Genomic DNA, 288,358 nt, shown 5'->3' with positions numbered 1-288,358 from the left:
CTAAGCCCTCCTGCTAACACAGAGCATGTTTCATTCAGATCTGCTGCCTTAAACACAAAGAGAGGGAAGACTCCCAGTAATAATGGATGTGTTCTCCTTTTAGATCTGGATTTAAGAGTTATTACCACTTTAATATGACATGACCCTTCTCACTTTCTGTGAGCACTTTAAAGACATATTACAGACATTGAAAACAGTGAATTAGGTGTTAAAGACATACTGTATATGTACAGTATAGTGTAATAGGGTTATACAGTAGCATGGCATTGGGCTGATAGGATAATATACACGGAGTAGTTATATTAAAAAAAATCATGACGTCTCAACTACAGACAACACATTAAACCCCATAACTATGTAGTTAAAGTTTCTTTTGGTGTGAGACTTCACCGGAGGAATTCTATCTCAAGGTCACCTGATTTTCTGCTCTTCAGTTCAGAAGCAGCATATGCTCTGCTGTTGAGGCTATGATTTAATTATTATGAAACACAAAGAGAAGCTTTTCATTAAAAACAACTTGTTCGATATCCCACTAGCTACATTTGGGTTCCTACAGAATATCTCTTCCTGGCCTCAGTGTCCTTCCTCAGAGCTTGAGGACTGATTGAAATCAGCCAAATTAGATTCTCTTATCTATAATTTATCAGTTTCTGCCTACAGTACAGTATAGCCTCACACAAGAGGACTTATTCTACAGGAACAGCTGTACGTTTTCCTTTTGTACGTACTGTATATATTTTAGCATATTCACCTTGAAGTTCATGCTCTAACATAACTGCACTGTACCACTTCTTGCACTTCTATTTAGATGTTTAACTCTGTTTTTCCACAGTTTGACACCGTGAAAACAAACAGAACCCTTACTGGTACTTTCACTGGGCCTTGAACACTAAAGGAAAGAGAAATCTCAGCTGTAGAGAAGTGTACGGTTATTTAATATAAAACACTAGTTCAAGTTGTTCTGGTCAAATCATGACTACACTACAGTGTAAAGCAGCATGAGAATAGGACATATACAGAGCGCATAAAAACGCCATAAACAGACATGTAACAGAACATCTGTTTAGCAGCTGGCGTTCATGACATCTTGTTTTGTGCAGGCAGGTTAGTCAGCTGCTGCAGGCTGACTGACTGATGCTGGACGGGGCCCTCGGTGTACACATCCATATGTCTCTTTCACTGAAGCATCCCAGTCCGTGCGAGAATACAGGTCTATGTAGGGATTCAAAGAAAATGGAGGGACAGAAACAGGACAAGAAAAAAAAGCTTTGCTTATTGTTAATTATTAAGGGTAAGAAGTGCCTGAAATGAACAACACATTTACCACTTTTATTATATTTTACTACTTTCATAGACATTCGTTTAGTAAATACTATTTTTCAAGCGTAAATCGTCAGTCTAGGAAAATCCTACTGGACAATAAGCCTAAAGATACACCAATGTACTGTGCTTTCATACAATTATTTTTGTAAGGGCACCTGCAAGGTGACTATTATTTTACCCTGTTATCTATATTGGTCTTTTCCATAGACTACATAAAGACATAGCCATGGACATATCACCCATTAGCATGTTGACTTCCTTTTTAAGGCCTCAAGTGTGCAGACCCTGCAGCCACCATATTGCTTTTCTGGTGCCAGAAGGTACCACATTTGGAGGAGAGGGTGGTTAGAGAACGCTAAGTTATCAAAGCTAAACACGACATCTGTGACTGAGCAGGCTGATGTGCAACTTAATCATAGTGATTCCTTTTTTTAGGGATAGCTGCCACAGATTTATTGTATTTATTAGACACAAAAAAGCTAAGCCAGCCTATATGTAGCAGGATTGTCAATCACTCGCACGCATGCTCAGTTAGAGAGCATCAAGTAAACATTATATAGCCTACTGGATAACCTAATAATCACTCTCCTCATCACTACTGCATTGAATGAGCTACAAAGCAAGTTATGCCAAATGCAGCATCCCTGATAGTTACTGCCAAACAAAAAACAATAAAATAAATGTAAAATTGGTCTTTTAGACATATTTTCTTGAAATATTTTTGTCAACAAAATCTCCTTAAAGGCACCAACAAAAGAAACACCGCCCAGAGGTTAAGTCGTGATCAGACAGCTCCTGGCAGCCATCTAAGCCCTCAAAGTGACCGTGCCCCTCATGATGTACTTTAATCCTTGATTTAACTTGAATAGGTGAATTATATCAAACTTATCTCCCAAGCTATCAGGAAAGAAACGAGCTGTAGATATAGGCTTCAGGAATAGGCTTCGTTTCTCATCTCTGGAGGTTACCATTTAGTTGCTGCTTCAAAAAAAAACACTAATGGTTACTTTTAATTGTTGTACGTATGTTTGATTTTTGATTTTTAACTTCTTGTTATGTTTAATAATTATATTCCTGTTTCCTGTTTTCTTGAGCTGTTGTAATGAAAAAATGTCCCCCATGGGGGATCAATGAAGTTTATCTTTATCTTTATCTTTAACTCAACTGGTACAGCGAGAAAGTTGACCTCTTATTTCTCTAGCTTCAGTGCAACGTAGCTTTTTAGAGTAAATCCCTGTTACAGTTTGGAAAAGGGAGCGTGTGCACGGTGACGACAATGGGAACAAAGTTTTTCTGATCCCTCGGAGGTTACAAGTTCAAACATGAACAAGAAACTCAATAAAAGATGAATCTATTGAGTACAGCACTTAACAAGAAATATGAGCATTTTTTTTCTGCAGAAGATAATCCCGAAGTTGTAACCCGGGCAGAGGCACTTGTCCCTGCTGCATTTAAAAATTTTAAAAAATGTTCCCTCCCTGCCCTTTAGTTACGTCCTGTGTGTCCCATAACAGAGCCTAAAGCTAATGTTGTTGTTGCACAAGAGATTATCTTGACTGTTGTTATCTTTGCCCTGGCTTGTAGAAATCAAATTCTATTGCAGTAAAAAAAAAAGGAATAATCTTTCTTATGGTTTATGAAGCACATGTTGTTATGACATGTGAGCGTCACCGTGGAAACAGGCTCATGCTGCTGAATGTTAAAGTCCTACAGTGTGTTAGTGTTGTGTCAGCACTCGTGTAACTTTAGGTGTGTGCTGGAGGGGGCTGTGTGTGTAATGTGACCTTGTGTTGCCATGCAGCAGTCACAAACTCCCCTGACAGTCATTGTGTTAGTCTGATGGTGCTCCACCTTCAAACAACGGCCCTGTCATTGACAGAAACTCTTCCAACTTGCGGCGCTCTCCGTGGAGAAGAGATCCTCAGATTCTCCTGTTGAGTCATGCAGTCATGACGACACAGGGACCCCCGCTAAGCAGATATTAATAATTAGGATCCATATCTTATGAGTCATAGCGTTAGTTGTATGTGCTCCATTAAGACTCATGCAGAGTAAAGCGCCAGTATACTGCTCTCTTACAGGCGCATTTGTCAGAGAAGATCTCCCTTCAACGCTGAAACATAGAGAGTGGTCTCTGTGTGTAGCATGGTGTGCCAAGCTGTGAGGGAAGGGCACACCACATGTAAACTAGAGTAATAGTTTTTCCAAGAACATTGGGCTTGAAGACCTTTCAAGAAAAGCAACTTGTGTTGGGGTTGTAAGGAAATCAATCAAAAAGTAAAACGTTCTTTCACAGTTGTATTTATTGATTAGTTTTGGAGGCCCAATGCTGTAAAACTACCCAGGTTTTCAGAATAGAAAAAGTCAGAAGATTATGCATAAACGTGTAACAAAAAAAATGAAGGTTACTGTACTTTGTCAGTGGAAAACTGTCATTCTGTTTCAATCACACTGATCAAGCATCAAGTGGCTGCGTCTGACTCTTTGAAGCAACAGATCAATAAAATAGAATAGAATATAATAGCATATATAATATAATACTCAGTGGTAGGAGGCTGACATGAACAAACAACAGAGAACAACGGGCTAAAAACAACAAATATTGACACAGAAACAGAAATACATAAATAGTCATAAAAGTCAGCACAATTGCACTTGGAAACTAGGCAGCCAATGAACACACAGCTGCCAAACGAAAGGGAAAACCCTGCATGGATTTGGTAACTCAAACTAAAGCAACTACTTCTACACCTAATCATAACTTGGCGGATATACTGTGAGAGTGAGTTGTTAAAGCACCCACTGCTACCTTCATGGCAACATGGCTTGTGTCCCTCAGAACATCAGAAAGTAAAGAGAAGCACAAAAATGTCTTCAGATATATATATTTTTTAATAAATTAAACTGAAAAATGAATTGTTAAATTGTGTAATATGCCTGTATTTGAGTCTTCGCTGAGATGTGAAGAGCTGCCCTCTGAATCCCAGTCAGAAATGGTTGCAGAATAATGATAAAAAATGTACATACTGTGTATGCTGCAGAAATATTACTCAGCAGGATTTTACAAGAACAAAGAGGGGAATTTCTTTGATTATTTGTGGTCGGACAGGAACAGTGACAGCCTCAACAAAAAAGGGAAAGGGGTGGGAGGAGGGAGACAGACAGACAGACAGATAGACAGACAGACAGGCAGACATATGCCGAGACAAAAATGTGACAAATTCTACCGAAAGATGCAAACGCAATCACAGAATGCCTCTTGCAGTACAGATTACCTTTATATTTATATTATATGTATGTCACGAAGTAGCCCAACGCGCGGCAGACTGTTAAGCGGCTCGATGTGTCTGAGATGTGAGCAGCCGAGAGGCGTCACACACACATACACACACACACACACACACACACACACACACACACACACACACACACACACACACACACACACGCACACACACACACACACACGCACGCGGCGCTATGATTCCTCTGTGGTCATGCATGTAGTAAGAAAACACAGAGGGAGAGAGTGTGAGGCAGCCTTATCAGTGTTAACCATGTGTGCGCAGTGGGCTGAAGCGTGATGGAGCTGCACATAGCCTACATCCTCGCGCTGTTTCAGACGTTGGGGGGGGAACACAGAGAGAGAGAGAGAGAGGAAAACGGTATTGTATCTGTCGCCACACCCATCACATAAAGCCAGACACGGCAAAAGAGAGCGTTTTATGTCGGTGACAGCGACATGACAACAGCCGAGGGCTATGGGTGAGCGACGGATGAGTCACACACACACACACACACACACACACATCTAACAGCGTCCCCTCTCTTTCAAGGCAGAAACACTAAAACCTGCAGAAAATGTACCAATATTGATGAGTGATAATGCAAAAGGGTGTGTGTGTGTGTGTGTGTGTGTGTGTGTGTGTGTGTGTGTGTGTGTGTGTGTGTGTAAATGGATGATGGGCGGTGATGGTGCACGTGGGGGCCAGTTTAAAGGAGAGGTATTTAAAGATGTGGACACGTCTCTCTGTCAATGCGCATGATACTGCGGTTCCACTACTATGGCACGCTCCAACTCACCTTGAATCGGCGCTCCTGTCATTCGGGTGCGGGGCTTGTACGGAGGACCAATACACGCCCCAAAGCCTCAATCAGCAGCCAATCCGATGACGGCAGAGGCGGACCTGTGGCTGCATTCTCACACTTGGTTTCACTATGCGCTCGTAAAAACGGCTCCGTCTACTACAAACGCGGCGGTGCAGGTGCTCTGTCTCTTCGGGAGAGGATGCGGATGGAAGGACGGGGGAGGGAAGGGATGAAGGGAAACGCCACGAGGAGAGAAAATAGGATATGAATAGGGGGCTTCTGCCGAAAAGACCGTGAGGTGCAAGGTCGAATATGAGAGATTGGTTGAACGGGGCACTTTGCGTGGTAATAGCTGGTCGGCAATAGTACTATGATTTGGTATGTGGCCACTCTGATAGCAAGTGTATTCAGCACCAGAGGAACGGCCGCTCAAGGTGAGTTGAAGTGCAATATATCTTGTGCGGCACACATATGATTTCTGCTGTGTTCGCGTGCGCTTGCTGCTGCATTTGCTTTTTCTGTGTTAGCTCGTGTGAAGTGTGGGGCTTTTTTTTTTTTTTTTTTTTTTTCCACATTCTAACAAATGGCTGCATATCTGATATGTCACGTGAAAGTTCAGCCCTGCTTAAACCGTATCAGGGAAACGGCAATTGTCCTGAAACGGCTCATGTGCTTGGAAATGTGAGACAGGATATTGGGTACAAATGTGCAGAGTGATTGACCAATGCAAAGATAGCCTGATTGATAAGGCTGTCGGTGGCTCACAGGCCTGCATTGTGGGATCCATGACGGCTCATTTCGTGTGATTAAAAACAAGCAGCATATTGGAGATAATGTCCCCGCTGCTGAGGGGGAAATGTGTGCATTGTATCATAGCAAGCAGTCCCATTTGAGTTCTCCAGAGAGGGGTGTGACCGTCTCAGCCCTCCAGATGGAAAAGAACCTTAATAATGCATTGCATGTCAGATAAAATGCACTCTTGAATTGATACTGCATGTATGGGATTTGTATGCTGAATTCCACATTGCACATGGAGGTGGTCACAGTGTTGTGTGTGTGTGTGTGTGATTCACGGAGTGGGCTACACACACACAGGCAGCATCACTTGCCTGCTGCAGATCTATCATAAACTGTTCATTCCTGGAGCAACAAACTGCACAATTTCCCCTTTTTGTTCTTATTTCTTCTCTGCACTCTCTGAATTGACCCATGTACTTACTTAACCTTGCTTTTCCACTCGTGTCCAGATGAGGGAGACATGTGCCAAGCTGTCGCCTGGTAACTGATCCCAATGACCCCCCTCATATACCCAGTCAGAACTGGTCTGCTCACAGGTCTGACTCCGTCTGTAATGATAGCCGTGATTAAGCTGAGCAAAAAATGAATATAACACTTCCCTTAATGATGCAGCTGAAACATGTCTCTTAATGGTCTGACTGATCAAAGAAGAAATTCTCCATTTCATGACGGGATAGATGTGGCTTAGAAACATGGACTGAAAAGGTGTTGTCTGGTATCGACACTGCAATGAGGGTGATTTACTTTTGGCTGCACCAGAGAGTCCCAAATCACAACGTAGTCTGCCAGTAATCACTAATGAGCTGGTCTACTTCCTCTACAGTGTCTGAACCCAGTCTGATGCAACACAGAGCCCCTGAAATTCATCTTAAGACCAACTGTGACCAATTTTACACTCCTTTTTGCTAATTGCAGCACACTAAAGAATCACCAGAGTTCAAGTGTATTTGACGATATTTATGCACTTTTGATATCATAGATGTCTAGTGCTATACAATAATTGTAGCATAATCCCCTTATAGGATGGTGTCTGAGGAAAGGCCTGCGTAAAGCGCCAAGTAAGAAAAGTGCACCAAAAGAAATTAAATGAAACATTGACGTAATATGTTTTTTGCTTTACTGAACATTTCTTTCTCGGAGCTCAAAGTTTAAGGAAATAAGCTGGAAGGAATGGAAACAACGCGCCTGGCTCTTCCTAAATGTACAAAGGTCTCCCCAGCACTACCTCCCTTGCTCACATATTGAAGAGTATTCTTTATCATACAAAATTTGGAGTGTAAAATCAGGAATTTGTCCGTTATGGGGGGTCGTTACAAGTGGGACCAAATCTTGGTTGGGAACTGTTGTGACTCCTTCAAGTTTAGTTCTCACCTTGAAATTCCAGTAAGTCACAAATCCTGAGTAATATGTTTGTTTATTTTTCATATTATTTGAACAAGCAAAATATGATGTTTATTGGTTAGCTTTAGAATAGACAGCTAGTAGAAGAGGCGAGGGTGCCAGGCTAACTGTTTCCCCCTGTTCCCAGTCTTTGTGCTAAGCTAAGCTAACCAGCTACTGGCTTGCTCTTCATTGTGCTTACACACAATTGGTTTGATCTTCTGATCTGTCTCTCAGCAAGAAAGGGAGTAAGGATATTTCCCAAAATGTCAACCTAAATCTTTAAATTATCAAAATCAAATGTGCTGCCATCAGATCATCATCTGTGACAGTAAGCTGCAAACCACATGCTATTCTATTGAATGCCAAGGCCTATAGTAACATATGAGCTGTTTTAACACCTGCCCTCTCCACTGAGAGCCAGCATCATCCAATGCGTTAAGATTGGAAGTCATTCTACCAATTAGAAAATCCTATAATAAAGAAAGTTTACTAATTTTTCATTGTCAGAAGACTGATAACATGAATAAATGTGTTTTGATTTCCTTGTGCTTGAGAGATACAGGTCAGATTTGAAGGTACCAGTGAACCTAAATCAAAGCAGATGGTCCAAAGATAACTCGCTGAAAAAAACAAACAGAAGAACAGTTGGATAAGGGCAGCTCTGTTGGGCCGAGACTTGGCTCCTTTCGCTTAAGTGTCTTATGTTATCTATGCACTTGTTTGCTCATTGTTGGAAATGAACAAAAGACTGATGATACGTAGGAAACATACATTTCAACATTTAGATTAAGCAAGGATAAAAGAGAACCAATCTAAACTCCAAAAGGCCTCTTACTGTAGCCTTTACATTGTGCAAGCAGCATGAACTTGTTTGTGCATTAATGCAAAAGACGTGTTCGTTGTAAGAAATTTAAGAATGACAATTTTGATAATCTTTTGATACCCTTGTCTACACGTGATACATGTTTGCCTGCAGAGTGTGTCTAGGCATGGTATTGCAGCACATTGGCAGAGCTGCCGCAGCTTTAATGCTCAGTCTGAGTCGACACAGGATGTGTTCAAGAACAGCAATGCATGTGTCCCTCCTGCTTTCTGGCAGCACTCAGCGGCGCCCAACGCACCAAAAGTGTGACTCCACAATCCAAATGAAGGAACATAGAGTTTGGGTTACGCTTTTGCAGGTGGTGTTAAAATAGAAGTGTAAATATCTGTGTCAGACACACATGAGACGGCGTGCTAAAGAGCGTGACGGAAACACAGAAGAACCTCTTCTGGGCTTTTTTTTGTTTTGCTGCAAAACACTGATTTGCAGCTGAAAGAAAAACAAACGTGCACATTACAGTTATAACACGCGTGTTATAACTGTAATGTGCACGGTCTTGGACAGATGACAGCACTGTGATGTAACTGGCAGGCAAAGAATCCAATGTTATGGCCAAGTTGTGGTGCTGACGCTGGCTTTTCAGGCTAGAAATGGTGAAAGACTCATTACAGCAAAAATGTCCAATGTTTTTTAGACCCTCCTGCATGTTATAATAGACCAGAGCGCAGTGTTTTGCTGTCAGATAAGACATCAAACTCCTTAATGTACTTGGTCGACTAAGTTTCCATCTCCGATGCAGCTCATTGTGTTTTTTTTTTTTTTTTAAATTAAAGGCTGTTTTAAGTCTAAACTTGTGGTTAACAGCCTAGCTTTCTTCAACCAATAAGGTTTCTTGCACCTTGTCAATGATCTCCTGAATCTGGAGAGTCTTATTATTCTTGGCGAGTGTTGGAAGTGTTATTTTCTTTCAGTGAGCTGTTGTATTAGCCTGTGGATTATCTGTTAAATGAGATAATGAATTCAACTTTAAAAAGGAAAATAACTGACATGTCTGTTAAATAATTAAATTAACCAACCATTCCTTAATGTAAGAATGCTGAGGCATAGATTGAAATAGCAAACTATTCAGGTGTACCAACAGAACCTCAGACACACTGCTATATTGATATATTGCTGGCCGCCGCCGGCCGCTGCCAGCTCAGCAGCCGAGACATAAGGCCTGCCTGTCGGCGGCGGTGAGGACGAGGAGCCGGGGCCGGCTCGAGCTGGGGCGGACTGGTAGTGTCGGTGCTCTCACTGTTTGCCTATGGACACAGACAGAGAGTCTGTTTTCTGCCAGGAATTTCCAAGATGCCAATTCCTCCTGGAAAAAAATCTCGGAATCAGTTGAGGAAACGGCCGTATGTGTAGTCTGTAAATATAGGACCTTAGTGGGAGTGGCTCAGTGGGTAGAGCAGGTGCCCCCTTCACAGAGCCTTTGGTCCTTGCGGCATTGGCCACAGGTTCGACTGTCGACCACGACCATTCATATCCTGTCTCGGAAGCTTGCCTATCATTCTAGCCATATGGAAAAGAAAATGTAGGTTTGCACTTTCTGTGAACAGCTTCCCTAACAGAACAAGCATGGAAGATAAAATGATAAAGACTCATCATGCACCAGTTCACATATCGTCTCGTTTTACTTTAGTTCTCAGGAAGTTATAGCAAAAGAAAGCTAAAGGAGATATATTGCCACTGAAAGACAAACAAATGAAACCTACAGTTGATTGGAATAAAATAAAGGTTTTCATTGAAGGATAATTGGGATAAAATGGGTACAAATTCAACAAAACACAAGTCTTGTCGTTTCTTAGATGTCCTAATGGCGTAACGTTACATTATATGCCTGTAATAAGTCAGTGAATTAAACAGAAAGTCTCCGGTACCAGCCATCAGTCACAAAAAAATGAACGGTCAAAGAAGTTTCCTTGTGCCAAGTGTCCGTTGGGGAGGCAACATATGTTCGGGGCGACTCGAGGTTAGTTCAACAAAGTCAACGGTGACTTGGCAACAGATCAAGGTGGCACAAGAGGGACGCTGATGGCTATACAGAAGTAATTAAATGTCATTGGCAAGTGTAGGGGAGTGTTATATTTGAAGGACTATTTTCAGCCTGACTCACTGATGGCAGACGGACCCTCCTCTCAGGTCCTGTTCTGGGACTTTGTGTTTTTAGAAGCTTTTGTTGCGCTGGCTTTTGACCAGATGGTATTCATCTGTACTGCCCTTCTTGTGAGACCACTCCTTGATGTTTCACGGGATGCTGATCTCCCTCGTGGACCGTGGCTTTGCACACTTGTTCTTGTCACTGGGTTTTCCTTCTGAAGGCGTGTGTCCTCACAGACAGAGAGATATACAGTCGAAGCAGACAGTATTTGTGGCAGTGTCAAAACTGCCACTCAACATATCTGAGGCCTCCCTGTGGTAACAAAGCAGCGTCTGAAAGCCCTCCTACTGCGTCTGGAGTCCAGATTCAGTTTGAGGTTTAGATAGACAAGGCTATCTTCACTTTTTGTGTGGTTTTTGGTGCTGTCTAGGACTTTGTGTGAGGCTTTTGTACATGAGATGGCGGAGGAAATATTTTGACAGCAGTGCTGTAATTTGTCGAACATCTGCAGCCTTCTCTAAAGTTTTAATGATGTGGGTAAGGGACAGTTTCTTGAAACCGCCTCTGGGATATTTAGGGATGTTTTATGTCTTTTTTATGTCTCTGAAACCACAATTTTTAATTCATGTCAAGTTGTTTGGGGGGGACATCTATAAGAATAAAAACCATCTTCACCCCTGAGAGCTCTTGCAGACTCTGACAGTATTTTAGTTTTTTATTCTGGTGATGGGCACTAAATGATATAGTACCACAGGGGTGCGGAGGTTGCTTTGGTTCTATTCAAAAGCAACTATAAGAGAAAATGCATGCTGGGAAAAAAATCATTGGTTTGGAGCATTGGTTTTAACTTAATTCCTTTCTCACTATGTTATAGACTTGACCATTGCTTTCTTCAAGTGGTGTATCTGGAGGGAGCATCCAACAGCAGCTGCTGCTGGACCTCACATAGATTCATTGAAAAAGAATATTCTACATTTGTAGCTAAGGTGAAGGATGTGTGTTGTTAAGGTGGCGACCCATAGCACTGCTGGAAACACGGCTACTGATGCAATTACATCAGCAGCGCCATTTAACGGTTATAATGGTGGAGCTCATTTTAACTCAAATTACATAACGTTTTCAATTTCAAAGATAAGAACTGTTATATGTTACACACAATACATGGTATATTTAATCTAAATAAAAAAAAACATTCACATAAAACTAGTGGATATAGAATATTTAAAACTTTTAACTCTGAAATGTTGTGGAGCTTCAGAACATAGCAACATAGCTCAAGTACAGTTTAAGTACATCAGTATAAGAGAATCATGTTGAGCTATGACAACTTTTCCAACTGAAACATTCCAAAAGATCGCTGTATAGACTTCAAATCACCAAGAACAAAATATGTAGCCGAGCTTCAGTGCTTCAGCTGAAAGAAGTCTCCATAGCTCGTGCAAACATCACTCCCTGTAACTAATAAACCTTAATTTAACCTCCTGTTTGCTCAGAGCATACGCCGTACTCGCTCCTTATTAATCTTCATTTTTAGCAGCACTGTGTCATTTCTCCTCCTACCTTTCCTTTTTTTTTTTTTTTACTATAAGTGTATGTTTGTTTAACATATTTCTTTGACTGATGCTCTGACTCTGCTGCTAAGCTGTACTCAAATGATTCTGCCTGACCAGATCATCATTTCTCCAGCAGACATTCGGCACAACTCAGTCTCTCCTATTCATATTTTTCACCGCTGTGCTTCCTTGCTCACAATCATATGAGTGAATCTGAGTAATGAGCTTAGGAAAAGGCCTGTGCTCAAGCTGTGGATGGCAGACTCTCAGTACTGGGCATGTGCCAGCGCTTCCTGGTGGTGCCCCCCCCCCACCCCCCCCCCTCTCTCTACCCAGTCCAGTCCCAGAGGAGTCCCCTTGCAGACAAGGCCTGCAGCATTCTGGGAAAGCCAGTTTTTCTAGTCATGTGGTTGTGGTTTGATACACTCTATCATCGTCTTTTTATATACAGTATGCATGTCTGCTTTTAGTGTTAGTGCAAAATGTTTATATGATGAGTGAGATTGTGATGGTGTTGAGCTAAAATGATTGGTGCACAGAAGTCTATCAGTCTCTTATCATGTAGCGCTCTAAATAAATCCTTATTGATTGCCCGTTAATCAGGCGGTCGATTGGTAAATGGAAGTAATGATTACATAGTTATTTTAAGTGATTCAAACTGAATATTAAAACAACAGACAATGGATCACTGCAATGCAATTCACGTTATTTAGTTCTGTTAAAAATGATTATTTTAAATATTTGTACACAACAGTTAAGTTAAATGTTATCGAACATTTTCTTCCTGCCAAGTCACATTTTCAGTATATTCAGAAATGTGAATGACAAGGTAAAGATTATGGGCCATTGTGCCGTTTATTTCTGGTACTGACATGACATCTGAAGTAAGTGATATAACAGAAAATTTATAAAAAGAAACATTTCAAAATCAAGTTAATATTGATAATAATAATAACGATGATAACAATAATAGCAATAATGATAATGACGATGATATGAATTCAATTTGTACAGCTTCTTTAGAAACAAGGGTTTGCCATTTCCTTTGACAAACATGAAAAAGCACATGAACAAAGCACAAGGCCCCAAACACATAACACCTGAAAAAAAAGAGACCAAACCAACATAATCAACCCAGACATCATGAGAACCTACGAAACACAAGAATATGAAATGAGTCCAAGAGGACTGAGAATGTAAGATGATTCAAGCAATCAAAAGATATAGAAACAATAAAGAGATTAAAAAAGAGATTACGCAATAGCATATGATAAAAGTGATGGTGCTGGTAGTGGTGGTGGTGTGTGTGTGTGTGTGTGTGGGGGGGGGGGGGGGGGGGGGCAGCGGTGAGGAAACTTTGTGGAAAGTGGAAGCTTGGACCAAGGAAGGTCCAGTATTATTTTGATCATCAGACTCACAAGCAAGCAATGATGGTGCCATATTGGCCTTGGTTGGGGGGTTTGCACTCTGCCAGTGTTATATAATATATAATAACCTTAGGAGTCTTTAAAGAACATTGTCTGATAATGATGTTGAGTTGTTGGGAGGAAACCTGCATTTCCACATGTGTAGGTCAGCTATGGGGGCTTTTGATCATGAAGAGAAGTCACTCACCTGTCTGATTGTCCCGGTTTGGGATGTATTCATGGGGAGCTGGATTCCCATATAATCATGATGAGGCTGGACTAAAAAGACAATCTGGCGGCACTTCATTAAGAGTGGACTAGATGTTCATGTCCTTGAAAGTACACATTAGACCAGCAGTTGTTTTTGCTGTGATGGTGGATGAAGGCCTACAGACACACTGGAGGAGGACTGGACTCTGTCCCAGAAAACCTCCCATCCTGTCAGCGGTGACATGATGAAGCTGTTTAGACAACAGCCATCAGACCGTACTGTGCCCCTTTCAGGCTCACCAAACCAGAACAGAGAATCTGACTTTAAAATGACCTTAGACTCCTTTTCATCCCTCTCATTGTGTCATGACTATCTTTAATTTTCTTCACTCAAAAAGGGGAACTGTGAAAATGTAATCTGAATGTGGTAATGCAATAATGACTGTAGGTCCACCTAACATGATTTATTCTACATTTATTGTTTAACAGATAGGAAAAACCCTTTTTTTTTTTGAAGTATTTAGAGTTTCATCATTGTCAACACTTTGTGTGTGTTAAAAACTAAGCCAAACAGTAGTTGAGTTCCATGACAACATGCTATCTCAGGCTAACTCTACTGAGAAATTCATTGGAAGTTTGCTATTGGGATTCACAATTGTAACAGCTTTAGTATTCCAGATTTCAGTAATGACGAAAAAGCAAAAACTCAAAATGTTCATTGTGTTTGCAGTCAAGTGGCCAAGCAGGCAGCGGTGAGGCTGGCATGGCATGCCATGGTATCATAACCATCTGGAAGGGAGACTATCAGGAAGTGATGTGAAAATATTGGCTGAGAAGTTCATCTGAAAAAATACTGTTTGCTCAGAGTAAAATATCTATATTGTGTAAGCAGTTATTATTTCATGATTTGGAAACTCAGCCACGGCTTTAAAGGCAAAGAAAAGAAAATAAACCACAAAAAAATAGTTCTCTTTTGAGTTATAGTTATTTCTCCTGGGGAGCCAATGGCCTTGCGGTTAGATTCCCATAGAGGTTATAGTCCTCCAAGCTGGTGGCCCGGGTTCAAATCCGACCTATAGCTCCTCTGCTGCATGTCAGTCCCCTCTCTGGTTTCCTAGTTTACTACTCTATCCACTGTCCTATCATTCAAAGGCACAAAAGCCCCAGAATCAATCTTTAAAAAGTGATTTTGCGTATCAAATTAAAAAAAGAAGCAGTGCTAAACATAGATGCTTTTAACTACAGAGGTCCATGTCAGCAACCCACACAAGATGCTGCAAGATGCTAAAAATCCACCATGAGATACTGATGCGGTACTCATTATGTTCACACTATTTTCTTCTGTCTCCAAACTGCTGTGAAGCTTGCTTGTCCAACTCCATCTTCAATCAGGACCACATTGAATGTCTCTCCTCTAGTTTGGAGAAACACATGCAAGTGTTAAGTTTTGAAGTAAGCTCATTTTTTTGTCTCTCTGAACTCGCACTTGAGAGTGTGTATATGAGATTTATAAAAAGGAAGTGAGTGTAAGAGAGGGGGTGAGCAGAGTGGGAATTATATGGAAGCGGATACGTTGATTGGAGGATATGTGGCGCTGATGAGGATGTCTGAGCAGCTCACATGTAACGTACTGCAGAAGCTCTGCTTTGCTTTGAGTCTTTCACTGTTCTATGATTTATTGATGCTGAATAAACAGCTTCATAAGCAGCTGTAATTAGGCAAGCCACATGAAAAGCTGTTAGCAGCAGTGTGCCTCTTTGTTTTATTCATTTGTAACACCTTGCCTTGTAAGAAATGATAGAATCATGGCTGGACTGAGGAATTTCTGTGACTTGCAGCTTATGCCAAAGATGCCCTATAATGTGCCCCTGTGGCAGCGCAGCACCCGGCAATGTTGGTTCGCCCTTTGTGCCTTTGGCAAGCCGAGCCCATTTCACACACCTCTTACTCTCTCTCTCTCTCTCTCTCCTTCTCATTTCTCTCTCCTTCTCTTGCTCTCTCTCTGCTGTGTGTTTGAGCAGGTGTCAGCACATCCATTGCATCCCTGACTGAGCATTGCTTGTCCGAGAAGGGAACTCTGCCATTAAAGAGAGTTAAATAATGAAGAGAGTGAATCTATCTGGGATTGTTCTCAAACAACAGTGAAAGTAGAGCAGCAAGCTGTTTTTGACTGGATTGTGGTGATAGGTCAGGCACACATCTCTTTATGAACTTGAATTAAACCAGGAAGCAGGAACAGTTGTGTACAAGTTCACCACATTTTGCACATTGAGTTTGCTTCATGACAATCAGAAATATACATTAAAGGCCCATATGTAGATGGTAGATAGATATGGAGTCGAGACTCTGGAAGGAGGGAAACTTGGTTGGTAAGTGAAATTTGGAAAGCAGATGTAAATAAATATACTTGTCAGGAGTCAAAGCATGTTTGATTTCAAATTGGCCAAACTTCACTACGTCCCTCTCGGATCATTTCCATAAGAAGATAGAAACACGGACAGTGTATAAACCTACAGAACTTGATTTGTTTTAGGATTATGTACAAAGAGTCTGGCTGCAGCCTTGAGCAGATTATACATACACTGTCATTGTGTGAGTAGCAGGACAAACCCAGCTGACCTCTGCCTCAGCCCTATGGTGCAATGGACGGTGCCCAGAAGTGCCAATGTCAAAGTGGCTTTAACATAATTTTTTTTTTAAATCTATTATTAGCTCACTTATCTTTGTCTCCTCTTCTGTTGTCTTTCAGTTTTACATTTACTTTAAACCATACACCACACCCCTTATACTATTTTTTTTTGCACTTTTCCTCTTTCCTACTCCTTTCATTCATCAACATCACACATGTGGGCCTGCTGTTATAATAAATGTCAGCACCACTGTGTAATAGCTGTGCTGATATTCAGTGCAACAGCACTGCCTAGAATGTGATATCGCTTTTATACAACAGTTCCAGAAGCAGCATTTATAGGCCTTTGCAGATTGTTATTTTGTGTATACTCAATGTGTAGTCAATCTTTTGGCCCAACTTACACAACTCGTTTAGAAAAGGCGTATATCTGATAAATAAAGCGTATCTAAACCTGTGCATATATGAAAAGTCTTGAAATGGGCATAGCCGTGCAAAACAAGTATTTAATGGCAATTTTTGTTCATTTGAATGAATATTTCCACATTAAATTGGGCATCTTGGGGGCGCTGGATGGCCTGGTGTTTGTATCGCGCGGCCCATGCTGCAGAGGTGGTTGTCCTTGTGGCATGTGTTGTTGCATGTCATCCCCCTCTCTCTCCTCTGGGCATTTTCTGTCTTTCTTCAGCTGTGATATCTAATGAGGGGGAGGGGGGGGGGGGAGGCCCAAATATCTTTAAAAAAATAAGATAGACCGGGCATCTTGACCTGCAAAATGACCGGAAGTGATGTCAGGTGACAAGCAGCTGACTTAGAAAATAGATGGCTATTATTAAAGCATTTTTTGCCAAAAGTGTACGTGCAATGTGTTACTTAAAATGCCTCAAAACATTGTAACTTGCATTGCAATAATCACAGAAAAGGCTAAATACATCCTGAAGGGACTGTCTGTATCAGCACTCATTGAATGAATAAACCGCTGTGTAAATTCTTTATAAAGTCATCTTATCATCCAAATGATCACAATAGAAATGTTCACTTCAGATACACACAGACTCAAAAAAAAAAAAAACACAACCGCCAATGCACACATATTCAGAAGACACACTCACACACACATTCAGGCCATTCTCTGATGTGACCTTCAGCACATGCAGGCTGGCATTCAATTACCGCCCTGTCAGTGGCCCATCCAGCCCAGTGGCTGCACGTCCTTGAGACTCTGCGTCCAGTCTATATTCCATTACATCCTCCACATCGGGAGCTGTGTCCGGCATAAAGCAGCGTTCATATCCTCATCACTGTGAGCCGTACACAGCTGCCTGATTTATACGATACAAAATCTCAAGCTGCAGTTAGCAACACTTCTCCTCGCTCACAGCAGGCTGAATCAAATCCAAGCACGAGGTAAATATTAGATTCTAGGTTTCACTGTGAGAAATATTGTGCTGGTGTCACCCTACTCTACAAAGCCAAGCAGTGCTCACCCATAGTGTTGCCTCTCATTTTAGTCCCTCCGACTTTCCACAATATTGTTCAGTGTGTTATGGACGTCAAATACTGTCAAACATTTTGCCAGCTCGCCAGCATGAGTACTGCCCAAAATTGCCATAAATCTTTTTACAGTAGAAACCTGTGAATTACTGTAAGTACAGTGTAGAGTGCTTTTGGTACAAGAGCTGTTTTCCAGCCACTGACTCTTGAAAAATGTTGTGAGCTGAATTCTGTTGCAGATTGAACCCCTCGTGCCCCTGCTGTTCTGCTGTGATGATTCATGTGTTGGCCGGCACAGCTGTTGATTGACCTCAACAGATGCCTCTTATTGGTTTTTGGTTTGGTTTTCTTTATTGTGCATTTATTTTGGCTGCTTTAGTCGGTCTTTGATGTTTTTTTCCACACTGACTGGTGCTGTGATGACTTAAATTTATCTCACAAATTACTATAAAACACCCTGATGAGTAAGTAACAACACAATAATTCATTTTAATTTTTGACTCGGGGAGTCAGCAAAAATCTGCACATTTCTATAAACTTTAGTCTCTCATGAGGACTTCCTTCAGTGTTGGTTGAGACAACTTAAAAGGTTCACAAATTAAACTTAACTTATGTACTTCATAACATGTTCACACATTTCAAAATGGTTCATTGTCCTGCAGATTTAGAATGAATGGATTTGAAAAAACAACCAAAACAGTCTGTATTGATCATATTCAGAATCAGGCACTATGTGAAGTCAAGACCAAGTCTACTTCCTCATCTGTTTGACAGTGATAATGTAGATGTATTTCCTAATAATCATGTGAATCTTATGAGATTACATTACTCATATAGTGCCCCAATCACGTCTTGTTTACTGTAAAACAACATGTAACGTGGGCTTTGTAAAGCATGAACCAACTAATTTCTGAATAATACCATGCTATCAGCTATCAATTAATAATCCTATTTTTTTTTGCGAGAGCCTAGTTATATTTAAAGGGTAGCGTTGGACAGGAGCTGGCTCTGCCTCCAACACATTTTAACTACCAGCAACTATAATGGTCATTTATAAAAAGTTTATTATAAGAAGGGCATGTATTAAACCATTTGCTCTAAATAATTCAAGGCAAGCTTTTATTAAAGTTTAAAGAAACAGGACACTGATAAAGTGATAATGTATTGTTGAAACCAAAAATGAAGGACATAAGTGCAATCTGGAATCATCATGTCATTGATCTGTAGAAGACAAAAATCTTTATTTGCACAGCTGAGAGTTTTCTTCCTCTGGACACTGAAGCTCGTCGATTCAAAAATAATCAGGAGGAAAACCGATAGTGTGAGCTGTCTGATTTTCTTTAGTCCAATCTTCCTTTGTCCTGTACAAACTAGAAAAACTCAGGAGTTAATGTTCCATGAAATTGTTTAACAGTAAAATATTAACTCTACAGAAGAACAAAAATCTGAAAGGCTGTTTGATTTGTATGCATCTTGGTTTGTTGATTTTCACTCCTCTAGCCTGGAAAGTGATTTATTAGTATTTATCTTTACATACCCAGTTCTAAATTATTTAAATATAATATATCACTGTGTATGATGTCTTGTTGGACATGATGCAAAAATCTTTTTAAGTAAATGTCGCCTCTTGTGTTTTTTTGGACCTCTGTTGTTTGCAGCCACCTGTATGGCTCTTGATTATATGAACTTAATGTGCTTAATGTGGGCTGGCTATTGTGCAAGACACATTCTCAATCTAAATAATTTACTCATCGTGTTTTTTGAAATATCTAATACCTCAAGTTTTTCTGCCATGAGGATATGAGAAAATAAGGTCTTAAAACATATAACTTATGGACTTCAGACACTCGGGATGCCAGTCAGCAGTCGTCACTGCTTCATTTTCTGACATTCTAGAGACTAAACCATCATGTGATTCATCAGATTTATTGTTAGATGTAGCCCAGACTCACTGTGGCCCTGTTGGTTTAACCTTTGCCAAACAATGAGGAATGATTCTCTGTGTATTTTGCTTTTGTACCTGAAGAACCTGCTGTATAGATGATTTATGTGACAGGGGTCTGAATTGTTACCCTTCAGGAATATATGACCATAACAGTAAATCAACTAGGATCTGAGGATAAATACATAAAACATATTGGCCGCATGGATTTATTATCTGTTGATTTATGCAGATCTTAGTCAACAGTTTCCTACCTCTGTGTATTTAAAGGGTTTTCACTTTAGTTGAGTTCAGTTGACATTTACTGTGCCAAAGCAATCTCAATTACCCATCATCCACTAGCTGTATTGATCCCTTTATATCTACTGTACTTTTTATTTGGAAGATCTTAAGCATGGACCCTTGTAGAACATTTATCTCTTGTTGAGAGCATTCATTTTTCTCCCGAATAAGCCCCCATAAACCCTGCTGGGTCACCCTGTCTCCATTAAGGAAATGAAAAAGGCAAAAGCGGTGACCAAGCCTGCGCTGATTGTCCTCACATGAGGATCCCATAAAGAAATTGGAGAATTATTTGCCCTCCAATATATTATCTTAGTCTTTAAAGTCTTTTCTCTGAGTCTTTTCACGAGCCTCTAAACTTCTGCAACCTGAACTGTCTGCAGGGAAAACAAAAGGATTTCAGCAGCATGCACGGTGTGTGCAGCCGCCTGTGCTTCATGTCAAGTGACTCTACTTACTCAAACCAAACAATGTGTCCAGTGTGTTTCATTATAGATGCCAGCCTGCTCTGTTTTTTTAATGAAAGCAATAGAGAACAACTGTAGAGTCATAAATGAAGACAAAAGCTCTGACATAATAATAAGTTATCCAACACCCCTGCTCAGGTACACTCTCTGTTTCTTCAACAACCCTATCTAAAACAGTTGGTACCAGACTGTTTTTTTTCTGATTGTAAACATGTAACAGATTTTTCAAGCACTATTTAACAGTATAAAACATCAATGTCGACTGATATGCATCTTGAAAACTGCCACACTGTAAAGCTATCTGTTTTTCTATGACTGTTTTAGCTTTGATAAGAGCTTCATTGTGGAGATACTATCCAATAATTAAACTGTTTACAGTAATAACTAGCTTGGTATATCTGTACTTCAGTTTTGTGTTTCTTACCTTTATGTACAAAAATATCAATTTAAAAAAACAGAATTTCCCCTTGCGGGATCAATAAAGTAAGTCTTAATCTTAATCTTCATCTTAAGTAAGTACACATAGCTAAAAAAAGTAATTTGGTGTAATATAGTATATATAATACTGTATTTCATTATATTTTCTTATATTTTTTATCTGAAAATATGATATCATTTAAGTTGAAGTGTTCAATTGTTTCTGAAATTGTTTGGAAAACGTTGTTGGTGGTTGGATGGTGGGTTGGGTTGTTGGTGGTTGGATGGTTGGATGGATGGTGGGTTGGATGGTTGGTGGGTGGATGGATGGTGGGTTGGATGGTTGGTGGGTGGATGGATGGTGGGTTGGATGGTGGGTTGGGTTGTTGGTGGTTGGATGGTGGGTTGGATGGATGGTGTGCAGTCTTTCTCTAAGATGTTTTTGTGCTATTCAATCGCATGGTGTTGTAATGAAAGGTGTTTCCATCATGTTTACAACAATTGGTGGACAAACCCTATAAACACAGTAAAATGAATTTATTGCCAGTTGTCGGGACTGTTACTGTTGTATTGGGATGTACCAGGTTTTGCCTGGTGTACCTCCTATCTACTGACTATTTATGGATTAACTGATTGAGTGATTATCTATCTCAACAGATCGAGATAGATCTAAGAAAGTTATTGACCGATATATCGGTATCAGATTTTTTCTCTCCCTAATATTGTATCGGACCCAAAAATCCCACATCCGTCAGGCCCTAGTGCTAAGCTATAAGCTAACTAGCTGCTTTATCCTTACATTAAAGACACATAGACATTTGTAATATTCTTGTTTTAGCATAAAATGATTTGTCCAAAAATGTTGAACTGCTGCTTTAAGGCACCCACACTAATATTCACTGATCTTTAATGCAAATTGAGTGGACTTCTTAAAAGACTATTTATTTAACAAGAAAATTGTGCTGTATTTGCCTTGGCACAGGCCCTGGATGGGGTGTTGAAATGGGTTATTATAATCTTTTTTTAAGGCGTTATAAATGAGGCTGCAATGGAGCATGCTCAGGTGTGAATTTCAGGCTTTTCTGCAATCCTGAAAGGATTAGTTAATCAGATTTTTGATTTTGTTGTGCTTATAACCGGATGGGTCAGGTTTGCAGTTTTGTAAGGTTATGGTTTGTACAGGTAGAGCAGAGAGGACACAGACAGAAGCTCATAGCAACAATTATCCGTCTTTTAGCTGATTTTTCACATGCTATCCTATGCCTTAGCAAACAATCAATCTCTCCTCAATAGCACTTTCATGAAAAAATCTAGAAATGCTGTTTTATTGTACTGTAAGCGTGCTTTGAATGCTTCAAGTAAGTGCATGTAGTTGTGCTCCTTCTTTAAGGCACAGCCTCTGTGGCTTACAGTTGTCATTCAGTTTCCACTGTGTGATGTTGAACTCATAAGAGTGTTTTTTTAGGGTATAAATCCTGTTGAAGGTTAGTATTCAGCAGCTTTTTGTATTTGTTTACTGTTCCATTAGAGACCTACAAGGGCTTTTGAGTGGTCACATAATTTCATTGTGTCAAGCACATGTTTGGTTTGGTTTGCTCAGTAGTACTATGATAAGCAGCAAAACTGTTTTCCCCCCAGACAAATAGAAATAGTAGTTTCCCGTTCTGATGAGCCCTGACACACTAAACCATTACATTAAAAAAGTGTAATTTGATAAAAATCTGCTCTGTTTCAGTCCAGAATTTGTGCGGGCTGTAACGAGTAAAGTGGATTAAATCTGTCACAGGATGAGGCAGATTAAACTGGTAATCGCATTCATTAAGTGATATGGTATTGAGGGGAGGAGTTTCAGAAAGAAGAAGTTATTTTGGTTTTGATTCCACTGTACACAGCTGAAAAGGCACAATGCTGTTCAGTGATGGGCTAGTTTCTGATACTTAGTAACTAGTTAGGTACTAGTTACTACTATCTTACTGAACGATCATCAGCCATTGTGTGTGTGTGTACTGCGTTCAACATTCTTTCTACCAGAGAAGTTGTAACCTCGTTCGCCAAATCTGTGTCAATAAACTTTAATCTCCCGCAGTTGTAGGCTATTTCACGGAAAGTAACGAGTGCTTTTAAATTTCTTTCATTGTAATGGCGTAATTTAATTTAAAAAAGTAACTAGATATACTACTACTTAACACAGATAGTAGTGGAGTTACATTAACGCGTCACTCCCATCACTGGTGGTGGTGTTATGTCATATAGTAGAGATGGTGGTGGAACATCATTACATATAGTTGCACCAGTGCAGCTTGAGCCCATAATACCTCAAGCCCCAATGTATTTGTTCTGCTTGTAAAAATTATCCTGTTAATGCAAATGACACTGCTAATTAAAGCTGAAAGTTATTCAGCTGGTGTTTCTCCGGAGTGATACGTCAGCATGTCCCTTGATCCCCGAAGCGATTTTCCCCCTGGGCGAGGGTGGGTAGTCATGCTCGAGCCGACGGCCGAGATACAGCCGGTTCAATGAAAGCGGGGGTGGCAGCTGGAGAAAATCCATTCCCAGAGTGAGCGTTCTGCTGAGGCAGGTATGCCGACCTTTCAGTCATCTGATAGGTCAACGCTCGGCAGCGTGCCTGGACATTGGTGGCTTAACGCCAGGGCCTGGTGGTGCTCATAGTAAAGCTTATCTGAGCAGCAGCCAGAGATGATCAATGGAAGCGGTTGGCAGCTCATTTATAGTACAGTAAGGCAGAGCCACAAAACACTCACCAACAGATGCAGGTGACAGATGACTATAGGCTGTTCTGTGGAAGGATGAGGAGAGCTGATGAAAGGGAGAGGGTTTACCCATGTGCAGGGTGACTCAGAATGTGGGCCATAAGGATTCAATGTATCTTAAGCTAAATGTTGTTTTAATGTGCTGTGTAGTAGTAAAGTCAATCACCTGCAATAGCCACCCAGTTATTGTTTGTAAATTAGCCCTGGATGACTTGGATGCAATGAGATTTTTCTGCTTTGTCAGACTACAGTCTTATTAGATAAACACTGAATCTCCCTGTTTTTGTGTCTCTAAGGTGCCCACGGAGTGAGAGAGGAGCCCCGGTTTGTGACGGCGCGCGCCGGAGAGAGCGTGATCCTGGGGTGTGACGTGTCCCCTCCCCTGGATGGCCAGCAGCCTCCCTATGTGGTGGAGTGGTTCAAGTTTGGAGTGCCTATTCCCTTCTTCATCAACTTCCGCTTCTACCCGCCTCATGTGGATCCAGAGTACACTGGTAAGACAGCTGTGAATGTGGCTAAGACGCTGCATAACAACCCAGCTCTGCAACAATGCAGAGACGTTGTGAAAAGTCCCTTACAGATTCAGTTTAAAACTTTTAAATGAATGAGTAAGCATCTTGAAAGAAGCATTGGGAGCATCTCGGAAGGAATCAGGCTCAAGATCTTTCCAAGCATTGTAAATCAGCTGGACTGTTTATGCTATACCAGTGGGAGATACAAAGTTCAACAGTGACTATAAAAGATAGAAGGACATCATTAAATGCAAGCCAAAGGGAGACTGAAACACACATAATCCATGTAATCTAAAGACCTTTTCACACAGCACTAGTATAACCAATGGAGTTAATTTAATATAAAAATCCCCCCTTAGTCTGCACTGTCTGTGGTGCATAGTCTGTATTTTATCTCAAAGTTACATCTTCCCCCAGATCCAATGTTTTGCACATTTGCATCCTAATGTTACTAATTAGCTTCCACATAATACGAGTTGACCTTGTTAAATGATTGATAAATGTTGGCATAAATGCTGCTATTTATGTCAAACCATCTCTTCATCTTTGGAGAATATTGTGATGGATTTATCCCTGAATCTGTCCCTGTGCTGTGTAGCAAAAACTGACATCCTCAAATTGCTCCCATAATGCTAAACGTACTTTATCATTGTCAAAACATCCTCGGCTAGAAAATGAATATGAATTTTTCCCAAAATGTCACATCACTCCTTTTAACTTCCAAAGCTAACAGTTAAAACACAACTATGTATTTGTGAAGTTTTGTAACCCAAGTATTACCTTGTTTTACTTACCATGTTATCGACCAACACGACTGCTTCATCATATATTACTTTCTTAAGCATCTCTATTTCTAACCACAATGGCGGCAGTAGCTCAGTCTGTAGGGACTTTGGTTGGGAACCGGAGGGTCGCTGGTTTAAGTCCCGGTGCAGACCAAATATGGAAGTTGGTCTGGTAGCTGGAGAGGTGCCAGATCACTTCCTGAGCACTGCCGAGGTGCCCTTGAGCAAGGCACCAAACCCCCCTCCCCACCATCAGCTCAGCAGCACCGCTGTGGGCAGCTCCATCACTCTGACGTCTCTCCATTAGTGCATGTCCATAGGATCCTGTTTGTGCATGTGTGTGTATATTTCAGCCTATGTGTGTGTGTGTGTTGCATGACTTGGAGTGTAAAAACTGAAATTTCCCCTTGCGGGGATCAATAAAAGTAAATCTTAATCTTAATATGTGAAACCACAACAATGATGTCCCTACATCAGAATATGATGTGGGTCTCAAACCTTGATAAATACATCATTCAGAGTGTATCAATCTGAAGGATACAGTACTGAAATATAACTTCATAAACATTTGAGATGTAAGCCATAATCATTATTTAATCATTTCATGATTTAACATTGTATAGATTTCCGTCATTGATGCAGATCTAATTAAAAGCTTATGTCTGTAAGCAGAGCTGTTTCTTTCAACCAGCTAAACGTATCACTGTCCAAATGTGCTGTGTCCACATACCTGCCAATCCTATTTCACTGAGAAGATTGACCCACAAATTCAGCTGGATCTGGTGTTTTCCCTCAGAATGGGACTTGAGTGGTTTGGCCTGTAAGTGTAAAGCCTGGTACAGTTCACTGAGGCCCTCAGGTACTGAGAGGTTCTTGGTTTCTTGTACTGCTCTTGTCTCATTTTGAACATTGCGTTCAGGCCTGTGCATCTGCAAAGAGGGAAATAACTGCACCTCAGCAATTTACGACTACATTGTACATACATTCCTACCTACACGGTCTGGTGACAATGCAGCACAGGGCACGTACAGTACAGAGTCAATACAATATATCAAACCCTGACATGCAGTACATATAGAGCAGCAAAGGTAATCTAATGAAAATACAGCTTGAAAATCAAAGCTTGTATGAGGCCGTAACACAAAAATGAATTCCATTTAATTGAAGATTGACTCACAGGATGTATTAAACCTGCATTAACTGATTGTTTGGCCACCTGGGGGCATATCAGACAGGCTGTAAACAAAGACTGACATACACTCAGTGGCTACAGACTTGTTTCTGTTATTCATCTTACAATACAAATTGATGTAACAAAAAAAACGTAATAACTGAATATAATCTATAATCTTCATATGAGTTTGATCACTACATAGGATTCCATTAGTTCTAGTTTCGAGTATCCTTTTAAAGTAATAACTCAAAGTTTTTTTTGTTTTTTTTTAATTAAACCAGGTAATTAACCCATTGAGATCAAGATCCCTTTCACAAGGGTGACCTGGCTAAGAGGGCAACAGCACACGTCATAATAAATATTACATGATTAAGAACCGACAGTTTAAAATCATCACAGGAACGCAAGGCATAGTGGCTTCTGGTTCTCTGGAGGTTAGAACAGAAATACGAAAGAACTAAACCAAAATGAGCTTTTTTAAATAAGACTCAGCCAGTGTATATACCTGCGCACCTTCAAAGATGGCCAATCAGATTTCGTATACAGGCCACAGTGATGAGTAAGGTGTCTACAACCACACAAATCTTTAGGCACAGTGATACACGGTGTCCAATGACTGTAAACATTTGGCAAGGCACCCATATACAGCACAGCTCCATAATCAGACAAAGGAAGAATGGTTGATGAAACAAGAAGTTGCTAAAAGCAGGATTTATTTCTACAATAAAATCCTAGCTTCACCTTGAGTTTAGAGGCCAATTTGGCAATATGTGCTTTAAAAGACAGCTCTTAGTCAATAAGAAAATCCAAGTACTTGTAACTTTTGACAAGCTCAATTTGATTTCCTTGGGAAGTTAAAATCAATGGGACATTAGCTGGTACTTCTCTTAAATGAGAAAACAACATGAGCTTTGTTTTATCATTGTTTAGGACCAACTTTAGTTCCCTCAGACGAGTTTGGACAACATTGAATGCTACCTGCAGAAACTCAAAAGCTTGTGCGACAGATGTTGAACCACAAAAGATGATGTTGTCATGGGCAGAAAAATTATACATGGCATTCAACAAATTTTCACACAGGTTATTGATATAAACGGAAAATAAAATGGGCCCTGAAATCGAACCTTGGGGCATCCCCTTTGAGATCTCTCAAAAGGAAGAGGCGGATCCTGCCATTTGCACGCATTGTGCTCTGTTTGACATATAGTTGCCAAACCATGATACTGCTTGATTTGATACGATAGTTGCTAACTTTTTAATCTGCTTCTTGGTACCGAGTCGGTAATAACAAGTTTTTTTGAGCACTTTTTTTTCACTGTAAATTACTGCATTATGTGGTCTAGAGCCAGGGATCACAAAATAAGAAAAATTGTATTTTATGTATTGTTGTTTTTTGCAGTCTGGACACGGCCTATCAAAATAGTAAAAAATAATTCAAGGTACTCTAAAATTAAAACAAAGAATTGAAAAATGCTATTAAAGTTGAGTGTTAATTATTTTACAATCTCAGAAGTGAAGCGCCCAATATCACATTTGATCCATTATTAATAAGAAGATATTGATTGTAGTAGCTTTAAAATTTAGGATAACACTAAATGTATGCTTTCGTTCATGTTGAACAAAGCTTCACACAACCTTTAAACCTCTCTCCCCTGGCGTAGACAATATGTTTGCCTCTGCTTTCACACAGGCTTCTTGCAGCAGGAAATTGGTTCCTCTGATGTTTCTTCGGTATCTGTGACAAGATGGCGAGCTGTCAGAATGGGGTCAGAATTATCCCTCCCTGTTCTCACCTCTTTACCGAGTACAAAAATTCCTGCCTGACCTGGTAATATGCTGTGAAATAAAAGGCAAAGCAGGGCTTGTCAAAAAGCTAGAGGATTCATTTCCCTGGAGTGAGCAGCCTTTCATGTGGACGTAAAAGATTTCTCTTTTTTTTTTATTTATATAAATAGGCTGAAAGTGGTGTAAATTATATTGAATTTTTTTGTAATTCCTCCCTGTGGGCTTTACAAGCAGGGTTGTTACTGCAAAAAGGACTAATGTCGGTGACTCACTGTCTGGGGAACCCTCCTTTTTATGTTGTAGTGGCCACTGTAGAAACTGCTGGATGCTGCTCTTTGTTTACTGTAGCCTCCTGACGAGCAGCACGGAGCGAGCAGCGCTTTTCAAACAGCATCACTCTCCACGGTGAGATGTTGCCATGTGGCAGCAAGTCCACTGTAGAGGAATTACCAGTGAACAGATGCAACATGAATATGGCCGCTCTCATTACATAGATTAAAGTCGGTTCTGGGGATTGCATGTACGTGGTGACAGTGTGATAATGACACTGGACTGAGGCTTTGGAGATTCTCTTTGGGGCCTTGCAGTCTCAAAGCTCATTTGGACTATTCCCATGAATTGTTATCGCTCAAAATGAATGAAATTGGTGAATTAGACTTAATGTGATTTTATTCCAACAAACAGCTGCTGCCAAACCAGAGCTGATTATCTGTCAATACTGTACTTACAGTATGAATCCAAATATTTTCAGCCTGCAGATTTTAATGACTGGAAATCCATCTACAGGGCAAACATTTTGTCTGGGTAAGTGAACATTACCATTGTTCAATTTCCAGTCATACTCATTTTTACGAGTCTGTCGGTGTGTTCATTTTAATATGTAACTCAAAAGTCTTCAAAGAGAAGATAAGATTTCTTCCCTCATTACATCTGTTTGTTTGACCTGTTTAATTCACTGCTAAATGGGAAATTTACAACTCCTCACAGACTCAAATCTATCCCCAACCATTTCGTTCGGTTTGTCCTGCAGCTATATGGAAATTACAACATTTAAAAACATCTATTTTTGTGCCCGCTCAAGTGATGATGCAATCAATAATTCAGATGTGCAGCTTGTGAAATGTAAGTGTCAGATCGTCCCGCTTTGGGACAAGCTTGTTGAAAACCAAATCATATCTCTCTCAGCACCATCTTTAGATGGAGCCTGTTCGATAAATATATAGATTTGCAACATTTATGCATTTCTTTTTCTCTTAAGCTGCATTTGCCTGCATAAACACAACGTGCCTCTTTCTTTATAAAAGTATCCTTCAGGTGATACTTCAATGCAGCCTTTGCCTGATTTACCTCAATAAACTGTCTGTTGAGTGTTTATTTGGGTTGTCTTTGCTTCTTTCCATGGATGACATTAGTACATTCACTGGCTTCTTTATTTGTGGCTCTTTTGCTGCAATTGTTTTGTGAGTGTGTCTTTTTTCAGCTCGTTACTGCTGCTAGTGTTTCCTTCATCATGCACCATAGATGAAGTCTCTACATGAAATAATTAGGTCAGTAACATTAAAAACAGTCTCATCCTGTTTAGCTGTTGTTAGAGGGTGTGGTGTGGAGATGTTTGCAGGGCTGAAAAAGAGCAAAAGGAACACTGAGAGTGGGGCAGTTGATGTTGGCTGCAATTTGTAGGGTAACTGTGCATGAAAGCTTCACAAGTCAAATCCCCAGTGTGACAGCTGTTTAGCAGGTCATCATACTGAGAGAAAAATCATCAAGTTAAAATGTGTCTTGATGGGCCCACTTATCACTGATCTTTGAGACAAATTTAGGAGATGCTCTCCAGATGGAGTATATTCATGCACAGTACGTTGATACAGTTTGAAGTTATCGGTTATCTTTCTTTCTTTTTTTTTTTTTTAAAGAATTTTGATAGCAACACAGCCTTCTTTATTTTACAAATGCATCAAGTAAGTGATGTGACATTATTGTCCTCCCACTCTTTTTTCACAATCTCCAGCAAAGACCACCAATTTATTCTTCAGTGAAATCATTCCTGTGACAATGGCTTTCTTTTTAACTGAAACAAATGAAACTTTTCTTGGATGTTCCCAAAGTAAACTATACTCTAAGATGCTGTCACCCATCTCATCTTTATAGTTATACTATATACTTCTCCCTCTTGCTCTATTAAACCAATCATTGGCCTAAAAAGTGTTATGGTTTGTTTGTAGACCAGGTAGTATCATCCAGTAATATTTCAAATGGAATTGGCTATATACAGGAAACAAGGCTAGGTTCAGAGCCAAAGGGATTACACAGAATCCCTGGAACCCTTCTGAGAAAAATCTTGCTAATTTGTAAGTAAAATGATTCTCAGTGTCCAAAACTTGAGTGTGTGTCTGTGGAGTATTTGTACTGAGTGTGTAATAACGTACACCAGGGAGTGGCTGTAGAAAGAGAATGGGAAAGAGGTGTTACCTGAACTCTGCGTATCATTTTATCCTCCCATAAAGTGTAGCACACTGTGTCTGTCAACTCTTTCACAATGGATCTTTAGAGTTTTTCTGAACCTTTTTTATCCGACAAAACTCATGACTTGATCTGAACAAGGTGTTAGCTGGTCTGTTTTCACAGCACACAGAACCCTGTACTGTGTAAGTGGTGTATGCCCCAGGGGCCCGAGGCCTGACGTGGATACAGTGCTGTTAACTCTGTTTACAGCAGCACCGTCTCACTCTTTGACAAACGCGAGCTGATGTAGATCCCCACCCTTCACACCACCAGCCACCCCACTCAGCACTTCAATGCCCAGGCAAAAATAGACCTGACTTTTTAAAGACAAGCTACCTTTTTACTGCAAGACTGCAGTCCCCACTTTTCTCTCTTCCTCTTTGCTGTATTGATTTCCTGCTTCTGTCAGTTTTCTACCAAAGCTATGGCAGCAATCCCAGGGTTGGGGTATCTATCTATTGCATTTATACACAGTGCTGGTAGAGCAATTCAGCCCACCCTCAACGTCGATACATTTGCCTGACAGTCAGTCTGAAGTAACAGGAAACAGTGCTTACAGTGTGTCTACACATCAAAGTTTGGAAAAATGCTCCATCTGAGAACACTCGTCAGACAGAGCAGCAGCGAGTGTTTTAGTCTGTTGGGCTGTCAAAGGCAGCCATGTGAGCAGCCGGCTGGAGGCTTGAAGACAGACAGCTTAGAAGCTGAAGATTTCACCATGCCTGGTTTCCTGAACTTCTCTCATCCCCTTGTGATTCCCTCCTTTTAGAATTCCAATTTATCCTGAGCCTTGAAGAAGGAAGAGTTTTTTTCAGAAATAGATGATTTCTGTGAGGTGGAAGGCTGGACTTCCTCCATTTCGGACACACTTAATTTTAATTCAGCTGAAGATATGACTCCAAGGTAGCCTTATGTATAAATCCCAGTACTTGAAATATGATGGTTGGTGGTATTTCATTTAGGATGCTTTAGCGAGACATTCAGTCTGTGAAAGGTATACTTTAACATTTTGAGGATTATATTTTTTATGCTCTCTTGCCAAAATGAGATGAGAAAATGGGCACCACTCCAATCTCTCTCTATAACGCATGAAGCTAGGACATGGTTAGTTAAAAGTTCGCCAAGCATAGGGACTGTAAGCTGGGGAGGAGCCTACTCTTGAGTATAAATTTAACCACAATTCAAGACTATTTAGTGCCCTCATTGTAAAGTCTTTCTGTAAAATGGGATATGCACACTGGATATCACAAAATAAAATATTTATTTGGCATATTGTTTAAGATTCTAGTTCTCAACTGGCTAATTTAGTTTTAAATACGGGACATCCGGGGTAAAAGTGGGACGGTTGGCAACCCTTCTCCAGACAGAGCAAGGCTATAACTTAAGTGCTAATGGTCCTAGTACTAAAGTTATTGAGGCATTGTCAATGACAAATGTAAAAAAAATCACAAGATAACAAGAAGTAGCCTATGTTACTATTTTGCTCGTCTTCCTTTGAGTTTGGATTGCATCTGGAGTCCGTGCTTTTTGCTCTTTTCTGTTTCCTCCAACAGTCCAGAGACTGTAAAGTTGGAGTGAAGGCTCTAAATTGCCCGTGGGTATGACTGTATAGTAAGTGTTTTCGTCTCTGTTAACTCTGTGAGAGACTGGATAACTTGGTGTTTTCCTGCCTTCCATCGCGTGCTTGGAAATGCTCCAGACTGCTGTAGGTGCTCCCTGCTAAAGTATATTGAATCTCTGCAGAAAATGACAGGAACTGGGAGAAGCAGAGCATCATGTAATGTAGGAATGGAAGAACATATTTGATCCCTTATTTTAACAAATCTTTAAAAGAAATGCATTTTTTAAAATCAGTTTCCTGTTAAATAGCAAAAAGGGACTTCTTTAGAAGCTAAAGACTTTTCCAGTGCATTATAAAAAAGTTAAAGTAAAGCACTTAACCTCCAACTGCTCTTGTATGACTGATGTCTTACGGAGACCAGAGAGGCTGAGTGTGATTTTGAAAGGAGTGAACAAGGAGTGCTGAAAAAGAGCAAGCAGGTGTTCTTAAAAGCAGCAACAGACCAATTGCACAGATCGGCAGTCAGTTTATTTTTTTTAGATTTCTTTTATTAATGGATTTTCTATTCTCTCTGTCTCCAGGTAGAGCCTCTCTGCATGGGAAGGCCTCCTTACAAATTGACCCAGTTCGCTCCGAGGACCAGGGCTGGTACGAATGCAGGGTCCTGATGCTGGAGCAACAGTACGACACCTTCCACAACGGCAGCTGGGTGCACCTCACGGTCAATGGTAAGTCACCTGCACACACCCCACAGACACCAGAAAGATATGTGTTAAGATTCAAGATTCTGTTTACGTGTCATTTTCCAATTTATCTGCATAAAAGACAAAAGGCTGTTATCTCAGCCCCCAGCAGTGTAACAGGAAATAACATAAATATACCTAAAACAACAACCTCCAATAAATAACAACCCTAATAAGGAATTAAATATTTTCTGAATGTACTGTAAAAATTAAAATAATTATAATAACAGTAGCTGAGATAAAAAGCAATAAAAAGAACTGCATACTGTTAGTAACATAGTCATTCAATGTTATTTGTCAGTGGAAGTAAATGGAAAAACATATACAGGTCATAACAGGACATTTTATCTCAGAAAAAATGTATTTTGAAAATTAATTGCCCATTCCAATTTTCAAATACAATATTTTACCAACTATATTTCCCCCTTCTCAACCTAGAAGGATAGATTTTGAAATCTTATTGTATGTAGGACATTTATACGCTGATGCGTTCATTTGTATTCCTGCTTGATAAAAGTCTTCTTTTGTCTTTTATTTCTGGTAAAGAAACATTAAAAAAAAAAAAAAACTGATCAGGTTTCGGCTCTAAAGAAAGCTCACGCATCCAGTGACCCGTTGGTCATGGCACATCTGAATGAGTGACCGTTATTCACAGTTTCAGATCACTACTGCATCTCCTTTTCAAAAGGCCTGGGGTAAAAAGGGCTGAGAGGCTGGTTAGGGAAGAATTGATTGTGGCCTGTTTAAGGCGGTTCCGGCAGGGATCGTCTGTGATAGTCTGAGAGCGATCAAAGTGATGACCAGGCGGAAAAAAAATCTGCACCTTTGCATTTCCCAGGAAAGCCCCAGTGGCTTAAAGAACCCTATATGTGAAGTGTGTCTTCACATTGTTGCAGAGGCAAAGATGCCTTTGTGTTTCATCTTTTTCAATCCTACATCTGCTTTTTTTCTTTTTTTTTTTGCAGATGCATACCACAGTTACGTATATGCATCAAATGCATGACATAGTTATTTGTATTTGGTAAATGTCAGCTTGAGAATATCTCTTAAACAGGCAATGAATAGCTGTTAATTCTCGTGTGTTAAGGTTTTACCGGTCTCTAACTGCACAAAGCTGCGATCCTTCATGGGCTGTTAGAGAAAGATTTTGCTTGCAGAATAACGTCGAGCTCTTTCACATGTATATTTGGCGCTTGCTGTTTGACTAGTGTGTGAAACTCATGCATATTTAATTTGGCCGTGCATATGTTTTACAGTGAAAGCAATTCTTTTTGTTTGAATAATGATTATAACACAGAAATACTGCATAAAGAACCATTTATTAAGTCCTCCGAGCTGCATGATCACTTGGGAATGAGAAATGCTGATGTGTATAAATGGTAATTAAAACGCACAACGTAATGTTTCCTATGTATACTGTGTCTGTTGTGTCCGCGAACCACACGCTGCAAATGGCTCGGCCCTGTGTTTCTGTGTTTTACATCAATGTTGACATGAGAGCGTCTCGTTTGAAGGCAGCTGAATGAGAGCTCTGTCTGCACGGTTGAAGTTGCGGCTGAAGAGCGAATACTCTGCCGTCACCTGCACACTCTGGTGATGTTTGGTGTCTGTGTATTTGTGTGTCTGTGTTTCTCTATAGCTTAGCTCATCAGTATTCACTCTTAACTTTAACCGTTCCCTCCCTCCCTCCCTCTCCGTCCTCTGCTACTCTTCACGTCCTTCAAAAGAGCCTGAGACTTTTGGGCTGCAGTCGAACTAATAATATCCTTGATTATTATATAGTTGGTGGATTGCAAGATAGTATGAACTCACATTTTGATTTCCTTCAACTCGTGGTGTATACATAAAGTACATAGCCACTGGGACCCCAGCTTCCTACTTTGAGGACTGCAGCCTCTGTACACGGGGCATGCAAACTATCTGCTTGGCTACTGGCTCCCCCAGTTTTCTACCTTTTTTTGATGCCTTGAATTATTCAATTTATCGGCCACCTTTCAGTTTTCTGAAGTCAGAAGTCTTTTACATCTTGCCCCTGCTTGTAGCTAATTCATTAGCAAGCTCGCGAATAAGCTAGGTGACCATCATTTTTCCACCGAATGAGTTTCTATTACGGGTGCTGTAATTTTTTATTTAAGTAAAAAAAGCTAAAAGAACACAACACTTTCTGGCACCAACTGTGTGTCCAAAAATCAAAACACAGACGCTGATACCTGCTAAAAACAAACACCAGCTCTGACTTCTGGCATTCGGATGACAGAATCCCCAAAACAACTACAATATGGCCGAGAAGTTCATTTCAGTGACTGAATTAGTTAGCAGAAAGCTACAGTATCCACCTTTCACTCACAGCAACCGTGTCCCTAATAATGCCTGACCTTAATCTGTAGGATAATTTAATTGACTGAGTTATGTCAAAATGTAACCTCTTCACAGATGTCATGATGAGAGAAATAAACTACAACTTTATTTCTCAGCCTCTCCTGAGTGCTTGTGGGACTAGCTATAGAGATGCAGTTTATATGTGGGGTAGAAAAAGCCTTTAACTGGTGTTAGTTTCAGGGTTTTTATTTCAACTTGACAGTCATGTCATAAGCAGCACTTGTTTCAGAGTCTAGACATCCAAACGAGAATTCATATGTAGACTTTATGCTACTGTTGTCCTCTAAATGGACGTCTGTGAGGGAAGCAGGTGCCATTTTCGTCTGGCCTCCACACAGACATTAAGGGCACCCATTTCCTTTGGCTGTTGAGATTTGCATACACTCCTCCTTTGAGTTCCTGTTCGCTGGCCTTAACTTCCTGCCAAGCGGACAGGGGATTCGTGCCCACTCAGTGGCAGGTGTCAGATGGCAAGGCCTTGTGCCCGAAAAAGACACTAAGGCCACTCTGTCTCTCTGCCCACCCCTCCTCCTCCTCCTCCCCCTCCCCCTCCTCTCCTGTCTCGTCTCCGCCTGTCTCTCCTTTCTCTTCATGTTTCAAGCATCAGCAGGCTTTTCAGAGATCAAAAAAAAAATACAAGAACAACCACCATTTTCTGATGGTTTTAAGTTCACCATCTACTCTGAAAGACAAACCCTGTTACTGAGTCACTGCGTTACTTATTCACTGGCATTAATGGCCCATTAGTTTTACCCAGCTGGGGCTAAAATGAGGCTCATTGGTCCACCAGCTTCATATATTTCTCTTGTGTGTATGCCCGTCAGTCACTATTAATGTGCCCACAAGTAGAGCCCAGTCATCCTCAGGCCCATGTGAGACCACATGATACAGATTAAAATAATAAGTAGATTTTTTTCTTTACATTCTGCAAATTGCTCACATGAGCTCAATTGAAACTGAACATAGTAGCGTACTAGTTTTACCATCACCGATGGGCATGTCTTGAAGTGTGATCTGTTGCACCTGAATCCTCACCTGACAGTGATGTGACAGCGTCCTGACAGTGTACTGTCACATCCCTGAGTGCACTTCTACACCACTGCAGCAGTGTGAGAAGTGAATATTTGTTCAAGTCCCCATGAAATATATGTCCCCTGTTTAAATCCAGGGCTCCTATGTTAAATGTTAATTTATCTGCAATTATATCTGCCACATATATTTCAATAAATCAAAAATCCTGTAAAATGTTTCAAATGTCCTATGACTCATTCTGTACGCAGGGGGCGTTTGCTTATTTTATAATTTTATTTTAAGCATTAAAATGCTTTGGTGAAGCTTACGATCCAATCAAATTCATCCCAACGTTATGTCCCGCCTTCTATTTTGGGATTGGTTCTATCTTCAATGAAAGTGCACAACTTATAGAACATAGGGGTGCATAGTGTGTCCGTGTCATGAGTTTATCATTTTTAACACAATATTTAGTTGTGTGATCCTGCCACAGAAATAAGGTATGATGTGAGTGTGGCAGTGATTTCATGATTCCCCCTGTTTCTTCTCTTTATTAAAAAATATAATAATCCACAATTTTATGGCACTTTCAGTGCAGGAGAGGAAGGCGAGTCTCCCTGAGTGCCGCCTACTTCTACTCCGTTACAGTTTCCAGTGAAACACACGTTACGCCTTTGAGGCTCATGATGTGAAATCAATGAAAAATGTGTACTGTATGCTGCTGTATTCTCAGAGGAGCAGAGACAACAAAAGAGAGACCAGGGGAGGGAATCAAGCCATTCAGACACACTCCTGAGTTAGTGAGCAAGCAACAGCCACTGTAGGCCTTCAAAGCACGAGGCTGAATCCTGCGTTTGAGCATCCAGGCCATCTGCTGATGAGCTGTGTGAAGAAGAACTATGTACATGCAGCATCTTCAAGCATCTTTTAATGTATATAATTGATGAAGAGATGCAGTAAGTAGGGCAAAACTGGGATGTGCCGCTTGCTTTTTTTTGTAGAGCAACTCCCAGGTTTCCCCGCCATGCTGACACTTTCTGTGTGACGAGCCGTACCTGACGGCGTGAAACAACTCCCAGGTTGACCAATGTACCTGCTGCTGTCACCACTATGTGTGCCGCCTATTTCCTGTCAGCTGACGCTTTATCCCTCAAGGGAAGTCTTAATTAGGATTAGAATTAGCACATGATGGAATAAGCACGCAGCTGCTTTAGTTAAGTAAATGAACCAATAACACAAAGTTGAAATTCTTAATTACAAGTAGATTTATTCAAAGTCATCAAAGTAAAAATTCTCCTGCAGATACAGTAAAAGGACCATGTTTTTATATGTTGATGTGTTTTGTATATTAGGTGAAGAAAAAGGATTTGCATTCATGTTGGAGCAGCATTTTACTGCGCTGCAAATTTGAGCCCTCTTGAAGTGATGGGAAAGGAAAGAGAACTTTTTAAGAAGAATATTTGTCAAATGTTATCTTTTACTTTAGACTTTAAAAAAAGGTTTGATCTCCTTTTGAGCCTCAAACAATTATTTGAATACAACTTGATGAAACGTTTAAAGGGATGAAGTCTTAATCCTGTACTTGGTTTTTAACTACATGTACACAAACGCATGACATGAGCCTTGCGCATCCTACGGATGTTTGGAGCGTTGGTTGTGCACGTCCTCAGAATTTAATGCTACGTGTCTGCGAGATGCAGTATGCATATAACAGCCTCGAGCATTGTAGAGTTGAAAGGTGATGAGACAGGATGCAACAATGTTGGAGAAGCTGCTAGAAAAAAAAGTTAACAGGTCAAATGTTTAACTATGCCATGTTTGTTTAAATTACACCATAAAAATCTAGAATCTCTACTTTGGTGTTTTACTCGGTCTGATTTATCTGGTGCTCCCTCTAGAGGAATCCTCCAGTAACACGTGTTGTACATAGGCAGTTATATGAACATTTACGTTCACGATGAAGCAGGTTGTTAACATGTATGCGTGGTTCAAAAGCCAGTATATTTGAGCTATTAGATCACTAACTTTAAGTCAGTATTTTGCTCTGAATTGTAACAAAGGAACATTAGTTACACAGAAGTGATGTTCAAGACGCTGTAAGTTGTGCTTAAGTATATTACATTAGTTAAACTTACATTTACATTTCAGCACCTATACTGTACTTAGCAGTGGGCTCTGTAGTCTTAGTGATTAGATAATTAGGATTCCTCAAACCTCCTAGTGTGAGTCAATGCAGTACATCTAAAAGCACAGTCTCATAGTGATGCATGTGCACAATGGTCCCTCTTTGGTTACTAAAATGGTGCATCATGAGCTTTTTCATTTAGCTGTTGACCTGTCTGCTGCATCAGGAAGGGAAACATAAACCAATGATGCATTTTATTAGGATCTCCATTTATCTACTGTATCAAATAATGCGATGAGTATTTCGAGAGTGGCAGGGCGGCACGGACGGGCAGATGTCTAAATGTGCTAATTGGCCGATTTGTACTCCATTCCAGGTGCTTGTCTGAAGCGTGGCATTGCTCCCAGCGGCAAAGCGCTGACCCACTTGTTTAGCAGCACCTTTTCACTCTTTAACTAAACAGGGTGCCGCTATTTATAATGAAAATATTGTGTTGAAACACTGAAAGCAGCTGGCGGAGTTGGCCTGCAGAAGAAAGGGGTAAAGCTCCCCTGTGGCTGTTATTGAAGCTCAGTCACATCGTCAGAAACTCAGTGATGTCACTAAGTGGTGTCTTAAACTGTTAAAGGGTAAACTGCAACATAAAGGAAAGGAATGGCGTCGTCACCGTGTTCTCTCTGGTGTTACGGGAAACTGTGGGATCAACTGATATCTGGAAACGTTTCATCCAAGTGTATGTTTATCCTAAGAGACCATTCAGGAACCATCCAAGTCTCGAACTAAAGTTTGAGTTTTAAGCTTCAGAAATTTGTTTTCCACAGTAACTAGACCCCACTGAAAGAAACAGTTTTAAGATACCTTTATTTTGCCATATAATCTGAGCATCTGAAACAGATGACAACACCAGACATTATATTCAAATCAAGTTTAAATAAAAAGAACACAGCTTCATTTCTGAACGCTATGACTTTATGATGTAAGGACCTCTGTTTTTTCATTTCCCTCCACAGCCCCGCCTTCATTCACAGCGACGCCACCGCAGTATGTGGAGGCGAAAGAAGGAGGGAGCACTCTGCTCAGCTGCTCTGCCCAGGGAAATCCAAAACCAATGATCAGCTGGGTGAGGGAGGGGGAAGAGCTCGCCACCAACACTAAGTATTCGGTAAGAATGATCGTGAGTAATGGGCATAATTGGGATTTATGATTGTGGGCAAATATAGAAGCAGGGCTTGTGCACAGATGGTGTCATCCACTGAGTCCATCTGTACTGGAAGTGTGTTATGAACTACATCTCACGAAGGCTAAGATCTGTTTTTTCCATTGTTTTTCTGGAAAAAAAGACAGTATTTTGTGATAAAGACTCTGTCGAGGGATCACTGCATGGTACTGAATGTTAAGTTTATGATATTTCACAGGCTTGAAAAACAATATGCTATGCACTAGGGATATAACCTGTGGAAAAACACGCTTACATTGAGAACACATGAAGTTAAACTTTAAAGTTGACAACTAGTTTAAAGTTCTGGCCATTTGATTGGTTAATAACCGTCAGCAAGACTATCAAGGAGAATCGTCCTGCTACTCTGTTTCTTTGCCCTTCCTGTTCTTTGTTTAATACGTTATTGCTTGTCCTGTGGATAAACTCCCAAAAGTAGACCATGTGATGTCATCATAAGATATTTCTGGCACAGCCTCAGTGCGGCTTGACAGCGGTGAAATTATGGTACATAAACCGCAACATCAGGTTTGTGGTGTCAGCTGTGTGGAATCAAAGACATTCAACACACTGCTGTGTTCGGGATGACTCAGAAGCACTCTAAAGCTTCAACAGACAGATGATTCATTACAGCCACAGGATGTTACATCCCGAGTCAAAGTTGCAGATGGTTAGAATCAGAATTATGTCAACATGATCGAATAAAACTTCTGAAAAATCATTCAAAAAGTAAGAATTTGAGACAGAAAAACTCAATAATGCAAGAAAACATGTTGTTTTCTCAGAAAAAAAAAAGTACCACATAACTTGCAAACAAAGTTTTTGTTTAAGCTTCATGAATTGGAGAGGTCAAAAAGGCTGAAATACGTTTAGTTATGTGTCAGGTTACATGTGCAGAACCTATTTCAAGAGAGCATGAATTTAAAAAAAAAATGATTGAAATATTTTTTTACAGCAGTAGTGAATGTTTTTTCCCCCCTTACTCTGAGTTATCTGTTCATCCGAGTGGCTTTCTGAGAGAAGACAGTTTTTGTGTCTGGTTGTTTCGGCGTACTGTGCTCTGTAGCACCTACCAGAGGCGAGGACTTTGAACAGATTTTGTGATGGGTCTGCAGACCCTGGATCAAACCATTGCCCTTTTATTTTTTAGATATAATGTCCTCATCCAAAAATGAACACGCTCAATAAACATTTTGCAAAAGAGCGCTTTATTGGCAATACATAAGAACAACCACTTAAATGTAGGCTACAGGCATCATGCATCAGATGTAGCCCAAGCTAGCTGTTAGCTAACTGCAGAGTAATTGGTGTCAATAAGACGGTGCCTGCGAGGTTAGCTAGCACAATCACTGAGGGGACAGTGGGGAAAATTAAGTTGATGAAGAAGTTGTTGTAAAAAAAATAAATAAATAGTACTACTGCTATTAAGGAGGGACATCACACACAACAGAAACACAAGGCACCTGTAGGTTATATCTTAAAAACATGCTGTAATATATGTTTATTAATCGCATGCAATATCATAATCACAACATTAAATGATGTATTTGCAAATTGCAGATATTGCTCATATCGTGGGGCCCTCTTTCTGTCTCGCTTGTCAGATTTTAGTCCTCACTGTTGGTGTTGCAGTGCAGCTGCTAGCTCTCTTCTTTGAGCTACGTGACTCTTTGTGTGCATGTCTGACGCAGACCCCTCAGGTGGGCAGGGTTCTTAGTAGGTGCAACCATTGGACGTAAACCTTTTAATTACATTTTGCATTGCTTCTCTTAAGTTTCTGATGTAGTCTGATATTAATGTTCGGTTTGATTCTGTCGACACAAATCAATTCAAGTGTAGCAAGTTTTGCTCTCTTTCTTTTAGTTAACTATCACAAGTAGTCTTTCACCCACATGTGACGCTAGAGTGAGTACTTGTATGCAACATCAGTACATTTGTAATTGTAAGGAGCCCCTTTTTTTTTCCAAAGTTTAAATGAGAAGTAGAAGAAGAGGGTCAAGGTAAACAGAAAATGAAATCACAGAAGCTCACAAAAGAAAAACTGCTGAAATTCTTTGAACATAACAAGTACAAGAGCAATTGAGGGCGTTTTTTTTAAAGTGTTTTTTGTTAAAGGTGAATTGATCGTTTGTTGCCTCCATGCCGTCACATTCACATACATCTTAGATAATTCAGTCTGCTGCAGGTGTTAGCAACACTTTACTTCTGTGCGTGTGATACAGGCTGATGAGAGCAAACAGGAAGATCTGTGCAGGGCCTCCTCCTCCTTCTCCTCCTTCTCTTTCATTTTCCCCTCTTTGCTGCACCATCTCTCCCTCCAGTCGCCTCTTTTTAATACCGTTCTCTCCGTAAATGATTCGACAACATTCTGATGCATTATTAATCCCCCCTCTTCTGCATCAATATTACATTAGTCCTAATATGAATGTTACATTAAAAAAGAAAATCGCTAGTGAGAGCAAAATGCCGTTCTTCACTAGCCCCAGAGTTATATACTGAAACATGTAAAAGAAAAAAAAGAAAAAAGAGCAGCACATTTATGAGCTTTCCTCATCCATTTGGATGTTTGAAGGGTATGTTCCAGGCTATAAAAAAAAAGTCCTTCTCAGAGTGTTTGAGAGCGAGGGCGAGGATGAGGGGAATATTTGCTCAGTCACATTCTCAGATCCATGGAGAAGTCATGGAGAAAGGCAGGAATGTGACAGACTGGGTGAGAGAGGAGGAATCCTTCTTCTCGTCTCTTTACTTTACTTTATTACTTGATTTATTTGCACAGAACCGTTAACCAATGATACTAAACAGCACTGTTGTGCAGGAGAGAACAGAAACGTAGAAGGGTTTTCTCCCAAAAGTGAACTTGGATAACAAGCAAACAAAAAAAAAAGAAAGAAGGAAAACAATGACAACCTCCTGCTGTTTCTGAGCCTGAATTCAGTCTCTCTCTCTCTCTCTCTCTCTCTCTCCCTCTCTCTGGATGTGTCAGAGGCAGAAGTCACAGAAATGGAGATTCTGCCTTCATCTCCTGCCTCACCTTATCTGAAGCTTCCTCCATCCTCTGTCCTCTTTCTCTCCTCATTTGCTGCAGACTTCCTCCTCCTCCTTTTCTTTAATCTTCTCTCCCCCACCTCAAATTGAGTTCAGCTATGGCACAGAAAGTACGGGGATGAACTGATGACTGTTACATATCAGGAGACTCTGTTTAGTTTATGGTATTGAAATAATTCTACATTGAAAACTTTATGGGCTTTATAAATGTAATTGTTTGATCTAAAGGGGATTTGATGTAAGGCAACAATATTCAGTACAGAAAAGTGAACATATGATGTTTTACATGACTAATCTTTTCAAAGAAGGACGATTAGATTTGCAAAATATTTACTAAAGTGTACAACGTTCACATATTCAAGAATGTTAATAATATGTGTAAGAAAGATAAAGATTTGCATAATGGTAACAGATGGAGTTACAGTACCTTTTCCTATCAGAATAGGAAAAGTTTTTTTTTTTCCTGAAATCTTGAAACCAAAATAGCCGTGTGGTGTTGGGTAATGATTTTTGTTTCTGTTCCAGCTCTGGAGAAATGTAAGGCTTCTCCATGGTCACACACACTGAGAGAAAAATGCATTATTGTTTGTAATGTGGATACTTGATAGATTGTGGTGCAGCAAAAAACTCAATTTGGTCTTTACTGTAAGCCGTTTTATTATCTGCCTGAGCAGAATGTTTAGATTTGACCTTCACAACTCTACCTTTACGAATCCTTTGAAAGATTCCAAAGTAGTAAGATAAAATATCTCAGAGAAAATGTTAACATAAAAAGACAGCAGCTCAATGGCATTAGTAATTAGGAAGTTGAACCACTGCAATAAAAAAATGCAGAAACAGCCAGAGTGCCGATACCGACGTCATGTCATTAAAATACCTATTTTTACATTTCTTTATAAATCAATACACTTTTCTTCACAGGCCTCAGAGCGATCGCATCACAACATATCAGTGTTTAGTTTGCACTTGCGGCTCTCAGCAGGACGCACGTGTCGTTGTTAAAGCCGTGATGCACAAAGTGTGATCTTGTGATAGACAATGTGAGAGATGATGACTCAGTTTGCCAACAGACTGACAGAAGCTAAATGTTGCTCTGGTTGATCTACTCGCAGGGTCTCTTGTCTCTCCATAAAACATGTGAAGACAGATGAATGGGAATAATTCTGCGGGCGTAGCAGCTGCATGAATGGACACACTACAGCTGTGTGTGACTTGAATGGACAGAGCCTCTCGTAACCTGTTGCATTATTTATGAGGGTGTTTCTATTAGGGTTTGGTTAATGTGTTTCTTCAACACTTATTGCGTCTCATCAGTGAGCTGCACACAGGGATGCAGCAGCAGCAGCAACACACAGCGAGACGTTTCCACAGCTACCACATGCAAGAATCAGAGCTGGAGTTAATTAAAGCATGACACATGTATGACTTTGTAGTGTTTGATGGATTTAGAGAAGACTCTCACCCCAAACTCACTGATAGAGTGAAAGAACCCACCTGGGATTATTTTGTGCTTTACTCAAATAACTTCTTAAAAAATGTCATTTGATAAATCATTACATACTATACAACATTCATTAAAGTGATACAGCACATTTTGCTTTTACAATTTCTCACTTTTTTTTGAAGAATTGAATATTAAATGAAGAATAAAGGAAGTCAGAAGTGATGTACTGTTTTCTCTGGTCTCGGCTGAGTTGCCACCCAAACAATGGAAATGCTGGCCAAACAAAGGTCCAAATCACACCTACAAATAAGTGTCCCCAAGGAAAGCAAATCTTACAACTTAGAATTGTAACTTTAAACAAAAGTAAAGAGTAATTTAAAAAAATATATATATTTCAATAGCTGTATCCAATATTCTTCAAAAAATGTTTTTTTCAACCACCCAGAGTTCAATGTAAGATCTTTCTATTTTTACTAAGTGTGTCCAAAATTCAAAACTCAGAATTAAATTTTCAATCTCAGGAAGCTCTTTCTGAGAGCTCTTGTCTTAATCAAATCATTTCAACATGTTGTGTTTAAGACTTGATGTCATCTGTGTCTCCTGTATGTGCAGGTACATGATGGCAGTCTGACCATCCTTGGCATCACTCGAGATGACAGAGGGGCGTACACATGTCGAGCCTACAGTGACCAGGGAGAGGTTCTCCACACCACCCGTCTGCTGGTTCAAGGTACTGTATCCATGAATAAGGGACACTGTCCTAAGGCTCTATGTGTAAGAGATTAATAATTAGTGCTGTTTACAGATACATTTGCAAGGATCATGAGTATTTGATAAGAAATAAAAAAAACAGGTTTTCCAACTTTTTACCTCGGGCCAAATGTTCCATTTACATCAGTGAAGTAGTTACGTTTCATTATTTATACTTGGAGGCATTTTCTGTAGCAGCATTTTAAAGCAGAGCCCTTCAACCCCCTTGTGTGCTGATGTATCTAACATACAGCACCTCGTGAGTCTGTATCAGTCGGTCAATAGCTCAGTCTGGGGCCTGTGTGTGTGTGTGTGTCTGTACATGTATGTGTGCGTGCTCCTGTGCACAGAGTTGTGTGTACAACAGGATCTGTGTGTGAGAACGTCCCTGTCTGTCTCCGGTCCATTAACTAGGCTCTCTGCTAGACACAGATCAGATAGATGGCTGTGATGCCAGCCTGCAGCTCTCCCAGTCTCCTGATACAGCGGGGCTGAGGGGGTGTTAACTGTGTGTATTTAACAGGAAACAGAGCATCTTGCCTTTATGCTAGAGTTATTTTAATGCCCTGCCTTCTGTAGGTGCAAACAGAGCAGAGGAATTACTCCCCTCTTTGTTCCGAGTGTGCAGTAAATGACTTTGCACAGACACTTCAAACACACATTAAAAAAAGTACCGTGTTTTAACCGTGTATAGCGTGAGCAGCGGTGCATGTAAAGCAACTGCATCAAGTCTGCAAGCCTTGATGTCTGCTTTTACTACAGTAGCTGTTCTCTCAAACACAGCACACTGCAGCAGTTGTTGTCCAACAGGATGAGACTACCTGTACATTCAGCTTCTGCACAAAAGAACACCATATGACCGTATGAAACACACTACTCTATACATGAGCTCTGCAGTTACCTAGTTATTTTCCATTAGACTTATTGTGGGTATGTAATCAGACCATGTCTGAGGAATTATGATATACATTCAAAAACCCTCTTCGCTCTACAGACATACACTGTTTGCTTAAGCGTGATATACTAAGTTTATCAGAACATTGCAGCCCATATTGCAAACTGTCGAGAAGCATGTTTTTATTGCAGAACCGACTATTTTTGTCACATTAAAAAATATATATATATATTTTTTGAAATCATTGGGGCGCCGGTGGTGTGCATGCCCCATGTACAGAGGCTGAAGTCCTCCAGACAGGTGGTCCGGGTTCAGATCTGACATTTGGCTTCTATCCTGCCTGTCGTTTCCCAGTTTCTCTCTCATTGAATTTAAAATAAGGGCCAAAAATAAAACATTTTGTTTGAATATGATCTTAGGAGGAAAAACGTGACACTTGCTCCAGAATTTGAGATCATTGCAAATGCAAATATCTCCTTTGATTCAAATATAAAACAGAAATCAGTCCTTGCTCAATCTTTTGAAGAAGTGGAATTCTTGTGGTTGTGAAAACAGTTTGGAGGAAATAGTTTGTTGTTAGTCTACATTAGAAGACATGTTTAAATGAGTGCTGAACAAACCTTAGTTAATGTACTAGGTTCCTTTATTGGTTTTTAATGGCAGCAACATTTAGAAAAAAAGGTTTAAAATTAGTTTTATCAGACTGAATTTTGGAACCAATAAAAGTAGACCTTACTCCGGGGGGGGGGGGGGTTACGTGATTTAATCAAACTACGACAGATGACGTCCCTGTTATTCCTCTTACTTTTAAAGGAGTCTTACCTGCCATGTGAACGTCTGACCTTTACAACAAAGCCACTGTGATAATCATGTTAACCTGTGTTGAATTAACACCGGAATAGAAATCAGTGGGATATGTGATGGAGGCAAATATGCTCCTTTTGAGACTCTGTATGAGTACATTTAAGAAATAAAAACTAAAGAGTGCTACAAGTCTTATGTACATCAGGACAGACGTGTTTCCTGTAATCTTGCTGACGAACAAACAAACAGAAAACACAACGTCCTTGGCGTGTGTAATAAAATGTTTGCAGTGGATGTTGAGTCTGGCTGAGTGTTGGCATGAAGACCACTGTGAAATAAAAAGCGGGTTAGGATTATGACTCAGAGCAATAACAAACAGATATCTGAGGAGTCATGATTCTCACTCTGTGATCTGTTTTTAATTGTTGTGTGAGACAACCGCGCAGCGCCGCCAGCCGTCCCACCTAACGCATAAAAGCCGAGCACTCTGAGAGGGGAAATAATGCTCAGGCTTGTATCTGGGGCCCTTCATAAAAGACAGCTTACCTTTCATGGCTCCTGCTGTTTTATTGAGAGTTTGGCGGAAACCTGGAGAACCTCAGGGCATGAAAAGGTTACTATGTGAGGCATGCAGAAGCTGACTACTATTAATGTTACAGTAGCTGCCTGCACCCTGTGTTTCACATCAGTCTGTAGTGTTATATTGTAAATAATGTAAAGTGTGTGCTCTCACTCTCCCTGATCCTGAGATAAATGTTAACAGCCCAATAGTTTAGTCAGCGTGGGCCTGCATGTGGTTCAACAGGATCTTTTTTATATCATTGAATAATACACTTTAACACTGACAGTAAGTCAAGTTTTTTCTACTGTCTGACAGAGCAGTCTGTATCATTGTCTGTTTGTACTCAGCTTAACCGATTCACACATTCTTTGGACTCTTTTAAAGTGTGTCAAGACTAGGACAAAAATCCCAGGATGTACCTTCTTTTTTTTTTTTTTCGAGAAAAAAGAGCTGTGTGATGTCATTTGATTATTAATCAACAATTAATGAATTAAATCATAACATTACCTTGCTATAACATCAGACATTAAGAAACATGGTATTTTGAAGTGCTGGCTTCTCTGACAGCAATGTAGCTGCCAGTATGTCCTTCTTCTAAAGTTTAAATTCTGGTCCCGACTGGTCTGTTTTAGATTTAACCAGAGAAGGCAGGCCGTTTTAAGGCATTCCCACACGGCTGTTTTGGACGCCCTTCAATTCGCCAGACATAAGACCAGTTATCATGGCTTACCAGCAGTTGTTGCAGCAGTGGAATCGGGTATGGGAACTGGCTTAGATATACAGTAGCTGGTTCTACCCAACCTGAAAGCCTCGGCATTTCTCTGGGATAAATATTGGAGATGATTTTGAAAAGTTAACACAGATAGATTTTGAGGCCGATGCAGAGCCGGCTAAACACTGAAGCTTCCACGCTTCGACATTGGCAACCCGTGTACTCATTGACTCTAGTGAAGAGGGGGAGACAGCTCTCTCCAGTGTTTTGAATTTGGACTGCAGTACCCGTTTTTTAAACACTACATGTCAGTTACATATTGCTCATTTAATGATTTGTATTGATGAGCAATAGTAAAGCTATTTTTTTTATTTAACCTTTATTTAGATGAAATGATGAACACCCAGAAAACTCTATTACAGAATATGGTGAACAGGAACAAAACCTAAAAATAAAAACTGTTGAGTGCTGAACCAAGACACAAGTGAGCAGGTTCGGATTTATTTTCACAAAGATGGCGCTGCATATTATTTTTAGTCACTGTGTATAAACAGTGCTCATAAAAAAACAGATGTGTAAACCAAAGTATTGTATTTCAATTTAATGGAGACAAATCTTTGCAGACTTAATGACCACTCTAACCGTTTGGTCATTACAAAAGTGCTTGGTCAGTTGAAAATATTCTTTGCAGTTCCTGCCCAAAGGAGATAAACTATAAAAAAAAATAATACAGCTTTTTGGTGGGACCATTAAAGTGTCTAAAAAATATTTCTAAAGAGAAAACTGATTCAATGACAATGTGTCAGCTCAGGGTTTTTGTCTTAACAGCCCATATCTTTACTGTTTCTGTCTCACCCATCACTTGGTAGAACGTGTTTTAAATCTTCATGAACACTACTGTATATCTGCACAGATGTCGCAGGCACACAAAGTTAGCAGGTAGCTAGTTGTAGTAGAGCATGCAGCAGATTTTTCCTCAGGAATTTGTGGAAACCAAAAAATGTTCAATCCTTTTTGCAGCTTTACATGGTTAGGCGCATGTGCTGGACAAGCTACAACATTTGTTTTCTGTCTCTTCAGGGCCTCCATACATCGTCTCCCCACCAGAAAACGTCACTGTAAACATATCCCAGAATGCACTCTTCACCTGCCAAGCGGAGGCGTATCCCGGCAACCTGACGTACACCTGGTTCTGGGAGGAGGACAACGTCTACTTCAAGAAGTAAAGTTATGATCAAGTTCACTTCTGTACCGTAGCTGCGGTATCTCTCTGTAGAGAAAGACTTGCTCAGTCATTCAAATCTTCAAATCAAGATTTTTACCCCGGGCTTTTGTGATGTGGGTGACATTGTGTGTCTCCAAGCCCTTTGCTTTGTGTGTGTGTGTGTGTGTGTGTGTGTGTGTGTGTGTGTGTGTGTGTGTGTGTGTGTGTGTCAGTGCCCTGTCCTGCTGCGGTCCCAGAGGCAGAGCGAGCGGCCTGGCGGGGGTCTGTCTGGACAGTGCCAGGCGAGTTAGTGCAGTCTGATGGCAATATCACATGACTCAGGCCTTGTGTCATCATGCAGCGCTGATCTGAAGCGTAGCCAGGACCTCTGCGGGGACTCCAGAGCCGGTCTTTAGACTCTGAGAGGGTTTCATAACTAAAGAGTGGCAGACAGAACAAGAAAGAAAGAAGAAGGAGTGAATGGGAGTTGGACTTAAAATAAAATAGTTTGTAAGGAAAGGAACTGAAATGTCCTACCTTCTTTAAACTGCTTTTAATGAAGCCTATCCAAAAAAATGTTCCCTTCCCTTCTGCAGAATAGGTACAGATCTATTAAAGAGAAATGCATCAAAATGTTTCTGGTATAAACCTTCATAAGGTATTACAAAGAGAGATGTAGTTTAAGAAGAGTACATATAATTATAACATGTGTCATCATTCTAATGTTTTTCTATAAAACCACATTCTTGGTTTTATTCTCTCCCATCATACATATATATATCATTTTATTTGTATTATTACATAATGTGTATAAATACATACAGACACATATGGTATGTTATATTACATCGTGTCATTTTATAGTCATGTACTGTATACAGTTCATAAAATCATGGATGATACAGCTGCCCTACAAGATTTTCTTCACACAAACTAGTCTATAGTCTATATTAATGCTTATGTATGCAGTTTGTTCTAGTAATATCTCAATTATCTTTATTTTTCTTCATCATTGTTTTCATCTTCTGTCATCAACATGTCACTGTACAACTTGAAGATCTTCATTCCAGCCCATAGAGTATTATATTATCAGATCATTTGGTTTATATATAGCACTTTTCAGAAAATTCCGAAACAAATATAGACGAGATCCTACAAAACTAAAAACTCACACAAGTCATGATGTTATGGATTTAGGCTGACTTAATTATCTATGATTTTTTATTTTCTTTACATTCTTAAGGTCGATTTGGAGCCATTTATAGGCACAGAAAAGGGTTGCCAATTCTAATCATGGTCTGTGGTAAAAAGGCAGTTTAATATCTTGGTTGTTCATGAATAAATGCCAAATAAGTAGTTGACCAAAGAATTTTGGGCAAACCCTTAAGATTTTTCAGAAGAGGTCAAATGTATTTTTAAAAAACTAACAACACAGATGTTTGAAGTATTTGCCTCTTATTGAACCGATTTTGAAGCCGTGATAAAGAGTTGTATAAAAGGTTTGAAAGGACCTTTCAGAAAACATTTTATTTAAGGACATATTCAGCATGATAGTAAGCTGTTGAATTATTTCCCTGTGCAGCTCCATCATTGCAGTGTTTAATTTTGAATAGTATCAGGGGGTAATAATGAAGGCTGTACCGTTTGGTGATAACAAAATTAGAAGATTTATTTGAATCTCTCGCTCTGTACTCTGTGTTCCTTGGATCCCTGTCAGAGCTGAGCTGCTGTTTGACTCTCTGCTGCTCTCTTATGGCACCTTCACGTAATTCAGCCAAAGGAAAATGGGAAGAAGAAATTAGATGTGTTGCCTTATCCTCTCGGTGTGTTTCAGTAACACAGTGTGACAAAACGTCTTGTGTCTCCTTGCAGTGATTTGAAGCTTCGAGTGCGCATTCTCATCGACGGCACCCTCATCATCTTCCGGGTCAAGCCGGAGGATGCTGGGAAATACACCTGCAGTCCGAGCAACAGCCTCGGCATCTCGCCCTCGGCATCAGCCTACCTGACTGTTCAGTGTGAGTGTTACCGTGGCAACAAAGAGGAGGGGGAGGGGCGGAGAGACGGTACAGTGAGCCGTGTGTGTAAGAGGAGGGAGCAGTAGCGGCAGCAGCAGTATGGAGGCTGCTCGTGCTGGAGGCTGCCGGATTATTTGGCAGCGCTGCTACTTGTGCTGTAACGCAAAGTAACCTTCTTGAATTTCAAGGTCACATGTGGCAGAGAGGGAGCTTAATGCGTTTTTTACTGAGCCTCTTTGAACTCATCATATTCAGAGTGGATTTTAAGAATACAATTATTAACCAGTCCTCCTCTTTCCTGTGCTCAAAGACGGAGACCACTCATCCTCAGACTCCATTTTTTCCCCCTGGTCTCTTTAAAACTACCCTAAAATTAAACGGTGACCTTCCTGTTCATCAGCTTCAGACCAAAGAGAAAGGAACAGCACTTGTGCGTTGAGTTAATTTGCTCCCAAGTTGCTGCCCGTCATTGATTACTGTGCTACAGTATGAGAGAGAGCCAGGGGATTCACAGCACTGCAGGCACTGATTTCATCACTGGCCTCAAACATGGCAAACTATAATTAAACCAGGGTCCCGGAAGCTTCAGGCCAAGCGTACTCTGACTGTCCATTTATCTCAGAATCACTCAGGATTGTATGCAGAAAGTTAACTCATAGATCTTAAAGTAGTCTGAGTAGGACCTTAGAGTAATATGTTAACAATCCTGTGATTATTGGCGATAAAGAGATAGATGTATCACATTTATGATCACATGATGTAGTTTTCAATCTGTTTGAAGTATTAAAAAAAGGTTAAATGAAAAAAATACAGACAAATAACACTACTCTATTATGACTTTTTATTTTAAAGGTCACATGTTAAGCAAAATACACATTACTATGTTTTTCTAACACTAATATGTGTCCCTAGTCCGTCTACAAACCACCCAGTTATGAGAAAAGTCCATCCTCTCGGTCTTTTGCCTGCTCCACTTTTCAGTTCAAACAGGCTGTTTGGAGATTTTCCCTTTGTGACATCACAAAGGGCAGTAACCCCTCCCCCAGGTGGGTGACACGCTCACAGCTTGGTGTTTTTCTGCCCTCTGAGTCTGCCTTCTCACCGTAAACAATAAGGCAATGTGCCATAAAGGCCAAGGCCCATGTAAGGATAACATGTTCTCCTCTGCATCGTGCACAAAGTCACTTATCTAAAAACATGGCAAAAAAAAAGATCTTTGAATAAAGTCATTGTCATCAGTTCCCAAAACATCTTAATCTCTTGTGTGAATGCCATAGGACCCCCTTTTGGAGCACTCTGTTCTCACTTTTCTGATTTGAATTTCATGAAGTTAGATTGCATTAAACATTAAGCTCATGTTTTATCGATCACACAACCTGCATGCCTAACCCTGACCTCCGCTTTACCTACAGACCCGGCCAGAGTGATCAACATGCCTCCGGTCATCTATGTCCCACGGAAACTGCCAGGCCTCATCCGCTGCCCGGTAGATGCCAACCCACCTGTGACATTGGTGAAGTGGGAGAAAGATGGTTATCCTCTCAGAGTGGAGAAGGTTAGTCTACCTCAGAGTTCGACAGGTCAACTCTCTGTTAGTTACTGTAAATACACAGTAACAATTTTACCTCACTTTTATCACTTTTAATTAAATTGCCCTATTTAGCATTTTGGAGCATGCAACTATGTATTTACTGGTTTGTTACTAAGTTTTTATTTGAATAATTATATTAGCATATACATACCTTTCCTTATTACAACTCTATTTTACTATTCATCATGTGTTTATCACCTTAAAACGTCATAATTATGCTTTGTAAACCATTTTTACATAATCATATTCTACCTAGCAAAAATAAAACTTATGCTGCTGTAAAAGGAAAATCTATTATAATGTATTTAATTTAATAGAATCTTTGGACATTTTTGGTAATTTGTGCAGTTCAAAAACATTAAGCCCAGCACCTTGAGATTTATTGAAACCAAGAATTTTGTCTTGTAGTACCCCGGTTGGAGCCTGATGCAAGACGGAAGTATTCGAGTGGCAGAGGCCACAGAAGACTCCCTGGGCACCTACACCTGTGTGCCTTACAACGCCCTGGGTACCATGGGCATGTCCCCCCCTGCCACCTTGGTGCTAAAGGTACATCTCTTTCCATGTGGGGTTCAGTTTCTGCATGTTTGAGTATAGACATTTTATCTTAAGTTTGAGTGTCTTATCCCGCATAGGATCCCCCTTACTTTAATGTGAGGCCTGGGGGGGAGTACCGTCAGGAGGCTGGGAGAGAGCTAGTTATCCCCTGTGCTGCTTCTGGAGACCCTGATATACCAACCATCACCTGGAGAAAGGTGCAGTTAAACCACTTATCATCCTCTATGCTATTATGTTTTTTAACCTGTATTTGAGAAATTTAAGTTTGCCCAACACTTCTTAACTGTGTTGCTGTGATTTCCATGTCCATTGAAGGTGGGGAAGCCAAGCAAGAGTAAGCACAACATCCTACCCAGCGGCAGCTTACAGTTTCTGTCCCTCAGCAAGGAGGACCATGGAGAATGGGAGTGTGTAGCCACCAATGTGGTCACAAGCATCACTGCCAGCACGCGTATCCTAGTCATCGGTACAAAATGATTCTGCACTGTGCTCTCAGCTCAACAGACTATTCTTACTTTCAGCTACAGACTCAACTCTTTTGTGGTTATTTTGAGTTGATTGTGAGCCCACTGTTTTCTGTTTGGTGTGAGTGATTTGCATGAAGAAGACTCTCATCCCTCAAAAACCTTGCCTCTTTACAATTTCCCCTCAGGCATCATTCAAATTTAATCAGATCTTATCTGTAACAGCTTTATAGAGTCATTTTACTGCTCGATTCTGTAACCTCACTGTAGTATGAACCCAGCCACCACAGTTTGTGTCTGTTGAGCCCAAGGACATTTATACTTTTTGTGAGGGTACTTACCCTTGTTGCTCAATGAGGTTGGTGAGGGAATCAACTCAGTGTAGTGTCAGGTGCGTGTGTGTGTGTTGCTGATTGGCCTAGATTAAGACCAGGTATGGGAAGCGTATATATACTCTTGGGCTTCAGTGCTCTGTGTTTACTCATTATCTCACCTTCAGAGGTAGAGAGGTTCTAACAGGGTTTCCTCTTGTGTGTAGTTTGTTTCTACTCATGCCTTTTGTGTTCTCCTGTAAGGCCTCCCTGGCAGCCATTGTGTTTTTAAGTGTATTTTTGGTTGTCCCAGACAATTTAGTTTCAAGTCAGCTGCTTGGCAGCAGTGGTTTAGTTCCTTCTTTTCGGTGCATTATTTAGTTTATAAAGTTGTTTGTTTTTGCTCAGTACTGTTTTTGTTTTCTCCCTCTCCAATCTAATCGCTTGTGATTTTCTCTAGTTATCCCTCTGGGATCACTTTAAGACATCCCCAGGTCTGCAACTGTGTCCCCAACCCTTCCACCTGTCACCCCCCCCCCCCCCCCCCCCCCCCCATCCGACTCCTGACATTTGTAGATTTATGTTAAGTGTCAACTAACGGCAACAAGTTTAAAACTGAACATAGCTGTAAGTTAAATTATCTGTGGGCTGCATCTGTAGTCTCCTTTAATCACTAGCTAATGCAAATTGTAGGGTTGAGATTTTGATGACTAATTACTAGACCATTAGCATTTATACTGCAACTGCTGTTCTCTGTTCTCTAATCCAATTTGGGTTGGTAGTGTTGATTATGGCATTTGCTTGGTTGAGTCTTTCAGCAGTATTAGCAGTTATTTTAATAAGATTATGAAATGTTGTCGATCAGTTTTATTTTGGTGTTTCATAAAAATAGTTTGACATTTCAGGATATAAACTGATTTGCTTTCTGTCTCAGAGTAAGATAAAAAAAATTTGATACCACTCTCATGTCTGTGTACTAAATATTATGCTCCAGTCAGATCTCTGTTAGTGTAGCTTAGCATTGCAACTGAAAACAGGAAAAAGCTAGCCTGACTCTTTATGAATATAAAGGAGCAGTTTGACATTTTGGGACAACATTTTGTCTACTTTTTTAGAGTTTAAAAAGAGGATTGATAGTTCTCTAAGAAATGTCTGCTAACTATCAAGCAGCCAGAAGCTTGTTCGCTAGTATAGATATTGGAGATTGCTGGTTGAGGGTTGGGGGGGTCTGGATCTGTCCAAATTGTGCATACTTAACACTGGAAATGAGATTAGAGTACTGTAGATGCTAACCAGCAGGTTAGCTTAGCTTAAAATTACAACTTGAAACATGTCTTAGCCTGCCTTAAAACAAAATTAGCAGCTCAAATGCTCACTTATTTCCTCCCTAACACGTTATTTTTTCACTGTAGCCTACAAACTAAGCTAGCCTGAGCTAACAGGTAACTAGGCTCACTTCCTGTCTTTTTGCTTTACTTTCACATGGATAAATGACATTATATATGTCAATATTGTTAATCTTTTTATCTAACCTTGACAAGAAGTGCAAAGTTATTAGCTATTTCATTAGGCCTGAGGTTTTTCATCGTCTGCAGGCCTGTAAAAATGTGAGCAAGTCTGCCCCAGTAGCCCATTGCCCCAGTGCCTATGGAGCTGTTACTCTGTCGCACAGCTGGCAGCTCTCCGCCTGCCTCGATGTGACCAGCCTTCAGCTGACAGGTGTCACAGGGCAGAAGAGGCAGCTGTGCTCCTCAGACCACGCTCAGGTCCCTCTCTCTTTTATTGCAGTGAGAAGTAACTGGCTTCAGGCCACACAGCACAGCTGTTAGGTGGGTGGGATGAGCAGAGCTGCAGACAGCAATGCTGCTCTTTAACTTGACCTTACACTGGTCAGCACCTCAGCCAGCATCACGTTATCCGCAGAGAGCAGGTCGACCCTAGATGCAGCATTTAGGGAGCGAAAATAACAACAAAATGCTCCTCATATTGACTTGACTCTCACATAAAATGTTAATTCACCATGCATGTTGACAATATATATATATTCCTGAAAACATATTCTAACTTACTTCTGATAAGTAGAATAGTATTTTTGCATTTTTATCCATTCCCTCTCTCTGTCTCTGTGAATCACTCAGGCACCAGCCCACACGCTCCTGGTAACATCCATGTATTACCCTCAACGACCTTTGCTAATGTGTCCTGGGAACCAGGTTATGATGGCGGCTTCGAACAGACATTCTCTGTGTGGTACGGTCCAGTGTAAGTGCTCTTACTCCACTTCAGATCAATGTCTGCAGTCTGCAGAGGTGGAAACACCACATCGAGGTTGTATAATTCTAGTCTGAGTGTTAGGAAGTAGTCTGGTTTTCTTTTTCTCTTCCTGTGGTCGCTATTGATGATAATAAAATAAATGATATATTTCCCAACCGATTTTTCAGATTTTTTGTTGACGTGCATATCCATAATTTATGCTGTGTATTGGGAAAGTGATGGAATGTCAATGCTGTATCATACATTGCATATGCATCACATTACGGCCAGAACAGTGTTTAAAAGGTTTTCTGCTGGACATACATTTTCAGGAAGAGTCATCCATAGTCTTGATGATTCTGAGCGGGCCTTGTCTCCTCTTTATTTTTATGATTTAGAAGAGTTTGAGGGATTTTAAGGAGCCCCTTTAACCAAGAGGCCTAGATGTACAGTACAGCATTGCGACAGTTGTTCAGTGGTAAACATGGGATGAGACTCAATCTTGAAGGAAATAAAAAATAATGACAATGTGAAAATAAAACTGAAGGAACATGATCAAATAACATGCATAAGTATAATGACAAATTAAATATACGAGACACACAAGACATTATGAAACAATAACAGGATATAATGAATGATTAAATGGAATAAATAGTTGTTGTAAAATATTCAAATTAAAAGCCAGACTATGGGGATGAAGTTTCAGTGTAATGATATCAGCATTTTGAGCTGCTCCAATGGACTGTTACATTTGCCTCTGAGCATAAAAACTAAAAGCTGCCTCACCAGAAGTTTTTAACCTGCTCTCTTGAGCACTTAAAAACGTGTTGTTGCATGCCCATTAAATAAACTACAAGACTACAGGATTCACCCACCATACAATAGCAATCCTAAGACTGAGTAAATTCAGTAGTCGGTCATAAATTGTCTGTAATTTTTCTCTTATTTCTGTTCTCAGGTCTAAGAGAACAGACTTCGGTCCACACGACTGGCATTCAATGCCAGTTTCTGGTGCTCAGATCTGGTTGGTGGTGCCAGGGCTGGAGCCTGGGACGGAGTACCAGTTCAGTGTGTTGGCACAAAACAAACTGGGCACGGGCCCATTCAGCGAAGTTGTGACAGTCAACACTGCAGGTGGGTTCTTAATCAAAGTGTTTCCCTATCCATGTTCAATGCAGCTTGACTTCATAATCGACCCACTGAGCTAAATGAGACTATTTATACTTGCACAGCATCATCAGACACGATATGAAATATACTGCCCTCTAGTGATGTTTAAATTAATGTTTATTTGCAGTATGGAAGTGGGAGATATTTCTCTTTCACTCCAAAAATCAAGATTGAATAAAACCAAGATTGAAGGCGCAGTAATGGAAAAAATAATTCTGGGTAGACATGTTTTCCCCCAAGGTTTGGCTTCTCATGCCAAACCTGTTGACATGGGCCATTTTCCCCTATCACACTAAATTACATTCAATTTGAGCATAGGAACAGATACACTAATAGTGTCTGATGGTAAAGCAAACATATACTTATTACAAGGGCACTTTGATGTTGCAGCCTAAACAAAATGCAAAGAAGGGTTTATGATTGATCGAGCAGCCCAAATTGATCAGGATGCCATGCTAGTTTCACTTTAGGAGGCACCTTAATTTGTCCTTAAAAGACAAATAATGAAAGACCACTTTAAAATAATGCAGTGAGCTTAGAGTGCCTCTTTAAAGGAAAGTAAAAATAACTATCATTGGTGTTGATAAATGAACAAGTTTACAAATAAATGTTTTTATTTATTTTTAAATTTAAATGGTAGGCAATTTAGGGGGGGGGGAAATGAATTCTAGGACTTTCTTACCCAATAAATACAGAGATATAGAAAGTAGATTGATTATAGTTCATATTCGGGCTGGGTGTGAGTCTTTGAGTGGGTATGTATGACTTTTTGTAACCGATTCAGACTTTTACAGCATCATCTTTCACATGCACAGCACACACTGCACACACTTTAATCCATCCACCTCCATAATGATCTAGGATTAAAAAAATAGGACTTTAGGCCTCCTTCTCTAAGCCTATTTGTTCTCTCCAGTGAAGATTTTAAAGAAGAAACCCCCAGATATCAACATCAAAGACAACAAATCATTTTAATGATGCTGCTGTATGACTAAGCAAACAAGCTTTTATGAGCTATTTAATCTATGTGCCTTAGATTTATAGTCTTCATAAGAACAGAATGTGCATAAAGTGAGTCAGACAATGTGCTGAACTTAAAAGTTCACATGCTCAGAGACTGGACCAGCTGATGCATGTTTCAATGAGCTTAGCAATACAGAAGATAATCCTCAATTCAAATATTTACAGTTGACATAGCAGGAGAGGCACAGGTGTTACTAATGATATTATTGATGGCACTGGTTCACAAGGTGTGCCAATAAACCATCATACACAAAGGCAGAGTCATTAACTGTTATTAGTTCCACCTAAGATTGACAAGCCAACAATGTCTCCCATGAGAAAGATGCATTAGTGAGGCATATGATGCTGCTGTTCACATATTCTGTCTTGATGTGAGTATTTGATGTAAAGCAGATTTGCATATTTAAGATTCTTGTGTGTTTTAATCCACCTCATGCCTCAAGGGCACGCCGCCAATATTTCCAAGTCTCTGCCTGAAAGGAAACTGAATTAAAGGTGTATGATATTTAAAATCCATTTCTCAGCGAAAAAAAAAAAAAGAAAGGCATGAGCAGAGAAAAGTGCACGGATAGATTTTTCATCATAGAAAGGGAAGGACAAAGACGTGAAGGTGTTGACTAAAAGCATGGGCAGGTCAAGGCAGGCACATCCAGGCGTCCTCTGTGTGTGTGTGTGTGTGTGTGTGTGTGTGGAGTCAAATCCATGTAGTCTTAACTGTGGTACAATGTAAAAACTGTTTTTTTTTAACATTTCTTCTATTTGGAAATCAATTCATTAAGGGACTTAATTTTAAAAACTACATTTTCTTTCACCAAAACAGCCTGTAAAACCAACATAAATGAACTGATTTTAGGAAACAATCTAAACCATTTGATGATTTTCTTTTTAACTTTCATACTTGCTCTGTTTTACACAGTGCTAACCCAATTCTGCTTCGCATTGCCAATAAAAACCTGTCTTAATTGAACAAAGGCTAAATGAGGGCTTGCAAATGTCTGACCTAGTTCACATAGTCGGACAGCAGCCAATAGAAGAATGGCACAATAAGGTGCTTAGTCATACTGTGTTTTTTGTGCATACAGTCCCTCATTACGTCTTGTAATATTATTTTTTATGGAAGATCAGAGGTTCATCAGAAGGGGAAGGCCACATGGCCTCTTTTAATATTTTCATGTTGTTTTGTTTTAGTATTCAGAGTGAGGTCAGGTGGGCTACCTGTGAGGGTGTTTATTCAGGGAGCTAAACCACTCTGCTTTCTCAGTTGGTTCAAAATATTCCATACTGAGTGACTCAAAGCACCAGATATGATACAAAAAAGCTACCAAAACACACAAGATACTGAATTTGAAAAAAGAAAAAAGAAGGTGATCATGGGAAAGCCTACTCACACTTAACATCAGTATGCTAGCAATGTCATTGGAAGCATGTTAGCATCATGTGGCTAGCATTATGAAATGTGTATTTAACTCTTGCTGGCATGTATGCAAACATTGCTAGCAACACTTTCCACTATGATTTCCCTACAAAGGATCATTCTGGTATAAGCATAGACTGTCGGCTCAAGTCTGAATACGTTTCCTCTGGGCTAACTTGCCATGTGCAATGTTTCTGGTCAACAGGCTCCCCTCTGGGTACCCCAGAACCACTGGTGCTTCTTACTCCACCACGGTGCCTCACAGCCAATCGCACGCAGCACGGTGTCCTCCTCACATGGCTCCCTCCAGCAAACCACTCTTCACCCATTGACCGATACATCATGGAGTTTCGCCTTGGGGAGAGGTGGGAGATTCTGGATGACCTGATCCCGTCCACTGAGACCGAGCTCATAGCTAGAGACCTCGTTCAGGTCAGTCACAGTCACATTTTAATCTCAAAATGTGGGGTTACAAACTGGGCACAGGGGCTTTGTTTGGAGAATTATTGGAAACGATTCAGTTGAAATAGAGAATCCATTTTGTTAAAAATCTTCCCGTCCCATGGACTATGAAACTAAAGGATAATTCCTCTTTTATGGAATCTTTGATTTAAGCATATCAGATGTGTTTGAGATGTGAAAAAGCTAGTGTCATAAGTCAAACAAAATTCACTTAGACAACTATCATAATTATGAAAGACAATAAAACCCTTGGCCATAATCTAGCAAGATATAAACAGTTGTCAGTGTACGAGGCAGTGATAAGAAGTGTTTGTTTTGTATTTCTTTCTACAGGAGTCCTGGTATGAGTTTCGGGTGATGGCTGTCATGGACGACCTGATCAGTGAGAGCAGCAATGTAGTGGGAGTGTCCAGCACAGGTCTGTTTGATATTCAGAAGGTGTCAGACAGAGTTGCTTGACCACTGTGAGGAAAATATTTTTGAGGTTTTATGAATGTAATCTCTTATTTTTGCCCACTTGTCTGCCACATCAGATCCCTTCCCCCCCGCAGAGTTGCCTGATGAGGGGCTGGCACGGCCTGTGGTTGCAGGTGTTGTGGCAACTATCTGTTTCCTGGCAGCGGCAGTACTGTTCAGCACTCTGGCTGCTTGCTTTGTCAACAAGCAACACCGTCGCAAACTCAAACGTAAACCAGGTCGGTCTCCTGTCTACCTATTATTTATGTAATGAACACAGTACATGTCTGACATTGGGGAGGGGGATACTGAATGGGTTACAACCTTTGCCAGGCCGTGTGTTTGAAGTGAATTTTGATCCAAGGCAATTGAAAATGGAGATACATAAACACAATGAGACAGCAAACAACTAAAAAGAGTTGCATAAACTAATTTAAACAGACTCAATAGAAGAGCAGACATTTCAAAACAAATGCAAATAATATCAGAATGAATGAATTGAAAAATGTCTGCAGAGAGAGGAACACAAACTGTAAGCGCTTTCAAAATGACGACAAAAAAAGTTAAACAATGCACACTTATTAGAACATAGAGACACAAAATGTCTGAAAATATAGGCGTAAGGAAACAATCAGAAACACCATGACTACAAAGACACACAAAATGACCCGAAGGACTACAAATATTTTATAATACAGAATGCTTAAGGGGCATTTTTCTATCTGTAGAATCATAATCTTTCCATGGTATTCAACTGAGGAAATTCTCAATTGAAATGTTTTTGTCCTCTCAGATCCTCCCTTGTCGGTGACACACTTCAGGAAAAGCATTGAGTCACCGTAAGTAGAGTCAACAAAGGAGCCCTTGCAGTCTGCCAGAGGAGGCTGCTGCTGTGCATGTTCTAATGCACCTTTAAACACATTTCCTCTTCCTATGCATGATTTTAAATGGTATACATTTCAATATAATAAACAGTGAAACTGTACAACCAGTTAAGTTTATTTTGAAAAACTGACACCTGGAAACAGACAGTATTATGGCATAAGTAAATGCACACAATCACAGTATGCTTTCTCCAGTGTATTTAGATGAGAGCTAAGAAAGAAACACATTAATTTCAAGTTTAATCTATTTGAAAGGTGTACAAGAACATGAACAGTAGCAGCCTCTAGCGGATGGTGGGCAGAAAAAGTGACATTCAAACAAGCCACGTCAGCATTTTAAGCACATTACCAGGAGTGCCCAAGCTGCAATATGTGTATTGATTTTTGATTCATCTGTATTCTTTAACCTCAAACGCTGTGTGCTTTCTGCATGGTTCTAAATGTGAAGAAATGCTATTTTTTGTTTAGCTGCACATTAATTGTACAGTATCTGCTACATGTGTGTATTTGTCTTGTCTGTGTACATGTATGACTGCATTAAAACAACAAAAGAAGATCATTTTAGACAATAATATATGTGTAAATCCCATTCAAGAATAGATTATTTGCCTTACACTTTAGGTCAATCATTTGTTTAGTCTTATGAAAGGGTCCCTGCAGTTCAGGAAGTTTTCGTTCTCCCTGTTAGTGGCATAGTTAAAGATGAACCAGGCCCATGTCATTTGTCTCCCATCGCAGGCCTCCTCTCACCCCCTTGCCAGGGGTAGAGCCCTGCTGGGACGAGCCTGCCAGGAGCAGTTTCTTGCCCCCGCCCGCCAGCCCCCTGTGAGTGCCTGCCTGCACCCAAATACAGAGCGTGCTTTACTGCACTGGCTTGGCTGCATGGTTATTTAATACATTGCATAGAAATGATGAACTGACAATGACTGTTTTAGTGGAGCCTATTTGCATGCACAGACTTTCACGCACCATGCAGGTATTTTAAGTGCATTAGCTCAGCTGCATGTGCGGTTCAGTACAGTGTATATGCACTCTTTATTATGAATGTTACCTGATGCATTCAGGGACTGAGTAAGTGTCTACTATGCTGCTCCTGGTGTGGGCAAATGAGGCCTGGTTAATGTCATCTGCTTTCCTCACATCACCATTTGGTGCAGCATATGGAAATTAGTGTTGCGTCTGCTCAAGAGGGTGTAGATTCAAGGGATCTGTGATACTGTTGTCATGGTTGCGTCATTGGTTCTCTTCTCATCCCGTCATTCTGGCTTGGTTCATTAGCTGCTGTGCTATCAGGATGCTGCCGCCACCATAAACTGCTCATTGTCATGATGTAGTTCCTTATGGCTGCCTTTTTAGAACGCTTTGGCTTTGTATTGTTTCATCTGTTTAGTTAGTTGCATCCATGCATTTGTATCTATAGCATCGGAGATTTTTCTTTTGTTTTCATACTTTTTTTGCTTTTTAACTTTAGGTGTGATCCTTTTCATGTTTAATTAAGATAGTGTCTTGTGTCTGCATTTTTTTTTACAAGGTTATCTTCGGGGAAGATAAGTCCAGAGAGCTCCCCTCCATCTCGACCCCGCTCTCTTTCTTCGGATGATTCACACGGTCCAGGCCTGTACGTCAGGAAGCTGCCCAGCCCTCATAGAGAAAGAGACAAAGAGCTCTCCTTCTACAAGAAAACCAAGCGTGCCATAGTCAGCAAGAAATACAGTGTGTCCAAGCACGAGGCTGAGGTCACCACACCGATTGAGCTGATAAGTCGCGGCCCTGACGGTCGCTTCGTCATGGAGAGAAGCCCGCCACACCGCCGCATCCAGGGCTTTCCCTTCGCAGAGGAGTCTGACATGTACCCTGAGTTCCGGCAGTCTGATGAGGAGAATGATTTTGACCCCGGGCCTCTGCCGCCCATCATGCCCACGCTGCGACCACAGCTCTCCCCAACGTCCTCCAGCCTGGAGTCAACGCAGCCCCCCAACTACAGCCCCCGCCTACACAGGCCCATGGAAGGTATGAGCTTTGCAGAGGGCAGTGCACTTCACGCCTCAGGGCAGGCCCCCGCCTCCCGCTACAGGGGCTTTCCCCAGGGCCCATTCTATGGGTATCTAGGCAGCCGCGGTGAATCAGGGATCCCACCACCATTCTACATGCCTGACATCAGCCCGCGTAGCTCCGCTCTGTCCTCCCCCCCGGGCACCGCCGAGGGGCCCTTTGGTTACCCCTCCATCCCTGAGGAGAGTGGAGAGATGGAGCACCATCAGTACACCGCCTCTGGCCATTCTCTGTCTCACACTCACAGCCCTCCTCCTCGCTCACCTGAAAGCTGGCAGCCTCATGAGTTACCCTTCCTGGGTCTAGAAGGTCCACGGTTCATATACCCACCTCACCATCCCTTACATCACCACCAGGACCTCCCTGACCCACCCTCATACTCTCCTCACTCCCTCCCCCCTAGCCGCTTACACTACTCTTCCCTAAGTGATCCAACCAGCCCCGGACTCCTGCAGCTGGAGGTCCCTATGGCTCCCCCGGGCAGAGACAGGCCCATGGGGCCTCCGGTTAGGCGTTTAGCTATGCAACAGGCCCAAAGTCTCGGCCAGCTCAGACACACGGCCCACGGTGTGGGTGTACCAGTGTTGCCTTACCCTGACCCGGCAGCCCGCGCAGGTAGCCCAAGCACAGCCCCCAGTAGTAGCCCTCAGTCTTGGCTCAGCCCGAGGGCGGGGCGCCGGGCAGACCCCAGCCTCCCCCCTCTAGTACTCCAGCCATCCCGCCTCTCACCTCTTTCACAAAGCCCCCTTAGCACTCAGCCGGGCTCCCCAGACATTCTAGTACGGCCCCCTCCGCGCCCCAGCATCCTCCGCACCTCTCGGTCTTTGGAGATGCCTGAGATCACCCTGCAGCCCTCGGCCACTGTCAGTTTCTCCCGGAGGTCCTCCCTGACCGCCTCCCCCACTCAGAGTCAGGGTGCCAGGCAACCCAGCCCCAGTTACCACGCCCACATGTCGTATGCCTCCACTGCAGCCAGTTACCCCTCCCAGTCCCCCTCTCCCCCTCTGGAGGGCAGAGATGTATTCGGGCAGAGGCCATCCCAGAGAAGGACAGAGGAGGAGATGCTGCCCTCAGAGCCCTCTCAGCTCCAGATATCAGCCTCAGGGTAGGTGATCCACTCCAGTAGAGAATAGTCGCATATCTATACATAAAGGGGAGACTTGTCTCCTCATCTGCACTCAATTCCAAATATCCTCAGTATTTATCCAGTTTTACTTCATTGAGACACTATTAAGATGCATATTGTACTTTAATATGCAGAGGGCATGTAATAGCATTTAGCACACATTGTATACATTCATAAAAATGAAAGTTACCTAAAGCATGTGAAATCTCAATTTAATAATGTTTTGTATTTCTCATTTGATAGCTCATATTTAATCTGATGAACTCTAATGATTACACTACAGGAACATACAGATAAAAAGTTCAGATATAAGTAGAAGAACCCCCCCCCCCCAAGTTTACTGTTTTTAAAGATGTGCTTTTGCTTCAGTCCTTAGTTTTGAACAATGAAACGTTGAACTGTACAAGATTTCACTGACTGATAAAAGTTTAATTTGATCAGCTTTTTCAAGTAAAAATGTAATTCGTGAATCATTTACAGAAGTTATATTAATGCTCAACTTTAACAAGTAGAATATTTGCTGAACATTAACACACTGTATATCACATTCAAAGAAAAAGGCCCATTTTTTCCTGATCATTCTAGCTTGATCAATAATTGGTACTTGTTAGGCAATGATTTCATTAAAAGTAAAAAATGCCCATTAAGTCTTGAGTCACTGTTAAAAATTAACTTTTGGGTTGCCAGGTTGGGAATTGATTAAACACTACTAAAGCACGGATCACAGTATCTGTGGGTAAACAATAGACCAAAACAATAGATTTGCCAAGTGTGGCTAACATTCGCAAGTACTGCACCGCCGGCCTTCAGTCCTCCTTGCAGGTTAACTGCTGTTTATGCATTGCTCCAGCAAAACTATCGCTCAGGTCAAAATACTGCCAAACTGCTCCGCGGCACCGAGATGCCACTCGTCCATTGCTGGTTTACATCAGGGTAGTAGATCATTATGGCCAAATTTCCGGGCCATTAGCTGGAGCTGCAGCCCTGGCTAGAAGCGGGTGGCTTCTTTGGATCTTACAAACAACATATTACAAATATAAATAGTTTGTTTAACCAACTAGTAATTCTGTTGCCAACTACCGCTCAATCTTTGGTCAGCTAATCGCGCTCATCCCTGGCTAAAACCCACAAGTCATCATTGCCAACACCTTCGAGGGGGGCATACATGGGCTTCAAGTGGATCAGCTGGGCTTCACCTACAGGAATGTGCTCAGTGGGGTCTTTAAGTGGGTTGGTTATGCATGGGCTAGAAGTGGGGCATACCATTTAGTCAGTCAATATTGCTACTGGTGGATCCCAATTAGGCTATAATTCACCCAGATTGGCCCAACTTTATGAACTCATTCAGGCTAACCCATTGGCCCAGCCCAAGTTAGGTAACACATCATTTCAGTTCCAACCTAATTGCCCCTTAACCCATTTGTATTTGGCCCCAGCAGATGAGTAGACTTCAAGAGAGCTGCCTTGGACTTTACCAGACTTTACTGATAGAATTACCTACAACACAGACCAGACATGTCGTTTTTCCAATTGCCAATAAGAAAAAAGACTTAATATTGTAATACTGTTCATTATTGTGTCGATTAGACAAGTCGATTATTTAGATCTTGGATGAAGGCAAACCTGACCCTGGCAACCCAAAGTATATTATTATGGCTTAAAAAGCAATTGTAACTGATATTACCATTAATAATGATAGCCTTATCAAATATTTATTTAAAAAGTTTGATCATAAACCAGTTTTTCATGATGATAACCCCAAGTAAATCTTATTTGAAAGGTATTTTCCTATGACATTCAATAATCTAATAATTGAGTCCCTCTTTGATACAGGTAATTAGAAATAACACAAGAACTTCCATGCTTTTACACCTACCTGAAAACATAACTGAGACTGATATAGTTTTAATGCCCATTGGCATTTTTTGCTGCACACATTCCTGCGCCCCCTCACACCCACCTCACAACCCTAGACGCTACAATCACACAATGGCTAAAGCCATGAAGCAGAGACTTGCTCCTGCACTATCACTGGCCTTTAAGGGAAGGTAGCTTATAGGGCTGCTGCTGCTTTATAGAGGGTAAGGGTCTTACTTGATTTGTTTTTGATTGATCTCAGCTATCTGGGCAGCGTTGTGACCCGGTCCCCTACGCCGCAATAGGTAAGGGTCGGACCCATGTCTGAGAGGGGAGGGGTCAGCAGGGGGAGGGCTCTAATCACTCTCTCCTTTAAAGGGGAATCGCTTTGGGTTGTGCCTCTGTGCTGGATTCAAGTGAAGTACGACTAATGGTAATAATGACTGCAGGACACATTTGTCAATACACTTTCACGGCACAGTAAGCCTGCTGTGGCCTAGGCTGCAGTAATTAGGCTTGTGAGCAAGCAGGAGGAGTGGTTTTGGACTGTGGAGAAGCATTTTTGTCTTTTGACTGTTTGAATACAGACATGTTTCCCTGCATCAAAAAATAGAAGAACATCTAAAAGCCTTGAATCAATAGAGGACGCACATGAATGATAGACTGGAGTATTCCCCTTTAAAGTTTTGTTCCATGTGCAAAATGCCATGCATGCATTCTCTAAACTTCTCTCTACGACCAAACAAATAACAACAATTCTCAAACTAAATTCTTTGTCACATTCGTTGTCCTAAGTGCTTTCGTTTTTCTGTCATGTGACTGTTTTTAAATGGCCATTTCCTCTTCCTGTCATGTGACTTGTTCTTTAACGGCCATTTCCTCTTCCTGCCATCTCCTCCCGTCAGCATGGTGAAGCCTCTGTACGCAGTGTTCATGTTTATGAAAGTGTGCTGTACAGTGTTCATGTCTATGGAAATGTACGATATTTAACACGCTGTGGCCTCTGCACACAGTTTATATGATAATGGAAATGTTCTCTGTTCAGGAATTCTCACATTTGTCTCCCCCTCTCTGCTAATGGCTCTCAATCTCTCTCTCCACAGTGACAAGTCATGGACAGCGTCTCTAAAGCTTTGTGTTTTCAATCCATACATGTTTGGCACAACAACCTGACTTAATGAAGCATTAAGTCGGGTTATGACGCTGCTTGAATTTAGTTCTTTTAAAATGCTCTGAAACAATATGAAGCCTCACAAACCTCGACTTAAATGTTGAGAGTTTGTGAGGATATTTGGATTCCAATTAACTCTTGTGCATCTTTCTAAGAGAGATGGACAACAAAACCCGAGTATTGGGTATGAGGTAAAACTACCAATCTACAAACTATGAATGTGAAAGTACTTCAATTTAATGTGATTTTTTTTTGTACTGACTGATCATCGGTTATTTTTCATTCAACGTAGCAAGTATCACTCATGAAATGAAAATAGCTTACAAAGTTTGGTATAAACTTAATACACTACAGTATTGGCACCTACTTTCTGATGCATCTTCTGAAAAAAAAGAAGAAGCAAAAATAGGTATTTAAAGAAGTTCGAAAGGATGCTCAATGAGTGCTCATTGTTACAGGAACTGTTATTATACAGTTCCACCAATTATTTTCATTTTATGAGTTTTATACAGCAAGTAGACCAATACTTCCAGCATCTCTGAAGCAGTCACTATTTAAAGACCCAAAGCTGAGTGAGCTCAGAAATTGTCATTATTGTCTAAACCTGACATGAGCTATGACTACAACCTTTGTCATTTTGTACCACAATTCGTCTCCCTTCAGGTTTTGTTTTTCAAATAATTCTCGTAAACACTGGGTCTTTAATGTAATGATTGTTAGAAAGGGATCTCAGTTAGTCAATAAATTCAACAAATCCACTGCCATCTTATATCAATTTATTTCTCTCTCTCTCTCTCTCTGTCCCTCTCTCTCTTTCTCTCTCTCTCTCTCTCTCTGTCCCTCTCTCTCTCTCTATGTCACTTTCATTGTGTCTAACTTTTATCGTCCATCAATGCAGATAGTAAATGGAAATTCATCATCTTAGAGAAAGGGCTCTCAGTAGATGTGCAAGAGCTCATTCAATCATAAGATAGAATTTTTTTTTTTTTTTTTTTTTTTTTTTTACAAGTCAGCGATGTACCTGAAGAAGACTGTTTGATTAATGCAGCACTATGTATGCTGTGCTGTCTCTGCTCTTCACAGGGAACCTCTAGGTGCGTCTAGTGATCCTGCCGGGTCTGAGAGCTTACCAGCACTGCTACAACACTGTATTACTAAAGCCAAGGGCGTGGCCACCAACAACAATAACAACGCAACCTCCGGAAGGAGAACAGGTTTGTTCAAGTATTAGAGAGAAAAGGGCATCAGATGAATGTTTTAAACATGTAGCTGGTGTGACTCCTGTGCTTTTCCCCATTCAGGCGTGTGTCCCTCTCAGACCCAGCAGCAATCTCAGACACCCCAAGAGGGAAAGGATCTCAGCCTCCACAGAAAGAGGAAAAAGCAAAAGAAGAAGAACCCCTATCTCTATTTGACCTCCTTACTGCACCGCAGGAAGACCGAGGAGGACCAGACAGGCATTCTGGCCGGTGCAGACTCCGAGGGCCCAAATTATGGGACTCTACGCTGACATGTGGGCCCACCAAGCCATCGGACTCGACTAAACTGACCTCCCCTGATTTAAAAAAAAAACAAAAAAAAAAAAACAACCTCAGCTCTCCTTGCTCCAAGCTAATACTTTTCTTATAATCTCTAAAAAGTTCTTTGTTGTTTCAGGAGCGGGGGGAAAAAATCCAGCTGAATGCTCCGGGAGGTTGGAAATCTTATTTGAAGACAAGAACAATGGCTTTTCATAGTTGTTGCCACTACTTGTCTCTGAGGAATTTGACTTGAAAATGGACTTATATAATGTATATAACTAGTAAAACAAGGGAATTAAGCTTCCTCCTACAGTAATAACAATGTGTTGGTTGAGTATGTCACAACACGTTGAAGATTTTTCACTCACTGGTCATTGAGGGGTCCATATCTTTAGGTTTTTCAGTGATACAGTGTACTGTGAAGCCTGGTGCATCCTCACACAGGGACATGAGTCTACCTTTCCTACAATACAAATAGTGTCAGTATTTAAACACAGGGTTCTTACCACAAAATATACCTCAGAGTAAACGCAGAGTTGCTGTAATTCTTGTGGTATACTGTACGTACTCAACCTTTTTACATATGGCTAAAAAGGTTTATATCACACACAAACACACACACACACACACACACACACACACACACACACACACACACACAACGCTCATTCAGATAGATAATATGGCCTAACTTTATCAAATTTCAAAAGCTTTTTTTCTATCAGTATTAGCTGGCATACTGTGTTTGTTTTGATTCATGATCCAACGCTAACCACTAGAGGACTGTCTTAATTTTAGGTGCTTGACGGCTCTGTGTTTACACTTACTCGTCACGGCAACATGTTAGTACACAGGCCATAGCCTTCATGAGACAATATTGGGACTCACACGCTCATCAGAGGTTGGACTTGTTGTGTTAAGAAGAACAGGGTGATGATTTGTGAAGTGTACTGTCGTATGTATTTCATTATTAAGGAATCATTTGTGAAACATGGCACGTGTCGAGGTGCCTTTTTCTGCCTTTTCTCTCTTGTTTTTTTTTATTTTTTTCAAACATAAACTGCCTTTTTCCGTCGCCTTCTCATATTTGTCTCTCCAGGGGGGAGTGAGAGACTTCGATACGATGTGTGTTTTTACTTTCTCTGCCAAGGACACATGAGAGAAAATGCTACGGAGGTTGCATAACTCTTGTTTTTTTTATTTTAATTTTTCTTATTATCTACTTTAAATGGGTACCTGCTTCAACTGTGTATATCCAAGTAATAGGACAGAATCAGAATACCCATACTGAATGAGAGAAAAAAAAGAAATTGAGACTCAGAGAAGGCAAATAAATCCAGTGGAAAAGTACAGAAGTCCTGTACAAGTTCAGACATTGTGTTAATGTTTAACAAGAAATGTTTAAAGGAGAATGTGATTGCTTCATAAAGCTGTTCAAAAGCAATGAGAAATATTCAAACAATGGCCACCCTGACTGTTTATATTTAACAACTGTATATTACTTGCTAGCTACTTCTCTGTATGTTTGTTAATTTTTCAACACTAACCGATATTGAATGTATGTTTTTGCTGTACAGGAAATGAATGTCCCGATGTCACAGTACATTGAATGACTCATGACGTTGTGTAAAGTGCGGCTGCGATTGGTGAGATGAGCAGTTGGCACACAAAGTCAAAAATGTTTCGCTTCCCTGTAATAACTAACCCGAGCTTCTTTGTTCGTCGGCTACAAAAACACCTGGTTTCTTTTTAAGGCCAACACCAGTTCAAAAACACAACAGATATGAGTCTATCTGCTACAAACAAATCAGAGGTTTTCTGACAAATATCCACGTGAATGAATCAACTCTATGTCTGATCAAAATGTAATCTCTTTTGACAAGTGAGAAAGCGGTGATTGCCTGAAAAGTGAGCGTCAAAGTGCATATACTACTTTAGCAAATTGGTTTCATGTACAGTACGATATTAGGGGGAAAAAAATCTATATTTGTTATTTACTGTACATGGTATGTATTGTATTTGTAAAGATAAATCAAACCATGTTTTACAGGAATAGGTTCCTGTAAGAGGATGTATGAAAAGAAGGGAGGGGTCCCTAAGAAATTAGATTATATATCAAAGTATTTGCTTACAGTACGGCTTTAAGTGGATAATGTTTCTAAAACATTTTAAGGTGCCTCATTTGTTATATGTTAGCAGATATTATTTTATCTGAAAAGAAAAGAAACCTTAATGTTAGTACCGTACGATGTATTATTGCCATAGCCCGCTGGCTGCACAAGTTAAGTAGTATTTCCTCTGATGTATAGTATGTGAATGCCCATTGGAAAAAGCTTTAGAAGCAGAAATGTGTTGCCCTATATAACAATATTCCTGGAACAAAGTAATTCTGTATTTTGCCCGTTCATGAGCACACATGTAAATTCACTTCAGATCCGTCGCCTTCAGGAGTCCAAAGCAAATAAAACTGAAGGAAATGTTTTTTCTAAGAGTCACAGACATGCTATAGTCATGTAAAAAAAAAAAAACGTGCTGTGGAGGAAATTGTGTTTACATTAGTTTGATACAGACAAGTGTGTTAGGGCATAGTTGCTTTGAACATTACGACTTGGTGCTATGTTTAACTTTGTGGTGCTGTAGATTAGAGGTCTGACGATTTTCTTTTTCTGTTCACAAAAGCAACTCTCTGTCAGACACACACTCCTGTGTGTTTGACCAACTAACTAGCTCTGGTAGTCACTATCGGTCCTTATTATTACAGTTTCATGGTGTGATGACAGTGATAGACAATACTGGAAAATAGTAGTATAACCTTGAATAATAGAGACTCTGCGACATTCAAATGACTCAACGATGACCTGTTTTCTATAGTGTGTTTGCAATGTCTGTCTGTGCTTCCAAGGTACCCTCTCTAAAGTATATCTGTGATGATACTGAGAATATTAACCCAGCCTAAAAAGGAGAAAACATAAACCTGATTTAGAGTTTAGTACACCCCACAGGACACATGGGAGGGAATCTGAAAGCATCGTCAGGTCATGAGAAGGGGACATTTTCTACACACTTCCTGTAGGTCTACCATCTTTGGTTAACAGCACTGTTTTTCAAGCACACTACTGCAGGGAGGCGGCAAAAACAAACGTCTCACATCATCTCACCACTGTTTTTTGACAATAGATTTCCTACTACAACTGTACAGTATAGCCATGAGTAGTCATCAGACCACATTTGTATTTATTACTGCTGATTCTCCTGGTTGAACGGTATTGATTGGGAAGGCTTAAGTTATTCTCCACATGGGTTTTTAACGAATGGATGTTGTCTTCCGGGCTCTTTTTTGCATATTCAACAGAAACATGTACAGTGTTTTTAAGAGGGCTGCTTTGGACGTACTGTTAGTTCAATTTTTTTTTTTTTTCCTTTATTAAATTTCCTTTCTCCAATTTTTCTGCTTACATGCTTTTAGGGCATCACTAGGTGCTGGTAGGATGATACTTAGAAACCTATTTGATTTTTTATTGTATTAATCTTGCATGTAGAGACAATACAAAAAAAAAGACTTAAAAAAACGCCTATTTAGCAATCATTCATGGACATCTGAGCTGGTTGTTATTGGATGGAAAATAGAAAAATGTAGTATTTTCTATATTCTCTGTTTTTTCATGTGTACCAGCACTGAGAAACTAGAATGTATTATTATTCTCGTAGGCTACAATAAGCACTACATCGTTGACTGTTTTAGCTAATGCTCATACTCAAGCAAACCAAGTAGTGCTTAAAAAGGAAGAAAATTTAATACATTTCATTTCACTGTCATCCACTGAACTCTGTGCTGTACATCACATGTTTACATTCTGTATTATATGTTGTTTATTCTGTTTTCTTTTGTACATAATTTGTCTCCATAATGGTCTTTAATGTTCATATGTAAATAATTCAAAGCGAAGACATTTTTTACTTTTCTCTTTTTTAAAACGATAACCTGATGTTTAGCTTTTTGTCCGTTTTTTAGACTGTCTTTCTGTTCTGTCACTACATCAGGTGTTCTGCTTCAATTAACTTTTTGTTTGTGAGCAATCAATTAACTCATACTGTATGGTGCTGTACCAAAGCCTTATGTATAATATTTTTATTACTTTTCTCTTGTTTGCCACTGCTGTCCAGTGAATTCTGTATCGTCTGAGATCATGTCTTACTCACTCTTCATGTTCAACTGCCATGGATCTCCTTTCTTTATTGAGTAAACAGAAACCTGAATGAACTATGTGATTAAAAAAACAAAACACTCATGGCCTGTTACCAACTGGCCTGGATATAAAGTGACAGTCACCATGAAAAGCCTTCATAGGGAAAACGCACAGGCTCAATCCTGGTGGCTCATCATGACGTAGACATGGGCCTAGCACATGATCTATGCTCTATCTATGGCATGTCTGTGAGAATATGAAAGCAGTGCTGTATTCATGTCACCATATCATTTCAAATGCTTAGTCCCATACGAAAATTTTCCTCTCAAATTTTTGTATTTTGATATAATAAAAAAATCAAAAGAGGTTTTATTTTTCTCGTGCTTCTGTGTCTTGGGGTCGCTCTGGTCTGTGTGAGGGGGAGGGTGTAGTTCATGTGCTGAACACAGGGTGTAAGTGTTGGTCAGACGGAGGGGAAGATAGTGTGGCAATAAGCAGCAGCTATCAGGTCAGGGTTCTTTTGTAGTTTCATTCTATAGGACAGCGGCTTCAGAATTAAACTGCAAGAATTCAATCCCCCATGAAATATAATTATGCATTGCAATTCAGTCACATATCAGTTAAAGAGAATGTAATGAGGAAAACATATATTTATCACAAGGTGTTTTTAATTGTTCGCATGTTGTTCAAAGATTAATATTTGAAGCCCAGCTCTGCTGTCTCAACACAAAGGTTAAGAAATAACTAGTGTGGCAACTCAGCCGAACCAAGGAGAGCAAATAGCATGAAAGAGGATGAGGTCTGTCAGAATGACCTTTGTGCTTTTGTTCAAATTCCCCCTGGCAGACAGGGAAACAAACAAATGAGCAGCAATTTGCATTCACCTGAGGAAAATAGTAAAAGTGCGGTTACTCCTCTGGTTGAACTCACAAACCTCAGCTGCATGGTCTCGTAAATAGTCAGTAAGCAAATATGCAGATTGTTTACTTTTTTTTAACATGTATTAGCTTTGATTATAATATGTGTGTTAATTATGACAAGCTATTCTTTTACTGTAATTTAGAGGGATTATTGTCATTATCAAAACATTTTCTTTTTCAAATGGTCAACATGTGGAAAAATATTTCACAATTTTCCTAAAAAAAAACTTTTTTTAAACTTCACTGTTTTATATATTTAGAACTTTGGACCTGCTAAGATACCTTTGCTCTTGTTCCCAGTCTTCATATGTCAAACCTAGCTAGCTTTTTCCTGCCTATAGCTTCATATGTTGACCTAATCTAACCAAGTTGCTTTATCCCAACATGTTGAACTGTCGCGTTATGTAACAGCAACCAATAATTTGAGGTAGGGTATACTTACTTGATACAAATACAAGCTATTATTATTATTATTATTATTATTATTATGATATGACAGAAAGATCATTCAAATTGGTTTATCCCAAAATCTTTTATCTACAGGTTTTTAAAATGTTAATTTTGAGGCAGGCTAATGCTCAAATCTGTTGCATGGCTCAAAAAGCAACCCACAAAGGGAATTCGGTTTAAGAGTAAAAAGAGTTATAGCTGAATTTCACAAGAACTCATTTAGTTGACATGCACAATAAAATGATATATGAGAATGAAGTGATTTGCACACCAGGTTTCACTCCTCTCACTGTTACCACCCCACCTACACTATGCTTATGTAATTCAGTACCAGGCATTACCTAACACGATACAATTTGCCAGATGGGGCTCCTAAGGCTGGGGAATATTAACAAAACGGGGCTCCATGCAGACTCTCACGCCTGTCTCGCATTCTGGTCCTTGACATTGAAAAGGTCTGGGAAACCCTGGGGCTAAATTATCCCAGGCGCGGGCACGGGATCGGTTGTGCGCGCTCCCGGTGTGCGAGTGCAGATTCTCAGCAGTCAGTCAGACAGTCGCGGCTCTCCGGGATGACTCCCACACTGCCTCAGCGATGTCGCACCCCAGCATAGATTTTAATCCCAAAAACCATCTACCTCAGATGATCCGCTGGAGCCTGCGTGTGTGCGTGTGTGTGTGTCCGAGATGAGCGATTCTGCAGTGCGATGCTGACGGCATGTTTCCTCGTCGAGAAGCTCCGCGCTGTGCAGCATAGAGGAGGCAGCAGAGTGGAACAACGTGCACAGTTACAGGTAGGCTGTTTGAACTGGGATCGTCTCTAAATACCACGTAGCCGTAGATACAAGAAGACTGGTGTTTAACCTGCTGTCACTGGCCTGAAGGTGTCATCCTTACACCTGATCCAGGCGTTTTTTTTATTTCAACTAGGCTACTCAGCCAGTCGAGTATATGGCTGAAAAAAGGACTGCATATGTGTCGCTAAGAGTGTGTGTGTGTGTGTGTGTGTGTGGGTGTGTGTGTGTGTGTGTGTGCGTGTGTGTGCGCGTGCGTGTGTGGGTGGGTGTGTTTCTGCATGAAGCTGACCAGGCCCAACAGGTCAGAGTACACTTGGTAAACTTTTCCCTTCTACTGGTTTCCAGTTCAGTTCAGTGTTTTGAGTTATTAAAAGGACTGCCTTAAGATGGATTGCATCACAGGTCATGAAAACAGATACGAGTTTATCAGTCAAGAGGATTACGTGCTGTTTTATTCTAGGAATCATTCTAACGTCGTGGGTGTGCATAGAATAATAAAGATTTGTATCCGCTATTGCAATACAGTGCAACAACTCAGCAAGCGTAGATTTATGAAGATTAGATGTTTTTTGTTTGTTTGTTTGTTTGAATAAGAGGTGTCGATCAAACTGGTGATTTCTGAAGTTACTGCTCTGCTGAATGCATGACAGTCTATTGTAAGGGCCTCTGTCAAGTATTAATACAAAATAGTAGTTACATGTAAGCCTTAGCATGTAGGTTTATGTAGTGGATAAAACATATTTAAGCGAAAATATCAATCTGTTATTACCATTTCATACTCTGAAGGATTTGACAGTTAACTCAAGAAGAATCAGTATCCATAATGATTATTTGTTTAGTCATAAAGTTAGGAGTTTAGACATTTAAAAAGATGTATAATCAAGTAATCTTGTCTTACTTTCTAAACAACCCCCCTCCCCCATATTATTCAGCTTTTTGACTTCTTGTCAGACTATAGAAACAACATTACCTTGAGCTGTAGAGATGAATTATGAGTCTGCTGCAGTACGTGGACGTGGACATTTTGCCTTTTAGTTTTCGGCCGATTGAAAATCGAGTAATTCATTGAAGACGTTGTTGAAATAACGCAGCCCTCTGTGACGGATTTGCAGAACTTGTACTTCTCTGTGTGTGTAGAGCTTTAAGGGACAGCATGATGGGTCCACTTTTGGTGTTAGATTATGTAATACAGTCTGATACTACAATGCAGTCAGTCTCAAACACATGTACCACAAGGTTGTGTCATCATGGCTCACATGGCTCAAAGTGGTTATAGTTGCATGTGTGTTGTTTTGGAATGCATTATACTGGGGTGGGGTACACAGGAGTTTTTTAATCAGTATTTTATTGGCATGGCGACCAAAGAATCACTGAATCACTGTCCTTACTCAGAATTATTTGCCCCATATTGTAAGATTGTCTCTTATTCTGTATTTTTAGCAAATCATTGTCCATGTTAGTGGAAGGGCCTTTGTGCTAAAATTGTAAGGCTTAGGTGACAGATCAGCTTGTTGATTAAATATTTGTGTCTTTGTTGTGTTCAACTTAATCGCCCTGCTGTTCATCCCGCTCTTACGCCCGTCATCTGTGATCACTGTGTGACTCTGAAGGTTGCAGGACAAAGATTGAGCTGTGACGGCGACTCAGTGTGAGATGAAATAAAGTTAATCTCACTCTGGTCGATTTCAAGAAGATTATAGGGTCAGATGACTCCACCTCCTCCTCCTCCTCTTCCTCCTCCTCCTCCTCCTCCCACAAAGAGTGAGAAGAGTGATAAAGCTACAATAAGGAGTAGAGGAAAAAAATGTTGTACATTTTTCGTCAACTGCAGTGGGCAGCTGCAGATTTGGTGTCTGACTCCTGCAAGGTGGCGGAGCGATGATGTCATCGCCTCGGGCAGATGTTGATGATGTCCGTGGTGTCGAAGCTTGTGTTGGTCGAAGGTTTTTATCCAAGGCCTCATTTGCCTCCTCGTGCCACCTCATCCTCAGTCTGGAGGAGCATCAAGTCACGATGGACGGGAGAGAGGTTACCATGGCAACCGTGGGCCCTTCTCTACTGCGTCTCTGGCTTGTGTTCTCTGCAATCCAAGGCTCGGAGAGAGAGAGAGAGAAGAGCATGAGAGCAACTTTGGCCTTCATTTGAAGCACTGCTCTGTGGCAGAGGATGTTTTAATTTATCAGTATCTAGACTTGTAAAAGCAGCTAATGCCACAATTATTGTCATTAATAGATTATCACATAATTGAATGTAAATGAAAGGGATCCCCCATTGTGAGATTAATTGTCTGACTATGAAGTTTCCATTAGCTTATTTCAGCTTTTTTTTTTTCATTTCTTTTATTGGGGGGGAAGGGGTGCCAATCAACAACTGTACTGTTTTAGTTCACTCTCACAGCTCTCACAGCTCTCACCTGCATTCTCTTCATTTACTTTGCATTTACAGCTTAAAAATAGCTTTCCCCCTTCGGGCACTCTACAACAGGCAGACAAGATTTGCTAGTGGTTGCTGAAAATAGTGGAGCCTTTTGCAGCTGAATAGTAGGAGATTTCCCACAGTTGATAGAGACCAAAAACGGAGCTTAAAGTACGAGGAACTTAGATAATTATTATTTTTTTAACGCAAATACAACTCCAAAATCCATGGAAATGTGTCCTGGTATCTGCTGGATGTGAAAGTTAGCCTCTGTGTGCATAACAACACCTCATCTCCAGTGATTCTAAATGCAAAGTTGAAACACTGAAAGTGTGGTTTCACCTTTTTCATAGAATTTAAATTCAAGAAATTCCTTAAATCTTACTCCACCTTTCATGCATGTTCAGCTGTGTTACAAAGAACACAGCCTACTCTGACTTCTCCTCAAAACTTGCTTCAATTTCTTATGATATTTATGTGTGCATATTCTGTTTCCCTCCCTGTCCTCCTCTTCAGCTTTCTTTCCTCCTCTCGTACGTGAAGAAGAAGAAGAGGCGGTGACTCACTTAGCTGCATCTGCTGTGTGTTTATACGGACAAACATGTAGGAAGCTATTTTTCATGTTAACACTCTTGCTGAAACAGCTTGGAAGATTGTGTAGGCTGCCCTATTTTTTTCAAAAAGCGCCATGTAGGCCATCTGATACCAGGGCAACATCCTCCTGTGCTGCTTCAGTCTCATGACATCAGAGAAAACGTGTCTCTCTCTGCTTTAAAGTGCGTGTGACAGGTAGAAAAGCGCCGTCTTTATTGTTACATCTGGAAGAGGTTTTGCATGCATACGCCTGATGGATAGGTTTGTCGAAGCCGGGAAGGAAGATTTCTGCCTGAATTACAGTAGCTGTGGGCGAACATGAAAGAGATTTCAGACATTTTGTGTCACCCGATTTGACTTTGTTCTATTTTTTCTCGCCTGTGATGCTGCACAGAGTGTCAGCGTGTTCCACCCATTTTTCTTTGTCATGGTCAATGACACACACCTCGCAAGATCACCTCTAAAGTCACGATTCTTCTCTTTTTTTCCCCCCACAATCATGTCAGCACGGTCTTATTATAGCTCAAACTATTCGGGGCATCTCTAAAATAGTTTTCTTTTAAAGTGTAGTTAGGCTGCCTTAAAGAGCACCAACTTGTTAATATGTGGCTCTCTTTTGTCTTCAGCGCTTTTTCAGCAAAGTCTTTGGGTTACAAACAAAGGCTTTTTTGGGCCCTCGTAATGTGAGGTACAGCATGTTCATATACTTGAAAAGACTCACTCTCTGTCTGATGTGGTATAATCAGCAAGCTCAGGCATTGTACTGTGTACCATACAACATTTTTTATCACTGACTGCACACAGCAACTGGGAATCTATGCCTTCCATTAGCACCACATAACCACAATATTATGAACGAGTTAGAGATAATCATAACTTAGATGTCTGTTGACTCATCCTGCATATTTTACCCATATCAAAAGGCACTAATTGTGTTACGAGTACTCCTGTCATTCCGGTTGTGCATAACTACGTGACACACAGCTTATTCCTCTGACTTTCCACACACTGTTTCCACAGGTACTCCATGTGGCACTTCTCAACAGTACAGTCATTTTTTTTTTGTCCGTGTAAGCTTTCCTCTAGCAAGGTGATAGTGTCTAGTAGAGAGGCGATACAGTATGAGATGAGGATAGAGTGGAGACCGATGTGGCCTGTATTCATGTCTGCCTGCTCACATTCTGCTGAGTCAGGAGGTTCTGTGGAAGTCCGTCAACAGCAACTCAATGAGGCTGCGGGCCAGAGAGGCTGGTGGGAAAAAAACTTCCCTTCGCCTGTTGTTGCTGGTGAATCTTCTTGCTACCCTGTTTTTGTGCCCTCTCGTTATTGTTTACCACTAATCAGCCACAAGCATTTTGGAGATTGTAAGGGGGGGTGGGGGAGTCTGGTTTCGCCTCATCAGGACATTCCTACGTTTCCTCTGTTTACAGTACATAGAGAGAGAAGTAGTAAACATGGAGTGTGGTAGTAAAAGGCGCACTTCCAGTGTCAGTCTTCTCATGGATTACATTTTTTCAGTATATTAGATAATATGGGCCAGTATAAGACTTTTAAGCTGTGTACATTTTGTTCTATTTTTGAGACTGTATATCAAGGATTATAATAATTATACAGCCTGTCATTGCTAGACCAATTTTTTTTTAGTGTAAACCTGGAACCTATGAGTTTTTTTGTGGTGTGTTTTTTGTTCGTAAAAAGCCCCTGGTAGCTTCAACAAGTTGGATCTATGACACAGGAGGTTACATAGCAGAGAGGCTTTTAGGCTAGAGAGCTAGTTTGAACATCGAATTCATTTGGTGTCTAGTGCAACAATAAGCACAGACGTTTGGCATGCGATGATTTAGAAGGCACCGCTTTGTAAACCAAACTATATGTGAGTTACAGTCCAGTTCATTTTATGCTGACCTGACAGCTGATTTAGAACATTTCACTTTGACGTTGGCCATCTTGGTTGCCGCAGTTGTGCTCCTCTGTACAGGCAATGTCATCCCTCACATTAAACCCGCCCCTCAATAGATCACAGATTGAGATTGGCCATGCCATGGGTAGGCCTGCAGAATATCTGTCCGCTGGCTGAGAGACACATCTGTCTGAGCACAAAACAGATTCGCTGGTTGCACCATTTGTTTTAAATGATTATAAAACTCAGACTAAGCGCTCAAACCACAAAAAAAAAAAACAAGAAGTTCACAAAAAAAGTATACATAGCTAGTACTTCCTGATATGAAGCACTACTTGGCCCTAGGTTTTCTGTGTGCCTGTGAGTTAGCAGTAATCAGATTTAACACAGGGTTATGCACCGTGTAAGCAAGGCGGTGCTGTAGTGATGTCTCATTGTTGCCCCCAGCAAGACAGCTGACAGCTTGAGTTAGCATGTACTCGCTGTGCCTGAATGAGTTCACTCCCACAGTCCAAAGCCAAGCAGGTTAGGAAGACAATGTGGCTCAAAATAACATGTGGATGTCTAAATTGTTTAAGGGTTTTGTAGGGGGGATTGTGCTCCAGCCTCTGGGATAAGGATGGATGGGTGCCATGTGAGGACAACATAAACTCAAAGTCTTAAGACTTCATTTTGGCCAAGCCCCTCCAAAAGAGAGGGCCAAAAGATTAGGTCATAACGCCAGACCATATTTAGTTTATGTCATATTTGAAACATACGGGTTTGCAGTTGATAAAATGTGGATTTGGGATTAACATGTGTTTGTTTTTTTTCCCTACACTGTCAAAAGTATGTGGTCAATTTACCAATCTGGAAAAAAATCCTAGTTTATCTTGTTTTCATAATGTAAAACAAATCATCCAAAACATATGCATGAGTGTTAAAAATCTACCCCAATCCTGCATATGCTAAACGGGGACCTGTTGTGAAGCTGCTATGACAATCTTGACACTTCCTTCAGGATCGTATTTGTATGTTTTTGTTTCCAGCTAAAACCTGTCAGTGCTGTGCTTCAGACGAGCTGATGTTCTCATGAAACCATCCTATGAATTTGCAGCCTGACATGCATTATCACTGAAGCACCCCCCTGGCGCTGTAGCATGATGTCATCACAGATTACAGTCTGGGCTGTGTTGATTGTAGCCTTGAGAGTCGCACGACGCTGCAGCCTCAAGTGGGTTGACGTCTGGCGGCATCATTGCATCGGACTCTCCGTCCCTCCTCTTCTAACCACCCACCAATCCTTGCTCTCTTTCTATCCCTCCCACTCACGTTTCTGTACAGCGGGCTGTTGCAGTCAGGCAGCATCATGGAGGCTGGATGTGTGGTTGCCGCGGTGATTGAGAATGCTGCCTCAGGACACCAGGGTGAACCAGGAAGTAGTGACCTCCTTGAAGGGTAAGTTGCTCTTGTTTTCTGAGCTTCATGTCAGCTGATCAGAATCGTGTAAAGCCATAAAGATTTGAAGCAAGAGAAGTATGAGTGCATGTGCTTGCATGTAAATTTTACACATGAATTAATGTAGGAGCAGTGTAAAGTTAGGCCGAATAAATTACCCTTTTCTCAGCGAGAACATTTTTTCCGGTTTAAGCCTCACCAACTCCCTAGCTTAGCGTATTCCCTTTGAGTTCATGCCTTTGTAATGATTCTGTCACTGTGGATCACATGAATTAAACTGCGTGTGAGTGTTCTTGGCCCCATATTCTGATCTCATAACGCTGAATCCCTGTGACAAATCAGAGGCCTCTGCCCCTTCCCTCTTTGTTGCTCATAAAAGTTGAGCTGAATGCACCTCAGCCTCCACTCCCGAGAACGTTGAGTCACATTTCAAGTGATGGTTTTGTGAAGCACTCCCTCGTGGGTGCATTGCCTTTATGGCTCTCTGAATAGAGAAGCATTGCTTTCCTGAGTGCATACAAAAGACACCATGGCTTTTTGTTGACCCATCCATCAAGTGAGATGCTACCATTTTGCTAAGATTTGTTCCCATCCCAATGTATAAGAGGCATATTTCCTTACCATTTATACCATTTTCTGAGAAAATTAGTGATTCAAACCCGGATAATGAAAGAACAAGATGTTTTTTGGGCCACGTTTATGCAGTGTCATGATTTAAGACACATATTGTGATTTATCCTTCTCAATTGCTCCCTCTGGTGTTTTAATAAAAAAACTACAAAAGGTATTTGAAAACATCAGACTGCACTGATGTTTGGCATTATGTCATGTCACCTTTCCTGTATTGGAATAACCTGTATGTGCTTGACTGTGCTTTTGTGCAGAGAGTTGCTGCAGACTACTGACCTGGACAAAGACGATGCCTTACCTCATGTTATCAACAATAATCCTCCAGTAGAAAAACAACCACAGGAGACATCCACTGCCATGGTACACACCAACACACTTAACACACATACACATTGTGACCTCACACTGCCCCCCCTCCCAAAAAACAAACACAAACAACAGAAAACAACAACATACATACATACACACCAACGGACACGTTGACCATCTTCCATGTGGCTCCTTGTTTGTGTAAGATATCCACATTATGATGTCATCACCAAATGATGTCATTAGGGCGGGGCTTTAAAGCCACGTGGCAGTAATCAGTAATCACAGAAATAGAGGTGTGAACAGGTGTTCTGCCGTCTCACCATCAGGCTGGAATGAAAGTGAGGTGGTATGTTCGAGAGCTGCGAGTGTAAAGATGTTGCAAAAACATTGTGACATATAGTGTTGTCATCACCCCTCCCCCTCCCTTTACATCTGGATACTCTAGTTTATGTAATATTAATCCTCCACAGGGGCTCTTTCTTTAAATCGGTGCCATCCTGTTAGAATGAACATCTCTTGGATGATTGACAAAATATCAGAGCCGTGAATTATGCTCTCACGCATTACACATTAAGATAAATCCATGATCTAAGGTATTTTAATATAACGAAATAGTATCAAGCAAATTATTATAATATATTCCTGTTATATTAACAAAGAATCCTAATGTATAACGTCTTCTAAGCAAAAGATGGCATAAAGTTGTTAACATCAAATGGAATTACCTGATTCAGCAGAGAAAAGAGCATTTCATAACTTTATAAGAGATAAATAGCATAACAAAGCAAACTGTTGAACATGAACTAACAGTAGCAGGAGATAAACACATGAATAACATAAAATAGCTTCAATACAGAGGGAAATAAAAGAAAAGCTGAACAGTGGTGAATAACATACCATTAGCATTAAATGTTTGGAATTTGTTAGCTTGACAGCAAAAGTAAAACCTAGCTAAACATAACTTAGCGGAGAAGGTAATACACTTACAGTGATAAGTAGCAGCACACACATTTAGCAACTGCATTATTTGAAGTAGGAAAGCATAGCATAAAAGTACGGCACAATAGTCAGCATTACAGACAATGATCATAAAATAACGTAAAATAGCGACACACAGTTTCCATGGCAATAAACCACAATTAGCATAAGTGAGCTTAAAACCACGTTAGCTTAATATTTCTTAAATTAGCTTCTAAAATTAGTAGCACAACATAGGGATAGTACAAGCATAACATTGATATTAAATAATAGAGCATTAATATAGCATTAGCACACTCATCTCTACTTTATTTTGTATTTAAGGAGTGTAAGTTCTGTATATATTTAGCTGCATTACCAGCTTTCCAGGGTTAAACCCAATACTTCTCGACTTTAATCTGTCCTCCATCAGCTGTATGCTGACTGACTGACAATTATTGATCTCTGCTCTCTCTGTTGTGCAGGTGAGGAGTGATGATATCACCGAGCTACCAGCTGAGCCCCTCCTGCGCTCCTGCGTCAGCACGGCAAGCATGAAGGTCAAGAACGTGAAGAAGTAGGTGCTCTTTGTGACAGTGTTGCTGCTATTATAGGCTGTAAAACAGGCCTCTTATCCAGGCCAGGGAAATGAGGACCTGTAAAGTGTGTTGGGCGCGGCACAGACAGACGAGTCCGCCTGCTGCATCTCTAACCCTGTTCCCTCACACATAGGCCTAATCTCTCTCTCTCTCTTTTCCTTATTTTGCTTAGCTTTTCTCTCCATCATGGTGTCAGTGTGGTGAATACTGATGAGCTTCCGTTGTGCTATTTTCTCTTTTTTTTAAGGCTAACGTTCCCTAGAGGTCACTTCCCCAGGTTGGAAGAGTGTGCCCATTTCCACTATGAGACTGTTGACTTTGGCAATGTTCAGGTAAGCACTGAATAAACTTACTCTTTGACCCCTGCAGCAGGGAGTTACTATGTTTAGTAAGTGTGTCTTTGGCTCGAGTTCAGTGGACATTTGGTTGAACAGCTCTTGAAATGCATAAGACTTGAAATGCAATGTGGCAGTTGGATCAATACTTGTTTTTCTTTTCATGCCAGCCCTGTCCTACTGTTTCTACCTACATTTCCTTTTTTGGCAATGTCACTGACAAGCTTTTTTTGGATCATTTCAAAGCTATAAAATATTCATTTGTGCATTATGTTTTCATCTAAAACAGGCTTTGTTCCTAATACAACAGCAGTGTGTTAATCCTTGTGATTACTGAGTATTAATGTTAGACTCATCTGGACTCTGTAAACCTGTGATCCCGCCTAATTAAGTTTACAGAGCATAGTCAGTCAAGTATTTGTTTCCTGAATTAACAGCCAGGACTTTCAAGGAATTTTTGTAGTGACTTGTTTTGAAATTGAAAACCTGTTCTGACAAACCAATAAGGTGTGAAAAGTATGCTGACAGTTAAAACCGGTTTGCAGAAATTGATATAATGTGAACTTTTTCAGCAATATCAAAACCAATTTTTATGATACCTTTTTTTCATACAGACAGCTCTTTTTGTAGCAGGACCCCTCTGGCTATCAGTCGGATTCTCACTGTGTTGAAGTTTCTCATCAGCCGTAGGTTAGAGGTCCACTAAAAATGTACATAATATTATTTCTCCTGGCTGAGGAGGATGAGTCCTAATGACCTGATGATCACATCGTCATTTCTTGTTATATTTGGATAACTTTTTGATACATTGCTAGAAAGTTTGGTGCAGATGCTTGTATTTTCCCTTGAGGTATATTGGGGTATACAGTATATTCAAATCATCACCTCAGCCTCTGCTGTAATTTGCAGTGCAAATGAGCCATCGTAACAATGCTCCCACCAAAACAAGGGGCAAATGGTAAAAAGATGTATCTGCCATTGTCTTTGCGAACTTGTTAGGTCACGCAGTCACATTAGCATGTCTGTCTGTGGATGAAAAACTGAAGTCTTTTTTCTTGTTTTCATTTTGTCTGGTAAAAGAAAATTACTGCAAATTGTAAACATTAGCTGCAAAAACCAGATTTGAACATCCTGTAGCCATGTGCAATGACGTATACAAAAAACTTTGGATGTATTGACTGTATTGACGCCCAAAAATTGGATATCACAAGATTAATCATTAAAAACACTGAATTAGGCTTTGATCATTCATGACTGCAACTGGCTGTTATCTGGCTGGTTAACCATGTGTAGTTCAGTCTTCTTTCCAGTAGAGTGCAGTAGTCATCTCTATGCAACCAGAAGCTGCTGCTGCTGTAGCCCACCACTAAGAGTGCCTGAGCAGTGCATGCATGCTGTAGGGCAGATTTTCTGACATGTAGCATTAATGGACTACAGTGAAGTGAGCTGGACAAAACTTTAATCCCAGGATGCTGTCAGTCGGATGGGTAAATGTCCCGCTGTGGTTGCCGTGACTGGGATTGCTCCATCAGTACAGTGAGGGCAAGTGGAGCAGCATAACAGTCTCAGTGACCTTGAAAAGATCCACAGGGAGAAGAGAAGCCGAGCTGAACTAGAAGAGAAACATGAGTCTGGGAGAAACAGTGACACTGAAAGCACTGTCTGCACATATGCAAACATGCAGTTGACACACATCACTATAATGTGATGCTATTCCCTATGCTATTTCTGATATTTCTACCCTGACTAAATCTGATAGATTTAGACTCTTGTTGTGTCTTCCATGATGCATTTGTGGCGGCAGGAAGGGGAGTGTGCTGATCCTGGTTCATGTATCCTAATCACAGAATAGCACAACAAGGACGGCAGAACGCCTCTGTCTGCAGCCTCCCAGACTGATCCCTCTCCAGATTAGCTCCAGTCTCGCCTTGAGCGTGGAATGAATGAGAATAGTTTTGAAATGAAGCAGGGTCGTCTATCTCTCTCATGCAGCCTTGCCTCTGTGATGGATGAGCTTGAGCGTCTGTGTGTGCCAGTTGAGCCCATTTACTGCCAAACCCCCCTTTTTGTCAGAGGAGAAAGCGGAGTGGTAGAGAGAGAGAGAGAGAAAGAGAGGGGGAAGGGGGCGAATGCAGGAGAGGAGAGGAGAGGGGAGGAGGAGGGGGAAGAGATGGAAACATGCATGCTGGATTGGGGGTAAGACACACAGCGGGAAGCATCCTTTTTTTTTTCATATTTCCTGCTTTGAAATAGAGCAGCGAGCGCGTGGTGATCCAAAGCCGTGTGAATGAGCGTTTTACGTAAGGCGGCAGGGGAGTAAGGAGCGACATTTAAACTCTGCTACCCTCAGCTAAGATTTGGTTTGTTTGAGGAGCTCACTGAGTCTAGGACTGCGGCCATACACAAAGGAAGAGCCACAACCTCCAGCTGCGAAAGGATGTCTGAGATGCTTTAGTGTCAGGTAACCTGCATATGTGAATGATTTATGTATTCATTTCAGCTTCTGGTGCCAGATGTTTGGGATTAGCCTATATTATGCTGGTATGTTTCTGAGCAGAGGGTTAGAATCTGAGCTGTATTAGCATGTTTTATTTCAAAAGGAGTAGCCAATGAGGTGTGAGCATCCAAGGATCCTGGTTGGTATGATCTTACTTCCCATCATGCATGTGGCCTCGCGGAGCAGCATCAGCACCTAATTCAGAGGCTGAGTTTCGGCTATTTTGTAGAACAAATCCTTGCATAGAATAAGAGCTCCTTTGCCATGACTTATTGAAGAACAGTTTTTCTCATTGTGCGTTCATTGTCAGCCTGGTTTGCGTTTGTATTACTGTCTAGCAGTAACTAGGTCGCTGTGTGTTGTGTAAGAGTGTATCCAGATGAGTTGCTAACTGTTAAAAATAACCAGAAGTTCCTTTGGCTTTCAGGCCTTTGAAGTCTCCTCTCTACAGTAACGTCTGTCAATGTATTCCCAAACTCCTTCAGGGCTTTGATCATTTCAGTTTTTGGGGCATATGGAATATTGGGGAGATGGAAGATGAAGAAGAAAGCTAAACTTGCCCCGCCTCCGAGCACTGATTTTTTTTCTCAGCTTATGTATTATACATTTCATACTGCAGGATTTATGGTCAAATGAGAATATGCCTCTCAACCATGCTGGTGGCACAGAAAATATACTGTACTCCTTTCATCCCTCAAAAAAGGTGTTTGTATTCGAAGGATATTTGTGACTTTTTTATGCAGTACTACCCACAGTACTTTGTTACTTGAGCTTGTTTAGGTTTTTTTCACATGAACTTCCTCGCTCAGTGCAAAAAGAGCTTTTACTTTTTAATGGAAAAATGGGGTTGGACATGATGTTCAGGTCACACACATAGAGGTTGTTGTATTACAACGCATCTATTATTCACAATGCGGACCCTCTCAATATTAAAACTCCGCCATCTCTTTTTTTTCTTTTTTGTTCTTTCCTCTCACAGTTGTCATTTGCAGAGGGGCAGAGTGAAGGACCGAAGGCTGGTCTGGACTCCAAAGAGCTGGTCTTTCTGGTCCAGATCACCTGCCAGGTAACATCACACTCACCATATATGGAAAAATATATACATTGGTATCATATCTGAATTTGCCTTCTAGGTTTTTGCTCACAGATGTTTCTTTTTTTTTTTTTTACGTATTATAGTTTAAAAAAAGTTTGGCATACAATATGTATAGATGCAGCATTTTTTCATAGTTGTTATGGAAACAGAAAAACAAAGCCAGCTGAAGCCACCAAAGAAGTATACACAAATATTCCAACAATATGTTCACCAACCTGTACCGCAAGTCATAATGGTCATCTGAGAAAAACATCCTAATTAAATGATATTAATTATACTGTAGAATCACAGTCTTGTATCAAGTAGACAGACGAGGATCCATAGAGGATTGGGTAACTGCACACAGTTAACCCGACATACAGGTAATAGTCTAATTCAAAGGGCAACACTGAGAGATTTTTAAAATATGAAATACTGTAAAAGCTTTCCTATTCCTAATCATTACATAATCTAAGTATTCCATTTAAAATGTTCAAAACTCTAGATTATTTTTTTCTCCAGTTTCATGAAAGTTTGTTCCTGTTTTCTTTGTTAGGGTCGAAATTGGCTGGTGAAGAGGTCCTACGAAGACTTCCGGGTGCTTGACAAACACCTGCACCTGTGTATCTATGACCGCCGCTACTCACAGCTCAATGAGCTGCCACGGAATGACACATTAAAGGACACTGTTGAGGAGGTAAAACAGAGCTACACCTCCAGTATCTCTGATTTTTGTTACTTAAGCTTGATTAACTCTTTGTTGTTTAGCTTTTATAGAATGAAGCCAAGTGACAAAGAGTAACAAATGTTTGTCGTTGCATGTTATGCTAATCCAAAGATATTAGAAGCTACTACATCTCGACAATCTTGTGTCTCCATCAGTCAATCACAAAGATGTTAGCCACCTATCTCTCCCGCTTCTCCGCCATCGCTGACAACAAGATCAACTGTGGTCCAGTCCTCACATGGATGGAGGTATGTTGTCACCAGCTGTTTGCTCTTACCTACCGTCAGTTATTCAGCCTCTAGAGAAGACCCCATTAAGTGCTGTTAATATTTAATACTCACTATTAATATTCAAGTGGTTCAGTTAAAGGAACATCCAGGCTTTATTGAAAATAACTCTTATTTACCTGATGTCAGTGGATGAAATTGTATGATAGGCTGAAACACTGACTATGCAGCCCTATAGTAAATGCCTACAAAAATATGTATTCAGTACAGTAAAAGGAGGAGGCACCTTTTTTGTAAGCTTTCACATATAGTAAGGAGAAATACAGCATGTCACTGTAGGGGTGCTTAAGTATTTAAAATAAAGAGAGAGCAGCTGTTTGTAGGCTTTGAGTCAAATTTGGGACATTTCAGAACAAGAAAACATAAATCTCTTTCTTTTTAAATTAAGTCTCTTCATTTTTTTTTTCAGATTGACAACAAGGGGAACCATCTGTTAGTCTCTGAGGAAGCCTCAATCAATGTCCCTGCCATCGCTGCCGCCCACGTCACCAAACGTTACACAGCACAGGCCACGGATGAGTTAACCTTTGAGGTCAGTTTTCACCAGATATTTTGGATCCAATCATAATGCTTTTTTTTTTTTCCCGTCTTTTGCATGTGAGGTTTATTATTTCCATCCCACTCTTTGTGATGCAGGTTGGGGACATTGTGTCAGTCATTGACATGCCTCCTAAAGAAGACACAGGCTGGTGGAGAGGGAAACATGGCTTTCAGGTACACCATCTGCTGTGCTTCATTCACATCGGGCTCCCAACGGTTAAACAGCAAGTGTGATGTTTATTACGTTTAGTTCAGGACAAAGAGAGAACAACTTGTCCCCTCTTCCAGTGACGACAAAGTCTGTTTTTAAAGATTCAGTTACGATGCATATTACTGAGGGAAACAACAGGTCGACAGGGTTTCATTATGTGAAGGATTATTTATTTATTTATTTTAGATTATGGTTTGGCTTTGTGTGCCTTTATTGTAGAGGACAGTGAATAGAGTAGGACACTGGGGTGAGAGAGTTAAGTGGCATGCAGTGAAGTGCAGAGGGTCGGAGTTGAACCCTGGCTGCCCACTTCTAGGACTATAGTCTCCGTTCATGGGGAGCGCAATATAACTACTAGACCTGGCTTTCCCAACCTTTGGGTCCCGACCCCATGTGAGGTCGCATGGAATTCAAATGGGGTCACCTGAAAGTTTTTATTTATTGATTCATAAAAAACATATTGTACATTGAAATATATGGAACACAGGCTACTGTTGGCCAAGAAACTTGCAGAGTCTCTGTCTGTCATTCATCCCAGCCTTTCTTCCTCTGTCCACATTAATAAGCACTAAAAAGCCTAAACGTGGTCTAAAAGGAATGTTTACTTGCAAGAACACAAACAATAGAAAAACTATTACATGATTGAGAACAAATTATTTTTTAACAAAACGCTGTAGCCTGTGTTTTTGATGTCTGGGGTCGCCACAGTTTTGTGAAGTCAAAGTGAGGTCACAAGCCAAAAATGGTGAGGAACAACTGCACTAGGCTATCCCGCATCCCAAGAGATTTGAATGCCGGACTCCTTTGGTGTATGGAGCTGGAGAGGGTTATGAAGCTAAGGAGGATTGCTGGTCTGCCCCACCAGTGTTGTTAGACGAGAATGAGGATGATCAAATGTACAGATCATGACTCAACCATATTCTTTGGAAGAGTTTACAAATGTTTGCCAGCTGAAATCGAAACAAATAGCTCCTACTTAGATATAGTATTACACAGGTATTGCAATTTATCCAATTTTCCTGTTAATTTGTTTTCAGTTAGATGCCTGAAAAGGTCTGTAATTGTTACAAACTTAAGAGTTTTGTGTGTGGTTGATTTGTTGGTTTGCTTTGCTCAAAGTCAACTCAAGAATTTTGTGCTCTTGAAAAGCAGGTTGCTAGCTAGCAGCTAAATGAAACTACAGAGGCTTGGTTGGGTTATTAATCATCATTAGGCAAAATCTAGAAGCTTAATAGAGATTACATTCAAGTCATGAAACAACAGAAGTTAAGTTTTGTAATCGCTTTACTGTACCTTATCTTACTTCTTCAAGGTTTATATACTTGAAGAAAAAAATCAAAGTGGTAATTGCTTTGTAAGGTCAAACAGCAAAACATATTAAAAATAATTAGTTTACCACAGTGCTAATGTTTGCTGCTTGATCCAAATACGAATAGAAAGAATTCATTTATTTATTCATTTAGCTTTTTGGCATAGGACAACACATATTGTAACTTCCCGGCTAGCCAAACACATTCATTGTCCACACAGTGCTCTATATCTGGACTTAAAAAACACTAGCTTCCTGTCAATTACTTTTAAGTATGATGGCAAATTTAGCTGTCCACCCAAGGCACATTTGATTAGATACATCGATGTAACTGTCCCAAGTTTAATGTCTGTATTTAAGAAAAGGAAACGTTTTTTTTATAGAAAAGAGTAATGAAGTAATGAAGAGTAAAAGGAAGATTCTGATATTAAAAAAAACTCTCTAAAGTGGTTTTATGACACATATTGAGTATGTAAGAAAATATCAATGAATAATAGATGGGAACACAAGACTTCAACACTGCGTCATCCGAATGACATTATTAATCCCAGAGAACTCATACTAACAGTTGAGGACTTTTTTTTATCAGGAAGATATGAGTTTAGTTCTGGTTTTTAAGTCCTTTTCTATATAAAACATTTCAATAAGGAGCTGTGTCCTTGCGGTTGGGGGAAACCTTAATATGCTTTTCACAAACCTTCTATTTTCAGCCCGAGGCAGCATGTAACCTCATGCTTACTGACCTATTTCTGAACCTTCCCGAACACCCCCACTGGTCTTTTGAACTTACAAGTGTTATCAACGTCTTTGTCTCTCCTCTACTCCTCTCTGCTTCGCAGGTTGGTTTCTTCCCCTGCGACTGTGTTGAGCTGATAAATGACAAGATTCCCCCCAGCGTTCAAAGCTCGGTGCCAAAGCCAGGTACTCTCCGGCGCATGTCTGTCTGTCTCCCGCTTGATGATTTATTTAATTCTTGCTCTGGGTATGTGAGACAGATGGATTTAAAGTGGCTGTTACGTGTGTGTGTCATCTTAATCAGTGTGCAAGAAGCATGGGAAGCTGGTAACCTTCCTGAGGACTTTTATGAAGTCTCGACCGCCGCCTCAGAAACTGCGGCAGCGTGGGATCCTCAGAGAGAGAGTGTTTGGCTGTGACTTGGGGGAACATCTCCACAACTCAGGACATGAAGGTAAATTACTCCGACAATGTCTTCTTCTTTTTTCCTCCTTATCCTCTATGTTATTTCCCATCGTGTCATTCTTACCTGCTGGCAGTTCACAGTGAAATATCACACATTTGTATGATAAAAACCGCGAGATGGAATTACCCAGTGAAGCTCCTGCTGTATAGCGGATTTGTAATACATTGCTGTGAATTGAGTCCATGGTGTGGATAATTGTGTTATGTAGGACAGCAAGATGTTCCTCTGCAGAGATATTTGTAGATTTGTGTTCATAGGTGGTCTTGATAGTGGCAAAACACATTAATTTCAACTTTGACTGTAATTCATGCCTTTTGGATTAAAGCTATAGATTATCAAAATATAATATAGAACAGTTTCCCTCTGCATTATTTTTTCAGGTGACCCATTGTGTCAAGGTTTTGTTTACCATCAACATGGTTGTCTCTGGTTGTTCATGTCTATGCATTGCACATGCTACCTGAGTTATTTACAGTATTGAGTTTACAGGCTGCAGTTTATAAAAAGTCAGTGGATACTTGGCAGGTTCATTCAATATTTTTATACACATCAATACAAGTTTTATTACACTATTTTTAGCCATCAAAAGAGTAAGGTATTCTACAGAGATGTGTTAGCCTCTGATAGTATTTTTTTCATAAAATGTGACTTCAAGCTTTGATCTTGGTATCTGTTTAATTCCTGGCCAAAGCCTTTTTTTGTGGCTTAAGTAATGAGCTGTGATCATTTTCTTTGAATTTAAAGTTCAAGTAAAAAAAACCTGAATATAAAATGTTACTCAATTGACAGTGTTTACAGCTAAATTAACTTTAAAAATCAAAGTTGAATTTTCAATATTTTGGTGAATATGGTGTTACTCCAACCTAGTAGATAAAGGGTAGCCTTGCGGAAAATGTTTTGGATAAAGAGTCGGCACAATAAGAGGTTCAGAATGGTCTGTGTTTGTTTTAACCAGAGAAGCTGGGCGGTTGCAGGCACCCCCACACGGACAATTTGGACGCCCCTCGGTTTGCCAGGTGTTGCAGTGATGGAAGCGAGCAAGCTGGTTCAGATATAACTGATTCTACCTGACCTAAAAAGCCTCTGCATTTTTCTAATAAGCTCCACCACCAGAAATGTTGGAAAAATGGAGAGAGGTTAGAACGTAGAAAGGTTTTAAGACCAATACAGAGCTGGCTAAACAATGAAGCTTCCATGTCCACGACAGTGCAACCAGCTCTGGCTCTCCGCAGGAGGGGGGCAGTGGGGAGACCCCTCTCTCCAATGTTTAGAATATGGACTGCAGTACCCATTTTAAACACCAGGATGTCAGAGTAACATATTGCTCCTTTAACTTTATGTTTCTGTCTCCTGTAGTCCCACAGGTTGTGAAGAGCTGTGCTGACTTCATAGAGAAACATGGAGTCGTGGATGGAATATACAGACTGTCTGGAATCTCTTCAAACATCCAGAAGCTGAGGTTTGAACCCATGTTGTGGATCAAGTTTATAGGAAAGACTTTGTGAATTAATGGGATGATGATTTGTTAAAAAAAAAGGCCCTGAAAAGCATCAGGTAGCTAATGTGTGTTAACATGGTACTTTACTTGATTGGAAACAAATTCTGACAAGTTGTCTGTTTTTGTTTGGCATAATGGACTGACCTCACTGTATACACATAAAGTATCAGTAAAAAAGGCAGCAACTGTATAACTCAGCATTAACATGATGGATTCTGCTCTCAAAGTTTTTTTGTTTAAATTGAGCTGCATCGTCTGAAATCCATCAAACACAAATTGCCTCCAGCTGTGCAGCCTTGAATAGCTGTAATGATTTTTTCATCTAATCTATGCCCGCCAGGAGGAATTAATGAAACAAACCCTCACTAGCAGATAAATTGGGAGGCTTGTAATAGGATGGGGTGTTGACGGCCCATCAAAAAGGATTTTCTCACATGAAAAACACTTTTGACACATGTTGGTGCTATAGGCAATGATAAATATGTGATGACTAGTTCAAAATTCTCCCGGTTTTCACTTGTTAAGGGTATTGAAGAGCCTTTTTCTGTACGTGTTCCAGCTCACTGGTGATAAGGCAGAAAATGTCAGAAGCTGTACAACCTGAAGTTGTTCTGAATTGAAAGATATCTAGTTAAAGGTAGCTCACTCGATTTTACTGTGTTTTCATGCTGACAGATGGGCAGTAGGATGACTCCCACGCTATTCTATATCTTCTTCTTCATTCTGTCTCCCTCCAGGCATGAGTTTGACTCAGAACAGATCCCAGACCTGACCAGGGACGTCTACAGACAGGATATACACTCAGTGGGCTCCCTTTGTAAGCTGTACTTCAGAGAGCTGCCGAACCCTCTGCTCACCTATCAGCTCTACGACAGATTCTCAGTAAGTATTGAAGCGACAGTGGAACTGGGGCAAGGACTTATGCTTGGGATAAGTATTGAGTGGAGAAAATCTGGGTGCCAAAGACAAATTTCAGATTACACCATAATAATTAAAAGTAAAGAAACAATGTAAAGGTTTAAGCTCATTTTAAGTGCTACAAAAATGAGGTCATTGTAATATTCTGAGCTTTCTAAGAACAGCAGGGGTTCATGCTAAAACAGAATGGCAGATTAAATGAGCAAAAACACGGACTGCTTTGAATATTAAAAGAGAGCAGGACTGTCAAGACAAGCCCCTCTGCTGTTATTATCAACCCTCTCAGCGATGTGCTCTTTATCCTCTGTCTCCACAGGATGCTGTATCTGCAGCCACAGATGAGGAGAGGCTGGTCAAAATCCACAATGTCATTCAGCAACTGCCTCCTCCACACTACAGGTCAGGATTAAAGCTCACTGTTGCACCCTGGTGGCCTAAAGGGGGATTGTGTGATTTCTAGAAAAGGGAGTGCAGCTTCAAAACAGACATACAAGGTCAATTTTGAAGATGTGTTTTACTTACCAACTGTATCGCATTCAGATAAAAAAATCCTTTCAGAATAGGTGCTGAAAAATCAAAATGATCACATCCTAGTAAAGCCTAAAATCACAGTTGTTCACAGCCATTTTTATTTACATCTAAGACAAGTGACATTAATCTTTCTTATATTTAAAGGGGCTGAACTCACCAGTGACTCTCCTGGGTAAAACTGTGTGCCATTACCTTGTTTGCTTCCAAAAGGAAATATTTTGAAAGTTACGTTTTATATTACAATTTAACCTGTTCTTATCTACAGGACTCTGGAGTACCTCATGAGACACCTCTCCCACCTGGCCACCTTCAGCTCCATCACCAACATGCACACTAAAAACCTGGCCATTGTCTGGGCGCCTAACCTCCTCAGGTATACGATCATTATGGCTGCATGCAAACTGATCTAGATGGCCGCTAGCACCCCTACATTGCCGTCTAGTGTTTCTGTGACAGTGAACTGGAGCACGTCTCAGTGGTACAGAACTGTGAAATAGGTTGTGTTGTACTGTAACTGTGTTTCAGGTCCAGACAGATCGAGTCGGCCTGTTTTAGCGGCACAGCAGCGTTCATGGAGGTGCGTATCCAGTCTGTGGTGGTAGAGTTCATCCTCAACAACACCGAGGCTCTCTTCAGTCCTAAACTCAATGCCATCATACGGGAAAGCACAGGTTGGTGAATGTGGGAAAACAAAAAACACACATATGGCGCATGTTTCAAGATAATTATACATCGCTTATACACTAATAACGTCTTCTGTTTAGGTAACAACACCTTATCCAGACCTAAATCCCTGCTAGTCTGCTCCCCATCCACAAAGTTACTGTCTCTGGAGGAGGCTCAGGCTCGCACTCAGGCACACCTCAACTCCCCAACCACAACGCCCTCCCTCACCCCCAGTGACTTCATCGAGGTTGGGGAGGGACCCGGAGCTCTGCTTGGCAAGTTCCACACAGTCATCGAGCTCCCCATGGAGAGGTAGATCCTTTCATTGGTCCTGCATGTCAAGTATTATACATGTTCACATGCTCTATGAGGAATCATGTAGTTTACAATTTAAGTTATTTGGTTGTTCTGCTTAGTAGTGTAGGTGATTGAGCGTTCATATAATGCAGAGAAATTAGTCTACCAGGTGATTAATATATTTTTGTTATTGTTTATTATTTATTTAAGTATTGAATTGAGACAAAATACCAAAAATGTGGTGGCCGCCCTTATTAAGATGTGTCATGTGAGGATATTTTTTGTTTCTATTGAAGCTTGAAAATTGGAATAAAATAAGCTTTTTTTCTTACATGGTACCCTGAAATTGCACTAACCTAACATTTAACCAGTGTGAAATAAAATGAAAATGCATTTTAAATTGCAACCCTATTTTTTTTTGTATTTCTTTGTATTCATTAATGCTTGGTTAAGATGATGTACTGTAACTGGCACTTTTGTTACACCACACCAGGGCTGAAGATGTTTTTGTTTTTTTCCTGTGTTGTAGCACTAAGCGGCCTTCTGCTAAAGCTAAGAAGTCTCCAGTGGGGAACTGGCTCTCCTTTTTCCACCTAGGCAAGTCCCAGTCTGTATCCAAACGGAAACTGAAGCGTCACCCCAGCGAGCCTAACGAGATAAAGAGCATCGCACTGCCAGGTCAGCTTCCTGCTGATGTTACACGGCCAGAAAACTTCTTCACTCATACGTTTCAAAGCTTGTGTCTGGAATTTTTCTAAAATCTGAACATGTTAGCTCATTCCAGCTGGATGTGTTCTGTGCTCTTGTGGGTAAAGACTCATTTTATTGAGAAAAGCTATTTTCTATGAAAACACTTGCAGGTGGAAGAGGAGATAGTGGCACGTTGCGCTCCACCAAAAGTGAAGAATCTCTCACATCTTTGCACAATGTGGAAGGTAATTATTCATTCAAATCTTACAAATTCCAACCTGAAAATGGTTCTCCTATCCGTTATTGCTACACTGAAATATGCATTGGTTTATTTCCATCCCAGGGGAACCTCCAAGTTACCGCCCGCGTAGACCTCGTTCGACAAGTGAGGCCCATTCTGCCATCTGTAAAGATGACTTACGCAAACCTAGAAGTAAAGATGTCCCTAAAACCCACCCACTGAATGAAAGTCATGATGGTGCTGATCGGGTTCGCAGCACAGCATGTATTTCACCTCCACACCAAGACGACGATCTTGATCTTTGTCCTCCTGCTGCGGGCATTTTTAGTTTGGACTTTGACCCCATGTCTTTTCAGTTTAGCCCAACCTCAGGGACACCTGGGCTGCGACACAACAAAGATGGAACTAAATGGAGGAAGAGTGCAGGGTGCTCAAGTGAATCAGAGCCCATCTCCTCCCCAAACAACAACATTAGCTGCCCTCAGTCTCCAGATATTAGTCCGGTTCTTGGTAAATATGCGAAGAAGGTTACCTCCAAGCCACTTTCCCCTAAACTCAGGAAGAAATCTCTTAGAACCCAAGCTGATGTGTTAAATGCAACTGCCACTCCTCCACCTCTTCCCTCCTCCTCTCCTCCTTTGGAGAGACATGAGTCTCTACTGAAAGATGGAAAAGAACAGAGAGCACCCTACCCACACTGCAGCCCACTCAGCACAGCGAGCCAGGCGTCAGCCCTGACTGACCTCAGTCAGTCTGCACAGAATCTGCCTGATCCAGGTCAGTACCACTTCTCTTAAACATCATACACATTTGCTACATATAGTTAGAATATATTTAAATAATGCACTCTGTAGTTTCTTATGAAAGCTTTTGTGTCTTTCCCCATCATGTCTTACCATAGCTTTGTTTGTCCTGTCATACTGTAGCGTTGTTTGTCTTATCCCTCCCCAGGAACAGATAGACTTATGAGTTCAGTATCTGTTCTCCCTCCTCACCCTCCCTTGACGAGTGCTGCCCGCAAGTTGGCTTTGGCTCTAGCTGAATCTGCCCAGAAGGCCAGTAGTGGTTCCCAGAGAAGAAAAAACATCCCGTCACACCCTCTCCAGAGACACGAAGCTGCTTATGCTGAGGAGAGACCTTCCCGGCCTTCAGTTCTGGATCTTAAACTGTATCCCCAAGAGTACTTCAGCCCTCATTCCCCCTCTGTTTCCAAGTGGCAAACATCAGCGCGCAGCCCTGTGGAGAGCCACTGCTGCCCTCATCCAGTTCATTTCCTGCCTGCTCACCTTGACCCAGAGCTGTTACGAACAACTGACAGACAAGAGCGCATGTGCAATTTCACCCCTAACGTGAGTCCACTCGGGTCAGGGAGCCTGGACGAAGGCAGTGCAGAGAGGAGGGACTGCAGAGAGGACATAGACCTCAGAGATCTTACACAAGCAGAACCCGCCTTCCATAGTGTTGGCGTTTCAACACCAACCCAACCTGCCTGCTCAGGAGAGAGCCCATCAACTTCTCCCGTATATGTGAACACCGACTCAATCAATGTATTTAACTTCCGTGCTATTCTGGCAGAGACCTCCATGCCTGCCTCAATCGAGGAGGTCCGTTCACGTCCTTTACAGTCCTCCTCCTTCCATCACTACAACACAGAGGACGACAGACCTTTGGGCCTTGTTGAGGATTTCTACAGTCATCATCCTCAGCATCATCATCATCATCAGCCATATCAAACTGGACGAACGCCTGCCCATTACTGCCCTCGGCCCAGTGCTTTGCCACATCACCTTGTGGGGCCCAAGAGTTTGTACAGGCAGTCCTCTGAAGGTCGCTACAGCAGTTTAGGGTTACGACACCCTTTGTCACCTCAATTACGTTACCACAGAGGGGAGCACCTTATCAGGGGCTCTCACAGGCAACAAGGACAATGGCAGAGGTCGGAAGACAGAATAGTAAGGCACCCGGCAATTCGGAGGGCTCGCTCCTTCCATGCCCCTCAGATTAGTCACTACGAGCTAGCGGAGACAGAAGTTCTGCCCCCTGACACCATGTTTTATGTCGAGCAGACAGCAAGCCAGGAGGCACCCTATCAGAGGCTGATTCAGACCGGCATCCAGCCTGTCAAGTCACACTTTGAGAACCCACAGTCTGACTATCCTTACAACCCCTATTCTGATATGAGCCAAGTAGATGTCACCCATTGTTACGTCGAGCCAAGTCGGCAACGTGGTGTCCAACACAGTCAGTCATACACTGTGCGGTCAACAAGGGAAGGGGGACAATCAGATTACTACAACTACTCTCCACAGCGTGTCACTCCTACGAACAGGGAGCTTTACATAAAAAGCAGGGACACTGTGGTTTATGAGGCGAGAGATGCTGAATTATTTGAAAGAGTCGTATATCAACCAGTCCAGCAGGAGAGTAAATCCAGACATAAAAATACACGTCCAGTTGTGTCACCTCTGGAGAGCCCTGAATCACCGACTGATGCAAGAAGCAGAGATATAATGCACACAAGAAGCAAGTCAGACCCTGGGAACGCCTGCCTCCTCTCCACAAACAGGGAAGAAAAAGAAAATATTGCAGTTGACACGAGCCCAACTTCCCTGAGGTGTCATCAGGATGATCTTGAGGTCATTAGGGAGCAGTGTAGGCACCGGTCAAGTGCTGATCCTGGGAAGTCCAGGCAGAGTCACATCCAAGAGAGATCCTCACGGCAGCCACCTCTTCGCAAAGTCCCCTCACTTCCAGAAAGAGGCTGTGCCAACATCAAGAACATCGAGCATAATGACAGAAGCCAAACACGGGGTCACGACCACGATCGACTAATGATGACCAATGCGATCAACAGCTACTCTGGTCTTGTGAAACCCAGTATCCTTAGGAGGCCAGGGAGGTCGCAGAGCACTAGGGAACATCGACACTACTATCATCATCACGCCAAATCCCCTCAAGATCCTGAACATCTTGGATCCTTTTCTTCTCAGCCCACCAGAAGGACTCAGAGCACTAAAGTCAGGCCCACACAATATGACCACATGGAGGGGTATTACCAAGCGCCAAGACCTAAAGCCACAAGATCCGGTAAAGCCGTGGGCGAATATTTGCCTGGCCCAGGCTGCATGTCTCCTCGCGGGCAGAGACTTCTGTCCAAGGCTCTAGGTCATGATGCATTTTATCATGCTGCACTGAGATCAGAGGCCGGGGTCTACGAGTGATTCTGACCACTGGTTTTATCTGATTCTACATTGGGGCCAAAGGAGAACAGCACTTTATCCTCTGCCAGACCAACAGACTGTTGTGTTGAAAGTGTTTGCTTTAACATTCAGGAGCTGCTAAAAAGTGTGAAGTGAGCCTGCTGCTGGAAATCATTCTGTCCCCACTGGTAGTTTCATATTTTGCGATGGTTTTTGGGGAGCTCAAGGACTAAATGTGAATCATATGCAGTTAGTGTCTTAAATTTAGGGTTTTGAAAGTAACCGTAAGAGAGGCATGTTTGAGAAATTTGCTGGCTTATATATTTTATTTAATGTCTAAACAACATAAAATGAAAACTGAAGTAATTGGTTCTATTAATGTGATTTCAGTGTAGGAATGTGTATAAATAAACATTCATTTTAAATGTATCATATTTGTATAAACAACACACCGCTAACATGTGGCAAATGTACTGTACATTTTGTTTTCTATTCTAGTCTGCTCAGACTTCAACAAGCACTTTTGATGAAAACTGTGTATGAAACACATTGTCTTAATGTGGTGTACATGCAGCCTCTTGATATACAGTATCTATTTTTTTCTGTAAAAAAAAGCTTGCTTTGAATCATTGTTGATTACTAAATTAGCACTTTTCAAGAGATAAAATGAAATAAGACCTCATGGTTTCTAACTTTTCACTTTTTCTTTATCACACATTGTGTAATGCAAACTTAAAAATAACAATGAGTGCTATGATATCAGTTAAGGTCAAAGCTACTGTGGCTAAATATGCTAGTTCTACAGTAAATGCAAATGAGCTTATTCGGTAAAGTGTATTTTGTATGGCATTGTGGTTTTGTCACTAAATGAACATTTCTTTCCTCTTTTAGGGAACTTTTAACAATGTGTTGTTTTAAATAAAATATGATGTTGTTTTATTCATTAAAGATGCTATTTCAAATCCGAACATGTAGATGAGGATATTCTGTGAAGACATGTTTAAATGCATTATTTTAGTATGAGTCTTGAAAAAAATAAAGTTATATTATATCATTGATTATAGTTTGTTGAACTCTTGTGTCATGGTTGTATTTTATCTTTAAGTTTGCACCCAATTTAATAAATCTCCACTGCTGATAGCCTTTATAACATTTTCTGACTCGAGATCTAAATCTATCTTTTACTTTAAAAAGCCAGGAACCTACATTACCCTCAATGCAAAGGGACTAGCTATTAGCGATTCGGGTTTGTCTGTAGACTACAGGCTTTTGAAGCACACCTACTTTTTAAGTCAAATACCTCAGATACAATTTTTTGTCATTGTAAAAGTTGTAGTTGTCAAACCCAACCAATGTTAAATCAAGTTACATCATTAAAGCCTTCAATAATGTAATTTAATATAGGTGACTTTAAAAGCAGGTACCTCCATTGGCCCAATCTATGTCTCTTGTGAAAGCATTCAAAGGGGTCTTGTGGAAAGTTAGAAATGATGTTCTCTAGAAGTAAAATAAACTGAAATGTTCAACAAAGTTATTTAAAAATATAACCACATGTTTTCTTTTTTTAAAACAAACAAAGGTTCAAATATTTGAACTAAGAAAATGTTTCCATCTAAATCATGAGGCGGTTCTTCTTGGAAAAACCTTGACTGGACTGGGTAAGTGATGAACAAGCTTATGTGTTAGCTACATTACATGCTAATTCATGAGCATGCAGGCTAGCTAACAGAGAGGTTGATTTCTGTGATAAATTGTAAGCCATACCATTAGTATATAAGCAAAAGGAACTGGTATTCCAACCGAAATGATATTTCCGGTTTCTCTGTTGCCTTTTTGTTTATCACCTAGTGACGTACCGGGCTTCAGGTTAAGCTGTTTGAGTGCTTGTAGGTCCACAGAGGCGTCGACTCTCCACCAGGTGGCACTGTAGCACTGCAGGCAAGGCCAAAGCTCCTATTCCAGCCAAGAGATCACAGACCTTGATTTCCTTCTCAGGCAACTCATATCTGTTCAGAAACATTGCAGAGGATCTCGAATATTTTGTTGTTTGTACTGCTGTTGGATTTCTAGTGAAGGTTTTTTTTTATTTTGAGTAAAATGTCTGTTGGATCTAGAAACATTTCTTCAATTTAATAGATCCTCCAGTTGACTATGGCAGTGACCCCAGCTGTAGATTATAATATGATCTGAAAATGAGTGCGAGACTACTCCTTGCACAACATACGCCTGTTGCTATAGAAAGCCAGTTCAATCACGGTTTCAAGTGAGTTGAGTGGCTGGAGGATAATCAGAGGGAATCAGCCAAGGTTGTCCAAAGTGCCTTGGGGAATTGTTGCTTTCTAAAAAATGATTAGTGTTCCCCCCGCCTCTTCCAGATCAAAACATCCTCCCATTCACAGCTGACTGAAAGGCTCGGTCTGTGGTGAAAAACCATTAAGAGAGCCACAGAAAGCAAAGCCATGTCTCCTGGCAGCCCTGCATTGCTCCTGGAGCAGAAAGCCATTGTTTATTCAGTGCCACATTGGCATTCAAAGTGCATCCTTACTGTTCTCTCTCATAACCAACAAGTTGCAATTTTTATGCATGTGAAGGTTGAAGGCAAATTATTTATGGGAGACTGGACCCGGGGAAAGAGAACGGCCTCTAGCAAAATGGTTTACGTTGAGAGCAATCCCTTTTCCATAGGCTATTGAATTCGCTGGATCACACGAAGATATGCATGTATTATTCAGCGTTTCAGAAAGAGAATTGTTGCCCTGCAAGACAGCCATTGGCTTTTTGGACATTGTGATGCATTTGAAACATGCCACCTTTCAGGATCAGATTAAAGTCTTATTTTTCAGTTGGGTGTAAATTAAATGAAAGGAAAATAGCCCTTCAGTGGCCCCTCCCTCTCTCCTCCGCCTTGCTTTTCAATAGTAAGAAATATTAAATCAGAAACTGCGTGCATGTCTCCTGACATGTCTAAACTGGAAAAAAAAATTGTTGTAAGTTGAGGATTGGCTGCAAAGGGGAAGGAACTCTCACCTGTCTGAGAAATTATTCAAGAACATCTGGTGTCATCCAGGTGCAGAGATGGGATGTGTGAGGTGTGTGATGCCCAACGCCAGCAGCTGCAAGGTGAAAGGACCGTCACCTCTCCAGGGGGTGGGTGATCTGTGGCACAACAGAGGATGACTCTTAAGAATTTGAACAAAATTGTGCTTTATAGACTTCTTTCTTTCAGGAGGAACAGTTTTAAAATCCTAAATGGTTCTCACTGTGGCTGCAGTCTTGCACATCTATTAGTGATATAGCACATGGCAGGAGCTGTGTTGCTCTGGTTCACAGCACTTTAGTGGCTCCATAAAGAACCATTTTTGGTTCTTCATTACAGAGTAATGTTCCATTACAAAACATTATTGGAACTTTACGAATGTACACTTCCTCGTTGTTCCTCTGATGGATCTTGACTGTGGAGTGCAGAGTGTATTTGAATAGTAAAATGGTGCAGTGTAGAAGCCTCGACTTCTAAAAAATTACTTAATATAAGAGATGAATCCTGCCAGTGCTTATTTTTTTAGTTCATATCTTTCTAAGTAGGAGATACAATAAGAAGCATTTTCTTTTATACAGCTGCATCTGTGGTGTATAGATAGCACTGTGTGATGACCTTAAAATAGATGCATTTGTGAGTTCTCATATGCACCACATTACAAGCTTAATCATCCATTTGTTGTATTTTTCTTTGTTCTTGTTACAAAGTAGGAGGAAAAACTCTGATCTGCACTCTGGTGTCCTGACTCAGTGCACATTGTCAACACATTGTCCTTGGTGTCGACGGTGAGGTGATGAGTTTCACAAAAGCCGAACAATTAGATGTCAGTTTCTACTTTTAGGCACAATTTTGTTATTATTTCAGCGTGTCACTGATTATGTGTCTGCAGCCATAGTCCCCCATTGTATTTCAGATTTAAAAAAAAATGTTATCTTGCCTTACTTGTTTACAAGATGTTGTGCTGCCACCAGTAAGAGAAAGAAAGATCATCTATGGCTCACTTCATCAGCTGGTTAGCATGACAATGGATCCTGATTTAATTCCAGCAACCTTGTTAGCATTTCAGATAAACAATAAGGCCATGGCTATGGGTAGCATTTTTTATTTTCCATTCAAGTGTAACCATAGTGTTTGAAATAAAAAACCAGCTGCTTTTAGAGGGAGCAGTGGAGGAGAGCAGGTACGCACAGCTTTGTGATTGAATAAGTGATTAGACCCCAGGTTTACACAAAGGCTCCTTGCTTGCAGTAATTGCTGCCTATTAGGGCTCAGTTTTTTAATTTGACATTCACATGCATATCAAAGTGACTGAGCAGCAAGACGTGTGTGTGCTGGCCCATACAGTTTGTGTTGGAAGTAATGCTCTTGACCTTTCACTGATGAATAATAGCCTGAGAAACAGAATGTAATTATCCAAGGCATTACAGGTGGTTCAAAAGGTAACCACCAGTTGAATAAGCTTTAGCCATGTGAATCCATTTGGAGCATTTACTTGTAAATGATACATCTGTTGTTTGGGGGCATGGCTCTACAGTTCAGTGATTTTGAATTTAGCAGAATTTAAAAAGCATGGGGCATTACTAATGAGGAAACAGAGGCTACACAATTCAACAGGTTCCAAGGAAGCAGGCAGGTGGATTTTATCCATTAAAACTCAAACCAAAGAACACCTATCTGGATGACAGAGCATTTAGTGTGACCAAATGAAAGGCCAAAGTAAATAAGCCCAGGCTCAGTTGCTCTGCAGACTTTCACTGGTTTCACTGTTGCTCTATGCCATGTCAGATGGACATCTTGCACTCATTTATGGTTGTACAGAAACCCCTAAAATCAGACAGGTAAGATACCATAACATGTGAAAGTTTAGTTTGAAATTCATATGTTGGAGAGGAACTTATATCTGAGCAGAAAGTGAATTATATCCATTTGTTCATTTAAAAGAGCAGAACAGGGAGCCTCATTAGCTTCAGGCTCCACCTTCTATAATTTCACAAGTGCTTAATTTATGCATTTAAGGCCTGAAGTTAATTTCTGCATTAAGAAACAAAGCACGTTCTGATATAATTTATCTTTCTGACATGGCCTTTTTAAATTGGACTTAATCAAATATGCTTAAGGGTGGAGGCATAAATGTATTCTATAACTAATGTTTTTAAGGCCACAGCAACAAGACTGGCATTTTCATGCACATCTAACAGGTTGTATGGTTAAATTAAAAATAATTTAATTACCTCTCTATTCGGTTGTTTATGTGTTTCATGATCTCTTCATAACTTGGATTGTAAAAAAATAGTTTGTGGTGAGCTTGTTTCCCAAACTAATCTTATGAATTAATGTTGTTATATCATTCAAATGTAAATAAAGCTGACAAGAATCAACCTCAACACAGAAATGTAGAAATGTACACGCACACAAAAACAAATATTGGACTGTATTTTGGAAAAGAAATATGCAGGGTAGCGATGGCAAAAGATAAATCCTTTTGCGATCCATTTTAAAGGGTGCCAATAATTCCACACATCAATTCAAGAGGTCAAGGTTTGTCTTCAAACTGTTGTGCAGTAAAAGACTGAGATACTGCACACATGAAAGTCGTATGAAGTACGTTCATTACTGGCACAAAACATTGTATGACTGATTCCACTCTAACAGCACCAAACGTTGGTCTTTTTGATAGATGCAGCTCTAATCACACTGATGTCAACCTCTTTTACACTGACCTTAAATCTGGAACCACAAGTTGAAATCAGAGGGGACGGCCATGTTGGTTTGCCTCATGGTCGTTAAAGTTTAATAAGTTGTTTCAAGGAAACTTTGAGATAATCCATATGTTTTATTAATTGCGCAATCATTGACCACTGGAAAGAGATGGACCTCACCAAATAGAGGCACAGTGTGACGCATCATACTATAAACCATAGGAAACAGTAGCTGCACTGTTGCAGCTGATCATACCATGTCAAAGGATGTGTTAAGCACACTACAGATGAGTGTGTGATCACTCCATTTTCCGAATGTTTAATGGGAAAATTATACCTTGTACAGGGGATTCAAAATGTCCCACAACAGTTCAACTGACTGTCACAAACAAAGTACTACTTACTAATATGGATTACACTAAGACAAGTAAACAAATGTGATGTCATGTCAATGACTTAAATGATGGAGTAGAGAAAATGATTTGGAATATTGTCAGAATGGGCTCACTGTAGTCTTCAAAGTTGAGCGTCTTATTTTGACCTAGGTCATAGTGAATGAGTGAGTGACTTAAGGCCCAACTCAAGTCTGCAGAGAAAAACAAAGGTATTCACACAAACATCAGCGTGGGTGTATCTCAGAGCCCCCTCTCCTTACCCTCCACTTGTTGGAGAAATGTTGCGTCTGAATGGCTAGAACTGACTTAACTGACAAAAAAGTAATAAAAAGAAAAATACATGAAGACACCTTCATGCAATTCAAAGTAAATGAAGAGGGATAAATTGTTTTTCTGTTGTGGGTGCAAAGGACTTAATTGCTCTCCGTTTCTGTCAAGCAAAACAGACGTCTATCAGGAAGTGCAACTGTCTTCAATGGAGGTAAAAGATCTAATGATGTGTTTAAAGGTAATTATGAACATAATTGAAGAAGGTTGTTCATCCTCACTTTTGCTGTAATCACCCAAAGTCTAAAATAAAAATCTTTAAATAACTCTGTTTATAAGACTACTGCACCTCAAAATACTAATTAAGCATAGAAGAAAAGTGTGTTCCATCTTGTTCCCATTAACTTGTCTCTTTTGTTCTTTTTATGTGCACATTTTTCTTGTTTCACCAGCTCAGATTTCTTTTGTTCACATCACAATGACATGGTAAGAGTGCGCTAACACTGAGTACTCACTACATCTCAGACTCAGGCTTTTATGTCTTAAAATGAATACCCAGTGATAGCACAAGAATTATACTTTAGATGACGGCTTCCCTCGTCTCCTTGTGGTTCCTGTGTACAATCTGAACTGTTGTGTTAACGCAAACTCGCTGCAGATGTGTAGAGATGACCACACAGTCAAACTGGATAAACAGCTCTGCTCAGCATTGTTTTACCAAGCGAAAACTGAATCCTTTGCACAGCTGAACAAATGAAACGAAAAAGCCACCAAACATTTTTCTGTATTTGTCCATAAACCTCTCCATCCAATCTTTCTTAATCTGTGCTGGCCTACAAAAACGGAAAACTGTAATTGCTAGACTTTTTGACATCTTACCTTACAAAAATATGATCATACCCCAGAAATGTTGATTTGTGGAAAACAAAAAGCTTAAAATTTTACAGAAACTAGAAAAAAAAAAGTGGGGGGAGGGGTATAAACTGCACTCGAGCTAATTACAGGCAGCTTGTGGGATAGACTTTGCTAATCCTTATTTACCCACTGTTTCCTGTTGTATTGGGAAAAAAGAAATATTTTGGAAGCTCCATCATTTCAGTGGGTTTGTTTAACCACTCAAAAACCAGGCCAAATCTTATAATCAAGAACTAATTCTGCCTAAAGTTGACACAGCCTAGCTAAGTCCAGGATTTTAGAGGAATCCAGAGGTGGTTGAGCACGCCTTTCAATCCAATATACCATTGATTTTTGTTCAGGATAGATTAAATGAGATATAAATGGATTAGATCTAAAGAACATGATGATATTGCTGTAGATAGTCAAATCATTGATTACTTACTTCCTACTTTAAATAAAACAAGCTCAACCCAAGCTAAGAAGAGCTGCTTATATATAATTGAACACAGTTAAGCTACCTTCAAATCACATATTTAAGTATTTAAGTATTTAAATACTGATTCTTCTTAGAGTAGAATAAGAAAACCAGAAGATGATATGCTAGCTTACTAAAGAGTGCAGTGGTCTGAGTTTATTTTAGTTTTAACAGAATATCTGTGAGACCCCTTTAGAATTACAACTTATCTATTTGTTATATTGTTTTGCAGAGAGCCACAAATGTTTTAATCACCTTTCTGTTCCTGTACAACTTTCTTCTTTGTGTTATTATCTACAACTCTCATTTCAAAAGAGACTGCTATGGTTGCAGAGCGCAAAACAGATAATTCTTTTGAACTTATCCACATCTTCCCAAATGGAATTGAAATTAAGTTCAAGCTCATTTGAGCTGATAAACTTCATCCCATGATGCCTTTCTTTCGCTGGTTGAATTCAATGCCAATTTAATTAAAACATGTAACTTTTAATTACCTAACTGATTAATTTAATAAGGGAAAATAGACTCAGAGTGATAAATTATTGAGGTGGCAATGTTCCTGCAGCAACTCACCGGCACACGAAGGCTCCCTGTGACTGACTTCAAGGCTGTGTACAAGACATTTTTAAAGACTGTAACAGGCTGTCCCACAAAAATAGAACACTTTCATATGCAGACGAGAGAAACACGCTCACAAAGCATCAGTGAGAAAACATCCATTGAGGCTTTGCAGTGCATCAGAAAGTAGCAGGGTGACTAAATCAACTTGTAATGCAACAAAAGAAATTTTAAGGCAATCTCCAATAAGATACTGCTATCTTAAGTGTAAAAAAAAACGACTTTAAATTAAAATCAATTATTCATCAACAATACTAAATGTGATAGAAAGATTACACTGAGACGTAGCAGAATAACAGATAAGAGCAGGAGGGTTGGGAAATGTTTGCCTTGCTTATTGTATCTGGGTGGTGGCTATGAAGCGTAACATCAATGTAAATTTGGCACGAGAAAACTTCTCTGTGCTTCTGCAGAAAGGAGTCACCTTGAGATTTGGTTGACGGAACATCAGAGGATGCTGCTCGGAGCTCAGGCTCAGCAGATAATTACAGATTTCCTGTCTGAAACACTTAACCTTTTTTTTGTTATTTTGGGCCGAGAGAAGGGTAAAATAACCTTTTTTTTTTATAGCTTTTTCTAATTACTCACACCTACAACATCAGCATCAACATCTAGCACGTTTCCTGCCTCTAGTGAACATCAATGGCTGATTAAGTATCACGGTATTAAACATCAAGCCGCAACATCGCTGACATTAGAGCCCATAGTGCCGTTCACAGCATCTTTCAGGTTTGTGAGTTAATCACCTCACAAACACGCGTCTCTCTTCTCCCTGACACTTTCATACAGGATTAACAGGCTGGTTGTGTGTGCTTTAATTAATGCAGATTTCTCTGGGTCATACTGTAGCAGTCAGAGATAATTGTGTTGTGGTTATCGCAGGCTTCAGGTGCTCGTCCTTCATCATTGTTTGAAACAACTAGCTAATCTGTTTCAAATGACGTGGCATTTCCCCCACCCAAACATCAATAGTCATACATAGTCGAGACTTTGAAGACACCATATTTCTGTCAGTCAGATGATGTTTTCTTCACAACTTCTTAGCTCATCATGGCTCGCGTGATTTAGTTTCAGAAGTCTTTTGTTCCTGCATGTTAGCTGTAATCTACAATTGCTTTTGCTCATTTTCCACAATGTGTAAAACCAATTTGTCAACAAACAAAATATTTAGAATTTCTCCTTAAACCAAATAAGTAACTACTGGAGAGTGTCGCTGACTGGCATACTGCAATGGATAAAGATGCAGAATGTGATTTCTGAAATGAAACGTTTGTAGTTTGGTAAGGTTCAGGCACAAAAACTATTCCGCCAGATTTGGGAAATGTCTGTGGTTGTCCATGGCAAGTTATTTAACTAAAGTTTTTGTTTAAAACTGACTCATGCCCTGCGTTTGACTCTCTATACTTTTTTTTCCCCCATTCAATTTGAACTGCAGCTGCACTGCAAGTTTGTACTGTCCATGCAATATGCAGCAAGTCTGGACAAACAACTTTCTCATACAATTGTACCTTGACTGTTGACCCTCATGCTTCACTCTTGTTGTCGGCCAAAGCACAAACATTGTTGTAGCTTACAGTATTTAAGATGACAGGAAACAGACTGGATAAAGGAAACAACAAAGGTAACTTGAATATACAATACAGTGTAATGGATTACTGTACCATTTAGGCAGCATCACATGTATTGACATCAATGGAATATATATCAGAAAGACGAATAATCCGGCCTTCTTATGATTATTTATGTAAAATATTTTTTATCATTTGTAGCAGGGGTGTCTTCTTTTGAATGAATGGAATGAATGAAAGTATTTTGACTGTGATCCACCAAAACTGGGAACAGTCATTACGAACTTACATAGACTGTTCCCAGCCTATAATAGCCAATGAGAGCATGAGTTTAAAGAAGCCCCTGTTGTGATGTTTCTACCTGCCTTTTGCCCGCGACTGTGCCAATGACTGATGCGTTATTAATGCACACATTAAGGAAACTGATGAAAAAAAATACAAGTTATTCTCTGAATGCATTAAAAGTATTAATAAATTGATATGAAGCTATATGAGTCATGATTTATTTAGAGAAAATACACCATGTAAAATTAGACATTGAGCACCTCTGTAGCTGAAATGGAATAATCCTTGTTTCATAATCAGTTGTTCCACTGTGAGATTCGAAGTCAAATGAGGCTCTTTGAAATGAATTGTTGAATGTTCAACGATCCCCTCTTTTTCATGTGTGAAATGGTCGATCATCAGGAAGGATCAAAACCCTTTTTCACTTAAGGTCTTAAATTATTTGTATTAAAGACTTGCTTTTAAAAAGAGTTATTGTATTTAAATGAACCTTAGTAATAGAAATATTTCATAAAACCACATAAAAACATTGACTAAGCAAGTGTAAATGATTCTCTACTTTATAATGAAACTTGTAATAAATATTAGAACTGTCACTGGTGATCCCACATACAATTCTCAAGCAGCATTATCTTAAAGATGTACTCAGGGTACTCACTGTATTGGAATGCAGTAGCCCAGTTTATCCCCTATATATTACCTTTTGGTTTTGTGTTTTTACAGCTGCTAGAGCTTGAAAGCTAGCTCAGTGCAACAATTCATTCCGAAAAATCCTCAGTTTCTCCACTTCCACAACCAGGCAGCAGCAAGGGTTAGAAGTTTTCAGGAATTAAATAATTTATTATTCGTGAGGATAACCTTTTTTCCTCTGTGAGAAAGATTTTGGGCTATTTTAAAATCATTCCCTGCTATAGTGTCAGAGGTCTGATGATAACTTTGTGATTGTTTGGTGCCTTTCTGTATATTTAATTCCACTCCTTGACAGGTCTTATCTTATGCAGCAGGCAAACACAGTTCTTGAAGTTGATGTGTTGTAAGCGGAAAAAAGGTGAAGTAATAAGGACCTTTACTGTATGACTTTGACAACTGCCAAATTATGACTGGGCCAGAGCATCTTCCAGACAGCAAATCTTGTTTAATGTCCCCACTATTGAAAGAATATAAGTCGACCAAGGCAGTGGGATTCTTTGGGCAATATTTTGTACACCAATTGCTGGTAACAGTAAAGTCAGATAGCAGTGGCCTCTTTAAGCAGGACAGCATATCCTGCCACACAGCAAAAATGATCCAGGAATAGTTTAAGGAACATGTCAAAGGGTTCTGAGTGATAACTTAGCCTTAACTTCCCCTGAACTCATGCTGAAAGAGTATCGCTGGAACGTCTGGAAAAGTCTGATTCATGGAGTCCCAGTCTCACAATTTACAGGACCCAAAGGATCTGCTCCTAAAGTTTTAGTGCCAGAAACCACAGGACACCTTCAGAACTCTGGTAGAATCCATGCCTCGACAAGTAACAGCTGCTTTGGTGGAGTTGGAGTCACAAGGTTGACCTATACACAGCAGGTTGATTTTATACAAGAAAATCTGATTGTAAGTTTCAGCTGTGTGTGTGTGTGTGTACTTGTGTACCTAACCAACAGTGGACTTTGTTGTCGTTACATGTTCACCAACAGGGGACCACCTCAACAGTGACAAAAGGGGGCATATTTGAGGTCCATATTGGTTGTTTTTCAATGACATCTACCAAGTGAATGCATTTGTGTTCAGATCTATTCTGACTAGTAAACCTGCAGGATATAGAGTATGACATTTTGACATTCATCCATAGTGTGAATGGCCTGATACCCCAGGCCGTCTTTCAGATGTTAAGGGGCTCTTAAAATGGCAACTGGGTAAAGAAAGAGGGCCCTCGAAGCATGATTTAATATTATCATGGTATCAAAGTATAAATGCTTTAAAAAAAGAAACAGGAGTCCACATTTGAGAAAATGAAATGATGATAAAGCAAAGTGTCATGGTGTTAATAACTGGAAGTTCTTTTGACAAAAAAAGACTGACTGGAGTTTTAAGTGTGGTATTGAAAGCAATTTTAAGATACATACTATATAGTGTGAGACTCTGTTTGTCACCCAATTGCCTAAAGGTGTCTTCAGTTTGTTATAAGGCAAAAGTTGAGAAACAGTTTATTAGAAGTTTTGCAAATTCAAGAAATATACAAATACCATTCTCCATTTCAGATTTCAAGAAGAGGCTTTTTTCATTTGATATCTTAAATTGAGAAACAGAAAGCCTTTCTTGTTCTATATACAGTAAGGGAGAAAATGCAATAAATTAATTAAGGTGTTTGAGGGATTTTTTACTCTTGTTTAGAACCAGAATAGCAAATAGGTAATAAATAAGAATTATGCAAGTCCTTTAATATTTGTGCAGAACAGAAGCAACATAGAGGAGATACGTGTGCAGACAGAGCCTGTTGCGTTTCCCTTTGTTCACTCAGTACTTTTTTCCCCACATCATTTAATTATACCTCAGCCAAGCCAAGTGCTGCATGCCATCAATCTCAATCAATCAATTAGCCAACTAAACAAGCCATGCTCAGACATTCATTCACTCTCAATTTCCCCATTGTGCTAATTACACTTAAACATGTCATTCCAAATTAAAATTGAACATTTAAATAGGATTAGTGGCGTCTAACTGAAACATCACCCTTCTACATTTGTGCTTTCAAGATGCACTGACAGCCGGCCAGCTTGTAGCCGTTTAATTTCAGGAGTTTGACCTTGAGAAAAAATAATTAAATATAGAGAAAATCCCATAATCTGTCATGTTTAAAAATGTCAATCGGCCGGTATTTTATATCACTGGTGGGAAGTATTATATTTCAATGATTGCATAAGTGAGGGAGAAAAGTGGCTGGTTTCTGAGGTTAAACTATTCCCATTAAAGTTTGAATAATGTTATTGACCTTTACTAGGACGGGTCACTTAAAGTAATGAAAAATGGTGGCACTGACAGAATTATGATGACAGAATTGCTTTTGGTTATGAACTAGGTCTTGTTCCGCCAAACGCCTATCAATTTGTCAAATCACTAACATCCACGTGTTCAGCTGCAAACCTTAACAGAGGCCCCCGAGCCTGTCGGTGTCAGTCATCTTGTCATTTTAAAATGTTTCTCGCCTCTCTCTGTAGCACAGTGCATGTGTCAGTCACTGATGGGAGCTCAGATTGCTGCTCCTGCTGCTCACCCACATCTGATCAACGTCACTACAGTATTTTTTACCTCAGCTCGAGAATCTTTCTTCTTTGGGAGTTTGACAAGTATCAGCAGCTCAGGATGAAGTGAACAGGTTCAATCCAGCTAATGTATTCAGCATGCTAGGCGGGAAGAGGGAATATGACAACAAATACAAGTTAATAAATTCTGCCGTCTCCAAGCGGGACACGACTACAAAGTGAAACCCACGTTTTTGATCAAGTCACAACAGCGCGGCACTTTAAACATTGATATCTTTTTATTAAGACAAGAACTCTTCTCAATTTTTTTTTCCTTTTGTAAAAATGTTGGTGTGAACCAATACAAAATATGCATGGTCATATGAGAAACATCTTTTACTACACAAAAGAAAAATGTCACCTGGGCACAGAAAGAAGAAATTAAGATTGAGCAACAAAATACAACCGTTTTGGGAGGTAATAAAATAACCAAACTCCCCTCTGCCTCCCCTCTCCCCTCCTTCAGGCTTTAAACATGAGCTTCATCCAAATATCCAAGAAATGTTACAGATCATTCATAAAACTTCATGTCACAGTAAATACACAATCTTTTCATCTATGAAAATGTATGCGTGACTTGACTGAATGCAAACAGATTGATTGACTGTCTGTGGTCACATCCTATAATTACTAAATAACCGATACTGTATAAGCAAAGTGTTACGGTGGAAGAAGAAGAAGTTTTCATGAACATCATTGTGATTTTGTTGACACTGACTGTACATAATTTTTGTTTGCTTAACAAATCTAGTTTTCTTTCTTTGTGAACTAGGTCTATGCAAAATAATATTGAATGTTTACTGTAACAGTGCACCATATTAAGAACACAAAAACATGTACAAATGAGGAAAAAACATGTACACCTTGTGATTTCTGCACGTTTGAATAGCTGTGGTACTACAGTATATACTTGGGGCCGTTTAAAATTTGCATTCTACCTGAGATGCAAAAAACACAACTATTAACACTCATGAACCTGAGAGAGTGAAAACAAACATACTAAATATCAAGTATTTAAAACAAATCATAGAAACTGCTTCAGAATGATGCTTCACACAATGTTTTTTATGTTCCCCGATTTCAAAGTAGCAATCAATTTGTAACCATTTAAGACAAATATCAAACCTCAAAATAGAAATCGTCATGCACATACTGTAACTGTATCCATGACACCAGAAATCCAGTAAAATGTACTGTGATTAGAGCTTTTATAGCTTTTAGTACTCTTTCCCTCTCTGATTCTATTGGGCCTTGTCCTTGAAGATATCCAAATAAGTAACAAAGTGTAGCAGAAGAAAAAAATCTTGATCAAATAGAATTTTTTGCAAATCAGAATCAAGACATTAAATAATACATCCTTGCATACAACATTCGATTAAATGGAAGCTGCCACACCACCCTGATGAACAAAGGAATACTGATCTTTTTGTTCTTATTCAAGCGTTTTTATGCTCCAGGTTATTTTGATGCATGTCTACAGCGCGCGAATACAGACAACTTGTGTGAGTATTGGCCCTGTAAGTTATAAAGGACAGAAATATACAAGATATACTGTAAGATTGTACATGAGGATATTGTACGATACTAACCATATGCCTCAAATCAAAGAAGGCACTAAATTAAGTCCTTCAGTCTTTTCCTTTATAATGGTAAGTATCAAGAGGTGGTTTTAAGGCAGTGGTTATCCTTTTTCATTATACATATACAGATTTTATTTTTCTTATTCAGGCAATACAATGAAATCCCTCACTAATTACCAAACAGGTTTTTTTTCTCTTCTAGCTGTGACAGAGGCATTAAGCATGCATGGTGTGTGCACACATGCTGCGTCTCTGTCTGCAAGCGTAGCATCTTCTGATTTGGATTGGTATGAAAAAAACAAACATTCGTAACAGTAGACGGCTCCTCTGTGAAGGTTTGAGGCTGCAGGATGACAGTAAGAAAATGATCTTTCCCAAACCAAGTCCAAAGCTCCACACAGATCTTTGATAACTTGTAAGGCCGAGAGCCCTTACAAGTTATCAAAGACAGCCCAAAGGTAAAATGTCTTAACAGACAGCAAGGAAATGTAACTGATTCATGTTTGCAGTGATTGAATGTTTCTTTTTTCGTGTACCGTCAAGGCCAAAAAGTATGTGTAGCAAGTATTTCAAAGCAGAGGAAATCAGTGGTGAAAATGTATTTTTCACTAGCTGTGGTTATTCATACAAACATATCTCAGTGATACATCAGTGAAAGCAAACTTTGTCATTGAAAGTTGAACATTCTCACTTCCTTCAGTACATAACAATTAAATAAAAAGAAAAAAACCTTGGAAAATAAAAAATAGGATGCCCTTGTTACATTTCCAGTTTAATGGTCATTTACTATGTTATCAGATTTCTTTAAAAATCAATCACTAAGAGAGGAGCACTCTACACTGTGGATTTTGGGTCTTTGCTGAACACATTTCTGAACATTCTTAGTGAATGTGTGCACGCTTTAACAATTGTTATATTTGGTCCAGGGTGGACCATGTGAGTGGTGTGAAAATGTGCAGGAATTCATGTTTAAAGGTTTGTTTTTAGGCTTTTTATGCCTTTTAGAGATAGGACAGTGGATAGAGTCTGAAATCAGGGAGAGAGAGAGTGGGGAATGACATGCGGGAAAGGAGCCACAGGTCGGATTCAAACCCGGGCCGCCCGCTTGGAGGACTATAGCCTCTGTACATATGACTCGCACATTAACCACTAGGCTACCGGCGCCCCCAGGAATTCATGTTTAAACAAAAAGCATACACAACAGGCTGAACCAATACATAACAAATAATACATTTTAACAAGACTTATGACAGATACTTCAGGGTATATGTAATCAAAATAAGGTCTTACCCTAGAGAAAACAGACAGAAGGTCTTTTGGCTCTTAAATTATTACAAAAACGTTTTCTGCCATGTTTTTGTTCCATCTATCTAAGGATGATAGAAAAAATACCTCTGACAAATGTGACTAAAATCATTCCAGATACAATGTTTGACATTTTCATAAATCTTCTCATATGCTTCTTATTAAGAGTTGAGTGAAATGGTGATCCCACTCTCATGTTTATATACAAACCATGATGCTTCAGCCAGAGACAGGGTGCTTGGCTTAACACATAGACTGTGCAAAAGTTAGAATCAGATACCTGGCTCCGTTTTAATCAATTAATATGTTTTAGCTTACTTTTTAGGGGAAATGTTCTTAAGGGATGTATTGGTATTTGTGTTTTCCTTTAACTTGGCTGGCTGTTTCGCACCATTTTAAAGTCCTTATGCTAAGCTAGGCTAACTGGCTGCAGCTCAATTTGATCGTTCAAACATGAGAGTGGTATCTTCTCGTTCAAACTCCTGCCAAAAAACAAATAACTTTTTCTTTGAATCACAAACTAATTCATTCATACTTTTACAAAGGAAGGACAATAGCTGACATTAAAGGTTTTCTGCTACTGTTGATTTTAATGTTGTTCTTTCTATCAATAGAATAAAAAGTTTAGATTTTCTCTGTAGAAACTGTAACTCTATATCATGGCACATTACTGCTGTCAGGATATCTCAGACTGGACTTCACAATACTCTAATAAAAATACTACACTGACCTCACATCTACTAATTGTTAGAGGTTTACATGAAACCAATGAGAGATTGTGGTTTAGTGTGAGAATTAACATCACTCTTACTTCACTTTCAGGGCCAAACCTGTTCTACGATGACCAAATTAAAGTCATGATTGTAAGACAGGAAATCAACGCAGTGAACCTGACCTCTAAAGGGATGGATGAGGTCAGCACTGCAAAGTGTTGAAACCCATCAGACCTGCATGTACGAGGTAAAATGTGGTGAATTTGCAGGGACTGGTAGACATTGACCCAGCAGGAAAAACGTTGTTTCAACTGTGTTTGAGATCTATACAATAGCAATAAGAAAAATAATAGTGATGTGGATGACGTGGCTCCTCTGATCTGGTTTCATGGGCTAAATGCTAGCTGCGGCACAAAAAGACAAACACCAGGCCCATTTAGTCTCCTCAAAAAGCTAAAAGCAAAAGAGGATCAAGTGGAATATACTGAACATAACCCAATCCAACAAGCATGTGAAGGGGAAGAAATAAACAACAGAAGAAACAAAAGAAATCGAACAAGGCACAAAATAGTCCGTAAAATAATCAAACTGTACAGAATAGGCCCCAGCAGTCCAGGAAGGGTCGGATGGGAGACTCAGCGCATCCTCTTCTTACCACTTCGCCATGGCAGTCCTACTTTTCACTTTCCTCTCTTCCTCTTTGAATCTAGCCCTCCTCGCCTCCATCAGAGTTAAACATTAGGCTTCTACAGCGCCACCTCCTCCACCACCACCTTCAGCTTCCCCACCCGTCTCTCCCGGCCTGTCCAGTTTAGATATAGTACTCCTTCTTCTCGTCTGTGTTGTTATGTCCCCCCTCCGCGTTGATGATTGCCGTGTCTGCATCGGCTGCGTCGTCCGCCCCTTTGGCTTCATGTGTGAAGTAAGTTCCTGCAAAAATAATTCAGACAAATTAGCCACATCCACCCCCTCATCCACCCATGTTGCACTTCAAACCCTCTTGCACTCAACTTGCAACAAAAAACACTTGAACTGTTAAGATTTGTTCATGATCAAGTATGATTGCCCTGCTGGTGCGTTACCTTTGTGTCTGGCGAAGTATCGACCGAGAACAATGAGTGCACAGAGGATGGCAAACATCACCACGGCAACCACTCCTCCGATGACAGCATGGTCAATTTTCTGAGGTGCCCCCTCGCCGGCTCGGGAGTCTAGAAACAAGACAATAACCATAAATAATTTCATGATCAGTAAATCCTCTCAGCCAGTCACACAGCTAATACCTTCAGACAGACGGGGACCACACTGCTATCTTTGGCCATTAAATCATTAGGCTGCCAAAATAAACTAAATTGGTTTGTTTTCTCTCAGAGCATTTTAGCATGACCTAACCACAGAGGAAACACTTGAAAAGGCTTTCAGAAAAGTGCCAGCTAATGTTGTTTACCAAGAAAATGAGAAGATACCACAGCACAAGTTGGTCCATGGAGGATGGTAAATGGTTTACAGTTTGTGACAAAAAAATAACAACCCACAAATAGGCTATTGAAACATTTAGTTCTCACTTACTGACAAATCCGGCAACCCTGCCCCTGCCAATAACTGAGCTTTTAAAACACCAAAATAAGGCTTATAATTATCGGAAATGTTTTATATTTTGTCTTCTCACAAATGTCTCTCTGTACTTCACGTAGTGCTGTCATCCTGTTGACAATACAATAATTCAAAATCAAGTTAAATTTAATTTAAATCCATCCAATTAAAATAAAAGGAGAATTTGTTTCACCTACTTGGGAAATAAACACCTACTGGCCTTCTTTCCAAGATTTTGACGATGGTTGTAATACATATGGATATACATCAACACCTCTAAAGATCCCTGTTACACACATTGGCCCTCTTTACCAACCGGCATAAAGCATGGTGAAATCCTGCTTGAGCCCTGAACTACAAAAACTTTACAACTACAGTCCAACTTTCCCCAACACCAACTCTATCTGAGGCACACTCAGTCTCAGGCTGCTCGTTGTTGGAGTGGAACTCTGTAAATTGTGCTGCTTAATCTCAACAAGTTTTCTATCCTGGTTAAATAAAGGTTACATTTTAAAATTTACAAAACATACGGGATTCGAAGATGCAGATTTATAAAATGCACTAACTGAACAACCCCAGAAAATGATGACAAATGTAAGTGCATGCTGTCCAATGTTCTTTAAGCATCCTGGAGGGAATAATGCTAAACTAGGCTACAGAAAACAACCCTTTTCCTTATTGAGATAATAGGTCAAACGTTTTTAGGCTTGCACCTCACACTGCAGCCGTGTTATATACCAGTAAACTAGCATAACAAGGATTGGACAAGCCTTGAAGTCATTTCTGATGTGCACTTTAAGATAAAGTTAATAGAAACAGGCCCATTATATGACATTGGATAGTCAATACAAAAAAAAGACACATTGGGATTTTACAGGGATTAGTTCATGCTGGACTACTCCTTGGGCAGCCAAGCTAAGCTAAGCAAGCTAAGCTAACTGGATGGTAAATTTGTAATAATATGCATCACACTTATATGAGAGTGGTATTTCATATCCAGGTGCTCTTGATACGAAAGTGGAAGTGCATCTTTGACATGATAGTAATATGTTCCTTTGATTTAAAAAAAACTTTTCTTTAAAAACATATTTGGAAATAAAGTCTGATGTCTGTCTAAGTTATAACCCTGCATTTGGGAGGGTATACTGTTCAACCCAGCTCATTATTGGAACATCTTCAGTGCTCCTTAAAGCTGAAATGCTCGCCCAAGACCCTTGAGTGAGCAATGTTGAAAAATGTTTTAAGACAGTTATTTCACCATGAAGCAGTAGACACCGTCTGCAATTTCTGTGCCAGTTCACACACTGTAAAATACATTGTGATTTAAGAGGCCATTTCAGGAAGCTATAGAGCTCAATCACCAGAAATAGGCACAAGTCTGGAGATAAATTGGCGCCCGGTGTCCCCATGCAGAGAAATACGCTGCTGCCTCAGGTGGTGAAGAGCATCACTGTCTAACATTTAGCCAGATTTATCCGTGTACCGCAGAAGAACAAGGCAAAATTTCAAAGCCTTTAAATTTCCAGTCTCAGAATAGTTCAGAGGCGTTTATCAATAGTCTATATCTGTGCACATTTGGACTGATGGAGGAGTGGCAGGCGAGGGAATGGCTCCACTGTTCTTTGCTGCTTGAGAGAGCAGCTCAATTTTCCATCAATCTCACTAGTCATGCTCTGAACTTGAATGATTTTGATAAAAGACGAGCGAAGGGTGCGGAATTTCTCAGCACTGTGAGGGCGTAATAAGTCGAGGTTGAGGGGTCCAAGACATGTGACACACTCCCATTTCAACCTAAACACGACCTTATTTAGGTCGCCTTCAGTCAGCGGGAGGACGTCTTGGAAGAGCAGCTGGAATGAAGCTAATTAATGAGAAAAGTTGTGCTTCAGTTGAGCGCTCTTTTAAAACGGACCTGTCTTCGTGGAGGAAGGCGTAGCATTGTGTTGATGTGTGTGAATAAGCAAGGCAGCGTTTGTTTAGGGTTGCAGGGATGTCAGATCGCACATCCCACTCCCCCAAGGAGAAGGAACAGCTCATGCTACATGCTAATGAACATTCACCCACTAAATGGCCTGTGCAGAGACCTGTCTCCCCCCCGCCCTCCTCTCCTTTAACCTCCCACACCTTCCTGCCCTCACCTTGCTCCCTGCTGTCTTGCGTTTGACACATCCACGAGGAAACATGCCGGGTCTCGACCGCCTCTGCACAGCGAGGGAGAGTTTTATGTAACAGGTAGAGAAATTCGTCCAGAGTAAGCCTCGAGAATCACAAAAATGTCAAAGAGAAACTAAGAATCCCATAATACCTACAGTATCACCTGTTCTGGTTGGATGCATATCATGTTGCATTAAATACACTGTTGAACATTGTTTTTTTGTTTGTCAGTTGTGAATTGATTAAAGGGGAAAGCCACAAAAACATGATCTCCAATTCAATATAAGCTGAATAAATGTTACTGTTCTGCCCATTTTCATTTATTTTTTTGCTGCAGCCACAGCCTGTTTTATATTGTAAGGAGATTACAAGACATGTTACATAATGCAATGCAATACAGAGGCGTAAAGCAAATTGTAAGAAGATTGAAAACATAAAGGTCACCGCTCATGAGATGTACTATTCCGCCAGTGAAAACATTTGTAAAATGAATTCCGCGGCTCTGAAGCAAGCTTTTCTCAAGTCGGAGAAAAAATAACCCCTGACGAAGACATTAATGTTATCACTGCAGAAAAACCTCTGTATCAGCTGGATGTATAGAGGTTTGGTGCCTTCACCAGGCAGTAGGGGTCTCACAAAGAAATGTATAGTGTTTCCTGAGCCTGACATTAGGGACTAACACTACCACGACGTGCTGCTTGGATGGTCTTATTGCACCGCACTGGGAACCTCAACTTCCGCCGTCACTGTGTTCATGAGCTTAAGGTCACAATGGGGACACAAAGAGGAAAGAGATTTCCTGTAGGTTATTGCTGTGAGTGTTTAAACAACACCTTGAAAGCTGTTCTTCTCTCACTTTATTAGTGTGTTGATGTACCAGACTTGTGGCCGCATCAGTTCATTCCCAATAACCACTCAAATGTATTTTTTGTAAGACTTGTTATGAGGATAAATGTGAATTAATTACTTTTCTAAATACAGCAACTAAAGGTACCAACCCAATATCATAATAGAAAAAGGATTTGTGCAATGATTTGTTTATTGATGGATAGCCCCTTGAGATGAACCATCTTGTTTTCGAGGGGGTTTGACATAAAACATTTTTGAAAATTTGTCTTACTAACAACACAATATTTATTTTCCAGCCGCATGTTTCTGTGTAGAAGGATGTGAACTAGAAGTACCAACATCTCATCAGACTCTGTAATGCCATGTTCCGAGGACATTCTCTTTAGTTTTACCAGTTTATTTTTCAGATAGTAAACACAAAACAGGAGGAAGGATAAAATAACCTTTCTGTGCTCTAACCCCTCTCCATTTTTTAAAAGGCATCTCCAATATTCATCATAGTTTTACCGTGTTTCTGGTCTTTAAAAAAATGCCATGGCTAGGTAGAATCAGTTATATCTGAACCAGTTCACTTTCTCACTTCCATTGCTGCAACTTTGTTGGTTTGCCGTGATAACTGGTCTCATATCTGATGAACCGAGGGGCGTCCAAAACAGCTGTATGAGGGGGGCCTTAAAACCGCCTACCTTCACTGGAAAAATAGTGACATACCATTCCGGAATGGAATCTAGTGGGGCATACTGGCTGCTGCATTGTTGTCAGAGAAGGCAGTATTTCAACACAGCATGTTTCCTTAATGTCTGATGATACAAAAAAGTCAGTTTAGGATTTAATTCAGTAGATATTAAGCTGGTGAGGTAGTAAGGAACAAACATATCTGTGCAGCAAGGAATGACTGGCACACAAAGAACAAAAGGCGTATAGATGGGAGTCTTGATTGAAAGCATTCTTAATGAATCATCGGGCTGAAAAAACAATCTTTGACAAAATACTTTGTCTTTTGCTGCACTCTGATAACTTAATCCTAAAGTTATGAGAATGAATGTAAAAAAAAAATATTAAGATGACTGCATTATACTCAAGCATTTTTACGTTACAGGGAAGTTACCTAAATAATGCACAGCTGTAAGTGCCTTATTCCTAAATGGATCTGGAGTTAAGTAAGTTGTTGATCTCTAACTGTCCATGATCTTAATTTCGGAAACCTACAAGGACTTATTTTAGTGTCTTATGGTGTCATATTGATATTTATGTCCTCACTCATTATGTGTTTATTAGTCATTCACTTGCCCCACATATCCAGGATCAAGTTTTTGATCTCCCTCCGTTGGTCAATGTTCAATATATATGCATTCATACAACTACAAGGTATATTGAGTAGAAAAAAAACCTGCTGAATGACAGACAGTGTTATTACAGCAGCCTTTGTGGCCTCACACTTGAAATAAGTAGAATTTGATGATGTCTGTAATGTGGCCGCTGTCCACAGCTCTGCTTGGGGAGTGCTGACATGCCCACACCGCCGCCCTGACAGGATGTGCACAGCCGTGGGGATTTATGGAGGAATAAAGAGGATTTGCAACTGATGCCTGTGCCTGCGCGGCGGTGAAATCTGCTCCGCTGAACTCCCAGCGCTGCATGCTTTACAGTCGTACCTCTGTACTGGAATGACTAATTGGCGCTCTGGTCAGTAACTGTGTATCTGTCAGCGAGGAGATCAGAGCTGCGAGCTTGTCACCAGGCTGATTACATGGAGCAGAGTTTCAGTTTGCCCATCTTATTTTTCTTTTAATAGTTTTCTTCTCACATAACAAGGCATATCTCTCTCTCACACACACACACACACACACACACACACACACACACACACACACACATACACACAAACATATTCAATAGATGTAATTACATGGATATAATTGAAACAATGCCTCTCTTGCTAAGCGTTCACTTTATTTTCACATAATTGACTCACATTAACCCTTTCCTTGCCAGTGGCAGGACAAAGGAGCATTTCTGAAGGACAGTCAACAGCCACTTTGCAGCATTGAACAGCTTACAGCCATGGCTTTTGTGTGTGTTGCTGTTTAAAAAGGAAAGGGACATAATGAGATGAGCATACATGGGCAATCTCTGCCAAATCATTTTCTGCATTTTTGTTGTAGCAGACCATCAACATAGCACAATATAGTCCCCCTGTTTAATTCCAATGCCACCGCTCTGCTGCTAAATAGATTCCCCGAGTCCTTTATAACAACCCAAACAATGATTTGAAGATGTACAAATACAGCTGTGACATTTACAGAGGTGCTGAAATACAAGTGAGAGTGTGGCGACCACTAATAAAATGACAAATGAATGGAAATCGTGACAGTGAACTTGAACTCCTCCACTTTATTGTATCTTAAAGATTGGCAAAACTCTCCGCATGAAAGCCGATAGCACCCATCTCCACTTCATAGCTCCCTCTTCAACATGTTTTTCCTCACAAGTGGAGATCAAGGCAAGGAAAAGGGTTGACGAAATAATAAAAAAACATCTTCTTTCCAACAGTTGCCATGTGACTAAAGTACACTTCATCAGCTACAAAAAACGAAGACACATCACAAGTTCATTGGCACATAACATTAAATCTCCAAACCCTAATGTGCTAAATAGAGCTCCCTTAATCATTTACAACCACTTCATGGAAAAAACAATATTACTGCAGTGAAACACTCTTTTAACTTGAGAGGTGGGCTGGCATTACCAACCTGCTCCCAGGAGACCAATTAAAATGGACCGTTACAATATTTTCTGTCTTTAATAACTATTTAAAGGAAACAAAAAAAAAACCTGCAGGTCGGAAAAAAACATAACTTCAACTGGGAACCGGAGTAAACAAATGGGTGAGACAAAAACTAATTAGCATTTCTAAGTGATTCTCTAATTCTTCCAATGAAATACTTCAAAGAGTAATGATACACGTTAGAGTTAAAACAACACTGGTAAATGTTTAATGGCTCATTATGTTGAATACTAAATCCACTCGTAAACGTCTGTGTGTGGAAGTCAATAGTGTGCACGAGTTAAGGCTAAAATCCCAAGATCCAACAGCAGTGGAAACCTGCAAGCACTAAATGTGGAGCAGAGCTGCCGGAGGAAAAACACAACGTATGTGTGTATGTATGAAACGGAAATTGAGTTTTTAAATGCCACCTGCATGGGACAGTGACACATGATTTACTCACTTGTTTGAGGGAACCAAGACAAGGGAATAGCTCTGAAGTCATGTATGTTATTCTGATTCTATAAACATCTGATGGCTAAGCTAACCAAGCCATAAAACTGATGAAAATGGTAAGGGGTTTTTTTTCCGTCTAAAGGGTGTAGTACAGAGGCCAGACTGTGGGTCATGTATACTGTAATGTTTGCCTCAAAGCTCTTATTGGCAGTTCATTTACAGCTCATTTCATCCATAAAGCACAAACCTACTTTAACTCATCACACCCTGAAGCATCTTTATTGTTTACTTCCTGACTTTTTATACCACTTTGGATCTCTCATCAGAGGTCCAAGCATCATGCTAAACAACGATTTACCCCCGACTGGAGCTCTGCAGGAACATAAGACCTTTTTAATCAAGTCTACAACATAATTCCTTGTTCCCTGTCTTCTCTCTGGCTCCTCTCGACTAGCACAGGGGGGAGAAGGGGGTTATGGAAGGCTTACCCGGGATATGATGTCCCTGCCTTGGATCCTCTCTGAGCATCTGATGAGCTGGAGTATAATCGCCACAGACTCCCTTTATTCCTTCAGAGTCAGGGATTCTGGGTAAATTCCCTCTTTCCCCCAAAAAAGAAATACGACCACTGATGGATAACCTGTGGAAGGCTGTTTTATCCTTCTGTGATGCTGCAACCATCCAAGTTATGGAAATATACAAATGAACTGCAAGAGCAAGGTTGATGTTATGACAATTTAACTACATGAATTAGAACATTTAAGGTTATGTGCTTAAATAATGCACCAAAAAAACATCTCAAATACATTAACACTGAAAGGGTTTGTAGATATTCACTGAGAGTTACCTCATCAAAGCACAACTTATTTCTTATTGCTTGATATTTTAATTGAATTACTGTTTTATTAATATTTGATTGTATATAACTATATTTTTAGTGCAACTGCAACGACCAAATTTCCCTCCAGGATTAATCAATCTACAACAAAGTGCAAATTTGTCTTCAGCTCAACAAATCCAAGAAATAACATCAGTCAAGCTAACATTTAGCTAGTGGATTCTGAACAGTAGGCGTTAAAGGCAGTTCTTGTCAATATGATTGGCTAAAGTCTGGAATCGTGAGTGTGTAGGATTAAGATCAGAACCATTTACTTCCCATCGCATGTACAAAAGTATGCATCATTTAAGATCAAATGCTTGTTGAACTTCTTTGGATAAAAAAGCTTTTTGGTCCTGTCTAAGTTTGATATATCCGAGACAAGTACTCAGTGAAAAACAAGGTCACACATGTCAGTCAACGGTTTCATGAAACAAGACATCTTTGTCAAGATGCAAAGCTTTTTGTTTTAATGCAATATGCACACAAAAGAACAAGGTCTTATAACTTCCAAAAACATGAAAGAAATGTTCAAATGAAAGGGTGACTTATCTCTCCCATGAGGTCTGCACACATACAAACACACACTTTCTCTCTCTCTCTCTCTCTCTCTCTCTCTCTCTCTCTATATATATATATATATATATATATATATATATATTCACCTCTGCATTTTTTAAGACACTGAAAGACCTGACAATATGAACTCTTGTGAAACTTTGTGAACATGAAAGAGCACAGAAGACAAACAACTGTGAGATTGTGTGCTTTAACATGGCATTTTCTCTGACTTCACAAAACCATATCCAGGCTTTGAACTCAGTTTGCACGGCTACAACACGAGGGGGAGGAAAACTTCACAGAAGAAAAGAAACTGTAGCAAGTTGAGTCCTGGCATGTTTAAAATCTACTTTTTGCATTTATCATGACCCACAAAATAGGGCGGGGGCGTGTTAACGTGATCTGGAAACTACCTTCAATGTTCTCTGAGGACAACAGAGGGTCTAATCTGGTGAGTGGATCAGTATTTGGATTTTAGCAATTTAAACGTTAACCCCAGTCATAATGATAATGTCATTAACTCAACTGAAGCTATCAAAGTCTGGCACAACATATGAAATTATGGGTGCAATACTTGATCCTAATGCAAAAAGAGTCAGTACCCCTAGCACTAAGACACAAAACAGGTCTACCTGTCAATAGACAGTCACTTAATATTCAGTATGAGTTGTTTTTTTAGTTTAACTGGAATCCTGTTAGCTTCTGAATTAGTAGTTTTAAACTGCCCAGAGTTTGCATGATAGTCTCTGGGGGAAAAAAACCCTCATCACTATAATTTCCATGATCCAAACACTAACAGAACTAGACCTAATTAAATGAATAAAGAAAAAGACCTGATCATTTATCAAGCACATACATCCAATATATCTAGTAATGGTTCGAATAGCACAAAATGTTGGTATTTTGGCTTCAATTTTGTACAACAAGGGGAGCTGGTCATGTGTTGTCCATATTTATATGTGGTCCATGCAAAAAGTCTTTAAAGAAGAACTGTTAAATAACTATCTGAAATAATATTATCTGACACTTTATGTTTCTTCTTAGATGTGTGAGTATATTTTTTTTTTGCTATGATCAGTTAAGAAAATATGCATTTTGATTATGTATGTGTGTGTGTCAATGTGTGTGAGGATAACTGAAGTCTATGCCTTAGAAAATGTACTGCTTGGACCTTTAAAACCAGAATCATATGCAGCAGCCGTTCAGTGACCTCTGATTACGACAGCATATCTCAGCTGGTGATGCCAGCGGCCATGGCATTCACATTCAGGTCCTAATGAAAGAATAAGAAATCAAGCTGTATACTTCCTTATTGGGGGGGTGGACGCTATACTGTGCTGTTGTGCTGATTAAGGTAGTGCAAAGCAATCTACCGCAAGCCAGCTTACCATTGCCCCTGTGACAGGGTATTTAGAAGAGTAGTGAACTGCAAGAAAGCTCAATTACATCCTCCCAGCATGTACTGCATAAATCACGGTAAATCCTTTTTCAAGCCTGTCTATCGGAAATAACTGGAATGCTATGGATAGCTATGGAGCTGGCTGCGTCAGTCTAACTCAGAGGTGAAGAAGAAGAAGAGCAGCTTAGTGGGGAAAAATGCAGAGTAATGCACACTTTTGCAAAAAGCAACTCCCTTTTTGGCAGAGCCACACCCAGAGGGAGGCAGCGTGATCACTGGAAAGCTGCTGATAACTCTGTGCGAGAAAGAAAAAGCTGTTTTGAAGTAGAACATTTCAAACAAGAGGCAGCAACTTGAAACATGCAATGAATGCAGAGGAGCTGTATCTTTGGGCCTCATTCACTAATATGTGCGTAAAAATGTTCTTACTTTAATGTTCTTAAAAAGGGTCTGCTGCGCTCTCTTCTGCAATTTGCTTCAGCAAGGCTGGATCTTTACACTTTCTTAGATGTAAATCATAACCATAAATGTTCCCTGCATGCTCTTAAATAGGCTCCAATTAATCAGCTTGTTTTGGTTACAGATGCGATATTTCATATCAATATTATTTGGAGTGGTCGACGATTAGATTTAAGATTAAAGATTAAAGGATGATAAGGCTAATATTTCATGATTATTTAATACATTTAGTAAATGCATTAGTTTATTCACATTTTTAATGCTTGTCTTTTCAACATTTGTAAAATATATATATTTATATAGCTTATATATATTTATTTACTGAGTGTATTTTTAATATGTCATAATTTAGTTAAAAGAGTGTGTGTTAACATTTTCTGAGAAAGCTGGTCAATCCTTTGTGCGTATGCATGGTCTGAGGAAGTTCTATTTTTGTTCGCGGAGTAAGAATAAATTCAAGTAAGAATACATTGATGATCCCAGATTTGTGCTTCAAACGTACGCACGGTTTAAGCACATATTTGTGCGTACGCACTTGTTAGTGAATGAGGCCCATTGTGAGTAGAGCAGACATGAATTCAAACAGTACCATTTATGTGACTTTTAGCTTTATTTTTTTTTAAAGAAATAAATACAGTATGCACAAACAAACTATTAACAAACTGCTTGATAAAAAAAATGTATAAATGGATGATATCTGAAAGCTGCCACTTTAAAACATTGGAGCTTTTGATGCAGTCTCACACTGAGTTTCAAGCTTATTATGTGTATGTTCCCACCCCACGATTCATAGCTGTATTAATTCATGAAACGCTCATGACAAAAGGGACAAAATTGCCGTATCTCTAAAGCAGCTATTGATAAAGCGATCCATTCTTAAAGGATAGTTTTTGTATCAAAATGTCACATTCTGGCATATCCAAATGTCACCTCCCAAGGTTAGCTCACCATCTGTGTAGCCTTAGCGGTGCTTTTGAATTAATAGCCATTTAAAAGAAAGGTTATTATTGAAATCAGTTTTTAAAAACAGCTAAGTCAAAGTATGGAGGAGAGGCCAAAGGTTGCTGTACAAAATTAATCGACTTTTCTTCCTTTTATTCATCTTTTAGAAAATAGTTATTGATGTTTTTTTGGGCCTCGAACAGACGACATGTGACTGGCATTTGTAGGGGAGATGTAAAGGGCATTATAATATGATGGATGGGGCGGTTGAGATACGGCTGCAGATGCTGATAAGATAGCAGAACAGCAAAGCAAAGGCTGTACGTTTTCCCAGATCAAACATGTGACAGGAGAAGGGCTCTGACAGGTGTCGGTGACAGCCCTGCGCTGCCTGTCCTCATGGACACCCATCAGCTGCACTATCTGATTAAAACTGGCCATCCACAGTCCCTCTTAACCTTAGATTACAAGACCTCGTTCTTTCTCTCCCCGATCATTCCTGCATGCAAGCTCTTTCTCTCTCACACACGCGCACACACATGATATCTGAGAGGGACAGGAGTGGATGGGGCATACAGTACCTTGCGTGTTGACTGGGTTGGTGGTGGGTGTGGGGCTAGTGGTGGGAGCATCTAGATGAAAAGAATAAAAATAAATAAAGAACATGTGTAAGAAATAAAGGACGACAAGAGTAAAGAAAGAGACAAAAGTCATTGAAGGTAAAAAGCTGTGCTGTAAAATAATAACACCATGCAAAGTTTTTTGGTTCTGTTGTGTAGTTTGAGAAACTACAGGAAGCTTTGAGCTCAATGCTAACGTGAATGTGACAATGCTCACTTAAGAATTGGTATTATTTTAATCGTTGTTACCGTGGTAACTTGTGCTGCATTTGAGGCAGAGTAAAAAGTCAGTGACCTTCAAGTGTTACAGGTGGACAACTCCAAACATAAACAAAAAACATGGCCGACCAATACAAACTGATGTTTCCCTTTCTTCCTGCAAAAGTCAGTAAATGTTGAGTAACTCTTTTTATGTTTTTTTTTTTACACTTTTACAGTTAACACTTTTCTTAAATTTTTAAATGAAAGACGGTAACAATATGTAAGTACCTAATAACACTTGAGTTACATTTTGTCAGTTTGTATGTGTAATAGGTTTAATAGGTTTTTATATGAGGTATTATTTCAGTTTAATAAAGAAAAATGCTTGATGTTGCTTTTAGTTGATGGTTTACAATTTTACAATCTGTACTAGCATTGATGCTTCTTTTGTCGTTCATCACAGTGAAGTTTGGGGAAGCTATTTAATCCAAGTTTACAAGAAGAAACTTGTGTCGTAACATTTTGTCTGTGAGAAGTTGGAAACGTTTGCATTCCTGGAGGTCAGAATTACATCCTTGTGTCTGCATCCTAACATTTGCTAATCAGGAGGATTATGAGAGTGACTTGAATGTGAAGACTTAATTTATCAGCAAGTAGTCTACTGATCCACAGTACACTTCACATAGATTAATGCTTACTGTATGTGTTGGGCTTTTTCTTGTCCTGTTTCCATCTTACCAATGGATCTTAATATTTAAAAAGTACATGAATGTGCCCTCTTTGCTCCTCGGACTTATCCTAACTAACTGTTAAATGTTCTTTCAACTGTGTAGTTATGCTGCTGCATGTCTAAGTTAGTATACTCCTGTCAGGGCACGATGGGCATCAGTGCCATCAATCTCATGCAGATCCATCCAATAATTGTGGATATATTTCACAACCAAAAAACAAACACAATTTAAAAATAAAAAAAAAGAAGAAGCTCTGGGTGGGGCAAGATAAAAATTGCCAATCAGGAAAATCATTGGCCTTTATCATCTGGACACCATGAAAACATGATGACCACCAATAAAGCTGTTAGGGTCTTAACATCAAGATCAAAGTGGTGGAATTGTACAGAGCTATTTCCTTGTGCTGATAGTATGTCATTGTTCTCAGCTATTGTAATTATTTTTTGACTTATTTTCTAATTAGCTATGAATAATAATGCCTGACACTCAAAGAGAGGTGTTGCTATTTTCATCAGCCTCTCTCAATAATTAAGTCAAACGACAAATTAAACCAGCTTGGTGGCCTCATGCTGCAGCATCCTCCGCCCCATACTGTACTGATTAGACATGTCACTTGGCCACTCCACTAAATATTCAGAAAGACAAAACGGAGGACATTTCAGGTATGCGATGGTACTAAAGAGGGCTGAGGGGAATATGCGGCTGGCTCTGGTGCTGGAGGGGAGATAGCACAACCCCTTGCTGGGGCGCCGACACAGCGGGGGAAATTGGCTGGCTGTCTCCATGCCTTTACTGGCTGCACTCCATCAAAAGACAGCAGTGGGGGACCACACACTCCCAAACTAATGATAAAACATCAAGGACAGCATAATGTTGCTGCCGGGGATGGAGTGTATGGCGGAGGTGGTGTTGACGGTGGTAGGGGGGTATCAGGGTATCGGGAAGAGATTCTGCTTTGACAGTATTTGAAGAGGAGGGTGGGCTAGATTTCTTTCCCAGTGACCGAAGGCGGTCTGATAGCTGAAATGTCAATGTCTGGAAGAGGGGAAATTGGCCATTCAGAGGAAGAGGGTCTTCACAAAGGCCGGGATAGGATGTGGCACATATAATATCCAGGCGAACAAGAATTCTCCATGGGCAATTTCCAGGCTGGATGACTCGGGGCTCTGCATTATGAGGGCTGAAATATGAGTGCATTTCGGAGAGGCCATATTTTCAGGGAGCATTTGTATCAGTGAGGTATTTGATATGAGAAAATTTAAGCATAAAATGAAACAATGTAGGAGAAATTGTTTATCTCTGCCTGCTTAAAGCTGCTTGCCAACACGACAGCGGGGAGGAGGTTTTGTTTTTCTTTTGTCTATTTGTTTTCTCTTGCTTAAAAAGCAGTTTGAACATGAAGTTTTAGATAAATTCCTAAATAAAAACAGGGCATCGCATGTCTGTGAAAGATACGGTTATCGCCTATTTGATATTGAAAAAATGATAATAATCCACTTTATTAATAAAGCATCATTCAAAAAAAAAAATCACAGATTGATTTGCAACAAAAACGGTGCAAAAATAAAAGAAGAGAATAAAACAGAAAGACAAAACTAGGCACACTATATCACACAAGATTGATACAAACATAAATAACAACACATATAAAAGAACCAATAGGCAGTTTTTAAGAAGTGTTGTTTAGTAATTTATAAGAAAACAGTTTGCAGCCTTGGATATAAAAAATTAATCTTCAAGCCGATATGTTGAAAGTTGCTCCTCTCGTTGTTGCACATTTAGCTGAATCAGTGTGATTCACAAGGACAGTTTCACAAGAGTCCTTCATAAGAACAGGGAGACTCGTCAGGTCTTTCAGCTCGTCTTAACAGAACCCTGAAAAACCCAGAATTCACAGTGATGTGTGAATCTTTGACTTCCTGTTTATGAAAGATTTATACTGTAAGTCAAAAACTCCGCTGTAGGCTAGGCTGCTACGGTAAAGGCATCATTTTCTCTCTCTCTTGCCGACAGTCAGTATGTGAGTTATAGCAGCAGATCACCTCTCTGACAGAGAAAGGCCACTCTCTCTGGCCGACTCTCCCAAACACCTCACACCAGCTCGATTCACAGCCCAACACGGACACACAGGCGTAGAGAACACCATGACATGCCTCTTTCTCAGCCTCACGTACAATACAGGCACCACAATAGGACTTGATTTGATGTGGATTTGCATCTGCCTCACACCTGTCCAGGCTGTCGTGCAGTGAAAGGTCATTAGTCGTTTTGAAATAGGAAGAGCTATGAAGGACCAGCAGTGGTAGAGGGTGGCAACACTATCAAAGAGAGGGAGATGGAAAATGCAGCTTTGTTCTACTTATGATACTTTGCAAACTAACATTTATCAAGAACAAAACAGCTCGTTAAAATAATGGGTTGCATGTGGTTGTTTAAAAAAAGCTTTTTCTGACCGGTGTGTGGAGGCTTTAACTGGGGGAAAAAAAATCATAAATTAGGAAAACTTGACGTTAAAAGTTACAATTTTTACTTTTATAGGAAATGTGGGAGGCTGATGTAAGTGCAGGGATAAAGGTTGTGAGGTCCTGATAAAAAAAGGGGAACAAATATAGCACAGGTTCCTCATGCTAAGACCAATCCATGTTGCAAAGCACACTCTAATTTAGCAGCTGTAGTAGGGGTGATTAGTCTGGGACAACACACCCTCACATGGACCACAACATGAGTTTGCCTTGCATTAAATCCTCCAGAATGAAAAAAAGAAGAAGTGGGAGCGCAGACATAATTATACACGGTTATGAGCACCTTTGTACAAATCTCTTGTGTCTCATTATGGCAAACTCAAATCATGTAGCATCCAAAGCTCGTACACCGGAGCAACAGTGTTTAAGAGAGATGAGTGAAATTTGAGGACCGGAAGTTACTGATTGAAGACGTCAGGGCTAAAGACACAGAAATATCCTTTAGGCAAAAAAGAACCGGGAACATTTGCCTCCCATTGCTTTTCATTCAGTCGTCAAGTGTTAGCGGTGCAGCATGAAGCAAATGATACATGAATGTTAAGGCGGAAGGCACAGACATCATTCATGAATTCTTAAAGGCCTGCAGGCAATTCAGTGAAACTTTTGAACTGTTAGACTATTATATTAGTACTCCAAAATGTTTGAGATTAATGCTGCATCCACTAGGGCTCAAGCAAACAGTAGAGGAAACACTGGATATAATTTTTAGTGGAAAAAAGAAGGGGCGGTCAGCAACAGAAATTGTGGACAGCCTTGGCTTTTTGAAGTCCTCTGTCACATCATTCATAACCAGATTACGTCGCTACCTCAAACAAGCCGAGGCGTGTACAGAAGTTTTTGTCTGGTGGTGGACAGGGCACTGATTTATGAAGTGGTGGAGAGAGTGGAAGAGAAGTCAAAAAAGCATTCATATTCTGTCTCGGCTGATCATATCTACTTTAACTCCTAACACTAAGGTATCATACAGTTGTTACATCACTAACAACATCACGATTTCTAATTAAAATGGAAACGCAACAGAGTAGCAACATCTTCCATGTCTGTTTAGGCTCTCAGTCATCCAGGTTATGGCAAATTTGAAGCTTGATTCAAATGCACCTGGACTGATTGGAGATCTTCAACCAGTCCAGGTTCCATGATTAATTCTTTATGGACCAAAAAAGGCAAATCGCCATAAGTCACTAAAGTTTGCTGCATTCAAATGCAACCAAAGCTCCTGCAGTCTGTTGCAACAAAGCTGCCTGTTGCAATGTATTGTTGGTACCAATACGTTGGTATGCACTCAATTCCTGCCTCTTATTAGGGAAAAACGCAAATCATAGTTTACAGGGTGGCACCTAAAGGTGGTCAATCAGATTTTAGGGAGGGCCTGTGCCAAACCTCTAGAAATGCCCCTGCACACAAGGAGAAAGCACGGGATCTGGACAATGAGAAGCTAATAGAACTTTGTGATACACAACCTGCTGTTCACTATTCACTTTCTATTTTGGAAAAGAGAGAATTACATGTTTGGGAGAATAATTAACATTATTTCATTAAGTGTGAAATCAAATATTAAAGGACAGATGCTGCATGTATTTCAATAAACATGACATCAAATCTTTCTCCGTAAAAGTATATAACAATACCATGGCAACCTATCATCACTTGTGTTTTTTCTGCTTTCCTGCATTGCCATTGGACTATTTGTTTTGTCTTATCTGTGCCTTGTTGTCCATCTGTCATCTTCCATTTGCCTGAATTCATTAAAATCCAGTATTCCCAACAAAAGAATACAATCTGAGGTGAATCTCTCTTTCAAAAGAACCTTAACACAACAATTATGAATTTAGTCTTGCTAGCTTGAATAAGTGTGCCTTGAGTGAGCTATTTGCCAGCATATGCTGTCCTTTTGTTTGGGAGCGATCATTATGGGCCCATTGGGAACAAGCAGATGTCATCATGTGCCTGGCAGAGCACGATGATGAATAACCATGGGGCGGCAGACTTATGAGAGTCTCAGGAAACCCATGTCAAAGTGACAAAGTCACACGTGTCGCACACATTTCTCTGAACATACAACCTGCAGAGCTGCTCCGACACAAATCTGTGTATGTTCTATTAACTGCATGCTTGGAATTTGTCATACAAGGGTAAATATTTCAGAAATGAAAAACTGGAATACCAGAGCTCCTCTCAGTGCTTTTGAAGCAGAGAGATTTGGATTCCTGATTTTGTATTGTATTTGAAGTCCAGTCTATCAGACATTCCTAAAAACTGAACAGTTCTTTTTATCCTGCAAACACAAACACCAACAACATCTGCGAATTTAATCATTCAGCAGGCAGTGATTTTACAAGTTTCTGAAGTTTCAAGGTGCAGAAAGTCGGTGCCAGTTTAAGCTTACAAAGTCAAGAAACTGCATTAGAGCTGCTCCCACCAGACTCCCTGTTTTTCTCCCTTCATTTCTCCTGACTCTGACAGGTTTGTTGACGCCTCTGCCCGAGACCTTGTCCCTCCATTAAAATCCTATTCACTGCTCACCCTACAATCGGTGAGATGGCGTTGACGTTAAAAGCATTACGAATGCATTTATTTTCACAAATGCACATTTTCAGCAACTGTCATAAGAATTTGTCAGCCAGACGGAAAAAAAAATATACACTGCTGTTTTTTTGACACACAGTTCATGGCTGTCAACACAACCTTAACAAGGAGACTGAGTAATAATCAAAACAATAACCCGCAATCGGTCTCTTGCACAAAATCCACAATGAGCCTGTTTTCAACAACAGCTTTGCTTAAAAACATTACATCTCAGCTCCTGTCCTTATCCAACCCCACTGCTTTCAGCAACGTTAGCTTAACAAACAAGTGTTCTTTCAGAGGCCAAATCCAAACCACAAGCTTTAAATGAATACAGAATATTGGCATTTTTTCTGTAGGATAACCCACCAGGGTTTGAATGTTTTTATGTTTGCTGTTTCAAATTGGAATAGTCCTGTCTGATTGCAGTGTGAACGATCAACAGGTGTTAAATAATACCTTTATGTCCCATGTGCTCCTTCTGCAGAATATGTTTGTGTACAGAGCTCAAAATGTTATAAATAACACCCAAACTTTCTCACTCTGAAACGCATATTTTTTCAGTTTCTGGTTGAAACACCTGGACCAATATTTATTAACTTTATTAACTTTACTGTTAATTTAAAATCAGTGTCTGGGTCGACTTGACCAAGATTGGATAGCGGGTGTTAATAGCTCCAAAATTGCGCACCTCTTTTCACGTCGCTAGCTGCTCCAGCTTAGGGTCTAATTAACTAAGCACATAGCGCAGCGCTAATGATATTAACGTGCAAACACACCCACATTAGTCTGTACAGTTTGCTTTTGTTTTGCATCTGAAAATTAAGAAAAGCTGTCTGCATCTTAACTCCACACTGAGTTGCATCTCATGCTGACCGAGCTGTTTTGTCCACATCAAAAATCATGAGTTAGGAGGGGAGGGTAAACTTCTTCAGGGTTTATTCTGCTACAGACTTGAAAAATGTAAAATGAATTTCAAAGTTATAAACAAAGCTTCCTACCTGAACGAAGCAACAAGGGCAACAACTAAAACAAAACCTCTTGGTTTTTGTGAATAGACGGTGTCTTTTTGTTTCATTTGTACAGGTTTAGCAGGCACAGAAGCAGCACAATCCTTTTATGAATCAGCCATAAATGTACACATCAAGTGCTAGGGTTGTGCAGAGATTATCTTTATCTGTTCAACCCAACAATTATCTGTATCTGTATTGGGATATAAAACTGGAAGCGGGCGTGGTTTATACCTGATGTGTATTTTAATAAGGTTTCTTGCAACAACTATCATAAAGGATGAGAACAGACGCTTTTAAAAAATCAGATAAAATATCTGCATCCATTTAATTATCCGTGCTTTTCCGAAATTCATATGTGGCTTCGGGCTCATCTCTACCAATTGCACTAGAGGCTTTCCACATTACAGCTTTTTTTTTTTTTTTTTTTTAAAGTTGCAGATACTGTAGCTGTGGAGTCACAAAATCATGCTTGGGCATACATATCTAAAGCTCAGACTTCAGGTGAGCACAGTTTCTCTTTTCAGCAGATGAATGTGAAAGCAGCCTTGTACTGTCAAACTCTGCACATACATCATTCTGCAGAGTGAAGGTCAAAAATCTGAGTGAAGCTAAAATAAACGAAACACATACTTCACACTGAAGCTAAAATAATATATTTTTGGACATATTACTTGAGGTTTTAAACTGGAGATTCACCATTATTCCTAGTTTTTTGGTTTTGTCACTGGCAAGCAATGCGCTTGGCACACAGGCAGAAACAAATTGAAACTTGGGAGCAAAATATTAAATCCTCTTCTGGACAGCAGGGAGCAAGCGCTCCAAGGAGAGAAAGCTTAACTCACCAACAATGGCTGCACCGGCTTCAAATGTTTTATCCCACCCTTGCACTTATCACCCCTGCTAACCACCACAAAATAGGAAATTATGGATCCACGGATTGTGTTCTCACTGACGTTGTGTAACATTATTTCTAAAATATTCTGTTCGTCTTGATTTCATCAATTTAAACCTGTTACTTCTAGCTGTTTACTCCCTGGAGATTCAAGTGCAAAGATGCCTGCTGCAACTGTAGACAGCAAAAATGTTTCCAATAAAAAGTTTTACTGCTTTTGTCTGATTACAGCCAAAATTGTTTTGGCAGTTTTTTCATGCAATGCTTTTTGAGTATTTGGCATCTTTCCATTGTGGTATCGTGGTCTGCTGATAGTGCCATGACTGACAGTCAATATTAAGTTTTAAAGAGGAACATCCATTGAAGAGCAGTTCAAACCAGGGGAAACTTACTGTCCTCTGCATTTAAAGTCAGGTCCTGGGAGAGATGGTCCCTCTATTGCCCTTTACGAGTTTGGCTGCAGAACGCATTGAAATTCCACCCACTTCAATATAAATCAACAGATCCAAAGCCCGGCTCTGGCGTAGAAATATGAAGTTGAATTTCTGCCATGAGACCTAATTCTCACAGCCAACAGGGTAGTCATAGTCAGAAAATCTTTTATTGTTTTGGTTTTGGTTTCTGTCTTGTCTTTTTTGTTTTAGTTTGAGAACTTTGGACTCTTGCCAAGACATTACAGCAAACATGACAGTGGAGCCAACAGCCAGTTAGCCTAACTTAGTTAACATTGATCACACAGCTTATCCTAGCTCTCTGAAAGTACCATATTTTTGCAAATTTGGCATCCCTGATTTGTACATTAAACCTGTCTCACTATACCACATTATACTTATCTCTTCATTAGTATACATAAGGTACTGGTAACTTGACTTTGTTACATTTAAATAGACTATTGCTAGCTGTTTCCACCTCTAAAAAGAGAGGATGTCAGGGGTTCAATTTGGGAAATAAATGAGCAACGAGCAGAGAGATCACAGAGAGTTAATATTGTATGGGTTTTTTTAGGCTGCTGCGGTAATCTTGCACAAAGTACTTTAATCCAACATCCATACAATTATCCCAGGAGGGAGAGTACTTTAACATTTGTGTGCTGTCATATGAGTCAGCTTTAGCTGGGGCTGAAGACTAATCGTTTAGGAACATATTTAGGCAGGGGACAGCTTGTGGCTACATAAGCAGCCACAAATACAGCACACATGTATACCCTCCTAAACTGTTGGTGGTAGTTTTGTTGCATTGTGGGAAAAGTAGGAGCAAGGATTTGTGGAATAATCAAAATGATAGATGTCGTTCTGCTGCATCTGTTTTGATCCCTTTAGTTGTTCAAATGACCATCATGCGTCAGATAATGTCAGTGCTAAATCAAAAGAAGTTTCTTTTCAAAGTGGCTATGAGGAGCTAATGCCTCCCACAGACGGGAGAAGTGATTGAAAAGTTCACTGCACCTGGCCAGGAGGTTTTACCAAAACTAGCACAGGTTGTTTTCTATACATAAAAGCTGAATGACAGTGAAGTGACTTTGGGGACAGATAGTTACAGGAGGTATGTGTAATGTGCCTGCTACTGTACACCTGGCTCTGGGCTTTTCTGTGTTTCTGTATTACTAGACAACAAATGGTAAAAAGTTGACCCCCCCCCCCCCCCCCCAAACCATCTGAATAAAATGGCAACTAAAAATAACAAGTTAAGATGTACTAAAAAATTAATAAAATACCATCAAAATGTATGCATGTGCAGACAGCGAGGTGGCAACAAGAAAATCTTCTTGGTTTATTTCTTTAAGGACTTAAACAGAAGATGTTGGTCAAAAGTCACATTTTTAAGTTCTAACACAAGAAAACGTGCCACATTGAAATGCAAAGAAAGCCACGAGCAGCCTGTGCAAACATGTGAATGGATATGTAAAAAGCCAATCATAGTTTAAGAGTTTTGCTGTGTACCAGGGGTGGCCGATCAGATTCTAAGGCAGTCCAGTCCAGGCCACCTCCCCCCCGCCCCGGTTCATGTCACCATGTCCCCCACTAACTACCACTAAAAATATCCCTCCTTCTGTTTCAATTATTACAATCAAAGCCACTTTATTCACTATTTTTTACAGAAAATGTAAGATCTAGAAAAACATTTAAGAAAATATTTCTTTTTCCCACTCAACCCCCCTGACTGTTACATAATACTCTTTTATATATTTCTCAGGAATGCAGAGACTACAAATCTTGGTCTTAAGTGTCTGAGGCATAACAACATCAACTACAATGAATTATAATACCTACCATATACAAAGAGGACGTAGTCATCATAGGCATCTCCCACTGCATTGGACGCCACGCAGCGATAGGTGCCGTTGTAGGACTTGTTGAGGTTCTCGATGTAGAGGTCAGTGCCGGTGACGACGGCGTGAGGCGGCACATCCTCATCTACTCTCAGCCAGTTGATCTGATGGGGACTGGTGAGCATAAATACCACACACATCACTCAAGCGCTGTCTGTCCACGCTAGAAATCTGAAATAAAGGTCAAATCTGAGAATGTCTGAGCAGGGCCATCGGCAGGCCCCGTCTAATGATGTATTTTACCCAGCATGCTAACAACTGGTAACATTTAAATGGTACATTGAATTGTAAAGGTTAAAGGGGTGCTTGGACTGTTAGAAAATGGGTATAGAGTGTAGAGTATGAAACTCAACCACATTTCCAGTGTGTTTCAAAGTGTGTGAAGTGGGTACATCTGGGTGGATACTCACTGTGGTTTTCCTTCTGCGATACAAGTCAGATCGAGATTGTCTCCTTCTCTGGGTAAACCTTCAGGATATGTCACCACAATCTTCACTTCTGGTTTATCTGGAAAGAACAAGGAAAAAATATTTACAAAAATACTGAGTAATACATTCTAACAAAACTGCCTTTTCACCTCGTAATAAAAGCCAATGCTTAATAATTATTTGGCTCTTACATGCTAGGGGAGAAATACATTAAATTAAAGCAAAACCGCCAAAGGTAAACAAAGAAATAGGATAAAATTAAAATCCTAAGTGCTCAGAAGACATCCAGTCAGTCTACAGTACCTTACAGCTCCGTGATTTTTTTTTCTTCTTTTTATGAATTGTAACCAAAGATTACCAAAATGTCAAGCGGTTCCTGTCAAGCTTTCTCTTTTTCTTTCAAAGGTCACACAAAACAGTTGTCTACCTGAAAAAAATAATACAATTCTACCCAGGCTACAAAAGGATCCCTTAACCTTTCTTTGCTGTTCAACAATTTAAGGCAGCCCTTTATTACCTCTTCAGTTCAAGAAACACTTTCAGAACACCATAACATCATTTGACACCAAAGCTCAGAAGAGTGTTTTTACCCTATGTGGTGACTGTATCCAGCAAAAAAGCTGTGAGATTAGCTCTGCAACATCCCTGGGTAAGAGATAGGCAGGAAAAGAAAAACATGCAGTATCTACTGTATGATCTGATGTTCAGAGAACTCACTGACAGCCTGCCTGGGACACATTTCACCACTGCACCTGGTCTAATACTGTTGACTCACCGATTTTACCAATCTACATCACAGCTGGGCGGACTGCGCCAGGACGAGGTCAGAAGATCATAAATGAGTTAGCATTTTTGCAAATGTTTTCCAAAAGTAAATTAGATGTGAGGATTAGTATTCGATGAGATGCCTGAAATAAGGGTTGTGCCTAATGAAGGCTTAAGAATTTGTTCTTGTATTTTCCCCTTTTAAAATGTTCTTTGGTTTCTTCAAAGCTAAATCCCTGTTTATTTGGAAAAGTTTCTATCTTCACCAAATATCTACCATGGAATTGGTCGGGGTTTTGATGTATCCATTCAATAGAGGTTATCTCTTGACGCACTAAATCAAAAAAACAAACAGTTTCTGCTCAAAATAGCATATTCATGTCCTCAGTGTTTTTTAAACAGTTATTTCAAATATCAAGATAAAAAAAAAAATAAGAGTCTGAGGTATTTTTCCACTTTCTCAAATGTCTTTTTGGTGACTCTGAGCTGTGAAGAACGTAAGATGTCAACAAATGTCCCCTCTTACAGAAACACAGACGAACCCCCAACTATCCCAGGCAACAGAGAACCTGTGGCACTGTCTTTTGGGGATTTTTTTTTCTGTCAGTATAGAATTATAGTCTAAGGTCACTCACATAGCACTTCAAGGTTTCTTTGAGCCAGGAGGTCCTTCGCAGCTGGGTGGTCAATGATGCAGTCCACTGGTACTCCATCATCCTCTTTGGTGACAGAAAATCTCACCCGGCTGGTGACAGTAAACATCCTGTCATACGTCTCCTCTACTGTTGTCTCACCTGGAAAAAAACATCAAAAACATGATGGCTAAACTGCACAAAACTATCCTGCAGCAGCAGCAGCAGCAGCAGCAACCTGCAGTCATCATAACAAGCAAATACTCATATCTATTTAAAGCACATTACCTGTCAAAGTGGAGGGCTTTCAAATGGCATTTACATTTAATTTATGAATTGACGATGTGGTGCCCGAATGAGACCTTAGAGGACTGAGACGATGCCCGGGGCCTTCGATTATGACGAGAGGAGAGGGAAGGAGCGGCGAGGTCATAGAAGCCCGATAATGAATGCTGCTGCAGCTCGAGGGCTGAGCATTGTTGGGGCTAACCCTGCAGTAATCTGCTGCCCACTAGGCCCCGGGCTGTCAGAGGGGCATTCATTTAGAGAGCATTACAATGCCACAGGGGCATCGCATTAGCTGCAGTGCTGAGTGTGATGGTTTACTCGCACTTAATGAAGTGAGGAAATAATTACAGCCCTGCTCTGACCTGCAGCACACTTCCATTTCAGCCTCGTCACAAGGGAGCTCGGCCGGACTCAGGCAGGGCAAAACACTGTTGTTCCACACTTGATGATCACCAATACACACATATGTGGCCTCCTGATGGATATTAACCCTGCGTAACACACACCCTTCCACCCAAGACCTGCCGACATAAAATTTTAAAGTAGAAGGGTGGGTAAGTGGTAACATAAAAACCTGACCACTCTGCCAACTGCGGTGAGAGAACAGGCTGTTTGAAAAGCACACTGACAGTTAGCTTGTTCTTTCAGCAGCATTATGATAATGACACTAGAAAGCAAATGGCTCTCATTTGTCTGAGTTTTAACAGATTCAATTGGATGGTAAACAGCAATGGCTAGCATACGTTTGATTTAATCACATTTATGTACATTGAAACCCACAATTAATTAGGCAATGTGCTTACATAATAGTATATAATAAACAGTGCAGGTATAGAATATGTATAATGTATTACATTTTATGTCCTTCTGTAAGTCTGTTATTAAAGTCTAAATGTGATTTGATTTTGGCTCTCCAAGCATTAAAATAAAAATGAGTTCATCCCAACCATCTTTAGTTAAAGTAGAGTACTGTCATCAGAAGTAACGCTCACAGAACAATGCCATCCTGCCCCCCCCCCCCCCCCCCCCCTCCTCCCCTCCCCAAATAGCTACCGAAGTTTCCCAATAAAGGCTCCATTGTCACTCTGCAATCACAAAGGCTGAAATGCTGCACCGGGTTGCATTTGTAAGGTCAATGAGGGCGTCTCTGAGCACACCTGTTAGGAGAGTTGGGTGAAGTGGGGGATTAATTGGGGGGGATTGATGATGACTCATTATCCTCTCAGCCAGTCACAATAATTGGCTCTTACCAGTCACAGCGCTGCATTATTGGAACGGCTCAGGAAAGAGGACATAAACCAGATGTGGTAGGCTTGGACTACATGGTGATATCATTAACGCAATATTTATCTGGGTGGTTTCCGATACCCTGATGTATTTATTATAAGACAGGTAATGCATATAGAATCAGAACAATACTGACAGACATCCTCCTCCTACTGATCAAATATAGTTGTTATAACACATACTTAATGTTTGCATTTAATTAAAGCTGTTTTGTCTTTAATAATTGGTATTAAAAGAATATAATTTTTCAATGATTAGCTAACTGTTGACCCAGCTAGCCGCCATATAAGTCTTCTGTATCATATACTTTGGAGTAACACTTGGGAGGCAGTTACTTTCTCTTAAGATTCTCTTACTTTCTCTTAACATTATATATATATATAAACCTTTGGTGATACTTTGTAAATTAAATATTTATTCTTCAATTTTGTGTTCACAGTTTCCAGTTCCAGCTCCTGTGATTAATTTTAAGCAAGCATCAGACTGTAATTAATACTTTATCTTTTTATATATATATATATTTTTTTTACAGTTTATTTTCTACCTTTTTGGCCTTTACTGGACAGGCAAAGCTGAAAAGTTATAAATATGTGGAAGTGGAGAGTAGGGGAGGATATAAACCACTTGGAAGCGGCTGAGTTAAACCAGCGATCAGCATGTCGAGGACTGTCTCTGTACATGAGGTGCTTGCTCCACCAACTGTGCAAAACCAGTGCTACCAAGATAGACTTTTTTTTATATCAGAATGTTTGATGCTTGTAAATGCTGCCACAGAGTTGGTGTCATACGAGAGGATTTTTTTTGTCTTTAATTTGCAATTTCCAGCACAAATATTCACAGTGAGTGATATATTTGACTGTTAAAAGGAAGAAGGATGATATGTTGATGTCAGAAAACATTACTAAAGCAGGGTCAAGACAAGACCAGCAACGGGACAAGACGTTGTCCAAAGGGGGTGCCAAAATCAAGAAGAACCAAAAGTTCCCCACAGGAGCTTTAAACCCGTAAATATAATCTGTATTTAATAATAATAATAATAACTTTATTTATATAGCGCCTTTTAAAAACACAGGTTTACAAAGTGCTTTGACAAACAGCAAAAACAAGAACAAACTAAAGCAAACACCAACGAAAGCCATAATAGAAGTGTTTGTAGCCTTCTACAATTCTGTGCACATACAGTGTGAGAGTAGAAGTGGTGGCTTTATCTGTGACTTTAGAAATTGAATTTATTGGTGGAGTCACTGAAAACATTTTTTAGGCCTACAATCATATTTGTTCAATGAAAGTAAAAACCAAAGAAAAATAGCTTCAGATATTACATAGGTCTGGTTAGGTGTCCTGTGGTATGTCCTGCCTGCACTATCCTTGAAGTCAACTTATGTTTGCTACCATCACTGCTGATTTTAAGGCAAAAATAGAGCTGCTTTTCCACAGTGTCAAAAATAGCATCCTGCCTCATCTGCCGGAAAGTCCCACGATGACATGCCGCACATTTGCCCTCTGCATCATCTAAAATACCAACGGGACAGGCAAAGCACATTTCAAGGTCAGAAAAACAGCACTGCTTGCACTTGTCAATTATTCTGTCAATTTATTTTGACTTCTAGTATCATTCTTTTTCTTTTGGCAGGAATCTTTTTCCAAATTAATTCTGATATAGAAAAAGTTTTTTCAAACTTCTGACAGTTCGGAGTCATGTTTGAAGATCAGACTCATACACACAAGGTTATTATCCTTGTACGGGCCAACCAACACTTGTCAATTATCAGTGTCATCCAAACCTAGATGAGGAAAACAACTGTGGATCAGGTCGCGGAAGGACTCAAATTTGAATGCAGAGGATATTTGAGTGTTGCAGCAGAGACGTCAAATCAAACGCTCTTGTGAGCTTCAACCACTGATCAATCCCAGCGCAATCAAGCGTAGCCTCTTCTCAGGGTGACATTTTCTTTCAGTCAGTTTCTAACCCGAGTCCTCTGCCTGCCAACACGCTGAAAAGCAGCCACTCATCAGGCTGTTAGAAACATCGCCTTGACGGATGTGAAGGACTGGTATTTCCGTAAGTAAAGCAGCCTACAATTAATATAATATAGAAGCTAAATTGCACCACGCCATACATTGGTTTGGGATACCAGTTGTGCCAATAAACACTTAAATTCAGATCTAAATATCTGAAGTTTGAGTGTGATATCAAAGCACTCTTTTCAGAAGGTTTATGCACTGTAATTAATAATTGTATCAATAGCTGATACATCTTTTAAATCCTCTAACCCTGTACAGAGCAGTTGCAGAAAATAAAAAGGAGGAAAACTTTGGGGTTTTTATGTTGTGGAAAATCTTTATAAATTAAAGAGCAACTCCTTTCATTTATTTCAGGCAAAATACGTTTCTTATATCTCATTTTCAAGGCTTAGTTAATGATTCACGTTTAAGAAAACCATCAATTAAAAGCCTTCATAAATAGTTTCTTATTAGAAAAGTTAGTTGAATATTTCTTTAAAAAAGCCATTAAACACTTAAACTGAAACAACCCATCAAGTGACTTGAGGTCATAGTTTTCTTGTCATTCTTTTTTTTTTTTTTTTTTTAAGTATTTTGTAATTTCCTGTTTTATTTTGTAATTACCCTTGTCTGTCTTTCAGTTCCTGCTCCCTGTGTTTTCCCACCTTGTGCTTCCTCGCCCCGGTTTGTGCTGATCTGTGTGTCGTTACTCGTGAGTCTTCGAGCATTTTTCAACCATTGCCTGCCTTCAATCATTCAATCATTCTCTACATTCACTTACTTATTTTTACTGCAACAGATCTCACTGAATAGCACTTGCTAAGATGTCAAAATCCTCTTTTCTCTGAGGAGATGGGCTTTGGTCAAACGCTCAAGTAAAGGGAGTAAGTGAGTACTGAGTTTAGATGCAGTATTTCAATCTCAAATAAGAATCCTTAAATAGAGGACTTTAACTACTGCCCTCAAGTGCTTACAATATTCACACATGTAAAAATTAAATCAAGCTTGTGAAGCTTTGAGTTAATCTGCTAAGTGATTCCTGTTGGACTTTTTTGACTGAATATTGATTGCTTTGATAATCCACAATCTTTCAATCTTTCTGATTTTTTTTAACAAATGTGTGTGAAAAGCATATCAAAATCAAGATGTTTCCTCCAAATACAAACTTAATGACAATAGATGAATAAAGGAAACACACACAAGTTCTGCAGATTTTTCACAGATTCCGATAAATCCTCTGCATGCACTCTCACCCGATCATGCACTAATTTCAAAACACATAATATAAAACTACCCAACTGATTGAACAAGCATTCCCCCTGCTCGAGCAGCAGTGGGAGTTACACTACGGGGCTCCGCTACATTTAAATAATAACTGTCACTAATGCTAACAAGCAGTTTGCCACCTTGTGTGTTGTGTCTCTCTCAGCCCATCAGTCCCCTCTCAACCTGCCAGCATGATAAATGGCTGCAAAACCAATTTGGCCAATTTGAAAGTGTGCTTAAATGAGCCGGCGGATCCCATTCTCGACACTACGGCTCTCTCATAAGAAAATCCCAGATTAAACATGCGATGTGTGCCATTTCATCTCAAAACTTGCAGCAGCTAATGAATTGTTTAGCACGTCCATAATGAGTAGTGATTTGTGTTTTCCTGGGGTACAGAAAGGCATGACTTTCTGGCTCTCTTTATGTATCCGCTGCCACTATGGATTAGTCTTGCTCAGCATGTCAGTGGCATTTCGCTGATCTAACCATCCTGTTGTCTCTGCCTACCCTGCACAACACTCTGCAACTCATAAACAGAAATTGACTTCGACTCCTGTAGGGAACACTGGAGGCACAGATGGCATTTAGCTTCAGATTCACTCTTGTCTAAATATTTCATCTCTCAACAAGCCAAATGAATCCTCTCCATTCTAATACATATATCATTTGACAACAAGCCCAGAGTTATCCACCCTGTGTAAATCCAAAATGAATGCCCCCCCCTTTTTTTGCTGTTCAGTAATGAATAATTGATAACCCCTAATCATAACTGAGAGGTAATAAGGATTTTTCACCACTACAGATTATATACCATTCTTTGCAATACCATACAGCCATCCAAGAGGCCCCCAAGAGTGAGGTGAAATGTGCAGATATGAGCTCTAAAACTTTTTCAGTGTACATTGATTATTTAAAATACATTTTTAAGTATTCTTTATAAAAATGTGAGGTTGTCTAGTCAACATCCTATCAGCTGTATGTTTACAGTAAATGTTTAAGCAATTTTAAATCCAAGCAAGCATCGTTGGAGTGAACATTCCTGGATAAAAGTCCCTTAAAGGCAAATGTTCAGTATAATTTATCTGAAATATAACATCAGCTATGAATTACAGCTCTATCAGATATTAATGCATGGTTGGATTATGCAGTACAGGTGTATGGACAGCACATTCCTCCCACTGTTCTCCAGGAATAATCTTCTTTTTTTTTTGCAGGACTTCCTATACATGTCAGCGTCATACCGTAATGCATTAATGTTTTAAAATGTTTTTCTCACAGAGGAAGCACCCTCAGAGAGCAGGACCTGCAGAGAAGTGGACAGGCCTGGAGCATGTGAAGCAAACTGTGGGAGGCTGTTATTCCACTGACCTGTCATTTCTTCCTCGCCTTTCATCCATCTGATGGAGGCAGCTGGCTTGCTGCCGATAGCTGTGCAGGTGAGCTCCGTCTCGTTCCCCTCACTGACCACGTCCTCGCGGGTTTCGATGATTGGACTGCCTGGTGGGACTGACACACGGCGACAGGAACGGTCAGAGAGACAGCATGCATGACAACGTTCATACACTCAAACAACTTTTGGAAACACTTAATGATAGATGCACACAACACGTGTTCAAGGTTTGCTTCCCATCCTGGTTTTCACCCTGTAGAATTATCCAAACCCCTTGTTCTTTAAAAATCATCAGTTACTTATTTATATGCCACCAAAAGGCGTTGCAGAAACTTAATTCAGAACATGCATTTATTCAGCTTCTCTGCTGTAACAAAAAAAGCACCACCATACCTATTTTGGAGGGATTATTGTGATAAATAATCATTGCAAAGAAGCATCATGACATGACTAACACTGTCAGAGACACAAGCTCAGGTATCTTGTTAGTAGCTAATCTAGCGTTGACAATAATGGTAATTTATGTATGTGTGATCTTTTGTTAGCTTGCAAACATCCTTTTTTTCTGAATCACTACTTTGCTTTTGCTTAATGACATAGAGTGATAGACTGTATATAATTAGCACACTACACATATATTATTATAAGAATTTTTTTAGGAGTAAGCAATGGCTAGTGCCTTAGCATGCATTCCTCCCGACAGCCAGCAGAGGGCGATTGTGCAGTTGGCATAAATAATGTGTTTATTTCTTTTAAATAATTCCTGTTATGATCAAGTGAAGAAAATAAAGATAAAAGTAACCACGGCTCACAAAACAGCATGTATTTGTTAACTGTATAAGTCTGATCAAAACAACTGCTCTACATTTAAAGAGATTGATCAATGTAACTAGAGTCGGGCTTATTTGGCAGCATAAATTAATGTGGGATGTGTGTTCAGCCCTTCTGGCAATTTTGTCAGGCTGTATTTATGTACAGTGGCGCTTCGAGCTATATGCTTATATCAAACTGTTAAGGGGTAGCATGCTGCTCATAATATAACAGCCGTCACACACAGCACTCAGCACTCAGAGAATGACCATTGATGCCCCCCTCAACCTTTTTCCACTTTCTTTCCATCAGGCTGCAGGTACAGTACACTTAGATGGAAAAATGCCTCTTTTAGCCAAAGTAATGTCACTTACACTAATTCTGAGATCTATCAAGCCATCCATCCATTCAGTTATCTATCTTCATCCTATGTTCCCTCTGCCCTCATTTCTATACAATTTTCTCCACATCAAAATGAGCTCATCCTGATATTCCTTCATGGATTTTTTCCCAGTAGGCCCTATATTCCCTCATCCCTAAGTTCCCTCAGGCCTACATTCCCCCAGCATTAGGGCTGAACATAGGGTTGAGGGAACATAGATACGCTCCCTATCTGGCATGCTATCTAGCTACAACATAATACTGTTGACAGATTTCGAGTTTGTCTAGTGGACAAAAACTATCAGACTTAGAAAAACTAACAGATTATCTCTGGAATAAGTACCTGGGAAATAACATCTGTTGTAATGAACAATGTAGATTAGTTTTATGACAATTTGATGAGTCATAAAGGGACTCTACATTTAATTACTAACTTGAGAAGTGGTTGGATGTGGACTTAGGTTAATCTTTGGGCATGTTAACCATGCTCATTATATTAGCATTTCAAAATGCAAAAAATAAAAACTAAGCATAAATAAAGTGTATGTATAATGTAGCCCTGTCCTCTAGGCATTAGGTGGCAGTCGGGAAGGGGGGACAGAACAATCAAACAAAACAAATAGTCAAAGCTGACTTTACTTTAAGAAGTTGACTGTTAGGCTTTTTACACTAGTAACATTACACACTTGTATTAATTATGTCTTATGTGGTGGGTTACATACTCAACATACATTGTGAAATTCAAACCATAAGTTTCATATTTGTAGTTAGTTTCTTGATCACAAGCTCTGCCTTTGTCAAACTGGCACAAGGGTGGTGCAATTTGCTTGAAGAAGTCCATGAGGAGTGAGGTGGGCACGTCTTACTTTGTTCCCTTTTTCCACATTCAGGTATTTATTTATTTCCCAAACATTATTAGATTGTTGTTGTTTTTTTGGTTGTCTCTCAGGTTACTTTGTTTCTTAGGTAGTTTTAGGGGGAGGTGTTGAAAGCGACAGGCCATTGCATGCTTTGCTCGGCATCTTCCCATCTTTTGTTCTTTTTGGCCGGGGTCTCCAGTCCCTTTTTTTTGCTTTGGTTTGTTCTTTATCTTTTGAGTATTTTAGGGGGCATTTATAGAAATAACGCTCTGGGTAACCTTTCAATCTGTAAAGCGTCGCCATGTTTATAGCCTTGGTTTGAGCCTTGGTTTGCTTAGTTTAAAACCCACACTTAAAGTTTGCTCAGACATGGCCTATGACAAGCGAATAGTTTGTATCTGATGGGGCAGAGAGTAAAAATTCATTTATAGCCTACAGGCAATGAGTGTGTGGATATTGCTGAGCGCAACGCACGTTGGAGCTCTTTATATGAGACACCATCCTTACCAGCGTCATCCTTAGGCAAACATTATTGTGAACTAACTTTCAAACAGCTCCATTCAATAGCTGCCATTTGACTTAAACCATAAAACAGTGATCACCATTTATTCCTGTTCAATTCCCAGCAATCCATCAAATAGTTGCTCAAATACTTCAGTGTGAAGTGGAGCGACAGACCATAAATTGCATACACTCACAGTCACTTTGTCATTTCTTCATTCCTGAGCAAAAATAATTCATGAAAGGTCCGTCAGTTCATGTTTTAAATCATCATGATTTATGCATCCAACACTCTGTTGAAAGCGATATTTGAAATTCTAAGCCAAAGCTTTATAGATATATGTGATTACATGCTATGGCTGCATGTGAATACACAATAAAAGCACAAGGCGAAGATATCCCTCGTCTCTTGTATTAGTCATGACGGCAAACTTGTTGACTTCATTTTTTCTCTCAAAGAGATAATGTCGGCAGGGTGTTTATTTCAAGGACTCTTCAATGCAACCCTTGGTTCAGAAATACACTGCAGCTAGGTTTCAATTGTACAACTAGAGTAATTACTTTAAGTGCTTTTAATTCCTTTCAATCCCCCAGGATGTCTGCATGTATAATAAAGCTTAACTAGAGTCATTTCACTCCAAAGCATCAAAGTGTGGCACAGCTGACTCTCAATAGGGAATCGTTCGGAGCAGCCAAGTCAACATTCACCGGGATTCACAGAGTCAACACAGCTGCCAAAACTGACATGGTCTGAGCCATCCGTTTCAGCATCTGCTCCTTTTTTCGTTATGCTGTTGAGCTCCGCGAGAAGCTAATTGGCTGACATTTGTGTTTCAGTTTCTAAAGATAACAGGATCAAAAATTGGTATTATTTCATATTTTACTTAGACCTCTCTTAACAAAGAGGAATAGAACAAAAGTGTGTGGGGAAGGGTGTGATATGAGCGCGCAGTTCGCACTTGCACCATCACACGAGCACCCTCACACCTACCCAGGACAGTGATGTCTGCGTAGGCTTCCTGAGGAGGATCTGTGTAGAGCTGGCACACATAGCGTCCCTCGTCGGAGAGTGACACATTGGACAGAGACACCCGCAGTTCGTTGTCAGAGAAATTCACCAGCTGGAACCGGCTGTCCTTCAGAGCTGTGGGGATACATGCGAGACAGAGACAGTGAGGGTTACAGAGTACAGGAACACAAACGTGAGACATGATGGAGTGAGAGGGATGGCGGCGGGGAAAAATGGGACCAGGAGAGAGGAGCGAGAATGAGAGAGAAGACAAAGGAGACGCGAGGAGAAAATGAGATAGGGGGGAGAGAGAGAGAGGGAGGGAGGGAGGGAGCGAGCGCTGGCCTTTTGTGTGCTTTCTCCTTAATTGAGTAAAAGAAAAGTGAGTTTCAAAATGATTCATACAAGTTGATTTATAAAGCAGCTTTACAGTCCACGGAGCACTCGCAAAGACAGGGAAAGTGTGAAGAGTGCTCATGAGGACTCCTAACAAGCGAGGAACTCTTAAAAGGGGGCTGCTGCTGGTCATGGATGGATGCTTCAAACTCACATATTCCAAGAGAAAAGGGGAGAGGCATTCAAACATACATAATGAATTAAATCAGAGTGCGGTACGAGGTAAGTGAGGAGCCTGGATGCATGAAACTGTAAATCAAAAGAAGCCAAGAATCTAGTATATGCCAGTATAGATTGGCTGGATTTTCTTTTAATGTCGTCAAAGTAGGTTAGCCGACTCCCCTCAGAGTTTTAACTCTGTTTTTCATGTGGGTCAGCCCTCTTCCCTGAGCCCTCTTTTACATAAACAGCTTTGCTTGATTTGATTGGGTGCTCTTTTGATGTTTTGACCTGCCTTCTTTATCGAGTCCTCTCCAAAATCTTTCTAGCTAACGAACTCTATTCAGGCCGCTGCTTAAAGCACAGGGAGTCTGTAATTCCCTCCAGGCTTTACACTTAGCATCATGATCATTACCCAGGTCTCAGGGCAGTGTCAACATGAAATCCTCACCGCCTGTACAGTATATCATTTGAGAGCTCTTCAGAAGTCTCTCCTCAAAGGGAAACAATGACACTGATGCACTTTGCGAGTCAAAGCACCTGCTCAGGAGGGGAAACCCTTCACTTTTGAGATACTTAATGTATTTTATTCCAGGGGGTTTCATAACTAGCTGACTGCTTACATAAGAGCATAGAGGGCACACAGTTTTCATGAGCCAGTTTCTCCTGCACATTTCACTTAAATTTGTCTGTATACTAAAGTGGCAGCAAATGATTGTTTTCATGGTGATGAATTTGTTGATTATTTTCATGGTTAATCTTCCTGTCAACACAATATCAGCAAAAAGTGGGAAAAGCTTCTTCTCAAGACCCCAGCTGACATATACAGCGTGCTAGGTTTGTCAGATAGTTTAACTTAATTTTAATTAACATATTTTTAGTGGCTAGATTCAATACTCTAATGTAAAAGTGCCTTCTCAATTAACCTCAGCTCTGTATGGCTTTAAGGATTTACAGCTAACTCTTGATTCTTCAGCCTGTGATATGTCAGCCCACTCACACATCCCTGAAAGAGGTTTCATCGTTTTACCTCGTAGAGCTGCTCCAAAATGCTTCCATACTGTGCTGTGATTGGTTACTACTCATCACTTCAAAGTTTGCTCTGTGCTTTCGGATAGGGAGACCTTTCACCCAAGGGTACGGAGGACCACTGTTGGTGTCAAGTGTCAAAATTCAAGTTGTCTAAATGTGTAGAAAAAACCCGGACCTATTTTTTAAACCTAACCAGGAAGTGTTTTAACCTAAGTCTGACCTCACTGTGATCATTTCACGGAATTAATCACTTAGTTGCCTTGATGAAAGTGTCAAAAAATGTTTTTTACTTTATGCAACAATATAACCTGGTTAGATTTAGGTAAAAATAATTTGTTAAAATATTAAGTATGTGTTTAGATTTGTTTCCACAATGAACAGTTGTCTGCTAGGTAACACTTTTTGGCTTCTCTTTGCCAATCAAAGCAGGAAGTTTCTTTTTGGGGCTTTGAGAGATAGGACAGTGGGTAGAGTCAGAAATCAAGGAGAGACAGTGAGGAATGACATGCAAGAAAGGAGACACAGGTCGGATTCTAACTCGACCGCTTGGAGGACTGTAGCCTCTATATATGGGGTCCACACACTAATCACTAGGCTATCAGCGCCCTGTGGAACGCCACTTTTTAACATAATTTAAAAGTAAAGCCTTTGACAGATTTTAACCGAAAAGTGAAACATTTGTCACACAATGTTCGAACACGCTTGAGAAAAAATGAAGTGAATAATAAACAATGATGTGATTTTGCATCTGCATATATAGAGGTCCACCTCGGCTGATAAAAGCTCATTTTTCCCATTTCAGATGGCAACTCTGCCAAATGACATGTCAGTTTGCATATATCTGACACAATAAATGCTCATCCCCAGCAACACTGGCTCTGCCTCTGCACTTATGACATAATTCATCTTTATTTTCTGCAATAGAAAATGTGTTTATTCTGTACTGTAAAAGCTGTTGTTTTGTGCTTTGCGTCTGCATCTCATTCAAAGTCCGGCTCTGCTTGTAGCTGCTGTTCTTGCTGCTCCTTGTGAGTCTGCATGTCGCTGCTGTTTACTCTGTTGTATACAAAGATCTGCCACTGTGTCGAGCGGCCCTGTTGACAGGTAACAATGCCACTGGCTGAGGGGGGTCCCCACAGAACCAGCAGTCCTCTAGGAACAGAGCCGAGAATAGCGCTGCCAGGGGGGTTTTACTAAACCCCATTACGAGGAACATAAACAAGCATCAGCGGCCCAATAACACTTTTAGTTGCCGGTCACAGTTCAGATTTATATTGGGATCTAATTACAGATAAATGAAAAAACCTTTGTGTTTGGCAATGCCAATGAAACTGCATTGACTAAAACGGAGAAAATGGCATGTTTACATCCTCACATGGAGCAGTTTGATAAAGAGAGCACAGGAAAAGGTTCTCTTAACCTCAGTGTAGCATTTATTAACAATAAGAATCATTGTTTCCAGAATTTTAAAGCTTATTATTTATAAACCTTCTATCTATTCCTTGTTGTTAGAATAAGTATTTAAGTAAGTTGTACAGCGCAACATGGCTTGTATTTTATATGAATACGTTCCTCTCTGCCACTGTCTCCTGCAGCTTTGAGTGTTTGGTACAAATATGACGAAGATGTGTATCAAAACTCCCTTGATGCGCTTCACGAGTGTGAGAAAATGGAACACACATCTCACTACCTCAACTTGTGAAATAACAGCTGGGATGCAATATAGACAGAAATGACGGGTGTTTGTGGTTCACCTTGAATCCTGGCTCTGATCCCAGATACAAACAAGTAAAAAAGCAGAGACAAAAACTCCAAGTGGAAGTCCATATGCTCATGCATAATCATAATGTTCAATATCCTAATCTAAGAGATTATCGTAAAATCGAACAGTGACAAGGACACAGAAGTATTCCCATTATGGTAGCTCTGTGAATTATCTCATATTAATCTTGCCGCATTCTGAGCTTAATGACATTTGTTAATGAGCCAAAAAGTCAAGGGCAGATGGAATCATGTTTTCACTGGAATTCTAACCTAAAGCTGGAGGTGATACTGTATTGATGTCTGATACCCTCACTGTCATAGCCAAACCTGAGAGAATCCATTAGTCCAGGGGGCCTTGAATGTGAACAGCGTCAACAACACACAACTCTAAATTGTTTAACTAAGATTTTAACAATATGGTGAAGGTATAATATATTTAAAAAATGAATGAAAGAAAGAAGAAAGGAAGGGGCTCCACAAGGCACTGGCAAAAATGTTCTTTCATTTTCTTTTGCTTTTCTCACTCAACAGAGCTTGTTAGCTTGTTTAACAAAGTGGAGATAGCGGTGCATAAATATTATTCATATCCGTGGTTGAAAGGTGATGCTTTGACTTGTTAACAAAGGAGAAAAATGTTATTCAGCTCACCGTGAGCCATTTATTGACGAGCCATTGAGTGTTGGGTTTTGATTCAATAGGTCATCAATACAAAGCTCCACACTTCCATTTATCCACCTTCAGTACAAAATCACTAGATGTCATACAGTTTGAGAAAATGTGTTCAGGGTTCAAATTAAACCACGAGAGAAGCAGATACACTATCTGATATGACAAACGTGCTAGTCTAATGCTACTGAACTGATTTGTTTTATCTTTATCTAAAAATGTACTCCTGACTTTTTGCCTAAATTGTAAAAGTTCTTGATTGATTTATATGAGATGTGACGCATGTACCTTAATTCTGTGTCACTGTTTTCTTTGTATGAAAAAAAAAAAATGGACAGACTTGTTTAACTTTAGTAACGTTTCCCTTACAAATGAAATTTCTCTGCAAGGTCAAATGCATGTTTACAAGATACAGTCTGGCTGATAAATTCACTATCATCGAAAAACCTCAATCACGTTATATGTGTGCCAACATTCAATGAATTTGACAACTTCTGGATTTGAAAAAAAGTGAAATAAAAATGTGAAAAACAGGATTTCTGAAGGAATTTCTAAGGAACTTGACGATTAATAAGGACAAAAAAAGTGTGTTTGTTTAACTTTGTGTTGAAGCACAAGGACTTACGTCGAACATCTTTGAAGTAGATGGTCTGTCTGTTGGGGTTGAGTAGCTGGATGACCGAGTCGTCGTTGTCCTTCACTCTACAGCTGATGGTGGCCATTTCTCCCTCGATCACAGATATATTGTCCGTCGCCAGGTTCTGACCTTCCACTTAAAAAAGAATAATGCAATTAGGAAAATGTTAATGTCAGATGGGAGACAAGCATTCCTACCAGTGTTAGAATTTAGCACCCACCAAATGCAGGTGTTTTTGTGCAGTGTTGGGTGAATATGCTGAATCTACTGGCCAAAGTGGCGGGTAAACAAAAGTAATGTAACAGGGCGATATGTGACAGAAAACAACGTTAATAGAATCCTAGTCTCCTGTTTGTTCCACGCTGACTTTATTACCAGAGCCAGGTGGTCCTGCACTCTCAGTTACCAAAGAACACCGCCCCCTCCTCGTGTCAGTGTTACCCAATGATAGGCTATCTGCTAAAATGGCTTGGCTGGGTGTCACTTGAGCCAAGAGCAGCACAGATTTGCATATCCATTACAACAGGTCTACTTGCTGAAGATGTGTTTAAAAGGATGCCTCCCTTGTCTTAAGTCTAAGGTGATTAAAAGATGCGTGTTGTTTAAATCCACCAGCCAAAGTGGCAGGGAGGCAAATACGTTAATTCCCATCCCTGATTCATACCTGGATTTTACCGGCATTTCCAAAATTTAGATTTTTTTTTTTTTTACAACAGGGACTGCATGTGAACACATACACATTATATCTGTTTGCAGCCATAACTAATCCCTTTAATATGAGAGCCATGTGCAATGTTTGTCACTATTGATCTCCCCCAGATCAGAGTGGGCCCTGTGAGTCAGTGCCAGATGGGCTGTAAGCTCTGCTGCCCACGAAGGTAGGGAGAGAGGAGAAAAAGAGACAAAGAAAGAGTGTAAGAAAGTGGCAAGTAGTAGATGCAAGAAGGGAGGAGGAGGAGAAAAGGAAGAGAGGGAGAGCCCAACAGAGAGAGGGAAAGAGAACAGAGACGGGCTGGATGCTGTTTATGGTGGAGCTTTATCAGAGCCCTCCATCTGAGGATCCATGTGACCATCGTGCGCTCCGTGTGCTCAGCTGTTCTCTTCTGTGTCTCGAGGAATAAAAGCGCTGTAAGCATCTGAGTCACTCTCTGTACACATGCAGCCATTGTTGCCACAGACAGGCCCCAGTCCTTGTCGTTGTAACTTACACCTCACATCAAAAAGCCTGGCTTTGTTGCCCCCCTCACACACACACACACACACACACACACACACACACCTCTTCTTCGTCTGCTAAGAGGGAGACGAAGGGAATCAAAAGTCACCTTGTGCTATATTTATCTGTCAGGAACCAAAAAGCATAAGGAGAAGGAGAATAACGTTTTAATGCCTCAGATTCACTCCAGCGGAGGGACAACACTCTCAGCCACCGCCCTGAGAAAACATCAAAAGCACATTTGCATGCCCGAGTTGTCTGACACCTCCACTGCATTCTGACATTTACAAAGTGGAGGAGAAAAAAACACCTGCATTTTCAGATAGCGATAATGGGAATAGACAGCCAAACTAACATGATTCAAAATGAACTCTGTGAATGCAGCAGGCAATGAGAAATTAACCTCCTGTGGAGAAAAGCCCCTCAGACCTGTCTGATGCAATGAGCTACCCGTTTCATTCCACTCTGCTGCCAGGGCTCCATCAGGACAAAGCGAAGGTAACCGTTTGAAACCGGCTCAAATTATGTCCAGACACACAATCAAGCCCATCACGGGTTTACAGCTAATCCAAGATGGGTTTTTTGAAAATTAAATATATTGATATAATTTGATTAAAGGACACAGGTATGCACACAATTTGATAATACAGTGATGGTTCATGATGATTCAGTTTTTACATGACAATACCTTCCACAGCCACTAGGGGCATACTCAGTGATGGTAGCTCTGTGAAAGTGACTTGAGGGAGAAGCTACATTAATGCAAAGGGATCCCAAACTTTTCTGTTCTTTTTCCATATTAGCAGTGTTGTAACAGAGCAGTGAAAGTAAAATGTATGTAAAGGTATGTAATCTAAAATCCCTTTTTCTTTGTATTCATATTGAATGCGTGTTGCCACAGTAAAGAGCAAAGCACAAACACATAGTGAATGGATGGTGGTGGACTTCTCATTTTGACTCAGCTATTACCAGAACAGAAACTGTTGCTGGGCCATTCTGCAAAACCCAAAGATACGTTGAATGCCTGTGTTGTTTGTATCTCGTTATTTATTTGTCTGTGCATGGCATTTACTGTATAATACGCATAAGGGGACGATTGTAGCCAAAACAGCACTTGTTAAATGTGTCCAACTTGCTGCCTGTGAAATATAAGGGCACAGCCAGCAGCTAACACACTCTCATCTAAAAAGAAGTAGCCTGTTTAGTCTATCCCTGTTACATAGTTCCCTTTATTCTCCTCAGAATTTGTTTAAATTCAACAACTTAGATAAAAATGTTCCATTTTCTTCAAGAGGCACTGAATTGAAATGTATTTCCTTCATCTTGTTTCCAGACTTGCTGCTGGGTTTATCCAAACTGTCCAATTATTCAAGCCAGTCAGGTTCCTCAGGTTTCCTCTTTGAGCCTCGGTCTCCCTCAAGTCTTTGCCAGTTGTCTTGTGTTCATGCCAAGCTCTCAAGACACTAATTCCAGTTCTGTTTCTGTGACCTGTGACCGACTCTATGCCCTGTTTTCTGGACGACAAGCCCGTGCCTGTGCCTCTGCCTCACTGCCTGACCTTTTGGGATTCTTGACCTCGCTGTATTTGCTTCTGCCCTCGTTTCTTCACATTTGCTATCAAAAGCTCTCTGAAGAGACCTCTGTGTTGTCTGCATTTGAATCTGTTCCACTGTGCATGACAATGGGAGTCAGACTTGCTAAATGCTGATCAGATGCCCCTAACTTTTAATTTGCTTTATTAAGAGCACAAAACTAACTTAAGCGGAATAAACATTGCCATTCGACATGAATCATAGGGTGCAGAATTGCCAAAAATGGAGGTCATTCAAGAATCGATCTGATATCGTTAGTATATTGTTTTTAACAGGCTTTACAGGGAGGGATGAGGAAAGACAGACAGCACTTGGTTACTAATGCACAGATAGCATTCAGCCCTATTTGATGGGAGTACAGTAGTATAACCAAGGGAACTTCTTGAAGTTAAAATTGCTCCTGACAATTCCCATATCTGTTTTGTGGAGAATTTCTGCACAGGATAAATCTGTTTTGCTCAAAACAAATTGAAAATATCCCCTCGGCTTCATTTCTTCTTCCTTACTTAATAAAATACCTTGCCCGTGAACATAACCATGATAACCTTAAAGATATTCGTCCCAATTTCTGCCTACACCATTCTTACCTTACCATCTCAGAGATTGCACTCTGCTGATGATTTTAAGCTTGCTCTTTGTGGGAATTGGTAACTATGTTGTGAAGCTAGATAGATTTGCAAATTCCAAACTTTTATTCATGATTGCAAAACACAGCCATTATAATTAATGACAAGGGAAGAGACGGACAACACCAAAAACCTTGTGAATAAAAAAATAGTACCACAATACAGATTTAATGGGCAGCCATTATCACATTATCTCTGGAGGTGGTTGAAACATGAAAACTAAGTTTTGGTGGAATTTTTAATTTGCAAATTGAAGGCTGGTCAATGATGACGTGTGCAATCATTACAAATTCTTACAAGTCCCGAATAAAGAGGGATTTATATTGGCTTTGATTATAAATGTTTCCCCATCAACAACAAGACCTAGCTCTGTTTAGGAAAATTCAGAATATGGGGATGAGTCAATAATTCGGATGAAAAAAGTAAAAATAATTCAGAGGAACAGATCAAATGATCCACATGTGGCGATTTGAAATGTGTACGTTTGTGATAATACGAAGTGTTCTGCAGCTCTTCTGTGTGTGTTCTAAGTACCGCAGAAGATGAGGCAACAGCAATTTGAAGTGTTTTTGATGTCTTTTTTATTTCATCGCTGTAAAAGTAATATATTTGGCAGTCAAAACAGCAACACAGAGCATCCTCAAAGCAAGGTTATTCTGCTCCCAATCTGTTGGACTGAGAGAAAAGGGAGTGCAATAGATAAATTCTCCATAAGGTTTAGCAGCCCCAAGCAAGGTTGGTCCCTCTCCAATATCCCAGCCTAGGCTCATCTCCAATTCAAAACACACATAAATAACATCGCTGTGATTAGCAATCCCATCAAAGTGAAAACAGGCCACTTTGTGGAACATGGAGGGTTTTTGCAATTGGAGTAAACATTTTCAATTGCCTCTGCATCCTGGTCATGATTGGGTGCAAATGAGGAGAGGCAGTCATTAATTCTGGGTGGTGGGTTGGGGGATGGAGAGAGGAGTGGGCAGAGGCATGGCACAGATGACTGGCTGATAAATTCACACTCATTCCAGCAGCTGTCTGGAAGAGCAAAGTGCCTGTATCTGTACACATGGCTACCCTCCTGTTCCTGCATCACAACATACTGAATGAAACAGTCAGGAGGAAATACAGACCTACAAAAAGTCTGAGGGGACTTACAATCTGGCATCGAGTGTCTGGCGCCAACGCTCAGCTCATCAGTCGCACTCAAAATGCTAAACAGCACGAACGGCCGACCAATTTTTGACAAAAGTTGACGAAATCGAGAAATATTAGCAGAGTGGCTCCTCCAGCAGAAGTTCGGGGATGGGTACCTTTGAATCAAGTCGGCTCCAGCTTTGAACTTTCCGCTCTTGTTTTTACATCAAAAGACATGAAAGAGTTGGCAAAAAAAGAAGAAGTAAAAAAAACACGACAGCCAGGCCCCCAATTCCTCTTCCATGAGTCACGGCTGTCTGCAGCAGTCATGTCCTTTCAAGGAACAACCAAGACTATAGACAGAGTCATTAACAATAAAAAGTTTCTCCCTCTCCGTCTTTCATGCTGCTTTTTTAACTGCTGCGTGTCTTTACCCCGCTCAGTCATTAAACCCTTATCCACATGATGAAATGCTGTTTTAAGGATGTGCAGGACTGAGAAGGGTTCTATCCGAGGGTATAATTAGTGCACTGCCATTTCTCCCAGACCCTTTGCATGGGAAGGTTTCAAAAATGTCACTAATTTGCCCATCTTTGTTTTTCTTGCCGACCAGCTCTGTTGGAACTGTTTTTAAAAATGATGCAAGCATGCAATAAGGCTGTACAACCTGAGAAAACATTTAAGCAACTTAACTATTGAAAGGTATGTGTTGTTTGTCAAATGTTAATAAAATTAGCGACAAAATGCAATGTCTCGCTGCCACTTTCTAATGAAGCAGCTTTCAGGGGTTTATTCATTTGTCACTCTCTGTCCATAGTCTGGATCAACCTACTTTGATCCTGGCATCCTAAAAGGGACATTAATAAATATATGAACAGTCTCTAGTTTATAACCCACTTATAAGGCATTACATGCAACATGTAAACCTCTTTAAAACCAAGGACGCTGACAAATCAGCTGTCGACATTTACCGTTTTTCTGTTGTGCTCACATTTTTCCGGTGCAGAAGAAAATAACTCGAGCAACGAAGTGAAACAATTTCAGAGAATTAAAAGTGTTGACAGTGTTACAAATCCTGGAGGGGCAGAAAGTCAAGATGATGAGCATGTGTTGATCTTTCATTAAAAAGTGGCACCGGCACTTGTCAATTAGTGGTGGGAAATGTGATCTGAGATTCATGATGTGTTTTTCTTTTTTTTTTCTTTTTGCGGTAACAGTATTATATCTCAGTATTACAGTATTAGAAAGGATTGCGCATATGAACACATAAAATGCACTATGGCCCCTTTCTCCTCCTCAAACAGGCCTGTTCGATGGGATATCTTAGCCATTTCTGTATGTGTATTTTTACAAGTCACTGTGCGTTCAGATCTCAAGAGCTTTTTACTGAATCTGTGCGGTTTTAAGTTGTGTTTATTTCCTGCAGGGGTTGTTAAGTTGCTGTACAAAACACTAGATTTCCTGATATTCATAATAAAAGCGTTTCAACCGCTTAAAAAATGGAGAGTTTCAATGTGAAATATTTTTCCAGAAATAGAATGTATCCTCTTTCAAGCTTTAAAGGAGCTACAATTAGCAAAGGTTTTCAACAACGCTGTCGTCAGTTTAAGTCTTTACAGCCACTCCTTTGACCACATGTCACGGCCCGCTTCTTTTATCATCTTGGACTTAATATACGCAAGACAGTAGTTTAAACACACCTATAAGCAGGTAGACCTGTTGTAATGGAGATTCAAATCCATTCCAGCCCCAGACAGACCGACAGAGAACCAGCACACCCACTTAGTGTGGCAGTTACTTGCTGAAACTTGGAGAGGGGAGAATACACCTGATTGCTGTGCTATAATTCACTATAATTGTAAACGTTGACATCAGCACCGACAGGAGGAGGTGCTACCCTGTGGTCAGTGAGTGTGTAAGACCACTGGCTCGTCTCTGAACATCAGCGTGAAACAGACAGAAGACCAGGGGACTTGATACGAGTGTTGTCTGTCACAAATTACAATGTAACGCTACTTTCCTTTACCCACCGCTGTAGCTGAACAGGTTGAGCAATCGGTGTGTGCACTTCAGTCAAACACCTGTGTTTAACCATGAGCTGCTAACAGTGTTTGCTCTAAAGTAAAGTGTCTGGAAGGAAAGAACTTTAAGGGTGGATGCTAAATGTGGCATCATGTTATTTGTGTTCGCATAATTTACATTCTCCCGCGAGGTGCATGCAATTCTCAGCAGGCATGCATTTCTTGGCAAAACATGATAACAGTTTACTGCCCACCCTTACTTGTGATGTGTTACATATATACACAGGTACACTACCAATCAAAAGTTTGGACACACAACAGTAACAGCATGATCAATAATACAGCATACTATATTATTATAATATAGCTATTGCAAGCTGTAATTAGGGCACACACCTAGTAATAGAAGTATTTTTCTATAATTTTACTATTATCCACATTTTAGAATAATAGCAGATATTAAAACATCAAAAATAAATCATTTCATTTCTTCTTTTTGGAAAGAAATGCATACATACGTAGACATCAACTTCACGATTTCTATTTATATAATAAACACGTCAAACATTTAAGTATAAGCCTTTAGATCAAAATGTATTTAAGATAATAACATGCATTTCAATTAGGTGTGTTCAAACGTTTGACTGGTAGTGTACATATATATATGTACCAACACCACACTGTGTCAGACAGTAAAGAACAGAGACGTAAGTGTTAGCACACCTCTTCTAGTGTGATGCTGGTGTGCAGGTAGGCATCAAAGAAAGGAGGAGACAGTCACACACTCAACTCTCAACAATGACAGGTCCAAATGTTGTGTGAGTATAGTGTGTTCAGGTTTCTCAGTCCTACTTTTTACATCTATATTAGGTGAATCTTTAGCTGGCTGCCCCACTGTAAGGATGGAACATCAGCTTGCACTTTGATCGCGAATCCAATAGTTCAACAACTTCTGTTTTGACATTTCTTTACATCATATTGTAAAGTACTTTAGTGTGTTAACAAATGTACAAATCCAATAACTGTTCAATCTGTCTTAACCTTCATTGTGTCACAATCAATAAATAGCATTCTAACATCTGAGATAAACAAGAGAATTACCAAACATTGGCAAATTTCTTATCTCATTCTTAGCATGTTAGCACACTGCTACTAGCATTAAGTTTAAAAAGGAGCTGCTATCATACTTTAACACACAATCTTTTTGAGCATAAGAAAAAGTGACATCAAGTTGTGTTCATTTTGGCTTTTTGTTCAAATTGATAGTGTGCACCTTTTAGTATAAACAAGTTCAGACAAACTAAAGTGACAACCAATTGGCCTGAACAGAAACTGAAATCTGCCATCACATGTGGCAGAATATTGATTTGAGAATTAAAAAATGAAAAAGAGTGGATCTGCATTGGCGGGTGCGTTGCTCTCTCCTCCTTCCATGTGCAAAAGGAAATACCAACAAAACCAGCCATTCATGTAAATATGAACAGATGAACAGACTGCTACGGACAGCCAATCAACAGACACGCAGAGGCAAGCACTTCCAAATGAACAGCAGGTAGCAAAGAGAAAGAGTACCTGTCACGATTTCAGCAGCTCCTGTAGCAGCGCGGGCAAGGCAGGAGCAAAGGAGAAGAAAAACAGACAGGTTTGTGAGCAGACAGGCTGAGATACATTCACATTTGGTAATAACAAAAAAAAAAGACAAATATGATCTAAATACAGTTGTTAAATTTAATTAAATCCAAGCTTCATAGCTGTTGATGTAATTTTCCACCAATTAAGAAGAACACAAACGGCATCATAATGAGTCATTTATACAATACAGTCTGTCTATTTTTCTACAGGTGTGTACATAATGGGCCTTTTTTTTTTTTTTTTTTGCTCCATTTTTCCCTGACAGAACATTAATATGGAGGAACAGAGGGAGTGTGTGGACTTTGTTTTCTCTCTCCCTCAAGTCCCTGATTGAGATTCTCGCCAGCTTCCCACTCTGGAGCAGCCACAGCCTGGAGACGTTCCCCCAGGATTTGGGGCGGTGTATCCTGGAGAGGAGAGCACCCGTTCGGAACGGTGCCCACCCAAACTGGCATTTCACAGGGCATGGGAGACTGGCGTGTTCCCAAGTCCCCGCAGCAGTGCTCAGGGGCCTGCACCCTTGGGAGAGCTTCCATCATTCATTGTCTGCTATTCATAAACAACCCTCACTCAAACACACACACCTCCACACTCTGCACATCCATATCTACATTTCTATTTTTCACATAGTGTCTTTTACTATATTGACATTTCAGTGACTCTGGAGCTGCTTCACTGTGTACTGTGTGAGCAGATGAGCTCCAGTACAGAGTGCACAGTATGTCGAAGTGACTGCCGGTTTCGCCTGTCATTGCCGACCGTAATAAGGGTGTAAGGTATGACACATGTCCTTGTTACAGTCCTTTGTGCATTTTCAATGTGTCAGCAATTCCCTCGGGACGAAAAAAAAAAAAGGCTGAGTTACAAATCACAAGCAATGGGAAACAAACTCTTAACATTGTCCAGGAGCCTGAAAAAATAAATCTCAGCGCCTTTAAAACTTCCAAGTGTCAGTCAAAACTTGTCTTTATTATGCGATCATTTAACATAATGAGGCTTCTGGAGCGATTTGAATTCGGTCGAAAGTGATTTAGAGAAACGTTTCAAAGACGCTGATGGTCAGCGTCAGTCAGCTACTGAAAAGATAATGAAAAGGGAACAACAATACAAGTGAGCATTCTGCCTGTTACAAGATAATTTTAGCTAGGAAGTCGATTTAAGTGATGGTTACACCATACAATAGGAATGGCATGCATTCCTAGCTAAAGTAATGTTAGCTTATTTCATTTTTAGGAATTTGTTGGAAGATAATGTTAACCGTTATCTGTGGGTAGCCAGCAGTTTTCAGTCTTTTTGTTTCATTCTGAAAGAGGCAGATGTCCCTGCAGGTTTTCAAATTTCCTTTTGAGTATCTTCTTGATAATCAAGAAGCATTCAAATGATTCTAAGATTCTCTTTATTTATGACTCACACAGCATGTGTGCTTCTTGCACTGAGCGTGACAATAAATGGGAAAATGGCCGATGTCTGAATATGTTGAATGAGGAACCCTGGATGCGTCCAAATCCAACCGACCCTCAGGAAAGCCCATAATGAGGCTTTTGAGCTGCTTTAATTGCCAGGTAATTATAATGTTGTAGCAACATTATGTAAATGAGTCATTATCATCTTGTATGTGCGGTGTGGTCTGCCCTCATTTTGTGTTACTTTGTCGAGAACGTAACCCAGAAAAATGAATCACCAGAATGCTGGGGCCATCTCAGTGTTTAATCTTGTCAACATGGACCTATATCTAAGCAGAGCGACTTGTGATATAGTGTGGTGACACCTTGCCTAACCCTTCAGTATGATCCACTTCCTGCTGGTGGCCTCTGAAACGGCTATATATAGCGTTGTGCTCTGCTTGTGTGTGTGTGTGTGTGTGTGCGTGTGCAGTGCTCCCCGTCTCTCCTCTGTACCTGCAGCACATTAGGTAGAAGTTATGAGGTGCCAGCTCCACTGTGATTAGATGTCATGGCTGTCGCTCTGCTTAGACAGCGCTGATAGACAGATTTCGGGGGGGAAATGTGTGTGATGGCATCCGTGCCAGTGCAACCGTTGCACCAATCTGTCAATCACGCTGGATGAGAGCAGGCAGGCCAAGCGTCCTCCAAATAATGTCTGTCCTTGTCTCCTCACCTCTTTTCATCCCCAGCGCGCTGCGTTCAGAGGCAGAAGAGTGGAATGTTTCCTTGCTAACAGTGCGGCTGCATTTCCTTCTGAAAATTGTTGACATTTGAAAGGGCATTTTCTGGCACTGCGTTATATATTTCTATAAGAAGTGAGGCTCTAAGTGCTGTGGTATTCAGGCATGTGTATTCAAGCCATCACCACCCCAATGAATCCGTAGTAATCAGCACCATTTTCTAGTCACTGAGGCAAAGTTAGATCTCAGGAGACTGGGTATCTATGTGGTAAGAGTGGCACAGCCTCTCTCTCGCTCTCTTTCTGTCTATCATTGCCGCTCAGTAAAAGCAGTGGGGTAACACTAATGAGGCAACATTTCTTCTCAGTACTGGTGTGATGCCTTTGAATTAATGCTTTTCCTTTCAGGTAAAGCACTCCCTTGCTTATTTATGCTCATGATCTGCAGCGTGTTGCACGTCAGACCACTGTGTGATTGCACTGTATTTGAGGACACACCAGAGCTGGATGCTGGAACTCTGTGTAGTTCCCCATAGAGATTCAGCTCTGTGTGAGTGTGTGTGTGTGTGTGTGTGTGTGTGTGTGTGTGTGTGTGTGTGTGTGTGTGTGTGTGTGTGGAGCGTTGATGTCTTGCTGTGTGTAGCCCACTGTGTTTTCATTTAATTAGAGGGATTAGAGGTGGGCTTCAAACTTTTTTTCTTCAAGGAAATGGGATCGAGAAGCGAGCTCCTGCAGAGTGGACCCGATAAACATGGGCGGCTTCTGAGGTCACGACTGTCACAAAGAAAAAAGGATCAGAGAGTTTCACTGTCCTCGCAAAGAGGGAAAAAAACGGAGTCCAACGCCTTACACCAGACTTTGTTGTGATTTTTGAAATCCACATGAAAGAAATTGTACATTACAGATACATAAAGGCCTTATACTTATGCATAGTTCAACTTCGCAGGACAACACAAAGCCCAACTTACTGTCAAGTTTCCAGCAAAGATTTTAAACAACACAGTGGGATAGCGACACCTTCATCTCGGCGAGAACAGAGCACACACCAAAGTAGTAATTATTATTTGTTCATAGAGTTGTTATTAAGACAAAATGCCGACCAAATCACTGACTGCAGCCTCTAACATTTAACTATTTTATTTGTTGCCAAAAAATATTCTAGCTTGAATGGTTACTTAGACAAGACTAGCAGTTATTTTAAGTGGATCTGCGCTTTAAAAATGTGACTCACTGTTTTCCAATCTTAAACAGACCTAACTATTATATGAGGATACAGTTAGATTAGATTTTATATGATCAAATACACATTCCCTTGAGCAATAGTGCAAAAATACATAAAGCTTAGTGCAACTTCAATTACCATAAAAATAAGCGACACATTAAACTGGCAACCACAAATACAAATCATAAAGAGAATAAAACTACAAGACAAAAACCTTAATACTGCAATAGTTTAAATATATACGAAACAGTAAAGACTTAAATGCTAAAAAAAAACATTGTGAGTATTAATTAGACTAAAGAGATAATTTATGGCTTTCTTTCTTAAAGTTATTTCTAAGGCCATTTTGCCTTTATTGGATAGGACAGCTGAAGTGAGACAGGAAATGTCGGGAGGACAAGAGTGGGGGGTGACATGCAGCAGGGCCGAGGTGCAACATAGACGTTAGCCTCCATACAAATCTTACTCCATACAAAGTGAATCTCTTTTTGTGAGAATTTCCTTGTTTTTCTCAGGATTCATGAGAAAGGAAGGTAAAACTTAATAGAGACATCTTATGAATGTATAGTATTTAATGTAGAAGGTAGTCACAGGTTTCACCTGTCCTGCAATGTCTGTGATGATTTAGAGATCAGACAATCATTCATGGCTTTCTAAAGTGATATATTACTTTGGCATCAGAGTTCATTTTCCTACAGTATAATAGAGGCAGAAGTTACGCACAGAGTGAGCTGTATACCTGTTACCTGTGCTACGGCTTGGACTTTACATTTACAAAGTCATTTTCATCGGGCGTTTATAAAGTTTAAAGCTAATGCTAAGAGGAAATACTGTTAAAATGGTATACAGTTGAACGCTCAGGGGGAGGGGAGTATTGTTTAACTTTACCAACTGGTAAAAGAAAAAGTCCTTAAAGTGCTTTTAATGAATTAAAAACAGCTCCTAAAGGCTCATTTCAGAAGACTCCTCATAACGAGAAAATAGCAAAATAACATCTGACAATAAAGTAAGAGCTGTGATTGTTTATCAAATGGGTGTTTCCAAGGTGAAGAATGAACTTGCTCGCTTAATACCTAAAGCTCATACTTTAAAAAGATGCCTTGTTTTCTCTTACAATGATAAATTAGTGCATTATTCAGTCGTTTATTTACAGCCTTGACCTGCTTCTTTTATTATCAGCTCTCAGGTACGGCTTAATCCAGCCTGTCAGAGAGATATCAGAGAAAGCTCACCTATAAACACTGCAGGGAATACACTGATTAATTCTCCCTACAGCTGACTGAAACATATTAATCAGGTAAGCTTACTGGAGATGCAAAGCGTGTTTTTGCTCGATAAACTGTGTTAAAAAAAGGAGATTTTGCAAATATCCCCACAGAGGTGGTTAATTGCTCACTGTTAATGGGATACGCTTTGTAGACATCCAATCCGTGGCTCGGATGTTTGTGTTGTGCTCACGGAAATCCAGGAGGACACGTGTAGCTGAAGACAGCTTCTACTCTCAGAGATTAAGGGATAATCCTTCAGAAATGCTGTCTGATAAAAAGCAGATATTGAATCTGGTGCTCTGCCTCCTTTTAGTGAAGTGCTGGGGGCATCAAGGATTGAACATAATTCACAAACACTGGGAAAAAAAAAGGGGGGGCTGAAATTACAAGTGCAACATCAGATTTCTTTCTTCAAGAACATAATACAAATGTGAGTAATCTCATTAGTGTACACGGCTTGGTTCTGCCACTCACTACACACATGAAATAGTCTCTGCATCTGACAAAAAAAAAAAAAGAGGGGAAAAAAACAGCCACCAGGCGCTATAATGACAGCTCAGGTAGTGTTCGTCTCTCGCTGTTGTGTCAGGAAAAGAAAAAAACAAGAGCGCTAACATATTTCGACTACTGAAGACGCCAGACTGCTGTTCCAGTCAGCCTCACATGACAGACACGGAGCACAAATACAGCAGCATCATGTCCCTAACTTAAAAATGAAGCTCGACGCTAAAGTGACACATAAATCAAAGGATAATTTGACACAATAAAACCAGGCGGGACGTCTCAAATCAGCATAACACGAGGCAGGAAGAGCATTATAGTAACACACTATTAAGTCACGGTGATTGTGACAAATGCACTAACTTCCCAGGTCTATAAATCATCAGACAACTGCATTTTGCTGGGAGGTACAAAGATTTCCTTTTTCCTACGAGGCACAATCATTCACTCTGTTATGTTAACAAGACTGCCTGACTGAGCATGGACTTAAGTGCAGCAGCGGCAGCAATATGCTCCGAAACCCAAAAGTGTGCAGCAGAGAAGAGATCCCCCCCGCTTAAATCCGAGGCGAAGCTTAACCTCTGGCAGAGTGACTCATCACATCTCATTCAGCTCATCTATTTCGGGGTGACGTTGCATTTTTTTCCCCTCTCTCTCTCTCTCTCTCTCTCTCTGTTTCTCCCTCCTCCGAGGCGGCAGGGGAAGCTTGGAAGCTTCCTTTCTGTCAGTGTTTTGTCAAAGAAAGTTGCAGCGGGAGAGCTGCGTTTGTTACCACAGGAGAGAAACCGGAGCTGTGATTCAACGCGGATCAAAACGCACGCAGAACAATAGGAATCAAAGCCTGCAAAGAGTCTTTCGAGAGGTTTCATTTTTTACCTATTCTGTACACCTATAGTGTGGCTCTTGCCTGGAAAACCCATGAGCAATGTTAACAGAACTATTAGCATGCGTGTGTGTTTGCTGTCAGCCAGCATATCTGCTTACGCACGGTGAATGTGCATACATCTGCACGAGCCTCTCTCTGTAAATGTGTGTGTGTGTGTGTGTGTGTGTGTGTGTGTGTGTGTGTGTGTGTGTGTGTGTGTGTGTGTGTGTGTGTCTCGTGTGTGTCGTGTGTGTGTGTGTGTGTGTGTGGGAGAGGGGTAATTAGGACATTAGGAGACGCTTCTGACAGGCTTGTCATCGCCACAGCCGGCCCGGTGGAAAGGAGGTGGTCAGAGGGGTAAGTGGGGGTCCGGCAGGGTCAAGAGACAGCTGCTGCACCACCACTCACTGTCTGGAAGCTCTCAGAGAATATTAAAACCCACCGGGGCCGTCGGCCAAGACGCTCTCTCATTTATGGAACGCACAAAGCTGCTTCACAAGGAGGGTGAAAAACAAATTTATTCCACTGTTATAAAAGTGCTATTGTTTTTCATCCTGAAGCATGAGAACATAAACATAAAAAGAGCAAAATAAATGACGTTGGCATTGAGGTAATTGAGGTTATTTTGTAAATCAGTGGGTTTAAAACGAATGAGCGTTGTTCCTACTTTAGCACGTTTCTTTTTTTCTCCTCCTGATGATAAATTTGTGTGGTCTAACGGCTCCTGTGAATCCGTCTCCAGCTGAGAGAGGCTCTATTATTACAATACGAGACATATTAAATACATCCCCCGAGGCTGATGACCTTGGCTATGACATGCCATTAATTGTATGGATGGATTATCATCCTCACAACAATAACATGCCTCCTTCTCTGCTCCTCTCCTGCTAACACCTGTGCCCATTCTGCGCCTGCCTCCGCTCATATACTCATAATCACATCTATCAGCCCAAAACGTTAACTGCATCCGGGGACGCTAAACACGTCCATTTGTTTGCAGTTGTAATGTCTTTGGTGCGCCTCAATCAGGCACCTGTCAGACACACACCTGCTACCTCGGCGCTAAGAGAAAAGGCAGGAGGGGAGGCCTTTTGTTTCCGCACAGAGTTTATAATCAGCACGTTGTTTCCAATCTTCTTCCACCATTTTTCAATTTCCCATTTCCCTTTTCTCAGTCAAATCACTGCTATCAATCAGGTGCATGTTTGAGAGAGCATAGAGTGTGTGTGTGTGTGTGTGTGTGTGTGTGTGTGTGTGTGTGTGTGTGTGTGTGTGTGTGTGTATGAGACACAGAGAGAGAAAGAAGGGGGGAAGTTCCTTGATGGAACCATCTCCAGCCCCAGGCCTCATTAGTCAGAGTCTGCAGGAGGAAATGTGTGTGTGTGTGTGTGTGTGCGCGCGCGCGTGTGTGTGAGCAAGGATGGTTATGTATGTGTGTGTGTGTGTGATGAAAATGAATAAGAGTGTGTCTGTCAATATGAGGCCATTTAACATTTCCCATTCCACCCGAATGATGCACCGCAGACATTATGCTCTCTATCTGAGTTCGTCTAAATGGATACTCAACCCAGTTCGTTCTATTATATTTTGCCCTTTCCCCCCACTATGCTTACTGATATCATGACAGAAGATGACCTATAACGTCGCAAAACAATCTCTGCCATGACAACATCTTCTGCCCATCAGCGTGCCGTGCTGGGAAAACATCTCAGAAATGAATGCGTCTGACTGACATGTCAGTCAGTATGACTCAAACCATTACAGCTGCATAGGCGCAAGCCATATTATGAACATCAAACCATATATCAACATGATTTGGACATAACGACAAGTACCACAGAAATAGCACAGAGTCTGCTGTTAACATTCATGAGGCACAAATTAGGCAACAAATACAAACTGTGAATAAAGGATGAGCAAACACAACAAGTCCAGATTACCGCCAACGTGGCAATATGCTCCATGTTTTACTGAGTGTATTGATTATACAAGAGATCCATTTGAAGTGGCCGCACAAAATGGCAACTATAGTAAATTCACAATGGCAGGGTAATATACGGCTTCACTGCTTTCATTTATTCACAGCTTGACATTTCCTCCCTTCCGCAGAGTGTGCTCTAACTGTGTGCCAATGGCCACATCATTTAGACCGGACCCGCATGAATATTTAACATTAGTGCCTGGCTCATAGCTTGCAGAAAATGAATTATTTTTAGTGGGCTTCGCAGAGGCACCGTGGAAAAAGCCTCACTCTGATGATGAATCGCTGGAGAGTTTATGTTGTATTAAGCAGGCAAAACAAATGGCTATCAATCATGTGAAGCTTTTCATGCTTGCCAGCTACCCATCCCTTCACCCCCCCCCCCCCCCCCCCCCCCCCCCCCCTTTCATGGATTCTGTTGGTTTTCAGAGGGATCAGCTGCCAGCTTGAGTGAGTAAAAAAGAGGGTCAGCTTTGGGTTCAGTGGTGTTTGTTGACAAGCCATCCATGGAAGAAATAGAGGGACTCAAGATGAGTCACAGTTGGCAACGTACCTACTGAAGCTTTAGGTAAATATATATTCAATAATGAATGCATCGCCAACTCACGCCAACTGAGTTTAAATGTGAAATTAGAGAGGGAATTTAAATTCCTCTAGATCATGCACCCCGTTCATTCATCACAATTTGTAAGAAAAAGTAGGAAAATGTAAAGAATTTGACATTTGCTTATTGAAGGGAGGGAACCAACAGTTTAGTTATCCCTTCTCATGGAAAGACTACCTGATTTTATGAACTGGTGTTGGAGCAACTTTTTAGACTTTAACACAGGCTTTCCCAACCTTGGGGTCCAGATCCCACAAGGGGTCGCATAAAAAGATATATTATATATTTAAATATATTGATCACAGGCTACTGTGGGCAATATCCAATGCCAAAACAAGAAACTAGCAGAGTCTCTCTGTCTGTCATCCATCCCAGCCTTTCTTCCTCCGTCCACAATAATATCCTTGAAAAGTCCTAAAAGTGGTTTACTTGCAACACAGTACACATTAGAAAAAATATTACATGAAAGAAGACAAATGTAGCAAAAAGCTGTATGTTTCTTGGATGTCCGGGGTCGCCAGAGTTTGGTGACGTCAATGTTGGGTCAAAAGCCCAAAAAGGTTGGGAACCACTGCCTTAATGTATTTTAAACCAAGGAACTTTGATTTTAGATACAGGTGAGAGGCAGCCCAGGAGTGCATCTTTCATAATGAAAATGAGGAGATTGTAAGATCATATAAATACTTAGATATTTGAATGATCAACTTAAATTTGACAAAAAAAGTCTAGGAATAATTCTTGGAACAGGCTATGAATTAACACAATTTAATTGATGGAAAACTGTTATGTTATCTTTATCTCAAAGAAAGCGAGTCTACAATCATTTAAAAATAGAACATGTTGGTAAAAGTAGTCAAATATTAGATCAACAGGGATCTTAGATCAGACTGCCACACGTCCACCAGCAGCTGAGCCTGGTCGACACACAGACTGTTTGAAAAGTGTGACCCCAAAATGTCACAATTTGACTATTGCTGCAACTCACATTTAAATACCAACTCATGTCAGGATATGACATGAAATGACTGAGTACAGTCTTTAACATGAAAGTCTGCATTTGCTTTATATCCAAAATCTGACACTGATGGTCAATCTGTTTCAATCTGTAACATACAACATAAATGTTAAGGGCACAGAGAAAATGCAAATGTAAAGTGCTTTAAGTTTAGCCTGGCTCAGACTTTGGTACAACCTGTGATTTCCATTGAAATTATACACTCTATAAAATGTCGACTGAAAAGGGAAGGAGTCCCAAATAAACACCCAGGCAGTGACCAAACCAAGGAGCATACAAACTATACAGCCTTGTTGAACCAAACTTACATTGTGCACAGAAACATTTTTCTAACCCCCAAAAACCTATTTCTCCTAAATTGTGGCGATGATCCCATGTTCCTGAAATTTGACAAACAGTGTACAAAATGTTGCACACACTGTAGAGCATAGGACATACACTATGTGGGTAACATCTAATATACATAATAACATATATATCTAACACCAAAGCAACCAGCTGATAAAAGGATAAAGGACTTGTTTTTGTTCTTCCTTAACAGCCAACATTTTCTACAGGAATCATTTCTGCTCTTATTAGTATATTTGTCAAGTTGGATCTGGAGGGAGGCTTGAGGATCATTTTGAAGTGAACTGCGGTTTAAAATCATGACCAACAAAATACTTATTGATTCTTACTGGAGGACTGCCAAGGCCATCCTTAGTTGTGGTGCGATTCTTCATACAAATAGAGATTCTGTACAGTGTACAGAAAAATACTTGCTGCTCCTGCTAAATTAAGAGGTTATGAGATCGAACCTGAGAGTGCATAAAGAAGTAGATCTTATAGATGATTAAATCTGCTCTGCATGCCTTCCTACCTGCTTGGAGTAGTTTTATTTGATTGGCTGTGTAATTACCTCAACATTGGTTAATTGCTGGTTGATATACCTCTCAAAGCAATCACATTGCCCTCTAGTCTGCCAGTCAGTCACTTAAGAATCATGTAGAAATTCAGTCAGCTATAATACACACACTCGCACAAGCCAGCTCTGAAGACGGCGCCGTGACGCCACACAGTTTACAGATTCTCAAATTACTTGACAGTTTCATTAAGACAGATTACTCTGACCCTGAAGTTTTAATCTTACAGATAAAGTGAAGCTGTTTTTGTTGCCGTCCTCAAGGATGCACTTCATTTCCAACAACATCCAACCTGAGATGAGATTTGGCCGCTCTCAAATACAATCTGAATTGCTCCAATTGATTAAACAGAAACTGGCAGGCTGAACAGAGCGAAGCAGAGTACAAACCCAGTCCACGCAGCCACTGGCAACTGTGGACACAAGATGGAGGGTAAGATATCTGTGAGTGGCCTGGCACCTGAGTCAGAGAGATAGTCCTGCTTGGGGGAGGGAGGAGTCAAATGGAGACAGACTGGGTGGCTATGTCTGTGTTTTCCTTTCAGGTTAATATTTTATAGATGTGCGATACAGTACAGGTGACAGTTTGAGAATCAATGTGCAGGCAGCAGCGATTTCTTTAGAAGAGAGGGAATGCAGTGTGGCAGGGTGAGGCAGAATCTGAGAAAAGTCTCTGTAGCTGTTAATGTAAGGAATCTGAAAACGGACCATATTCACACAGCGGGAAATTTCTTCTGATGCTGCATTCAGGATGAAAAGCTTCAGGCTGTTTGACATACTGTATTGTCATCATGTTGCTGCTGCATTGTAAACATTGTGTCTATTCCCAGTAACTGAATAGACACAACAGTGAGAATTTGGAGGGAAATCAGTCCATATTGAAAATAATAACATAATTGACAAAATGTCAGCTAAGGTCACGTAACAGCTTACTTTAGTATTCAGCCACTCACTAGCTAACGTTCACATTTGCTAAATCAAAAAATATTCTTGGTAGTCTTAAAATATAGAATAAGAAGGTAAAGTTTCCTGACTGAATTGCTGTTAGCTAAAAAGTGTCTGAATGCTTAGAAAGCAGTTGTCATTGTGTGGATAAGTGAACATTTTAGCTTAATAGTGGCTGAAAGCAAGAAGACAAATAGCTAAAATTGGTTACTTGATACAGCAGGAAAGGCATAAATTTATAGCAAACATAATATGTGCTATAGATAGCTGAATGTTACCGTTGATCACTCAGTAGCTGAGGTTTACAATATCATTAAGGTGGAATTTGATGAAATCCTGAATCCTTAAATTAACTAACACAATACTTTAGGAAAGGCTTAAATTCCCCTAAAGATTATATATGTGATGCAATATGGCAGACTGCCAACGTAAGCTTTATCATGCAGTACATGACACTTAGCTACTCAATATTTTGAAAGTGGCTGCAAGCTAACAAATACCATTTGGTTACATTACAAGCAAGGCATACATTCCTTACAAACCTAATGTTAGCCAAAAAGTGGCTAAATGCTAATGTGAGCTGTGGTCAATCAGTCGCTAAGGCTTGCATTTTTCATGAGCTTGGAATTGGCTGAAGCTTAAAAAAAACATTTGGTTACAATATACATTAGGGCCTGATTTGCTAAAGGTTTGCGTGTCTTAAAACGTGTGCAAACTTGATACCGCCTTCAAAAAAAGTGCTATCTGATCTACTAGCTGCGCGCAGTGAGGATTGCGTCTTTCAAATGAGCAAAACAACACGCATTGTCCATTTAGTACGTTTGCCTTAATGAATATGCAATATGGGGCGTTTCTGCCCTAAAGTGCAAAATACTGGGAGGAGAAAATGCAAAGAAGTTAAGTTAGTACACGCATTGCGATTTACCAAACCTGACAAAAATTGCGGTGATTGTGACGGTGTCTGTATTTAACACCTTTGAAAGGAACGTGCTAATCCAGGATACCAGTGTTACACACAACAGGCTGCTGTTATTGTAGTTAGGAGGAGGCATAGGCACAACAAAAGAAGGCACACAAGTGTTTACATGTTTCAGATGACAGAAAAATAAATGGCATGCATTTATTTTTTAATTTGATTCAATATTCTAATCGTTAAGGAAGAGGAACACCATGATTAAATTACAGGCTATTGTTGCCATATATCCAAACAAAACTGAACATCCACAGCCTCTGCATTCTATAGAATTTCAACATTGACATTTATGTCGTCCTATTTCCCTCTTTTCGCCAACATTATATTTTAAATTGGGGATTTCCTTTTTCTCTGGTCGCGCGTCTCTCCCCCAGCTCGCCTCCCTCTGGTGCGCTCCTCTCCATAATGCGCTCGTCTCCTACCTCTACAGCCCGCTGCTGCTACGCTGTAGGACGGTTGGATTGGGGGACCTCACCACTGTTTGTACCCCCGTCTTCGATATCTCTTTCCAGGGCATTTATGTCCGATCAGACACAGCGCTAGCCAGCTGTCTGGTGCGCAACAACGGCCCGAGTGTAGATCGCCCGTGCCACAGAGGACACAGTGCGTACCTCCTGCGCAATGTATGACACTTCATTCTTAAGATTAGGGGAAGAAAAGAGAGGCCCTGTTTAATGCCGAATTTAATATTTTCTTATAACTAAACTTTTCTTTGTAATATTCTGATTTATCTCCTATAACTAGAAAGTATTGTGCGTTTATTTGCCTCTTCCACTGATACCTATTTTGCGCTTGCAGTCATCTTGCTTTCCGTCCAAACTCTCCATGACTTAAACCAGTAGAACACGCAAAAGCCTAACTTAAATAGTACCGCCTCCACAAGGTTTGCACCTGGTGTCATTCACGCAAATTTTCTTAGTAGATCACCCGCAAAACGCCCACCCACCAAACGTGCAAACTTTTGGAGTGAACACGCAATTTAGTACTCTTTAATTGGGAGCTTAGTAAATCTGGCCCTAGGAAAGGTGTAGATTTGAACAAACAGTTAGCTGAAAGTGGATGACTGCTTGTGTTAGCTGTTATGTAGCAGCAGCTGACAGGTCATTAAAATGTTTGTTTTCTTTGAACTATGACCAGTTGGCTGTCCAGATTATTACTTTTCATTTTCCTTTAAGTTTCTCATTAGTCAAGAGGCGTTGATATAAAATTCCTTTGTCAAATTCCTTACATTTATACTGCTTTAAATCTGGAACACAGGCAATGTGAAAATGGCTGCAGTTTGAATACATGGTAAATAACTAAGTGTTTGAAATGAGTGAGACCTATATCTGCAACCTGAGCCCATGAATAAAGATGACATACAAGCGCCACCATTACAGATGTATCTCTGTGAGCCACACATGAAACAAAGGAAACGGCCTCTTTGATCATTACCTGTCATTCTGCCCTCCACAGGGACCGCCTGTTACCACCACTGATGTGCTGCACTGACAGGCTAGTAACACACATGCAAACTCAAACACATGGAGAAAAAAAAAAAAGGAGGCACTGCTATGAGTCTGACTGGTGTCGGCATTCAAACCCCTTCCCTGAGGAGGTATAACCATGACGACCAACCGTGTGGGCAAAGCGCAGGTTTATTATTCTATATTTGGATTCTAATTAGCCTCAGTGACTGTGAGGCTTGCCGGGGTCCACATTCACATTCGTACCATTGGGCAATTTAGTCCCTGCTTTGTGTGATTGCATGTTTGTTGAAAGTGGGAGGAAACAAGCAGAAAGGGGTGTGATCAAAGGGGAAATGTATCTAAAGGAAGTGAGTCAAAGCAAACGTGATTTCCCCGAGTTCATGCGTTTGACTTACTTCAGCTACGATAATGTGATGAAGACCTGCTGCTAGCTAAAATACGAATACAAATAAGCCACACATGAACAGGATCAGGATAAGGAGATGGACAGTGATCCTTCCTTTTGTAGAAAGTTCTATTTTGTGACACCCACGATCATTAGTGTCCAGATGAAAACCTCATATTCGGAAAGTTTGACTTAGAAGTGTCAGTTTAGATTAGACCTGTGTGAGTTTCTGCCATTGTTTTTACAACAACTTTGTTTCCTGGTGTTTAATTTGTTAATTTTAACAAATTTTACATCACTGATTTGTAACATTCATATATATATATATATATTTTTAAATATTCTTTTGGCTTTTAAACTTTTTGATGTATTTTTTAAATGTTTTCTTCTAATTTTTACGTCTGCTTGTTCCCATGTGAAGCACTATGGGCTGCATGTTTGTAAGAAATGAGTATAAATAAAGTTGAGTTGTGATTTGAAGACCAAACCACACTTTAAGGCAGTGTCCCCCACCCAGTAAATACTGTGTCTGTATTGTCTGTGTTGCAATGGTTTATGGGTTAACAGTTGGTGGTCAACATTTTCAGAACAAATCTTTTAGAGGCTGGGTTAGCTCAGGCTTGTTAGGGGAATCTCTATACTGTTACGATCCATCTAACAGTTTCTAAATCCTTGTTCGCTCTGCTGTCTTTGTTGCTCTTGTTCTCTGATTTTTCTGTCAATGTTGTTTCCAGCTTCCATAGGTCAAAGTTACCTCTTTAATCTTAATGTGCCCCCACCGGCACCCAGTGTAAACAAATGAACAATGTATTGCAGCAGCAAAATATACACAGATTTATATGCAGAGAGGTGTTCGGCTTTCTATTTGAGGCCACTTCTACTTCGTTGTTGGTGTACCACACACATGACTCAGGGTGGTCACATTTGGTTGAAGCAATTTTCACAGTTTAAGTTATAATGGCTTTCCCACATCTTCCTCAGACACCTCTGTAACTACTTTGGGGAAACAGTGTGGCCACAGCTTGGGCTCCATTAGCATACATTGTACTGTCAATTTAAAGGTAATGTTTGTGCCTTATTCTAATGGGAATGAGTCCATTTGTTTGCGAGAGCAGAGTGGGAATATGAGGACAGAAGAAAAAAACATGCAGGTGTGATGTTGTGCAGAAACATTATACATTTATATACCAGATCTCCGGAAGGCTGTCTCACATAATGTCATCTCTGTCACGCTCCAGATCAGAGCGTCAGATCCTGCAGCTCAACATCAAAGACTCCTCACTGATCAGGCAAACCAGAGTCCAACAGGCTGACAAACTCACACGTATTCATGTGCCCGTAAGTCTGCAAACATGCTAATATGATCACATCACACAACACCAGTTTATCTCTGCCACACCTCAGATAATGTCGATGTGTATCTGTAGCTGTGTACATTGAATGATTCCACATATATTATGATTAGTGTATACTGTAATAGTTTTTATGCTTCACCCGGCCTAGGGGTATGTTCACATCCTTCTTCAGGAACATTTTGAATTATCAAAGTGTAAATGTAAAATTATAAGCATGAGTCAGAGATGCACTTTGCTACAGTGGTTGGTGAATTATTGGAAATCAGCCGTATCAGAAGTAAAACCACTTTCTATACAGACTCATTTTTGGATCACTTACAAATAATTCTGTAGTGCAAATATTGCTTTCAGCAGATGAAAACTATTTTGTTTGCATGACTTCTGAAAAATACTTTATTTTATTTGCCTTTTTCTATTTAGGCAGTCAAAAGACCTGAGGCGGGAATTTAACCGTCACATAATCTTCAATTTAAATTAGTCATATTTTGGTCATTTTGATTTTAATAAAAAAAAAACTCTAGGTCAAAAAGGACGATGGTTGCAGATGGCCTAGTGGTTATGTCACGCCCCATGTACTGAGGCTTAAGTCCATCAAGCGGGCTCCCCGGGGTTTAAGTCCAACCTGTGGCTCCTCTCGCGCATGTCGTTCCCCACTCTCTCGCTCCCTGATTCCCTGCTCTACCCTCTAAATAAAAAAGCTTTAATTATTCATTGGAATAGTTTTCTGATGCTAGCTTTCAGTACATTTCAGTACTTTTTGCTCCAAAAACAAATAAGTTCTTACAGAAAAAGTGTTGAGGTTTGACACTGAGCTCTGTAGTGTGTGTTTACATGCAGTATGAACGTCTGGTGCTATCTATTTGTATACCCTATCAGCTATACTGTCCAGAGAAATATCACTAAAGTTATACTTTTGATTCAAATATTAATATAATACTAATAACAACAACACTCCAGCTGCCATAACTCCTAAGCACTTTTACTTGTGATGATAAAAAAGTGAATGTAGGCTGCTGCACAGCGGTCCTTGCCGGAGGAGGTGATGAACACAGAGGAGATGATGATCATAAAGGAAATAAAGGGAAAGAGGCGGCTAATCTATGACACAGCACTGCTGACACCTCGTACGATTAGAGACGCCTCTCAGTCTAAATCAGTGCGCTATCTGCATGCTTAGTGCCATTACCTGCTTTGTGGGGTTCTCCCCTCGGGGATGCGTTGCCCACACGATGGTGACTGCCAAGCTACAGCGCAGGAGTACATGCTCGAACACACACACACACACATTCATGGACTTCCACTTTTAAACAGTCACGCTGAGAGGGATAGAGATGAATAGAATATGATGATTAACAAGGAGAATTCAGGGAAATCTTTCACAGAAAGTGCCTGAACATTTCCGTGGGATGATAAAACAGTTAAAGTGGTGGAAGACGCCCCGGCAGTCGTGAATCTCAGGAGTTTTCTTTCTTTCTTTCAATTTTTAATCTGCTGTGTTCTTCTACTTGTGTCTTAAAATTCTGTGCTACACGGCTACATTTAAGTTGTATAAAATCACTTCATTGACATGAGCTACGTCTTATAACAGAATTTTTCAGGATCAAAATCCATGATTTTCATTATAATGGCTGAGCTTTGCTGACTTGTGTTGGTAATGTGGCTACACGTACTAAATATTGAAAAAGAATCTTGAATAATCCTTTAGTTCCTTAGAACCCTTACTGATACACTACTGTACTTTCCTTACAAAAAATACAGAACACATGGATACAGAATAAATGAACACATACTATATTTGAGTTGGAATCATGTTTTTTGAGACTCCATTTTTACATTCACTACTGGAAACTAATAACTTTGATATAAAAAAAAACATACCCTGAAAATAAAACATCAGAGTTGAAATAAGCCTAAAGCCCCCCCCCCCCCCCCCCCTCCTCGCGTTCACACGAAGGAGTAATCAAATAGAACGCACCATGATTAAGCATAGGCGGACAACATTGCCCTTCGCTTGAGCTGCAACTGCCTGTGGCCTTCATTGTTGTGTTAGCAGGCTAATGTTAGCACACTTGCTTAACTGTTATATTTAACATCAATTTACATGGAATGACCGTGATCTAAACACACTTACGTGACATCCAAATAAGCAGTGAGTAGGCTATGTTAAACTTCTTTTCTCTAGTCCTTGACTAAAACAGCTTTATACGCGAGGCCATCCCGTCCATGTAAACATGGCGTAAACACGGCTCATACAACAACACAGCTCATACAACAACACAGCCAGCGGGACTTGAGCTTCTCACTCATTGTAGACAGTCATGACTCAGAGAGACATTTATATAGGATATACTTGATTTCTGCTGTATTTATGTGTAAAATGTCACTCATTCTTCCTTTAATATCTGCATGACATTGGAGTCTTGCATGCCCTTCTTGTAGCGGGCGTGGTTTGTTGTGGCCTGTTGCGCTGCGTGGCTTAAGCAAACAGTTATTTTGAGGCAGATTCTGTGCGTTAATGTTGTTGTGTTGTCTTCTGTCTGTACATTTAAACCATCACCTCATTGGTTTCAGAAAAAGAAACATCAGCAAAGGCCCAAGTTAAAAGTCAAGCCAGCTTGCTAACACTCACACTTCTTATACAGAAATGTTGATTCATGTGCATTCCGTCAAATAAAGACAGGAAGAAAATGCAACAAACTGTGTTACATCTCAGATTACACCACACTGCTTACACGGCAGCAGCCGGAGCAGCTGGAGCTTTGATGACCTGATAAATGGCATTTTGGGAGACTTTTTTTTTTTTTTGTCTAGCACAAAGCACACTGGTGGGAGCATGTTTTCCAGGAAGATCAGGACTATGCATAGGGTGTTATTTGTTTTGGGCAGACCAGAGACCGCCACTTGAAAACCAGAATAAACACCCGTTTTGTCAGTGTTCGGTGCTGCTGTTTGGGATCCGGAGCGACCGCAGGATCAGCATCAGAGAACATTTTTATCCCTCGGCTTATGGACCTACTGAACTGCAGCTCTACATCCTCTTCCTGGCCTCATACAGCTCTCAGAAGTGAGCCGGCTTTGCTCCTCGAAATAAAAAAATGGCCCCAGAACTGATCCTCACATTCGATTTGTGTCCAAGGTGGAGGAAAGCACTGGTTTTTACTGACAAGTTCAACCTGTGTTTTTTGTTTTTGTTTTTTTTTGCAGTATGAGGAAATTAATAAAGCATTAAAATGAAATGAACAGAAGATGTTTTCTCTGTCATCAAAAAACCCGTTCTGTTTTCCATTTAGTAAGCGCAGTTCATTTGTTAAATTAAATTACCAGAGTCAATTTCAACAATGCAAAATACCTCACATACAACCTGGCAATAACGCAGGCCTGTATAATGAGGTAAAATAGAGGCTAAATGAATCCAAATCAGAGGAGCCATGGGACTGTGGGGGGAATATGCCCCGTGAACAATTAGCTCGCTCATCCAGCATACAGATGAGCCACTGTAAAGCTCATTACGGCTGCAAAACACACAATCAGTCGATCAAATTTAGTGACAAAGCATCGAGCGAGCGCCGTCAGTTTCCAGGCCTGTCATTCAACTCTTTAACCCCGCAGCTGCACCCTAATCACCGCGCACAGAAGCAACAACGACCCTGTGTTGTGTTTTTTTTTTTTAACAAGTCATGCTTCGTTATGTGCTTGACTCTTTTTTTTTTTTTTTTCCCCCAGACTTTTCCACTCTTTGATGGGTTCTGACTGTTGTGATGCTTTCATCTCCTTCCTAATAATATATATTAAAAAAAAAAAGAATCCTTGAACGCAAACACCCATGGTTAAACATAAAAGGCCCGAGATATTTTAAAACTGACATCACTTCAAAAGGAGTGAACACATTCAAAGGGTATCACACGAAAGAGATTCAAAAGCCTGCTAGTCACCTGTAATCCACTGCTAATACTCAGTCCCCACAACGGCATATTAACATTCCCACCCTTCACACACACACACACACACACACCCTGGTTGAGTATAGAGATACATACAGGCTGATCATTAATATTCAACTGAAGATGTACAGCTGCAAGTATTTCTCACATAGATATTTTGTAGTTGTAGCCACTTTGTCTCTATTGATTCAGCAGGCCAAGAAGAAGGATCTACACGTATACATGGATTATCTCGTGAATATATCAGTGTCATTACAGATCAGCAGCTGTTTTGTAGTGACAACATTTCCGTTAGCTGGGATCTACATCTCCCTTTTCTCCCCGCTGTTCTTCTCTGTGTCTCGTTTCTTTCATCACTTCAGCTCCGTCTCTGCCTCCACACTCTCTGAAATGTGTTGCCTCAGTCAGTTGTGTTGAAAGGTGTAGGAAAAACTAATCGTGTGTTTCTAAATAAAGCGAGGAAGGAACTGTACCTTCAATGGGTTTTTTTTTTTTCTTTTAAAGGAAAGCAAAAACTTTTATCAAAAGTTGAAGAAAACAGCATTCAAAAGTTTGATGTGGCAAAAAACAAGCGTTTAAAAAGTCTTTGTGATCTTTTGAAAATACTCTTTTAAATGTGATGGTTTTTGATATGTGGCTTTTAAAGATTGGTGTTACATCCTATAAAGGCTCTCTATAAATGTTTCTAAACGGTAACTATAGCTTCATTAGTTAGGTTTAACTTATCTATGCTCCATTAAGCAACAATTAGTAAGAACTAATTATCTTTTTCCAGGTTGAGCTAATATTCCTTTTTGTTTTGATCTTTTCTTAATAACTGATTTCTTTCTTATTTTTTTACTTCTTAATAAACCATTAAGAGACGCTTAGGTTCATATGCATTTATACTGATAAGTCATAATTAATAGATCTCGGTTCAAGTATGAGTTCATTAAATTACTATATTTAGGCCTATCAGTCAAAACAACGTTTTACAACATGTCTAACGAGAAGTGTTTTTATAGACGGTGTCTTAAACGCTGTTACTTATTATGGTTAAAGTTGCTCTTACGTTTCAGTTTCTGCTACTCCATGTAGTACCCCATATAATGTTCATGAACCGAAACAGATTTGCCAACAAATTTAAAATTTTCCATTGCCTAAAAGTCTGTAAGCTAAAACGACAGCTCACAAATTAGCTGTAAAAATAGTTTATATTTGTGTGCAATGTAAAGCGCAAGCTACTTTATCAGGGATGTTCAAAGGTCACGGGCAATTATTCAAATACAATTTAAACTAATTAGATCTGTTACAATCTGTAAAATATATTTTAAAATGATGTATAAGTTGCATTAACAGTTTTTATAAATATTGAAAATCATCACCCATTCCTGTATGAAACCTTTTGCCCATCTCTTAAGCTTTAGACTTAGCTTTAGATTAGACAGACAGACAGACAGACAGACAGACAAACAGATGATAACTTGCCTTTGGAAATAATCAAATCAGTTTTTACTGTTGTTGGCTTATTCGATTGTATGCTAACGTCTGGAGCTTACATTTTATACACCATTAATCTAATTCATTAATTCTTTGCACTTTTACTCCTGAGGTTTTGTTTTTTGAATGTGTCACTATTTATTATTTGTTATTTCTGAACCTGAGCTATAAATTATTAACTAAAATAAAAAAAAATTTGAATGCAAACAAAGTCATTATAGTTTAACAGGCCCACCTAGTTGACAGTTGACCTGTTAGAAAGTTGTATTAAAGGATCCTTGTGTCATTTGAATAAACATCAAAGACACCGTAGCACGACGGTCTGTAAAGTGATCCCGGGCTTCAGCAACAGTTGAAGTGAAAACAATGTAGGTAACAGAAGGAGGCTGTGAACGTCACCGTACTCGCTCTACAGTCAGAGTGAAACGAGAATCACACATTTTTGTCAGAACACTTATAACCTCTTACGGGGAAAATGAGCTTCATCTTTAAGCTGCTCAAATTTCCATTTCCATTTGATTGCTCTCTCAAACCGCTGCATATTAGTTTGGCACAGCAGGGAGATAGAGTCCACTCTATGAAACAAATCTTATATCATTTTGTGTCGGGACATCTTCAGTTCAGCTGCAGATTGTGTGAATAGAAAAGTGAAGGGAAATTAAGAAAGTCTTTTGGGGGACCAGATAAAGAAGAATATCGAGGCGTAAGGCCAATAAAAGTAAAAACATTCTTACCTTTTCATTTCATTTTTTTTCTTTACAAGCTTTGAATTGCCCCCAGACTCCAAACAGATTGGGGTTTTTCACTGATTGTAACACCTTTTTTTTTTTAATTAGACATCCAGGATGCAAAGATGGTGGGTATAATACTAATGAAATAAATCAAAATATTCCAGTGTAGTTTCTGTTTTAACTGCTGATGGGTCAAAAGTGACAAGTGAAAATTGTGTCTTGAAAACATATAAACTTAAAGCTGCAGGTATAGAGCTATACCTCTTCTAAGTTCTGGCTGATGATGATATGAGTCTCAGCAGGATAAAACGATAACAGCTGAAAACAGCTAATCTCTCGATGCCCATCTTTGCTGTCACTTTAGATTTATCCGTTGTATGTGTGCAGATTTGGCAGTCAATTTCATAGTCCTAAACGAAATCTCCCAGGGAAATGCAAAGGTCAAGAAGGATCCATAAATAACCTATAAGTCTGGGACTCCTCCGCTAAGCGTTATTCAAAGAGGATCGATAGGATGTTGTGATTCAAACACAAAAACCTATTCTTTTGCTTATCAGCAAAGCTCTCTCCCAGCACTTTCTGGTAATCAATTATTAAAATCAACTTCACATGGCCCCTACGTGTCCACAGAATGGGGAAGTCAGATTTATTCTATAGGCTAAGACTTTTGAGAGGTAATTTTTCAACTGAGTGGCCTTTAGCATTTCTTATTAAAATACATTATTGTTCTTGTAGATTTATTTATTCAATGTGATAGCTCATTAGTCAGATTAATGTTATGTACTCTCTTCTCACTACACTTGCTATGCCTGCACAGAGGTCTGTGTTGTTGCTGTATGAATAAATGACACAGAGGTAGAGTTCATCCTCTGCTTTTTGCAGAGCCACCGAATTTCATTATGCATCTATTTTTAAATACAGGAAGATGCTAAATTTAACTTTGGCTGTAAAGCAGACTAACTCTCTGCTCCAGCTTCCAAAACATACTTTGAGCTTGTTTATACATGCTGCTGAGTCATTTTGTCAGCTATTCAATATTACATTTATGGCATACTTAATAAGGCTTTAAAATCTGCCGTGTAACTACTCCTCTTAAATTGAGATGGTGCAAAAACAAGCTACTTTTGTTTACATCTGAAGGTGTGGAGTTTCTTAAGTTTGAAATGATTAAAGCTCCGGTGACAAACTTTGGGTTTGAGTCTATTTTAGCGCTCCCTGTGGAGAAAGCGGTACTGATTATATCCTGAAGATTTGTTAGTAGTGTTATTTCACAAAAACCTCCCCTGCTTTAGTGTAACAGTTAAATGTATCACTCAATGAGAATCTTTGCTCAGCATCATTTAAAAAAAGGATGTTTCTGCAGCAGCTGTTAATCAATTGCCTCACACCGACCCTGCAGTGGTGGTTTCGGACAATAAAGGTTACTAAGTAGAAGTAATCATTCCTCATGGTGAAGGTTTAGTTTGCTTTTGTAGGTCATAAATAGGCAGTAATATTAATTTTAGCCTGTTTCATTACCAGCTAAAACTCCCATCAGGAGCTTTAATGAAATGCTTTAAATGAACTTTCACCTTCTTCAAACATTTTCACTGTTTAAAGGACAATCCTGAATCAACAAAAACTTCAGGTATCAAAGCAGGTATGCTGATTATACTAAAACAGAGTGGTTCATGCTAAATGCTTATAGCATTCTTCTAAAATGCTCACAATAACAATGCTAACAAGCTGATTTTAAGATGAGATAGTGTCTATTATAATATTTATCTTAATTGCCATCTTAATTTAATTTAATGCATAGTACTGCAGTGGTAGATGGATTGATGGGATTTTCCAGATAGCTGGTTATATAAAAGGGTTTTCAAACTATTTAAATTTTGACCTGATGATTTATGCTGAAATGACCCTGGCCAAACATAACAATATATAAATGTCAGTTTTGGACAGTGCAATATCTCAATTTAACATAATGTGGTCGAAAGAACATGTGACATTAAGTGGAGGGACTGCTTGTATCATAGAGCACTGATGCCAAAATAATACTTTTTTAGATATCTCCAGAACCTACATCCTTCATGAACTGTTTTCCAGGCAACCAATACAAACATTGAGAAGACATTAAATTGCTCTTTACAACATTCAATACCACTGCACCATGATCCTATTCACCACTACACATATACTTCACCTTAGATAAACCATTTCCAACTGATCCACTGTGTGGATTCAGAGACAGCACCTTGCCTGTGAGGATAATTTCTTTTAATACACAGAGATACTTTGATCTCAATGCCACTGCGCAAAGTCTGTATCACCTCAATTATAACAGAGGATAAGGTTGTATTTTTATTCCTGAGGCTGAACTTTAATTGAGGGTGAAAAGAAACTTGTTGAAATTGAATTACTAGTACAGTTGAAGCATAATTCAAGGAAACATATTCATTTGAGATTTAAAAGTTAGTGTACTAACAAAACCTGCATTTAATGACCTAGACCAAACCAGTATTTAACATCTACTTCTTTATAACTGTTTGTCCCCAGTCTTTACGCCTCTAAGACCTCTGCATGAAATAGTCCAAGGAAGCATAGATTGGACAATCAGCTCTTTGGGAGCAACCTGACAGCCAGTGGAAGCTTTCATTAACAATACACATAAAGTCACACAAAAACATTTGGCCCTGAGTCACAAGTGAAAAGACTGCACATAATGGAGCGTGTAGGAGTTTGAGAATATTCACAGTGCAACATTTGGACTTTGAATGTTTATGTAGATAAATAAATAAACATTTATGAAACGGAGCATTGTCTTATAAAACAACACCAGATGTGCACAAAACCTTTATCTAATGTATTACCACTGAAGTGTTTCATCACCACTTATCTATTTAAAAAGCAATGCATCAGAAAATGTGCGTATTGATTTAAAAATGTTTTTTAAAGAATTGAGAGCAATGGAAGCCTGGAACTGGAGCAGAAAGCTGTATTAAATTCTACATCATAAGTGTATGTATGGACTTTACCTTTCTAAACATCTTCAAATTAGTTTCATATTCTTTCATGAGAAAAATAGGTAAAAAGTTTTCTCTATCACAGATGCATCTGTATGTCTTGATTACATTTAAAGCCTTTTAGTGTTCACCAGTCAAGTTTTTTTCCTTAGGCTTCCTTAGGATAAATATTTTAATGACTTAAAGGTCACATATTATACTCCTTTTCAACTAGTTTAAGTAAGTGTGAGAGGTCCCCAAAACATGTCTGTGGAGTTTCATATTCAAAATCCACTCTGATCCTGTATTTCATCATGCCTATAAACCCCTCTATTTCAGTCCAGCTCAGAACAGGCTGTTTCTGTGTCTGTAGCTTTAAATGCAAATGAGCTGTGTCTGACCACGCCCCTCTCTTGAAGGGCCTGGGTGTCTTGGGCTTTCTCGCACCATGCCCATTTGCCCTATTGTTTACTGTGAGAAGGTAGACTCAGAGGACAAAACAAACACCTAGCTGTGGGAGTGTCACCCACTTGGGGGAGGGGTTACTGCCCTTTGTGATGTCATGAAGGGAAAATCTCCTGTTTGAGCACACATTTTTTGAAAAGTGAAGCAGCTAAAAGACTAAGAGGATTGACTTTTCTCATAATTGGGGGGGGGGGGGGGGGGGGGGGGGGGGGGTTGTAGACAGACTAGAGACACTGTCAGAAAAAAAATGGTAAAGTGTATTTTGCATAATATGTGACACAAACTCTTCCAAGTGTACTTCTGGCCAAATTTAAAAACACTTTCATTTCTGTTTAGAACTTTGTTTTGTTTCTGCTCTCCCTCCAAAATCCAAACACATTCCTCGATTTTTACTCGTCTTGCTCCAACTCCGGGAAAGCATAGACCGCATCACACATCAAAGCATTTAAATAGCCTCTCTTACTGCAAAGTAGGACGCACCTTCACTCTGGGGAAACACTGCCCATCTCTACAGCTATTTGAGGAACTACTCACTCCCAAAGGTCTGATTTCTAAAGTCAACAGGATTTGTATAAACATAGCACTGACTCCACTCTTAATGCCAACCTCCTCTCAAGGAAAAAAAAGTAAGGTGATGTCTTTTCGTTTTTCGGTGTCAGAAGAAAAACAGCGATTACAGATAAACACTGTTTACAAAATGTTCTAATACTGGCTCTTGGAGATGATGTGGAAGCAGTGTTTGATCACAGTCCTAAGGCAATTTTTCAAATCTATCTGCACTACAAAACTGTCTGATGGAAAACGCATTCGCTGTGCTCTGATTACAGATTATTGCAACCCAATGAACAAACATTTGTCTTGTCAACATCTCCAGTATGAGCTACTTCCCCCTGATTGTGATGCCATTTGAATTTCACCGCATGCTATTTTTCATGTCAAAAAGTCGGCCTCACATGTATTACTCATCAAATGTGAGAGAAGCTGCTCACAGGGTATCCTGCCGGTCTAGGATCTGAGGCACACACTGTTTAACCACGACAACGTTCTGGTTTATAAATCTGGCTGAGGCTCATTTCTGCAAGTCATTCCTCTTTCTCTTTTTTACATTTGTCCTTTTATCCTCGGCCTCCTACTGCTCAGCAAAGAGGAAAAAAATACCCACAAAATTGTTTAACTTTGACTGAATTCAGTGGCTGATACAATGTTCAGACTTTAGTATTGAAACATGAAGTTCTTTATTAATCTATTTATAAGGAGCCTTTTTTAATAGAAAATCATTTAATGAAATGAAAATTAATGCTAGCAGTTACTGGATCATTTTCTTGTTGGTTTCAATTAATTGCTAATGAAAACAGTCTCGTAAAAATTTACTCTTAAAGTCAAAGCACAGCATGTCATCTGAACTCTGATAATGTAAAATTTATCTATACACACAAACAAATCAACAACAAAAAAAGGAAAGAAAAAAGTTTCCCCACACCAAATGAATAATGAATGTGAATCTCTTTGAAGGGAAACATTTGTGAAAATAAATAACAGTTCATATCAGTTCTATTAAAACCACAAAAAGTTTAACCAGTTATCTCAGTCTCTATTTTCCATGTATCCAATAAGAGTTCTACGGTACCTAACTTGGTTGAACCCAACCAGAAACGTTTCAGGACTGGATAAAAATCTATTTTGAAGATGTAATTTGAGATGTAATATCTAGTACCTTCCTGATTCTGAAATGAAGAACCTATACTAACAGAGAAACAGTGGACATAATTAGGAGTCAGGGTCTCAGCTGCATCAAGCAGTGAAACACAGGCGGATGTTGTTACAAACCCACACTTATACCAAAACCTTGTCCATTGCCTATACATTCTTTATCTGTTTTTACAGAAGTGGGCACAGTTAATAAAACATCTAACTCTGTTAACCGTTATCCTGTTCTCTCTGATATGAGGTATAGGCTGTAAGTGTGTTTTCCCATGATCACCATTATTTACACAACCCCTGTTTTGTTAATATCACTCATGCCATACTGTACATCGCTAGAAATGTATCATTCTTGTGATTCTGACCATGTAAACATTCAAGATGCAACCAACACAACAGCCACAATCTACGCATCTGTCAGACCATGGACAAAAACGGCCCTGCTGCCTCAGCAAAGGTCCACATGATCCATATCCACTAAAAGATTGACTCCAAACACATTACATCCATAAATATCCACGGAGTGCTTCAAATTTTTCACCCCTTTCCCAACGTCAATGTCTGTAATTCATGTACTCTGACCTTTGGATTGCCACCTCATTTGACCAATTAGGACCTTCCATTCACTGTTCCTATAGGCTACTATAGCAACTGAGAGCCTGAGTAGAAACAGGACTTTCTTTCTCTCCTCACCATGGCCGGTATAACACATGGTACAGTTGAAAAAAAGGGACCACTACAGTCTCGTCTCTTTCTAGAGTCAGGAGCAAAAGATGTCAGCTGATTTGAGTTAGCAAAAGTAAATTCAAGTAACAAAAATGACGTTAATGGAAACAATATAAGCTTAAGTTAAATGTATCCATTTTTCAATTCAACATCCATTTTAAAATTGGATTCACAAAATGTATGCCGGTGGGGCGCCCCTTAGCCTAGTGGTGAATGGTGAATACCAACATCCTATTGCTTTCCTTCTTTTTTCCTGCAGCTAATTTCTTGTTTCTGCCTCTATGATTTGGGCAGATTGCATCCTCTCAATCCTGGTACAGCATGAAACAAATGCCTGGCAGTGCCCACTGCTAGACTGGCCATTTGGTAAAGTTTGGCTCCAAGACCCTTTCTGGATATTAACCAAGAGAATTGTTTTTTTTTTCTTACATCCTTTGTTCATTCTATTTGAAATCAAAACATTTTTTGCACCAGATGCAGGCAAGAGGGTAACACATATGAAGTTTGAGACAAACAATGCATTATCATATTACAAAAACAATTTTGTAGCTCTGATAAAATGTAGACAGACCGAGTGAGAGATGAGAGAGCAATGCCATAGCCTGGAAGATATAACAATTATGCAAAACAATGAGTCCCACAGGATTCTTCTTATATAGCCCTAAATGAGCCTTTGAACTCAGTGAGAGAAATTAATTTCGAAAGTTTAATGTTTTTCTGCAGGCAATCCAGTGCAGAGGATGAACCTCAGGTGCAGTCAACAGAGCTGAAGGTTTGAACCATGAACCTGGCTGACCCTCACAGCGCTGTCTTGATAATACGCGGGGAGCTGTGTTAATAATAAATGGCCTGCAGTACTTTTATTTATTAATTGTCAGCCATTATTTAATGATTTATTCAAGCCTATTTACAGTACAGTGATTGTATGAATAATTTAACTGAACAATATGTATAAGGCTGTCAGAGTAATGGAGTTATTTTTCTCTGCAGCAGAAGTGTGACCACACTAAGGTTTGGTTTGATTTGTTTGTAGTGCTACACTGTCATGCTTGTTGTTTCATGTTTCTAGGAAAGCTAAATAAGATATATGTCAAAATGATCCGATACTAATCTCTATCATGGCCATGATGTTTTATGTCAAAAACTGGACTCATTTAAAGTTGATAAATCAAAATGAATAGTGTGTCATAACTAAGACTACGTAGTACGTTGACACTTTAAATGAAGGTCACAATATTCACCATTAACTAGTTGCTTATTAGCATGCTAATTAGTAGCATACTGGCTGCTTATTAGTTATTAATAAGCACTTATTCTTACCTATTACCTAAATACCCTTTTGCTTTCTTCTAAAAGGGTCACATGAAGTAAATCATATTAAGATCACACTTCATGTTCAACAACATCCTAACTCACTATCAATAAGCAGTAATTAAGAGGGTATTGAGGGCAAACTCTTAGTTAATCTTATGTTTATTTTTCTTCATGCACATTTTTTGTCTTTCTTTCTTGTGTTAAAATGGGCGTCCTCGTGTGTCTTTCATTGTTATCACTTTTTAAACAGCATATCTCTTCATTTCTCTGTGTAACCTATGTTTTAGTGTTGTAAAATGATGATCTCTGTTTTGTTTCAAATACGAAATATGTATATATACAAATTAAACTGAAAATATGCCAAAGTCTCTGTCTCTTTTGAAATTAAACTTCTTTAGAGACTTCTTGATACTTAGCAGATTCCCACAGCTCCTCTGTAGTGCAGCTCTATGCAAATCGATTACTTGTAAACGTGCATAATGAAGTCATAAACCCTCCATAACCCCAACCCGAGCTCTGCGTCCGGAGGTTGCTGCTGTGGTTTTCCCCACAGAGGCCACCTTATTAAACTGGATGACAAACACTTGAACACTTGAAGTGGAGACGAGCTGCCGGAGAGGAGCCATGTGCTTTCCCACATCTCAGCTGCTTGTTAGTTTTCCAGAGCACTTTATTATTCCGTTTAGCTCTTTTTTAATTCACAAGCCTTAAACCTTGTTGGTTGAAAAAAAAGAGCTATAAGTACATAAAATCAAGGCGTGCCAGGTACTTGCACTTTACGTAAGTATTTCAATAGCATACTCCTTTAAACTTGATCTCCACAGCAGTAAAAAGGAAAATATTCTAAAATACTTTTTGACTCTATTAATAGACAGCTATGGTTAACTTTAAGTTCAGATTTTACATGAAAAAAGTAGATGACTAAAAAGACCTGATGCATTGATGAGAGCATCACATCCAGGTACTTTGACCAATCTTTGCCCCGCCCCTTTCTGGTTGAAAACATTCCATCTAAATGAATGGTGGTTAATAGAAAAGACGGCGTCTTAAGCGATTTAATATATTGGAACAAATATATAAAAATCAACAAAAATCAACAAAAACAACAAAGATATTTCTTTTAGGATATTTTTAATCACTGCACATCAAATCTATGTCTTTTTCTATGCAAATTGTTCAGTTTTAAAACACACACACACACACGCACACACACACACACACACACACCATGCTCACTAATCAGAAGCAGCATGCAGCTATGAGTGACATTGATATATCAGAACATTGAAAAGTCAAGGCCTAACAGAAAACAGAAACCCTGAATGCAATGAATGAATGTATACTTCGGGTGTTTTTCAAATATTTAATTGAGGAAGAAAAATATTTTCTGCTAATTCTGTGGAGATCCAAGCATTTTTCAACATGCATTTTGGTAAGTAAGTTTGAATCTTATCTTCTATGTTTGTTTTTAAGAAGACTCTTTGGGGTATCTTAAGTAAAAGAAGGACATACTTTCTCTTTACCTCTGAGTTAGTCCTGATAAACATGCACATACAGATCATGCTGTAGTTACTCTTTTGTGTTTTATTTAAAGAATGATGAGAAGATTTAGTTCAACTTAGACTCAATACCATACTGGAGAGGTCAACCACACAGTGACCTCGTTCCTGATATTTAAATGTGTGTTCCCTGGAAGTAATCTGGAACTTCACATGGCAGGCTGCGTCCAGACTGACAGGGCGAGCAACACTGGAGGCTCTGCTGCCACAGAAATACAGTTTAATACTAGCTTTTGCTCCTGCATTGAGATCCCCCCCCCCACCCCCCGGGCTTTCTAATTCAATGTATGACCTCTCGCCGGAGACTTTTAAAAGTCTTCAGGCAAAGATCCAGCAGCTTTAGGTCTGGCCAATGACAGATGAGCCGCAGAGGCAGGAGCGAGACAGCTTGCCCTGAGAAAAACCACAGAGCTCTGGTCAGCCTGCAGGGGTGAACTCATGCTGCAAGTGAGGGGGAAGAACAAGCTCCTGTAACATTATTTTCTGGTTCTACAAGATGGCAGTGTCCTTTCAAACCCTACCACCAAACACAGCATGCATTTTGTGCAACTCAACAGCAGGAGATCATTATTCTATGGCTGTTTGTGTTGTCTGACTCACAGACTAAAAACATACCATAAAGAAAATAACTAGCAACTGTTTATCACAGGACTATAAAGCGAAGGTAGTGTGCATAAAAACAGTATGAGCCTTAATCTTGCTGGAGAAAGGTTTAAATTGGATGATTAGAGAACGTCACCGTCTACAGATGCTGGGATTAATGACAGCAGAAGGAGACAATATTAAGACAAAAATGAAGACAATCCATGTTACCCATGTTACCCTCTGGTGTTACTAATTGAAACCATGGTGTTTTTTCATTAGGATTTTTCTTTTTCATTTTTTTTTTTTAAAGTTGTTGGAATGAGGCAAAGCTCGTTTAGTAATTGGATATGCAAGCAAGAAAGTGAATAATAGATCTTAAGGAGTAAAAGGGCTGCTTTGCATATGAGGGGAAGCTGCTATTCTGCATAATGTAGCCCGTGCACTCGAGCAAGCCGGTCATTTTCTTTCTCTTCATGAATAAGCTTTTTATGTTTCCTTCATGATGTATGACGTGCATGCAGCACCTGTTTTTATGATGAAAAGACACCTTATGTGTCTTATTAACCCCCATCGCTTTCTGTCTATGAATATGTCAGTCGAATAGATGTCATTATTTATTATATCAGACAAGGATTAGATTACATCTCCTCACATCCAACTCTAAAATGATGACAGCTTGGTCTGTGGCCCCAAGTTTCAACAACAAGCACCTGTTTGGCATGTGTCAGTGAAGCTATAATTAATAACCACACATCAAAGTTAGATTTTCAAATAAAGCTTGTTATTTTGTCACTTTTTCAAACTTTTGGACAAGCAGCTAAATTTAACAAGAGGGTAATGTTGAGAAACTATTCTGAGTTTAAATGAGCTCTTTTGTTTGTAAGCTTATCAGAAAGCGTACATATGTCTAGGTACTAATGTGACAATTGGACACATTGTTATAAACCTTATGAAGATTATGAAACAAATAAATGTTAACTTTTGTAAAGAGGTTAACATAAGCCCCTTTTTACCAGCCTGTTCAAGACTGAACTTTTAAACCTTGCTGTCTGTGTTAAAAGTATGGAAGCAGAATGATGAAGCAAAGTCGCTCGGCCAATGGGACAGCAGCAGAGGTCGTGACAGTGGAGCGGCTGTGGCTCAGTTGGTAGAGACAGTAGTCTCTCACCCGGAAGGTTGGAGGTTTGAATCTCAGCTCCTGCAGCAACATGTTGGCGTGTCCTTGGGCAATACACTTAACCCCTAACTGCTGCTTTGTCGGCATATGCAGGTATGGGATTAGTTACTTCTGGTGGTCACTTTATATAGAAACCTCTGTCATCAGTGTGTGAATGGGTAGGTGTGACGTGGTGTAATAGCGCTCTGATTTGTCAGAAGGGTAGAAAAGCGCTACACAAGCTCTAGTCCATTTACCATGTACCAAAACAGAGGCAGAGCCGGCTGGACAGAACAGCACTGTGTGTGGCTAGGAAACCTTGCGCCTTTGTTTTTTCTTCTGCTTCCACATCGAAGTAATGCAGTGTAAAACAACACAACAGTGTGGAGATATGAAGGCGCAGTTCTGTTTTCGGTGACACAGTTTACAGGCTTCCTATTGGCGGAACTTCAATAAGTCACTGTTGCGTTAATCTTTGTCTAAAAGGGCTGTTGACTCTTTGTTCCACATTTATTTAACATCATTATGGATGAACGAAGATTTCCATTCAACACCCCAGATCGCCTCCAAGGGTGGATGATTACACTCTTCCTAAAACGTCACGTCACTTTGATGCAACAATCATGAAATTAACTAGAGAATCGGACCCAGAAATGACCCGAGGGCTACCGTCAGTGTAATATTTTGACATAACTGGCCACCATTCGAGCTAATCTGTTTGAAGGAATAACAAGCAAGTAAGTTAAATTCTGACCATTAAAGTTAATAAAAATCAACTTCTTTCCTCTTCTTTTGTCGGTTATTTATTAAAGCCCTGATTAGCATATCCTTGTCTCGTTACTGTTCCACATTGGCTCATCACAGAGCAGATCTTTTGTGCCATTGTAGTCCAGTGCTGGAGGGAGTGTGCCCTCCAGTTACGCCGTTATCAGAAGGCCGATAAAATGTTAACAAAGAAGACATTAGAAAGCAAACGGGAGACAGCTGGTGCAATCTTCGCCGAGCAGAGCAGCAGAGGAGATGTCAGCCAGTCATTCTGAGTCGCTGCCAAAAGCCACAATATGGTCACTAAAATTGCACTGCATGGACAATTTGCTCCTCTGTGCAAGGAAAAAGGGCTCTTGAAGACTTAGCAGAGCATAAGAAGAGTTCTTTTCAAAGCCCTTTATATGTTTCTGCTTTTGAAAAATATCTGCACCTCAGTTTTATATCACAAGGCTCATTGAAATCATGGAAATATAACTTGCAGAAGAACAAAAATAGCACACTTAGTCATTAAAACTGTTGTGTGCATATTTCTTTCAAATTGAATAACTATTTTTTTCTTCTTCATCGCCAGCTACAAGCAGAGCATTTGTGCAAAACGCTCGTGATCACCTTCAGCATCACTTGCGATCCTTGGGTTTGAAACACCTGAGGTGTACCTATTCTAACATCCAAACCTAAAAGAAGCTGTTCTATAGGAGCACAACATTGAGACTTGTGGTTTCCTTGAATTATGGAGTGAACACCTCTTTTGTGTGGTGAGGACATCGTACATGAAAAACAGCCTTCAGCAAATGTTTGAAGGGGAACTCTTTGGTACACTTGTAAAAAAAAAATCTGACCCCCCTGACATATGTATTCTGTCTCTCAAGGGCTAGAGAAAGTCTCCGTCTTTGCATTGAAGGCATGCTCTGAATGGAAGCAGAGATTCTGTACAACCTAAAGATCAAACCTCCATAAAAATAAAAATAAAAAGTTGAGGAAGGGTGAGATCTGTTCAAAGACAACTCAATAACTGATCTTTAAGGGTCATTCTTCTTTTTTCTTCAAGAGGTTAGGTTACAGAATGCCTGACCCATTTTGAACTACTTTTCTGGGTACATAGTTTTTTGTCTTTGAGTTTATCTTCTGGTCTGGCCTTTACCATTCAGCAGAAAGTACTGGCCATGCAGACTACACATTTTTCATGATTGTCTGCAGGAAGGAATGCACAAAAATATTACTTACAGTTCTTGTGATGTGTTCCATTTTTGACAAGAGAGCATCCTGTGAGTGAACACACCCAGCTCTGTGATTGGCTGGAAGAAGGTTGAGCTCTGTCAGTTCAGGACTGGTTCTCTGAATCATTAAAAAACTGGAAACAAGTGCACATTTTATGATTTAAATTTGAATATAATTTGGCATATAGTTTTAATTTTAAGGATTATTTTTTGTCTTTTCATGCCTTTATCTTTTAGAGACAGGACAGTGGATAGAGTCAGAAATTGAGGACAGACAATTGGGGATTGACATGCAGGAAGGGAGCCACAGGCCAGATTCAAACCTGGGCTGTACATGGTGCACACAATAACCACTAGGCTACCGACGTATAGTGTTCATTTTTACATGTTAATACTGGTTTGGCAAATATAATACCTACATTACACTTTCCTATGTCTCTATATCTGTCAGAATGTATTATGCTTATTGTAGTTGAAAAAGACATATTTTTTAAACTTGATTATTGGTTTTGTTTAAAGTATTCAAATGTTGGCGATGATGTCAAAGGTCTTCTACTTAGTCCCTTTGGCGGCCCCTTTGGTGGCCCCTTTGGCGGCCCCTTTGGCGATATGTGGTGATTGCAGATGTGTTTTGGACCTCAGGCATTTTAACTGTCTGTATGCAATGCTCGTGGAGATAAAAAATAACAGTATGCTGCTTCACAACCAATTAAAATGAAGAGCAAGTCTCCATCATTTCTGCTTGCCTTCACCCCCTTTTTAACTACTGCTTGCAAATGCAATTTAAAATGCTTGTGATTTTCACTCAGAAACTTGCTATTTACTGGTTCTTAATAGTAAGGGACTTCAGCTGTCTGTCATAGACTCAACCACAATTGGGTTAACCAACTCAGAAAGATAAAAGTGATTTAAATAACAGTATTCCAGGTTATGACTTCAACAGAGGTTTGGCTGAGATTCATGGTAGAAGTCTACATGTGAAAACTACTTTGTGACTCTTTGTGACGGCATGAAATATGCATAACTGTGTTTCTATGTTTGTGTAATTTTAGTTTCAGTGTGTGTAGGCAGAGATCTTTTGTTGAATCATACGTGACTATCATTCATCACACTAAGTGACCTCTGGCCGATGCCCTTAGCCACATCCACAGAGCCCAGCTATGATGGATGCCTTATTAGAGTCCTTTATTAGTGTACTTTAGCCAGGAGATAAACTTTGTAATTAATGTCTCAGTTTGAGTAGATCTCATTTGTTTCAATCGGATAAAGGTGACTCTTCCAGCCGACCGGAGAACAATGGCCATCGGAGAAGACAGCCGCTTGGCAGCCGAGCGGAGCCCAGGAAAGCTGAATAACAATCCCATCATCCATCACTGTGTGGAGGGAGTCGGCAGCCTGTGTTCGTCCTGAGGAGAAGCTCCAAGGAGCAGTTCACAAGCATGAGGGATGGCAAGGCTGAACACAGACACTTCCCAGTGTATTCTTAAAAGAAGGGCAAAATAAACAGATTGTACTCCTCCTTCTCGCTTGGCAATGAGGGCTTGAATTACATTTTAAGGTATGTTTTGAGGCCAAGGGTGCAGCCATGAAATACTGGCATGCTGCTGTGCATTATCTACAGTTAAATATTACACAACTGTGTTACTATTCCATTCCGAATGGTCAATAACTGGTCTGTATTTTCTCTATAGCAGACCACTGCAAAGAAAAACAGATCATTGCTAAGAACACAGCTCTGATCACAGGACAACATCAAATGCTTTGAATCCCAGAAAGAAGTCCAGTCCATTGAATAGTAGTATCCTGTCCATAATCAAATATCTTCACAAATTAAAGATTTTAAGATTAAGATTTACTTTTATTGATCCCTGCAAGGGGAAATTCTGTTTTTACACTCTGTTTATCATGCAACACACACATGTGTGAAATACTATCCTATGGACATGCACTAATGGAGAGATGTCAGAGTGACGGAGCTGCTCACAGCGGGCGCTCCTGAGCTGATGGTGGGGAGGGGGTTTGGTGCCTTGCTCAAGGGCACCTCGGCAGTGCTCAGGAAGTGATCTGGCACCTCTCCAGCTACCAGACCAACTTCCATATTTTGGTCCGCACCGGGACCAAGCTACTGAGCTACTGCTGCCCCTGTGGTCAAAGCAACAGAAAAGAAAAAGGATAAAAGAAAACAAGAAAGGTAAAGACATCGAAATCAACTAATTTGTAGAAGATAAGTGAGGTAAACACAACAAAATACAAAAGCAGACTTTGAAGTCTATGGGTAGAAACCCCCAACCAAGATCATGCTCACTGTACATTATCCCTTAAATGACCCATCCATCGTTCAAACCAGAGCTAATCAATGATATAATGACATTAGCAGCTCTGCTACGCTCTCTGATGATGACACTGGTAATTTTCCTGTTCAGCAGGCCCCTCCTGTTTACTTAACCTTTTCGCAGTCCTCATTAACTCACCAATACCAACAAGCTATGTTGGGTTGCCAAGGACGATCACAATGAGCAGATGGAGGGGAGCTGAGACCATCACTTTATTGGTCAGAGGTCACTCTGTTATCCTGCTGGTCGGAACACTTCTCTCTGAATCTTAACATTACATTACGCTATCGGCTGCCAGCTATGCAGGCAGTAATAACCAGTATTTCACATGAGTTATTTCTCATTTAAGGGTAAGGAGAGGTGTAAATCAGAATGCTGTTGATGGGAGGAAACCTCACACTGTTTCCTTCTGCTCCAAAAAAACTATTTTTTCTCTTTTAGAAACCTCTACCTTTCAGTTTAGCTCCCAGAGAGGACAAAATGCAAACCCAGCACTGGGGGTAATGGGATATGCAGTCATTCATTCTGCTGCTGGTTCATGCTCTCTGGCCAAATGACATCTTGGAACGCAGCCACACTGATACAGTAGCACCTTGTGAAATCACAGCTATTATTAATCCATAGAAGGACAGCAGTCTGATTACACACAGCTATAAAAGACAGAGTCACATAACACCAAACACGGAGGGTTAGCCATTCCCATCTATAAAGAAAAGCTTAACACAGCACTGAAAATGTGTGCAATTAAATTTCCAGGGAATCCAATGCAGTTGTAAAAACACATCTTAAAGCTGCAATCTGTTACTCTGCTCACATTCAAACACCAGCAAAGATTACAGAAAAGCTGCCTCCAGGTTTTAAAAACCTGTATTCTTGCTTTTGCAGGGAATACATGCATTATACATAATATTTACTGAGAATGGTGAGTTAGACAGGGACCTGACAAATGCTCAAAATTAACAATTGCAGAGAAGGGAGTGAGGCAGATTTTCTACCGGTTGGCTTTTTTTGTACCCCACTTCTCTTTGACACTTAGACGTACAGTGTAAAACAGACCTAGCAAAAATGACCAGCCTCAATAACAAATCAAATTTTTATATTTTTGAAGAATCAATTGCCAAATAGTTATGGTGAACATAATCAACTCGACCTATTCACTTGCCATACTCATCTATCTTTCTCTCACCTTTTTTTCAGATACATTTTAAAACATGTCTGTCATTAACAAACATGCTTCAAAAATATGTTTTCAAGTAATGTGAAAAGATTATTTCTATTAAGTTGTTTTTCAACAAAACTGCCCAGCATTTTTATGATTCAAGGTTCCAAAGTTTAAAAATGTACAATATTCCTGTTTCTAATTTGAGGTGTTCATATAATGGGAGGTTTTCAATATACATATCCAAGTAAATATTCAACAAATCAATCATGAAAAATAAGATTTATTTGTATCCTTAGCCAAAACCTATATCAGTAAACAAAAAATATTCTAGATGGCTGTTGTTGATACCAAAGCAATAATGAGAAAATTAGACTTTTTTTAATAACGGTGAACTTTCCTTCACCAAGTGTAACCAATAAGGTTATAATACTTATGTGGATCTCAGACTGAAAGCTATCTGAAGACATCACATTGGAGTTGGGGCATTTTTCTGCCTGTTTATTGACAAAATGCTTAATCGAATGAGATAATAATCAGCCAGAGTAGCTAGAAATGTTATTTCCAGCACTGCCTAGATGATACACATTTTAGGGCTGTATGGAGACTATTTAAATCTGTTGAATTGTTGATAAAATCCTGGTAAAATTAGAGTTAAGACATTAAAATTCTATCCAGCATGACCAACTTGAGTGATTTAATATCTCTTTAGTGAAGCCTGTACGACTTTAAGTAAATGGTAAAGCTGCTTGCACAGCTTTAAGTACCTGCCTCTGTGCTGCTCTCCCAGTCGACCAGTTAAAGCAGATGGCCAGTAATGTCAGAGCTAGCAGGAACTTCCTCTCTTAAGCCCAACTTAGTCTCTGTCAGGTCCCACAGGTTATTTGAAATTCACACGAAAGGTCACGTCTGCCATGTCAGAGTAAACAAGAGGCTGCTTATATCAACGTGTTTTGTCTCTGTAACACCCTCAGCGGGATGCCCACGCTCTGTTGTGTTTAAGTGGGCCTGTCTCAAATCAGTTGAATCAACAGCGGCCATTTGGAACTGGAGCCGGAGAGTGACAGGTGAACTCTGGCACCTTCTGCTTTCCTTCCCAATGTTATCAGTGCTGAGGTTTGTGAATGACAGGACTTTAGCCACTCTCTTGTCGATAGTGGAGCAACCCACAGGGACACACAGGAAATCCATTAGCCCAATACTGCTGTTTGACATGCTCAGAGTGAACTGCACTTATTCTGACACAGCGCCATGTGAGGCTGACTGAATTAGCATGTGTACTGCGGCGTAAGTCTAATCAAACCACATTAGCCAACTCTTTAAAGTTTTGTTCACACTAATCACAGAAAAAAAACATATTTTCTCTTGTTAGCAATGCAGTTTTTTTTTTGTTCGCACTCATCCGCACCATAAAGTAATCAATCCCCTGTGGCCTCCACTACATAGGGTCCCAGTTTGTCAGAGCTAAAGGCTGGTGACTTTCATGCCATCTGGTGACCTCCTCAGAGCAGCTAAGAGACATTTCTCCAGTGGCAGCCAAGCGAGATAGCACCTCAGACTGTATTATTGGTTATATCTCTATGGGTGTCCTTCAGCCCCATTTAGGTCACTCTCTCCGCTGTGTTATACAAATAAAATTACGCACAGATTGCAATTCAACTGCTATTCCTCCGCTTGGCAAATTGCTATGAGGCCAGGAGAAATTGAAAAAGCTGGCAAGGTCTCTGCTACCTGACAGTGACTGTGACTATGATGAAGTATCCTCCTGTTACCCACCGTTGACTTTGCCAAATATCAGAGATCTCAACAGTCTCCGCCCCATGCACAGGGCCCGCCAGTTTCATAAACAGAGAGAAGCCGGAGCCAATATTTCTATAAGTAGCACCAACAGACCATCCTGTAGGATCATGCCTCTCCAAATATCTTGCTGAGAGGTTACTTTGTCTTTATGTTCTGTTTTGCTCCTCACTTGAATTTTGAGAATTCAGGAGCAGATCGCTTCCAAGCCTCAGCGCTTAGGAAGGAAGAGTGTTGGGAAAGCTAACCTGTTCACAGGAAAGTTATAAGCCAAATAATTGGTGGCAACAGCTGGTGTTAAAACACAGGGAGAAGAAAAAAATGAGTTGTTTAAAGCTCAAACAAATAAATCACTAACGATAGTCATGCGAAATATCAATCTTAAAGTCAAATTTTGAATATAATCTTGGTGTTTTTACTTTTTTTGGTGTGAGGTTAGCAAAAAGAAGACGTTCAGGTTAAGTTTTTTTGTACCCCTTCTATTTACTGTAGGCCTTCAAATCCAGCCTAACTAATAAACAGATCTGGGGAGTGGGTGGGTTTGATGTTGAAGTTGAACTACTTTTATAATTGCCCTTGTAAATCAGTTATTCCATGTAAGATTTGGCTGAAGGACTTAAATACATAGTGCCTACTTTACCCGGTGTTAGCCATAGCCATTAGGACTGAACTAATGAAGGAGACAACTCATTCTAGATTGCCTTTTCCAAAGTGCTGAGTCTTCTCAGCACATCTTCACTCTAACTTTGCCTGAGTTGCTAATGACTCAGCAGATATTTACCATAAATGAAAAATTATACTTAGTGGGCAAGCTACACTTAGAAGATTTAACATGACAATAGGATGTAAGGTAGCCTAGCTAGCTAGCCGACCTCACAACTTATGCAAACGATGTGACATAGCTAAAATGTCATTATGATTTAATTTTTTCTTCTCACATATTGAGGGAAATTCCAATTTTTGTTTGATGTTGATTCTTTCACATTTTCAATCAAAAATTAAAATCCCTTACACATTGTTAGCTATTTTTGGGGTATACAGCTTCCTGTACATCTTAAGTAAGAGTAAGCACAGTACAAAGAAACACTAACCTGAGTATATGCATGTCAAACAAGAATACATACACACACACATGCGCGCACAAACACACACACACACACACGCAGCGGAGCTCAGAGGGAAGAGACAGGTTATGACAGAAGTAAAGTGGTTATCTGAGATAAGAAATGTCTATCCTTCAACCAGAAATCATATTTCTCACTCCACATTTTATCTGTGGGTAACACCTGTCGCAATAACAAGTCAAACAGACACAGACACATGAGGGGTATTCACTTGCCAATATTCTTTTAGATCCAGGGCAGGGAAATGAAGCCACCTTGTATATGGTATCCCATTTAAAATCACACTTTGATGTGCAAATCTGTGCCAAGTCACGCTGTGGTCGCAAATAGTCTGTCTAGCTTTGTAAACACCTGTGCAGAACTACTGCCTGTTTCAAAACCTCAACTACCACAGGTAGCAATTTGATCTAATCCCACAATCGCTGAATTCTCAAATCTGAGCGTAAACATGCTGAATTTATCCCATAAAGCCAGGGTACAGGAAATCTTCAGGTCGCTGAAGTGAATCTACGGTAATGTCCCCTTCAGTGTCCATCGATCACGTCAAACCGCTCCTTTGGCTCGGGGACATTTCCTGTTTTGACAAGCCTCACTAGACTGAGCACCCCGTGTTTAAGGCCCAAAGCCTGTGTTTATTTGGCTGCTGGCAGACTGTGCCCTAAACTACATGTGGCGTGGAAACCTGATCCATTTATCTTTTGGATTGTGAAGATGCATCTGACCTTGCTGCCCTGAGGAAATGTTGATAAAGCTTTTTTACCTCAGAATCACGGTTGATCGCATTAACTTTGCTCCGGGGCTTCTGTGTTACAGATCAGCTGACATGTGCAGACCATAGAGTGGTGCATTGTGGGATGCTCTGGATAGAATATGTGGTGGCTTGAAATTCTACAGTTTTTTTCCCCCAATGCAATGTAATGTGATGTGTTGAAAGGGTCCTCAAGTGAACTGTTTTAAAAGAGAGTAAAAAAACAATATGTTATCACTTGAGCTGTTATAATCAAAGGATGTTTCTTGGCATTGAAATGTATAGACTGCAACTACATGCTCGCCAGCAAGTGGTCATACACCATACCTGTCATAACATTTGATAAACCAGGTCAGAGATAACAGGTGTCAAGACTGTGGTTCCATCTCCACATGTCTGCCCACTCCCTCCTATATCATTAATTTCTCCCTGTGCTATGTCACTGAGGGACCAAGTGAACTGCATCTGTACACCCAGCTCTCACCTGTTCCAGCTGCTTTCCATTAGCTCGGACTGTAAGTCTCTGCTTATTCAAGCCACCGCTCTTGAATCACTCCATTCCTGGCACGCCGCACTCATCACGCTTCATTATTTCCTACAGCCGTTTTTTTAAGGGTGCTTGAAGCAACCCAGTTCAATCAAATTGATGTCCAACTATGTCTAATAATTTGTATACTATCTGTTCCAAATATTCACACTCAAATCCTGCTTTCATAGGGCAAAAAGCGAAAATATTTGAAATGACACACACTTTTGGATGGACCCTTGTCAAAGGCCTTAATTTTGGTGCACTTGAAAAGCAGCACTTGTGTGACGAATGGGAGAAGGAGCTTGAGAAAGGAGTTAATATCCTGCATATTTTCTCTCTGCACACCTGGCCAGTTGCTATGAAGTGGGTGTGAAGGATGGTTTAGACATTTCTAAAAGTTACAAAAACTGTATATAGATGGCCCTCATTTGATCACAGGGTTCTGGCAGCTTGTTTATTCAAATTTTGATGGCAGTTACGCTCAAATAATTCATTTCCTGCTCTACATCATTCACCAGGATTATATCCAAACTCGTTCAGTCATTTTCTACTTTCTGTCTTAGGTATTATGTATAAAGAGAATTGTATCATCTGCATAATGGTCAAACATTTTCCCTTCCCCTCCCAGTGGGTGATTTTCGCTTTCTCTTTCAGACAGCACTACATAATGGGAAACACACTGTATAGGGGACCATCTGGTGAGTGGTTGAATGATTTCAGATACATTTCCTGGACCTCCTGGGCAGAGTTTAAACATCGATCTACCTCAGTACCTACAAAAACCTACACCAAACCTATCACTAACATTAACTGTAGAGGCTGAGCGCTAACCCATATATGCTCCATAACTCCAGCCTACACTTCTAAGACCAATTCTACCACCAGCTGTCCATTCAAAGAGGAGCCATGACAAACAAAGCTAATAAGAGCTGCTTGGATTGGACACACTGCATGCAAGAAGATAAATAACCAATTTAAAAATTCTGGATGGATCATAAACGAATGAAGCGACCAGGATGGTTAATTGAATTCTTGTCAAGCCAGATGGATATTCTTCTTTCTCTTTGTCATCCAGTGCTCTTATCAGCCTGGGTACTAGCAGACTAAGCCACTGTCCTGTCAGTTCTGCTCCATGCATGGCTGGCAACCTGATGTAACCCATACTGCCTCCTAACCCACACATAGAGTTTCAGGTGAAAACCAACAAATTTGTAATCCTGACCCTTGCAATAATCCTCCAAACTATGTCATCAGTATTTTTTGCGCGTGTCTGTTGGGGGGGATCCTCAAGTGGAGACACTTCAAATCTCATCTCTGCTAAAACATCTTTATAATGTTTGTTTCCTATCTGTCTCCTCCAATCAGCTATCCTTGTATCACCCTGAAACAGACACTTAAACCAATGGGCAAAATAAGGTGATACTTTCAGACCAGATGCCTGATATAGAGCATCCTTCAGATACTAGGCTTTGACTGACAAGCTGTGTGCCTTAATCTGTAGAAGCGACTAGGATAAGTCTTTATTGAGCAACATTATGCTTGAAATGAAATACCTTCAAACAGCTTATTATTAATTTTCCTACTTCTTTCTTCAAGCTAAATGGCTGCATAGAGCACAGCGGGTGCATTAGGTAATATACATGCATGGACATAAAGATACATTTAACTGAAAGTCCAGCTATCTGGGTCAGACCTATAGCTATATACAAAATGTGTGTTTTTTTTGCCAAAAGCATCAGATATAAACTTTTTTGAGCTAAAAGTGAATCTTGTATATGAAGAGCAAAGGAGGAAGTATTGATGAGGCTGAACAGGGTCAGTTTGGGAGGTTACATAGGGAAACTCACAAGCAAAGTGCATTTGAGATCTCATTAACCCTTTGTTTGCTTGCAATCTGAACTTGGCCTACAATTCATACCATATTTATGAACAAACGATCCTAGGAATGTAGTGATGACCTTTGCAGTTTTGTCTCAGGTCCTAAGTCTTGGCTTCATCTGCTACAACATCTTTGCTGTGAGTCCAACTTTGCTAATGACAACCAAAGGTTTCCCTCCAGAATTGTGTTTTCGGATGTTATTTCTTGGTTTTGTCTTCATTATGCTGATTCTGTTTTATCAGTTTTTGACTGTAAACGCTTGTAATCTGATCTTGATAAGTGCGGTCATTAGCAGTGATTAAAATCATGAGCAATCACGCCAGTGTTATCTTGCTGTTTCGACTGTAGACGAGCTCAGTAGTAGAGCAAGGAGCAGGGAAACCAACATTAGCACCATGCAGAGTAGAAACACTCTGATTTACTGTTCCCAGGGCTGCTGATTGAGGAGGGCATTACGTCACAGCTGATAGATCACAGAGTTTTACAGCAGAGTGGAACTACATCAACTGCTGCTGACAATAGCGTTAGTGCTGACAACCGACCAAAATGGATTTATGAAAAAAAAAACAGACATACAATGTGCAGACACAAAATAGTGGGAGAGCTTACACGCATACAAACACAAAGACATACACACTTACAGACACATCATTCTTGAGTGCAAACGCCCACATTCAATAAAAGACATTATTGCAGTAAAACTAAATCTGCACGAAACACTTGCTCCAATAAAATGTTAACTGACAAAGTGAAAGGCATGGAGCAGCAAGATGGATGTGCAGTACCACTTTAAGCTGTCACTCCACACACTTTTGTGTTAGTTAATGTACTGGTTATTTTTTCTTGGTGGGTGGCACTTAATGTCAGGTTTCCTCTGACAATCCATCCAAATGCATGCAGGTAATTTGAATTAAAGACTAAAACTGCACAAAGCTTTTCTCGTTTTAATTTTTCGAACACTTCTTTGTTGGTTTGATTTTAACTGTGCAGTCCTGTCACTGAAAATAGTATCGCTTAACCATAAGCAGACCAGTATTCATCTATTACGAATCATTTGTTCAAGTGTCCCCTCAGTTAAGAAAAGTGTTTATCAGCCTTGTGTTAAATCTGCAAGAGTAACAGAAAAATGAAAAGTGTGCATCCTGGTCATAATTTATACTTCATCAGAATAATGTTGTATTTCCATTGGCCTGTCAAATTCCATTACACTTTCCAGTTAGTTAAACAATTGAGACAAGACTCCAATTTTCAGCTGCTTGACTGATGTTTCAAATGATATACATTTACATCAGCTTCGACTAAATATAGTGATTTAACTGTGACCTGCTGGAGAAAGTCGGCAAGAAACACTTAACTTTAAGATATTTTGGACAAACTTAAAAAGTACATCAAATGGCAGCATTAGTGTGCAATACACCATGTCCTACATATGAAAAAAAAAAGTAAAAAGTAAATTCTTGTCCATTTCTATGTTTCAGCCTTGCCATGGAGGTGTTGTGGTTTACACTGCCTCTCACCTAGTGCATGCTGGGATAAGCTCTGGCCTCCTGCAACCCATCACAGAATAAGCAAAGAAAATGGATGAATGGTTGGTTGGATGTTTCATCCGAGTGCATTAACTCATCACTCAAAACCAGACAGAAGTAAAGAGTTTAATGCATTTCTCTAAAAGGGCCTCCTAAAGTACTGGCTTAGACAAAGAAAAATTTGTGAAAGGTATAGAGGTTTTTGAAATATTAAAAGTGTTCCTGAATATTTGAAAACTGCTTGTTTTACAGCAGCAAAAGACTGCAGTTACTTTATGAAATGTATGATGTGGCGGAGGTTTTGAAGAAATGATGCCACATTTTCAGACTCAAAACTAAACTTTAATGAAGCTATATAACTTTGGTTTAATTGGTTTGTTAATCACAGACATGCAACATATTGGCTGTTAATCTGAATGTTAAATTAAAAATGTTTTAAAATTACATCTATATTAGGGTATAATGTGGTATTTATCATTAAGGTTAGGATATTTTGGTATAATATGCAACAGAATGGGCTCCTGGAACTCAGCAACAAACCCAACTTTTATCTACCCAGCAACAACAGCAGAGACGCCTGTACAGTAGGCCCTGCATACCAACTTCTTATCAACACAAATGCTAATGTGACCTTTAATATTAGAAACAAAATTAAGAATGAGGTTCAAATTCAATAGCTGGCAGACATGAAACATATTCTCTCACTTGATGGGAGCATACTGCTCTCTCCCTCTCTCCCCCCCTCCCTCGCTCCCCCTCTGTGAGTAGTGTAGGTTAATCTGAGTTAGCCTGTTTGATAAACCCAAATGTGGTGCTGTCTTTACAAAGGAAGAAAAACATAAATGAGGTATGGTACTAGCACATGCTTGGATACGTTACTTCAATCTGCAGGCAGTAGAAGATATATTACACTGCAAAGAAAAAAACATTTTTAAGAATATTTCTAATAACTAATTGAACTGAAGAAAAACAGAAAAAAGAAACCTTAATATTTTACCAAAATTAGATTTAACAGCTCACACTGGTACAAACTATTATCATTGAGCTGGGAAGTAAAAAAAAAAAAATTGGGGGGATTTCTTATTTATTTCTTATTTATGTTTTGTGTTATTTAGGTCAGGGCTCACATGCGTTGGCCTGATTGTGATGTATATGATTATCCAGGCTTGAGTTTTTAACTTATGATACATTTTCGACATTTTTAAAATGGTCATATAACAATTCTGTTGCAAAATAAAATAAAAAAATCTCTGCATATGGTTCTGCTTAAACATCAGTGAAACTGTTCTTGGTCTTTTACAAAGTATGATGGCATACTGTATCTACATTGAGCTGGGCATTCAGGGCAACATTTTGCATGCCACACACTGCCACATGCAAGCTAAGGCTATTTTTATACCGCCAAACTTCTCTAAATACTGCTGGCTGGATCAAACAATGCATCAAATTTTATGAACTGAACAAATGTTCTGCTTGTAAAAACCTTATAGTAAAGTTGTAGTTAAGTACTGGTAAATCTCAAAGTGCTTTGATTGCAACCAACTTTTCACCTCTCTATGTATTCAGAAATCCATTAGCTAATGTAAAGATCTCATCAAATCAGTGCACAATGAATACACTCTACTAACTAAAAACAGCACCAAAAGCTTGCAATGCATCTCTTCTTTAGAACTTCTTTCAAATTGCTTCTTCCCAATATGCAAAGGAATAGATACTGGAAACACACAAGCACACATGCACACACACTCACTCACACATGCACGCTTGCTTTCTCGACAAAAGATTTCTATGGTGCTATGGTGTAATTGAGATATTTTTTGAGGAACTGGTCACATTTCTAATTAGCTGCACAGCTGCAGTGCTGCCGAGATAAAGGAGCCCCTTCAATTTTCCTAAATCAGATGTAAGAACATAAAGGCTGCCTGATAAGGACTATTCCTAAGGCGTTTTAACGATGACGGGCTGTGTGTAATGTGTATTATCAGTATACTATGTACTTATTAACACTAACTTTCAAACTGAAAACCATGAGATGTGCTTGTCATGCCACCCTGAAAAACAGATTCTCAAATAAACCTTCATAAACATACATCTGACTGTAAAATGTAAAAAGATACTCTTTCAGTTTTACAAAAAGCATTTTTGTCATCTCACAAGGTTGCAACATGGTGTTTTGCCTTGAGCAAACTCCTTTCCATCCTAATCCAAGCTGGGAGTGATGAGCCCTACTATCCAGATTGAGGTGAGAGAAGGGTTGGTCTCCTGCCTCTAGCACCATCTGCTCCAAAGGGCCACTTTTAGACATGCTGAGTAGACAGCACTGAGTTTGCAAACACAGACGGTGATTATCAGAGTCATGGCATCATCAATACACACAGGGCAGAGGTACTGTAAACTGTTATAGGCATAAGTAGCCCTGAACTAAGCTTGAATACTAATAGTGTACAACTGATCCCCTATTTAAAAGGAAAGACGAAATTTGATCCATTTATCTAAAATAACTGTTGATCTGTTTAAACTTTCTTTTTCACAGCAAAATGTAGTGTATAATCATATTTCAACAATAAAAGCTGAAGCTGAATTACCTAAAATTACAGTAGGGTGAATATTAACCTTGGTGTTTCTGGACAAAGCCCTCAACTGTTTTAATATATGAAATGATTGATGGGGAAACTGATTGATTTGTAAGTAATGCTTGAAATGACCAATTATAAATCAAATGTGGCATTCCACAGGGTTCAATACTTGGTCACAAACTTTTACACAGCCGGAGATCTACATTTTATCACATGGGTTGTTAGCTTTTAATTGATTGACACAACTATAAAAACTAGTACAAACTGAAGAAACAGTAATACTGTTTGGTTTGCCACATGGTAAAATAGCTTAGGAAACCCATCCCCCAACACTTTAATTCCTGTAGTTGAGGGGTTGTAGGGCTGCATTTTACCCTATCTGTTTCTCCTTTTAACCCATTATCTGACATTCAGGGTTCAATTGAATCTTGCAAGATTCCTTAATTTGTTAATTTTTCTTGACACAACTTTTCTTTGTTTTCACGTGAACAACCAAGTGCAACTTCTCCATCACAAGGAAAGAACTGTCAAAAACTTTGGTTGATAATTATCTCATTTTTTTTGTTGATGACACAACATCCTCATGCTTTGACAAAACATCTGTGAACTAGTTTAAGCATAATGCACCCCTCACATCGAAAGTAAGACCGCATGGTTCCACCTGAGAAATATTGCTAAAGTAAGAACAGAACTTGCTCCGTCAGATGCAAAGATCTGGCTTAAGATCATATTTACCACGGCATTGCTCTTTCATTTGATTACCAACCTCCAAAGTTTTTGAGTATGAAATATCAGTCAAACCATTATTTTCATACTAATGTTCAATAAAAAAAATACACATATATATATATACAATATGTATATCCAGGATATGTTAAAGCTTCAATCACATTTGAATTGAAACGAGAAACGAGCAGTGCCTGGGGGAAGAAAAATGGCTTTGGAGCTACAAGATCAGAGCAGCGGCCCAACCTTTGAACCTATGAATGCGAGAACCCCAGCCTCAGAGGGAGGACGGGGGGGCTATTGACCGAGGGGAGAGGCAGGGCTGCAGTAAGTGGGATGTGGGTTGGGAGTTTCCGTGTCAGTGGGCTCATCTTACAGGCTCCCTGATGGACCACGGTGACGTCCCTCAGGGTCCAGATGGGATTCAGTGGTCAGCTCGGTGACAGCTGGTGAAGGGTGGTCAGGCCTCATGCATAATGGAGGCTCAGCAGACCCCACCACAACCTGCCTGCTGCACTGATGGGGAAGTAGTTTTTATCTCAGTGTCAATACTGCAGGGTTACTGGAATATCAACTCTTGTAAGAGGCCTATTCCACAATTTGAGCAGAATTTTACATGAATATAGTTCAAATTTGTTAAAGAATACAAGGCTTGTCATTCAAACTGCTTATTGACTGCCCATGTTTAATCTCTCAGAGTTGTGACAATCTTTTATATCAGTTATTACAACATTGTGCTCTAAGCTAAGTAACTACTGAGGTCTGAAACTGAGTGACATCCCTACAACCAAGGCCAGTGTGGCAAGAAGACATGAGCAGTCAGACTGGTTGTGAAATTAACACACAGTTTATCCAGCTTATCTATTTGGAGGGAAAACGCAGAGAGTACGAACACCCCAAATATTGATCCCTTATTGCACTTTGAATGTTCACAACTTTTATAAAGCAATGAACAATGACCTTGAAATAAGGGCTCAACCCTTCTTCAGTTTCATATCTTCACACATACAGAGCAACATTAGTATCCACACAAATTTGGTTAAGTGTCCGCTTGATACATCTTTATCCAAAAGAGAACTGTTCTTTAAGCTCTGTGTTTGGTCTCTAAAAGTTCCAGAGGGTAAAATACGGCACTTAAGCTCAAAAGTGCTAATTTTTTCACCAGCTAGCAACTATGTGGTCTGACACGTGTTTGGTGTTGAGGCGACACTGACTACAGGTTTGTGTGTATTATATGTACTGTAACCTATCGTATTATATATAACGTGTATATAAAGCCAGAAGGGTTCCTAAAAAGGAAAGCCATAAAAGATATAGTGTGGGGTTTTAGACCAAAATCATTGTTTATAAAACCTTTTTTTGCAGCAGCAGCTTTAATGTGAGAACACTACATGGAAACTATGTGAACTCCCAGATTCTTTAGAGTGTAGATTTTGTTTTTTAGTTACTTACATTTTTCTATTTGATATTAATGTCAGTGTGCCTTTCAGTCAGATGTAAAGGTATTTCTTCTTCAGCAGTTTGGCTAACCTGGGGCTTTATCTGAAACTGTCTGATTAGGTGATTGTTTATACACACCTTGCCCTGATGGGACCTCATTTGAGAGAAACATTCGTAGATCTCTACAATTATCTCAGTGAATAATATTTTACAAATACAAACAAGTTCCAAGGCTAAAAATAAGACCAAGCTTCTGCAGAATATGTATTCTCTTTACAGAATCCTAACTGGAGGAACTACTCGGCTGGGTGGGGGCTGTGCAGTTCCTTGCCGACATTTCCAGGGCCCGGAGTCCTCACTTGTCAATGTGTTGAAGAATCAATGCCACCAGCTATTCTGTTGTGAACAGACACACTGCAGTACATCACCTCAATCAGTCATCCCAGCCCTCGTAGGCAGCCACCACCACTAGCGACCCGACCCCCATTCCCGACACAGCAGCGAGAAAGTGCTTACCTAGGAGAAAAAGACAGAGAGGACATTAAATCAGTGAGCATAATATTCCAGTGAGCAGCAGACTCGCTTTCCCAGATTAGCCAATCGCTCCTCTGCACAGTGGACTGCCAGAGTTTTAACCCTCTCAAGCTTCAATTGAAATGGTGAGAGGGGAGATTATCCCATATTTTCAAGTGCGCAGCATTTTTTAGTGTGTCTAAATACAGGCAGTTAAAGAGATGGATGCAAATGTGGAAACAATTGTTTTTTTTATTAAGAGCAAAGGGAGAAATAAAATTAATCACACATATTATTGTTGGGTCTGCTATCTTGTTTTTCCTGAATATTCACAGAGCAGAAACTATACCTAAACAAACCCAAGAAGAGGGATGAACTTGAAAAAAGTAGTTTGAGGGGATTCTGTGTTTCGGCCTGGGAGGGTTTGAGCCCTGCATTCAGTTCACAGACCCGTCTGAAGTGTTTTTCATTCGGCCCGATCAAAAGACAAGGATGTCTTCCAGTGCTGGATGTTACATCACACAGCCTGATTCTCCACACTGTCTTATCCATTTCTCTGCTTATTTGTACCCATTTAAGTCCAGGCACCTCACAACCTTTCCGCCAAGCCGAGCAGGCACACAAACAAGCTTAATGAACAATAGGAGGAAGGATGCTGCAAGACTACTGAGAGAAAATGAATGGAAATGCAGCTTATGTGTGGAGGACTTCACTGAATGGGATCTTGATCAATCAAGTACCTGCTGTTGACATACTGCAGTGGGGGGAAAACAAACCAAGAAAGCACATGTGGTTTTTATACTTAAGTGACAACAATGGATGTGAAACAGTCTGAAGCCATAAATCATTCCTGACATAAACACAAGAGAGTCATTTTACTAAAGCTGTGTTTGGCATTTCTGAGTAGTAGTATAGAATTACAGTACAGTTTAGTTGTAAGCTAGTAGAAGTACTGGTACATTTAATATTATAGAACCATATACGTATGTGTATAGCTTAATAAACATTGACATTTCATACAGTTGTAATTAACTTTAACATTGTTATATATAATATCCTATTGTCAACTAGTACCATCACAGAGATTTTCAAGGTAAAAATATGCTAACTTGTGCTAACAACTAGAACAGGGGTGCCCACACATTTTTGGCTTGCGAGCTACTTTTAAAATGACCAGGTCAAAATGATCTACCTGCATTAAAATATGCTAAATATATATATATAGAGGACCCGAGGAGAGTTGTCATTAATTGTTTACCCAATGAACACAGACTGGCCGCCCTGTACGACAATCAAGTGGCAAATGCCAAATGGAGGATTGATGATAGGCTAACATTTATCTTTTTTTTTTTTTTAATGGAGTGCAATCTATCCACACTACCTTTGTGATCTACCGGTCGATCGCGATCGACCTATTGGGCACCCCTGAACTAGACTGTATTAAACAGTGAATCAGATATTTTTATAGTAAGAGCAATCTTCAGCTTAAAGTAAACATCCTGTATTCAAGTTAAAGTATGACAAACTAAATCAAAACTCAAAATACTTAAGCGCTGAACATGCAGAAAGATTCATTGAGGCTGTGGCTCAGTGGTAGAGTCGGTCATATCTCAATTGGATGGCTCAGTGTTCGATCCCCAGCTCCTGCAACTACATGACCGATGTATCTGTTGGCAAGACAAACCCTAAATTGTTCCTGCTGATTGTCGGCGGTGAATAAATGTGAATAAATTGATTAGTTATTTCTGATGGCCACTATACATAGCAAACTCTGCCATCAGTGTGTGAATAGGTGTGAATGTGTAGGTGTGACCTGCGGTGTAAACGTGCTTTGAGTAGTCAGAAGACTAGAATAGCGCTGTACAATCTCAAGTCCATTTACCATTTACCATTACATTTATTTATTTTTGTTTGATATATTAATGTACAGAGCACTAATGTTTCAGCTGATAATGGTGGAACTGGTTTTAATTACATTGTGTTCTGAAGGGTAGCTTATGAATTTCTGTTTCTGGATCATTTAAGCCAATAAATAAAGACACAACATTTATTGTAAACATCTAAATGATTGCACTGTTTTCCAGTTTTTAGTTGGTGAAGAGAACATAACTCATTAAATATGTTTTGTGTTTCAAATGTTTCAGTCTTATGTCATGCATGTTGGTCAGATATAAAGGTTTTGATGAACAGCTTGAGACTGTGTATGGGCTGTTTTTTTCCTCATTTCTTTTGAGTTGTTTGTGGTTTTGTATCATTATCTTAGACTGATTAGATGTATATTTTCTTATATTTAGTATTTTCCTATCTGAGGCTGCAAATATAATTAATTTTAAAGTCATTAGATGGATGCAGTGAAATAGAAGTATAAAATATTAAACAACTGAAATATTAAAGCAAAGTATGCCCCATACTTTTCAACAGTAGTAATAAGCTGAGAACTGTTTAAAAGCTGCTATCTCACGCTGAATGAGAGGGTTCAACTAAAGTGCAACAAACAGAATTAACAGGTACACAGCAGGTTACAAACTCTGGTAATAATAGTGAAACATTACTGTTAGCTTTGGACTGTTAGTGGGAGCAGGGTCAAGTTAGCCTCATACCCAGGTGGCTGATCGGCGAGTCAACTTTTATTCTTAACAGTGGACACCAGGTGCTTGAGAATCCTTTTTTCCTTTTTTAAATTGGCCGAGCTGTGACAGCCGATAGAGCAGGACAAAGATCGACTCCCGGAGTCTCTTGTCTCCCGGCCCACACAAAGCCTGAGAGACAAGAGGCCAACGCACACTGTCTAGACCGATACTGATAACCAGTCAGAACGCATCGCTGGGTCAATGGTTAGGAGGAGTTCAAGGTTGTCCACCTGAGTGGGTATCCCTCGGTGAGAGACAGAAACTGGGCCCTGTAAAAAAATAAGCAGGGGGCTTTCTGGGAGACCTGAAGAGACACAGACCCTCTACACATTGAGACGGATTGTCATATTTACTTATCACGTATCTACCGGGTGAAGAAGACCTTACTGTACATTTGTCAGTGTCTTATCCGTGCGTCAGTGTTCATTCCAGTGCTTCCAGCCATGGTTTTACTGTTGACATCACTTGAGAGAGCAGCTCACTCACTTTTGTTCTGTGGCCTTGATGAAACAAGCAAAAATAAGGACAGACTCTAATTTTCCAGCCTTGAGCAGAGTTAACTGCAATGATTGTTTCCAGCTTCACAAAAAGCTCTGAGCCATGAATCTGCAACAGGGAGCTGAGCTGCCACCAAGGTCACCACTTTTACAAAGTTAGACAAGAAACAGATAGAGAGATATTAACTGCACAATATGTCACAAATACACGGAACCAAAATACACTAATCATAGTGATATGTTCTATATGTTGTCATAGTCATAATTTCCTGATATGAGAAATGCTGCAAATCAGTTACGGGAAGTACTTCAAATTACTTCTACTGGATTTATTTGAAATGATCTTTTGTATCCGTTAATACAGTTTTATCATGGTTAGTGTTTTAATTTACTGATCAAGTCAAAAAGGAGCACGTGTATGCCTGAAAAAAAGTTTACTATGTGGGGGCGCCGGTAGAATAGTGTGTAACGCACGCGCCCATGTACGGAGGCTATGTGGTCCTCCTCACCGTTGGTCGGGTTCAAATCTGTCCTGTGGCTCCTTTCCCGCATGCCATTCCCCCACTCTATCTCTCTCCGTTATTTCTGACTCTATACACTGTCCTATCTCTAAATAAAGGCATAAAAACCAGTCAAAAGCCAAAAATCTAGGTACGAGATAATTAATAGTTAAAATATGAGAAGTCAGTTTTATTACTAGTGAATAATAATGACAAGCTGGTATTACAAAATAAGTGGATGTTGTGTCACATTTATGACTTTAGTCAGACTTAAAAGTAAAGTCCAACTTCTCACATTGCAACTGCTATGATTTCTTTTCCCCAAAAAAACGGCAGTGGTTGCCGTTCCATTTCATCTCTAGATAATTTATGCCAAACACTGAACGAGTGTTCAATCAAAGATCCAGGTTTGTCAGCTATGAACATTGATTAACAATGAATCAACTGATTAAATAATTAACCCAAAGCCTAAAGCAATTACTCCAACACTCTGGGTGACGCCTCTAGCTTTATTATGTATATGGGGTATTTAAAAATACAATTGTACTGTTTAATTAATATCAAAAAAGAAGACAGAAATAAAGTCTAAAGGCTGAAAGGATGAATCTTTGATAAAGGTTACTACATAGGTGAAAGGATAGTGTGAGGGGGATTTTGTCTTCCGAGACATTTTTCTCCCAAACACCTGCCTCCAAGAAAGGTGTGCATGAGCCTTTAAAGAGCCTTTAATGTTATGCCCTTTTTGGGGTTCGTATATTTAATCTATGTACCTACTTTTGTACGTTCACAATAGCTAAAGTCCGAAAAAAGTGTCTGTTTTCATGTACTGCTCCTCCTTGCTCCCTCTCCGCTCTGAGTCCGTCAGCTGCACTCTGTTGAGCCCCCACTGCAGAGCCCCACGTGTGCCAAGTCTGCTCTGATTGGTCTGCCGATCCGCTCTGTCGTTATTGGTCAGTTGCTCAGCACGGTTCTCGGAAATGTCCCGCCTCTTTTACCATATTGGGAATGCAGCCACTTTGGCTCCGTCCGAGTGGAGCATAAACATTAGCACCTTAGCACTACTGTGCTACCGCAGGCTACGGCATATCGTGGGCATGCTACAGAAGTAAACAGGCGTGCATCATGAGCTGTTGGGCTTGCCACAACGAGCCAATGGGCTTAGATCAGTGATCTCACACTGACAATGACGTCAGACTGACAAATTTTTATCGAGGGGGGCTAGAACCGAGCGTTACATGCGGCTAATGCTACAGCTAACAGGAGGACGTAGGAGAAGCCGCGTTTCTGCAGACTTTGAATTTTTGCACATAGATGTGCCTAAACATGCACAGGACACTTGGAAAACACACTAAAGAGCATATAAAACCAGAAAAAGCTGAATATGGGACCTTTAAAGTCAAGATTTAATTAATACAAAATGTGAGCTGTAAGTGAGTCCGTGTGAGCAGATCTGGAGTCCAGAAAAACTGACACTCTGCATTCATGTGATGTAGCAAGAAAAAAGTGCTTGTTTGGATTTTTCCTCAGGCGGTGTTATGCAAAACAGCCCTCTGAACACTATCGATATTGCCTTCAGTTTTGAACTGAAGACTACAAGCATGCAAAGGGTTGGCCAATCTGCTGCAAATGCTTACAGTTTACTCCTGTGTCAAAAACAAAGACGTGGGGAGAAAAAAAAGCAATCCAACCCCGCATAATTTCTCAGAGACACAGGGGAGCAAGGAGCAATACTGAGTGGCATGGGCAAGATGGCATCATGTTTGGGGGTTGTGCAGCATTTTAAACCACCGGAGCGGCTTTATTATTTTTGGAAGGTTTCTTCCCCGAGAGCTGGGACTCCCTGTGGATCACATCAGTGTCAAGTCCTCATCAGTGACAGCAATTCTGTCGCTGCTGCTGCACACAGTGAAACGCACCTCCAGTTAACGCACTGCAACGACAAGCCGCCCCGTGGTTTCAGTTAAAAAATTCAACATCTTCTGACGATGGAGTTAGAGCACATCAATTATCAATTACACCAAATGCTGGAGGAGAAATTGAATTAAAAAAGAGTCACAGCTGACCACAGGATACGAAGAGATATTGTTCTTGGCAGCCGCATTCTATTCATTCATCATTGACGTAAAGGTAATAGGACTTCAGAGCTGTACTAATGACCAACGACATCCTCTCTGTAAAATAGATGAAAGGTGTGCCATTATGGGCTGGACTCATGAGAGGAGAGGCCATGCGGCTAATGACTCATTAGAGACATCTATAGCCAGACAGGCTGGGAGCCAAAAGGCCAGGAGTCCTTTTTAAAGACTCAATACCCCAGCTGACACTAATTGTAGCCGTCAGGATAGCATGGATTTTCATCGCAGATAATAACAGTCTGCTCCCCTGACTCTTCTTGGCCGTCTATACCCACAACTGGCACTGCCCAGGTCTGCTGGAGCTGCTCAACACTGTCTCCTGAAAGCCTAAAGACATGATGCACAAGCGTCATAAAAGCAGCATGTTCCCTGTGCATCAATGCAAGAGCGTATCCAAGGGGTGGCATGAGCCCACTCTGAAATCTGACTGCCAATCCAAGTGCCACCACATGAACTATCACACGCTAGTCGTAAAAAAAAAATGTTTTATACTTTTATAATGTTCTAACTGTTACACCATTGGATTTACATTTATCATCAGTAGGATAGCTGAGGTTCCTATTTTTATTTTCTGCCTCGAAGTTTACTGTTACGCTCCAAACCTCAAGACACATTCTTTGGATGAGTAAACCATGCCTGGCAATAAACACCAATTCTGACTTAATTGGATGGGCTTCAAGTAGCTTTTGTGGACTTTTAATGTACTATATGTTTGTTACTTTGGAGATATGTGTTCATCTTGAGTTTAAAAGTTAAAACATGTATAATATAAGAAAACACAGGAATGTATCATTTAAATACTACCTTAAAGTAGAAGCAGTAGCCAAAGGAGTAACTTTAAAATGTTAAACAATCCCATCCACCTCCATAAAACACATAGAAGTTAGATATACATTTAAAAATAAAATTGGCTGTGGGACTAAATGAAGAGGAAATCTAAAAAAAAAATTACCAAAAATTGAAGACTGGAGCTTAAGCTTATTATTACTACCCTTTCATAAACCATGTATGTAGTTATAAGCAAACCCTTTCACTATGAGCTTTGAAATCTAAAAGAACACCAATAAAAGTTTCAATTACTTTAGCAAAAATACAATACCAGAAGAACAAACGTACGAAATAAAATCATTCTAAGGATAAAACAAGACATAAAAGTTTTCGGTTTAGTATTCAACTATCATCTTATTTTGAGGTATTTTTTAATAAACAAAGGGAACAACACAGATATGATATGTAAAGAAAGAGATTGTAAAGAGTGCTTTATGGAAAAATGTGTGTGGACAGTACTTTACCCCCCCAATCATCGATTGCTGTTCTATTCAGACTAACCAATTATAAAAAATCTGGACACGGCCTTGTATCACTGACAGTTTGAAAAAGATTAAACAGTAAACATAAATGCAGCAGTGAGGGTGTCCTGGGAGAGTATTTTTTTAATATTCTCATTGCATCATTCAGCTACTTTCAGCACCTGCAGTTATTGAGCAGACACATCTCTCATTTGGACAGAAGCAACGCGGGATCTTTTTATGGTGGAGGCATTCTCCTTGTCACTGCGTTAATGTGATTCACATCCAAAACAGTCAAAGGAAATGAGAAAGGCTGCTCTTTCCTTCACTTTCAGCACTCAAGACATGATACACGCAGGGCTTTACACTGCTAGCAGGAGGAGAGGAAGAGGTAAGAAAAAATGTACAAAGAAAAAACTTTCATGATGCATTGACATACGGGGCAGAGAGACACTTAAGACTGCAGCAGCAGTGTGAGACTCTTGATGATAGATTTGAATGTTAGAGACTGTGCAGGGAAGATTGGTGGCAGTTCATTACACTTCAGAGTGGAAATGACTGGCAGACACTCTCCCGTGGGCAAGGTGGGAACAAGAGCTGGAGTACAGTATTTGACAGGAGACAGACTTTCCAACACGGCGGTGGTGGAAATAATAATCACAGAAACATGCTGAAGGAGCCCCGTGTTGTCTTTTTTTAGGTCTACATAATAAGTTTTACAGAAAGCAGAGGGGTACCTGTGACCACAATGTCCAGCCGATGTTACTATCAGACATTTTATTAAATAGCAGCAGACCATCCACATGCAGGAAAGTGACCTGACTGAGTTCTAGTGAATACAAAAATCACATAAATGTGAAGTAAATCGCTGCAGTGTGTGGTCATTCTATTCAGATCTGTGACTGCTCTATATGAAAGCTTTGTTTCAATATATTGAGAATGCCTTTATGAACCTCAACTGGAGGGGTTTCCTTCTATTCCTCCTGTTTTACAAAGATATTTGATCATATTTGAGAAGAAATATGCCTGTTGTGATTTTATTTTCACAATGAATTTAACCTGATAATCAAAGAAAAGTGAAGTATTGACGAAATTCATTGTAAAGGAGTCAGGTTATTAATTTCTCGATTGATTAATATGATTTTTTGTCGAATAAAAATGAAGGATTAAAGATAAAAAGTTTACTGAGAGAAGAAAGGAAACCAGAAGATCTTCACATTTCCAAAGGATTTCTGACCTCTATAAGAAAAATGACTAGAACTAATCGATGAACTCTAACATCCAATAAGATTCCACAATTCTAGCTCGTCAGGGGCATTTTACTTTTCTACCTATCTATTTTGTATATCAGTAGATAGAGTCAGAAATCGGGGGCAGAGAGAGTGGGGAGTGACAAAGGAGGACAAAGGTGTGAGAAAGGAGCCACTAGACTACCGGTGCCCCTGCTTTGGAAGTTTGATGAGACAAAATAAAGTGAAAGTAAGTCATGTTGGGCTTCAGAAAGTTGTACAAGCAATTTTTTATGAATTATCATAATTTAATAAATCAAACAGCTCAATGATAATTGAGAAAAAAAATCATAATAATTAGTTGAATCATTATTGTTTTCATTCCCTGATTATTTTCATTAAAGTGTTTTACTGGCTCAAAGTGACTTTTTATGTGTTGCCCTTATATCATTGACTGTAAACACGTTGATTACTGTTTCAGTATGTATATATATATATATATATATATATATATATATATATACATATATATTATATATAGTATATTATATTGCTTTGCTCATTTTAGTATTGAAGTATTGAGACCATTCTTTATTGAGTTCTTTGTCCCGTGCAGAACTTTAATTATAAACTACTGCAGGAAGTTTTGATCATACAGTGAGAAGATTATAAATAAGAAGTGAATGTAAAGTGTTTTTCTGGTGAAGAAGAGAAGCTCAGAGCAGCATGTTGTTCAGGACCCATGACTGTGCGGTTGTTGTGATGGAATTAGAGCTGTGGAAATGCACATTATGCTGGCTTTAACATGTGAGCCGTCGTAGTAATTCTACCCTTTCGTTCCGGCTATTATTTGAGACTCTGCAATTATGTGAACACTGGCTTAATTTCTTACAGTGGACTCGAGACTTGGATTTGTCTTCTGACTGTAGACCTGAAGCTTCAATTTCCTCCTTGATAAAAAAAAAAAAACTAAAACTATAAACACTAATTCAAGACAACCGTGCAAAGCTGCACATCTTGAGTGATAAAATAGTTATGAGGCATCTGCTGGTAATGATTTGATACCACCTGTTTAAAACCAAACCTTTAATGCAGTTTCGAAAGTAAAATGATCAACTGTCTTAAAACATTGTGTCTCTGCTCTACAACTTGTTTATTGTGATTCTGCAGGGTTTTTTGTGTCTGCAGAAGTCCCTTGAATATAGAACTGATTCGCTTGTTTATTGTCTCCTTTTGTGCTATTTTCACATACTTTGCTCTAGTTTAATGCCTTGTTAAGAGTTATATTATTTTTGATTTACATATTTTAAATACCTGTTCATACCATGTCATTGTGTGAATGGTGGAGAGAGTGCTTCAACTGTATTAATGGGCAAACCTCTATTATATAGTGCCATAAACACTACACTTGGACCTTATATGTACCCATTTCTGACTTACAGCACTACTAAACCAAGATATGGTATATGGACTTGGGCTTGTATAGCGCTTTTTATAGTCGTCTGACTACCCAAAGTGCTTTCACACCGCATGTCACACCAATCCATTCACACCCATTCATACACTGATGGCAGAGGTTGCTATGTAAAGTGACCATCAGAAGTAACTAATTCCATTCAGACACATTCAGACGCCACCGACGAAGCGGTGGGACCAACTTGGGGTTAAGTGTCTTGCCCAAGGACATGTGGCCGCAGGAGCTGGAGATCGAAATCCCGTCCTTCCGGTTGAGAGACGACCAAATGAGCCACAGCCGACATGGAGCTCTTTATTCAACCAGTATTGAAAAACTATGTGTTCATCAATTGCCAAACTGTTCTCCATAAAAAAAACATTCAGACAGCCTGTTGATTGAGGAAAGGCGTTGGAACATGTCTCATCTGGAAATTTGAAGTATCAAATAATGACATTATCTACCCTCTTAAAAAAAAAACATTGAAGTTTATTCACAAAAATCTCATGTCATTCAATATCTCTCAATTTGAACATTGAATAGCTTACATATCAATTTGGAATAGGGTATTAAAATTCTCCCCAAAACACTTCATAACAGTCTTTGTTCATTAATTCTTAAGTCTATGTAAGAAAAAATCCTATCAATGTCAACTGATATCACCACACTCATGAACTCTTATGAATAGTGCTACAAAGCAGAGGAAGCTTTGAGTCTATGAAACCAGGTGTGTTTGGGTTTTTTTTTTTCTGAAAGGGCGAATTAAAGCATGCCACCTCAGTCAGCCATCTCAATGAGAGGAAACAAATCCATAACCACTGGATTTAAAAGGCCACCGGACCAACAAACCTTTTAAAAGACCAAAAGAGGTGTAAGCGGAGAAACAAAGGTCAATCTAATATGGACTTCTTTAACGATTGTTTCGCTCTTTGACTAATTCCCCGAGGCTAAACGAGAAAGACAGACAGAAGAGAGAGAGAGAGGGAGGGGAGAAGAGCCAGTTAGCTCATCCTCTCTCTCTCTCTCTCTCTCTCTCTCTCTCTCTCTCTCTCTGCTCTGCTCCACCAATGAGAACGGATCTAAAGAGCCACACTGGGAATGTAACTAAGGTTAGACTTCTAACATCCTCTTTGTCTAACCTTAAAGCGGCTCTTTAAGGGAATCTTCACAATTTTCATAAATATTTCAGGATGTGACAGTGTAATGATGGCCTGGGTGAGGCTAGCCCGGCCTCGCGTCTGCTATTACGAGGCTAATCTGAACTCCCCATGAGGATTTCTAGATTTAATTTAGGCATTTGGGGATGATGCTCGGCGGAGACAGGGGCCATCCATCTTCTCTTAACAGTCCTAATCTTTATAGAGGCTGCAGACTTCAGGTAGTGCATGTGATGGATAGCACCCCTGGCCGAGGACAGTCCATTAGCAGGAGGAGAAAACCACAGAGCCAAAGCACAGAACACTGTCTTAAGTGCAATTCTGAGGCCGTGGCAGCTCTGTATACTACATTACTGAGGAGAAAAACAATGTTTTGGAGCAGACGTCCACCCCAGTTAACCGTCCCAGTGCCCCTCATAGGTTCAGATTATTGAACTCCAGGCCTGCAGAGAGCCTCACCTCAAACTGCCACAGAGCTCAGCAGCCATTAAAAAGAAAGTAACTCTCGACTCGACACTGGGAGTGTTATTCCGACTCGGGGCGACAATCACAGAATAAGAGGCAACTAGAGTGCATCCACTCTAAACTTCATTTTGAAGCCTCAATCACCAAAAAAACCCAAGACGTGTTCAATAGTTTAGCCCTGAAATAGCAAATAAAAACTTCTCAGCTCTGACTGACAGAGCTCTTGATACTGTAGATTGATTGACAGCGAGTGACAGCTCACTCGGTGTTTGATATCAGTTGAAGTTAAAGTTTTTTTCATGACAGAGAGACTGAAACTAGGTCTATATTTTGGATTTTTGAAAGATGTGTAGGTGGGGGGAAAAAAAAATCACATTTTCTGCCTGGAGGACCTGCCTAACCTTGAAGCTTTAAGATGTATACAGTTATTCTGCGTCTCTTTTAAAAGCCTTCAAGCGTTAAATCGTGCCCAACTTTGAATTTATCACTGATGCTAATTTGTGTATCCACATATCTCGGTGACCTTGTGTTGGTGGCAATACAGGGACGACATTACATAAACAGAATATAAACAGAAAAACAAACTTTGCCAGTTAATCAGTTCAAGTAAAGTTGATGTGCTTCTACTCCCCCCATGATGTCCAATTAAGGGTCCTGTTTATCACAGGGTTTTTTTGGGTTTTTTTTTCCCAGGTACCCACTGCTGCTGCTGCCGCCACTTTTATCTGCAGTGACAGCAGGACACCAGATCAAAACAAAAAACATGGATTATGGATAAAGTAAAGAGTGTGGGGAGGGGGGGGTGGGGGGGGGGGGGGGGGTCTCATCCATATTTGCAAAGACTTGTTTGTTAAATCGTTCTGAGCAAACACAAAAACAGTGTTTATCACACATTCATTTGGCATTATAGCAGGCTTCAGTGCGTTTCTACAGGGTAAATAAAGGGAAGATAAAATGCAGTAATCCATCACAAATCATCTCAGGCCTCCTGTCATCTCACACAGCATGCTAGCCTGCCTCGGCTTTAATTAAGTTATTCTGGAACTGCTGACAACAAAATAAAGAAAGAAATGGAGGGAAAACAGAGAAAAGTGTGAAGTGTGTGTGTGTGTGTTTGGGGGGACGGGGGGTGGGGGGTGGTTTCTATGGAGACCTGAAGCATCTGGCTTGATCCCAATGATTTGTTCTTTGCTGTCTTCATCTTCTTCTTTTTTGCGTCTCTCTTCCTCTTCTTTTTTTTATTTAGTTTATGCGCACACAAAAAAAAAATCCCTTTCCTCGACTCACATATCCCCTCGACAGCAGGGGTCTGAGTTTGATTGTAATCATTCCCAAAACATCGCAGCATTTCATCACTTCAAGCCCAGAGAAAATCCGTCAAACCTGCAATTTTTGGAGCTTTACTTCACCCTTATTTTTTATGTTTTATTTGGGGGGGGGGGGGGGGCTTCATCAACTGATTATGAAAAAAATGCTGGGCGCACAAGATTTTTTTCTTCTATTTTTTATTTTTATTTTTTAATTTAAATGGACTCTATATGATAAATAGTAACATAATTGGTCGAGTGAATCACCTCATCCAGCAGCTGCACAACTGGATATGTATAAACCTCATTCATTCAGGCTAAGTGTGCCAGATCAAGATACCTAAAGTGCATATTTGTGCCTCTGACAGGCTCAGATTGTTATTCAAAATATTCTTTAAAGAAGTCCCTCCTCCTCTCTTTATCTCTGACTCATGTTTGCAGCGTCACCCTCCCTCTTTGGGGGCCAGTGTGTTGTGTCTGGTTAAGCAGAAAGGATCACCGTCTTCAACAAAAAGATTTATCTCTGCAGGGGCCCTTTCTAAATTAGAGTAGACACTTTGAATTACAATCGGAGCCTTTCAGTGACAAAAAGTTCCGTTTTTTTTTTTTTTGGTCGACATTCTGTTGTCAGGCACTGTTGCCCAATATCATGCTGCAGCCATTGTAGATAATTTCATGGCTGCTGGCTGAAGTGATACACTGTACCTTTTGTAACTATTGTTATTGCACCTTTAAACTTTACAAATACAAATTAAATTATGGAAATTTATCGGAAATGTGAATTGAACTCATGGCATAGATGACAAAGATGGCTGTAGCTAAAGGATGGTCACGTGTCCGTATCTGTAAATGGTGTTAAAAGTAGTATCTATGCATCACACTTCCAAATGTTGAATACATACAGTTGGCTGTTTTAAGACCTCTATATGTAAGACACTACATGAGATATCACAAATGTATATTTATGCATGCGATTGATATGTTTGTTCTGCACTTATCAAGCGAGGTAGTTTGTCCCCTGGCTTCTCTTTTCCAAGTATCTTGCTAAAAGATACAGCACCCTGTTATAGGTTTTATTTGTTTGGAAGTCTCGACAACACATTCGCAGCAGGTGGCAGTTCAACATGAGTCTGGTTCTGCTCGAGGATTCTGAAGGTTTTCCTTTCCACTGTCACTTTGTTTAATGTTGCTTAGTGTGGGTATTTGTAAATAATAGGGCTGAGTAAATGTATTCATTAATGCGTTGCAAAATATTTTTTTCCCAATTCAATATCAATTCAGAAAATCCTGAAATCGATTTTTTTCTGTTGTAATGAAGCCTCACTCCTGTGGGGGCACTGTGGGTACCACCATACCGTGATTGACGTTGTACAGAGGCCCCACTGGACTAAACAACATCTGTTAAATTCATTTAGGAGTAAGTTTGTTCTAAACAAATACAAATAATGCAGACATTGGTATTAAACAAACATCAGAAGGTACACTGAACAAGAACCGTGATACAGTGAATTATCTGAGTATTTCTGTCATCTTTATGTATTATTGACTCCATATCAAAGCATACCGAATAATATCACATCAAACTGATATAGAATATAGATGTGACGTTCTTGACAAAACACAGCTCTAGTAAATAATATAGTAAAGAGTACTGTCTAGATCGGCTCTTTGAGAAGTGCCTTGGATAACACTTGTAATTAATTAGCACTATACAAATAAAGATTGATTGATTAATTGATGGATTGTTTGATTGATTGATCAGAATTTAAGTTTTATAAATTGGTTAATAAAAAGACAAAGAAGTCATTTAAGGATACCTGTCCGATAGAACAGGACAGCTGTCATTAAAAGTAACGCAAGATTCCTTGTGTGTTTTTGTCAGCGTCCGTCTCCCCGCAACCTCCCCCCCCCCAAAAAAAAAGCTGTTAACCTAGGGGAATCACTGACAATCAATGAGTAAATAATAATAGACCATTGCAGAATAGTGTCTGTTATTGAATAAATTGATGTTTCACACATAAAACCAAAACCTAATAATGTCAGAGACAGAGACAGATTGTAATAGGACTGATGTGATACATTGCTGTGCAGTTGTGGTTGGATTCATCACTGTTTGTCTGCCTTCAAACAAAAGCGTCAATCAACAAGGGAGCACCAGCCAAATTCAGCGCAGAGGAGGATAATAAAAAATGTAAAACCTTCCTCTCCACACACTCGTTCTATCATGTTTCTGTGTTTCAAGCTAGAAAGAGTAGCAGCAGGATAAGTAATGGTGTAAAGTGCTAAACTGTGCCACTCTACAGCATTCAGTCTCAATTTGGACAGCGAAGGAGTAACACCTTTTAAAGCCTGAGGCTTGTTTCAGAGCGGTGATGGACGAGCTGCTAACAGCCTCTCTTCAGATGATTTTAGGGAGGAAGAAGAGGGCCGTGATAGATGGCTGAACTTTACATTTGACCCAAAGGAAAACAGAACACAGTGTAAAGCCGTGCGCAGGGCGGTGTGCTGTGCTGGAATTCATAAGAAGACAAGATTAAAGTTCACTTTTCAACCTGAAGCCTTGGAGTTTACTTTGATTCGATGCTGTGGTCAATTTAAAGGCACAGATTAGTTTATGGGTGGTGTGTGGGAGAAGTGCAATCTGCTATAAATGTTTTAAACTAGAGGGGTGTTAAATCATGTTGTTCAGCTGTTGGCCAAGATGTCCTTGTGTTAATATTACAGTCATTAAACTTTGTATAAAACATGCCATTCTTTGGGACTGTTATTCTCGGGTGTTTGACCTCAACAAGATGCAGCCCATTGTCTTAGGTTTTGCCAACTGGACTGTTTTGTTCAGTAAACACTTAAACAAAAGAATAATGACTGAAATGAACTAACAACAATTTGCACTGAGAAAGATGTATTGTGAGTTGTGCTTCTGTTCTTGTCCACTTTGCCTTATTACATCTGGATCGTAGGCAGCAGGCATGATTTCATATGGGCTGTCAGGTTACACACTCATAGGACAGTTTGGCTAACATTTTCTGCATCTGCATCTGTGTGAAAAATTAAATTTAAGTGAGTGACTTCAGGTCATATATTACTGCGTCAACTGTAACTTATCTGGTATCCTAAAGTGTAAACTAACAAATGATTGATTATGATTAATTTTAGTCCAGTGAATGCACCCTGTAGAGAGATGCTCACATGTAAATGGGACAAAATGAGCTTCCTTCTTAATTTTATACGACCATTACAAGGCCGATCTGAAGTTGTTATCAATACCATAAGAATGCGTCAGATGAGGCCAACAGCACGTTCTAGTAGGCCAGAAGGTGCATAATTATGTATAATCAAGATGCTCTCAGACCTTAGCTTTCATGATCACAACAACAATAAATACTAGTTACACAGTGAAGTAGAAGCAGAGTGGTTAGCGACCAAAACTACTTGTTACGTTTAGAAAGACTGTTTTTCCATTCATACATTTTACTTCAAGTAAACTACAAAAAGAAGGTGAAGCTATGTTGTACATGTAAGCTATCATGTATCAGTTAGATCAACCAAACTCTAACTTTATTCTAAAACAGCATGATGTACTCTAACCACCTTTAAGCATGGACTTCCTCCCTCCTCCTTAAACTCAATCCCCTGACCTTTCCCCGTGAATTAATGAGGACAGGATTACTATGGCTACCAGGCCCAGAGGTACATTTGCTTCATTTCACCTCAACAATCAGTGAGCACAGCCAACCAAGCTGACCAGAAGGTACAGTACCTCATATCTACATTCTTAATGACGAATGGAAATGTCCATCTGAAGGGTTGAATACATCGCAGTCAGCCAAAATAAAAAAAATCCTTCTCATGACCCAATATGACAACAGCTACACTATGGTCACGACGTTCTGCCCATTTTCATTATTTAATTATTCATTTATGTACGTTTATTTCATTCATCCACCAAAGAAATCAATTGAATACCAACATAAAATTGCTAATCTTGAATGTGAAGGATGTAATCTGCCCCGATTTCACAAGACATTAATTAATAAAACACATAATTCCAAAAAGGTCATCAGAAACCGCATTAGATGTAAAAAAAAAAAAAAAAAAAAAAAAAAAAACGTAGGATGTTTCAGATCCCTGTTTACAGGAGTTTCAACCAGTGATTGAACAAACTGACAAATGCACCTGAGGACAGCCAAACGGACAAAAAAGAAGGTGAGATGCAATAGTTCCTAAAACGGCTCACTACATATACGTCAGGAGGAACATTTAATTGCATTGCACCTGAAGCTATGTCGCAGGGCTCTGATTTTATTTCTGTGTTGACATACAACATAAAAACATTTCATATACACACATTGAACTCATTAAAGTCAGCTTATTGACTTTGTGATGTTAAATCAGGTCAGATTTGAGAAGCCAAAACAGGTATCAATCATTTAATGGGACTCTAGTTTAAATGATAGTTTAGTGTGAATGTTTGTTTCCTGTGTTGTTTCTACCTGCCCTGCATTACAACGTTTGTATTACTTATGAGTAGAACAACAGTCAGTGGGCAGAGGGAGAACATAACTGTAAGAATCCCATTAAAGCGCATTACCGATGAGGACAGATGAGAGAAGTTAAGTTACTTAAGTTCTCTTGTGCTCTTAGAAAACTTGAAAATTGGCATTTGTAAAAAGAAACAAGTGTGAAAAGTGTCCATGCATGACGATGAGTGGGCACTTTGGCAGATGAGATTTTTACGAAATAAAACAAAGCAGAAAGAAGGATTTCCTCATGGGAGGAGAAACCTTGGCTCCAAACTCTACCCATTGTCTCCTGGTCTTTTATTTTTGTCTACTTCAACAGAGGGATAATCTGCTTCAAATGACACCATATTGTTGATAGCAGAGAGGCTTATTGTCCTCCTTTCATGTCTCTGATAAAAGACACAGAGAGCCACTGTTCCAGACGCCGGGATTGAGGAGAGAGTACCATTACACTTCCTCATCTCCATAAAGCCCCTCATTCATCCATTTACCTCTCAGGACTGTGGGCTCCAGCAGTCTGCAGGAAGAAGCAGTCGAGTGCAGAAAGCTGCTCGGCTCGGCTCGGTATGGCACAGAAAGCAGGCCGATGTGCTGAGTAGCGACAGTCAGCAGATTCGCTTTGTTGTGCACTTTCATTTAGGCAACAAGGGGGCTGCTTTCGTTAAGTGCAACTCTATGGAATGAAAGAGTTTGAGTTGGCGAAGGCAGTTAGTTTTACTCCATCACTTTGAAACCTCGGCTATAACCATCTGTCTAACTCACTCCCGGAATCCAAGCCAGAACAACCAGGGATAGATTATTCATTTCAACTCCAACATAGAGCGCTACTTATAAGGCTGATCAGGCAGAAAGTAGATAGACTTCAAGTTAGCACAATTGAATATTAATACAACTCAATTATCCTTCAGGGGGGAGGAATCAGTCCAAACATTGCTGATGGGAATGGGAGGCTTGCCGGAGCGTTTTGCTGAGCATTTTAACGGCTGGTCGTTAATGGGCGGGTAGGCTCATGGGGGATAAAAAAAAAAAAAAAAAAAAAGGCACTTACATTTAGAGAGTGTTCACAGATTATAGTGTGTTTTTCTCTCTCTCTCTCTCTCTCTATCTTTGATATAAAACCTGCCTGGAAAATTCCATAAAACTGTTTGAAAAGACTTCCTCCTGCATCATCACAGCCAGATGGTCAGGCATTAGCAGGAGAGGCCGGAGTCTGAAACCTGACAGTCGTTCAATTCACACATCCGCTGACCCCCGGCCACCCTCTTAAGAGAACCGAAGCCCATCCCCATCACACTCACACAAACACACAAAGCAGAGTTATATGTGTTTACAAATAAGGGTCCTTGAGCAGCATAACGGCCGGCGAAAGCTTTTGTGATCTCTAAGGAGCGAGGTGACGAAACCTCGCTTGGCCATCTTCATTAAAACCCCGCAGAGAGAGAGAGAGAGAGCACACAGGGAGCTACAGGCTTGACGCCGAAGTAGAGGCAGGCTGAGCAGCTACAGTATATCTTCCACATGTGATATAGCAATTCACACACAGACACGGCCTTTTTGTTTATCTGAAAACAATGAGCAGACAAGCAAACTGTCAAAGTCTACTCTCGCACTATAAAGGTCATATTCACAGGTGCGAGGATTGAACTAATTGCACATTTCATACAATCTTGAGCGTCTGAATGGAAAACCGCGAAGGCATTTCTAAAGATAAAAAAGCAATAAGCGCCCACAATATTATGTCTCTCCCCAAACACATTTGGTGGATTCATTGGCATTCAAATTACGGAGTATATTTTCCAGCTGATATACTTTAAACAAGATAATCATCAGCAGAGGGAAGTGGGGTAGAAATTTCATTGAGCAAACAATGATTATTTTATTCATAATCCAGGGGCAAAGGAAGACGAGGAATATCAGATGAGCGGATTCAGGGTGCGTGAGGCGAGCTTAAAGCCACAGGAGAGTATGTTCCGGTGTCTCGTAGTACCGGAAATAAAAAAGGAAAACAGTGTCTTACAATCAATAAGACAGAATGAGAGCGGTACCAACCCATTTGAATGTTGGAACCAGGAACACTTCAATCTCGCTCTCTGTAACGTTTCTCCACACCACACCACAAAATCCTCATATAGTTTACAGTGGTTTGCTTTTTTTTTTCCCATGTGTGAATCACGGATAACACATTTGGCTTAAATCTGTCACAGCAGGTCGTACACGGTTCGTAACATATTGAATTTGTATTTTTTTGTGTAGCCACTTACTCAAAACATAAACTGCCAAAATGAGTCATAAAAACACCCCGCAGCTCAAAACAAATATGTAAATCCAACTTTTTCTTTCTGATGGAATGGATGGATTTTGTACCAAAAGAAGACATACAAATCAAATGCAATGTCCCAGATTCATTTCTGCGGTAAAATTTTTTGACTTGAAGGAAAGCAGGTGATGATCAAATCAGTTGCAAGAGCGGTGTTCAAATCGAGGGTCGGGACCCTGAAACTGTATCAGCCAAATTAAATTCAGTCTTCTGTTATGTTATTAGTAACGACGTGCTTTTCCTGCAATAAGAGCTGGAAAAAAGGTTTAGTGAAACAGCAGCCTGTTAAAGTCTTTAGGATTCATCTTTTTAAAGATCTGGTTCAGGGAAATGTTTTTGGAATACTGCCTGATGAACAGCAACATTTGTGTTTCTATAATTAAGAAATAAATTGTGGCAAATTCTGTGAAGCATCTCCAAAAAAAAAGGAACAAGAATGACAACGAATCAGCACAACGTCCTAAGAATTACTTTGAAATAAAAACTAACTGCAAAGTCAGCTTAGTTACCTTCTTTGTTTATTCTCACACAAAATAAGAAACAACAAACAGACCTGGCAAGTTACAAACTGTAAAACTTATCAGAAAAACTTAAGTGACAATAAATGTAACTTTTTCCTTTTACATTTTTCTTGTTTTCAACAAGAACCAAATGTTTTCTGTTGGAGTTCCAATGCAAGCCCTGGATTATTAGTAACAAAGCTTATCACTCATGTCTGACCATCTTACCCAAAACACCTCCTTAATCAGGCCTTCTGTATTATTCAAATGTTTATAGCACTCAAAGAAATGCTGTCTCTGAGTATAATTCAGTAAAATATTAAGATAAATAATCAGTAAAACAACATCATTTCTAGTAGACATGGCTAGCAAAAGTCTATGTGTCGCACAGGCCCCAGTACACCTTTTTCTTTTGCAGATATAGAGAGAGTGAGCAAAACTCCTCCATTCACTTACTCACTTCTTCCTCTTACATATAATATGACTCCCAGTTTAACTCTTGAGCTATTAATTAAGAAAAACTTCAGACATTCATCACACTTTATAATTCTGTAATATCACAGACTAAGACTCCCCTGCACATCTGTAATGCATTGTAAAGTACATTATGAATCTTAATTTAAGAATTTATCAATTATATCAGCAGTGCCAACCTCCAAAAAGAAGGATATAAATATTAAATAAATATTTTCAGTCTTTTAGGACACCAAAACACTGATGGCCGCTGACTGTGTCAGTACTCCTCCTGTTGCTTGTAAAGTGTCTCACCCCACTCAGGCTGCCTACAGGTAGTAAGGGGCAGAGCCAGTTTATTTGATGTCATGCACCTAGGCAGGCTGGGCCTGGGTATTTAATCTGATTTCTCTATCTCTCTCTCTCTCTCTCTCTCTCTCTCTCTAAATTTGGTTTGTGGTCTTTGTTTTGCCTCCACAAGAACAGATTTCATATTCTTTTATTATGATATTTTGTCTTAGTTAGTTTTCAATAAATTATGGTTTGAATAACTTTAAAACTGTATGCTCTCCCTGTTTGTCCAGCTCACTGAGCGTGGGTTGTGACAACTGTTTATCAGATAGAAGAAGACATTTCAAAACGTCGCCTCAGAGTGAAACGGTTTCACAGTTTTCTCACATTTTATGGAGACCTTCATTGTATCATGGGAAATCAACTCAAGATTATATACATAATTGCTGCTATAACTGACTGAAGTCCTCTTTAGCAAAACATCCTGTAAGCAATATGTTGATCCCCTCACTGCAGATCATTCATCAAATAAATGTGACATTAAAGCTGCAGCGCTTTAAAGATGAAAAAAATACCACAGTCTGTCGGGTTCAAACCGAATGGACTGCTTTCAAAGTGTTTGCTAACAGTGTCACCTGAGGGTCTCTGAGGTCTAAGCTGATACTGGACCGGAGTCTGATGTTACAAACACAGAACATTATGGGTCATTTTTCATTATTTTACTCTGAAGTGGTTTCAAATACAATTTAAAAAAAAAAAGTTTCAACCAAAGTATCCGTGCTGTTGTATCCTTAGAGTCATGGCACATGCGCATACATTAATATCATTGCCATGACAACCAGTGATGTTTTTATGACAATGGTCACTTGTAATGTACATTGTGGACCCCCTTTTGGGACTTAAAAAACAACTATTAACACTACTTGGATAGTGAAAAGAATAAAGTGAAAAAATAAAATAAAAAAATGTGAAGTACAACAGCATGTGCAACAAAACACTTTCCTTTTAGGGAATTTCAAATGAAACCTGTGAGTGCCTTTAACTGTATCATTTCAAATAAAAGTAGACGCTCAGCAGGATGGGTGCGGTGTGAAGTGAGTGTGAATTGATCTAAAGTTCTTCTCTCACAGTGACACTGTCATAAAACTTAGGCCTGTTTGAACTGTGTCTACATGTCTGACAGCTGTGAGCTGCTGTGGGAGCAAAGAGTGTAAATGGATATCTTTGTCTAAAACTTTGTTTCTTTTTTTTTTTCTTCTTCTCATAAATAACGTCAGACTACTGTCGTGTTTGGAGTGAGACATGAGAATGTCAGAGTGTTATTCTTTGGAAGTGTTTGTGGAAATCAATAAAACATTTAACAAATAAGAAGACAGGGACTTTCAACTGAGAAACAAAAGAAACAGAAGAAAAAGAGAAAAATAACCTCTGAAGGTTCCAGGTGCTTTGTGCAGGATTTTTAAAACTCATTTTAAAATCTTAGCATCCTGTCAGCAGTATGTTCAGTCCTTATTGAGATTTACCAGTTTACTTGTACAGAGGTTCCTGTCACAGTAAACTTCCGCCTGCCTGATTCACACACACATCCTCCCTTCATTGACATTCACTGACTGCTTCTTCTTACCTGTTAGCAATATGCTACATTGATAAGAAGTAGTGTGAGCAGATGTTCAAGCTTACTGCCAAGATTTATTTTACACATCTAAACTGTTTTAAAGGCAGACTTGGAGTTCATCTAAGACACACTCAGTCAAGTAGTGCCATGTTCTGTCTTTGAGAGAATATTTCTAGCGCGTCATCGTCACCACTGGAGAAAACAACTAGCAGTTTAACTAAGGCCCTGCTAGTACAGCAATCTGTTTGCTAATGTCAGTATGCTAACGGGCTCACAATGGCTATGCAAACCTGTTGATGTACAGTTCGTATGATGTTTTTAATTTTTACCATCTAGGCTAAATTTTTAGCATGCAAAGAATCGATTATTGGGGATGGGATAAAAAAAATCAGTGGGTGTCATCCTCTCATAAACATGAATGCTTGAATGTCTCAGTGTATTCAATCTGTTATGTTCACATCAATTTATCTTGGACTTCTGTGTTCAAGCAAATGCCATTGTATTATTCTAGCATTTAAAATTGTTATCCCAGATAAAAAGTTAGATTATTTTATTGTTGTGATCATTCCAAAATTGGTTCTTTTGTCTGATTTGCTGATTTGTCTTTGGGTAATTATTATTATTTTTGTTTCCGGAGGGTTTAGGGTTATTAGGGTTAGCGTTTAGCCTGGTTTATACTTCTGCATTGAATTTAAACCGTAGTTATGTCCTAGTGGCCTATACACTGTCGTGGGGGGCGGGGGGGGACAATACTCCTCCCTACGAAATGCTAGTTGGCGGTCCAATTTCTACGCTAGTTATATCGCCAATTTATGGTTCCGCCACATTCTCTGCCTCTCTGTGTACAGGAAGCCAGGCAGCTGAAACCGACCAGGTGATATAAACCTGAGGGCTGTGCGAGGGGGCATTCTGGAGAGGCCCGGCTGATAAAAACCACATTTTAAAATTCACAGAAGTAAAAAAAAATATTTATATCTTTATCCATTCATTAAAAAGCCGGTTTAATAAACAGTCAAGGAAACGAAAAAAAGGAAATGTGCCATCACTTTCTAAAATTTCAGCACCAAGGACAGCGCATGTCACCTCAGATGTATTGATTAAGAGAGTATTTCAGGTCCAGCATTTAATTAGTGAAACTTACTTTGGGGATAGAGTGCTAAAACGGGGCAGATAGATATTTTTGTGCAGTTCATCGTGCTGTTTGTGGGTTTAAGGCTTTTTTTTTTTTGGTAACATGGCCACCAGGGGGTGAGACGTATTTAAAAAGCAATGTACAAAGAGATGAAATGTTAACTTTGGTGATGCCTGTATGCTCATTACAGGATGTTATAAATAAAAAGCTGCGGTTGACAAAATATCTTAAGAATTGCTCACAATGAGACACATAAATCATTAAGCCTGACTTGCTTTGAGAAATCAGGAGTAAAGAGCAGCTCCCTTATAACTCACCCCGGCAGGGAAACAAAGACAAATCTGTCCACATCCTGTCAACTCTTACCACTTTAAATAGTCTCATCAAGAGATTAATCCAGACTTGAGCACATCTGAAGTCAGGTGAGATAAAGCAAAGTGGCCCCAAGGGCGAAGCAGCTTCCATTCTGAGACAGATACACACCTAGAGACAGCTTTGAGTCTCCATGTCTGCTTTATCAACTTTGAAACCACCAAATAAAACAGACTAGTAAATCATATGTACGTCCCTCACCAACATCAGCATCTCCTCAGAAGCCTGCTTCATTTATTTTTCAGCCATGCATATTTAGCAGTTGCTCTCACTCGGGGAAAACAGGCCACTTCATGGAACTCATTCCAGGAATTCATCAGCACTCTGTCAGGCAACATGGCAGCCAAATATTTCTATGTCAGAAAAAACGAGGGCCAAGAAAAAAGAATAAAAAAAGGGAAATAGGACATACTGATGATCAACTGTGCTCGATGGACCAAAAAAAAGCACAATTCTTAGAAAGGAAAGTAGTCGTATTATGCAATCATTCAGATGCTGTGGAGCTGCCGATTCCACGTCTTAAAGCTATATATTAAAGAGAAAACAAACATCCTGTAATCCCTTAGCCCTGAACATGCAATCTATTTTTCTAAGATCCATTTTCTCTCTTTGCAATGTCAAGTTCTATTTTCAGCGTTTGCCACTTTTTTCGTTGCTTTTGGCAGCCCGGATCTTCAGATTAAAGCACCAACAGGGAGATAACATCAGAATATACTGTGTTTACTCGAACTGCATCATAATTCTCTGCACTCATAATTAGAATCGGACATTTTGGGGGATTTAAATTCCATCTTAAAAGCAAATCAAACACACATCCTAATTAGAGAAGTGATATCAATGTGCTCCAATATAATTCTTGAATCTACAGACAGTTTATTTGTGGCAACCGCTCAACTTCAGAACAAACAGAAGGCAACAACACAATAAAAAAAAAAAGAGTAATATTTGGTAGACTGCCATGAAAGCTCAAGTTCAAAGAAAAATACGGACTTGCGGTGCATTGCATCATGTGGGGGCACAACACCGAGTCATCCGCCACGGAGCTCATTCCAGACAAACCTGAAGCTGAGTACGTGCAGCAAAACAGAAAGATTCATTGATCTTTTTTTTTTTTTTTTTTTTTTTTTCTTACTCCCAACTCCATCACCTCATTTAAACCACAAAAAAAATCCACTGCATGATATTTATGGGACATAAATAAGAAGTAGACAAATCTAATTTATTTCAGGGTCAACTCCATCAGCATCCAGTGTCAGTGCAATCAATGCCAGAGAAAACACAGCTCCCTTCAAGTGAAAAGAAAAGAAGCAAAAACAAAAATCTCCATAACTGCCATTGTGAGTTTCAGAGGGGCGACGTGGCTGCATCATAAAGGTCTAATTTAGCCTGTTTTTCTGAGCGGGAGCTGCAGGAACACACCCACCGATTGCCACATGACCTCGGCTAAGAACTAAAACACAGGGTGTTTTCCCTCAGCGCTGCCATAATGATACATTACTATTTCTGCTCCGGCAGCTGGTGGGAGGCTGTGCTGAAAAGTCACTCAGTCTGCCTCCTTTATTTGCCCCCTGAATCTTGTAAGACGCTCTGAGGTTCACTTTTATATGAATGCCTGTGTTAGTTAAGATGTAAATTCCTTTTACAAGTAAAGCAACGGCTCAACGTTTTATTTCTTCTAGCTGTGAATGAAAACATGCATATCATGTAAATGACTTCTTCATCTAGACTTGCTTGTTTAGTGCAGTTCTGACTGTGTGTTTTATCTTCAGTGTAGCAGAGGGACTACGGTTACTTACCAAAACAGTTCAGTAACTATAAAGGTCCAACTAGAGACAAGAGTTATTAGCAAAATATGTAACTTCTCTGTACAATAATCAGTTTCATGCTATGTATTGGAAATCAAATTGCATTGCCCGATTCTCAAATAATCAATTTAATTGAAATTAATGCATTTTTGAGAGACAAAATTTCATGACACAGGAGTACGTTTCTCAAGATATCCCAATATAAAGCAGCCCCTGTTTAAAGCAACAAGCAGCATGTCATTAATGCCAAAAGCAAACAAAACACTATCTTCCACTCACAACTCTTAGCTCATAAGGATTGAAAACACACAACTGTCCATTTCTTACTCTCAGGAGTCGTGCTACTGCAGCTTCTTTGAGCCTAGTATCACTTAAAGCTCACTGCGAGCTAATGTATCTGGACTGTAGCAGACTTACATATTGTCTTAGTCTTGTTGTATTTGGCAGTTCAATTTGAAGCTTCGACTACCAAAGTCATATTTCATTACATATGGGTGACTGTGGCTCATTTGGTAGAGTTGGTCATCTTTCAAGCGGAAGGTTGGGGGTTCGACTCCTGCAGCCACATGTCCAATTTGTCCTTGGGCAAGACACTGAACGGCAAGTTGCTCCCGCTGCTTTGTTGGTGTATGAATGGGATGAGTTACTTCAGATGGTCACTTTAAATTGCAACCACTGCCATCAGTGTGAATGGGTATGAATGGCTAGGTGTGACATGCGGTGTTAAAGCGTTTATGTAACTCGGCAAACAGTGCGCTAACATTAGCGTCAGTGTGGCTAGCAGCCCCTGAAGCTACACCACAGTCTGTGGACCATGGCGGTTTTTGATGTGACAAGGTTTTGAGTCAGCGTTTTCCCCTCTTTTACCGATAGGGTTCATCTATTTTGAAGAGTAGGAGACACCCTCGAGGACTTTTTGCTGTACTTAATTATACTCAAAACAAGCTTAGCACCCACAAAAAAGGGAGAAACTGCTTGGCCCAAAGCACTGCGGCTGAAAAGCTTCAGAGAAACAGAGACGTTTTTTTTTTTTTAAACCTGAAACTGATTTATTTAGTTGTAAGTGTAAAGTCAGAAACAGTACCAGTAGCATATTTTGTTTCTGTCGTGAATCTTCATAAGATTCTTCATTTTTAGGTACATTTTAATACTTTCTGGGGGAAAAAAGCAGGAGATTTGTAGCTGTTGTTGTTGACATTGTAAAAATATTTCACACAGTTCAAGCTTCAGGCAATTACCAAGGCAGCACAGATGCACCTCTTGAGTACAGTGTCAATGTTGCCCACATGTTTCACTAAAGTATCTACCAGCTGCAGTCTTTTTCTCTATGTAGAAGAGAAATATTTGCAGGGATTTCCTGACTTTATTTGTTCAAATCAGGGTCTAAACATTAGTGTGTGTGTGTGTGTGTGGGGGGGGGGGGGGGGGGGGGGGGGGGTCACCGTTTGCTCCTCCTCTTCCTCTCATCTCTTCTCCTCCAAGGGCACCTCTCAGTATAATACATGCAGCACATAACAGTCGGCACACCGGGCCACACGATGAGAAGTCAGATATGCCTTCTTTAGGCATTGAATACTGCACGCAATCAAAGGTGAAATTAGCACTTTCTGCTTTATTAAATCCCAGGGAGGGAGTCATTTGATTATTCTGCTCCTCCACTTGTGCTTCTTACTGCTGTCACACCTCAAACTACAAATTAATTGGGTTAAAAATGCATCAAAAAAAAAGGCAAAGACTTATTTTCTGCAGAGGCAAAATCACTCCGAGCTCTGATGATAAGTGAAACAAAATCATTGGAATTTTTAGCTGCTTTACTTTCCCCTGTTGGCTTTTAAAGCTCTGATCCTATTAATGCATGCATTTATATGTATATGGTTTGTATTCTCCTGCAGCCACACGGCAGAGATGTGCCACTTCTTCACACATAATTAATTGTGAAATACAGTCTTGAGTGTGATGGCATGAGGAAGAATCTCCCGGGGAAAGGGTATATTTTAACCGCTTCATAACAATAAATAGAATCTACGACTTGTGTGGGGTTATAAATTCTTCTGCAGGTCTCGCTCCTGTTCTACACTGCAGCTCCAGATTTTATATTAAAGATTTAATAAAGTGATTATATTATATTCTGTGCTGTCAGACATATGGTGGGGGAACGTTCACATTCAACTGTGCTCTGTCTAAGGAGCGGCTTATTCTCTTCTTCTTATTAAGAACAATACTGCAGTGAGCAGGAAAAAAGACTAAAGGAGAATGATTTTTAAACATTTAAATTCATAAAATGTTAATACTTTACTCCTTTAACCCTCCTGTCAGCTGATGTTTTATGAATAACAAAGAACTTTATTGACAAATGCATCAATAAACACCTAAAAGCGAGCCAATATGTGTCTTACACAAGCGTTTATTGGTCGTTATAAACTTTTTATTGGATGTCATACTATGAATGATAAATAAGTAGATTTGACATTTATAGGACAATTATTTTGGACTGAAATGAAATAAATAAACTTTCTCAACAGTCAATCTCACGCTGCAAATTTTTATTAAGTATTTAATTTGCTTTTCTAGTAAAATGGACAAAAACATAAAAAATTGAAAGAGGCAAGGTGCACAGGTTTAATAAAAATAGAATGAAAAGGATAAGGCACAGAGCTCAAAACACAAATACAATAAAATGGCGTCCAGGTTATTTGCAAATAAAGTTCAAGGTGAAAAATTGGCAGTCTAAACTGAAAATTCGAGGCACCCTGATGCAGTAAAAAAATATATATTTATTTAAATGGACTGTGTGTACGCGTTTCCACTCAGCTGAGTCTTCTTCAGGACTACTAGACAAAGAAAGAGTCAATGACCCCTAACACTCCAAGGAGATATTCTAAAATACTTGCCAACAGCACAACATCCATATTTTCTTGTTTACATGACAAAGAAAGGCTCAAAAACACCACCTTTCAGAACCTTCGATCAGAGGAAATTCAGCCTTTTTGCAAACAAAGAGGAACAGCGTGGTGAGAAGATTATTATAACAGCTGCAAATTAAATGTTAGATGAATGGACTGATTGTTTGCAGCACTATACGTCTTGAAATGCAATGCTGTAGCCTCTGTTTTTCAGACGCACTAACCACACAGTGAGCGCTGGATCAGCCTCTGTCAAACATTATCAAGGTACTGTAAATAGCTTGTCTCGGCCCAATATTGATTTTTCAGCTGCTGCAGCTCTCACAGTAAACTTTATCAATCCATGCATCTGACCGCCGGGCCGCATGCCAGCTTCAGTCCTGTTCACATGACTGACATGCACAGGCCATTATACAGAAGCGAGAAAAAAAAAAAAACACGATCAGGCTGCTGGAGGAAGAAGAAGGAAAGTTTTCGAGTCTTTTTCATCTGCAAATGAGCCATTGACAAGATCCAAAGAGTAACCTTAATTAACTGAAGCGGCTGCTCTGAAAGTCTGAACCACCTGGCTGTGACAGAGAGCACAGCTGGACACCAGTGTGTGGTCAGCGAAAAATGGACTGGTGTGTATGTGTGCATGTTTCAAACTGAGCTAAAACCCCTTATTATTCATAATATTCAAAATAATGGACATAATTACATACATCTGTCGATAAGTATGGCGTGAATGCCAATCATCCTCTCCCATCATGTGCAGCATTAGCAGCATATTAGGCCTTCACTTATATTAAATTATACATGTGCACTATTTGATTTATTTTTATCATATTCAAATTGTACTAATTTTAATGTATCTGTTTTCTAATGAGATTTGATCGAGATCGGATTAGGAAAGTCTAGGTTTATCATTTTTTAAAGGACGATGAGAAAATTTATGAATCAAAATCGTCATCTGCCACGTTACCATTAACAATCCCTTTCATACACTATATGTAGTGATGTAAGAGTACACTACTGTCATTTTCTTGGAAAGAATTTCGATGGCAACAATAAATGGACAGCATTCTTTTTGCTCCGAAATTGGGAGACACAGAGTATTTTTTTTTCAAGGTTAGAATAAAGATAAATCACTGCATTTGAAGGATTTTGAAACAGGATGAATGTCCAGATAGAAACATGTTTCCTCAAGTGGGTTCTGTGTGTTTCTTGTCTAAATGTGTACGTGAAAAGATGAGGTTTAGAGGCACACTCACATCGAGCTCTACGTGGGAGTTATGATATGTTCTCTCAGGATTGTTTCATCGCCATTTTCATTTGTGTTTCATTTCTAAGAGAGACACTCTGATTCAATAAATCTTACAAATGTATTAAGACCACACGTATATGGACTGCACTTACGTATTGCTTTAAAGTGGGAAAAGTGCTTTCTCATTTAACAATTCACTCACAAACACACACACACACACACACACACACACACACACACAGTGACAGCATGCAGAGCTTTAATGCCACTGACCCGCCCCATCACAAGCAACTGAGAGTTCAGTGTTTTTCACAGGACCGTCGGCTCTAACACCCACACACACACACATACATTTGAACACCAAGTCAATGGCCATATAGACTTCAACTTTGAAGCTGTAGATACAACTTAAGGGTTATTTCTGGACTCTGTTCTCAAGTGTTAAGTTTAGACGTATGGAGGTCCTGCGAGGAAGTCTCAGCAGATGACTGCTCAACATGGTCTGGTTCTGTTTGAGGTTTCTACCTGTTTAAAAAAAAAGGACATTTTTCCTTGTCCCTATTGCAAACATTACCAAGTGTTTGGACAAGGTGGATTAATGCTGGGCCTCCGTAAGCTCCAAAGAGAGCTCAGGGTTGAACAGCTCCTTTTTGTGAAGTGTCTTGAGATCACATTTGTTCTGAATATTGGTGCTCTACAAATAAAGATTGACTGATTGAAGGCGTGAGGAAAGCCCCTGATGGAGGGAGGCTTGGGGTGGCTGGACCAACAGTTCATGTTGTGACTGTTTTTTTTAGAAGATCATTTCCTTTTAAGTTACATAGCCCACTTGTTCATGTTGCAAACTCAAGTATTTAAAGCTCACAAAGTGATATCAGCTTCCAAAACCAAACCAAATGTTTCTCACTCAGGTTTAGTTTTTACAGTCCTACTGGATGTTGCAACTGGTGTTACTTTTCGCAAACATGACTTGGGAACCCTGTGAGTGGTTTACCCACAGCGTCATAGTTGAGTTATTTCAAGAGTTTGTGATAGAAATTGTTGCTCAAGTTTACTTCAACAAGTAGGAGCAAGGGACCGAATCCTCCAACCCTCAAATTAATTGATGATCCTCTCCACCTCTTAAGCTAAAGCCTGCCAATTTTCCCTGAGTAATGTAGTGACAAAGAAGTAGTATAAGGTTGGATTGAACAGAAATGCATCAGAAGGGTGCAATCACTGTTTAAATGAACCATTATGTAACAGGTCTAGTGATTAAACTTGTGTTTTTATACATTATAATAACATTTAGATGCTAGTTTTAGTTCTGTTTCTTTAAGTTGTTCATAAGGTTGTAGCAGCCCAGTAGAATGTCCTACTTAAAACATATGGTGTGCTTAGAAAGAAGAAAAAAAGAGGGCAGTGTATGTGATTTTCAAGCCTCTCCTCTACCCCCAAATGGTTTCGTCGCTGACTGAAAATTCCGCTTAAAGAAGTGCTAAGATATGATTTTAAGTTTGTAAAGGTCGTTAAGTTTGATCCCGGCCTGCTGACAGATGTGATCAGGTCGCGTACTCTGCTCGAGCTTACGTGTGACCCAGAAAATTGGACTGAGAATATTCATGTGTGCGTCCTCAAGAGGATTTCAGAGACTCTCTCTCTTTCATGACCGTCATCCGACCCTTCCTGTAGCACACATGGGCAAACTGCCACACCATACTGTAAAAATGCTACCAGATGGGCTCCATATCCTCTTACTGGCTGCCTCTGTGGTCACGGGTTAACCGGGTGACGCCCACACTTCAGTATTTTCACTGCGATTGTAGCTGCTGTTTGAGAACACAGACAACACAGCAGCCAGCCTCACAATCCTCAGATAAAAGCAGAAAAATAGACCAAGGGAAGGAGAGGATTTTTACATTTGTTGCTCTGTGTTTTCTTTAGGAAATACTCAGCAGATTTCTGAAAGTAAGCTTTTAATTCAACCGGAAAGAGTCATTTATACAAAATGTATTATTTTCCCAATGACAAATACTGAAGGATCTACATTTCTGCTAGCTTCAGTTTCTGTCTCTCATGTCTTCCCATCGTATTTAAGTCCAAAAGCTTAGCATCCAATTTTCAGAAAATAAATACCTGGTGATATTTTATAAAGCCCAGATGGTCATTTGAAAACACTTCCTGCTGTTCTGAAGTTATTTCCCAAATCCTAAAACTCTTATTACCACCTGGATGTAAAAATATTCCATCTGCTGCTTTTAAACCCATCTCTCAACAACTGCAACTGAATTAAGTCATGCAGGTAGCCAGAAATCACATATGCTCCCACTCTTTGTGTACATAGAAAAAAAAGGAAAATGTTGAACTCAATATAAAGAATTGGAAAGAAACATCTATATATACCAGAAACAAACGTTTTAATTGAAGTTCATATTTCACAACCAGAGCAAACGTACATGACATTTACAGCTTACCTCTTTGTTCAGTTAAGAAGATAGCAGTGCAACATGGAAAACCATTTAATAAGCGGGTTTTTTTTTTAATGAGAAACAGAGGGAATGTTTTATCATACAGCAGAGAATTTCAGTCTTCCAGGAATCAGAATTTACTTCCAGATTATTATTAAGTTCGTTAATTAGGGTTGTAAATGGACTTGAGCTTGTACAGCACTTTTCTAGTCTTCTGACTACTCAAAGCGCTTACACAGCGCATGTCACACCTACCCATTCACGTACTGATGGCAGAGGTTGCTATGTAAAGTGACCATCAGAAGTAACAAACACATGCATACGCAGCCAATGAAGCACAGGAGTAACTTTGGGTTAAGTGTCTTGCCCAAGGACATATCAGAGATGTGGCACTTACAAATTGTATCCAAATAGATTTTTAGAATGTCTTGATTTTAAAGTGTCTTTTGCGTCAATGGCAACTTTCAACACAATGTCACACCTGCGTCAGAGGAGCTCTGCAGCATGGCAGCAATTGACAGTGTAATATTTAGGAGGACAAGATGACGGATCTCCTTTTTAAAAGTTTCTATATTTGATAGCTGTGCTACTGGGGTTCGTAGCCGCCGTTTGGCCTGCATTGTTACCATTGATACCCATGCAAAAAGACAGTCCGTCTTAAAGATCTGAAGGGGGAACAAATCTAGTCTGAGTGCAGTCTGAACAAAGCCTCTGTGTGACTGCAGGCAGGGTGGACCTGGTAGGAACAGTGAATGATTATGCTGATGCTAATAGGGATTCTAATAAAGAAAGAAAGAAAAATAGGCACGGTTTGACCGATGGCGCCCTTCGCATTCCATTTTAATCATGATGAATCAGTTATTGAGACCCATAACTGTCTCCTTCTGCATTTCACGAATGGGAAGGTGATCTGCCACGTCTCCATCGACTCACTTAGCGCTGCATTTTAAAATATGGATGGGGGAGGATCGTCGGAACACACACAAAACAAATCAGTGTCTAAACTTAAGATAACTGCAAGACAGGAGGGTGTGTGACAGCGATGGAAGGCGGCGCGTTGAAAGAGAGAATCAAGGCGAGAGAGGTGAGTATCAAAGCCCTGCCAAGCTTTCCTGTTGTGGTAAAAAAAGAAACAAAAAGAAAAAACACTCCGCCCCTCAAGGTTACAAGCAGCTGAGCTCTGTGTGGCAAATGAAATACTCAAGGAAGACATAAGTCTCATTAAGGCCTATAAAGGACATCCCTAATAAAATCCTCAGCCTGACAAGCAGGAGCTCTCCAGTGATGGCTGATTAATTGCTGGTGCAAATGAAAGCATGAGAGATAGCCGAGGCTCTGTGGCGGTAATTTATCCTTTCCTGTCCTGTCTCGTCCTCGCTGCCCGGGGGAGATCGCCCCGGGAAGACAGGAGATGGAGAGTGGGTGGCTGGTTTGAGGAGGAAGAAAAGCATGTTTCAGTGGCCGGTGAGATCATTTGTTTAGATTGCTTCAGTTATAACAAGCTGTATGGGTTGACATCAGGGAGGAAAAGCTCCCCCAGTGGGTCACACTGATAATGATGACTGCAACCCGGCCTGTGAGGAAATATGGCAGCTGCAAAGATGACCCAAAATACATTCTGGGCAGTCATACATCAAGTAAAGACTGTGCTACTTTTTGACGTCACGCTCTGTAATCCATCAATAACACAGTCCGGATTTATATTTCATCATTTCGTCATCTCCCTTTCCCTTTTGTCAGTTTTCTGTTTGTGATTAATAGACAGTCTTTCAAAGCCAGGAGGCCATACTTGTCAAACATATGGCTAATGAGTGAGTAATTACTGCGATAAAATGCTTTGATGCTTTGTCTTTAATCATAACTGATTCACAATAAAGGGGATTAATCAGTGGGAAGGAAGGTTTTAAGAATAGACGCTGATGTTAGGGGCGGCTACAGCCAAGGTTATGAGGCAGACATGGGGGTCCAAGGACAATCTGGGCCAAGATAATGCCCAGCTGGGGCCAGACACACACACCTGCCCTCACACTGTAATAAGTGGAGGAGGAAACAAAGAAGAAGAAAAAAGAGAAGAAAGGGAACAAAAGAGGACATAAATCTTGGATCCTGCTGTCCTTGCTGTAGTTCAAAATGTATACAAGTCTCAACTTGTTCAGAATAACTTGGTTTAACTCTCAGCCTAGAAACAAGGTGTTGTTTTTCATATGAAATCCTGCCATCTTGCACCCCTCCACTGTTACTATCAGGATCCACTGTTACTACTGAGACGATCATTTCTGTTCCCAGTGTTCAAAGCTGGCAAACAAACATTTCACTGTTTGTTTTGAACTGGTAGACTGTGATTTCTGTAGTCATAGCACCTCAAGTAGAAATACATATTGTGCTAGTCGGTTTGTTTCACTGTAACACTCAGTGTCAGCATGACAAAGGTTTGTGTAATCAGCATGATCTGATTTTTATCTAGAAATACAAGGAAGACAATCCTCTGTTATTGGCAACTCATGAAAAGACCAGAAACCTCCTACAGTATTATTCAGAAATTCAATACTTTCCACTGCTTTTCTCTGTCTGCCGTTCTTAGCCCCTAGATCCACTCGTGCTAATACTGTTAATCTCTAAGTAACATGTCATTTGTTTGGTTTTTTTGGGTTTTTTTTATTGCACATGTTTTTTTAATTTATTTAAGGACCAACAAATTAACACAATACACAACAACAACATACAGACACATTACAACAAAAGAAAAAACGAACAAAGATTAACAACAGCAGTTTTCACAACCAGTAGAGCTAAATAAAATAATTTGATTTTATAAAAACACACCTGGTCACTGTGGATTTTGAGCATATGTTACTCAAGCAGGAGTAAATACTGCCTTTTTCGGAGACTTTCAACAGGGGATAAATACTCATTTGGAGCTCAGGTGAGTCTCTGCAGCTATAGGACAGCATTTGGTAAAAATAAACCACAGTGCCCATATCCAAGGTAATGAGGACATGTCTTTCAGTGCAGCAGTTTGACTCTTTCATGTTTTCTTCAGAAGCAGAATCTTTGATATTTCATTGGATAGGAAAGCTGAAGAGAGACAGGAAATGTTGGGAGGACAGAGTGGAGGATGACATGCAGGGAATGGCCGAGGTCGGATTCAAACCCACGGCCGCTGCGAATAGTACTATAGCCTCCGTACATGGGGCGCAGGTACAACAAAATTGAAAGAAGAAGCAGCCCACACATTTGGTGATTTAGAGGCAATAGATTAAAAAAAAAAGAATATTTATAAATACTAAACGATATACAACTCTGCTGTCTATTTAAGCAACTCTTAAATGCACAGTATGTCAATTCCACCGCCAGGGCGCTCTTCATCAAAACAATGACAAAAGATGTTGTGAGGCTGGCAGGGAACTCAGATTGTAATTATTAATTGACGAAGCCTGAGTGACGTCACCCATCTGTCACGGCAGGGGGCTTTTGGAGGCTCATTGTCAGCCCCCACCGTGCTGGAAATCCTGTCTCAGCCTAACTTTCAGTCGACCTACCCACAGGCTTAGAGCCGAAGCTGAGGTGGGTTTTAAGTCTCTTGACGAACCATTACATCACGCCCACCTGTCAATCATGTCACCTAACTATGGATAACACGCATCGTCTTAACTATCACAACAGAGCCGTTTAAAAAAAATAATCACCCCCGTACAGTGTGTGCTAGTGATGACAACAACTAATCAGACGTATTACGTTTTTTGTACCAGGCTGAAACATGTTTATTTATGCTTTAAAAACACAGTTGTGTGTATGTGACTTCCGGTGTACCCGGAGCCAGCCTCAAGCGGACACACTCGACGAGGATTTTGCTCACATTCTTCAAGAATGGAGGTTGCCGCTCGGTGGGGAATCATGGGAGTGATTCTCTCTGCTGCTGTAAAATTGAATAAACCTTTAGTTTTACTTGAGTTTGCTTGTGTGATTACAATGTCCTGGTGGTTAAAAGATGCTGATCTGTGACTGTAACAAATTCAGTTTTGTTGCACGTCCCTCCTCCCTCCTCCGTACTCTCATTTCCTGGCTTGTCTTTACTGTGGGCTGCAGCACACGACAAAAAGACGCATAGAGAAAAAGTCAGATTGTCGATGTGATACCCGCCTGAAATGCCGCTGTGGAGCCTGTCAGCGTCTATCCCACATTATCACAATCAGAACAGTAGACAAAAGCAGAAATACACTGCAGGTTTCCCTTTGAATCTGACCAGCAGCTGGCTTCCTTGGCCTGTATAAATGTAGACAGCCGAGCTTCAGCTGAGTGGCATCTGGACGAATAGCAGAATCAAAGCACTGTCAGATTCGGCAGTCTAACAAGCTGCTTCAAGCTGATTGAAGGCATGAAAAATTCAACTGGCCACATCACTGAAACAACAAGTAGGACCTAAAAGAAGAGAAGCAAAAAAAAAAAAAAAAAAGCCTGAGGAAACATCTCCTAAACCTAACTGGCAGTTTAAGTGACGCTTAACACAACAGCCTGGAAGCGATAGCTTAATAACGGGAAACAGAAGCATCAAACGGCTGCTGAAACGAGGCTGCCAGACTCATTGTCACTGTCTGCTGGTGGTGCATTCGCTGCCGCTCTAACAGGTGATATATCATATGAACGATCATACAGCCAGCTAGAGTGATGATGATTTAAAAGGCTGGGTGAGAGGAGACAGCTTGTCTGAAAGCCTTGTTTCACTGTGTCCGCGTCCCAGAGTCACCTTCAAATGCAACAACTCTTGACTGAAGGCTTGATGGCTCTCGTAAATAGCGATTGTAATTATGATCCAGCAGCAAACAAACCTCCATTTTTCAGGCCGTTCTGACAAGAGTAAGGGTAAACCGAGTAGGCCTCGCAGGCATTTTGCATATCTCGTCTGACTGATGTGTCATTGTGACGGTTTAATACTCCATAATTATGCCATTGTTGATGCCTGATGGCCGTGCCGCTCCGTGCTGGCAATACATGCAGTGAAGAGTGAGATGTTTTGCCGCAAATTGCGTCCATGTTGATGACATAAGAGGCGATGAATATTCGGAGGTGACCTACTCAACGCAAAGAGCGACGGCTGCAGACAAAAACAAACATGCAGTTGGTTTGTCTGCTTGTGTTTTCGAGGGAATTATTAAACATAATTATGCATAATCGCCGGACAAAACATGTCAGCCATCATACGAATAGTTTGTTTACGGCAGATATATCATCCCAAACTTTTCAACGGCGCAGAAGCACAAGGTGACAGCATTTCCCTAATAATCTCACTAACACTTACATGATAGTTTGAGAGACAGGTGCTTCCCCCGAGGGCCCGCCAGCTGTCAGTCAACAGTTTGTCAGCCATGGGCTCAATGTGTCATCCAGGTAACCATGAAAGTTCCCTCAGCGCTCGTTTCATCTGCCTGTGCTGCTAATCAACAAGTTATCAAGTCAGAGAGGAAAACAAATGTCTCTTAATTCTGCAGGAGTGACATCTACTGTACACTCAAAGAGCTAAAATACTTCTGTCAAAAACATTCTGTTCACACTTTTTGTTAACTTTCTTCCTTAAGAAAATCCAACCTTTCCACATCTGTGAAGAATTATAAAGGTTTCAGTCCCACATGTTGTACCACAAAAATATCATACACATTTGCACTTCATTGACCGATAATTGTCAGTCAGTAATTTTCTTCATGTTTCCCTCCTTTTTTGGTAAGGAGCAATTTGAAAGGTTAAAGAAAGATTCTTGACTTTGTTCAGAGCATCGATATGACACTCATCTCTGTGTGTTAAGAAAGCTAAGGCCAGAAAGTAAAGAAAAGAAAGTTAGCTTTGCATAAAACAAAGACAGGGAAGAGGGGGGGGAATGCTTTGGCTATATCTATAGATGTACTGATTTCCTGCAGCCGAAACTTAATTCGTACTACCACCGGCCTTCCTTAAAAGTCTGACGGGTGTTTTAATGGAGGACTGAGTTTTAGCAAAGTGCAGCACCTGGTGAATTTGACTTTTTCTTTTACGGCTGTGGTGGCGGCAATGGTGGCGGAGCAATAGGAAACGTGCTGCCAAACAACAACAAAAAAGGACAAAAAGTGAAAGAATGAAATTATGAATAAAATGAAGAATGTGTTTTTTCACTATGCCATTGTGAAGGCATGCCTTACACAAATATCCCGCTATCACTGACTTGTCCGTATCAATGAATCTATTTATTTATTTATCATTATTATTTTTAACACCTACTTAGATCTTCGACTGCATGTCCAGCCTGCAGAGGAAGCGTTCATTTCAGACAGCTGTGACCGTTAGAGACTCCAGACTGCAGCAGATTTCACTGATAGACCCGAGAGTCACACAGAGTAACACAAGACTTCAGGATTAAATGTGCCGTTTTTGTTTTGTGTCAGCACTCCTGTCCATGTTCATGCATATGCTCCCTGTCTCTCTTACTCTCTCTCACTGTCACAGTATAATATGTATTTATTGAATATTCAGTGCCGTTAGTCTTGGATACAGGGTTATAGCGTGTGATCAAATAGCTTCGACATGCTGAGGTACTGTAGAAGTACCACAGAACAGTTGTCATACATAACATTCACACTGAGACATAAAGCGAGAGAAAGAGTTCATGATCACACAGTCACGATCAGCATGTCATGGAATCAGTTTGACATTTTACAGTTTTACAGTCCTGGGGATGGTTTTAACTTCAGTAAAAAATATTTATATTGAAAGGAAATTATGTCATAATCCGGCTAATTGGGACGCCAGTGGCGTTGTGGTTAGTGCGTGCGTTGCATGTACGGAGGCTGTATTCCTCCAAGCGCACAGCCACGGTTCAAATCCGACATTTGGCTCCATTCCCACATGTCATTCCCAACTCTCTCTCTTCCAGATTTCCAACTCTACTGTCATGTCTGTCCAATAAAAGGAGTTAAAAGCCCAAAATAAACCTTTTAGAAATTTTTAAAAAAAACGGCAAATTTTATAATCCTGTTAGGTGAGAAAACAGCTGAGTTGAAGAAGTAAAGTTCTCTCTGAGACTTCCATGTTCATCATCAGACTCCATGTGATGGTTAACACTTTCAATCTGAATCAAAAATACACCGGAATACAAGAATAACTGTGGTTGATGCTAAGAATCTCCAGGGTCGGAACCCCTAGACCCCCAAGGCTTAATTTAATCCCATATTTTTGCTTTAACCGTGGAAATGAACACATTAGCTTTGATGTTGTCATGATTTTAATTATGAACAGGTCCCATTAATTTGTAAAATAAATTAAGTTTTAACATGAGATTTTTCAATTATACAATTATTAGAATTCTAATTCTGCTTGTAAACGTGTTGAGCCAGAATGGACGGTGCATTAAGCACATGTTTAAGGTAGCACTGGTACCTCCAACGCCTCATTTTGAGCCAGGAGAAACCCTGAATATGACCTGTTAATAAAAATCAGCCTTAAGCTAAGCTGGTACATAAAAAGAAAGAGATCTGCCTTTATAGGTGAATCATACAATATATTGCATCCGTGCAGGATTTATCAGGAGCTAATCAGCAGATGGTTTGCTCACAGCTATGACTGGCAGCACGGAGAACCTGCTAGTCTAGCTTGGCTCCAGCCCCAAACATCTCAATTCGACATGATCACACTTGGTGGTTTTGCTCATGAAAAAAAGGTGTTGTATCATGTGTTAATAAGGGATTTTAAGATGTACTGGCATGTTGATCGTGCGTCACTTTTTAAGAAAGATATACTGACTGTTTCTTCCTGATTCCAGTGTGTATGCTCAACGTATCCAACCACCTCCTCACAAGTGTTTGGAAATTGGAGTGGTATCAATCTTCTCACAGTCAAAATAAGCATATTGGCCAAAATGTCAAGTTTTTCACAGAAAGTAAAGAGTTTTTCTTGACTAAAAATAAAGGCTGGTTGAAATGACTTGTGTGAATGGCCTGATGTGAAAGACTGAATTAAAAAGTGTTTTTCTCCGCTTTATTAAGTCCAATTGGATTTGGTGCGAGGATGCTTTTCGTTCAATCAGCCGGGAATGAAAAGACAAGGTTGTTAAAACAAAGAGAAGGTCTTTGCATTCTGGCAAAGATAGATATTTTGTTTCTGAGTAAACACTATTGAAGCTGAACGCTATCAACAAAATCCAGTTTTGATCGATTCAACACCACAGACATGTGACTGAAGGTAAGTGTTCAACTTTGACCTCAATAAGCTGAGGCACAGAAAAATACTGCAAATTCATTTTGTACTCCTGCGTCCCTAACAACACATTCCAACCTTGAGACTGGACAAAGAGAAGGACAAAAGCTGCTTTCCAGCTCCGTCATACACACATGAAGTGGAGAGCTGAGATCAGTGTGAATGCGCGCTTCACATAGAAACATGTTTGACCCACTTGCAGCCTTGACTGAAGTCATTGAAGAGACATCTGTTGAAAAACATCCGCTTTGTTCTCTTCGACATTCAATCTTTTTCACTACGACAAATAGAATGTACACGACTACAAGTTTAAAACTTTTTTTGGTACAACTAGAGAATTTAAACTACATTGGACCTCAGCTATGTAGATCTAGAGTGTTAAAAAAAAGTAGAAATCTTTACCTTTCTGTCCACATTTATATGCCTTTGTTGTTCAAAACGTCGAATGATCAACCCTCCAATGCTGTATGCAAGATACAGCGAGGGCTGATGTTTCCATTGGGCGGCAAAAAAGCATCATCGTGGACAACAACATGCATTTAAAAGAAGGCAGCAGAAGCTAGGCTCTCGAGTAGACGGAACTCCCCAAACCTTAGGGAGGTGATCTGGCACAACTAACACCCGACGCCCCTCGGACTGTGTTGTCCCCTTAACCAGCGCCGTCCTCATTCCTGCACGGCCTGCTCCGACCTCCACCTCAGCAGCAAGGAAATGTGGACAACAGGAACGTGAGGAATTCAAAGGAGAAATCCATCCTGCATATTATCCCATATGCTCTTTTGTCAAGCGTCTCCAAATAACACTTATTATAAATTGACGCTATACAAATAATGGATTGATTGATTGATTGATTGATTGATTGATTGATTGATTGATTGATTGGTTGGCTGTCCTGCACCTTTAAAGCTTTGTCATGTATTATTTAAAATTCTATATAATATGGTCCCTGTTTTTTTAACCACAGGAAAGATACAATAATTGTATACTTACTCCCTATAGAGCACTAACCAACAAAATAATATTATAAAAATAATAATATTAAAGTAAAGGCACAACAGGAAGGATTTGGAGCAAAATCAATATCAGGATCTAAAATTATGACTGAATAAAATCACTATGTGTTAAACAACTCCTGTTTTTCTTGTCCATTTTAATTATATTTGAATTAAGTATGGAAATTAGATAACTATCAAAATATATTAACAAGTCTTGCAGTCACAGAAAATGCCTGACTGAGAACGTGAAAGTGTGAATACGGTCTCCGTCTCAGGGTTTTTATTATTGACTGTAAAACACCTTTCATGCAGCAGAAGTGGCATGTTTAAAGAATTATTTTTCAGGCCAGATGTGCACAGAATTGAAGGTGTTCATACAAAATTCTGGCAATTTTTCCTTTCAGTTTTTTTTTTTTTTAAATAAAGGTGCAATCAAGACTTCAAGCAGTCCAATGTCAACTTCTTTATTGAACGTATCAGTCCCAGTCATCACAAAAATAAATTTCTGTTCCCCTTAGAATAAACTAAACTCTCTTTCTTTCACAGATATACCGGAATACAATGAATGCACTGCTTCTTGATGCACACTGGAGGCTTATAGATTAAAAAAAAAACAAGGTCTGGCCTAATTTAAAAAAAGATTTCAGTTCATCTCTGAGATAATTTAGTGCCGTATTTATCGATAGATGTTTCGGTATTTTTTGTTGTTGTCTACAATATGAAAACTTCCAGCAGCTCCTACTCAAATATCTGACACCTAAACACAAGCTACACGAGGCTGCTTTCTGATGATTCAAATAATTCAAACTCCTCTCTTCAAATGGAACATTTTGATGGATTATGCAGTGTCAACCTTCAGCGCACTGAGCACATTTGAATAAATGTAGATTTGAGATTTACTGAAAGATGAGGCCAACGTGTCAGCATGATACACAACTGCATGCAAATGCTCTCTGCTTTGAAGCTGGAGCATTTCAAACATTTAGTGAGAAATTTTCACAAACTTCAAACTGCAAATTATTTCCAGGCTCACTTGATTTATTCCGGGTTTGGTCGCACCACATTTTGCATTGTGTCATTTTGCACTGACGGGCAGTAGTGACATTAATAGCGGCTTGGTCTGTGCTCTGATTTCTTTTGTATAAACTGTCCTCATTACAGAAAAAGTTTTCGATTTCCATCATATCATGAAAAAAACTCAATGAAAAGAATTTTAAATGTGAAGAGGTTTAGTTCAATTGGCCTGAACGTTCAATTTAAAAAGGCAGGGAGAATAAAAAAAGAACAATTTGTGCACTCAGTGAGAAACAATCAGCGTAAATCTTAGACGATATGACATTTGGGCACAAGTGACAAAAAGAAATCATGTACAACAAGCTCATTACACATGCATGCCATTTGACAACCCTTAAGTCTACTGATATTTGAAGCAGAAAAATCCACGTCGTGCAGGTCCGGCCTACTTATTCATGCACACATCGCGGTTCTCCCAGGCTCGGGGAAATCAGCTTTAGCCTTTGTCACACTCATACTTCCCTGCCCTCTCTAACTACGCTATCTCCCTGCCTGTTCAAGCAAAACTTTATGCTAAGTAAATCATTTACATCTCCCAAGCAGCCTATCTGCATTTTCCAATAAAACCCTAAATTGACGGATGTCATCTTAGTGCTCACAGGCAATAACTCCTGCTGCTTTGGAAATAACAATATGTGTTGGGTTTTATGAGGTCTAGACATGCTATTCTTTTTAATGACATCCCTAGGCCAGCCCTGTTTACATTTAATGATATCAGTTTAAAAAAGCAGCTCTTTCACCTCTGACGTTTTCCTCTTGACTTAAACTAACTAAGTACATTTTGAGCTTTGAGCGAGGATGTAAACATATTTTGTCTCATATTTCTTGGAGAAGCCTTTTTTCTGGTATCAAACATATTGACACTAAATATTAAAATTCATGAAAGACGAATGTCATCCAACCACTTTGTTCATGCTGCTGGTAACCCTTTAAAAACTCAGATTTGAATTGAAAAAACAGCAAATGAGTGGAATGATTACTTGTACAATGTAATTTATCGTTTTCATTATTATATAAATTGTCATCAAATTTTCAGGGAGACATGGAGCTTTTTCAGGTTACATTGTACACATCAATATTTAATCAACTAACTAGTGCTGCAAGCAAAAATTTAACAGGCACTCATATGTTTTGCAAAATAGGCATGTACTGTAGATAAGTGTAGAGGGAGACTTTCATCAAATATATTCATCTAACTTAGTTTGGACCCAGTACATATACTGTATGTTACAGCCTTTTCTTATGTCATGGCAAGTTCGACCCATGAAATTGGCAAACAAATCTCTGCTTTTGACTGTCAGGTTTAAATGGCACTGTCCTTGGGGAGTGGTAGTGGTTGGTGAGCCTCAACTATGGAGACTGGTTCTCCAAGTGGGTGGCTCGAGGTTTCGAATCCGACCTGTTGCTCCTTTCCCACATGTCATCTCTCTCTCCCTGATTTCTGACTACTGTTCTATCTCTAAATAAAGGCATAAAAGCCCATAATAAACCTTTTTTTAAAAAGCCTCTAGGTCTCTAGGTTAACAATATAGGTCCTATAAGCTTTTTTGTGTACAGTACCTAGGTATGGTTCATAGGTCTACCAAATTTCATAATTTTAGGTTTCATACTGCTGGCTTTTTTTGGAATTTTGTGAGGGGATCATTGAGCCATATTAAATCTGTACATAGTTTCATGGTTGTACAGGTATTTTAAGGCCCTCAAAAAAAACGTCCTATTTCATCGTTTAAAAAATGACAAGGGTTTGAAATTTTGTCTTTCAAGTTTTTACCGAGATTAATGATTATTATTATTATTATTATTATTATTATTATTATTATTATTATTATTATTATTATAAGGATCTATCAATTAGATCTCGATGAGTCTGCGTGCAACATACTCAGCTATACTACAGCTGCTAGTCTAGTAGTAAAACATTTTGGCAGCAATAAAAGGGTGATTTCAAGTAATTACCTTGTTTATGACTCACAAATAATGACAATCTTGTTTATAAAGCACAGTGCCTCAGGGGAATAAGAGTGCGAGTTGTGCTTTGTGTTGTGCCTGCATGAAAATTAGATCCCTTGAGTAAATGGTACAGACTTATTTACATGTATCTGCTGTGCCTCCATTAAGCAGACTGACAGCTCTCACAAGACAGCGAGCAACACTGAAACAAGTAAAAAAAAAAAAATCCATACATGATTCATACGCAACATGAGCGACAGAGCAAAGTTCAGTCTGCGCACACAAAGGTTCAGCACAGTGCAGCTGTGTCTGTACATTTCACTTCATACTGTTACCATGTGACATTTATATGCACACTAAAAGCAAGGAGTCAGATATGTGCAGAATTTTTTTGTAAAGTAGCTCTGTGCCAACGAGTGCTGCCGTGTGTTCTGCCTCGGAGATTTGCAGAGAAACCAATTGGAATGCAGTTTTACGATCGCCAATTAAATTTATGTGAGTATCGTTGGATGTCGGAACTAAATGAGGCCTGATTGCAGAAAAGAGCACTGAATGCAGAGAGACTTTTCTTGTACAGTCAGCTTGTGCATACTGTCGACAGAAATAAAGACCCGTGCTGCTCAGAAGCTGTCACTTCTTAACTCGCAATAAGTGTGTGTTGAGCTGCAGAAGTGCCAATGTTCTGTCATTTAGCTGGCCTTTTCCATGCACACGTTTTATCTGCTGCTTCTTCCGAGTTTGTCATGAATATTGCTGCTGTAGCATCTAATACGGACATTCACTACAGAGACAAACAGCAAGCACTGCAACTGCCAATAGTGTAAGTTAAGAGAAGGGAGCGTTACGGGATAAATGCCCTTCATATACTTGCGAAATCAATGGGAACTTAATATCTAACATGGATGTGAAATTGAAAGGCATTTATGTCCCGTTTGTGTTTTTTAACCTGCTATGTTAAAAAAGAGGATTTCTAATAAGTAACAATTGAAACAGTTCTTAAATAGGACTCAGTCTTGTAGTCATGTGTGATTTTGCTCTTCCTGTTTTTACTTTTTTTTATTGTATGATAGTTTGTCTCCTTTACTGTTCTGTCTTTTTATTCTTGTGCTTGTTTGGTACAGTTTTTGGTGTGTCTGTTGTTCAGTTTTATGTATTTTAAAAGGCCCATTTAGAGATTGGCATTGCAAATGAGGGGTTTACTTGCTCCACACTTGACCCTACAAATAAACATTGAGTAATAAAGAATAATAATAACTAAAATCATGTCAGAATAGACATAACGTGTGTTGTTGGAGGGTGTGGCCTTCTCCAATAAGACACAAAACTTCAGAGCGGCTCATCAAAGCAGTGTCAGAAAATAGTTCACTTTTGAGTATATATTTATATATGCAAATATGACTGCTCGTCTGTTTTGTTTTTTTTCCTTCCACGGAATTGTTACACTGGTGGAACAAAGAACAAAGCACAGATGAAAGAATTAACTCGGAGTGAAAATCTGACAAGTGGAATCGGCTTATCTTGACAAATGAATAGCATTAATGAAGGTCTGCCACTGAGATCCGTCCAATGTGAGTACTTTTAACAGTACAACTATTTATTTTTTCGATATAAGTTGTAACAGATTTAATAGGGAAGTTATAAAGTGGTGTAAAGCAGAAGGAACAAAACAAGCGTCAACGCATAATGATGAAGAAAAAAGTTGCATTGTCTCCATTAAGGCCCACAGCTCATTAACAGAGATTCAACAAACCCCAGCACTTCTACTAAACCCAGTGGGGGGGAAAAACAGAGAAGAGAGAAGAGAATAACAATAAATATAGCAATTCCCAATGGAAGCAAAAACATAAGCTAAATACAATATTATTGGATCAATGAAGAAAGGAAGAAATTAAGAAGGACACAAAGTTTGACATTAAACTGCTTTAATTGTTGTGGCGACTTTGACTGTAGCTTTTTGTTCCCATTTTAAAAGTCTGAATTCATCACAGTCAATAAAGAAAATTATTTGATATGTAATGGAAAAGGTATTTCATTCACAACTTGTTTGTCTCCAATTAATTATTGCAAAAGTGGAAAGACAGTTTTGCTTGGCGTTGGACGCTCCCTAGGTTAGCTGAGCAGCATACCACATCTTTCCAGGGAGCACAGAGCTAAACCCCTACATGGGAGAACCAAAGGCTTGAGGCAGAAAGGAGGCAGCCGAGGTGGTGGAGGCAAAGCCTTGCCAGCAGCAGCAGAGGGTGTTTAGCATTGATGTAGCAGAGGTCAGTGGGATGGAAGTTGTGTTTAAATGGACCGCCTTGATGCGAGAATGAGCTGTGATTGGTCAGTGGGTAATTAGCAGCCATTAGAACTGGGGTGCATGACTTCCATGTTCTGCATAAACTAATGCAAAGCTTTATTTATTGCACTTCATAAAATATCAATATCAAACAATGTAAGAGCACATTGAGTGTTTTTCTCATATCATGCAGGCAAGATGGCTGCCAATCCATGTCCAGTATTTACATTATGCATTGAATCACCAAAGCCATCAACAAAGCCAGACTATTTGCAACCCCAGATAAAAAAAAAAAATAACAGTGTGAGTAACTGTGAATCAAGAGGGGTGCCGGATAGCCTAGCGGTTATGTTGCATGCCCCATGTACAGAGGCTATAGTCCTAGTCGCAGCGGCTGGGGGTTTTCGAATCTGACCTCAGCCCTCTGCTGCATGTCATCCCCAATCTCACCTCCCAACATTTCCTGTCTCTCTTCAGCTGTCCTATCTAATAAAAGGCAAAAATGCCTCCGCCCCCTAAAAAAAAGCTGTGAATCAAGAGGTTTTGTCATGGTAAGCGCAGAACTGCAAAGCTGCTGTACTGTAAACTCGACATCTGAACCTCAGCTGATGGTTTGGCAGCAGGAGGTTTAGCCACTTCCCTTGTTAGCTGTAGACAGACTGCGATTTGGGAGCCAATGGATCAACGCCATATTTCCCCCTGAATACATTTCCCTGTCATCTCAGATGTAAACAATGTGACTTTGAGTTTCCCTCTTTCATTAGCTCTATTGCCTCCCATGTCGCTCTGCAGTGCAATGTCTCAAGTATGAGCAGTAATCAATAGGCTACTGGTTTGGGTGAATGAGTCTTAGTGCTCGCTTTGCACACTGTTGATCAGCCTGACAATGACAGATTATAGGGCTGTATCTGAGAGTAATTAAGATGGGTCTATTGTCTCACTGATAACTCAAGATCATGATGCCCCTGAGGCAGAAAGCACCAACCTGTCTGACAGCAGCGCCGTTCTGTAAACACCTTGAAAGCATTCTGATGATTCACCTTGAGCAGCAGCTCTGCATCTACTGCCAATCCTGGAACAATTGTCTTTTCTTTTGTGATCTTTCTTAAGAGTACAACTCACAAAGGCTAAATGTGTAGACAGGACTGGGATTTATCCTTTATCTGGAATCATCAGTAGCTGGCAAAAATTGTTAGGCTTATTTTATTCTGTATAAAAAATCTAAAAGTAAAAGCAGATATTGGGCCTTAAGAAGAGCTCTTGGCAGAAAGTTAGCAGTTTTCCTGTTTCCACTTTTCAAGAATTAGGCTAACCAATTTGGAGTGTTTTTTATCGTTCCATTTACCTCTCAGCATAAACACAAATACATACTTATCCATCCATTATATTGACCACTTTTCCCATTTGAGGGACGCTGGAGCAGATCCCGGCTGTCATTAGACGGGAGGCGGGGTACACCCTGGACTGTTAGCCAGTCATTCACACGGATGACATACAGACAGACAGCCAGCCACGTTCACACCTACTGGGAATTAAGAGTCACCAATTTACCTAACGAACATGTCTTTGGACTGTGGGAGGAGGCTGAAGTTCACGCATGCAGGGGGGGAAATGCAAATTCCACACAGAGAGGCTGTCCGATGGGGATTCAAACCGTGGAACCTCCTTGCTGTGAGGCAACAGCGCTAACCACTGCACCACTGTGCAGCCTTATGCATACTTATCAAAATGTTTAGACCAACAACTCATTAGTCAACCTTCAAAAAAATACTTAGTTGTATGTTTTTTCAGCTGTTCCCTATTTAATGTCACTTAAAGTTTTAAGCATGTGTGGATTTTTGGCTGTTGTTCCGACTACACTGGGAATTCTTCTCTTTTAAATGATTGATCAGTTAGCTGAAAAGGGAGCGTTTCATTAAAAGTTGACCATTCTACTTGAGGTATGTTTTATGTCAGTGATTCTGTCTGAATACATTCTTTTATGAGTCTGTTTGTTTCTGGTACTTTATTGTATTTAATGTTATTTCTTGAAAAAAACTGTTTGCTCTCTCCAGCTGGCACTGCTGAGTGTACAGTATTGTTCAAATAAAATTGGAGGAACATTAGCATGCAATGGAGGCTTTGCTGAAAAGAAACATAGAAAGTTGGAAGGACCGGGCTATTCTAATGTTGTCCCCGAGTCTCTCGCTCCATCCTGCTGTGTAAGGGAATAATATTTCATTCAGGCTGCATAAATGCATTTGCAAACAGCTATCTGACAAGAAAGGAAGGGAGTGATTCCAGGAGGCTGTTAAGCAAGTACGGTACCTGTCCTAATATGACACTGTGTATAGGAAAATGCTGAGGAAATTAGATTTTTAAAACATTTTCACAGCATCAGCATCACTGCCTTTCTATAAGCAATGCAAAGTGTATTAATTAGTGTGGTGTTTGCATTCTGTTGGCACCGACTTGTTCGCGTCCGTGTACTTTAGATTTTCAGCAGCGGCATTGCATTACCTCCACCTGTGTGCAGCTGCTTACACAGTACTCTAGGTACACAGTCTTTATTTTATCTGGCCGAGATCTGCCCAAACAAGCCCGGAGAGGAGATGGAGAGACACCGCTGCTCTCCTGTTGTCTGCTGCTGAGATGCCACTGAGAGAAGAAAAAAAAAAAAGCTCTCGCCTTCAGATTTCCATGAGAATGAAAGGCTTGCCATAAATCCACAGTGGACACAGCAGATTGGATTGGACCAAAGGGGGCTTGGGTCGGCCAAACAGCCCCCCAACTCAATATCTCTAAAGGTGACCAAAACAACAGACTTTATCATGATAAGCCCACTCTTAGTAAACCAGACAAACACTGTGTGGAGAAAAAGAACCTTTTCCATTTCAATTCGAGCAGTGGATTAGAGCGAGCTCGATAACTGAATTTATCGATCAGAGGTTCAGTCTTCTTTCTCAGAAAGAGTCTTTTCTCATCCACATTGATCAGCTATTATTTAGTCTTAATGTTGTGAGTTGTGCTCTGAGACTTATCCAATCTTCAAGATTCCTACTGTTCAATGTCTCTTTAGCTGTGACAGGACAGTTTCTTTAAAACAGTTAGTGCATTTATTTGGTACCGTGCGTAAAAAATTTAAAGACATAAGGCAACAGTCAGTGAAAGATCAGTCAGGTCTATCCTCAGTCAGTCAAATGGGTTACCTAAATTTGGGCTGCGATTGTGGTCTGTCTATGGTGTCAAAAGAGCAGCATTCAATACTGCAATGCCCAAAGGACATACTATGTTATCTAATATTTATGAGAATGTGCTCATTGGGGTCTCAGATGTTGCACATGACACATGCATGAGTGAACAAATTATGAAGAGCGCCCCAACTGGGCTGATCAGTGTAATTTTGGTTAATGTGAGCTGCATCCTCAAAAACAGACAGAATCCTACAAGAGGAATTTTATGAACATTACGCTAATGTGCATGACAAGACATACGGCTGATCAATGATGCACAATAATTAAGCGGTATAAGAAAATATAATACATAGAAAACTAATAACATCATAGAAAAGGCCCTCTTGTTACAGCCTTCAAATGGCAGATAGAAGAAATAATCATTTGGTCAAATTTTTGAGTTAGTACTGTATGACAAGTTACAAATGGCAGCCAAATGTGAACATACCTACTTCACATGCCTGATGTTAAAGAGATATCAATATTCAATTGCAGCTTACAACTAGGGATGATCCTAGCTGACTGTTTTCCTATTCCGTTAAATAGTTGTTTAAATTCACTTTTTTTTATTAAAGATCATTTGGGGGCTTTAGTTTAGACATAGGACAGTGGATAGAGTCAGAAATCATGGAGAGAGAGAGTGGGGAATGGCATGGGGGAAAGTTGCCACATATCGGACTGGAACCCGGGCCCGCCCACTTGGAGGACCATAGCCTCCGTACATGGGGCTCGCGCATAAACCACTACGCTACCGGCGCCCCCTTCATGCACACTTTTGTTCAGATTCAGTGATCTAAGGAACGGGGGACCATGCAGCAGTGAGAGTGACTAGGCAGCAGATGAATTTTCCCACCAGTGCCTGCAACTTGATTTTGATATTATTTGGCAATCCACAACACTAGAGTAATATTTTCGGAAAATTATGGGTAATATTTTTTTTTACTTATCCAGCAGCAAAAAAAAAAAAAAGAGTGGGACATCGGTACACCCAAAATGCCGAAGCTGTCACTCTTCACTGTCCTTTCTAATAAGGCTAAAAAAAAATGGCCCCCATAAAATATCTTTAAAGTAAATAAATAAAAATGGTAAATTTGAATTTGGCCAGTGTGAGAGAAAGTGTAAGTGAGGATGATCTTCAAAACTTTTCCCAAAATCTTCCGGGACACACATCCACGGTTAAGAAGGTGGCAACTTCAAGACACTTTTTTAAAACTAGATTCTCATATGTTAAAAAATGTTGTTTGAATCATGGTGAGTTCTTGTTTTACAAAGCATATCTGCCCAATGGATGTCTTCCTTTAGAAAGTACTGTGCGTCTAATGCTCCGCAGCCTTAATGGAGGCTTGTAATTGCTCCATCACCCGTACTAATGTGCACTCTCTGCCCTTTTCCAAACAAAAACATTACATTTGCTGTATTTTTTTCCACTTCATTGTAGGCTTGATTGTCATTGCTAAGCATGGTATCCAAGAGAGTGAGGTCTCTCAGATTCAGGGAACACAGAGAACAATGTCATATTCATAAGCAGAGACATCAGCTCTCCTCCTCATTACCACAGCAGCGTCATGAATGGAAGCTTCTGTCCTCACCGTCATGAAAGAACCTGTCATCTGTCTGTTTCTCCTAATTGACTGTTTACTACATTTTCACACAGACGGATGGACAGAGACACATATTTCAGATCGTCAGTTAGACACCACCGTACAAATCGCTTACCCAGCAGAAGAAATAAAATCCTCTTATTTTTAAAACATCTTTCAAAGTGATGAAAATGTCTAAAGCAGTGCTCCTGTGACCTCGACAAAACTAGCAGATACAGTGTTTACTCCAAGGTCCCACTATGTGGAGAAAAACCCTTGTACCAAGCACCCAAGGTGATGTTCCTGAGAGGAGATTGGACCCTTTCAGAAGCAGAAAAGTGTATTAAGTCAAGGATAAAAAGAGTTTTCTCTTTTTTCCCCACCACCATTGAGCGCCACAACCAACTTCTCTCAGGCTAACTCGCCGCAGCCTTTGACCTGTATGGACAAACACCAATCTGCTATTCACTTCTAACTGCAAGGACCCTCTGCTTTCACATCCTGTTCATAAGAAATCTCAAAAAGTGGGAAGCATGATCGCGAACACAGTGTTAATGGTTTGAATACATTCAATTTACCAGCAAGAACTTCACACACGTACACAAAAAGCAGAAAACCCAGAGCCTGGAGGTGTGGATAGATATCCACATGGCCTCCATTGTTACATCTCAAACCAGTGGCTAAGTTCCTTCCATGCATCAGCTGCCAATTGTCTGCAAGCCCCTCGCTTTTTAACGGTATGATTAGCTGCCACCACATAAAGTAGTGCCATGCATTATCTCGCAATTAGAGTGGGGCTTATTAAGCAGAGTTTAATGTAAATTTAATGAGCAATAAATTCAATTTCTTTAAATAGAAGAGTTTATTATTCTTACAAATGATGTACTGTGCTGATCTCAATGTACAGGCGATGAAATACTTCACGAGCGGGGCACATATCAATGGGCCATTAAGTGGGGTATTAAATTTATCCTGAAACATGGTACGGCACGGTGAGAGCTATTTTACACAGATGGAGGAGAGAGATGACTTTGGTTTGCTACAGAGGGAGTGCTGATGTGCTGCGTGTGGTTCTGATAGCGCAGAAACAATTACATCATTAATTAATTAGTATATCCGGATCCAAAAAATACAAATGTCATATTTTCTCTACCTCATGTAACAGTAAAAAGTTGAAGTTTTCACTCAAATATGACGTAATTAACTCAGCTTTCAGAAACAGGATTTTATCATTCACACTTGCACAAAATGTGAGAACGCAGCAGGATACAATCAGGAGTATTCACCACGAGCAAGTGGGAGGGGGGCGGTGATGTTTATTCCCTGCTGTAAGTGCATGACCATAGACTAAATGTACGTGACCGGTGTGATATTGTGATTCTGTAAAACTAAACGTAACATTGCTATGAAGGTAAATATTCTCAATATGCTTCATCTTTCACTTCCGCGTCGTTCTTTTTACACCATGTCCTCCGCATGACAGGGACAGTCTCTCGCTATGCAGTGCATGTGTGAACAGCCACATCAGGAGGATTTCAGGCGCAGTCCTTCTGAAATTTGCATTTAAGTAAAAACGTTGGTGTACTCTTACTTAAATATTTCAATCTTAACTGACTTTGTAGTTCTACTACGAAACTGAAGAGGTTTCATTTGCAGTTGGTCGTTACTTTGGAGAATAACTATTTACACAGAAAAACAGCTATCGTCCTTTAAGTAGTTCAACGTTTGACACTTTAAAGCTGCTGCGAGGAACTTTTGGTTTGTGTTGATTTTGGCGCCCCCATGTGGACACAGCAGAATGTCTTATCTGTGCTGATCTTGTCCTGTTACATGGTAGATGTTTATCATTTACCTTTATTAATTTAAATATATCACTCACTGAGAATCTTTGCTGTGTGGAAAAATTGCTGTCCGGGTCTCATCTGACACTTTCACAGGCATTAAAATAACTATCCAGAAATAATCTGTATTTTCACTGGTAGTCTGGTTTTCTTTTGTAGCTCAGATGGAGCCATCAGTATTCAACTCAATCTTTTCAATAACCAGTTAAAGCTCCTCACAGGAGCTTTAAGTGTGGATTGCGTCTTTTTAATTTGGGTATTTTACTTAAAATGCAATATTTATACTGCTGCTTTGCTACTTTTACTCCTGTAAGATCTACATTTCTAATTTGATAAGCCTTTGTTATCTGCTTCTTGTAATAAATGTATCTTCAACAAGCAACTGAAGTACACATACAGGTATAAACATACTTCTTTTGGACACAAGTAGAGTCTTCAAATACTGACAGTGTCTCAGGAATCATAATGTCTCTCACACAAACAAAAACAAAGTAAACCTTTGCATTTGCACGGCCCTGCAGCCTTTTGAAGAACTCCCAATGTAAACCCCTCTGCGACATTATTAGATGTTCAGAGCACCTGCTCAGAGGGACATGGCCTAAAAGAAACAAAGATCAAGACTGCCAAATTCAGCGTGACACCAAAACTCTATCTAGTTACCAATTTATCTTGAATTTCAATCGTAACCAGGTTCTTTTTTCGCTTTACACTTAACTAACAGGCAGTTTCACATTAACATGAAAGTCAGAAAACAGAATATCCTGTGTGTCTGTTTGTATGGGGGCCAGGAAAAGGGGCATCAGTATTCAAACACCTGGAATGAGAACACGTTGGCACCACTGACATAAAGAAAAGCAGCTCAACAGTTGAATGATAACTGAGGAAATAAACACTTCCAACCACCAGAACACACACACACACTCACACACACAGTGGAGGCAAACACAAATTGAGGGCAGAGCAGCACACTGCTCGCAGATTTGAGCGGTATCTGTTTCAAAGCCAGAGCCCACCGTAAGCAGCAAGAGATCTTCAATTACTCATCGAGTCACGTGCCAGCTGGCAACCAAGAGACCCGTAACAACTGTACGTTTCCTTTTGTTTCTCTGAGATGCCGTCCTTCAGCGGCGCCTTGAGGCTTCATGACAGCTCGTATTGATCCACTTCACCATCACTCAGCCCTGACGAATGACTGTAAGCTGGCACAGAGCAGGATTATGCAACCTTCTGAAATTTGACCATCTGATCTGCTACAACAGGCCGAGCCCTGGGAGAAGCAGGGGAGCGCTGTGCCACTAGAGAGAACCTTTTTGTTCAGATGCAAAGTGTTTCAGGGTTTCATAACAGGACGCACAGCAGAGATGTATCACTCCCTCTGCATGCCTTTAAGAACAACAAACCCCCGAATCTTTCTGTTTTCTTTTATTAACCCTGCTCTCCTCTGTATCCTTAGACTAAACTAAACACCGCTCGTGTCAAGCAGTATCCAGTTAGTGGGACTCTTCCCCTCTCAGCAGACAAATCGGATTGTGGAGCATTAACAAAGAAAAATTGGAGGCTGTCAAAAAGCAGACTGTCAGCACTTCACAAAACAACAGCCGGGGCCCTTCCTTTTCTTTGCTCCAGGCAGCATCTGGCACAAACACAATCAAACGAATGAAAAACCTGAGGTCAGATCACCGTCTCCTGTTTGGGGGATTTCAAATGCTGCGTCTCTTTTACTGAAGGTGCACCTCTGCGCTTTGAGCTCGAGGTTATTGTGCATTCAGGATGGATTCTTTTATTTGACTGAGAGGTTAATTAACTTAATGTGACAAGGAGGCGCAAGACAATGCTGTAAATGTCATTCAACTGCTATTCAACACGAGCCGTAATAAATTCAACAACTGGGAAATAAAAGCAGGAAGCTGGTAGATCAGGTTACCGATCTTAACACCCACTACACAGACTCAAACAAACACACATCAAACAAACACACGCAGTTTTTGATGACTTTCTGCAGACCTGTTGATGGCTGATGCAGGTACCACTATTGTAAGCTACACTGCTTGGCATCATCGAGAAGAGAAATGAAACCGCCAAGAAGTCCCAACCCAAGGAAGTGCAAACCTTTTCAACGCAACTGTTGCATGCCGGGGTTTTTTTTTTTTTTTTTTTTTTTTAAATAACCCGGAGGAATAACAACACAACATATCCATCTTACACACTGGGAGGGATTTAAAGCGGCTGCAAAGTGACATTTGACCGCTTTACATGCGTCAGTTATTGACAACGGGAACGTTTTCCAGGAATAAAAAAAAAAGGAGGGAGAAACACTGACGCATGTAACTGATGCAACAGCGGAGGGATAACGGAGAGGGAAAATGCAATGGTCCTGGTTTATCATGCAGCAGATTTACATCTCTGACAGGAGGAGAAGTGAAGACTGCGGACTGGAACACACACACACACACGCACACACACACACACGCACACACGCACACACACACACACACACAACTCTCTGCTATCGGAGGCTGCGGTTGTGCGGACAGAGGACACTGTGCGAGACGAGAGCTGCAATGCGTGTTTTTGCTCCAAAGATGCACGTGAAGCTCACACTTGAGAGATTTGGAGTCACTGTTGATGAGTTGGGAATAGTATGCGGAATCATCACTAATGGAAAGGAGTGCGTTTGAGTCGTGTTGTGTCATTTAAGAGGCACGTTTCAGTGTGCAATGCATTTAACTTGCCCTTTAGGTTATGTACTTGTACGTACATTTCGCACGATTATCACTAGGGATACTTTAACTGCGCATACGCAATTGTGAAGCATTCGCGTTACTTTTGTTACAGCCGTCCTCCGTAGCCTATATAATGTAGTAAAAAAAATCCAATAAATGTGCGATAAAACCGCGAAATAAATAGCCCAACAATCCCGAAGAACCAGCGTGGAAATTGTGGAGTCCAAAGCGACAGAAAGTGATGCTGAGATTCGTGGGGAAGCTTGTGCGCATCCAGCGCGCAAAACGCAACACAACTTCTCCCCGCTACTCTCCCGGCTTTACTGCTGTGGAGGAAGAGGAGGAAATACTGACTCCCAGACCAAAATAAAATAAAGCATTCAACTCTTACCTTTTTGCAGAAACGCCGACAAAATCACGAAAACCGAGAGAGAAATAGCGAGAGATCCGCTCCCCGTGATCGCCATGTTGGACACCTGCTTGAGACTGGCGGCGCTAAATCACCTAGAGACGGCCATGGGATGAAAATGTAGACACATGAGAGGAGGAGGAGGGAGGGAGGGCTCAAGCAGGGAGCTTGCGATCATATTGGGCTGCATTATGTTGCAATGACATCTAGGCCTATAAAATGATATAGGAATATTACAGTGGCATTGGGAAGAATAAAAAAAAAAGAAATGTCAGAACTGTAATAGATTGCCAGTGAGCACAAAAGGCGCACAATAATTCCCACTAGGAGTATAGAAGGAATATTACTGTGATGCCATGGGAAGTGTAAAACACACTGGAGCGCGGTGAGGTAACCATAAACTCACCAGTGAGAACCACACACACTTTATAGGAATATTAGAGCCATTTTCTTTTATGGTTATAGGCTGTTAGTTCATGAAAGTGAGACCAACGCACCCTCAACTCGCCGCATCGAGGGTTTTTTTTACAGCTTGAGCACAAATAATTCTGTGCTGAAACCGCATTTAGTTTGTGTTTATTATACAGTTGTGAGGCCAATATCGATATAAAGGTGCTGTTTGTTAAACGGAGTGTGTATTGCAGTCTGTTTGAGGCTGCCTGTTAAGAAGCGGTGCGCCTATTTCACACGACAGAAACACACATTTATGCACTTGCTCAGTTGGACTGTAACAACAGGTATTCAGGGGGGCTTTGTGGTATTTGAAAGAAATCATGAAGACATCGGACTGGATGTGGCACCACAGCATTAAACACAGTTTCATTCAAAGTGAAGTCAGTAAAGTTTTGTGAAACTCTCTGAATCAACCGTGTTCAAGCCTACTCATAGAGCGCCCCCGTTGCCTTGAACTGGGTATTGCAGCTTGTAATTGTAGCTGACACGTGCTCAAAAGGTGACACGCTTCTAAAAATTGAAATGAAGAAGAAAATTCACATGCTAAAATAACACCTCCTGACTGGAAATGAAATAGAGGAGATTATTAATAAGTGTGACCAGATGAACTGTCTCTGTATCTGGTCTTGTTTCAGCTTCCCGTACTTATTCTCACCTGGAACAGTACATTTGGAATATCTTCTGGGAATTTCGCAGAGCTACAGAGGAGCAGTGCATGACAACGTTGAATCTCATTTCCCTCCTTCATTGTGTCAAAACAGCACAAAGGCTGCTAATTGCACAATCTATTCTCTGAGCCTGCGTGTCAGTCCTCATTCCATGGATGAGTAGATAGCATTTAGAGCTTCACTCCGATGCTTCGGCCGTCCCCATCGCTACAGATTGAATTCCACACATCAAATTTATTTCAGATGTTATTATCTGTGGCAGCTTGCCAGTTCTGCCTGCCACTCACACAATGTCTCCACAAGGTGTTTTCCCCTCACAGCGCCGGCCTGGGCTGCTTTATTTTCAGACGGCATAGCATCGGTCTGCACCTGGTGGAGACATTCTCAATAAGTTATACTTCCATGCTTTGTCGCTCCTGTTTCTCAAATTTGTAACTTTTCTTTTGCAGATTTGTGATAATTTTGTCTACAAAATTCATTTCTTTACAGCCCAAACTTTAGTTTTTTGTTATTCTCTGGTGAATCGATCCACCATACTGCATGGTATTTCCTTTGCTCAGGAGAATAGATGGGGTTCCTGGGTGTCTCTGAGAAGAGATGCCCAGCGTCCCTGTCTCTACAAGCGGGATGAATAATGGATGGAAATGGATCAGATGACTGAACTGCTTCATCTGGATCCTCTGTAGTAATGTCCAGTCATATGTCTGTGTATGGCAGGAATGTGTGTGTGTGTGTGTGTGTGTGTAGGCTATGTATTGTATAATGTGAGGAATGTGCATGCTGCTTGAAAATGGTATTCATTGTGGAGATCTGGTCACACACTGAACACTGGCGGTGCCATTTAAAGAGGGCGGCCGTCAGCATTTTCTATTTAAATTAGCGGGGAAAACTGGTAATAAAGGATTCTCGCCCGGGCTCTTTCTCAGCTAATGTTTGATTAGAAATGCAATGGTTTTAAATTAAGATTTCTTTCTCCCCCTTGGTATGAAATCAATCAAATTAACGGAAATTGAATTATTTGAGATGGTAATCTATTTAAGCAAACCGCTCACCATGAAAATGTTTTCCTCCTGTTGTGAACGGAGGAATAATTGAATCAGACCCTGGTAAGTGACCCCCAATGGCTGAGCAAGAACAAGGCTTATTGAAATGAAATGTAGATTTTCTCATGCTTGGACCTTGTAAACGAGCACAGAGGGGTAAGATGCAATTTATCTCACATATGTACAGAGAATCATGTGTGTATGAAATGGAACAGAGCAGGACTGAACTATAGTGCAGAATAATGGACTGTAATCATGTGTGCAGAGATGTTTTCATGCAAGCTTCTGACCTTATCTGTGCACATTTTTTAAATGTAAAATGTAATTATAAAATAATGCTGCACATTTCCGTCTATTTTCGCCCCATAGCAAATTACAAGGAAATGATTTTCCAAATATATCACCACAGGTCATCAATCCTACATGCCTTCAAGGGATGAGACATGTGCACACAACTGGTTTCATGCTGTTTTTCTGTGACACACTAACATACAAAGTAGCAGCTTGGAACGCTCATGTTGAGAAAGAAACTTCTATATCTGCTGCAGATACATTTTATAGAAAATTATAGTATTTAAATGTTATTATATTGGACTGATTTAATGATTGTAGTAACCAATGTTAACTAGCTTCTTTGCTAAAGAAAGCAGAAAGCATGTCTTGCACTATTACATACTGTATTCCGAGTATCTGTCTCTTTAAATCAACAGCGTTCAGTGTTTTTTTTTTAATCTTAATCAACGCCGTAAAGTAATGATCTCCATCATTCTCTGTCTCTTCTCCAACAGAAAACATGTGATTTCTGGATTGTGAGACACATGCTACACCTTTTTACCAGGCATTGCATGCAGAGGCAATTTTGCATCCCACTGAACCTGCAGACATGCAGCTGGTGTTTGTAATAAATCACAAGTCACATGGCACCTTACAGAGGCTTAATAGTTATAAATTTATCAGGGTAGAGTGTATATATAGGTTGACTGGATGGTGTGTGTTTTTTTAATCACAATATGTATGGAAGAGTAATATTGTTAATATAAGATTGAACTCTGGAACACTTTCTGCGTCTGAAAGCATGGTATTGACCCTCTTTCACCTTTTTATCTCATTCAAGTGTCTATTCAACAAAACACACCGACGGCCATCTTTTTCTGCCTGAAGTCGCCCATAGAATGTATACAGTCAAAGATACTTTAGTACACCTCCTGGAGGACAACATTAACGTGATCATTTGGATCAAATAAAAACAACATTTCATTTACTCATAAACTCAACTGATTGTGTATATGTAAGTGTATCTGTAATTATTAAGGCTAACACTATAAAGCAGAAGATCAATGTTTCAACCATGCCTTTTGTTGCTTTTAGCCAAAACTGTTTAAAGGTGACTTCTGTCCTTCATAACATTAACCTTTCATATTCTACACTATTTGATCTGTTTTCCAATCTTTAAGTCAAGTCAAGTCAAGTCAAGTTGATAGCACATTTCAGCAACAAGGCAATTCAAAGTGTTTCACACAAGACATCGAAAGCATCAAGACAAAGAGAAAAGGAAATATTGAAATAAAACATTTTAAAAATCACTAAGCAAACCATGAAAAATCCCAGAAAAGATGAAATGTGAAAATATGAAATTAAAATAGAGAAATCCAACCAACATTTTCAAAAGATATTATTCACTACTTTAAGCTTCTCTTTAAACTGTTTATTGATAACTTTACTACTTCAACTGTTTATCCATAAGGTTACATTTTGCATCCATCTGAGAGGGCAACCGGTTTAAATATTAATCTGTTATGACTGTTGTTTCTCTGACTGTTTATCAATTCATTTTATTTCGCTTTATTAAGCCATTTAGAGTTTAGACATGATACGTTATTACTTCTATGTGACGCCATGTATCAGGGGCATGTCCAGACTTTTCTGACTGAGGAGCCGGCTCACCAAAAATATATTTATTGGCAGGAAGGTTGTTTACCAATTGTGTTTGTTTCTTTTTTAACCAATCACGTATCTTCTAATTTGAACACTAAAACCACTGCTTTTAAATCATTTTCAGTTTGAATCATTGAACCATTTATCATCCTGCATTAAGCTGAGGCTATACTTGAACATGTATATTCTTGTATTTTAACTCGTAGTTTCGACTGGTTTGATTGTCTGCTCGTTTTCACAAAATCATATCGTAACTGTGGTTCTAAAGTGAGCTAACTCGATTTTTAATTTTTATTCATTTCCCCCCCTCCAGAACATAATAATGCCTGTCTTTATTGGAACAATGGGCAAATGCAGGATTACACCAATAAATATTGTATTTATCTTATACATATTAAACCAGGGTATAAACAGAGATCTGTTTGAGGGCAGTCCACTGTGGGTAAGATTACAGAGTTTTAAATGGATTATTAAGGGAAATGGATTAACTCCTGGGATAATGCAATATTAGTGCACAAAGAGATGATCATAATTATGGGTAGAGGACAATACCTCACCAGGGATTGTCACCCTTTACAACCCACGGCCAAACATGTGTTCAGCACAAAAGCTTGTGAATAAAAAGGAGACACTATGGTTATGCGTTGCCATAGAAACTGTTGATACATGGCTAGCTAAGCTTAACTGGAATTATTAGCACAGTGTGAACGCTTGGCCTGAAAATACATACATAAGGTTGAGTGATCAGTATAATGCTGGGCCAGGATCATTAGCATCAAACTGTCCACGAACATTTCTGCTGGGAGCCAAACGGCTGCTGGCTACCTGCTGTGAATGAAGAACACCAAGCCTGCTATTAACCACATTAGATCAGGAGGGACATTAATGACATCAAAGCAGTAATAATGTTATACTAATACACATGTGTAGAGCAAATAAAACCCTGTTGGACACTTAAGACCGAAGCTAAACATTTCATTAACCAGGGCTGTCGCATTGAAATATAAACTGAGAGTTGCCTTTTCACAAGATTCAGTCAGTGTCAGGATATTTCAGCATTTCCTCCAGATACGTTTGATTCTCAGGAGGATTACTGCATATTTGCATATTAATTAGGCAGAAGAATCTCATAAACAAAGCATGCAGGAATGATTTGGCACACACGCCATATTGATTTACAAGACAACTGGTTTCACAGAGGCCATTTCATTTTTAATGGTACTGCAGCACATATACTGTAGGTTCAAATCCATGTCATCAGCAGACACACAGAATTAAATCCCCACGTCCCAGAGGTGCTGTTCAAAGAGCTAAACCTGCCTGAGATTTCAGATCAGGAGTCTGAATCCTGACGGGGGCTCTGCAAGGCCGAGGAACATTTAATCCATCAGACAATTCAAATTCAATCACAAAATTAAATCAAGTCAGTTTTATAAAATGTGTAACTACCTAACAGTCTTATAAAACCACTATTCCCTCCCCTGCTCTGTGCTTACACACTGTAAAAATATAAACCAACAACCAACTGAGCTGGAATCAGACCTCAGAAAATCCAATAAAATGCTTTAACCTTGACAGTGCATGTAGCAATCATCTCTAATCCTATTGGACGCGCAAATTAGTCTCTAAGACTGAGCCTCAACACATCAAAATTATTTCATTTTCAATTACTGAAATCAAAGACACAGTAATATGGCTTAGGGATACCCAATCATGTCTTAATAAAACATTTTTTTTTACAAAATGCAAATGTTGTGGAAACAGGAAGGTCAATATCTTTCAACCTGTTTAATGGGACCAGTTTATTTGACAAACAGACTGCCTCATTTCAAGCAGTGCTCTTCATTAAACTCTCCTTTGTAAAGTCAGAGAACAGTTTGTACTTGCTTCATATGCATAAAGAAATGAGAGGCTTTCAATTGTAATAGACAAAAAAGATGGTATCGTTTGATCTACTCCACTGGCCTGTCGTTGATGTTTTTTATTGACTGCTACGACTGTTTGACCCCAGACTACATTACAGCATTAATTGAACTCTCAGATCCAAAGAGCTCTCTGTGAGGTCTCCCAGCCTTCATTAAAAACAAATTTTGGCTGAAAATGTGGCTTGAAAAGACCCTAAACTAAAGATAACATGTAAGACCACCAGGCGTTGTATTCTCATCAGTGCAATCTTTTGAATGAATCAAAGTTGAGCGGAAATTTTTGGTTTCTTTACATTTTGCTGAGTAAGCCTTATGGAAGAAGGCGTTTGAGTTATTATTTCAGCCTTAATTTGATGGTTTAATTAGATAGTTAGTGGCCTGTAAACTGTTAAGTGGGTTTTATAGTGTCCTAATTTGTATGTAAATTTGCTTTGTTATGTTAATAAAAAACGACACTGTCTTATGCTTTCTCTGTTATGCTGAGCAGGCCTTAAAGGAGGGCTGGAATTAGAGGCTCTTTTGTGCTTGATATATGTACTACTTAAATCTTATTCAGAGATTTTTTAAATTCTGTTCAACTTTCGATAACAATGTGATGACTGCATCTATGGATTTCTGCATTCTACTTTTTGTGTTCTATTTGAAACATCTCGTTTCAGTCACTCATGGCTTTCTGAATGGCACTACCCGCGCTTATTACACACCTGCCCCTGATTGCATCATTAGTCAACCCTGTTTATCTACGCCAAAGTTTCCATCCTTCATCACTGTCTGAAATGGTTTCAGAATACCCGGATGTTTTTTTCCTTCTATGAATTTTTTGAGCTATTTCGCATTATTTGGGCCAAACTTGGGCCGCTCGCTTCGAGGACCTCAACCTCCGCACATGGGGCGCACGCCCAAACCACTCGCCTACCGGCACACCTATTCAGCATATTTTAAAGCAAAAATAGTTGACAGGGAACATTGGTTTAAGTCTGCCTCAATACAGATTACATGGCAAAAAGAATGGCACTTTATAAGGTAATCATACTTAATGTAGAGAAGGCAAGCATGGAAATAACGCCTTTGATAAAAACTGAAGAATAAAAAAGAGGAGGGGAATTTAAGAAATAAGATCAGAGAGGATAAAGTCATGTACAGACTGTTGTTGTACCTACAAAATGAGCTTCAGCCCTGCCATAGCACTGTTGCATTCCCTGTAACAATACAATAACAATATATCATCCAGTTGCAATAATTCATCCCATACTACAAGGCGACTAGTAATTCACTTTTTAAATCAGTCCTCTGTGTGGAGGACACAGCTCATCGAGCAACAGTCTAGGCATTACAGATTAGTTTTCCTCCCCTGTGTTTAAAAAGTTCCCTTATTTAATAAGTGAATGGGAGCTGCAGAGAGAGGCTTTTTATGGAAGCAGACAGGATTTCATCAGGTGTGAAAAGCAGTGTTTTAGCCCAGCTTAATTGGGTCTCATATTTTTTTATTTCTCTCTTTCTCCCTCTGTTTCACTCTATTGGCATGAAAGGGTCAACAAGCAAGTTTCAGCTAGTTAGGTGTAATCATTTATTTTTTATTTTTTGCTCTTTCAAATCTGTAATCACAGTCATACAGCTGTATCTTTTCTCCACAGTGGAGTTTATTTTGTTATACTGATTCTATTGTATTTATTAATCCCCTTTACATCCATATTTCTCTTTATATTTACACACTGCTGGCCTACTCTCACATTGTCTTTAACCCTAAGTTACCCACTATTCAACCCACATCTGTATTTACATTACATGTATTGCTGCTGGTTTGTTGCTGGTTTGTCAAAGTTTCACTCTAATTGTCTCACCAAATATTATTTTGGGATTTTGTCCTTCTTGATTTCAACTGAATATAAATGAGACAACCTGAATGAGTCATATGTTTCATCTTGGATTCATCAAAATCACTAAAGAGTAGATTTGAAAACAGCCTGCAGGTCAAACCAACAAGTAAGGTTTTTTTTTTATTAGGTGTTATGTTTTTCTGTTAAAACCTAGCCCTTATTCAATTTGTTCAAATGTTTGAGCAAAATAAATGTGTACAACTATGATTGTGAGTAGGTTGTAAGTAATTGGTTTCAAAGAGCAGTCACTGGAGTTTGAATTGCAAATACTGCGAGGTTAAAGACGAGTCTACTGGTATTAAACCTACGATTTGATTTCCTGTAGCAGATGTCGTCGGATCTTTGTGTGTGTAATAAAGGTCTAAAGGGCGGGAGATGTGTGCTCTGGTTTAAAGTAGTTTGGTGATGTTTGATTGGATTAAATAAGGATGAATGAATCTTACCCCTATTTTTTTAATTTTCTTATCGGCTCTGAAAAATATCTTAAAAGCAACTAACAGAGACTTTAAAAGTATTTATTTGGATCTTTGACTGATTTCAAAATCCATATTAAAAAGTGTATTAGGAGCTGGCATCAGTTTCTTTTTTTGTGGTGTGAGGGGGGGTAAATTTTATTTTCTAGAGTAAGTTTGGTTGGTTACAAAGTAGCAAGTTCACATTTTGAAAGACATGTAGCTCATACAACACTAACATGGTTTATAAGATCTCAAGGCCACAGAGGAAACCACTATTCTTTTTGCACTGTGTCCTTCACAGCATTAAAAACAAACACACAGTACGTTTGTGCTGAAGTGTTAACTGATTGTTTCCTAATGAAAGGACTCCTCTCTGTCTCCACCAAGGACACATTTTGGATGGGGTTCTATTATCAGCATAGCAGCATTTTCTACCAAAGGAAAATGTGAAATGAATATGTAACCTGGAAGATTAAACTGCTTAGTTTTAATTCCATCTTTAAGTCTCAATTATTGGTTTATATTTAGATCTGGGAGGGGGGGGGGGGGGGGGGGGGGTCATCATGGTTTGGTTAGTTTCCCTCCAACTCAAACTAAGATAAGAAGAAACTTTATTTTCCAGAAACTCAGAGTCAACACTTGTTTTAAATACCAAAGATTGGCCACAGTTGTTTCTGACAAAATAAACACAAACTCATTTTCATTGTCATGTCTTCTAAATGGTTATGTTTTTCACAAGTCTTCAAGCTAGTTTGCACTCAAGGTGATGGATCTCCAATAAAATAATCATTTCTAGTTTCTATAGCATCGCACAATGCAAGAGGACAGTGTGAGTCATTGTCCATGAGAATGAGGCCAGTTATATAAAAGACCTTTATTTTCTTCACACTGTAGAAGCTCAAGAGCTGTCCCCTTTAAAAAAAAAAAAAATAGGTTTAAACAGAGGGGTGAGGCATGAAGTGCCACTGCTCTGTGTCCTTGATGTAAAGCTCCAAACAGGGAGAGCACGTCTTACAGTCACAGCACTACTGTTGTCTCTCCATAGGCAGAGCCCTGCAGTGTTGCGTGTCATTAGGCCTGAAGTGCACTGCAAAGATGCAAGTGACACAAGCAAAGAGGACGAGCACCAGTGAGCAGCCCAAAGGCAACAGCGAAATGTAGTGAATGAGTCTGTCCCCTCGGCTGTACTCTCGTCGCAACAGAACAGAGGACAGACTTTAGAGGAGGCTTGTGCTGTTGTCACTTAATATTTTATAATGCACACGAACAGGGCCATCCTGTTATGTATACAACTGTTCACGATGTAGAGTTACTGGATCATGACCACCTGCGATACGTTTCAAATATCAGAAATACATCGTTACCTGCTCATAATGACTCAGTGTAATGAAGCAGACAGGAAATGACTGTAAATTAAAAGAGGCCATGTTTGAAATGAGACAGTATGAAGACTGAGGCGGTGCGATTGGTTTCATTAACTAATTTACACACTGAATTAGTCAAATCCCAAGCGGGGGGGGGGGGACTGACGGCCTGTGTTTACACGCTGACCCTAATTATCAAAATACTTCATTAGGAACATGCTCTGTCCTGGTATGTTGGCCTCATAATGTCCATCATGTTGGCGAAAATAAACACTAGTGAGGCTTATCAGAATAACAACATGTATAATGAGCCAGGGTTTCACTGAGCACATACTCACATATTTCCAGTATTTCCAAACCTCAGGATTTGGTCTTAATCATCTGAGCATCCACATCACGTTGCTTTGAACACACACAAAGCAACACATGAATATGAATGGAAACATGTACAGTAGCTCAGTCTGTAGGGACCGGGGTTGGGAACGGGAGGTCCCACTGTTCAAGTCCAATTATGGACCAAGTGTGGAAGTTCGGCTAGTTGCCGGAGAGGGGCCAGCTCACATCCTGAGCACTGCCGAGGTGCTGCTGAGCAACGCACCAAACCCCCCACTGCTCGGGCGCTCGTTCATGTGTGCAGCCCCCTGCCTCTGACATCTCTCCATTAGTGCATGTCCACAGGAACATGTTTGTGTATTTCAGCCTATTTAACAACAGAATGAAAGCATTACATTTCCCCACAGGGATAAATAAAGTCCATCTTCTCCTTCTATTTAAACCTCTAAAGAATATTTCTCAGACTTAATGTCTATTGAACAGACATCAAATGAAATGAAATCAGCAATTAGCAGAGTAAATCATTTAAATTTCACAATATTGACTAGTCTTTGAATTCAATCTTATTAGACTGGTTTACCTGCAAAGACTGAAGGTTGAATACAAAAGAAAAAAGAAGAAAAAAAAAAGAAAATATTTCAGTAAAAACTTCTTGACCAAACATAAGGTAAGGCCATCTGTATTGTCATGGTGAGCCATGCAGGCCTCGGCTTAGATCTCTGCTGTGCTCTCATCCTCCGACTGGCCCCTGATACTGACTTTCTCATTCTCAACCTGACCTTTGGTTTGATGTCTTCCAGCTGGAGGTCCAGTGGGAGGCTTTAAAGGTGAGATAAAGAAGTGGATTCTGCTGCCGGATATGAATTGGCTTTTGCTTTAAATCTGCACAGGCCCTAATTGCAATAGTTTGATGGCGCTTTGTACACTTTTTCTTTTCAATAGTTTCAAATGGCTATCCTTAATTAAATGCTTGATAAGATAATTATTCAATTATTGTTGAGGTTCAAAAATACACTTCTCTCTGTCGTGCTGTTTTGGTAAAGCTGAAGGAAAGTCGCCATGATCTCAAGTCCACCACTGGTGAAATTAAAATATGTATGAGACTGCTGCTGTTTTCCAGAAAAAGAAACTGCTGCTTCAGAAGCACGGACTATTCACTTCTAATTTTCAGATACAACTAAAATGTTTGATTTAATTAAAGGAAATAGAGTCAGCCTGCACAATTCTTCCAACTGGTTTAACGGTTTAAAAACGTTTCCTTGTGGTTACACTGCACTACTCAGTATAAGCATGAAGAGAAAAGGAAATCCACTTTAAGTGATGTGTAGTGCAGAAAAAATAAGACGAGGAATTTGGATTGCGAGTGGACAATAAAATGGCCTCACACATTTACCTCCCCATTCTCTCTTCCTGAGTCTCTTTATATGCACTCTTTGACAGATTTGCTATTTGATTACAATATTGAACAATGTATTTGCACATAATAGATCGTGCAATCTAAGTCTTGAGCATGCACACATTTTCTAAAACATCCCCATTGTAGTAACCCTGTAGTAACAGGGTGACCAGAAATCTGTGTACAATCTGTGTCTTTGAATTTAAACCTGAAAGTTGTTTCTGGACCAAGAAACAACCAGTGGTAAACCAACAAAAAGATAACATGACAGACAATAATCAGCCCCGCCAGCTCGTCTAAAAACTCATTTTAACTCAACAGAGAACATTTCTCTTGCCAAGCTTTGTTTCTAAAATTGTTCGAGATTTATGCGTCTGTATTTGACGGAGAGAAAATGAGCTAACCTGTTCTAATCTACACTAAGTGAGGAAATGAAATTGAATTAAATATGCTCTTCCCTCTTCAGTGGAACTTAATAAAACCCATCATAGCTCATACGCCATCAATGAATGTTCAGCTGGGGATGCATTTGGTTTTATATTTCCTCTGTGTGAGATAACAGGTCACTCGGAGAAATAATGATGAGTCTAAGACATCCATTTTATTCTCTGTTCAAACCTCTGCTCATCTGTGTTGGTTGAACAATGATTGATATGATACAATTCCTCCACGTCTGCCTTTAAATATTGATGTTTATACTATAAATCACTGTAACTGTTTTTATCAATGATCTCAGCAGCAAGATCAGATATTCAGATCGTATAGGTTTATGTACAGACAATTTAAAACAATACATATAATATGCCACACTTTGCAAAAAACACATTGTTATTCTGAAATCCTCTATGTTCCTTCAGGGACAAGCTACGCAAGCTCTCAGAAGTGTCTAAAAATCCCCAAATGTACTCAAAGACGCGTTGTAATACTTTACAAATCAGCCTGTGGCTTGACAAGATGACACAGGCTACAACACACTGCTTCATTCAATAATACAACCAGATCCGAAAAAGTTGTGTTAGTTCTCCCCTAACTAGACGGCTCTGTCCCAAGATAGATCTGAGATAACATGTTTAGAATAAAACGTAGTATTTCTCTTTATAAAACATCACATTTTCATCTGACTTTGCTCTAACTTTTTTTCCCCTTTCTTCAGAAAGAACAGATCTTATCCTCTTTAGGTCTTGAAAAAAATCCCTCTCACAAAATTGAAAATAATTTTTTGAAATCTTTGAAAGGGCTAGCAGGACTCTGTCCAAAGCCATATAAATATACCTACCAACAGCTCTAAAAGTCAGGAATAAGCACATTATAACTGGCAGCTGAATACTCACTGAACTGCAGTGTGAAAAAAAAAGGACAAAATCTCTCCTTTACACTCGTTTAGCCTTCATGCTTCGTTAAGATAACTGCTTCTTGCTACTACATAAATTGTCTAATCTTACTAACAAAAATCCTAAAAAGTATTTCACTTCGGAAATAAAAAATCAAACTATTCTTTTAGGTCCTGACAAGCAAATATGTGTTACAATCAGTGTGGTATTTAGATGCTGTAGTTCAATCAGGTTCGTTAAAATAGTAATAAATAAAGAACATGTCTTGGCCCACATACAGTATGTCCGCAGGATTCAACATCTGGACTGATGTGCGCCTGAGTGGTACAGCAGCAGAGCCCTTACCTGATTACAGCAACAGAGACCACGGTACAGCTCCTGTTTCTGCAGGTGCAGTAGTTCCAGTTGTTCCAAACACAGTGGGAAGTTATTGTTTGCTTGAATCCAGTTCATGCAGTCCATCTACAAAAGTAAAAATATCAACAATATATATATATATATAAAATTATACTGCTGCACAATTGTATTAAGTTATACTTGATGAATGTCCCACAAACATAATTTTACTGGAACAGCTTTATTAATCATATAAGATGTTGTATTTTGTCTGCTTTTCCACAGGATTACAAAAAAAACTCCAGGCGAAATGTTCTTGAAACTTTGTGGAAGAGTGAAGACGGGCAAAAGACAGCGCCCTTTAAATGTTTGGATGATCTCATGTAACACATTTAACTCAGAAACAAGCTATTTAAGCAGATTTAACTCACAAACAGGCCAACAAGAGACTGTATCAAATAAGTGGAAGTAGCTTATTGGTTTCAAAGTGCCTACTCAAACCAGTATTCTTTCAAATGGCGAGTAGGGGATGACTCCAATCCCACCTGTCCAGGGAAGACCATTGGCTCAAAGGGGTGTTAAAGAATGTTAAGGTGGAAAAAACATCTTTAAACCGAGGTGGTGGTCTGAGACAGTAGTAGTGAGTAGGGCAATACTGTTTTGAATTCTCTCCCAAAACAACTGAAGCCCCAGTCCCACCTTGGAACCTTGTGACTCCAACAACCCACAGATGACTTGGGTTGGGAACCAGAGGGTCGCCGGTTCAAGTCCCGGTGCAGACCAAGTATGGAAGTTGGTCTGGTAGCTGGAGAGGTGCCAGATCACTTCCTGAGCACTGCCGAGGTGCCCTTGAGCAAGGCACCGAACCCCCTCCCCACCATCAGCTCAGGAGCGCCCGCTGTGGGCCGCTCCGTCACTCTGACATCTCTCCATTAGAGCATGTCCATAGGATCCTGTTTCTGCATGTGTGTGTGTATTTCAGCCTATGTGTGTGTTCATGACTTACAGAGTGTAAAAACTGAAATTTCCCCTAAATAAATCTTAATCTTAATCTTAATGGCTGGGGGTGGTAACGACTCTATACAAGGCGAAACTAGGTTAACAACTCAGCTACAACTCTGATGTGAGTCATCCTTGATCATTAGCATGCTAATGATCCACAGAGGCTTACATTTCTAGCTCTGTCCGCCAGATAGTTTAGAACTGAAGGAGCCTTTCGGAGGAGACGCGAAACATCTTCAAGATCTTCTACCAGGCCAGTTGACCTTGGATCAGGCTTCAAATATACTCGATATGGTTTTATTTTTTAATAACATGCTGCTGCATTCATGTTCTTCTTTCAGTCTAAAGTATTAAGAATGTGTACATGGACGGTAGAGTGTTTTATGCTTTTTACAATAATAAGTTCTGTAATTATTACAAATTTAGAATAATATAAAGGTGCAAAGCTGAGCTACCTTCACTTCATCTATAGGCCATGAACACCTGTATAACATTATTTTTGTGGATAATATACAGTGCAGTGGTTTTTCTTGCAGATATGCTCATCATAAGGGACTGGACGTTTGGCCTTGGCCGATGTGTGGTGTCTCCCAGGGCCCATTCTAGGTTAATGTAGGACTAGATCAATTTATTTTGCTGCAAATGTAACTGAACCAGAATTATATTTCATGTATAATAGCAAAAGAATGAATTCTCCAGCTCATTCATCCATTACAAAGGTGCTTGCAACAGACTGCAGATATAATCACAATATCTGGAAAGCTGAATAGGGATTAATATGAGATATCTGTATTACAACATGTCCAGCTCCACAATCCAGCACCTGTCTATTTAACAGTCACATGCTGTTCATTAAGTCTGCCTTTTCTCTGTCACTCATATCTCACCATGGCCGTAACTCAGCTGGGGACACGGCTGATAACAGCACCATCACAGGCCTTTTCAATTAGTTTTTGAGATGAAAAATATATAATCCTCATCCTCCATGCCAGGATGCTTTTCCAGATTACAACACAGTCTGTATTAATCATAAAATTTATGAAGTCTGTGCTTGCATAGGCACTGCCAGTCATGTTGTCTGGCTCTGGGCACTGATAACTACTCATGCAGGCAGAACAAAGACAATTAGAGGTTGAAGTGTTTGTTTACGTTCACTTATTGTGGTGTTTTATTCTTAATAACACATACTAAAAAATGATTCATAGCACTTTAAAGTCTTGGGGCTGTTGGCTAGACATTTGCAGAAAATAAGATGCTTCATGATGTTTGTCTGTGTTTATTTATCTTCACCCATTCGGCCTAAGGAAACGAAACTTGAATAGCCACAACTACACAGAGCAACAAGTGTTTTTGGTCATTTTGGGTATTTCTTTTCCATGTAGGCCTATGTGTGGTTATGTTCATGAAACTCAACTAAAAGCAAAGGCAAACATCATTAGCCTATTAAGAACATGCAGCCATTAGCTTGCTAATTCATTTTAAAGACAATGCTCACAGAACTAGCCTAACAATCCAATAGCATAAATCATACCCATCCATACGGTACACCAAGCTATGGTCTGTGGGCTTTATATGCAAGCTGATAAGGACACACAGAATGCATTGACCAGGAAAGCACATATGCTTTTGATTCATTAAAATTGCAATGATGCCATCTCATACAGCATGAAATTCCATCGGCTATAGCTGCTCGTATTGCTCTCACATTCTCACACCACAGCAGTAGAGGGAAACCTCCTACAGGTGAGAGGGACAGGTGCATGCTGGTGCTCTAAAACCAGAGAATAAGTTATTTTTATCTGGTCCACAAATGTGGCCGGCTTAGCCACACACGCATTTGTTACACACCGCTCATGGAACCAAGAGGGT

The 288,358-nt window shown here is 40.0% G+C and overlaps 3 protein-coding genes across 8 annotated transcripts; 2 read left to right on the top strand and 1 right to left on the bottom strand.

Annotated features, from left to right (window-relative positions):
* Positions 1-5,385: 5,385 nt before the first annotated feature.
* igsf9ba (immunoglobulin superfamily, member 9Ba) lies at positions 5,386-73,828 on the top strand. 4 transcript variants are annotated; one of them, XR_009674183.1, is made up of 22 exons: positions 5,386-5,846; positions 24,030-24,227; positions 32,634-32,780; positions 39,321-39,472; positions 44,628-44,745; positions 48,819-48,960; positions 50,815-50,960; positions 52,373-52,515; positions 52,960-53,100; positions 53,187-53,306; positions 53,425-53,575; positions 56,023-56,146; positions 57,099-57,274; positions 59,953-60,179; positions 60,543-60,627; positions 60,743-60,904; positions 61,459-61,504; positions 62,288-62,374; positions 63,081-64,706; positions 66,847-66,889; positions 67,688-67,946; positions 68,839-68,975. XR_009674183.1 is itself a non-coding variant. In XM_061046688.1 (21 exons), exons 1-21 carry the CDS (start codon positions 5,783-5,785, stop codon positions 69,263-69,265), a joined length of 4,395 nt encoding a protein of 1,464 aa, XP_060902671.1. In that variant the 5' UTR covers positions 5,386-5,782; the 3' UTR covers positions 69,266-73,828. The 4 variants fall into 4 exon arrangements, 3 of the variants coding, with proteins under 3 accessions (XP_060902671.1, XP_060902673.1, XP_060902672.1); XM_061046688.1 differs by lacking the exons at positions 66,847-66,889; positions 67,688-67,946 and adding an exon at positions 69,057-73,828 and having other exon boundaries at positions 68,839-68,969; XM_061046690.1 differs by lacking the exon at positions 67,688-67,946.
* A 1,387-nt stretch (positions 73,829-75,215) lies between these two features.
* Positions 75,216-101,752, top strand: arhgap32a (Rho GTPase activating protein 32a). Its single transcript, XM_061046687.1, has 22 exons — positions 75,216-75,626; positions 81,862-81,975; positions 82,860-82,965; positions 84,360-84,451; positions 84,721-84,805; positions 88,285-88,371; positions 88,937-89,077; positions 89,263-89,355; positions 89,804-89,926; positions 90,031-90,108; positions 92,294-92,375; positions 92,494-92,643; positions 94,012-94,114; positions 94,891-95,035; positions 95,388-95,470; positions 95,868-95,975; positions 96,128-96,273; positions 96,367-96,580; positions 97,095-97,243; positions 97,426-97,500; positions 97,599-98,273; positions 98,448-101,752. Exons 2-22 carry the CDS (start codon positions 81,887-81,889, stop codon positions 100,715-100,717), a joined length of 5,094 nt encoding a protein of 1,697 aa, XP_060902670.1. The 5' UTR covers positions 75,216-75,626; positions 81,862-81,886; the 3' UTR covers positions 100,718-101,752.
* Positions 101,753-114,435: 12,683 nt separating this feature from the next.
* On the bottom strand, positions 114,436-272,488 carry cadm1b (cell adhesion molecule 1b). 3 transcript variants are annotated; one of them, XM_061046684.1, is made up of 11 exons: positions 272,354-272,488; positions 165,180-165,200; positions 157,010-157,156; positions 152,350-152,502; positions 148,785-148,922; positions 142,572-142,730; positions 141,154-141,250; positions 140,685-140,857; positions 130,452-130,502; positions 118,896-119,024; positions 114,436-118,743 (listed from the first exon to the last, which is right to left on the bottom strand). In XM_061046684.1, the coding sequence occupies exons 1-11, from the start codon at positions 272,427-272,429 to the stop codon at positions 118,625-118,627; spliced, it is 1,263 nt and encodes a 420-aa protein (XP_060902667.1). In that variant the 5' UTR covers positions 272,430-272,488; the 3' UTR covers positions 114,436-118,624. The 3 variants fall into 3 exon arrangements, with proteins under 3 accessions (XP_060902667.1, XP_060902669.1, XP_060902668.1); XM_061046686.1 differs by lacking the exon at positions 130,452-130,502; XM_061046685.1 differs by lacking the exon at positions 165,180-165,200 and having other exon boundaries at positions 272,354-272,478.
* Between the last annotated feature and the right edge of the window lie 15,870 nt (positions 272,489-288,358).

This window comes from Labrus mixtus, chromosome 9, assembly GCF_963584025.1.
Source record: "Labrus mixtus chromosome 9, fLabMix1.1, whole genome shotgun sequence".
Lineage (NCBI taxonomy): Eukaryota > Metazoa > Chordata > Actinopteri > Labriformes > Labridae > Labrus > Labrus mixtus.
Note: the sequence above shows the minus strand (reverse complement) of the source record. Positions and strands in the feature narration are given on the sequence as shown.

Coding starts and splice junctions, on each gene's coding strand:
- cadm1b (XM_061046684.1), bottom strand. CDS start 272,429: ATGGCGATCACGGGGAGCGGATCTCTCGCTATTTCTCTCTCGGTTTTC. Junction 165,201..272,353: donor GTCGGCGTTTCTGCAAAAAG/GTAAGAGTTGAA, acceptor GCGCTGCTACAG/GAGCTGCTGAAATCGTGACA. Junction 157,157..165,179: donor AGCTGCTGAAATCGTGACAG/GTACTCTTTCTC, acceptor TTCTTTTTTAAG/TGGAAGGTCAGAACCTGGCG.
- igsf9ba (XM_061046688.1), top strand. CDS start 5,783: ATGATTTGGTATGTGGCCACTCTGATAGCAAGTGTATTCAGCACCAGA. Junction 53,576..56,022: donor CACGCGTATCCTAGTCATCG/GTACAAAATGAT, acceptor TGAATCACTCAG/GCACCAGCCCACACGCTCCT. Junction 61,505..62,287: donor AGGAAAAGCATTGAGTCACC/GTAAGTAGAGTC, acceptor CTCCCATCGCAG/GCCTCCTCTCACCCCCTTGC.
- arhgap32a (XM_061046687.1), top strand. CDS start 81,887: ATGGAGGCTGGATGTGTGGTTGCCGCGGTGATTGAGAATGCTGCCTCA. Junction 95,036..95,387: donor AGCTCTACGACAGATTCTCA/GTAAGTATTGAA, acceptor CTGTCTCCACAG/GATGCTGTATCTGCAGCCAC. Junction 98,274..98,447: donor ACAGAATCTGCCTGATCCAG/GTCAGTACCACT, acceptor ATCCCTCCCCAG/GAACAGATAGACTTATGAGT.